Source organism: Cricetulus griseus, chromosome 9 (genome assembly GCF_003668045.3).
Source record: "Cricetulus griseus strain 17A/GY chromosome 9, alternate assembly CriGri-PICRH-1.0, whole genome shotgun sequence".
NCBI lineage: Eukaryota > Metazoa > Chordata > Mammalia > Rodentia > Cricetidae > Cricetulus > Cricetulus griseus.
Window position 1 is genome coordinate 20,360,460 of NC_048602.1, and position 283,297 is coordinate 20,643,756.

Below are 283,297 nucleotides of genomic sequence, written 5' to 3' on the forward strand. Positions count from 1 at the left end.
TTCAGACTTCTCCATTTTGTCTTCATTATGAAGTAGTTGAGGTTGAACAAAGAAAATGTTTTAATGAAATTTTTTCTGCATTATCACATGTTCAGAATTTTCCCCAGGATAAAGTCTTGATGTCTTCAAAGATTTGAACACTAGTTAAAGAGTTGCACAAGTTTCTCATGTTCATAATGATTCTGTATTATGGAGCCTTGAGGGTTGCTAAGGAGAGAACTTGAATAAAGTACATGCCATATTATATTAAATGGTAACTTTTCTACCTAGTATGTATTTTTCTGAGGTTTTCTTAACCTCAGAGGCAGGTAAACATTGTTCTTCATACATCACTTTTCTAAGGTTTCTCTCCTGTATGAATTCTTTGATGTGATCTAAGGGTGAATAAAGGATGTGTCAAATTGACTACATTTCTGAAGGTTCTCTCCTGTGTGCGTTCTCTGATGAGTTTTAAGAGTGTCTTTCTTGGTAAACGACTTGTCACATTCACTACATTGGTAAGGTTTCTCTCCTGTGTGAATTCTCTGATGAGTTGTAAGATGGCTTTTCTGGGTAAAGGAGTTCTCACATTCACTGCATTTGTAAGGTTTCTCTCCCGTGTGAATTCTCTGATGAATTCTAAGATATGAGAGAGTCATAAAGTATTTGTCACACTCATTACATTTGTAAGGTTTCTCTCCTGTATGAATTCTCTGATGAGTTCTAAGATGGCCTTTCTGGGTAAAGTATTTGTCACAGGTAGTACATTTATAAGGTTTCTCTCCTGTATGATATTTTTGATGTTTTCTAAGATCTGAGCCACGAGTAAAATATTTGTCACATTCACTACACTGGACAAGTTTCTCTCCTGTATGAATTCTTTGATGCATTCTAAGAGACGAGGCACTCTTAAAAGTTTTGTCACATTCACCACATTTGTAAGGTTTTCCTCCTTTATGAAGTCCCTGATGAGTTATAAGATGGCTTTTCTGGGTAAGGGACTTGTCATATTCATTACATTTGTAAGGTTTCTCTCTTGTATGAATTCTCTGATGAATTATAAGACAGCCTTTCTGGGTAAAGGATTTGTCGCATTCAGTACATTTGTAAGATTTCTTTCCTGCATGAATTCTCTGATGAGTTTTAAGATTGCCTTTCAGTGTAAAGGATTTGTTACATTCACTACATTTGTAAGGTTTCTCACCTGTATGAAATTTCTGATGAGTTATAAAATCACTTTTCCGAGTAAATGATTTGCCACATTCACTACATTTGAAAGGTTTCTCCCCTGTGTGGATTTGCTGATGTAGTCTAAGAGATGAGGGCCTCCTAAAGGCTTTGTCACACTCCCTACATTTGTAAGGTTTCTTTCCTCTATGAATTCCCTGATGAATTATAAGGCTACCTTTCCGGGTAAAGGATTTGTCACACTCCCTACATTTGTAAGGCTTCTCTCCTGTATGAATGCTTTGATGCTTTGTAAGATAGTCTTTCCTGGAAAAGCATTTCTCACACTCACTGCATTTGTAAGGTTTCTCTCCTGTATGAATTCTCTGATGAGATGTAAGATTGCATTTCTTGATAAAGGATTTATCACATTCACTGCATTTGTAAGGTTTCTCACCTGTATGAATTCTCCAATGAATTATAAGAGTGCTTTTCAGGGTAAAGGATTTGTCACATATACGACATTTGTAAGGTTTCTCACCTGTACGAAATTGATGATGTTTTCTGTGATCAGAGCCACCAGTAAAGGATTTGTCACATTCCTTATATTTGAAAGGTTTTTTTCCGTTATGAATTCTTTGATGAGTTCTAAGATTGTCTTTCTGGGTCATGATTTTATGCTTAGAGTTAAAAGATTGATCATACTCTGTATGTTTGTATTCTTTTCTTCCTGTGTGGAGTCTTTGATCTTGGCTAATGATGGGATACAAATTTAAAGAGTTTACACAGTCCTTATATTTGAAAGGTTCTTCTCCAATATTCCTTCTTTTATGTCTGTTTATGTTTACTGTTTCAAGACAGGTTTGTCTGTCATTACTGTACTTGTTGTAGTTTTCTGCAGTAGCATAAGGTGGTCTACATTGGGAGGATTCAAGAATCATTTTGTCTAGCTCACTAAATTCATAAGACTTCTCTTGGATATTCCCATGCTCATGCTTTGTGCCTTGATCCAGGATCTTTTCATACTGACCACATAGGCGATGGGTCTCTGGAAAATTAGTGCAATTAGGGATAATAGGGATTAATGCTTGAGTAATAAATTCAATAACTGATGTTTTCTTAAGTTTTCTAAGACAGGTAAACTAGCAATTCTCTGGGACAAAGCTGTCAACAGAGTCCTTTTATGTTTCACAATCATTAAATGCATGCTCTTAAGTGCCTCAATCTAATAACACCAAAGTATAGGGATCAATAATAACCTTCCCATTCTTATCTAAACACTGTACCTTGTAGAAGGAAGGAAAAAACGGGTGATAGAGCTGTACAGTCTACCTCTGTGTCAAAAATATAAAGAAGAGAATATATATATATATATATATATATATATATATATATATATAGAGAGAGAGAGAGAGAGAGAGAGAGAAAGAGAGCCAGGCTGACCTGAACTTCACCCTATATTTTTGCTTGAGCCACCAAAATGCAAAAACTTAAATCATTCTCTGCCAATACTAGATATAATGACCACAACCAACAGTTTGTCTTTAATTTCAAAAATCAGAAATATCTTAATAGTTTAACACAATATTAAAACCAAAATATTCTAATTATTAAGTGCATTACAATATATTTCCTTGCTCTGAATATTTAATTTTTTGAACTTTGAAATTTTCATTAAACACTAGATAGGAGTGCTGTAGAGATTCCAGAGATTATAGCAATGTTTACTCTTCCAGAGAACACAGAAAAATATAAAAGAATGCATTGTGAAAAAAGGTTGGTTGGGAAGCAGAATTTCATTTTTCCCAGGATTCCCTATCCAGTTCAGAGTTTATATATACACAAAGTAGGTAAACATGAAGGACAAATCAAAAAATCAACAAGAGCATTCTTACCAACAAACACCAGATTGCTATAATTTTCTAACATCACATCAATGTACAATGTACGCTGAGCATGGTCTAGACACTCCCATTCCTCCCTTGACAGGTCCACGGCTACATGTCTGAATGTTAACCGACCCTGTAATAGAAAATCATGAATTTACCATTTAAGGCGAACGAAATGCTTACCTTACTTAATAGAGAAATAAAGAATATGATACTATTGTAATATTGATTAGACATGACTAAAAGTTTTTCAGGATTTCTATAGAAATAGGTTAGAAGTCAAATAGTATTGCTCTTCCATAGATAATGGATAGGATAACATACTGCATTGCTTATATTCATATGGTCTCTCTTTTTCATTAATTTTCATGTATTTTCTAAGACCTGAACAGCAGATAGAGGAATTGCCACAATAATTACATTTGAAATTGTGGTCTCCAGTTTAGATTCAGTAATGTCTAAGTCCTTTAAAATACAGTTTGATTTCCAGCAGCCTCATGGCACTACACAACAAATTTTGACACTAGTTCTATGATAGCCAATGTGCTCTTCTGAACCTCACAGGCAGGAGGCATATAACACACACACACACACACACACACACACACACACACACACACACACATCTGACATATAAAAAACTAACTAAATTTTAATTTTAACAAAAAATACTTTCTAAAATAGTCATAGACTTTATTGTATTTTTCTTTTTGTCTATGAAAAGAAGATGAAATAGTAGTCTCATAATCAGAAAAGTTTTGGAGAATATAACATACACATTTGAGGTCCAGATTCAGTAGTGTAGCTTGATGAAGTATACATTAATATTACACAGGATCCCAGTGTCATGTCTCAGGTAGTAAAGTTATGATGAGCAAAACCATGCTTGAAAATTCTACAGACTACAACAGTCGAACTTGTTCAAATATGAATACTAGATCACTTCTGTCTGCAGCTGTGTCTCACCTACTCTATTCTAAATTGCTCAGTTCTGATCAAGAGACATAGGTACAATGCTAGACCCTTTCTAGAACAAAGAGGTGGAATATGGAATGCAGAATTTGTACATAAATTAAAAGATATTTTTTCTTTAAAGTGTAAGAAGTATAACCTCACTGCATATATCCAATATGCCTAATAATAGAATCAAATACATGGTGGAGTAATTTTATGAGAATATTTTGACAATCATGAAATAAATTTAAAAAATAAAATTAGAGAGCATCAACAATATTTAAATTTTTGTGAAAGTCAACACAAGCAATACTGATTGATAATAACAATTTCATGAAATCTATTTGATGTTTCACTACAAAATAATTAGAAATATGTGTGTAAATAAATGGTATATGTGACAATGCATTCAGATAAATTACAAACATTGCTGTCAAAGCAAATTTCATTATTGTTCTTGCAATGACTCAATTGAAAATTTGAAACTTCTAATATCAACTTTATTTCTTCAATATTTGAGCTTAGTTATGTAACAGGATTTTAGGCTGCATAGGTATCATTTATGATTATTCCTTCATTTTTCAAAAGTGAGAATATAATGGTACTGTCTTACACAAGTGTGTGCCAGAAATGTAAACCTGGTTGCTGAAGAAATGGCTCTGAGGTAAAAGGAACTTGCTATTCCTGTAGAGAAACCTAATTTAATTCTCTCTATACATACAGCAGCTCACTACAGTGCCTGACTTCAGTGACAAGGGTTTGCTGCCATCCTCCAGTATCAAGGGGGCATGTATCATGCACTGAACATAAAAATATGCAAATGAACACTCATGTACCTTAATAAAATATTATTGTGAAGAAAGAAATAGAAACATCACCACCACGCGGTGGTGCGCCCCTTTAGTCCCAGCACTCTGAAGGCAGAGGCAGGCAGATCTCTCAGAGTTTGAGACCAGCCTGGTCTCCAGGAGCTAGTTCCAGGTCAGGCTCCAAAGCCACAGAGAAACCATGTCTCGAAAAACCAAAGGGGGGAGGGTAAGAAAGAAAGAAACATCACCATACTTTTCGGAAATTTTCCCTATGCAATACAAAGCTTCAGGGAGAAGAGAAATACAGGAGAGGGAGCCTCATTCTCCACCAGAAAAGAGAGAAAATTCATTAAGGATATTTGTTTATGCTTGAAAATTGATGGCCTACACACAGCATCAAGTCAATACTCTCTAGGAAATTCTTACGTTCTACATAATGTAGTACAAATGTGAAGAGAGCACTGCCTATGCAATACTGAAAAAGAAAACAATAGAAAAAGGGAAAATAACCATCTACCGAGAACTTACCACTGAGCATTGTATAGAACTTTTCCTGAGACAAACAGATTGCAGGTGTCAACACACCCATCGTTAATGTTTGACATAAAATGGCAAAAGAGAAAGGAGAACAATGCAAAATGCTCATCTGCTCACAGACACATCAATGTTATGGCAAAAGCAAGCCAAACATGCTGAAATATTTATTCTTAAGTTTCAACAGTGAGTCTCTTCTAATACTGCTTTCCTATGAATTGCTCAGTGATATCAGTGAAAAGGTCCATCCATTTGCTGTGTCCACATTCATTAGCCTGTTTCTGAAAACCTGACCATTCCAGAAATGCAATTGATGTGGCATATGACATCTTCCTTCCTCAGTAAAATAAGAAAATACAAGTAAATCCTATGAAAAAAATAGCCACCGATATATTTCTTGCAGCACCCTTTGTAATAGATTCTCTTTCACAACTCCAAGTCTTAAGTCAATGAAAATTCATCAATGAAAAACATTTGATATGTTACTACATATCAAAAACTTTAGAAGTCCTTGCTTCTAAAATTTTTGTTGAGGGTTGAAAAAAAAGGAACTACAAAAAAGCAAAGGAACTAAAATCTGAGGGAAAGAAGAATGGACACTAACACACAATTGCCCCTCTGCATGTTTCTTTATTCTTCTCTTTCTTTCTCTCTTTTCCTCTCTGTTTTCTGTTTCTGTCCAGTTCTTGGGGGTACAGGTATATACACCCTTGCAACAGTAATTCATTTTGCAATACAATGTGAGACTTGGGTTTCTCAGAGTCAGCAAGGCAGATAACATTTACACAGAGCAGTAAACTATAACTGCTAAGAGAAACTTTCAGCATCAATTGCTTAGGGCTGTAGGTCAAAGAGAGGGTCTAAGTTTCATTTGCAAAAGAAATAAAACCTGGCACCTTCCCATGCTCTGGCCTCAGTGGCAGCACATGTCTTCAGGAAAATTTAATTTTCCCTGAGGATGAACAAGTTGGCTGATTACCTTTGTCATTATCTTCTAAGAGGAAACAGATGGGAACAGTAAATCTCTGAGCTAAAGCCAGCCCAGATTCTACCCATTAGGAGCACTGAAAACAGACACTTGGAACAGAAGTTGGCTTCCTTTCTAGGTGTTTATTCTTGTGAAAGGAATCAGCTATCATCAAATTCCTCTTTCATTTTCCACCTAAGAACACTGACTCAGAATCACCTGGAAGTGCCCAGTGGAAGAGTTCTGGATTTGATTTTACTCCTGGATAAACGACAGCTGTAAAGTTTTAAGAAAAAGTTCCACAGTTCAGCTAGGAAAAATGAGGTGGATTCTTTATCTATGAAGCAGTTAATGACTTTGATCCTCAAATCACTGTTGATGTTTTCTGGGAAGACAAGGAATGGCTTTGTGAATGACTACATAATGTAAGGTGCTAGTCATTCTTTATAGTAACTATTGCCTAAAATAACACTCCTTAGATCCTTAGACACCATGGATGATTTCTTTTTTTTTTCTTTTTTCTTTTCTTTTCTTTTTTTTAGTTTTTTGAGAGAGTTTTTCTGTGTAGTTTTGGAGCCTATCCTGGCACTCACTCTGTAGACCAGGCTGGCCTCGAACTCACAGAGATCCACCTGCCTCTGCCTCCCAAGTGCTGGGATTAAAGGCGTGCGCCACCAATGCCTGGCTGATTTCTTTTTCTTAAGAGGGGGGAAAGGAAAAGAAAGCCTGAAACATCAACAATAATCAGAAGTTCACAGCAAATGAAACACCTCTGTGTTCTTTAAATACATAATTCTGAGAGGCAGCTATATTCCCACAATATCACCAATGCAGATTTTTGCTTCAATTAAATTAAATGAAATTTACTTGAGAGATGTTGAAGAACCAGATGATGATGATCAATTGATAACTGACCTAATTTTTAAAAAGTTACATTTCATTTATTTTTGCATTTGTATATGCGTATGGGCAAATGTGCCACAACACCTTACTTAATAAGCCAGCTCTGACCTTAATTAAAAAAAAATTAAAAAGATGTAAAAAAAAATCTTGAATTAATAAAATAAGAAGTTTGAGACTGTTTTAGTGTAGGGTTAGTTTATGTTATCACTTCTCCTAGGTAAACCTAGGGTATGACTATTGTTTTTAATCCATCTAGGCAGTTATGAACCAACAATCTTGGGCATGTAGTAATCCTACGTCCTTGGATATGTCCCATATCTTAGATGGGATGCTTTTGCCTGGGCCTGAAACACTGACCAAATGCCAGTCAATAAGGATAATTACAGGAAGGCAGATCTCTGCAATTACAACAGAGAGGGGAAAAAGAACCTGATAGTGGGAAACAGGTCTCACATAGCTAAGGGATGTAATCAGTAAACTAGGACCTGTTAATGGAGAACAGGTTTTACACATAGCTAGGGAGTGTAATCAGTAAACTCCAAATGCATGAGGGAATTTATCCCCAGTGAATGATCAGATAGTGCTAAAATATGGGAAGTTAATCCCAAGTTTGTTGTAGAAAGGAATAAGTTACAGGAGAATCTACGGCAAGAAACAGTTAATTCAGTCACAAGATTATAATGCCAAATACAACTTTTGTATTGGCTTATCCATCAGAAGAATTAAGAATTCTTCTGAATTGCCTCATGATATTATAGCCGTATAATCAGTGTGATTTTGCAGCTTTTTGCAACCACAGTAGAAAACTGAATGAACACATAACGGGTAAAGTGTCTCCTATGTAGGTGAAAGATTTAAAAACTTAAACTGGAGTATCAGAGAAGGAAAAAAGGACAAATAATGGAAAATAAACATTTTCCATAACATTGCCAGAAGTAGAGAATTGATGCCTTGAATGACTTCAATAATAAAAACAGTATTAAAAGAAATCTACAAATGATTCTTACCTGGGGAGCATCTACCATAGAAGAATTCATTCTTCTTATTGCTCTTTCTTATCTGCGTCTCTTTGTCAGGAAAAAAGACTGGAATCCTTGTTGAAATTTCTCATCAAGGTGTCGAAAATACAAAGCTAGAATTAATAGAACTCTGTTATGGATAATGCCAAGCCATACAAAAAGGCAAGAAAAAAGTGAAATAATACCAGATACCTTGTCAACATCCCTACAGTCAGGAAAGCATGGAAGAATATATTTCAAATGGAAAAAGAAAATGACTATGAACCTTATCATTTCACTCAGAAACGTTAGCTCTTAAAGTGCCTCAAGAAGGAGGGGTACATGAAGAAGCTTATAAGATGACAGAAATCATCCACTCAAGCTGCACTGTGGATCATAATTAGAGGCAAAGCTTACACAGAAAAATCAGAGAGGAATTAGCCATTCACACACAGGATTTTACACAAGGAATAAATAGAAAGCTGGAAATTAGCAGACTATGTGCAACCCACTAAACCAGCAAACCTTTTCTAACCACAAGGATATAAATTATTGCCCCCAATTTTACCCAACAGTATATTATTTTAAAATCCCCAAATGAATAAAAGCCCCGTGTTATGAAAATCCCTGCAGAAATGGAAGTATCATGAGACAAATGCCAACAGATTTTGTGGTAAACTTCTAAAGGAAACAGGAAAAAATGGAAGAGAGCTCAACACAGTAAAGGGTCCATGTGTCACATGGAGGACAACAGTACATACAGTCCAAAGAAAAAATAAACAGCATCACCAGGAAAACTATAAGCAGAGGAAGACACATGAGCTCTCCAGTCTTTCTGAATCCAGAGGCATTACAGTGAGCCTAACAAATTTGAATAAGAAAGAATTAAGGAGAAACAGGTAGGAAAGGCACAAAATTCCTTTTTAATGATGATATGATCACACACATACAGACACACACACACACACACACACACACACACACACACGCTTGCCAAACACACCACAGGAAAATCTTAAATTTGCTGAGTGCTTTGTGTGAAAAGTACAAAAATAACGCACAAAGTCACTTGTTTATTAATGATTACAATCTGAAAAGTAATTTAGAATGCCTTAAATGGCATTTGTGTTGCTTGCAAAATATCTAGAGATAATGCTAAACAATGATGAATTCACTTCTACCAATAAATTTTCCTGAGATCGCGGGGCCATTCCGGCCCCCACAGAGTGCAGAGAGTGCACAGGTGAGCTGCGTCAGCCCCTGCTTGGGCCCAACTTCCGCCTGCTCACCCTGGCAAATCCCGCCCTGGGATCTGCAGGTAGACTGAATCGTTCCCTGAGGACCCTGGGATTCTGACTCTGCTGAGTTCGCTGGGCTATTCTGGCCCCCACAGAGTGCAAAGAGTGCAGAGGGGAGCTGCTTCAGGACCTGCCTTGGACCCAACTTCCATCTGCCCACCCTGGCAAACCCTGCCCAGGGATCTTCGATAGGACGACTCGACCCCTGGGGACCAAGCAACCCAGAGTCTGCTGATATCTCTGCGCCAGTGCTGCTCTCACCCACCTGGAGAGTGAGTGCCTCAGACCTGCCTGCACCCAACTTGAAACCCATCAGAGTATCAAAGTCAATTGCACACACCTGAAGAGAACACCGGACCCACACACACCAGGAAAGGAAGTGACCCCAATGTACCCACTGGAACAAGAGATGGGAAGACAATATAAGAACACATCCAACAACAGGAAAACCAATATGACACCACCAGAGTCTAGGGACTCTACACCAGCAAGACATGAACATCCCAACACAGAAGAAGCAGAAGAGAGCAACCTTAAAAACAACTTCTTGCAGATGATAGAGAACATAAGAGAGGAAATCAGAAAATCCTTCAGAGAAATGGAAGAAAAGACAAAAGATGCAAGAAATCAAGGAAAGCCAAAAAAAAAAAAAAAAAAAAAAAAGCCAAGAAAATACAATTAAACAGCTGAAGAAAACAGTTCAGGACCTGAAAACTGAATTAGCGCCAATAAAGAAAACACAAACTGAGGGAATGCTGGAAGTGGAAAAGCTGAGTAAACAATCAGGAACCACAGATGCAAGCAAAACCAACAGAATACAAGAGATGGAAGACAGAATCTCAGATGCTGAAGATAAACTAGAGGAAATAAATTCATCAAGCAAAGAAAATCTGAAGTCCAACAAATCTTTAACACAAACTATCCAATAAATTTGAGACACCGTGAAAAGACCAAACCTAAGGATAATAGGTATAGAAGAAGGTGAAGAAACCCAACTCAAAGGTGCAGAAAACATATTCAACAAAATCATAGAAGAAAACTTTCCCAACCTAAAGAAAGACATGCCAATGAAAGTACAAGAAGCCTATAGAATGCCAAATAGAGTGGCCCACAAAAGAAAGTCTCCTTGCCACATAATAATGAAAACACCAAACGTACAGAATAAAGAAAGAATATTAAGAGCAGCAAGGGAAAAAGGCCAAGTAACATATAAAGGCAAACCTATCAGAATTACACCAGACTTCTCCATGGAAACTCTGAAAGCTAGAAGGACCTGGATAGATATTCTACCAACTCTGAGAGAACATGGATGCCAGCCCAGACTACTATACCCAGCAAAGTTTTCAATTACTATAAATGGAGAAAACGAGATATTACACCACAAAGCCAGATTTAAACCATATGTAACCACTAATCCACCCCTACAGAAAGTACTGGAAGGAAAACTCCAACCTAAGGAAATTAACTACACTCACATAAACATAGGCAATAGATAATCCCACTGTACAAAAACACAAAATAAAAGGCAGGGTAAATCCACATACAATACCAGTACCAACAACAAACCAAAAACAAACAAGAAAAAACATTCAATGGATCTTAATTTCCCTTAATATCAATGGTGTTAACTCACCTATAAAAGACACCGGTTGACAGAATGGATACAAAGACAGAATCCATCCTTTTGCTCCATACAAGAAACACACCTCACCTTCAAAGACAGACATTAACTTAAGAGTTAAGGGTTGGGAAAATATTTTACAATCAAAAGACCCTAATAAGCAAGTTGGTGGAGCTATACTAATATCTAACCAATTAGACTTCAAACTAAAATTAATCAAAAGAGATGAAGAAGGTCACTTCATATTCATGACAGGAAAAATCCATCAAGATGAAGTCTCAATTCTGAACATCTATGAACCAAATACAAAGGCACCCACATTCTAAAAGAAACATTACTAAAACTCAAATCACACATTAAACCCCACAGACTTAGAATGGGAGACTTCAACACTGCAATCTTACCACTGGACAGGACTACCAGACAGAAACTTAACAAAGAAACAAAGGAACTAATAGAAGTTATGACCTAATTGGGTTTAATAGACATCTATAGAACATTCCATCCAAACACAAAAGAATGTAACTTCTTCTCAGTGCCACATGGAACCTTTTCTAAAATCAACCACATATTCAGAAATAAAGCAAACCTCACCAGACAAAAAAGATGGAATAACCCCGTTTTTTATCACACTAACATGGCTTAAAATTAGAATTTAACAGCAACACAAATTACAGAAACCCCACAAATTCATGGGAATTGAACAATGGGTCAACTATATTACTCCTGGATAAAGGATGAAATACAGAAAGAAATCAAAGACTTCCTAGAATTCAATGAAACTGAAGGCACAACATACCCAAACCTATGGGACACTTTGAAAGCAGTGCTAAGAGTAAAGTTCATAGCACTAAGTGCCCACATGAAGAAACTGGAGAATAGTCTCAGTAGAGACTTAAAAGAACACCTTAAAGCTCTAGAACAGAAAGAAGCAAACTCACCCCAGGAGAGTAGATGCCATGAAATAATCAAATTGAGAGTTGAAATCAATAAAGTAGAAACAAAGAAAACAATACAAAGAATCAATGAAACAAAGAGTTGGTTCTTTGAGAAAAAGCAACAAGATAGACAAACCTTTATCCAAAGTAACCTAAAGGCAGACAGAGCATGTAAATGAACAAAAATATGTACTTTCTATAAAAGTATTTACTTCAAACATGAAGATACAATGTGCTAAGAGTGAAGCAAAGTTTTTCTTTAAAGATTTTCTGTGAAGAGGGTTGGTCATAACAATGGTAGGGCACAGGAAATGCTGAATGTATAAATACACAAAACAAAGAACATTAACAACTGACCGGATGGTCCATTTTGAGAAAGCCATGTGATCAGCAAGAATGCATTACACAAAACAGTTTCCAAATATAAAAAGCAATAATGACAGAATTGTAGGAACCAAAAAGATAGTGCTGCAGGGAAACTTCAATTACCGCAACTGAGAAAGATGAGCATGGGCAGCAAAGAAAACCGATAATGACCAGCAGGCCGGTAGTCAATCACCCACAAAGCACAGAAGATGCACAGTATTCTCAAACTTCCATCAGCATGTTCCAGTGTGGCCATGTCTTAAACATGGAACACCTCTTCAAAACTAGTAAAGATCAATGTTTATAAAGTTCTTCCCTAAGAACTCTGAATGTTGACATCAACAACAGCTGGAAGAGAAGAACGCAAAAAAGATATATGAATACTGACCATTGATAGCATGTTCTCAGTCAAACATGTGAAGGAATATAAAAGGGTGCTTATGTTCTGTCAAGAATCTATGTAGTTTGTACCGAGAACTTACAGGCATTCTTTTACATGTATAAGTGGAGAAAATCTTCCTAAGATTTTCCTAAAATTGAGAAACCACAGAATTCAAATACTATGAGAGAAGGATCAAACCCAGAGGGTAATTTCAAAATACACAAAAAATTAGAGCAATGTGAATCATGAAGTGTTGAAAGCACACAACAGAACATCAAAAGAAAATGTAGATGTAGTTTAATACTTGACAGAGATAATAAACAAATCTTATCTAAAAGCCTGCTGATATTTTAGAAAATAGAGAACTTACCCCTAAAAGACACTGCACCTGAGCAAACAGAATGACAAGGTGCTCAAAAATTTCTGTGTGCAGGACAAACCAAGAAGCTTCCACGGCAATAAAAAACAAAAAAACAAAAAACAAAAAAGCACCATATTAAAATAGTAGCAGTGAAACCACTTAATATCAGTATAAAAACACAACCATCAATGTGAATACAAGAAGAAGAGCAGCACGCCTATGCAAAGTCAAAGAAACATATATTTGCCTCTGAGTATTAGTACTTACATATGCAGCTGTCATACACCCACAATAGGACAATCAAGCATATTCTCAGTGGAATTCTCTAGAATCATTTCTAATGAAACAGAACGTGGCAAAACCAATTTCATGTCCCATTTCTGCTGTAACTTGAACCCTTTCAGCCCTTCCTTAATCCTCGTAACATAACTGGACCCTTTGCTACTGTCTCCTCCTCTTTTCCATCCAGGATTCCGTTCTGATTCACAGGTGAGCAGGACTGACTGACAGTGTGTGACGTGTATATGAGAAGGTCCTCAGAAAGCCCCTGGGACTCTTCATGGAACAAAAATAAAAGATTCTAACACCTATCAAAAGGATAAACGTGAAGGAAAGAGAAAATATGAAGGAAAATGTTTTCTTTCTCTAAGGATTTCACTTTACTCTGTGAGATGTGACACTCGTTCACACACAGCTCGCACACATGCAGAGTAACAGGCACTCTGAGGAGGAGCTAGGGAAACAGCAAAACGATTCTCACCCTCAGAATCCAGACTGCTGCAGTTCTTCAACAGGGGAACTGTACAAAAAGCCCTGGGAGCAGGGTTGAGGCCTTCCCACTCCTCCTACAAGAAATTCACAGTCAACATTGAATGTCAACAAACCATGAAATAAAATACAACAGTTTTTATTATGCATGAGCGGAGTGCTTTTCTTCAACAAATGGGACATTTTTCTGATACACGTGAGTGATCATATGCATTCAAAAGATGCTCTCTAATTTTGTTTTCATGTAAAGTGAGTTTGTTAACTTTCAATTAGTGAGGCAAGATATACTCTAATAGCATCCATGTTGAGCTTGCCTGGACCTAAGATGTAACGTAAGAACACAGCATATGAAGACACATTCCCGAATGCTGTGTTTACATCCTAGGCTGCATACATATCAGTTTGAAAACTAATGGGGAGTAAAGGTTTGTTTAATGTTTAAAACCATATATGTGGTAGTCCATAAAACATATTTTGTTTCACCATACCTGCGCTTGTTCCTTACATAATTGTATCTACAAAGCTGTCTGAGAATGCCTAGCATTGAGGCCAAAGGCCACTCTGTTGAGGAGGCAAGTGGTAAAACGGCGGAGTTAGAAAGCATGGATGAATTTAAATTCCAGGAGCTTTGGAACTGCCACCAGACCAAAGGGAACCCTGTTGGCAATCAACTGACAATGCGAGTACTCTACAAGGTTATTCTAAGAATTATTTTATGACTGATAGTGCGGTAACCGTAAAATAAGTGGAAAAACAATACGGTAAAACACAGTTCTTGAGATCTCAAAGTTAACGACATCGGAAAGACATCGACAGAACACTGAGAGCTGTGTCTGAGGATAAAGCGGTGGAAACTGGGCAGCTCTGGCTGCGCCCCTGGCCGCTAAGAGAACTCGCCATGGGCAACAGGTCTAGGGGGAGAGGTCCCTGGGGAGGAGGGCGAGCAAAAGAGCAAAGGCCGTCTCGGATGGGGACGGGAGAGACGGAGACCCCAGACAGAGAGCGGTCAGAGAGCAAACCAGGAGCCAGAGAGACCGGGACAGACGGACACTTTTAAGGGGTGCGCCCGGCGCCCGGGGCAGCACCCAGCTCGTGGGGTGGAAACGAGCGCACCTGGCCGCAGGGGACGAGCTGAGCCGCCGCCTCCTCCACCCCACGGGCAGCCGGCGGGAGCTGACGGGGTCCTTGTGAGCAGCTCGGGAGCACAGCCCGCTCCTCCCTCCCTCCCGGGTCCCAGCCCCGCAGCTCCTCTGACCTGGGAGCTTCCAGGGCCGCCGGGCTGCGGTTCCCGCCACTGCGCTGCTGACTGCTGACTTTCCCAGGCCGCCCCGCGAGCGCGGACACCGCGGATCCCGAGGGCTCAGGTCCCCGCGGACCCGCCGCGTCCTCCGCACCCGGCTCTGCAGCGCGCGGGTCCCACCGTGCAGGACCCCGGGTCCCCGGCCACAAATCTCTTACCCGGCTCCGGACAGCGCGGCCTCCCGGGTCCAACCGCGAATGGAGGGATTTCCGGTCACTTCAGCCCGGTTCCTGGAGCCGCTCCTCCCGGCCCCTCCCACGACACTTAGCTTCAGGTTAAGTGATTCCACTAAACCCGCCTATCTCGGGCTCCGTTTCCTAAGCAGTTTCCCAATTCTCTCTCTTGACACAGATTCCTGTCACCTAAAGCCCGCTCATCAAGCTGTGTCCCTGCCCCACTGACCCGTCCCCTCCCCTGCGTCTCCGGTTGCCTTGCTCACCTTGCTCACAGCTCAGCCCTCAGGCCGCCCTGGACCCGCTCTGCACAGACCAGAGCTGCAGCCAGGAGGACGCTGCACCAGGTGTCTGACCCCGCAGTGAGCGCTGAGACCTCCAGAGATAAGCTCTCCTGCCTCAATTATCTTGGAGTAGCAGACTCCTGGGTTAAAAACTCACCGCAAAAGACAACAAGCACCCTAGCTTCTTATGTGCAAGCCCCCTTCCCAACACTATTTAAACACAAAGATAAAAAGCATTTGGCTCAGATCATAAGCAATACCTGTAAACCCCCCCCCCCACACACACACACAAGGAGAGCAATGTAAAGGCTAACCGATACACAGAACTCAGCAACATGAGTCATGTTCCAGGCTCGAAGCATGTAAAGCATGTGAATCAAGCAGGAGAGGAACAAAATGATTCACGGGCCAGAAGTGACCAGCTAATGCCTGTGGATAGCTCAGGGTAGAGGAGCTGGATAGCTCAGTCAAACAAAATAATTAATGCTCCACATAGGTAAAAGGTTAACGTGAAATTTCAACAACACGTTCTATATGAAATATTCTAAATTCTAGACACAGCACTCACTCTGGAGAGCTATCCTGCGAGCTGGATAATCATTTCCACCACTGTGCAAATGAAGTGACACTAAAAGGCCATCTTTATCCTTCCCTCACATACCTGCACCATTGCCAGTCAAATATCCGGAATTAACACTAGTAGCAGTATTGACCTGGGAAAAGACATCACAGGAACTCAGGACTTTGAAAGGAAATAGGTGTCTCAGTATGTGAGTGCGGAATTCCTCATGCACTGTGCCATTTTAACACAGTGGTGACATTGTGGTTTTAATAATAGAAACAATTTTGTCTCCTAGAAAGCATGCTAGAAGTACTCTTATATAAAACACAGAAAATTCACTTTGAAAGACGAGCCCTGTCCACAATCAGTCTAGGAAGGGGTGAGGCTCACAGGGCCCCACCCTTTACCTCTCAACTGTGATCATAGATAGATTTTTAGAAGAAGGGGAATCACTGTCGTTAGTTGTGTCTCCTCTGTGGGACCCTCCAACACATAACTCCAAACCCACAGTCTCACAGATGGCATTGGTTAATGTTTTTGGGTCAAAAACAAAATGAATAGAGAAAGAGAAAGAGAGATTACTTGGAACTATGGAACATAATTGTAGGGAGTTGGGGATAAGAATATGTCTTACAAGAAGTGTTCCAGAGGTGTGGGACTGTTTCTGGCCCACCTTCCAGTGCACTTCTCGGAAACTCCTGAGATCTGGGGACTGAGTGCTGGGGAACCCATCCAGGCAGTCCAACCAGAGACTGCCAGTGTCCTGGTCCAAACTCCATCCACTGGAGGAGTAGGTGTGGCCTGTTTCTGGCCTGACTTCTGGTGCCCTGCTCTGATCTTCCTGAGCCCTGCAAACAGGGGAATCAGTCGCAGCAGAACAGCCCATCCAGGGTCTGCCAACATGCTGGTACTTGGCCTATCCATGGGAAGAAGAGAGCCATTGGAGTATCCCCTTGCACCCACTGGAAGGGAACCTTGGACCTGTACCATACCTCTTCACTATTGCACTTGATGTTCTAGCTAGAGCAATAAGCAAACTAAAGGAGATCAAGGGGATACAAATTTGAAAAGAAGAAGTCATACTTTCACTATTTGCAAATGATGTGAAATTTTCCATAAGTGACTGGAAAAATCTACCAGGGAACTCCTACAGCTGATAAACACCTTCAGCAAAGTGGCAGGATACAAGATTAACTGAAAAAATCAGTAGACCTACTAAACGCAGACGAGAAATGGGATGAGAAAGAAATCAGAGAAACATCACCCTTTACAATAGCCACAAACAACATAAAATACCTTGGGGTAACACTAAACAAACAAGTGAAGAACCTGTATAACAAGAACTTTGAGTCTTTAAAGAAAGAAATCAAATACAATACAAGAAAATGGAAAGACCTCCCATGCTCTTGGATAGGTAGGATCAACATACTAAAAATGGCAATCTTGCCAAAAGCAATCTACAGATTCAGTGCAATCCCTGATTGCATCAAAATTCCAGCACAATTCTTCACAGACCTTGAAAGAACAATTCTCAACTTTATATGGAGAAACAAAAGAATCAGGATAGCCAAACAACCCTGTGCAATAAAGGAACTTCTGGAAGCATCACCATCCCTGACTTCCATCCCAAGCTCTATTAAAGACCTATAATCCTGAAAACAGCTTGGTATTGGCACAAAAATAGACAGGTAGACCAATGGAATCAACTTGAAACCCCTAATATGAATTCACACCTACAAACACCTGATTTTTGACAAAGAAGCTAAAACTATAATGGAAAAAAGAAAGCATCTTCAACAAATGGTGCTGGCATAACTGGATGCTGGCATGTAGAAGATTGCAGAAAGATCCATATCTATTGCCATGCACAAAACTTAAGTCCAAATGGATTAAAGACCTCAACACAACCCAACCACACTGAAATTCTTAGAAGAGAAAGTAGGTGGTACCCTTGAATTAATTGGTACGGGAGATTACTTCCAGAACATAACAGCAGTAGCACTGACACTGAGATATATAGTTAATAAATGGAACCTCCTGAAACTGAGAAGCTTCTGTAAGGCAAAGGACACACTCAACAAGACAAAATGGCAGCCCACAGACTGGGAAAAGATATTTACCAACCCCACATCTGACACAGCACTGATTTACAAAATGTACAAAGAACTCAAGAAGCTAGACACCAAAACACCAAAGAATCCAATTAAAATTAGAGTACAGAGTTAAATAGAGAATTCTCAATAGAGAAGTCTAAAATGGCTGAAAGACATATAAGGAAGTGATCAACATCCTTAGCCATCAGGGAAATGCAAATCAAAACAACTCTGAGATACCACCTTGCTCCTGTTAGAATGGCTAAAATCAAAAATGCCAATGACAGTTTATGCTTGAGAGGATGTGGAGAACGAGGAACACTCCTCCACTACTGGTAGGAGTGCCAACTTGTACAGCCACTTTGGAAATCAGTATGGTTGTTCCTCAGGAAAACGGGAATCAGCCTACCACAAGATCCAGCAATTCCACTCCTAGGCATATACCCAAAAGGTGCACATTCATGCAACAAGGACATCTCTTTGACTATGTTCATAGCAGCATTCTTTGCAATAGCCAGAACCTGGAAGCAATCTAGATGCCCCTCACCTGAAGAATGGATAAAGAAAATGTGGTACTTTTTCACAACAGAGTATTACTCATCAGGAAAAAAAACAATGGAATCTTGAAATTCCCAGGCAAATGGATGGATCTAGAAAAAATCATCCTGAGTAGGTAACCCAGTTACAAAAGACAAACATGGTATATACACTCTCATATATGCATTTTAGACATAGAGCAAAGGATTCCCAGGCTACAATCCACACAGGCAGAGAAGCAAGGATACAAGGAGGACCCTAAGAGAGAGATACATGGTCCCCTGGACAAGGAAAAAGTGACAGGATTTCCTTGTGGAATTGGGAGTGTGGGGGGAGGGGAGAGGGATTTATGAGAAAGAGAATGGAGAAGAGGGGGGGAGTGGAGGACATGAAGGAGCAGGAAGATCGAGTCAGGGGAGAATAGACGAGAGCAAAAAAAGAGATACCATAATAGAGGGAACCATTATATGTTTAAAGAGAAATCAGGAACCAGGGAAATGTACAGAGATCCACAAGGATGACCCCAACTAAAAATCTAAGCAATAGTGGAGAGGCTACCTTAAGTGCCTTCCCCTACAATGAGATTGATGACTACTTTATATGCCATCCTAGAGCCTTCATCCAGTAGCTGATGGAAGCAGAAGCAGACACCCACAGCTAAGCACTGAGTCAAATTCCTGGAATTCAGTTTTAGAGAGTGGGTAGTGATGAGCACAGGGGTCAAGACCATGCTGGGGAGACCCACAGAAACAGCTGATGTGTACATGGGGGAGTTCATAGACCCCAGACTGATAGCTGGGAAACCTGCATAGCACTCTTCCAGACCCCCTGAATGTGGATGTCAGTTTGGAGGTCTGGGCAATCTATTGAGCCTCTGGTAATGGATCAGTATTTATCCCTAGTACATGACGGCCTTTGGGAACCCAATCCACATAAAGGGATACTCTCAGCCTAGACACATGGGGGGGGGGGAGTGGCTAGGCCCTGCTCCAAATGATATGACAGATTTGAAGATTTCCCCGTGGAAGGCCTCACCCTCCCTCGGCAGTTGAAAGGGGAGGATGGGACAGTGGGTCTTTGGGGGGCAGGGGAGGAAGGGAGGGAGAGTGATCTGGGATTTATATAAAACAAGCTTGTTTCCAATTTAAATAAAAAGATCAGAAAAATAAGTGTTCCAGGTGAAATAGCAAATAATAAAAATCTTTATAATGCTGAAAATGACAACAAAAATATGTAATTTTTAAAATATGTAATTTTAGTTCCCCCTTCTTTATTAAAAAACAGAGTGGGTGAAGATAGAAGCCCGATCCCCGGTGTGCAAACATGGGAAAATGTATTGGTGACACCCACAAACTCTACGCCTGCGGTGACCCAAACCCATCCCGTACCTATTTCCCCAGGGGAAGGATCTTGGGTACAATCTTCATGCAATCGGGCTTGTCTTCTGAGGGCAGCCTAGCCGCATACAGGCAAACCCTCGTGCAGTGCTTAGCCTCGCACCCCGCTTAAGAGAGCATTTTAGTTCTTAATAGTGGCCAACCAGGCCTGGGGGGGACTGCCCTGCCTCTATGGCAGTAAAGGCTTGAATAATCATAGCTGCATCGCGCTTTTGCATAGCCCTAATCCTGCATATACACCACAGGCAGACCAGGGAGACCATAATCAAGAGGCCTGCTAACACTCCCATGCCCGCCCACTCTTTCAAATGATCCATGGCGGAGTTCAACCAGGAAGTCAGGCCGCTCGCAAGGGATAGGTCTATTCGGGTGGAATTCACATGCACGATAGCCATCCTGAGTTCTCTCATGGTGTCTTCAAACTCGGATGACCAATTCTGTAATAGAAACTGAGATATCTAGGGTGCTTTGTTTTAGTTTTAAGCCCTTCGATCGAAGCAACTCATTTAGGGCCACAAAAATTGGGTGCAAGATCGATGCACCCATATTTAGCACAGCACAAAAAATTTTCCCCCCTTTTCTCTTTATCTACGGAGAAAGGAAAACTTCATCACCGCTCTAGTGGCGGTTCGTAGATTTTCCTGCCTCTTCAAGGGCCCTTAATTTTTAACCCTCTTACCTGGGACTTACCAGTGCACTGCCCTGGCTGCAGAAGGTTCTGAGTCTCTTCAGAGGAGGAATTCCCCGTACGGGCCACCACTTGTCGCGACCGCCTCGACCAGCAAGGAAGACTCAACGCTGAGACTCTTCCTTAAGCAGGTTACTCAGGAAACTTAAACAATCTTCTGACCCCGGGGAAAGCCAGCCCACAGCTTAAAAGCACTCTTGCCAGCCAACCCCAGAACGCCACGTGGCTAAGGCGGATAGGCTCGCATTTGCTGATGCAAATTTGAATCTTAGACCAAGCCAAATAAGGAGTTGTTTATTCCAGAGAGCGCTCACCCTAGGGATGGTGGAAGGCGGAAACCGGCGCCATCTTTAAGACGCAACGCATCGCAGCTCTCCACAGTCTATGATGCCCAAAAGGAAAAAGGAACTGAAGGGAGCTTGTTTTCAACTAAGTGGGGAAGAAAACTTTGTCTTCTAAAGACTGTTTATCTTAATAAGATCAATCCGTGTGTCCAAAATCATTCCCAAGCAAGACTCAATTGCATGAAACCATTTCTGAACATCCCAGAGCTGATTGTGGATAATCTATACCATTCCTGGAATTTCTGTGTGTAAATTTGTGAGCCAAACTGCAGAATTTGCATAATGAGAGGCTTAGAGTTTGAGATATGAGAATTCTGGGCCATGATTGGATTAGAACAGCATCCCATCCTGATTATCAGGCAGGGACTCAGCTTGAATTGCAGCTACAAAATGGGATGTGGGACTTTGGAAAAGGCATTCCATACAGTGTTGGGAAACGCAGTCTTTTGTAATCATCTGTGAAGTTTTTTTTTTCCTAATAAACCATTACATTTTTATGTAGAGAAATGAATGTTACCCAGACAATTAATCATAATGATCCAACCATGGTTTCAGTGTCATTCACTGATACAGCAGAGTTTGGAGAATGTGTGTCATTTATAGAATTTTGTAGCACACTTCCATTTTGTCTTCTGCAGCCTACAAACCACTTCATTCTCTCTTCCTGTATGTGAAAGTATCGGATCTGAGGCTAAAACCTTCGAGCCCAACAATTATTGACTCTTTAACTAATTTTTAGCGCAAGAACAATGTGTTTTTTTCCCCAATGCCGTGCTGTTTTTATTGTTATATCTTTGTAGCACAACATCCCAGAGTTCTTTTATTATTCGGGTTTGTTTTTTTGTTATCCTGGGTTTTTTGTCTTCCCTTATGAAGCTGAATATTATCTGTTTATGTCCTGTGAAGGTGCCTGGCAGTAGTGGTACACACCTTTAATCCCAGGACTCTGGAAGCAGAGGCAGGCAGATCACTGAATTCAAGGCCAGCTTTGTCTACAAAGTGAGTTACAGGATAGCCAGGCTGCAAAAAGAAACAGAAGCAAAAAAAGCGCTTCTGTTGGGATTTTGACGGGGATTTAATCTGTTGTTTGATTTCAATAGGATGGTCATATTTGCTGTATTATTCCAACCAATCTATGAGCATGAGACATATTTCCATCATCTGAAATCTTCAATTTCCTTCTTATTTTCTACCAGTACATTTTATTGAAGTAGTTTTCATACAATATATTTTGATCAATTTTATAACCTCCCAAACACTCCAAAAGTCCATGAATCCCTATGCACTAAACGTGTTTTTCTCTCTCTTTAAAAAAAAAAGAAACAAGTTGGACAGTGGTGGCACATATCTCTAATCCCAACACTTGGGAGGCAGAGACAGGAAGACCCATGTGAGTTTGAGACCAGCCTTGTCTACAAGAGCTAGTTCCAGGAAAGGCTCCAAAGCTACACATGGAACCCCTGTCTCAAAAAACAAAAATAAGTAAATAAATATGAGAAAGAAAGAAAATGTTACAAAAACTCAGATGAAAATCAAAACCTGTAAACAAAAAACCAGTAAGCCAGGATTAAAGGTATGTGTCACCATTTATATTCCATTTGAAAAAATATCTTTATTGAATTTCTGTCACATCCTAAATACATCCCTTATGTGCAAGTGGTTGGGATTTTCACTAAATTGCCCCAGAAAGAGATTGGTGCCCCCTTTTATGGTACATTCTCATCACAATTCTTTGAAATCTTTGTTTGATATGTCATTGAGTTTGCTCTCACTGAGCACATGGCTGTGGCATTTTGAGTCATGCTGTGTTGATATTCCCATGTGTCTTTTATTTTACATTGGGAGAGGCATATCTGGGAGTAGGGCATATATTGGGCTGCTTTCATCCCTGTTCTTTCTTTAAGTTGGTGCTTTGTTAATGATGAAAGGGGGCCTGTTTGGGCAGGCTTGAGATCTGCTTATCTCCTCTGAGTGCATCTGTGGCCCAGTAGCTAAGTTTCAGTGCATGAGTCCTGTTTTTTGAGAATGATTCTCTGTATGGCTCTAGAATTTGAAAGTCATGAGTGATTTCAGTCTATCTGAGCAACCTGAGCTATCACTTCAGATTAAACTACAGGTTTTTTTTTTTCTGAAACCTAAAGACTATCAACTTAAACTCATAACTTTGAAGTCGGGCAGAATAGAGTGAATACTATAAAACCAGTCACCTTAGAAACATACCTTAAAATTCCCTGGGAAACACAAACCCAGTATTTCATTGGTAGAACTCCTGAAAGGCAAACTTAACTTATATGACTACTAGTACTTTTTTACCCCCATGAAGAAACTTAACAAGTCCTTGTCTGTTTAAAGGAGCTGTACATGAAGAAAGGGGACAAACTCCCTTCTTTATAGCACTCTCAAATTTGGCTCAGAGATTATTCATCCTGCTAGCCAGTAACCAATTAATCTTTTAATCATAACTGTATTGAGTCTATGTTTTTTTCTAGGAATCACAAACTCAATAACACTTAGTGTTTCTTACTACCTAGTATGGCTGGTAGCAATGAGCACTTTTGGAAATTTCAAGAGGCCTTGAAATCTTTTTTGAGGAAGTGTGTGATCTGCGGTTGTTGTTTTGTGTACATATTGGACAAAGATTTTTATATTTATTCAGATAAAATAACATCTTCTTATAAGTATGAGAACCATCCTCTTCCCGAGATGTAAACTGCTGATACTGTCATTTGAAACTTCATATCCTTGCCTTATGATGTCATATGAAGAACACAGTGCTAATTTTTTCATTCATAAGGCACTTGTGACTCAAGGCTGCATCACAGTTTTGGGGCCTCTTCCTCCTATAAGGGTAACTATTGTCAACTGAGTGTGGCAACACAGCCACTGCCAATCTTCCAATATCCATTATTTTCTCTATTCCCAACTGCATTGAAAGCTCTTGTTCCCACCCAAGGTCCTTTGTGTATACTTTGAATGTCATATGTTTACATTAAGAAGCATTTTTGGTGAGTGTATATATTTAGTCCTTGTGTGAAGAAATGGAAAGTATTTATGTCAGTTTCTTAGCTATCATTCAGTCTAAGTGTACTTTTCTAATGTGCACATAATAAATTAAGTATTTGATTATGTTTTTCTCTAGCACGAATAGCATTTCAAAATTTCCAGGAAGGTCTTGATATAGTTTGTCTGGACTCCTGTGTAGGGTGAGAGATATGCATATAATATTAATTGTCCAAACATGAATAATCATTTTCCCAGCAGCTTGTTGAAAGGGCTCTCTCTTTTCTTGGGTTCCTCTGCATTGGGTTCCTCTTCATTGTATTTGGGTTACTTTACCATCCTGCTTTCTGGTTTTCCTGGGATCTCTGTTCTGTTCAATATCCTATGAATTTCTTTATGTGTTGATGGGAATGTACTTCTGTGTATGTTCGTCTTATTGATTGTTGAATAAAGTACTGTTTGGCCAATGAGGCAGCAAGTTACACAGGACTAGGAGTCAAGGAGGATTCTGGGAAATGTAGTAAAGAAGTGATTATCCAGGCAGGAAGTGACATAGCAGGGAGACTCATATTTAAGCAAGGACAAGCAGGAAGTGGTCCCTTTCCCCTTTGATCTTCCTCCTGCTCTCTGCTCAGAGCCACCATGTGATCCCGGGGATGAGGATGCCAACAGAAGATATCTGATAAGTCTTATTAAAGATATATAGATTTATGATAATTAAGACTGAGCTAGCAGATGAGAAATCCTAGTCATTGGCCAAGCAGCATTTGTACCTAATATAAGTCTCTGTATTATTTTGTCCATCCATGTGGTGGGCAGAACTCAAGCGGGTGGTGGAAAGATTTATCATAACAGTGTGTAATACCCTACTATTTTCGTCCATGTGCCTCTTTATCATGATGTGTGGTCCGACACTGTGATACCACCAAGTTGATATTTGTAGCTCTCCCTTGTCCAAGTGACTCCGCATCTACGCTTCTAGAAAATATCACTGTTTGCCTTATGGAACTGCATCAATTCTGCTAGTTGCTGTTAGCAATATAATCATGTACAAGATTGTTTTGTGTCAACTTGATGCAATCTAGTGTTATCTTAGAGGAGGGAATATGAATTGAGAAAATGCCTCCACAAGATTTGGCTGTAGGGTATTTTTTTAATGAATTATTTTTGAGGGAGGACCCAGCCCATTATGAATCATGCCATCCCAGGATTGGTAGTTCTGGATTCTACAATAAACTACAATAAACTAGGCTGAGTAAGCTACATGGAGAAAGCCACTAAGCATTACCTCTCCATGACTTCTACTCCTGCTTCTGCCTCCAAGTTCCTGCCCTATTTGAGTTCCTGTTCTGGGCTGGAGGGATAGCTCAACCATTAAAGGCTAGGTTCACAACCAGAAACATGAGTTCCTGTTCTGACTTCCCTCAGAGATGAACAGTAATATGGAAGTGTGAGCCAAATGATCCATTTTCTCCCTGACTTGCTGTTTTTGTCATGGTGTTTCATAGCAGCAGTAGAAATCCTGACTAATACAAATTATATTTCATTTTATTCATCTGTCAGGGTGCATGAATCCATTTCTTCGTGTACTATTATTTTTAAGTTTTTTCCTTGAGTGCCTAGAAAATTTCATTATAGAAATGAATCCACCATTATTTAGTGTTAATCCTAGATGTGTCATGTACACATTTCTTGAAAGTTATTTTTTATTAATGAAACCATTTAAGACTTTAATTCTTTATCTGTGGCAAATATATATATATATATATATATATATATATATATATATATTGCTTATTTTCTATGATTTTTCTTTTCCCCCATCTGATAAACAATATTAAGTGTCAGGTGTTTTGCTAACATAGCAGAGACTTTACCCATTTCATTTTCTCTCAATTTTTTAACATGAGTACATAAATTTTCTTGAGTTTAACATCTGCAATTCTGTAAGAGAATCTATTTGTAAATGAAGCTCAAAGAAATATATGGATGTCTATTTTCTACATAGAATGGACTTGTGTTCTTTTATATTAGTGAGGAAGGAAGATCTTATGTGTCAAATAGAACGCAGTTCAGGTATGAAGTGTTTTCAGAAGCATGCTTATGAATGCATACAGGCAATACATGGACCTTTTCACTGACATCAGTGAGCAATTAATACAAAAGTAAAATTAGAATGGACTCACTGTCTTTAATTTTAATAGTATTACAGCACCAGCGATTCACAGATGTTGGGAGGAATACATTGCTGGCTCTTGATTAAGACAGATGTGTCTGTAAGGAGATGCAGATTTCAGTAGTCTAGTTTTTTGCCATTTTATTTCACACAGTGATGATGTGTCTGTTGACACATGAACTGTATTTGTCTCAGAAGGGGTTCTGTTCGATGCTCTGTATTATGTCTTCAATAAATAGATTATTATTTCCTCCTTTTGTCTTATTTTTCAGAAAGGGCATAAGCACTGCTCTCACCACCTTTGTATTGCATTATGTGGAATATATTAGGAAGAAACTTCTAGAGAGATTTGACGTGGTGCTGCACATAAACCATCACTTTTCAAATGTAAAGGAATTTCCCTGTTAGTTACATTATTCTGTTTATTCCCTTTGGAGGAAGAAGGCTGCTTCCACTCAGTGTTTTTCTCTCTCCCTGAAATTATGTATTACATATGGAGAAATTTAAAGCTGCCATGGAGATGTTTCTATTTCTTTCTTTATAACAATATTTTATTCATGGATACGAGTGCTCATTTGCATATCTTATGTACACTACATGATATATTATGCACCTGGATTCCCATGGTAGACCCCAAACCCTTCACATTTTAGCCAGGTACTATAGTGAGCTGCCATGTGATGCTACTTCATAGAGTTGACAGCCCGAACATTCAACCTTTCAATAACAGATGGGGAATTCTTTCACTGTTTTACTATGTAGGTGTTACTACTTTTGTTCTTTAAATATGCCTGATATCCTTTCCAAAAGAACCAGATTGAAAGGAGAGATGCTTCCCCACTAAACCTACTACTCACATCTCTTGTTCCAGCTCTTCAGTGAGTAGCACTCATCACAGTTGGCACATATCTTGTGTTTCCCACTGATTCATCTTAAAACCAGTCTTTTGTCAAGAATCTCCATGATACACAATATTAACCATCAGCAAAATTCTCAATTAATGTGCACCAAGGTTCCCACTCTGCCTAGTCACTGTCCACACTAACTGCACTAAAAAAAAAAAATATCCTGCAGAAAATGTAACAGAAAGAAATGAGACCCACAGTATCAGTTGAGATCCAACCTATTACAGTCACCATCCAAACCAATTTGCAGCTTTTTCAAAATATAAAAATTCATAAAAATGCAGCTATAATAATGTGGTTTTATATGAAATGTCTAATCGTAGTACATTCTCAAAATAATAACTACTCACAGATTAACATGGGTAGAAACAGCAACAGAAAACAGGAATATGTATATGTATATGTATATGTATATGTGTGACATTTTAACACTGAGAAATGGCTATCAAGTTCTCATTCAAACATTGTGACATAATCAGTCAGGGTTTTCTTTGCCCTAGAGATTATAAACAATTTGATTCAAAAGAAATGAACAATTTCAGTGAAATCAACAAAGCAGTGCTAAAAGAATATGAAAATTTGAGAACTATGCAAGTGTTGATGAAAAATGTATTACAATTATTACAGAGAAAACCACGGAGTAATGGTATGAAAATGGACAACAGGAAATATTAATGGGATCACATTATAGACAAAGTTTAGAACTTTAAATAAAAGTCTTGCTGTTATTAAATGAAGGATTGGAAAGATTGACATTGAAATAAAATCTATAGGGAATACAGAAAGAATAGAAGTGAGGAGATTAGGAAACAAATACAGGAATATTTCTAGATTTACTCTATCCTAAAACCAAAGTAATGAAATTCATATAAATGATACGAACACACAAGATACATACACAGTCAAATAAAGTGTATTTGTCCCTAGTACTCACATGAAAAAATCAGTACATGTACAATAGGATAATCTTGAAATTATGTACAGTAGAATAATCCAGATTCATTTATAAAGAAACAAACTGAGGCAAACACAAGCTCATTTCCCAATTGCTCATCTATGTTTTTAAAAGGTGTTTTAGCTTATGTTCATCAGTGTTTTTCGGCATATATGTATCTGTAGGCATGTGGACTGTTGTGGCTGCTGAGGTCAGATGAAGACATCTAAGCTACTCTAATTAAAGTTACGAATGGTTGTCACCACTTTGTCAGTGGTGGGAACTGCAACCATGTCCTCTTCAAGAACAGCAAGTGTTGTTAGCTGCTGAGCCAAAACCCATCCCCATTCCACTTCCAATGCCACTGGAACATCTAAGGGCACCTACCTAAATCTCCCCCTTTCTTTATTTCTTTACTTTCTTTCTTATTACCTTCCAGGCCTCTTTCTTTTGCTTCACATGTGAATAAGTCTGGCTTCTAAGTGAGTCCAGCCTATGCAAAAGAAATTCTACAAAAAGCCTTGGATTTCTAACACAACACTGTGCTCCATAAATAAAGAGAACACTCAATACAGGGCTGCCTACAAAAAATGCCTTAACTCTCATGCAATGTTACAGTATTAGCATTCTCGTTTTTAGGGAACATTTTCAGTTGGCAGAACTGGATTTCAACCACTGTTAATCACAGCTCAATCCCAAACCGAGTGTTGGCTTGTAACTGTATGAATGGGATGACAATATTTTTACAATACTGAGTTTCTTAAATTACCATGGAATAAAAGTAAAAAAAAAAAAATCTTATACCTACCAAACGGACCAACAAGAAGAACAAAGTACCCTGTGATATTCCTATCTTTACTCGGTGAGACACGAGACTCATTTACACTGAGCTCACAGATGCGCAAAATAGTTTTCATTAAAAACCCAAGGAGCAATAGAGACTGAAAGTACGTTAAGTACACTAAAAAGAAGGGCACTACTGAAAATTCAACAACCAGTCTCTGTAGAAAACACACTGATCTGGTCTAGACATCCCCCTTCCTCCTGAAAGAAGGGCACAGTCTGAAAATGGAATGCCATCAAGTTCTATAAATCAGAGAGTGTTGTAGCCAGATGTGTTGGTATTGTGTTTTAATCCAAACAGTAACTCGGGAGAGGCAAGTAGACCCAAGCTCAGTCTACAAGGTGAGTTCTGAGACAGATGGAGCAACAGACTGAACGACTTAACAAAACAAAGCCCTAAACAAACACCAACCAAGCAATTTAGCCACTTATCTACATGAATAGTGCTTTTGTTGGGCCATGGAGATAAAAGGCAGTTAGAACTGGTTTCTCAGATACCACATCAGAGTTATATAAAAGATGCTTTTCAATTCTTTGGTAATATCTACTGCATTAAATACAGTGTAACCTGATACACTCTAGGAGCACACGTATTGTACTTCACAGCTCTGTAAGGTATAACAGTAAGAACTTGCCATAGGAACACATTTCTGGATGCAGAACTTAAAATCCTAGTGGGCATACACATCACCTGGAAAATTAATGTAGAGTACAGATTTTCTTAGTAAATGGCAATACTATCAACCACTATTGCGTGGCTCGGGGAACTTATATTTTGAATTCAATCAAATCTGCACTGGTTCCTCATAGAACCACATGCTTGAATAGGTAAGTGGTGCAACAGAGGAAGTTTGAAATCATTTATATGTTTGAATTCCAATGTCTTTGCAACTGCTATTATAACAAGAAAAAAACCTATTTGTATATAAGAGATAATGTAAATTCTCTCCCACGTTATCTTCTGTAAATGTACAGGCAACCAGATGATAAATTATCAGAATTTAAAAACTTCCCATTTCATATGACCTAAAATGGACTGACAGAGGGAGGGGTACGCACAACACTACCTAAGAGCCTGTGTCCTCCTGCTCAGGAGCCGAGACACTGATCACACCTCTTGTCCAGTTCCGAATGCCCATTTCCTAGCCATGGAGCTCCGCTGGGGTTCTGTCCATCCCAGGGCGCGGATGACTCACGAGTTCTCCTGGCTGTCCCACAGCAGGTCCTGCATCTGAAAGAAGTTTCCCTGTACCTGGACGATCCTGTCTGACTCCTAGAAAAGTAATCCCTGAGTTCGCTCTAGGACTTCCCATCAGGCTCCGGTAATCTGGCTCTTGACCTTGTCCTTCTATAATTGTTGCTGAATGTTCCAATCTTACAGAGCCTCTGCTTCATTTGCCATCGATCTTGGTGACTGTCCCTGCCCCACTGATTTGCATCTACCCCACTCTATCCATGTACTCTTCCTCACACCCCCAGCTGCCAGGGTACATGGACCAATTTTATACAGGCTTGTCTCATGCTTGTGGCCAATACTGACAAGGACTGTATGCACAAATAGTTGCAAATTGAGGGAAAATATGGAGGAAGGGATACAAGGTAAAATGTCTTTTCATTGTGCACTAGTTTGCAAACTTAAAGTGACCCTGGAAATGTTTGGTGAATTAGGATAATGATCCAAAGGAAATGATGCAGAGGGGCTTCAATTCATCAAACACTTGAAATTGGAATCTCCAGAGTTGTTGCAATCTCCGAGTGTTAATGGGCAGTCCAGAGTCCTAATTTTCAACTGTCTGCTATCTAAGGTTCAACATCCCAGATACAGCACAACTGACAGAAATGATCTGTAATCATTTGAAACCAGGAGCCTGACATTCCTCAAGATTGCACTAACCATGAGTTTGGCTCAATAAACTCCACTGCAGAGAACGCCAAAATATTCTCAAAAATATTTCCTCATAAATATGACTTTTCTTCTTGTATTGAAAACTGAAGAAATTATGTAATAATATGGATTTGTTCACTATACCATAATGGCTTGTATAAGGTGCAAAGTTTTTCAGTCTTCCTGTTTTTAGTATCAATAATATTCTAATAAAATTCATAGGCATTCAACAAAATATTCTTTCATGTTTTCAGTACTTTAAATTCATTTTCCAGCACACTTTTTGGGATTTCTATGCTGTCTTCGGACATGTACATTTGTCCTTTCTATAGATTATTGATTTAAAGCTTCATAGTTTCATATTTGTATAGATGGAATCACACAAGAAATTATGCTGAAGTTATGTCCTTAGCAAAGATATTTATGGAGTTTTGTCTCATGAGAAATATTGAGATATTTTAGTATTAGGATTATCTAAAGTATATAACAAAATGAATTGAATTCACAGCCATTCCTAGAAGCAGCCAAGTTTAGATGACTCCTGTTAGTAACAGTTTTGGAGCTGAATTTTTACATGTTGCTTTGCACCCCCATCACTCATCCTAGAATACAAAGAAGAGAGGTTTCTGAGGTTCCCAAACCCTCTCTACATTCTGTACTTATACAGTCCTTTAAGTTTATACAAGTACCACTAAGGCAGTAATCCTGGACCAGAGTACAATCTTCCCTACTTTACCGGACTCAAATTACTTCATTCTGAGACAGTGGTACCAACTTCCTCATGTTGAAAGCCCCCGACTACAGTTCCAGGTGCCCATATGTGGGCATATCTGAATGTCGGCCAACCTGCACGAAGATGGCTAAAGGAAGTGTCTCATTGTCAAAGGTACCAGAAATGTGTTTTCTTATGTTTCTAGCAACCATTGTGAAAGGGTAGTTTTACACCCAAAGGGGTCACAACCCTCATGTTGAGTACAGCTGCTCTAATACCAATGTTTACAAATATGAACAAAAAAATGGATGGATTCAGTCATGTTTCATGAAACACTTTTGTTGGAGAGATGAAACACACACACACACACACACACACACACACACACACACACACACATATATATATATATATATATATATATATATATATATATATATATGCATCTGCTCACCCCAACTGGCAACTGAAAACAGAACCAAGTATAACTTGTTGAGTCAGCTTTATTTGCCTTCCTTACAGAAATATGGGGAAGGAATACTTTACCAGAGGAAAATTCAACCATCATGGGGCATGCCTAATGAATATTGGATACCCAGAGCAAACTGGCATATCTACAGGTTAAAGGGTATCCGGGTTTGGCGACTCAATTTGCCAAACCTTCTAGGGGGTATGATTTGAGTTTCATCATTTGAGGGAAGCACATTGAATCTTGTCAGTTTCAGGGATTTCTTGAAGTTATTTTGAGGGATGTATTTCTGGCCTTAATCAGCTTCCTTTCAGAGTGGATCAATTCAGTCTCTAGGAAACTGTTACCCAAAAGCATATTTTTCATTCTTTTCCATGTTGTATTCATTATGAAGTATTTGAGGTTGAAGAAATAAGTTTTAATGAAAAATTTCTTACATTGTCACATATTCATAATTTTCCTCAACATAACCTCTTGGTTTCCAAAATTAAACATTTTAAATGTTTTCACAAGTTTCTCATGTGCGTAATGTATCACCAGTGTGAAGCTTCAAGTGTAGCTAAGGACAGAGCTTGGACAAAGCACAGGACACATTATTTCCTATGGAAACTTTTTTTCCCCAGGTATTAATTTTCAGGTGCTTTCTTAGATGTAAGAGGCAGGTAAAGATATTACATTCATAAGGTTTCTTTCATATGAATTCTTTGATGTGTTCTAAGGTTGGCTTTCTGAATAAAAGATTTCTCACATTGACTACATTTGTAAGGCTTTTCTCCTGAATGAATTCTCTGATGAGCTCTAAGATTAAATTTCTGGGAAAAAGATTTGTTACATTCACTACACTGGTATGGTTTCTCTCCTGTATGAATTCTCTGATGAGTTCTAAGATAGAATTTCCGGATAAAGGATTTGTCACATATACTGCAATTGTAAGGTTTCTCTCCTGTATGTATCCTCTGATGAGTTCTAAGAGTGCCCTTCTGGGTAAAGGATTTGTTACATTCACTACATTTGTAAGGTTTAACTCCTGTATGAACTTTCTGATGTCTTCTAAGATCTGCACCATGGATAAAGGATTTCTCACATTCACCACATTTGTAAAGTTTCTCTCCTGTATGTATTCTCTGATGTCTTCTAAGATGAGAGCCACAGGTAAAGAGATTCTCACATTCACAACATTTGTAAGGTTTCTCTCCTGTATGAGTTCTCTGATGACTTCTAAGATTGCTTTTCTGAGTAAATGATTTATCACACTCACTACATTTGTAAGGTTTCTCTCCTGTATGTATTCTCTGATGAGTTCTAAGATAGAATTTCCTGGTAAAGGATCTGTCACACTCATTACACTTATAAGGTTTCTCTCCTGTATGTATTCTCTGATGAGTTCTAAGACTTACTTTCTGGGTAAAGGATTTCTCACATTCATTACATTTGTACGGTTTGTCCCCTGTGTGGATTCTCTGATGTCTTTTAAGACCTGAAAACGTGTAAAGGGATTTGCCACATTCATTACATATATAAAGTTTTTCTCCTGTGTAGGTTCTACCATGGTATTCAAGGTGTGACCATGTACAGAACGTCCTAGTACCTTGTGTACATTCAGCAAGTCTCTCCCATCTATCAGTTTTCTGATGTTTTGCAAGACCTGTAGAGCAGATAAAGGATTTGCCACAATCACTATATTTGTAAGTATTCTCTCCAGTGTGGAAGCTGTAATGTCGTTCCAAGTGTGATGCATGAAAAAAGCACTTACCACATTCTGCACATTTGTAAGGTTTTTCTCCAGAATGGATCTTGCAATGAACTTTGAGTTGGGACATATACTGAAAGGATTTACCACATTTTGTACATTTATAGAATTTCTTTATAGTATGAACTCTCTGATGTCTACTGAGGCTTGAGTACATCTTGAACCATTTTCCACATTTCTTGCATTGCAGTGGCTTCTTTGCACAATTGGCTCGTTTCAGTGTCAGTATATGTTTAAAGCCAAAAGGTTTATAATACTCTGTATCCTTGGGTTCTTTTCTTCCTGAGTGGATTCTTTGATTTTGACTAATGATGGAACACAAATCTAAAGCGGTTACACATTCTTTGTATTTGTAATGTTCTTCCCTGGTGTTCCCACCTTTATGTCTGTTTCTATTTAATGATTCAATAGAGGTGACTCTGTGGTTAAAAAACCAGTCCTCCTTACAGTTTTCTGCAATGTCATTTCTGTCATACGGTGTACTTTCAGAAGATTCATGAATAAGTTTTCCAAGTTCATTATATTGAGAAGGCTTCTCTTGGATATTCACATGATCATGGACAATAAGCTTTGTACCTTGATCCAAGACCGTCTCATATTTACCACATATGCAATGGTTCTCTGGAAAATTAATACAGTTAGGGATAACAGGGATTAATGATAAATGAAATATTCAATAACTGATGTTTTCTTAGACATGTAAACAAGAAATTCCCAGGTATTAAATTTTCATCAAAGGCCTTTTCTGATTCACAATCATTAAATGCAAGTTTATATGAACCTCCACTCTGATATATATCAAACAACAGGAAACAATAATAGGCCTCCCATTCTTATCTAAACACTGTACTCTGCAGAAGGGAGAACAAGTGGAAGAATAAGCCATTAGAGAGCTCTGACAAAGGAGGTCTCTGAAGGATCATATGAAGAATGCTCTTCTTAATTTTCTTGTTCATGATTCTGCGACACTGTGAAGAGTGACACTGTGAAGAGTGACACTGTGAAGCATTGCTGAGGTAGGAGCTCAGTATATAACACAGAGTGATATGAAATTCAACATACCCTCTTCCTTGGGTATCCAAAGGTCACGGATTAGAATCATGCCATGGCAGTTATTCCTTTTGAATTCTCCATGGTGTTTTTAGGCATGAGAAGGTGGTAAGGAATTTTTTTTCCACATTGAGACCATATTTCAAAAATTAAATAAAAAAAACCACATTCTCAAAAATCAACATGTGGTGATATATTGTTTATGATTAAATAAAGCATGCCTGGACATCAGCATGCAAAGCTAGCCCTAGCCATAGAGGCTACGCAGTGGTGGCATCCACCTTTAATCCCAGGCCTCAGGAGACAGAGGCAGATAGGTCTCTGTGAGTTCAAGGCCACCTAGGGCAACATGAGGGTGAATCGTCTAAAAGAGAAACGAGAGCTCACCCCTTTAATCCCAGCACTAGAGAGGTGTATAAGACAGGAGCAGGGACTTCAGAATTCAGACAGCTGGCAAGTAGTCTCCAGCCTCATCGAGGAGCTCCCTTTCAGGCTTCAGAAAGGTAAGAAATACTGGCTTGAGTGCTTTGCTTTTCTGATCTTCAGCATGAACCCCAATATCTGTCTCTAGATTTTTTTTTTTTTTCCAGACAGGGTTTCTCTGTGTAGCTTTGGAGCCTATCCTAGCACTCACTCTTTAGACCAGGCTTGTCTCGAACTGACAGAGATCTGCTTGCCTCTGAATCCCAAGTTCTGGGATTAAAGGTATGCACCACCAATGCCCGGCTACATTTTTTATTATTTACACCAAAAGCAGTTTCTCTACTTATAAACTTCTGAATTTTCAAAATCAGAAATAAGTACTTTGGTAAGAAAATCAAAATATTCCAATTATCATATGTACTGTAATACATCTTTTTTGAATTTGGAGGTTTTCCCTAAAAATTATATAAGGGGGCTAGAGAGATTACACAGAATACAGCATTGGTAAAATGTAAAGGAAACATCCTGAAAAAGTTGTGTTAATAGCCAGAATTTCCATTAGGGATGGGAGTCTCTAGACAGTTCAAAGAGTTTATATAGACACAAAGGGGGAAATACAAAGGATGAATCAGGGATCCTATGAGCAGAGACCTCTTACCCACAAAGAGTAGATTGCTGTAATTCTCCATCATCACATCCATGTACAAAGCCCTCTGAGCACAGTCTAGACATTCCCATTCCTCCTGGGAGAGGTCCACAGACACATCCCTGAATGATAACACACTCTGTAATGGAAAATTACCTAATTACCATGTTTTAATTATGAGGTGCTGCTGCACAATAAAACATTTCTAATGAATCAGATTGTTTAGTAATTCAGATGAGGCATTGCAATTAATTAAGGACAAAGAAGGCTGAGAAGCTCTCTAGAGATTTTTCAGAAGTATTGTTGATTTAATATAGGCAATGTATAAAATTACTTATTTTACTAATCACTACTTACATTCATAAGGTGTTTCTGGTGTTTTCTAAGACATGAGCAGCAGATGAAAGATTTGCCGCCATCTCTACATTTGAAAATTTCATCTACAGTTTGGATTCTTTAAAGTCGTTTATAGTCCTTTAAAATGTAGTGTGGTTCCCACCACACTCAAGGCAGTATACAACAGACTTTAAACCCACTTCTATAAGAATCAATGCACTTCTCTGAACTCCAGAGGCACATGGCATATATAGAACACATACATACATTCAGCCAAATATACTGACATTCATAAAATTAATTTTTGGGGCGGGGGTTTGAGACAGGGATTCTCTGTAGCTTTGAAGGATGTTCCGGAACTAGCCCTTGTAAACCAGACTGCTCTAGAACTCACAGAGATCTACCTGCCTCTGGCTCCCGAGTACTGGGATTAAAGGCGTGCACCACCAGCATGCGGCAATAAAATTAATTTTAATTAAAGATACTTTCTAAAATACTCAACATATTTACGGTATTTTTTTATCTCTGTAAACTAGGATGACATAACAGACTCAAAATCAGTAAACTTTTAGACTACAAGATACACATTTGAGCAGTAGAAGTTGGAATGTAGTTTTGTGTGTCATCTCAAACAGGACCCCAGTATCACATCTCTGCTGGTCAAGTTATGATAAGTAAAACTATTTTTTCCTAGGTCTATAACTGTAGACCTTGCTCAAATATTGGACACTAGCTCAAACCTGTCTACAGTTGGGTCTCACCTTACTCTATTCTAGACTGCTCAATTAAGATTCTGATGTCCAGGGTACAGTGCTGCAGCCTTTCTAGAACTAATAGGTAGAATATAGAATGCAGAATTCATGAATGAATTAAAATCAGGGTATTTTTATAGAATAAGTACTGTACAATCAGTGCGTACATCCAACAGTCCAAACAACACATAGAATTAAATACTTTGTGAAATTATTTTAGGAGAATATCTTCATAAGTATGACATACATTGAGAAGTCAGAATTAGAAAGCATTAATATTTCTTTTGGTAAAATATGACACAAGCAATACAGATTATTACAATTTCATAAATTCCACATGGTATTTCTCTTCAGAATGAAACTATATCTGCAAATAAATGGCATATGTGCCAATGCATTCAAATGAAGTAAGAACATTTTCTGTGAATGAAATAATGTTTTAAACTGAGTAACGGCTATACTAACTTTTCATTAATTTTGAACACATTATTGCTCATGATTTTGGGTCAGTTGAAAATTTGAATCTTCCAATTTCAACTTTATTCATTTCCTGAGTATTAGAGCTCATTTACATGGCAGTAACTCAAGCCGCATAGATAAACATCACTTATAATTCTTCCTTTACTGTTGAAAACAAGAAGAGGCAAGGTTATATACTGTCTCTGTCACAAATGTGCACTAGAAATGTAAACCTGTGGTCTGGAGAAATGACTCAAGAGTTTAAAGGCATTTGCTGTTCCTAAAGATAAGCTTATTTAATTCTCTTTACAAACCTTGCAGCTCCCTACAATGCCTGACTTCAGTGCCAAGGGTTTGGTGCCAACCTCAGGCATCCAGGGACATAATGTGTCATGCAGAATAGGCTAAAATATGCATATGAACACTCACAAGGATACTTAGAATATTAGTGTAAAGAAAGAAATACAACTATCACCACTACTCTGAAGAATTTTCCCACATAAAACATAGTTTCAGGGAGAGGGAAGACATAGGCTGGAACGACCCTTCTTCCAAAATATAAAACCACAGTAAATCAATTAAGAGGGACAACAGTTGATGTTTGAAAATTGATTCCTGATGCACAGCACCAAGTCAATACTCTCTAGAAAATTCTTAGTTACATATTCCACATGATGAAATTACAAAGTGGAGACAGTAGTGCTTATTCCCCTTATGAAAAATAAAATGAGAGAAAAATTATCACCTGTCTATTGAGAACTTACCACTGAGAATTGTACACAATATTTCCTGAGACAATGCCCAAAAGAGAAACCAGGATCTTCAAAGACAAATCAATTTTATGGCAAGAGAATGATACATTATTCTTTCCATTATGCACTCCCCAGGGTGCTGTAATATTTACTATATGGACTGAAGACAGTGAGTATCTTCTAAATTTGCATAAATGGCTCAGTGGTGTCAGTGAAAAGTTCAATGCATTTTCATGTAACCATTCATAAGCCTGTATCTGGAAATCTGGCCATCCCAGAATCATGTGTAATCATGAGGCACATAAAAGCTTCCTTCCTCACAGATATAAGAGGACACAAGTCTATTCTATGTAGAAAAGGGTCATCAATATATTTCTATGAGTACCATTTATAATAGATTCCCTTTCAGAATGGCAGGTATCAATTCCATGAAAATTAATGTGCTCACATTTTAAAATTAAGTGAAAATGTAATGGTGCAAGGCTGTGTTGTGTAGATGAATGATGTAAGGACTTTCTCTTGATTATCAGAGAAGAAAAAAAAAGATAAATCATAGAAAATTAAGACATTAGATAATATTACCAGAGATAGAGAATTAAAGTCTGAATGCCTTCAATTAAACAAACAAACAAACACAAAACAGTTTTCAAAGAAATGTGGACATCACACTGACCTGGGGAATATTTATCACAGAAGCATCCATTGTTCTTGTTGCTCTTCTCTCAGTTTCTCTCTCAGAAACAAAGGCTGGCACTCTTGTTGAAACTTTGCATCAAGATGTTAAAACTACAAAGCTAAAATCAATACAACTCTGTTATGGATAATGCCAAACCACATAAGACGACTTAAAACTAAAATGATACCAGAAAACTTATCAATATCCCTATACATAGGAGATGATCAAATAACATATTTAGAATGGGGAAAGAAAATGTTTATAAAACTTATCATTGCATCCAGAAACACAGGCTCTTAAAAATTCATGAAGAAGGAAGGGCACATAAAGAAGGTTATAAAATAGCATTCACCACCCAATAAAGCAGCACTGTGAAGCATCGTTAGAGGCAAAGTGCAGGTAGACAAACCAGAGAGAAATTATCCATGTGAACACAGCAAATAATTCATTTTATTTAGGGATTCAATGAGTAGTGGAGAGCTGGGCAGTAACAGACTGCCCAACAAACAAAACATCCAACTACCATTTCTAACAAGAATGAATGAATTAGTATCAGTAGTATTAACAACCAGAATATAACAAAAAAAAATCACATGAAGATTCTAGTAGAACTGAAATGCCAAAACACAAACTAACAGATTTTATGAAAAACTCCTAAAGTTAACAGGTAGAAATGAAACATGGAAGAACACAGTAAAGAACAAATGTGCTAGACCAGTGCCAAGAGTACAGCACAGAGGAAAAATAAACAGCATTCAGCAAGAAAAGTGTCAGGAGGGGAAGACGCAGTCAGTATCCACTATTACTGAATCCAGAGCCATAAGAGAGAACCAGAGAAATCTGATTACGGAAAATTAATTAAGGATAAACGGGTAGGAAAGTCATCCAATTCCCTCTTAATAATGATGTGTTCAAACATGAAACTTGCCACACTCACCATGGGAAAGTCTGAGATTTGATAAGTGCTTTACATATAATTAAAAGAACAAAACTAACACACAGCATCATTACGCTTCCTATTGGTTAACAATGATAACTTGCAAAGTAATTTAGAAATTAAAGACATCAAAGCTGCTTCCAAAAGAGCTAAGAATAATGTTAAATAATGTTTAAATTACTTCTCTAAGGAAATATTTAAGGGATCCCAGTCCACCCAGAGACTGCCAAGGCCCCAGTATCATTCCCGCCTCCATCCACGGGATGAGGAGACACATCAGAGTATTGGCCCTGTTTGCACCCACAGGAAGGGATCTTGGTTCCGTACCCACCAGAAGAGGAAGAGCCACCTTCTACACCCACCGGGAGAAGGGATGGAACGAAGACAATATAAAAACACATTCAACAACAGAAAAACCAATATGCCACCAAAAGGATCGAAGGACTCTACACCACCAGGACCTAAACATCCCAACATAGATGAAGCAGAACAACTCCATGAAAATGATAGAGGCCCTCAAAGAGGATATGAGAAAATCACTTAAATAAATGAAAAAACAAACCAAAGAAATACAAGAAATCAACAAATCTCTTAATGAAACAGTTCAAGACCTGAAAACTGAAATAGAGACAATAAAGAAAACACAAACTAAGGGAATGCTGGAAATAGAAAAGCTAGGTAAACCATCAGGAACTACAGATGTAAGCAAAACCAACAGAATACAATAGATGGAAGAGAGAATCTCAGGCGCTGAAGATACACTAGGAGAAATAGATTCATCCACCAAAGAAAATCTTAAGTCTAACAAATCCCTAACACAAAATATCCAGGAAATATGGGACACTGTGACACGGCCAAAACTAAGAATAATAGGTATAGAATGTGAAGAAACCCAACTCAAAGGGACAGAAATCAAAGGTATATTCAACAAAATCATAGAAGAGAATTTTCCCAACCTAAAGAAAGACATGCCAATGAAAGTACAAGAATCCTAAAGAACACCAAATAGAGTGGACCACAAAAAAGTCCTCTCAACAAATAGTAATCAAAACCCCAAACATACAGAATAAAGTAGAATATTAAGAGCAGCTAATGAAAAGTTCAAGAAACATACAAAGGCAAACTTATTACACCTGACTTTTCCATGGACTCTGAAAGCCAGAAGGTCCTGGATAGATGTTCTGCCAACACTAAGAGACCACCAGTGTCTGCCCAGACTACTATACACAGCAAAACTTTCAATCAACATAGATGGAGAAAACAAGATATTCCACGACAAACCAAGATTTAAACACTACATTTCCACTAATCCAGACCTACAGAGAGTTCTGGAAGGAAAACACCAACCCACGGAAATTAACTACAACCAGAAAAACACAGGCAATAGAGAATCCCACTTCGCCATCAGTCAAAAGAAAAAAGGGGTGGAAATCCACACACAATTCCACCACCACCACCACCAAATCAAAACCAAACAAGAATGAATAATCAATGATCAAATTAATATCCCTTAATATTAATGGTCTTAACTCGAATATAAAAAGACACAGGCTAGCAGAATGGATACAAAGACAGAATCCATCCTTCTGTGCATATAAGAAACATATCTCAACGTCAAAGACAGACAGTACCTTAGAATTAAGGGTTGGGAAAAGATTTTCCAATCAAATGGACCCAAGAAACAAGCTGGTGTAGCAATCCTAATATCTAACAATTTAGACTTTAAACTAAATCAATCAAAAGAGATGAAGGAGGACATTTCCTGCTCCTCACAGGAGAAATCCAACAAGATGAAGTCTCAATTCTGAACATCTATGCGCCCAATACAAAGGCATCCACGTTCATAAAAGAAACATTATTAAAACTCAAATCACACATAAAACCTCACACACTTGGGAGACTTCAACACCCCACTCTCACCACTAGACAAGACCACCAGAAAGAAACTTAAGAAAGAAACAAAGAACTAGCAGAAGTTTTGACCCTATTGGGTTTAACAAACATCTATAGAACATTCCATCCAAATACAAAAGAATATACCTTCTCAGTTCCACATGGAACCTTCTCTAAAATCAAACACATACTTGGAGACAAAGCAAACATCAACAGGAACAAAAATATTAAAATAACCCGCTGTATCTTATCAGACCATCATGCTTTCAAGTTAGAATTCAACAACACAAATTGCAGAAAACCTACAAACTCATGGAAATTGAACAATGCACAATTGCACCATTCCTAGGTCAAGGAAGTAATAAAGAAAGAAATTAAACAATTTCTAGAATTTAATGAAAATGAAGACACAGCATACCCAAACTTATGGAACACTATGAAAGCAGTGCTAAGAGGAAACTTCATAACGATAAGTGCCCACACATCAAGAAATAGGAGAATACTCACACTAGAGAATTAACAGCACAACTGACAGCTCTGGAACACAAAGAAGCAAACTCACACCAGAGGAGTAAACGTCAGGAAATAATCAAATTGAGGGCAGAAATCAATAAAGTATAAACTAGGAACACAATATAAAGAATCAGTGTAATAAAGAGTTGGTTTTTAGAGAAAATCAACCATATACACAAACCTTTATCCAAACTTACAAAATGTCAGAGTGAATATGCAAATTAATAAAATCAGAAATGAAAAAGTGGACATAACAACAGACACTGAGGAAATCCAGATAATCAGCAGGTCACACTTTGAAAACATGTATTACCCAAAATTTGAAAATCTAAAGGAAATGGACAGATATCACTTACCCAAATTAAATCAAGAACAAGCAAGCAATTTAAATAGACCTATAACCCCCAATGAAATAGAAGCAGTCATGCAAAGTCTCCCAACCCAAAAAAAGCCCAAGGCTTCAATACAGAATTCTACCTGGAGGGGAGGGAGAAGGAACTGGGATTGACATGTAAATGAAGCTTGTTTCTAATTTAATTAAAAAATGAAATATTTAAGGAATTCACAAAAAAAGAAAAACAGCAGTACACAAAGAAATAGACTTCCCTGCACATTGACTGATTAACAAAATGGTGTATAAGATTTGTCTTAGGGTTTCTACATCTGTCATGCAACACTGTGACCAAAAAGCAAGGTGGAAAGGTAAGAGTATATTTGGTTCACACTTCCATATCACTGTTTATCACTGAAGCTAGTTAGGACTGGAGCTCAAATGGAACAAGAACTAGGAGGCAGGAGCTGCTGCAGAAGCCATGAAAAGGTGTTGCTTACCGGCTTGTTCCCCGTGGCTAATTCAGTCTCCTTTATTTTTCCGACTTTTTATTTTTTTAATTTAATTTTCCTCTCCAACAACAGTTCTCTCTTCCACCCCCACTCACATCCTCCCACCCTCCGTGCCTCCACCCTAGTCCACCTCCAGTCCACTCCTCCTCACGGGTAATGGCTCCCATGAGGAGTCAACATAGTCTGTCAGCCTGCTTTCCTTTGGAATCCAGGACCAGAAGCCCAGAAATAAACCATCCATGGTAGACTGTGCTCTTCCCACCAATCGTTCCTTAAGAAAAGTATGCTATAGCTAGTTCTTAAAGAAGCATCTCCTCAAACGAGGCTCCCTCTTCTCCAATAACTCTAGCTTCTCTCAAGTTGACTGAAAAACTATGCTGCACATGGTTATTTATTAACATCAACAAGAAGAACTTGTATGCTCCTATCTGGGAAATACTGGTATTTTCAAGAAAAATAGATGTGGAAACAGTTACATGAACACAAGAAAATCACAAATATCAAAATGATTTCCAAAAAAGGGTATTTTGGAGGTATCAGAGGATCTGATCATATATCATAATACAGAGGCACAAGGATAAAGGCAGCATGGGCCTAAATGCAGAAAATTGAACAGAACAGAGATTCCAGAAAGAAACATAAATCAGAGCGGTTAAGTAACCCATATAGATCACAGACCAACCCAGGAAAAAGTCCGTTGAACATTCTCTGCTGGGAAAATGGTTGTCATGTGTGTATGAGGGATATTAGATCCATGCTTCTCACTCTATATAAAATCCAACACAAACTAGATCAAGGACCTTCCTGGAAAACTTGAAATGCTACAAGTGCTAGAGGAAAAGCATAAGTAAATCCTTAATAATTTGGAAAGAAGCAAACACACCAAAAGAGATTCCAGGACCACAGAAATTAACCAGGAAATATGAAATATGGAATTAGATTAACCCATGCTTTCTAACACCCCTGGTTTACTACATGCTTATCAAGAAAGTGACCTTTGGCCCCAGAGACAAAGCATCCGCAGAGAGCTTTATAGACGGTAATTGCATGAAGAACCAGTGCAGATTTTATTGACTCAGAAAATATACTTTATTAAATACTCCAGTTATGCACGACAACAATAACATTTACTAAGCAAAGTTTTTACTGCCCATCAATTTTCCATTGAGATGAATGCAGTCTCGAATTGCAGCATAGCACTGAGAAATGTGTCTGCATATTCTGTCTTCTGATGCTATAGCTTAGGTTCAGGCACGCCCAGTGTGCTTGTTTTGAGAAGGTATCAGGCCACATTAGGTTTATAATTAGAAAACCCACTACAGATCAAAATAGAATTAGAAAGCATCTTTGAATAATTGTGATCACTCACCTACATCAGAAAAATGTCCCCTTGGTTCAAGAAAAGCACTTTGCCCATGCACACATGGACAAACTTATTTTTATTTCAAGGTTTGTTGTACTTCAGTACTGTAACCGGATTTCTTGCACAAGTGGGAATGCCAAGACCCTGCTTTCAGGCCTATTAGCTGACGTTTCCTGTTGCGGGACTGCGGTAGTCTGGCTTCTGTGTATGATCAGCAGGCTCCCTTGCTGCTCCTTAGGATCTCTGGGCAAACGTCTCTTCCTGTTTGTTAGCTGTGTGTGAATGAATGCGTGTCACATCTCGCAGAGTAAAGTAAAATCCCCAGAGGGAAAGAGGCATTTTTGGGATAGTTTCTCCTTCCTGTTGATAATCTTGGTGGCTGCTGTGCGTCTTTTATTTTTTGTCCATGAAAAGTTCCAGGTTCTTAGAGAAGAATCTCTTTCCCATGTGCCGGTCTCACATTGCTCAGCCTCTCCTGCTCACCTGGGAAGCACAAGAAAGAGCTGTGGATGCTGAAGAGAGAAGAGACAGCAAATAACCCAGATATGTCAGCGGGTTAGCGGGATGGAGGAAGCGGGGGTGGGGGGGGGTGGGGGGGGGGGGTGGCCAGGCATAGTAGAAACGGCACATGAAATTGGTTTTGTAGGATTATATTTCACTGAAAATGTTTCTAGAGAATTTGACTGAGAAACATCAGAATATTCCTACCGTAGGTATTATAACACTGTAAGAATTAGTACTCAGGGGCAAATACATTTTTAATTGCCTTTGCATGTAGAGATGCGGTCCCTCTCCAAATTACATCGCTGATTGCACCTTCACATGAATATTAAATGTTTTCATCATCATTTTAATATGATGACTAGTTATAACAACTGATGCCTTTTGGCTTTTCCTGCTCTTAAAGAGTTTTGGAGCATATTGCAGTTCCTTCGTGTTCTCTAAATTTAAAGTTAATTTCACCATTTCCTAAGGCATATTTCTGGTAAGATTTGCTTAATATCTTTGCAGAGTATAAAAATCCACCCATATTGTCTTCCCATTGAAAAATCAAGTATTTTCTCTTAATGTGAACTCCACCAGTTATCCCTTGCTATAATTTTAGTTTATTTTAAAATTAACTCTGAGTTTGAACATTATCTCAAAACTTTTGACCTTTTCACAGTTTTGCAAATTTTATAAATTTTAGGAAGATTTTTCTCCATTTATATGAAAAATGCTTATAGAATCCTACAAACATTCCTTTATATTTCTTCATATGTTTGAATGAGCACATGTAAGCAGTGAGTCACTGTCCACTTGTCTCTTATGTATTCTTCTGTTTTCTGTCTACTGTTGCTGTAAGCAATGTAGGTTTAGGGAGAAGGCATTTGGCTGTTCAGGTTTTCTTTCTTTTTTTTCTTTCTTTTTCTTTTTCTTTTTGTTTTTTTTTTGGAGGCAGGGTTTCTCTGTGGCTTTGAAGACTGTCCTGGAACTAGCTCTTGTACACCAGGCTGGTCTCAACTCACAGAGATCCACCTGTCTCTGCCTCCTGAGTCCTGCAATTAAAGGCGTGCACCACCACCGTCCGGCCAGGTTTTCAATGCAGGGTTCTCAGTGTAGTCTTGGAGTCAATAATTCCCCATTATTCTTCAGTACCTGAAAATGAATTCACATATGCCCTTGGGGATTTCTTTGTTGTTGTTGCTCATTTTTTTTTTTTTTGAGGCAGGGCTTCTCTCTATAGACCATGCTGGCCTTGACCTCACAGAGATCATCGTGCCTCTGCCCCATGAGTGCTGTGATTAAAGGCATAAACCACCACCACCTGGAGAAAAGACACTTTTTAAACACTGCTATTTACTAGGAGTAAAGAACTTTAGGCCTGGGCCACTGCCTATGGCCATATGTAAGTCTGTGACAGCCAGGGTCTATATTGACTTCCATGTCCCATGTTGCCACTAATTCCCAGAACGTGGACCATCACCTGTGGCCATTTTGTTTCTCAAGGGCCGTGATGCCATAGGGGCCATATTGATCATAGTGATCTGTGCTGCCACTGGGGGACACGATGACATCCTGGCCTGGGCTGCTCCCATGGACCATGTCTAGATTCACGGTCCTGCAGTAGCCAGGGTCTGTGTTAATGTTCATGGCTTCAGTAACCACTGAATCCGGTGTGGATAACTAAAGTCAGGTCAAACACCTGAGTCCATTAGTCTCTGAGGGCTACCCTTCTACCAGTGCCATGTTAATCTGGATGGCCTGTGCTGCAACCCAGAGCCTTGGTGACATTCGAGCCTGAGCTGTAGCAAGGGGCCCTTTCTGGATTTGGGCCCCTACCATAGCCAGGGTCTTGGCGGATATCAGTGACTCCTGATACTACTGACAGCCATGAAAAACCTGGGGTCAGGGCTGTTACCTAAGGCCATGTTGGTGTCTGAGTGCCCCAACATCACTGGAGCCTTACCAATCATGGATGGCCTGTGAGGCTACCAGGTGCCATGGTGATATCTGAGCCTGGAGTGCTGCCTGAGAGCATATCTGGATCCATGATTCAAACACAGTCAGGGTCTATAATGTCTGTGGCCTTTGGTGCCACCAATGGCCAAAAGGCAATTCTGATGCCAGGGGTCTGGGATACTACCTGGTACCATGTTCGTATCCAAGACCTTGCTGCCACAGAGATTGGCATGCCAATCTGAGAGGCTTGCACAGTCACAAGAGGCCTGGCCCAACAATAGCCATGGTCTGGGTTGATGTATTATCACATGTCATAGGAAACATGCCCGATGAAACCCAAGGGCCATGATGAGCCAGCCTTTCCCTCACTGGCCCTGGGAAAACTGTCCCTGGCGCTTGCTGGACACTACAGCAGGAGAGGTGGTGCCAACCCACCATGGGAGAGATCATCCAAGAATTCAGGAGAGATGGGCTTTGTGTATGCAAAGTTTTTGATCTTCCAGTGTCATCTCAATTCCTTTTGTGAATTTAATTTTCCATTTTAGATTTCTCTTTTCTGCTTGGTTAGTTTTTCTTTTTGGAAAAACCTATTTTTGTTTGTTTTCTGCTCATTTTTAATCAAACAGAAGCAGTAGAAGTTTACATAAAGGCTTTCTAATTGGTTGGTTATATGAGGAAAACATTATGGCTCCAAGCATGCATTGACAGAAACTTAGGAGTTTTATTTGTATAAGTTTTATTGTTTTATAATTAATAAATCTTGACATTTAATCACTGTATCAGTTTATTCACTCATAACTCTACCCAAATCAACTAGTGTCCCATCACTGGTTAGTCCCATTTTCTTCTTATCCATCCCCCTCAGATTTTATGTATGATTTTGGACAGGTTTGGGCCAGATGGATTATCAAGTGTTCTTCATTACAACTGCCATGTTATAGGGCAAGATTTTTTCAGAAGTCACTTCCCCATCCTTCAGCTCTTACAAAATTTTCTTCTTCTGTGATGTTCAATTTCGATGTTAAAATATAGTTTCCCTATTGTAGTCTATTCAGTAAGCAGTCAATTGTTCTTAGTGTTTGACCAGTTAAGATTCTCTGACATAACTGTTGCACATTAAAATCAAAGGCTGAATTAAAGGCTGAACACCAGGCTATTAGTGTGAACAGAACCGTTTAAAGGCATTTTCAGTATTTTTACATGTAGCAAATATCACTAGTGGATTCCCAATTAGGGCCTGTGACCTTCACCCTAATTGGCTTTGGCCACATTTGCACTGATATCCATGTACTTCCTTCTGTGGGCCAGTCTCAGATTCAACAAGAAAGCATTTTGTTACCCATTAAATTGTCTTGTCCCTATGGCAGCAGTGGGCATGCCTTACCTTGGAGGTCAGGATTGTAGCACACAGAATAGCCATTCCCACCGTTCCCATCCTGCATAGTTTTTGATGCTATGAACGCATCATTAGGCCGAAACATTAGGCACTGTCACCTGTCTGCTGACTTTTCTGCATATACTTGTTGGTTTGTAAAAAACAAATCCAAAACTGAGTGGTGTTCTATATAGATCAGATAGCTTATTGAGGGAGCTATCAGACCTACCTTTCTTATGGGTGTTTATAGTCTTTAAATTGCATAATTCTATTTCAATTCTAGGAGACTGACTTTATCTCTCACTCTCCTGTGTCATCTCCTTTAAATTTCTCAATGGCCTTCTTGAAATGTCTACACTTTGATGCTTTGGGTTGACTCAGTATGGAGGAACCTGACACTCTTATCTGTCTTGCTTTTAGTTTTATGATTAGGTTTGTGTGTTGATATGTTTATTATGCTAAGGTATGTTGCTTCTGCTTATAGAGCTTCTGTAATCAGCTAATATTAAATTTTGACCCGGATCTTTCATGGATCTAGTGACAATCATGTTTCTTATCTCACTGAGGTTATACACTTGGTATCTTACATTGATGAAATTTGTCTGCGTTGAAACAGTCTTGAATTCTTGACATTATGTCAACTTGCATTCTCTTCCCATATAATTAAGAGAAAATCTCTATGTCTAGGTCCATTCTGCCAACTGGTTCTTGATTTCCTTTGTGCTCACCTGCTTTGGCTGTTGAGATAAAGCCAGCTTTATAAGACAGCTTTCTATAATTCCATTTGTATATTATGAAAAGTTCTCCTTGTGGTATGTTTTGTCTAAGAGAAAGGAGAACTAGGTGCTGAATCTGTCTAGTTTTCAGACACTGTCTGAGTAAATTATTGTTTCAGTCTCAGCTCTGCATAATGCCTGTTCTAATTTTATAACTCAGAATGTTGAATTGTTTACTTGTTCCTAGTAGCTTGTACTTCTTTAATTCCAATTTCTTTTCACAGGACTTTCCACACCTCTTCCTAAGTTAACACTGCTGAACCCTGAACCCTGCATAGATTGTCATGTCCCCTTTTCAATAATAGACCTATTACTGGATGGTCTCTGTTTCTTTAATTTCTATATAACCTTTCTAATCTTTCTACGTACTATTTCAGAATGAGTTGTCCTTATGCTTATAAGCCCTCAGCCACAAAATTATGGATACATATCTTTTAAAATCAGTGCTGGGGCTGGAGAGATGGCTCAGAGGTTAAGAGCACTGACTGCTCTTCCAGAGGTCCTGAGTTCAATTCCCAGCAACAACATGGTGGCTCACAACCATCCGTTATGAGATCTGGTGTCCTCTTCTGGTGTGCAGATATACATGGAAGCAGAATGTTGTATACATAATAAATAATATCTTAAAAAAAAAACAATGCTGATTGCTATAACATCATCTCAGTGTATCTGTATCACTCCATTTCTGTATCATGAGAACCTTCTTTTAAATATTTTAAATGCATATGCAGCAGAATTCTAAGGAGTTTGAGGGCCAATAATTACTTGGTAACCTTAATTTTAAATAAACATTTTTCTTTACTGCTTTAGATTTAACCTTGAAGGGTGTTTTCCTGCGCCCCTCCTGCTCCTGTCAGAGGCCCTTGACTATGGCACATAGGTATGTTTTACCCACCTAATCCCTAGAGGTGTGCTGGTAGTCCAAACCATCTAGAACCTTCAGCCTTCACAGCCCTGGCCCCGCACAGACTGTGAGAAGCCCCACCTGCACCCACTGGAAGAAGAGATAAAGATGACAGTATATGAACACATTCAACAAGGTAAAGAGAAATATGACACCACCACAGTCTAGGGATTCTACACCAGCAAGACCTGAATATCCCAATGCAGATAAAGCAGAAGAAAATTACAAACAACTATAGGAAGATGATAGAGGGCCTCAAAGAGGAAATGAGAAATGGAAGAACAGACCAAAAAAAGAAAAAAAAAAGACAAACCAAAAAAATGCAAGAAATCAATAAATCTCTTAAAGAAAACAAGGAAAGCCAAGAAAAAAAAAGAAAAGGAGGTGAAGGAAACAATTCAAACAGGTCAAGACTTGAAAACTGAAATAGAGGCAATAAAAAAAAAAAAGAAAATGAGGGAATTTAGGAAAGAGATCTGGGTAAATGATCAGGAACTACAGATGCAAGCATAACCAACAGAATACAAGAGATCCAAGAGACATTGTCAGCTGTTGAACATGCACTAGAGGAAATAGATTCGTTGACCAAAGAAACTCTTAATTCCAACAAATTCTTGACACAAAATATCCAGGAAATATGGGACACCATGAAAAGAACAAACCTAAGAATAATAGGTATAGAAGAAGGTGAAGATGCTCAGCTCAATGGCACAGGAAACATATTTTAAAAAATCATAGAAAAAAAGCTTCCCCAACCTACAGAAGGACATGCCTATGAAAGTACAAGAAGCTTACAGACCACCAAATAGAGTGGACCAAAAGAAAAGCAAGTCTGCTCACCACATAATAATCAAAACACCAAACATACAGAATAAATAAAGAATATTAAGAACAGCAAATGAAAAGGCCAAGTAACATATAAAAGAAGACCTATCAGAATTGCACCTGACTTCTCAATGGAAACTCTGAAAGCCAGAAATTCCTGAATACTTGTTCTACAAATACTAAGAGACCAAGGATGCCAGCCCAATATACTATACCCCACAAAGCTTTTAATCACTATAGATGGAGAAAATGGGATATTCCATTACAAAACAATATTTAAACAATACACATCCGCAAATGAAATTCTACAGAAAGTATTGGAAGGAAAATTCCAACCTAAGGAATTTAGCTACACTAACAAAAACATAGGCAACAGATAATCCCACATTACCAAAAGTTAAAAAAAAGGAAACATACACACAATAGCACCACCACCACCAAATCTAAAACTAAGAAGAGTCAACAATCTATGATCTTTAATATCCCTTAATATCAATGGTCTTAATTTACCTATAAACACACACACACACACACACACACACACACAGGCTAACAGAATGGATAGAAAGATAGAATCTATCCTTCTGCATATAAGAAACACACTTCAACTTCAAAGACAGATGTTACTTCAGAGTTAAGGGTTGGGAAAATATTTTCCAATCAAACGGACCTCAAAAACAAGCTGGTGTAGCTATCTTAATATCAAATGAATTAAGACTTCAAAGTAGAATCTGATCATTTCTGAAGTTACTGAATATTACCTTGCATGTTCTAATTATTCTTAATAGTCTATAAGGAGTTAACAGCTCTAATAAGATGAGGATTTTACAGTTTTATCCCTTTTAAGTTTTAGCTTTAAAAATATTTTTTGGGGGGGGTCTGGAGAGATGGCTCTGAGGTTAAGAGCACTGGCTGCTCTTCCAGAGGTCCTGAGTGGCGGTAGGGCTCGGGTGGCTTTTGGCAGAAAGATTTATCGTAACAGTATAGTATTTTCCTATGGAAGCATTGTCCTGAGAAGCGTTGGCACTTGATGGAATCATGGGCTCTTAGCACCAGTTCAGAGCCAAGGAGAGACTCAGGTCATTTTTGATGATGCCTGTCACTGAGTTTTGTAGCTGTAATGTTATTCATTTCCCCACAGAAATCTCACTATCTCTTTGAGTGCACATAAGAGAGCAGCCTGAGGTATGGCTATTAGGAGGCTGGTTTGTGGTTTCAATTAGAATGCTCCTGCATTGACTCATGTATCTGAAATCCAAGTCCCACACTGGCCACGATGTTTTAGGCAGATGTTGGAGCAATCACTGAAAAAAAGTGTCACTTGGGATATAGGATATTCAGATAAAAAAATAAAAGAGGAATCAAGCCAGGTTAGTTCTGAGTATCTACTTAATGATTCTTGTTGAAGCTATGACCTCTCAGCCTTGTGGTCCATGAACATGGCTGCTTGTTGTCATCACTCCCTACAGTGATGAGATCTGAGCACATTTGGACCATTAGCAAAAGTAAGATTTTTCTAAGTTACCTTGGTCATTGTTCTCTATAAATGCAACAGAGGAGTAACTATGACAGTAAACAATTTTGATTGAGTTTAAAGTTCCTTATGGGGAGAGATTTCATGACAGGTTCAGAAAATATGAAGAGAACATGTAGTTTGGTAACTCATGGTCTCAGTGGGGGACATACTACTGTGGTTTCTCTAAAAGTCCCAATGTCAACCTACTTTGAAAACATTCAAAGAAAAGCAACGTGCTCAGTCTTCATCAGAGAATTTTCTTATTGTAGTGCACAGATACTAAAAAACCATAATGGACTAAACTAGGTTAAATGATGTCAGACTTCATTATGCTAAATGGAACATCTGTATCTTCCCCCTACAACCCTTCAGGAATGGTGAGGATTAAATCAATCTGGGGTGTTTTCTGAGCCAATGAGTAGAAACAGAAAAACAGTTCCTCCACAAAAATGAGGAATATTCTTGGCAGAGCAATAATGTTGTGGGGAAGAGATGTGGGACTGACCCAGAAAGCCCAACTGTTAGCATCATAACAAGCTGGAAATATCTCTAGCAAGTCTGCTATGTGCTTTTCCGCGATGCTAAGAGATGGTGTGTTCTCCTTGAATAAGGGATTGATTACATACCTGTTTACTGTGTTAGTTAGGGTTTTTATTGCTGCAAGGAAACACAATGACTAAAAAGCAAGATTGGGAAGATAAAGTTTACTTGGATTACTTTATTTCTGCTCATTATTGAAGGAAATGAAGATAGGAAAACAGGGTAGCCTGGAGGCAAGAAGCTGATGCAGAAGCCATGGAGGGGTGCTGACTACTGGCTAATGCTCCTTGGCTTGTTCAGCCTGCCTCTTTATAGAACTCTAGACCACCACTCCAGGAATGGCATCACCCACAATCAACTGAATCCTCCCACATTGACCACTAATTGAGAAAATGCCTTATATCTGGCCTTAATGTAGGCATGTCCTCACCTGAGGCTCCTCTCTGATAACTTTAGCTTGGGTCAAGTAAACACAAAAGGAGTCAGTACAATTGACCCCTTGTCAACTAAAAACACAAATACATCACTATTAACCCACAATGTTTCCTTATTTATCCAACAGTCTAACATTAAAAATATTAAGTAACTTTAAAATTGTCACAGTCTTTACAAATTCAAACACATTAAAATTCCAGTACCTTTAAAATGGCCAATTCCTTTTAAAACCCAAAGACTTTTAATATTCAAAGTCTCAATTGTGGGCTCCAGTAAAATGAAAAGTAAACCAAATAATTAAAGTGGGAACAATCAGGGTACAGTCACAATCAAATCAAATAAAAGCATCAACAACTGTCCAATGTCTGCGATCCACACATGACCTTGTGTTACTCTTCCAAAATGAGGGGTCATTTCTCCTGCTCTGCTCTCTTGTCGTACAAGATCTGGTTGGCTCCACTGCACTGCTGACACTGTTCTTGGTGGTCATCTGACGGTACTGGCATCTCCAAAATGCTATGGTCTTCTGCTGCAGCTGGGCTAGACTTTCACGAATAGCCTTTCAAAGGATCTCTTTCTGGTGGCAAGCCTCAACTTCTTTGAATGACCCCCCCCCCCCTGCATTGGGCCTTCAACAGACCGATGCTACATCTTCATCAATGGCCTCTTCTGCGATTTAATACTTGCAAGCCTCAGCTGCTCTCTATGAACTCTTCCTTAATTGCCAAACCAGTAACACCTGGACGACTCTCACTCATTAATCTTACAGCCTACATGAGGTATAACCATGGTCACCTCTGTAACACAGGTTCTCTGTGCTCTCAGGAAACACTTTCCAGAAGATGTCATCTGACTAACCTTGCTTCATCTTAATCACCAGTAATTTCTAACTAACCAGCTAGTTAGGTCCAACTACCAGCATCAATTAGTTGTCCCAATAACACAAAGATTTCACCTCAGTGGTGCTGGTGTTTTGTTCATTGTGGTTGGTCATTTAGTCCCAGCTGAACAGAATGACACAATGTTAATTCAAAAGAACAAATGACCCTGATTGAGTCTTTGCGTATTCCTCTGAATTCATAAGCCATTTCTCCATCTTTTGCACTGCTCTCAACATTCTTGACTTCCAAACTCCTAACAAATGTCCCACTGTGGTCCCAACACTAATAGCTTTTATAGCCCAATATTCTAAAACCCTTCCACGATCATCTTCAAAACAGGTATAAGTCAGTCACAGCAATACCCCACAAACCTGATACCAAACTTGTCTTAGGGTAGTATTGTCAAACAAAAGACCATGACCAAAAAGCAAATGGGGGAGGAAGGGGTTTATTTGTCTTATATTTCTATGTGGTTGTTCATTATTGAAGGCAGCCAAGACAAGAATTTAAACAGGGCAGGATCCTGGAGGCAGGAGTGAAGGCAGAGGCCAAGGAGAGGAGCTGCTTACCGGCTTGTTCAGGCTACTTGCTTATAGAACCCAGGGGATGGCACCAGCCAAAATTTCCTGGTCCCTGTCACATTGATCACTAATTGAGAAAATTCCTTACATCTGGATTTCATGGAGACATTTCCTCAACTGAGGTTCTTTCCTCTCTAAATCTAGCTTGTGTTTAGTTGACAGAAAACCAGTCAGTACAAAGCCTTACACCTGCCAAAAGAACAAACATGAACAATAGACAAAGTATCATGCAATAAACTCATAAACTTGTAGGGTCGTTTCATCGGAAACCCGAGGGACATTAGAGAATACAGGAAAAACGATTTGCACCCACAGAAAGCAGACTACTTCAATTCTGCCATATTCGATCTCTGTTCAATGCCTACTGAGCAGGTTATATAAAATGCTCTGAGATTTGAAAGAGGTGTACAGCCATGTAATTAACAGTTATCAAATCTTGAGTTAAAAATAGTGTTTGAGAAACTATGCTAGGGCACTACTTTGATCTTAACATTAAGGATGCAGAGGCACACAGATCCTAGGTAATTCCAGTGATGGAAAACATGGTAAGATCTGAACCAGCCAGGACAACAAACTGAAATATTTATTCAACAAAACAAAGCTGAAAGTAAACAACACCCAGACAATTGGGCCATTCATCTAAGGGAAGTCTGTTTTGTTGGACAATGGATACAATTGGCAAAGAGTTAATTTTTCTAATACATTTCAGTCGTCAAAATTATTTTAGAAATACTAAGCAATACTGTCCCAATTTTGTAGCTGTAAATACAATGTTGTCTGATATACATTTACTGGAAATATATGGTGCTTACCCATAATCTAAGGTATAAAATTAAGAATTCCTCATATGAATACATTTTTCAGTGCTGTAATTATATCCCAGAAAGCATACATCTCAGAGGGAAAATTAGATTGAATACTTTCAGCATTATTTTGAGACTTTAAAGACAAGCTAATGCCAATACTTCTCAAAATGTCCCACACAATAGAAACAGAAGGCTAAACTCTTTTTATAAGGCTACAGTTACCCTGATACCCAAATCACATGAAGAGACAACTAAGATAGTGAATTACAAACCTATCTCCCTCATGAACATTGTTGCCAAAATACTCAATAATGTACTGCCAAACCGAATCCAAGAACACATTAGAAAAATCACCCACCATGACCAAGTAGGCTTAATCCCAGAGATACAGGGATGGTTCAACATAGGCAAATCTGTCAATGTAATCCACCATATAAACAAACTGAAAGAAGAAAACCACATGATGGTCTCACTAGATGCTGAAAAAGCCTTCCACAAAATCCAACACTTCTTTGTGATAAAGGTATTGGAAAGAGCAAGGATAACAGGAATATAACTAAACATATAACTAAACATATCAAAGGCCATATACAACAAGCCAACAGCCAACATCATGTTAAACGAAGAGAAGCTCAAAGTGATCCTACTGAAATCGGGAACAAGACAAGGCGCTGTCTGCTCTCTCCATATCTATTCAATGGAGTACTTGAAGTTCTAGCTAGAACAAGAAGACAAAAAACAGAAATCAAGGGGCTAAAATTGGAAAGGAAAAAGTCAAACTTTTGCTATGTCCTGTTGGTATGATAGTATATGTGATCCCCAAAATTCTACCAGGGGACTCGTACAACTTATATACACCACCAGTAATGCAACAGGATACAAGATTTACAAAAAAAAAAAAAAAAAAAAAAAAAAAAATCAGTAGCCCTCCTATATACAAATGATAAACAAGGTGTTTATCACCTTTTACAATGGTCACAAATAGTATAAAATATCTTGGGGTGACTCTAACCCAATAAATGAAAGACATGTATGACAAAAACTTCTATGTCTTTGAAGAAAGAAATTAAAGAAACATCAGAAAATGAAAAGATCTTTCATGTTCTTGGATAGGTAGGATTAACATAGTAAAAATGGCAATCTTACTAAATGCAATCTACAAATTTAATGCAATACCCATGAAAATCCCAGCAATAAAGAGAGCAGCCTTTTTTCTGCCTAAGGCTGCTGAACCGTCTATATACTGTATGTGTGGAGCCCTTTTAAATTAATCAGGTACTACAATGTCAGTAAGCCCTGAGCATTGAACACAATCTTCCCTACTTTAGTTAACCCATGCCTTTGCTCTAACACAGTGGTTCTAACTTTCATAATGTTGTGATTCTTTAATACAGTTCCAAAAACTTAGAACACCCTGTAAATGGATAGACAAGCAGTATCTTAGTTGCTAAATATGTGGTTTCCTACGGTCTTAAGGACCCCCTTAAGGGTAGTCCCAAAGGGGACAAAAACCATAGGTTTAGAACTGCTGCTTTAACATCGGTACTCTGTTAAAACTTCACAGGAAGCATTAATGGGTTCAACAAATGTTTATAAAACACTTAGCACAGGGAGATGCAATCTATGTATCTATCTACTCACCCCAACTGGGAACTGAAAACAGAACCAAGTGCAATTTGATGGACAAATGACCTTTATTGGAGTTAGTGGAAGAAATAATGGGACAAGGGGCTCAAACACAGTTGCTATTGTGAAGCTTGAAACCTGCAGTGATACAGGGTAGAGGCTATCTGAAGGATATTGCCAGCTACAATAATGCACATCATCTTGGTGGCTCGGTGTCATAAGTCCTCTTATAAGTGGTATGATTTGTCTGAGTTTCTTCATTCAAGGATACTGAATCCTGTCAGTTTCTGAGATTTCTTTATGCTATTATTCTGGTGTATTTCCTTGCTAAAGCAGCTTCCCTTCAAAATGAATCATTCCAGTCTCCAGGAACCTTTTGGGCAGCAGCACCTTTTCCAGGCATCTCCTTTTTGTCTTCAATATGAAGGACTTGTAGATGAACAAGCAAAAATTTTAATAAAAAATTTCCTACATTGTCATATTTTTCAGAATTTTCATCAGCAAAAAGTTGTTGTTTTCTAAGATTTGAACAGTACATAAGAATTTCACAAGTTTCTCATGTTCATAATGATTCTTTAGTATGGAGCTTTAAATATTGTTATGAATCGAGCTTGGATAACATTATTTCCTATGGAAACTTTTCTCCCCAATATGATTTTTATTTTTTTTTTTATTTTAAGATTTGAGAGGAAGGAAAGATTTTTATGCATACTTTACATTTGTGAAACTTTGCCTATATAAGAATCTTCACCAGGCTGGTGAAACCCAGAGAAACAGCTGACCTGAATAAAAGGGAGCTCTTGGAGCCCAGACTGATAGCTGGGAAACCAGCATGAGACTGATCCAGACCCCATGAACGTGGGTGTCAGTGCGGAGTCCTTGGAAATCTATGGGGCCTCTTGTAGTAGATCAGTACTTATCCCTAGCATAGGAATGGACTTTGGGAACCTAATCCACATAGAGGTATACTCCCTGAGCCAAGACACAAGGGGGAGGGCTTACGCCCTATCCCAAAGGATATGATAGACTCTGAAGACTCCTCCCCCCCACCTTCCCTGGAGAACAATAAAGGGTATATGATAGGTAGGGTGTTAGTGGAAGACGGGGAGGAAGGAGACAGAATTGAGACTGACATATAAAACAATTTGTAAAGTTTCACTTCAGATGAATTCACTTATATAGTCCAGGAAATGAGCCAATAGGAAATAACTTCTCACATTTCTTAGTTTGTAAGGTTTCACTGCAGGGTATATTCTGAGGTCTTTTCAGAGATGAAACAGTAAAAAAGAATTTGTACATTAACAACATTTGAATGGTTTCACTCTTGTATGAATACTCTGATATGCTAAGATGGGATTTCTTAGTAAATCATTTGTCATTTCAATATACATCCAATTTACAGGGCTTCTCTTGTATGAATTCTCTGATGTTTTCTCAGGCCAGCATACTGCTTAAATGATTTCTTACACTGACTACATTTGTAAGGCTTTTCTCCTGAATGAATTCTCTGATGGGTTTTAAGATTAAATTTCTGGGAAAAAGATTTGTCACATTCACTACACTGGTAAGGTTTCTCTCCTGTATGAATTGCTTGATGTCTTCTAAGATGGGAGAAACTGATAAAGGATTTGTCACATTCACTACATTTGTAAGGTTTAACTCCTGTATGTATTTTCTCATGTCTTCTAAGATGGCCACAATTGGTAAAAGATTTCTGACATTCACTACATTTGTAACATTTCTCTCCGGTGTGGATTCTCTGATGTAGTCTCAAACTGCTTTTATGAGTAAATGATTGATCACATTCAGTACATTTGTAATGTTCAACTCCTGTATGAACTTTCTGATGTCTTCTAAGTTGTGAACCATGGACAAAGGATTTCTCACATTCTCTACATTTGTATGTTTTCTCTCCAGTATGAGTTCGCTGATGATATCTGAGATAGAATTTCTGGGTAAAGGATCTGTCACATTCACTACATGTATAAGGTTTCTCTCCAGTATGTATTCGCAGATGTCTTCTTAGATGAGAGCCACAGGTAAAGAGATTCTCACATTCACAACACTTGTAAGGTTTCTCTCCTGTATGTATTCTCTGATGAGTTGTAAGACTGGCTTTCTGAGTAAACGATTTGTCACACTCACTACATTTGTAAGGTTTTTCTCCTGTGTGGATTCTCTCATGTCTTCTAAGATGAGAGGCACGGGTAAAGAGAGTCTCACATTCACTACACTTGTAAGGTTTCTGTCCTGTATGTATTCTCTGATGAGTTCTAAGTCTGTGTTTGTGAGTAAAGGATTTCTCACATTCATTACATTGGTAAGGTTTGTTCACTGTGTGAATTCTCTGATGTGTTTTAAGATTAGAAGAGGTGGAAAGGGTTTTGCCACGTTCATTACATCTGTAAATTTTCTCTCCAGTGTGGATCCTGCAATGTCTTTCAAAGTCTGGTATATGATAAAAACATTTACCACATTCTATACATTTGTAGAAATTTTCTTCACAATGGATCTTGTAATGTTCTTTGTATTGTGATAAATACCGAAAGGATTTACTACACGTTGGACATTTGTATAGATTTGTATGAGATCTTTGATATCCACTCAGGCTTGAGAACATCTTGGAGTATTTTCCATATTTCCTGCATTGCTGTGGTTCCTTTCCAGTATAAATCTGTCTTAGCATGGGCTTAGATGGAAATACATTATCAGACTTTGTAGTGTTGTATTCTTTCTTTTCTGTATGGATTCTCTGATTTTGAATGACAGTGGAACAGTAATTTAAACAGTCTACACAATCTTTATATTTGCATGGCTCTTCTTCAGTCTTCCCAGTTTTATGTCTGTTTATTTCTGAAGACTCAGCAGAGGCGTGACTGTGATTACTAAATCTGTACTTGTTGCAATTTTTCGTAGTATCACTTGTGTCATATGGTATACAAAGGCAGAATTCCTGAATCCTCTTGCCAGGATCGTTGCATTTATATGTCTTCTCTTGGATCTTTGCATGTTCATGGACATTATGTTCTGTGCCTTGATCCAAGACCTTCCCACATTTATCACATATACGATGGTACTCTGGAAAATTAGTGCAATATGAGTCATAAGAATTAATGCATAAACAATGCAACTGATGTTTTCTAACACATGTAAACTAGCAATTCTCAAGGATAGAGATCTCAACAATGGTGTTTTCTGTTTCAAAATCATTCAATGCACGCTCAAAAGAGCATTCTGTCTGATCTATATCAAAGTTCAGTGACCCAAAACAGTCTTCTCATGGTTATATAAAAACACTGTCCTCTGAAGGCAAAAATGAGAATGAGGATTAAAGGAACTTTGAGAAAGGAGCTCTTTGAAGATCATTTGAAGAAGAATCCTTCTCTATTTTTTTATGTTTTTGACATAGAGTCTCACTGTGCAGCTCTGCTCAGCTAGGAACCCATTATGTAACTAAGGTTGGCATGGAACTCACCATATACTCTTGCGCCAGCATCCAAAGTGCTAGGATTCAAATCATGCTGTGCCAGTACTAAACATAGAGAACATAAGTGAAAAGGTAAATAAGTAAACAAAACAACAGCTTTGTCTCCTTTAAACACCTGCATTTTGGGCTAGAGAGATGGCTCAGCAGTTGGGAGCACTGACTGCTCTTCCAGAGGACCCAGATTGATTCCCAGCAACCACAGGCAGCTCACAATTGTCTGCAACTTCAAGATCTGACACCCTCACACAGACATACATGCATGCACATACAATAAAAAAAATAAAGCAAAAGCAAAAGAAAAATGACTGATGCATACTTATAATAAAACTCTGCATTTTAATAATCAGAAATTTAAAAATGAGAAATTTTAATTGGCAAAATTAAATATTTCAATTATGTGTACTGCAATATATTTCCTTGTGCTGAATATTCCATTTTCTTTGCACTTTCAAATTTTTGTTAAAAACTAGGTGAGAGAGCTGGATAGATTACACAGAATATAGCATTCTAGAGAACACAGAAAAAAATAAAGGAAGCACCATGAAAAACCCATTTTGGTAACTCCCACATCTCTGGGAGTGACCAGATAATTCAGAAGAGTTTTCATATACACAAAGAAGGTAATACAAAGCATGAGTCAGGAACTCTACAAGAGCACTCTTACCCACAAAGACTAGATTGCTGTAACTCTCTAACATCACATCCATGTACAGTGTCCTCTGAGCACTGTCTAGACATTCCCATTCCTCCTGTGAGAAGTCGACATCCACATCCCTGAATGATAACAGACCCTGTAATACAAAATTACCTATGTACCATTGTAGTGCTTTACAAAAGGCATTCCTAGATAAAAGAAATCTAAAGACTAAGAGATATATTTGTGATATAGATGAAGTTTGGCAATTATTCAAAGACAAAAGTTTTTAGAAGTGTTGTTAGGAATGTGTCACAAGTCAAGCACTGCTGCTCTTCCATAAACAATGTAAAGAATGACAAGTGCACAATGCACCGTACTTTGTACATTAAAAAAATGCAGGTGAACACTCATGTACTTAAATAAAATATTGCTGTAAAGTAAGAAATACAAACTTGTTTAGCATTTCTCCCTATGTAATTAATACATTGTTGTAGAAAATTATTTTAAGGTATGTTACATTTGCTTATGCTGCATTTGTTTAACTCTGTGTAGCTGTGATCCTTTGCCTTTCTGAAACACCTGATGGTCTAATAAAAAGAGCGGAATGGCCAATAGTGAGTTAGGAGAAAGCATAGGTGTAGCTGGCAGGCAGAGAATATAAACAGGAGAAATTAGGGAAAAACAGGGAGCAAGATAGAACTAGGAGAGGAGGAAGTCAGGGGCCAGCCACCCTGCCAGACACAGAGTAAGAGTAAGACATATAGGAGTAAGAAAAGGAAAAGGCCCAGAGGCAATAGGTAGTATGGATAATTTAGGTTAAGAAAAGCTGGGTAGCACAAGACAAGCTAACGCTAGGCACTCATAAGAAAATACAACGCTCAGTGTGATTTATTTGGGAGCTGGGTGGCAGCCCCCTCCCCGCTCAAAAGAGCAAAACAAACAACAACAATACATTGCTTCAGGGAGAGGAAAACATAGGATGGAGGAATAATTCTTTCAAAGAATTATTATACTCAAAAATTAACAGCTTGCCGGGCGTTGGTGGCGCACGCTTTTAATCCCAGCACTCAGGAGGCAGAGGCAGGTGGATCTCTGTGAGTTCGAGGCCAGCCTGGTCTTGATCGAGTACCAGGATAGGCTCCAAAGCTACACAGAGAAACCTGTCTCGAAAAAAAAAAAAAAAAAAAAAAAAAAAGGCTTATGTGCAGTACCAAATCACCACTCTGTTGAAAGTTCTTACTAATATGTTCTACTTTATGTAGCAAAAATGAGGAGACAGCAGTGCTTATACCCCTTCTGAAAAATAACACCAAAGAGAAAGAGAAAATGAAGGAGAACTTTCCACTGAGTATTGAACAGAACCTCTCCTGAGATAATGATTTCAGGTGTCAACACACTTTTCATCTCTGTGTATCAGAAGTCAAAGACAGAAACCAATGTGATCTGCTCACAGACACATCAATTTTATAGCAAGAGCAGGGAGCATCTTCCATCATCTATGGCTCTATGATGCACAGGAAATATTCACTATTAAGATTTGAGACAGCGAGGCTCTTCTAATTTTATTTTGTCATACATTCATCAGGGATGTCTTCAAAAATTACCCAAATATTTTCATGTCCACATTCACAAGTCTAGTTCTGGAAACTTGGCCATTCCAGAAATGCAACTGATGTGGCACCTAAAACCTTCTTTCCTCATGAATATAAAAGGACACAAGTCCATCCTACCCAGAAACTTGCTCCAAGCCTGAAGTTCACACAGTAATTATTCAGCCTCCTTTTACAAGATCAACCCATAAGGATACAGAATTGTTCTGAAGGATTAAACCAGGATACAAGGCATACTGGAATATAGTCTTGTGAATGAATTGGCTGTTTCTCGCTGTAGATTCTTCCTGTAGCTTATTCCTTTCTACAATAAACTTGGGATTTAATTCCCACAGTTCAGCACTATCTGATCAATTATTGGGCACAATTCCTGCCATGCATTTGGAGTTTGCTGATTATTCTCCTTAGCTATGTGTGAAGCCTATTCTCCATTAGCAGGTCTTAGTTTACTGATTACATTCCTTAGCTATGTGTGAGACCCGTTCCCTTTGTTCTCCTCTCCTATGTAACTACAGAGATTTGCCTTCCTGCAATTATTCTTATTGACAGGCATTTAGTCAGTTTTTAGGGCCCAGCCAAAAGCATTCCAACTAAGACATTCCCAGATATCCAAGGACACAGAATTACTACACACCCAAAACTGTTGATTCATAGCTGCCCAGATAGAAAAAACAAACATGCACTAGTTTTGTCTCTCTAGCGTAGACACAGAATAAGTTAAACTAACCCCGCACCAAAAGACTCTGAAACTTCCTGAATTTATCTTCATCTGAGTTTATTAACCCAAGATCTTAGCTGCTTGTGTTTCACATGAGAAGATAATGACAAAGGTAATCAGCCCATTTGCTCACCCTCAGGAAAAAGTAAACTTTCCTATAGACAAGTACCAACACAGAAGGTGCCAGGTTCTGTTTCTTGAATTACAGTCCTAAGCAATTGATGCTAAAAGCTTCTCTTAGCAGAAAACAATAGCAAAATCTTGACAGCAAACCAAAGGCTGCTTGCTTACATTCCTCTGTTGTTTACTAGGTTGCCTGCTTACCCAGTACTTCCTATGGATGCTGGCAGAAAATTGGCCACTAAGTAAAAAGACAACCTTTGCCTTACTCGTGATTTCTACTGTTAGAAACTTTCAGCTTTTTATCTAACCACTTAAAAATGTAGCCTAGCATACTAGTTTCCCTTCCATGAATTCTCTGATGCTTTAATCTCTTAACTAACCTTCTTCTCCCTTAAGGGGTTCATGGGAACCCTGAGCTGATGTGGAATAATGTTCTCATACACTGTAAAAATTTGTCACTCTTATGGGTTTAACAAAACACTGATTGGCCAGTAGCCAGGCATGAAGTACAGGTGGGGCAATCAGACTAGGAGAATGCTGGGAAGAGGAAGGCAGACAGTGAGTCTCAGCCAGAAACAGAGGAAGAAGATGAGAATGCCTCACTGGGAAAAGGTACCAAGCCATATGGCTAAACATACATAATTCTCATGGGTTAATTTAAGTTGTAAGAACTTGTCAGTGATAAACCTGAGCAAGAGGCCAAACAGTTTATAATTTATATAGGCCTCTGTTTATTAGGGACTAAAGGGCTGCAGGACCAGGTGGGGCAGAAATTCCCATCTACACTGATGGCCCTCTAAAGTTTTCAATAGAAACTGGCCATCAATATGTTGTTAGGAGTATCAGTCACAAGAGATTCTCTTTCAGAATTGCAGAATGTAAGTCACTGAAATTTATGTCCTCACAGTATACCATATATAGAGAATTGAAGTCTTAAATGGTTACAAAAATAAAATAAATTTTCAAAGAAAAGTGACATGACACTGACCTGGGGACCATTTACCAGAGAAGAATTCATTCTTCTTATTGCTTTGCGCTGGGTTTTCTGTCACAGGAACAAAGACTGGAATCCTTGTTGAAATTTTAGGTCATGTCAAAAATGCAAAGCTAAAATTAATACAACTCTGTAATGGGCAATGCCAAACAACATAAAAAGACCCCAAACCCAAAATGATTGCAGAAAGCCTGTAAACATTCCTACAGACAATAGAGAGCATGGGAGGATATATTTAGAATGGGGAAAGAAAATGACTATAAACCATACCATTGCACCTAGAAACTCTTAAAACTTCATGGGAAGGAACGGGTACATGGAGAAGTTTATAGAATAATATAGGACATCCACTCAAATAGCACTGCAGATCAAAATTAGAGGCAAAGAAGAAGAAACAGAAATTATGCATGAGAGCACAGGGAGTATAATACATTTTATATAAGGAATAGATGAATAGGAGAGTTGGGGATTAACAGACTATGTCTAACACACAAAACTTGCAAACTCCATTTCTAACTAGAAGGGGAAAATTAATAACAGTAATTATACCACAAGAATATTTCTAAAAGTAATGAATAAAAGCCCTGTAGTATGGAAATGTCACTAGAAATGAAAGTGTCATTAGAAATACAGCAACAGATTTTGTGATAAACTCATAGAGGAAACAGGAACAGAACACAGCTGAACACAGTAAAGGGCAGGTGTGTAATGAGGCCAACTTTACAGTATAAAGAACAAACAAAAATCATTAGCAAGAAAACTGTAAGAAGAGTAAGAAGGCATGTGTTATATTATTGAATGCAAAGGCATAACAATAATCCAGAGAAATCTGGATACGACAGGATTCAGGAGAAACAGGAAGGAAAGGCACCAAATTCCACTTTAAGATGATCACTCACAAACCTTGACAGTAACCATGGGAAAGTCTCAGATTTGATAAGTTATTTACATATTAGTGAAAAGTACAACATTAACAAACAAAATCAGAACTTTTTGTATTTATTAATAATGACAATATGAAAAGTTTAGAAATCTAAGCCAGCCAGGTTGTTTCCAAAAGATCTAGTAGTAATTCTAAGTAATAATGAATTCACTTCTTTGAATAAATGTTTCAGGCATTCAGGGGAAAAAATAGCACAAAGAAATTAACTTCCATGCATCGTATTGATGAGCAAATATATATATATATATAATATATATATATGTCTTAATTAGGGTTTCCACTAATATGAGGAAACCCCATGACCAAAAAGCAAGTTGGAGAGGACAGAATTTATTTGGCTTACACTTCCATCATTCAAGGAATTCAGAACAGGAACTCAATCAGGGCAGGAACTCAATCAGGGCAGGAACTGGGCGACAGGAGCTGATACAGGAGCCATGGCGAAGTGCTGGTTACTGGTTTGATCCCCACAGCTGGCAAAGCCTGCTTTCTTACAGAATCCGTGACAACCAGCCCAGAGACTGCTCCTCTCACAAAGGGCTGAGCCTTCCTTCATCAATCACTAATAAAGAACATAACAATACCAGGCAGTGGTGGCACATGCCTTTAATGCCAGCACACAAGTTACCTGTGAGGTGGAGGCCAGTCTGTCTACAAAGTGAGTTCCAGGATAACCAGGACTTTTACACAGAGTAAACCTGTCTCAAAATACCAAAACCAAACCAACCAAACAAACAAGAAACCCCAAGGGCTGATCTCACGGAGGCATTTTGTCAACTGAAGTTCCCTATTCTCTGATAATTCTAGCTTGTACCAAGTTGACAAAAAAACAAAAGCAAAAACAAAAAACCTGCAGGTGGTTATATTACTAACAACAAGTGGGACTGATGCAACGCCATGAGGCAAATACTGACACTTTCCACAAAGAAGTAGTTACAGTAATAGTAGACACATGGCCATGGGAAAATAACAAATATCAAAATGATCCATAGGAGTGAGAATAATGGGGAGTATCACAGCACTTGGAAAAGTATCATGACACAGAGAGCAAAGGCAGTATGGTCCTACACATAAACAAGTACGCAGATAAACAGAACGGAGATCTCAAAAAGAAACACAAAGCAGACAGAAAAAGGAAGCCAAATACACGGAAGATGAACCAACCCAGTAAAAGAGTGGTTTGGGCATTCTCTGCTGGGAAAGATTGCGGATGTGTAGATGAGTGCTTTAGATCCATACCTCTTCCCCTATACAAAAATCAACATAAACTACATCAAGGGCATTCCTGAAAAAACTTGAAATGCTTAAAGTTCTAGAGGAAAACAAGACTAAATCCTTATTTAGAAATAAACAAGCACACAAAAAATAATTCCAAGAACATGGGAATTAACCAGGAAAAAATGAGAAAGGGATTTCATGGAATACAGGGCTCTGCATGTCAGAAAAGTACACAAAGCACAAATGGTAGCTAAGAAAGTAAAGTACATACTTTGCTTTTCTCTGAGAAAGTGGTTAATATATATACATGAAGAGCTGCTTAAGGTAAAAAGAAAAAGGAACTTGGGATAGAAAGAAGAGCTTTCAGTGGAGTTAGGAACAGAGGAAACAATGGGTTTTGGAGGATTGGCAGTAGTTATGTTACGAAAATGAGGTGACAATAGTTGCCTCCATGTAATGAGGGTTAGGGAAGGCTTGAGATGGACCCTTATCATAAACGAACAACTCAGCACCACTGTGTTCTTCATATGACATCATAGGGTTAAGAGACATGTGTAATATGACAGCCTCACAAGCTCAGGGGAAAAAAAAGACTGCTTCAGTATGATAGGAATGTGAAGGCAGTGAAAGATGTTTCTCCAAAAACCCCTGAAAATTGTCGGCAGTGTGAAAATGAAGTCACAATGCCAGATCAGTCAGTTACTTTCTTAGAAAAGGTTTGATATGCTCTAGAATTTTCTATCATTGGACATAGCTATCAGTAGTCCTTGTTGTTAGTTCTAGTGTTATGTAGTTATTAGTTCTAGTGTTATGGAGTTTGTGATTCTTGGGGTGGGGGAGAAAGCACAAATACAATATAATTATAAAAGAAAAGATGTAATGATTGGCTGCTAGCAGGAAAATCTCTGAGACAAAATTGAGATTGCTCCGGGCTGAGATATGATTGAATGCTTAATTAAAATATCAGCAATTATCCCTACATAAATGGGAATCAAAAGGCTGGAGAGATGGCTCAGAGGTTAAGAGCACTGGCTGCTCTTCCAGAGGTCCTGAGTTCAAGTCCCAGCAACCACGTGGTAGCTCACAACCATCTATGAGATCTGGTGCCCTCTTCTGACATGCAGACATACATGCCAGCAGAAAACTCTATACATAATAAAATAAAAAAATTAAAAAAAAAACCATAAATGGGAATCAATGATTTTTTTTCATGTGATATCTAGCCAGTGAAGAACATGAGTAGTTAAGAGTGCTATGTGATTTCACTGTCTTAAGAGATCATATGCCATAAAGTAGAAAAAAAAAAGTCACAGTCCTAATGAGCTCTCATTGTTTAACCTTTAGACTAAAAATGCAAATGCAACAAATCTCAAATATTTTAGATTGGATGGACCTTCATATAATGATAAAGATTTAAGGTTATATTTGTTACAACATACTGTATATGTGATTCAACTCTGGTTTAGAATATACTGTATATGATTACAAAATTTTAAGATTAAAAAGGTAAATTCAAGTTAACAAAAGCTGACTTAAAAATTTACACCTAAGTCCTTATGTTATTGCTAATTGTTCAACACAAAGCTTCTAGAAAATTTAGATGAGTTACAACATATGTTTAATTAATAAAGTATATTTGATAATCAGAATTTATAACCACCTAAGGTCTACTTAGGCTGCCCTGGGACTTCCACTACCAACAACCAGACAGGGTGACTGTCCAAACAACTAGCACGTCTCTGTCAGTTTTAATAGAATCAGAGTGGCTTGGTCTGCATTTAGGCTTGCTCAGGTGAATTCACCTTTCTCACGTCTCTAATAGTGTTAATAAGTGGGTTAGTGATACCTTTGCCAGCTTAGCAGCAGCAACCAAGGCTTCAGCTGCCTTCTGTTCTCATGTGTAAAATTCGGGATACAGTCCTCATATTCCACGAATGTCATGGCAGCAGTTCCATGGAAACTGTGCCAGCATGCAAAAGTCCTGTATAAGATTAACACAGCTCAAATACCAGCATGGGTATAAGGGATCACTGCACCACTACCTGAGTTATTATACACCATAGACGAGGCCTCAAACTCACAGAGATCTGCCTGCCTCCGCCTCCCAAGTACTGGGATTAAAGGCGTGTGCCACCAACACACAGCTAGATGCTAATTTTAAGTAATGGAAATCATTTATATTGATATAATGACACAAAAGATATATGCACAGCACTGGGATGTGATTACAGACAGGCAGCCAAATAAATTACAGTTTTTCATAGTATTGATTCTTATACAGAAAGCCAGTAACATGAAGAACTACTCTAGAGAATATTTACAGCAAAATACTCCAGAAAAGAGGATCTTGCCTTGTGGGTTGCAAATCCTTGCAAAGGGAGGGGATGAGGTGATAGAAAGACCCTTTCATAGGAGTCACCTAAGACAGTAAGAAAACACGTATTTCTGATGGTCTTAGAAACTGAAATGTCACTCCTCTATCCATGTCCACGTGACTCTCCTCCCATGCAGATGCGCTAACACACAAGCGGCTGGAACTGAGTTTAAGTGCTGCAGCATTAGGATTCATTTCTAGGGAAAGAGAATGTGGCAAAAAATCATTCTTATGTCTCATTAGTACTTTCATCGATTTATTTTTCTTTAGATGCTGTATTTTTCATGGTGGGGATCAATGTTTTGCAGCATGAATGGAAGTGCTCTAAGTTACACATGGCTGTCAGCCTCAACGCTGACGCAGGGAAATGAACCTAAGTCCTTCTAGAGAATCACCTCAACACCCCCCACTCCCATTCCATTTCCACTGGCTCTTGAGCCCCTCAACACCCATAACCTCCAGAATACCTGGTGTATTTCATACTGTCTCATTTCTGTCCACCTTGCAGGTATCTAGGTTCTGTAACAAAAGCGAGCAGTTCTGGATTATCAATGAAACTGCACAAGAGAAAGACTCTTCTGAAACCTCTTGCATTTCAATCACAGTACTGTGCTAAGTAAATAAAGAGTAAACAATGTAAAAGATTCTACCAATAATTCCCAAAATCTTTTGCACTATCCGAATACATAAAACACTTAGGGACCATCTTCTATTAGCACAACTAACTTGAGTCCAACCACTTCTAACTACAGCTCAATAAAAAAAAAAAAAAAGGGCCAAAATGGAATTGAATGATTATGACAGTGATATACACCGCTGTGTTTCTGAATTTGTCATGCAACAATGATGAAATCTGATGATTCCCCTGCAGGCTTTATAGCAGCCAGGGAAAGAAAGATCCATGAAGAAACAAGAATGAAATTTAGCTCAGCTCCATTTTATTGTAACTGGGCTAGATAGAGCCTTTCTCATTAGACAGCAAAGAATCACCAAGTTGTAAAATGACATCATTCCTGGTCTTCCAGGAAGAGCAACTGTGCACCTGATTCCATTGAAGAAGTAAGCTACGTGTTAAACTTCCCTGGCATCTCCAGTGCTTATCTGTGAGTACAGCCTCATTTTTTCCTCTACAACGAAAGACCAACACCTCCTAAAAGGACAAATACAAAGAATATAGTATCACACAAAGCACTTTTTGTAAACTGCTTGATGCTTATAAATGGTCAGATCCCACCCCTGAGGATCTGCAACCAGGAATGTCTACCCACAGAACATCCTAACTGCCCTAAAGTCCAGAAACTGGCCCTCCAGATACAGGCAATCAAAACCTTCCCACAAAGTAAAAAGCCAAAAAAAGGTCAGGACTTGGAAAACCCACCAATCCTAACCCTGGAAATGTCCACATGACAAGCTCCATCCCCAAGAAACACTACATAGACACTGTCTTCTGCTCAGCTCTCTACTACACCTCCAAACTCCAGCAGAAGCAGACACCCTCTTGGGTTTCTCCGCACAAATAAAACTCTTGTGTGAGGTTTGTTGTGTGGTGTGACTCTCTTACTCCTTGGTACCCAACAGCAAAAAAACCTTACCCGTCAGAGGCGTTACACTCGCATTGGGGAAACCTTCCACATAGGACCAGAGCTGTAACACTTGCAATTCAGGAAGCCTTTCAACTCAGAGCTATAACACATTGATGCACTGATTGGAACAGGCTCTTGTGGCACCTGTAGTCCCCGTCCCACTCAGGATCTAAGCTGCATTGGGACCCTATGCTCCATCTCAGGTTCAGCTGTGACAGACTCACCCTCACCTTCTGGCTCACAGATTGCTTGGCAACCCATCCATCAGAGACAATTAAGTATGTTTCCCCTTTGGCTGGTATAAACGCTTCTTTGAGTCCAATGAAGTGTCCATTGTTCATCAAGCACCCTTTTGGTACTCTTAGAAAATGTTCCTTCAGTCTTTAAGGCTATGGCTGGCAAGCATGTATACAGAATGAGTTTCAGGATGGCTAGGGATTATACAGAGAAAAGCTGTCTTGAAATGAAACTTAAAAGTAAACAAAAAGTATCCACATGTCATAAGCCAACCGGGGAAAGACAGCTCTTCCTAGCTATGAAGGAAGATGATTCCTTCACTACTTTTGATTATGCTAACAAACATTCTTCTTATTGGCCTCAATTCACAGTCCCTTCTTTCCCTGTCTGGCCTCTTTGGCCTCTCTCCATCCTCAGTGATAGGCTGCCCAAATCAACCCTCTCAGCAACCTACTTTCAGCCCACTGGCAGCCATTAGTTCTTCAGGCTCTGTCATGGGTCACCTTTATATGCCCCTATCTTGCCTATACTGGCCATTGTTCTCCCTTTATGGCAGGTTGCCTGGGTGAAGACTTGTTCAGGATACATATCCCTTTCTCATTATGCAAATGCTCCCAGATAGGAAGAGATTGGGCACCTACACTTCTAAGTCTTCCACCTTGATTAAAAAATTACATTATATTACCCAATCTTACAATCTCATGTTTGTATGATTCTCAAACAACCTTTTTTCCAAGGAGCACAGGTAAGTCTGGGATCAGGACAGGGCACATGCAGGCAAAATCTACCAAAGAAATGCCACCCACCCAGCCAGCACTAAGAAAAAACAAACAAACAAACAAAAAACCTGATGGTGGCTAAGGGCTTTTGGCCAACTATAGCTGCCTGGGTACCAAAAGCTGGGGAACCTCGAGGTCCATGTGCTCAGGAGGGACATTGGACATGAGTCTCTTCAAACCCTCACAAAGCATTCTGACCATTCCCATAATGTATGTTATCAAGAGGGTCACTAGACCAATGACTGTTCTCATGTCCTCATGTGTGAGAACAACACGCCCAGATCACATTCCAGCTAACCACGCATGTCTAGGGGTGGTGGGGGTCCCTTGGCCCAACCAGTACTATCACCAACAGGGAGCCTTGGGTAGTCATCACACTATCAGGGCAAAGCATCTCCTTCCTTCAGTGCCACAATTTCAGGACTGATTTCAGGAATTTTGGAATAGGGGAACAGTCTTGCCAGCTGTATTTTTAGGGTTATTCCCCTCACCCACTTCTTCCTCATGGAACCAACCATCCCCTTGCTGGTAAGCAAACTCCAAGACAAAGTAGAAACTGCTGTTTCTTTTGTTCCCTCCAGACATCCTCCTCCTTCTCCAAAGCACACAACCTGACACACCCTTTTCCTTAGTGGTTTTGCAGGTGGATTGCTGTCGTGACCCAGCATGTCTCAGCTTTAAACCATGAGGGTCTGCCTTAGTGGGGGTGCGTGGACCTGGAAACTCCTAGTAACCCATCAGTGATAAAGACCAAACACAGGCATCTTGTCATCTTTAGGGCTCTCAGTTCCATGTTGTAGAACTAGAGTCATTTCTTTATTAGCCATCTTTTCTGCTGTTTCTTAACCATCCCGCCAATACCACGAGGGAACCATTTCTCTCTTTGTTCTCCTCTCTCCTCTGGCCGCTCACCCCTAACCTTCCTAACCTTCAGTCCTCACAAGTTACTCACACACCTCTGATCCCCCTGCCCAGGTGCAGGCCTATTCAGATGCTTAGGCGCAGAGAGATGCAAATTAGGAGGCATATTACCCTGAGGACATGGTAAACAATAGTAGCCCTACTGGCATTAACAATACAATAGTGGGCTGGAGCTTTCTAGTGCTCCATGTTTAGCTGGATCTCAAAATATTCCATAATGGAATTATTTGGTCCCCCACAGATTCCTCAGTATGGGGCCAAACATTATTCCTCTCTCATCCAATTACAAAACCCTTTTACACCCATCTAAGGGAAAAGGTAAGATTATAGCCCACCTACCTGATTCTGGCTGTTTGGAAAGACTTGTCTGTTTTCTGCATGTATATGGGTCTGTGTTTTCTGGTGTATCTGTATGTTTTCTTATAAACATGGGAGCCAAGAGGGAAACTGGCCACTCCATCTTTTATTACTGATTAATCTTTAAGTATAAGTATGTGAGTGTTCTTTGTTCTGGATCTAATAGTTTTATCTTTTGTGTTCTCGGCCACTGTTAGCAGCAGGACACCACCACTAATGCTGCTTGCTATGGATGCTTTGATGGCCAGAGTGCAGAATTTATCTCTGGGTTTTCGAGTCATTGGATTAAGTTTACCAAAGATAGGATTTAGAACAGTGCTTATTTAATATGGTCTTAAAGCTATATCTCCATGCATTCATGTACAAGACGGTAGCTCTGGCCACAGCTGCACTTTTTTTCTTAACACAAAATCAAAGAAGATAATATTTGGGTTATCTACTACTGTCATCTCTTCTCAATCCCTGTCCCACCTTCTAACAGACAAAAGTCTCTCCAAACACTACTCCCTTCCAGAGTTCTCAGTCTTCAAGTAGCATTGGGAGAAGTTGCCATACTTATCTTTTATCCAGGCTGTCTCAACAAACTGACTCAAGTTGCTGATCTGATAATCTTGAGGCATGTACAGATCATTTGTTTCTGCTACCGTCAGATTTGGCTCCAAATTCTAGTCTGCCTCATCAGATGCATCCTGATCTAATCATCCATCTCTCCACGCCTACTTAAGTGACTCCTCTCTGCCTCCTGGAGCCTGCTACACTCTCTGGAGCCCAACCATGTGGACAACTCTCTAGTTATTAAGATAATTGCTCCTCTCCTTCTATTAGAAAAAACCTCCTTGTTTCCATGCCTGCTCCACCAAAGAGAAGCCTGCTAAACCACACAGCTTCCTTAAAAGTGATATAGTTATTCAACAAAACAAAGCCAAAACCAAGCAACACCAGGCCAATTTGATCATCTGTTATGGAAAGAGTGCTTTCCACAGAAAAAGGAGACTAAAGACAATTGGGAGTCCTTGTTTTCTCATACATTTGAGTGATAACATAAATGTATTACTATTGAACAGATGCTTTCTTTTTCCTAACCCATAGTGCCACTTATAACTATAAAAAACAGTGTGGTCTGATATCCTTTCACAGTTTGCATGTATACTGCCCTTTTGCCCAACTCTAGGGTGTAATATTAAGCACCACGTATATGAAAACACATTTCTGAATGCTGTATTTACATCCTATTACATCCTAATGAATAGAAGATAGTTTGCTTAGTAAATGTTAATGTTTACACCCCTAGCTGTAAAGCATCCTAAAATATACTTCCTGATGCAGTAAAATCTGAAGTGGCCCCTTATGTGACTAACATCTAAAAGACGCCATGAGAGGAAAGGCCACTCTCTTGAACAGGCACATGGTAAAACGGAGTTAGAAAGCATGGATGAATTAATTTCCAGGAGCTAATTGCCACAATAGCAAACAGTATGTTTGCAGACAACATATAATGCAAATTCTCTACCAGATCATGCTTCTGTAAATATCCTTAGCATTTACAAGTTGAATGAAAATATCAGGACGAGTTCACATGATCTAAACTTTACCAACAGAACTGAGATATCCATAGCAGAATATCAGAGTCCATATTCTGATGAGCAGCAGTAGGCACTGATCACACACAGCCTTGTTTCTGTCCCTGCTTGTTTCGTATCAGTGCAGCTCCTCTGACCTGGCACATTCCACGGTTGCCTGGATGCCTACTGGTTCTCACAACTTCCCAGATGAATTTCCCAGGCTGCCAATGGATTCCTGCTGCCATTGCATGAATTGGGTGTTCACGTTACCATGGCATTCGGGGCTGCGATGAAATTAAAGCACAGGCACAGTTTCCCTATCTGTCACCTGAATGTCATCACCTGGAAACTGCAAGAGCAACAAGTACTTTTAACTGTTGAGCCACCTGCCCAGCACTTGGTTTATTGTTACTTAATTAACTACTGTGGAAACTTAAATTAATGAAGAGTGAGACAGAATTCATGGAGTACTGAGAACACTTTCTTAGAGTGTCAGCTCATGAAAAATGGTGACAAAGATCTGGGGTGACAAAGACACACTGAAAAGTTTGAGTAGCAATAGGTGCTGGTTGTAAAACCTATTTGTCCATAATAACGTGGCTGAGGTCTTACAAGCAGAAGAAAAAGTCAATCTCAAGTAGGATATGGAAAATTATTTAAAACATTTTGTTGAAATTAATGAAATAGAGACTAGAGAACAATACAATGAGTCAAAGCGACAGACCTGTTTCTGTGAATTGACAAAAGTAAAGACGAAGCATTTTTCACCTAATCCAAGCTAAAGAAATGAATCCCCAAATAACATAACTAGAGTTTTTAAAAAAGACATTGCAGAGTATCCCAACGGCATTAGAGTTACTTTATGGAGTATTGCAGGAAGTCGTACACAAGAACAAATGAACAAACAAACAAAATAAGATAACCAAAACAAATTGGAATTGAAAAAAAAAAGGACAGGCTCCTAGAAACAAGTAAAAATCTCAACCTGTTAAGGTATAAAACTAGAAAAGGTATTAAGCAGTATTAAGATTGAAGCAAGAAGTTTCCTCAACAGTGTGTGAGGACTGGATGGATTCAGAACATAACTCCTTTCCTTTAGATAAGCCTTAGATATACTAACACCAGGAGGAGATGAGTGGATAACACAAAGAAAAGAAATGGTAGAAACTCATTACACAAAGCTAGCTTTAACTCAATCCCTAAAGCAGGTGAGGCCAAATACCAAAAGCAGATGAGCCCAAACAAACAAATTCAAAGAAAAACCACAGACCAGTTCCAGGATCAAGATAGACACAGATTGTCTCTAAATTACATGGAAATGAAATGGGAGCTGATTTAATGCCAAGAATGCAACACTGTTGCAACACCTATAAATTAATCTAGACTCAGTGAGAGAAGAAATGTGATCATCTCAATGGATCCATGAAAGGCCTGTGGCAAAGTATTACATATGTGCATAATAAAAGCTCTGAAGAATTGACAAAAACAAAACAAAACAAACAAACAAAAAAAAGGAATATGCCTTAGCATAATAAAGACAACCAGACATAATCCTAAACCTGACAATACAAAAGACGTCTGGAATGATTTTGCCCTAATCAGGACAGAGAAGGTTGTCCTGCACGCTCAAAACATTGCATCACTAGGTACACTGTTCAAGGACAGAGAAAATGCTAAAGGTAGTAAGAAAGGGGACCTCTTACATAAGAAATAAAATTGTGCAATTTCAAAGTAGAAATACTCAGGAGAAAGCTAAGATCTGATATGCTACTCATATGCTGTATAATGACAATACAACTTTTTTTTTTTGTTTAAACATACAAATAAAAAGATCTGAGAGATCAGCAGATCACTCACAGTGTCTAAAAAGTATCTCAGGCTGTCAAAACTGCTGTGTAGGCTGGGTCCGGGGATAGAAATCTAATGGCCATACCTAGATTTGGATCCCGTGTGCTATAATCCCAATCTGCCAGGCAAGGAATGCCCACTGGTGTCGTAGAGGCAAGACTATTCTGTGAGTAATAAAAGGTTTTCTGGTTTCATCTGAAGCTGGCTCCACAGAAGGAAATACATGGATGGTACCAGGGACCTGGCCAAAAGCCAGTGATGGTGAAGGTCACAGGTCGTAGGTGGGAATCCACTACTGACATTCTGCTACATGTACAAATAGGCAAACAGCCTTATACAGCTCTCATCACACTCACATCCTGGTCCTGCTTTCAGCCTAGGTCTAAGAAACATTGTTTTCAATGGGCAAGAGTTATTTCAGAGATTCATAACTGGTCAAACACTGAGAACAACTGACTGCTTACTGCACAGGCTATGACTGGAATGCCATAGTCACACATCTAAATTGCAGAGAACATTCTATAAGACAAGGGGAAAGATTTTAAGAGCTGAAGCATGGGGAGGTGACATCTGAAAAACTCTCTAGTCATATGACATATCAGTTGGAATTATGGACACATTATGACCTGTATACCTGATCCAAACCTGCCCGTATCTTACGTGAAATATGAGGAAGACAACTGTCTACCCAGGGATAGGACAGAGTGTAACAAGGGGTAATGGTGTGTGAATAAACCTATGAAATCGTTAAACACCAATACTTATTAATTATAAATTAATCAAATGAAGTGACTGTGTGCAATGGAAAAACGCAGAGAAATGGGAATAACTGAAAATATGAAGAAATAGCCTTCAGAATGGAGAAATTTATTAGCAAACATTTCATTGTGCAATGCATAAATACCCAGATTTTAACAAGAGGCAAAGCAAATATAATCAAGAAATAACCACCCCCCCCAAGTGACAGTGCACAAAAGCTCTGCCATAGGCTAACTGTAAACAGCTCATGCTGCACATGTTTACTGATAGAGGAAATGTTCATCTAATGTACACTAAGACCTTTCCTTCCAGGCACTATCTACATTCAAGGTCCTAAACAATTACAAACACTGAAGATAAGGAAGGAGAAAGAACGCACAAAGACAGTCTCAGTGTGAATCCACCTCGCAAGACAGTGTGCAGTCTAGTAAAGAACCAAATAGGAAAAAGAGAAAAACCTCGAGAAGATAGCTCTCAAGACATACACTGAAAACTATCAACAAGCTAGACAGAAACTCAGAAACGGGGAAAGAAACACAACAGAGAAAAAATTAACAAATTAGTATATGTTTATATTTTCCTTCAGGGATTTCTGGAAATCTGTATCTTTGATATGCCCCAAACCAAATATGAAAATAGGATGCTACTCCAAAAGAAAAGGAGTACTCCTAAAATCAAAACATACACTTTCCAAAGAAGTATTAACTTCAAATATAAGGATACAAAGAATGAAGAAACTTTTTAAAAACATTTTTCTATGAAGAGGGTTGGTCATAATTATGGTAGGCAACAGGAAAAGCCTAATCTATAAATACACAAAATAAAGAATATTAACAAATGATCAAATGGTACATTTCTAGAAAGCTATCTGATCAACATGAATGCAGTCCGTAAAACAGTTTCCAAATACATGAAGCAATCAATGACAAAACTGTAGGAAGCCAGACAGTGATACGGGTAAGCTTCAGTGCCCACCACTGAGAAAGACACCCATACTCAGGAAGCACAGAAAAGCAACAATGACTAGCAGGCCTGCAGAAAATCATCCACACAACAACAGAAGATGCCCCGCCTTCTCAAACTTCAATCAGCATGCTACACTGTGGCCCTGTTTTATAAACAGAACAACTCTTTAAACCTAGTAAAAATCAGTGTTTAGAAGTGTCTTTATACTGACATATCAGTATAAAGAAGGGTGAATCCAAAAAAGAAATGTGAATTACTGACTCACTGCATGTTCTCATTCAAAGACGTGAAGAAATGTAAAAGGACGTTTATGTTCTAGAAAGATTCTATGTAATTTGTACCAAGATCTGAAAGGCATTTTTCTTAAAGAGAGAAAATCTTCCTACAATTTATAAAGTTGCCTGAAACCACAATAACTTCAAAAGTTATGAGAAAAAAAAAATCAAACCCAGAGGCAACTTCAAAATACATAAAAATTGTAGCAACGCAAGCTGTGGAGTGTTGAAGACACAGGACAAGGGATGTCAAAGGGAAGACAATGCAGACGGGGTTTAACACCTGGCAGAGACACTAAGCAAATATCATCAAAATCCTGTTGGCATTATTTTAGGAAGTAGCGAAATGAACCCTAAAAGAAACAGAACCTGAAGGAACTACAAGATGCTCCAAAACCTGTGAACAGGACAAACCAAGAGGCTTCAATGGTTCTAACTAAACACCATGTTGAAATTGTGAAACCACTTAACATTGGTATAAGACCACAACCAGCCAGGTAGATAGAAGAGGGGGAGCATCACTCCCAGGCAAAGTCAAAGAAAATTATATTTGCCTCTGAGTATTAATACTTAACATACAGAGACTTCACCCACCAAAAAGAGGATGATGGTGAGATTAATCTCAAGAATCATCGGGAATGAAATAGGATGTGGCAAAAACAATGTCATGTCCTGTCTCTGCTGTCACTTGAGCCGTCCCCTTCCCCTGCACCACTTCCTCAATCCCGCTAGCATACCTGGGTCCTCTGCTATCGCTGCCTCTCTCTTCTCCATCCAGGGCTCTTTGCGCTGCCTCACAGGTGAGCAGGACTTACTGAGCAGCGTCAGGCTTGGACATGGAAAAGAGATTCTTCAGAAAGCACCTGGAACTTCTCAAGGAACAAGAATGAAAGATGCAATCACCTGTGAAAAGGAAAAAACGTGAAGGGAAGAGAACAGATCAAGAAAAGTGTCTCTGTGATACGTGAGACTCATTCACACACAGCTCACAGATGTGCAGAGAAATCTTTCCAGGAATTCTGAGGCGGAGCAAGGGAGACGTCAAGAAAACTGTCCTCACCCTCACAATCCAGCCTGCTGCAGGACTACAACAGATCTCTGCAATAAGCCCTGAGAGCAGGGTATATGCATTCCTACTCCTCCTATAAGAAGTCCACAGTCACAGCACTGAATGAATTTCAACAAACCCTGAAATAAAAAACAACAGTTTGCAGCCAATTACGCATGGGTAGGGTGCTTTTCTTCTACGAAAGAGACATTTTTCTGATACAGTGGAGTGACTATAAATACTCAAAAGACGCTTTACGACTCATTTTCATCTATTGTGACTTTCCTAACTTTAAAATAGTCTGGTGTGATATAGTCTCACAGCATTCATGTTGGGCTTGCCTGGACCTACCGTGTAACCGAAGAACACAGCATGTGAAGACGTGTTTCTGAATGCTGTATTTACACCCTAGACTGCATGCGTCTCAGATGTAAAATTAATGGAGAGTAAAGGATTTTCTTAATGTTTACAGCCATATGTGTGGCACTCCATAAAGTATATTTTCTGTTTACTCATACCTATACTGGTTCCTCAAGTAATTATTATCTACAAAGCTCTCTGGGAATGCCTAGTCTCAAGGATTAAGGACACTGTCTTCAATAGGCAAGCAGTAAAACAGGGATTTCAGAAAGCGTGGATGAATTTAAATTGCAGGAGCTCTGGAATTGCCACAGTAGCAGAGATAATCCTCTCTGGAAACAGCAGACAATGCAAATGCTCTACTAGATTATTTTTTTAAAGATTTATTTATTTATTATGCATACAACATTCTGCTTCCATGTATATCTGCACACCAGAAGAGGGCACCAGATCTCATAAGGGATGGCTGTGAGCCACCATGTGGTTGCTGGGAATTGAACTCAGGACCTCTGGGAGAGCAGTTGGTGCTCTTAACCTCTGAGCCATCTCTCCAGTCCTCTACTAGATTATTTTATGAAGAAATAGCCTGACAGTCATAGGATAAATGGGAAAAAAAGAAAAGCAACACAACAGTAATGCCCACTTCGTGGCATCTGAAACCCACCATCAATGGAAAGACGCCAACAACACAACACTGAGAGCTGTGTCTGAGGATAAAGCGGTGGAAACTGGGCAGCTCTGGCTGCGCCCCTGGCCGCTAAGAGAACTCGCCATGGGCAACAGGTCTAGGGGGAGAGGTCCCTGGGGAGGAGGGCGAGCAAAAGAGCAAAGGGCGTCTCGGATGGGGACGGGAGAGACGGAGACCCCAGACAGAGAGCGGTCAGAGAGCAAACCAGGAGCCACAGAGACCGGGACAGACGGACACTTTTAAGGGGTGCGCCCGGCGCCCGGGGCAGCACCCAGCTCGTGGGGTGGAAACGAGCGCACCTGGCCGCAGGGGACGAGCTGAGCCGCCGCCTCCTCCACCCCACGGGCAGCCGGCGGGAGCTGACGGGGTCCTTGTGAGCAGCTCGGGAGCACAGCCCGCTCCTCCCTCCCTCCCGGGTCCCAGCCCCGCAGCTCCTCTGACCTGGGAGCTTCCAGGGCCGCCGGGCTGCGGTTCCCGCCACTGCGCTGCTGACTGCTGACTTTCCCAGGCCGCCCCGCGAGCGCGGACACCGCGGATCCCGAGGGCTCAGGTCCCCGCGGACCCGCCGCGTCCTCCGCACCCGGCTCTGCACCCCGGGTCCCCGGCCACAAATCTCTTACCCGGCTCCGACCGCGCCGCCTCCCGGGTCCAACCGCGAATGGAGCGACTTCCGGTCACTTCAGCCCGGTTTCTTGGAGACGGCTCCTTCTGGCCCCGCCCACTAGACCCCCGCTTCCGGTTACGTCTTTGGTCTAAACCTGCCTACCGCGGGCTGTTTTCTCTTGGTTTCCCGGGTCCACCCGAGTGTTTTTGTTACTGTTGTTGTTTTCCCTTCAACTCTGATGCACAGATGCTTCCGATCTGCATATCCGGTTTAGCATCTCCTCCCCCACTCACCGCCCCTCCCCTGCATCTCCCGCCGCCTTGCACACAGCTCAGGCCGCCCTGGACCCGCTCTGCGCAGGCTCCGCACACGCTTGCTGCAGCCCAGACCAGAGCTGCAGCCGGGAGGACGCTGCACCCCGGTGTCTGACCCCGCAGTGAGCGCTGAGACCTCCAGAGATAAATTCTCCTAAGTTCTCATCTGGGGATAGCGGCCTCCTGGGTTGAAAACACACAGCCTGGTCTCCAGAGCGAGTGCCAGGGCAGGCTCCAAAACTACACAGAGAAACCCTCTCTCGACAAACCAAATAAACAAACAAACAAACAAACAAAAAACACAGATGGACTTGCATTGGTCCATGCTACCAACAGGATGATCAGGTAAAGTGATGAGCGTATTAAATGTCACGCGCCCTCCCATTGTCACTTTAAAGCACTTGACTGGTGGTAAACAATGAAACCCTCCAATGCCCATTAATGTAATGGGGAATATTTGATATGAGAAAAATATGAGAGTGTAATACGTGTAAAAATTTATGTATACACCGATGCCATGGTCATGAAGCTGTTGTGCAGTATTAGTACCCTAGCATTCAAAGTTAGTCCTCGTAGTATTTTGACTGCAATTGGCTCCCATAAGCTCTTAGGGAAGGGCCCGATTATATATGTTGGGTAAAGACTACATATATTGTCTAACACCACTCAGGAAAAAAAAAATTCTTACAACAATCGTACATTTAATTGTTACTATTATGTCCTAGGTTATTTCAGTTTGTTTAAACAAAAAGGATTTATATAAAAACTCTACCAGGGAACTCCTACAGCTGATAAACACCTTCAGCAAAGTGGCAGGATACAAGATTAACTAAAAAAAAAAAATCAGTAGCCCTACTATATACAGATGATAACTGTGCTGAGAAAGAAATCAGGGAAACATCACCCTTTACAATAGCCACAAGGAACATAAAATATCTTGTGGTAACACTAACCAAAAAAAGTTAAAGATGTGTATAACAAGAACTTTGAGCTTTAAAGAAAGAAATTAGTGAAGATAGCAGAAAATGGAAAGATCTCCCATGCTCTTGGATAGGTAGGATCAACATAGTAAAAATGGCAATCTTGCCAAAAGCAATCTACAGATTCAATGAAATCCCCATCAAAATCCCAGCACAAATTCTTCATAGACCTTGAAAGAACAGTACTCAACTTCATATGGAAAAACAAATAACCCAGGATAGCCAAAACAACTCGGTAAAATAAACAAACTTCTGGAGGCATCACCATCCCTGACCTCAAGCTCTATTATAGAGCCATAGTCCTCAAAACAGCTTAGTATTGGCACAAAAATAGACAGGTAGACCAACGGAATCAAATTGAAAGCCCTGATATTAACCCACACACCTAGAAACAACTGATTTTTGACAAAGAAGCCAAAGTTATACAATGGGGGAAAAAAAAGCATCTTCAACAAATTGTGCTGGAAATAACTGGATACTGGCATGTAGAAGATTGCAGATAGATCCATGTCTATCGCCATGTACAAAACTTAAATCAAAAGGGTCAAAGACCTCAACATAAACTCAGCCACACTGAACCTCCTAGAAGAAAAGGTAGGTGGTACCCTTGAACAAATTTGTACAGGAGCCCAAACAATGCAATTAAAAAGTGGAGTGCAGAACTAGATAGAGAATTCTCAACAGAGGAATCTAAAATGGCTGAAAGACACTCAACATCCTTAGCCATCATGGAAATGCAACCCAAAACAACTCTGACATACCATATTACTCCTGTCAGAATGGCTAAAATCAAAAACACCAATGACAGTCTATGCTGGAGAGGATGTGGAGAAAGGGGAACACTCCTCCATTGTTGTTGGGAGTGCAAACTTGTACAGCCACTTTGGAAATCAGTATGGCGGTTTCTCAGGAAAATGGGAATCAGTCTACCTCAATATCCAGCAATTCCTCTCCTGGGCATATACCCAAAGAATGCACATTCATACAACAAGGACATCTCGTCGACTATGTTCATAGCAGCACTATTTGTAATAGCCAGAACCTGGAAGCAACCTAGATGCCCCTCAACTGAAGAATGGATAGAGAAAATGTGGTACATTTACACAATGGAGTACTACTCAGCGGAAAAAAGCAATGGATTCTTGAAATTTGCAGGCAAATGGATGGAACTAAAATAAACCATCCAGGAGCAAGGTAACCCAGTTACGAAAAGACAAACAGGAGCCTTCATCCAGAAGCTGATCAAAGCATAAACAGGCACCCACAGCTAAGCACTGAACCACACTCCTGGAATCTAGTTTCAGAGAGGGAGGGGGGATGAGCAAAGGAGCCAAGAAGGTGCTGGAGAAATCCCCGCAGAAACAGAGAGCACAGAGACCCTAGTCATAAAGCTGCGGAAACAGCATTGGACCGAACCAAGTGCTCTGAATGTGGGTGCCAGCTAGGAGGTCAAGGCAGTCTATGGGATCTCTAACAGTGGAGCCAGTCTTTATCCCAAGAGCACAAATGGACTTTGGGAGCTCATTCCCTATGGAGGGACACTATTGCAGCCCAGATACAGCAAGGCGAGCCTAGGCCCTCCCCAAAATATGACAAACTTTGATGGAACCCCGTGGAGGACCTCACTATCCCTGGGGAGGAGTTGGGGGGTCTTGTTGGGGAACATGGGAGGATGATAGAGCAAGGGAATGGACATGTAAATATGAGACCCTCTAAAAATAAAAAAGTAAAAAATATTAAGATGGCTAAATGTAACTAAATATGTCTAGCATTTTTCTTCCCCCTTTTCTTTGTTCTTTTTTTTTGTTGTTGTTAAAGTCCCCTTATTTGAGGTCTTGAATATTCAGATGTGTTGCTAAAATGTAATGTTCATCTCTCAGGACTCTTTTTTTTTTTTAAACTATGAACCAAATGTTTATTTAAATTTTTTAAATTAGTTGTACAACTAATTCATGACAAATTACCGGATGAATTTTATAATCTTCAGGACTGGAGTTTATCGAAGCCTTCAAATTTGGAATCTTCAAATGAAGGTAGGGAATGTGTTCATGTCTCCTTTACCAAACATCTGTTTAAGTTTAAAAAGCTTTCTGTCCAGCTCTTGCTGATACTCGGGGCCAGTATCCACAGGTCCTCCCGATGTCTGTTGCTGTGATTTGTACTCTTACCTTGTCCAGGAAGAGTTTCTGAATGGGATCAATTTCCTTATTAAATGCCACCGCTGTAACCCAGAGCTCCTCCTTAAAGCACAGACACTGCCAACCGAGGGACAGAGGAGAGCCTGAAGATCCATTCTACTTCCAGCCCCGGCTCTGCCTACACAGCCTATCTGCCAAGGCTCACCCATCGGGGCCTGGTTCCAGGGCTTTTCCCCTGGCATCACCCCCACCCCTACCTCCACGCCGCCCTTGTGTTTTGGCTGGTACCGTGTTGGTGGGGGTGCTCATGAAATTCCAAGTGAACGAACTTAGAATTTGTAAAAGGCCGGGCGGTGGTGGCATACACCTTTAACCCCAGCACTAGGGAGGCAGAGGCAGGTAGATCTCTGTGAGTTTGAGTCCAGCCTGGTCTACAAGAGCTAGTTACAGGACAGGCTCAAAAGCGACACAGAAACCCTGTCTTGATAAACCAAAAAAAAAAAAAAAAAAAAAAAAAAAAAAAAAAAAAAGGAAAAAAAAAAGAAAGAAAAAGAAAAAAGGAAAAAAAAAAACTTGTAAAAAAAGATTAAGACTTATGAATGTATACATAGGTAGGTAAAAATTTGCAATTGCATACCTATATGTAACTTGAAAATCAACTTCTGTTATTTCCCTTTTAAAATAAGAAAACAGCAACAGGACTCCAAAACAGTATGGATTATGATTCTTTATTATGAAAATATGTAGACATGATCTAATAAATAAAATATTTAATAATAAATAAGTTCATTAGTTTTTAAAGACTATTCATATTAGGAGCAATCGACATAAATATATATGACTAACCTCGTTGCCTTTGCTAATTTTCTCAACCTTTAACTATCTGGATAAACTGAGACATACAAGGAATTATAATATTCTGTAATGTTATACTATACAGATAAAAATATAAGGTTTCCAATATTTTTATTGACTATATTTGTCTATTAAGTCTTAGGTATTTTGACAACATAACAGAGAGTATTCACATTTCATTTTCTCTCGAAAATTTCCACGAGGACAATAATTTCCATGGATTTGACATCTGCAATTCTGTAAGAGAATCTATTATAAATGAAGCTCGGAGAACTATCTTGATGGCCTTTTTCTACATAGGATGGACTTGTATCCTTTTATAATACCGAGGAAGGGTGGTCTCACGGGCAAAATAGGTTGCCTTCAGGAATGAACTGTTTCCAGAAACATGCTTAAGAATGCGGACATGCAAATACATGGACTTTTTCACTGACATCAGTGAGCAATTTACAGAAAAGTAGAATTAAAGGGGACTTGCTGTCTTTAATTTTAATAGTAAGTATCACAGCACCCTAGAATCACAGATGATGGAAGCAATATGTGACTTGCTTTTGATGTAAGATAGATATGTCTAGGAGGACATGCAGATTGCAGTATTCTGGTTTTTCTTTTTGCCATTTTTTTTTCCACAGTGATGATGGGTGTGTTGACAAGCGAACTCTGTCTCAGCAAAGGTTCTGTTCAATGCTCTGTCTCATGTTCTCAATAAGTAAACTAGTATTTTCTCCTCCTTGTTTCGTTTTATTTTTCAGAAGGGATCTAACAAATAAAGCTTGCCTGAATATCAGAGGTACGAACCTAGCCAGTCAGCCAGTCAGCTATACAGGCATTGGTGGCACACAACTTTAATCCCAGCAGCCACACTAATTAGCCATAGAGGCTGGGCAGTGGTGGTGCACGCCTTTAATCGCAGCACTCGGGAGGCAGAGGCAGGCGGATCTCGTGAGTTCGAGACCAGCCTGGTCTATAACAGCTAGTTCCAGGACAGCCTCCAAAGCCACAGAGAAACCCTGTCTCGAAAAAACAAAAACAAAAAAAAAATTAAAAAATTAAAAAAAAAGGTGGGAGGAGACAGGAGTCAATCAGTCTGCAGTCACACTGAGGACAGGATCGCCCACTTTGGTTTGAGCTTTGGTAGAGGTAAGAACTCTTTAGTGATTGGCTGTTTTGCCTCTCAGAGGCAGAGGTATGAGTAACAGTATTTGAGAGCATGTCTACCTGCTCGGCAGCAGAGGAAACTCATCACACCTTGTGGCCAGTTCAATATGCCCGTATTTGAGCTGTGCAACTCCACTCCGTTTCCGTTCATCTCATGGCACAGCTGACTCCTGAGTTCCCCAGCATGTACCACAGGGTGTCCTGGAGCTGAAAGGAGTTTCCCGGTGCCTGCAAGGTCCTGTCTGATTCCTAGAAAGGTAATCTCTGAGTTCTCTCTAGGAATTCCCATCAGGCTCCTGTAATCTGGCTCTTGACAAATGCTGCTGAATGTTCCAATCCTAACAGAGCCTCTGCTTCATTTGCCATCGATCCTGATGGCTGTCCCTGCCCCACTGATTTGCACGTACCCCACTCTATCCATGTACTCTTCCTCACACCCCCAGCTGCCAGGGTACCTGAACCGATTTTACACAGGCTTGTTACATGCCTGTGGTCACTACAGACAAGAGCTGTGTATATAATAGTTACAAAATGAAAAATAAAATACAGTGTAAGGGGGTACAGGGAGATGTGTTTTCAATGTACACACGTTTATAAGTTTAAAATGACACTGGAAATCTGTGATGAATTAGGGTAATGACCTAAAGGTAAATAAGCAGAGGAGCCTCAACCCATCAAACACCTGAAATTGGAATCCCAGAGTCTGTCCAACTGGTTGTAACCTCCAGAGTGTTGACAGTCGGTCCAGAGACCTAACTTTCCGTTATCTGCTACCTGACGTTCAACATTCCTGACTCAGCACAACTGACAGAAATGATCTGTGATCCTCTGAAAACAAATGACTGAATTTACTAAGACTGCACTAAATACGAGCTCAGGTTTCAATGAACTGCATTTCTGAGAACACCAAAGTATTCTCGAGCAATATTTTCCTATGAATATAACTTTCTTCTTGCATTGAGATCTGAGGAAATTCTGTAATTATATGCATTTGTTCACTATAACATACTACATTGTCTAAGGTCCAAAATATCCGAGTCTTCCTGTTTTTCATGATGAATAGTCTGGAATGACTTCAATATAAGCATTATGTAAAGGATATAACAAAAGGAATTGAAATTCAGTTCTCAGGGTTTATAATGCAGTGTGATAGTGGTCTTTAGTATTTGCCCATGAGTAGGATTTTTCCGAGGTGATTGGAGTTTGGTTGAAATGTGGGCTATTTGGTTGGTTTCATATCCATGCATGGAAAACAGCCCAGTTTGGATGACACTGGTAGGTGAATTTGCTTTTTTTTTTTTATGTTTTTTTTTCTTTTTTTTTTTTTTTTTTTTTTTTTGGTTTTTCGAGACAGGGTTTCTCTGCATAGCTTTGGAGCCTATCCTGGCACTCACTCTGGAGACCGGGCTGGCCTCGAACTCACAGAGATCTGCCTGCCTCTGCCTCACAAGTGCTGGAATTAAAGGTCTGCGCCACCAACGTCCATTGGTAGGTGAATTTTCATTTATTGTTTTGCATACATCTCTATCACTACTTCTAGAATGCAAGGAAGAGAACAGCCTTCTGAGGTTCCCAAACCTTCTAAATTCTGTAGGTGTAGAGTCCTTTTGTCTTCTGTAAGTACTACTATGGCAGTAACCCTGGAGCATTGAGCACAAGCTTGCCTGCTTCCCTTGACTCAAATGTTTTCACTCTAATACAGTCGTACCAAGTTCTAAATGCTGCAAGGCCTTTACTATAGTTCCAGGTGCCCAATGTGGGCATATCTGCACGTGGGCCATCGGGTCTTGTGATGGATGAAGGAACACTGTCTCACTCAGTTTCTAAGGCCATCAGAAATATGTGTTTGCCTATGGTCTCAGCCACCCCACTGAGAGGGTAGTTTGACACTCAAAGGGGGTTGTAACCCTCATGCTGAGGGCTTGAGAACAGCTGCTATATTTAGATACAAGTTTGGAGGAAAAATTGATGGATTCAGCATGTTTCATGAAACACTTGTTTCTTGGAGTGATGAAACACATATATGCAACTGTTCACCCCAACTGGCAACTGAGAACAGAAACAAGTGTAACTTGTTGAGCCAATCAGCTTTATTTGCCTTCCTTAAGGAAACATGGGGAAGGAGTTACTTTACTAGAGTTATGGGGGAAAAAAAACAAAAAACAAAAAACAAAAAACCAGTTGCCATCATTAAAATCCAACCTGCATGGGATTGAATAGTGGATATGCCCAGAGCAAACATAGGCATATTTACAGGAAAAAGAACAGCCAGTTCCCTGCACTCGGGAGGCAGAGGCAGTCAGATCACTGGTCTACAAGAGCTAGTTCCAGGACAGCCACCAAAGCCACAGAGAAACCCTGTCATGAAAAAAACCAAAACAAACAAACAAACCAAAAAAAAAAAAAAAAAGAAAGAAAGAAAAAAGAAAAAAGAAACCAGCAACCAGCCCGTCTTGGTGACTCAATTTCTTCTTTTAAGAGGCATGATTTGTCTGAGTTTCTTCATTTAAGCATATGGAATCTGGTCAGTTTCAGGGATTTCTTGAAGCTCTTTGGAGCTTCAAGTTCTATGTTCTGCCTTATTCAGGTTCCTTTCAGAGTGGATCAGTTCAGTCTCTAGGAAACTCTTGCACGCCAGCACGTTCTTCAGGTGTCTTCAATATGAAGTATTCCAGGTTGAACAAGTAAAAGTTTAATGAAAAATTCCCTACATTGTCACATTGTCAGAATTTCCCTCAACATAAATTCTTGTTTCCGAGATTAAACATTATTTAAAGGTTTTCACAAGTTTCTCCTGCTCATGATTCCTCTAGCACAAAGCTTCAACCGCAGTTAAGGCAGAGTTTGGTGGAAGCAAATGCCATGTTATTTTCTATGGAAATTTTTCTTCGCAGTTATGAATTTTCAGGTGATTTCTTACACGAGAAGCAGGTAAGACTTTTCTGCATTCTTTACATTCCTAAGGCACCTCTCATATGAACTTTTTGATGTGCTGTAAGGCTGGCTTTCTGGATAAAAGATTTCTCACACTGACTACATTTGTAAGGCTTTTCTCCTGAATGGATTTTCTGATGAGTTCTAAGATTGCTTTTCTGGGTAAATGATTTGCTACATTCACTGCACTGGTAAGGTTTCTCTCCTGTGTGGATTCTCTGGTGAGTTATAAGACAGCCTTTCCTGATAAAGGATTTGTCGCATTCAGTACACTTGTGAAGATTCTCTCCTGTGTGGATTTTCTGATGAACTCTAAGACTGCTGTTCTCGGCAAAGGATTTGTCACATTCACTACATTTGTAAGTTTTCTCTCCTGTGTGGATTTTCTGATGTCTTCTAAGATGAGAGCCACAGGTAAAGTTACATTCACTACACTTGTAAGGTTTTTCTCCAGTGTGGATTCGCTGATGAGCTTTAAGATGGCTACTATTGGTAAAGGATTTGTCACATTCACCACACTTGTAAGGTTTCTCTCCTGTGTGCATTCTCTGGTGAGTTCTCAGATGGGTATTCTGGGTAAAAGATCTGTCACATTCACTACATTTGTAAGGTTTCTCTCCTGTGTGGATTCTCAGATGAGCTCGAAGACTGACTTTCTGGGTAAAGGATTTCTCACATTGATTACATTTGTAACATTTGTCCCCTGTGTGGGTTATCTGATGTCTTTTCAGATGAGAAAATCTACAAAAGGATTTACCACACTCGTTACATATATAAAGTTTCTCTCCTGTACAGGTTGGACCATGGTACTCAAGGTGGGACCATGCACAGAAGGTCCCACTCCCTTGCTTACATTCAGAAGGTCTCTCTCCTGCATGAGTTTTCTGATGACTAGTGAGGCTTGAGTACATCTTGAACCATTTTCCACATTCCTGGCATTGCAGTGGTTTCTTTGCACCATCGGCTCCTTCCATTGTGAGCACAAGCTCAGAGTCAAAAGGTTCATCATACTCTGTATCCTCGAGTTCTTCTTTTCCTGAGTGGATTCTTTGATTTTGACTAAGAATGGAACACAAATCTAAAGAGTTTACATATTCTTTGTATGTATAAGGTTCTTCTCCAGTGTTCCCACCTTTATATCTGTTTATGTCCTCTTTGCAGTTTTCTGCAATGTCATACAGTGTACTTTCAGAAGATTCAAGCATAATTTTTCCAAGTTCATTATATTCAGAAGGCTTCTCTTGGATATTCACATGATCATGCTTTGTGCCTTGATCCAAGACTGTCTCATATTTATCGAATCTGCAATGGTTCCCTGGAAAATTAATTCAGTTTGCGACAACAGGGATTAATGCATGACTAAAAGATTCAATAACCAATGTCTTCTACGACATGTAAACAAGAAATTCTCAGGGATTCAGCTCCCCACAAATGCCTTTTCTGACTCACAATCATTAAATACATGCTCATAAGAGCCTCCAATCTGATCTGTATCAAACCATAACGACCAATAATAGGCCTCTCATTCTTATCTCCCTTGCAGAAGGGAGGACAAATGGGTGACCAAGCAACAAATAACTTTGACAAGGGAGCCGTCTAAAGAATCATCTGAAGAATAATCCTCTATTTTCTTGTTTATGATTTTGAGGCAGAGTCACAACTCTGAGGGGCAATGCTGAGCTAGGAGCTCTATTTCCCAGGTGATACGGAACTCATCACACCCTCTTGCTTCAGTATCCAAAGTGCCACGATTAAAAGCACGCTATGCCAGTTTGTGTTTTAGGGCATAAGGAGGTGAAAAGAAATTTTTCCACAAAGAGTACATCTCAAAAAATTAAATACAAGAACAACATTCCCTGGGTGTTGGCGGCACCTGCCTTTAATCCCAGCACTCAGGAGCACAGTGAGGTGAGTCTCTGAGTTTGAGGCCAGCCTGTTCTACAGAGCGAGTTCCAGGACAGGCTCCAAAGCTACACAGAGAAACCCTGTCTCAAGAAACCCAAAAGAAGAACATCCTTACAATCATCAGCTTTTTCTCTACTAATAACATTCTGAATTTTTTAAAATCAAGAGTAGTTTAATAGCAAAATCAAAATATTTCAGTTATTATGAGTACTGTAACATAGTCCCCTTGCCCTGAATATACATTTTTTTTTAAAAAAAAATTGAAGTTCTCATTGAAAACATAAGCGGGTTGGAGCAATTACACAGAATACAGCATTGGTTATTCTTCCAGAGAACACAGAAAAATGTAAAGAAATCATGAAAAAGTTATGTTAATAACCACAATTTGCCTTAGGGCTGGAGTCTCTAGATAGTTCACAGAGTTTACATATACATAAAGCAAGTAAATACAAAGGATGTATCAGGTATTGTACAAGAACATTCTTACCCACAAAGAGTAGATTGCTGTAATTCTCCAGCATCACATCCATGTACAAAGCCCTCTGATCACAGTCTAGAAATTCCCACTCCTCCTGTGAGAGGTCCACAGACACATCCCTGAATGATAACAGACCCTGTAGTGGAAAATTACCCAATTACCATGTTTTAATTACAAGGAGCTGCTGCACAATATGCTTTCCTAGATAAAAGATTTCTAATGAATCAGACATAGTTTTGTAATGCAGATGAGGCATAACAATTAATCAAGGACAAAAGTTTGAGAAACTCTCTAGAGATGTGTGAGAAGGTAGGCACTGTGGCTCTAACAGAGACAATGTGTAGAATGACTATTACATTACATTCATAAGGTGTTTCTGGCGCTTTCTAAGACAGGAGTGGCAGATAAAGGATTTGCCATCATCACTTCATTTGAAATTTATTTTCTGCAGTTATGACTCTTTAAAGTCTTTCAAAATGTAGTGTGGTTCCTACCACACTCAGGGCATTATACAACTGACTTTTAAAACCAGTTTTGTAAGAACCAAAGTACTCATCTGAACTCTACAGGCAGGAGGCATACATAGCACGCACACATAGATCCAGGCAAATATAGCACTATACATAAACCTAAATTAAAATTTAATTTTAATTAAAGATACTTTCTAAAATAGTCTTTACTGTATTTTTTAATAAATGTGGAAAACAGGATGAGATAATGGTCTTTAAACCAGCAAATTTTTAAGTTATATAGTTACACATTGGGCACTAGAGGCAGGAATGTGCCTTTATGTTTTGATATCAAATAGGACCCCAGTATCATGTCTCAGATGGTCAAGTTATGATGAGCAAAACTATTTTTTCCAAATTCTGTAACTCTTGACCTTGTTCAAATACTGGACACTAGATCAATCCTGTCTGTAGCTGGGCCTCACCGTACTCTATACTAAAATGCTTAGTTCAGATCCTGAGGCCCAGGTAGGCTGCTGAAGCCTTTCTAGAACAAACAGGTAGAATATAGAGTGCAGAATTCATGGGCGAATTAAAAATCAAGATTTTCTTTCTTTAAAGAGTAAGCACTGTAATATCAATACACACATCAATGTTCCAAGCAACACATAGAATCAAATGCTTTGTGAAGATATCTTAGGAGACTATCTTCACAACCTTCAAGTAATTTTAGAAGCCAGCATTAGACAGCATGTAAAAGGACACAAACCTATCCTACGTAAAAATGGCAATCAACAGACTTCTATGAGCACCATTTACAATGGATTCTTTTTCAGAATGGCAGGTAAATTAATTCCATAAAAATTATGTCCTTGGAGCATAAAATCAAGTGACAATATAATGGGCCATGGCTGTGCTATGTGGATGGATGATCTAAAGATTTATACTTGATTATAAGAGAAGAAAACAAGGATGAGTCATAGAATGTCAAGATTTTAGATATCATTACCAAGGTGGAGAATTAAAGTCTAGAATGGCTTCAATAATAAAAACATTTTTCAAAGGAATGTGGACATGACACTGACCTGTGGAGCATTTGTCACCAAAGAATTCATTCTTCTCATTGTTCTTCTCTCAGTTTCTCTCTCAGAAACAAAGACTGGAATTCTTGTTGAAACTTCACAAGAAAAAAATGTCAAAAAACACAAAGCTAAAATTAATACAATTCTGTTACAGACAATGCCAAACCACATTAAAAGACTTATAACCAAAATGATACCAGAAAACTTATCAACATCCCTGTATATAGGAGAGAATCAAAAGACGTATTTAGAATGGGGAAAGAAAATGACTGAGAACCTTATTGCACGCAGGAATATGGGCTCTTAAAATCCATAGAGAAGGAAGGGCACAGAAAGAAGCCTATAAAACAGCACAGGTCCCCCAGTCATGTAGCACTGTGAGCCATCATTAGAGAAAAAGTGTGGAAAGAAAAAAATCAGAAAGAAATAATTTATGAGAACACAGCAAATAATGCATTTTATATAAGGAATTAACGAATAGAGCCAGGAAGTAACAAACTGTGTTCAACAAACAAAATCATTGAACTACCATTTCTAACTAGAATGAAAAAAATTAGTACCAGTAATATCACTAATCAGAATTATAAATAAACAAATAAATAAATAAGTAAATCACATGACAAATATAAGCCCGTGACCTGAAAATCCTGGTATAATAGAAATGCCTTAAGACAAACCAACAGACTCTATGATAAACTCCTACAGGTAACGGGAAGAAATAGATAAGAGCTGAGCACAGTAAAGGGCAAGTGTGCTACACCAATGCTGAGAGCACAGTGCAGAGGAAAAATGAGTAACATTAGTAGGAAAACTCTAGGGAGAAGATGCATACAATCTCCAGTCTTACTGAATCCAGAGCCACAAGAGAGCATTGGAGAAATCTGAATACCAAAAAGAATTAAGGAGAAACAGGTAAGAAAGGCACCAAATTCCTTTTTAAAGATGATGTGATCACAAAAGTCACCACACTCACCATGGGAAAATCTTAGATTTGATAAGTGCTTTATATTTATTAATAATGACAATTGCAAAGCAATAAAGTAATTTAGAAATTAAAGACCTTTAAGCTACTTCCAAAAGAACTAAGATTAATGATGAATTTACTTCTATGAAGAACCTTTTTTTTTTTCCGAGACAGGGTTTCTCTGTGTAGATTTGGATCCTCTCCTGGACTCATCCCGTAGACCAGACTGGCCTTGAACTTACAGATATCCACCTGGCTCTGCCTCCTCAGTGCTGGGATTAAAGGTGTGCACCACCACTACCACCACCACTACCACCATCTGGGCAAATCGTTTAAGGCATTCAGGAACAAAAAAATGATGAGAGTTTGTTTCATACTTCCATATCACTGTTCATTGAAGGTGGTTAGGACAGAAGCTCAAACAGAGCTGGAAGCAGGAGGCAGGAGACAGGAGACAGGAACTCATACAGAAGCCATGAAGAGCTGTTGTTTACTAGCTTGTTCCCTATGACTTGTTGAGCCTGCTTTTGTAGATGGAGTTTCTTCCCCACCTTGTCCAACCACAGCTTTACCCCAAATAAACACACAGACACTTATACTAATTATAGTGTTTGGCCAATGGCTTAGGCTTCTTACTGGCTAGCTCTCTCTTAATTAGTAACCCATTTCTATTAAACTATGTATTGCCACGAGGCTGTGGCTTACCCATAATCCAGCATGTTACTCCTTCAGCAGTTACGTGGCTTCTCTCTGCCTTCCTCTCCACAGAATTTTTCTAGTCTGGTAGCCGCACTTATACTTCCTGCCTGGCAACTGGCCAATCAGTGTTTTATTCCTGCCTGACTACTAACAATCAATGTTTTATTAATCAACCAATAATAAAAACATTTATACAGAAAGCCATCCCATCCCTTATCATGCTTTCTGACAGAATAAAGGACCAGAGCCCAGAATGTAACCACTCAAAATAGATGGGGCCCTCTACCACCAATCACTCCTTAAGAAAATACCTACAAGCCAGTTCTTTTGGAAGCATGTTCTCAATTGAAGTTTCCTCCTGTCCATTAACTATAGCTTCTGTCAAACTGACATGAAACTATCGTGCACGTCATTATATTATTATAGCAATCAGAATAACTAATGCAATCCTATAAAGAAAATACTGATCTTTTCTGCAAAAGTAGATATGGAAACAGTTACATGGACACAGGAAAGTCAGAAATACCAAACTTATCCCCAAGAAAGAGTATTCTTGGGTGTACCAAAGGACTTGATCATATACCATAATATATAGAGATAGAAGGATAAAGATATTATGGACCTACAAATAAAGAAACATGTACAAATTGAACAGAACAGATTCCAGAAAGAAACACAAAGCAGAGAGGTTAAGTAAACTGAATATGTCAAAAGACAAACCAGGAAAAGAGAGAGTCCTTTGAATATTCTCTGCTGGGAAAATGATTATCCATGAATAGATAAGTGATATTAGAGCCATATTTCTCAATCCAATTATAAATTAAAAGAGTTCTTGATTAGCTGCTGGTAGGATGAACAATCTCTAAGCTAAATTTGAGATTATCACTCATAAAGGGAAAGAGGAAGGCTTTTCAACCAGGAAAACCACAAGAAGATCTTCAAAGTCTACACAAGGAAGCAGAAAACTGTTCTGTCCTGCCCGGTTAAGAGGCAAAGGCAATCCCCAACAAACTTTAGGTATTTGTGTAAGCAACTTATGGAAACAAACAAACAAACAAAAAAAGGAGTTAGTCATATAACAAAGAGACAGACATGGTGGTACACTTTTGAGTGGGTGGGTATTACTGAATCAGGGTTACTCACATTTCTGGATGGTTAATGGTTGGTATTTTAATTAAGACATTCAATCAGAACCTAGCCACCATCTTACGGAAACCCTTTTCTAACTCTCTGTACAGTCATTTGCAATACTGAAGGACCTGTAAGCTAGCATGAGCTTTGGTATGCTAACTGGCACCATAGATAGTCTAACGATAATGTCCTCAACCTTTCTAGATCCTTGATTCTTTATCAATATTAAACAAAATAGGTGGTGGAAAATAAGTTCCTTGAGGCATGCATGGTATTGGCCAGGACTGACCACTGAGGACCATGTGACAGTCCACACACAGAACACTCTAATTGCCACAAACAGTGCCTAAGGATACAGGCAGCTGAGAACTCTGCCCTATAGAGCACAAATCCCAGGTTCTGGACTTGAAAACCTACCAATCCTCGATGTGGAAAGCTCTGTGCCCAAGAAGTGCTTTATAAACCCTGTCTTCTGCTTAGTTCTGTGATGCTTCTTGCCAGTGCAGAGACAGACACACACTGTCTCTGCTCAACAGATGTCATGTGTGAGGTTGGCTGTGCCATGTGACTTTGTGGTATTCCTTGCTTCCCAACTGTAAGAACACCTTTCCCTTCAGACTTTTAACACTTGAGTTGTGGAAATCTTCCTCATGGGATCAGAGCTGAAACACTTGCAGAGGGAAAATCTCCCTCAGAAATGTGACACTTGCAGTGGTGAAACCTTCCCCCTCAGAACTATAACACTTCCACTGGGAAAACCTTTCTCCTCAGAGACGTACGCTTTCTCCTCTATGGACTTTCACTTTCCATTATGAGAGGGGAGACTCATTTATAAAAAGCTCACAAACTTCCAGAATAATTTTAGCTGGAATCCTGAGGAGGGGAAATGCAGAATGGAAGAATACTATTCTTACGCACAAAAACAGACCTCTGCACTTCCAGCACATCCAATTTCTGTGCAAAGCCAGCTGAGTGGGTTCAAGCATTGCCCTCCTCCTCCTGAGAGTAGTCCACAGTCACAGCACTGACAGCCAAAGCATTATGAAATTAAAAATAAAAGGAGTTCTAAAAAAAAAAAACCAAAAAACAAAATCGAGTGTTTGAGCCATCTATGTTCAGCACTGCTTTAATCCCAGCATGCAGAAGGCAGAGGCAGGCAGGTCCCTTGAGGAACCAGGTTGGTATATATGGTAAGAAGTGAGTGCCGCCGGGCATTGGTGGTGCACGTCTTTAATCCCAGCACGCGGGAGGCAGAGGCAGGCGGATCTCTGTGAGTTCGAGACCGACCTGGTCTACAAGAGCTAGTTCCAGGACAGCCTCCAAAGCCACTGAGAAGGCCTGTCTCAAAAAGCCAAAACAAACAAAAATACAACAACAACAACAAAACCAACAAAAAACCCACCCAAACTGAAATGAAACAAAATGTGAAAAATGCAATAAGCATAATAATAACTCAAAGAGATCGTATAGGAGACACAATATCAGCCTTGAAGACAATATAGAGAAGCTGAATGACTCAGTCGAAGAAAACGATGAATTAAACTGCTCCATGCAAGTAGCACTAATTACCGTAAACGTGAAGTTCCAGGTGCATGGTTTACTCCCATATGAAATATTCTCAATTTTAGACACTGTAACTCACTCTGGAGAGCTATCCTGGGAAACTGGATAATCATTTCCACCTCTATGCAAATGACATGACATTAAAGAACCATCTTTATTTTATCCTTCCCTCACAGGCCTCCGCCATTGCCAGTCAATATCCAAATCTACACTATTAGCGATACTGACCTGGGGAGGACATTCCAGGAATTCGGGATTTGGAAAGGAAATGAGTGTCGGGAGTCAGTGGTCAGTCAGTCCAGCAACCACCTAGCGCTGAATTCGTCCTGTGCTGTTCTGCCTTCATTACTGGAGGGTGAAACTGTGATTTCACTAACACAGAAACAAGTTTGTCTTCTACAAGCCACGCTAAAAGGGCACACCACATTTAATTTTGGTCAATGCGTAAACATTTGGCTGTCTGAGATTCAGAACATAAGCTATGTACATGGCCACAGCCTTGAACAAGTCAGTTACACCATGCCATCAATGGCTCTGGGAATATTGAGGAATATTGAGGTCACGGACCACCCCAGCTGGGTATGGGTGTCCCTGAGATGAGGGTTCTTGAAGACTAGGTGGGTAAGGATTCGGCGGTGACAAACAGAAACACAGAGGCAGTTTGAATCTGAGGGTATTTTGCAGCTTTCAAGCAAGGCCTTTTATAATAAGACAAATATCTTCTCAGAGTTTGTGTTCAGTGAAACAATAACCAGATGATACCATCGTTACTAGGCGCAGAGACACACAACTTATCCATTGGTAACCAAAACAATAAATCAGAAAATCATTCAAGGCTAACCACAGCTAACCACCCATTTCTAAGATCAGGTTAATAAATTTTTATCGTCAGTTATTGTTTCACGTCTGGTACCTTGTTCACAATTGTTTGATATCTGTTAACCTAGTTCTTGCGAGTCTTTGAAATATTGAGCTATTTTGACTTTTCCCTTTAAAAAGCTTTCTTTACCAAACATTTAAACCCACTCTTGGTTACACATGTACAGCTAGATGAAATTTTATTGTTGGGAAAGTTTTTATCTATACTGTTTGTACTTATGTGAATGATGTGAGTGATTGGAAAAGCACTGGTTTTCCCGGAGACGAGGTCATGGTCAGTGTCCATGTCTCAGGGGACAGTTTCTCATTCATTTCTTTTGTTTGAAATGTCAGCGTAGGCTTTCAGGAACATTTTGTCAATATGAGAAAAGAATAGAGGCGTGGGTTGTTCACAGGCTTAACTCCAAGACTGTGTTCGGGAATCCTTGGAACTGTGGTCCTTAGGGAATTTTACAGATTTACCAGGAGTGTGAGAAACCTGAGGAGTTAGTATCCAGAAATGTACAAAAGGAAGGCTCATCCTTCTTTGACCGACCAAGTTATCAAAGAGACAACTCGAGAGACGATTGCTCATTCTGCTGCCACCCTCATTAAACATCCCTTTCCTCTGGGTCACTCTGAGATCTATGGTACAGTTCACTGGCAGAGAGTCCAAGTACTGCGGGCTGTGTGACTCCATGTTGACCATTTACTGGGAAGAAGGCACCGTAGGATTTTTTGCGGGTCTAATTCCTCGCCTCCTAGGTGACAACATTTCCTTGTTGCTCTGTAACTCACTGGCTTATCTTGTCAATACCTATGCACCGGACAGTGGGGTCTCTAAAACGAATGAAATGAAAAGTTATTCTCAAGCTGTCACAGGATTCTTTGCTAGTATGTTGACATATCCCTTTGTGCCTGTATCTAATCTTATGGCTGTCAACAACTGCGGGCTTGCCGGTGGATCACCTTACTTCTTGGCTAGATTGCTGGTGCGTGCTACAAAAAGCGGGAAATATGAGCCTAGGAAACAGCTTGTTTTTCCGGAAGGCCCCCTTTGGGAAGACTTATTGTTGTGACCTGAGGGTGTTAATTTGAAGATGTGGAGCATGGACACTGACATTTCGATAGTCCCAATGCACAGAATTATGGGAGAAAATGTTGGTTTCTATACAGTGTGGTGCGGTTTTTTAATAATCATTTAATCTTGGGAAAATGGGAAAAAAAAGACTCTATCTCCAGAGCAGCCTCCAAAAGCCACAGAGAAACCCTATCTCGGCCCCCCTCCCCCAAAGACTCTATCTCACCCTAGTCAGAATGGCCAGGACCAGGATAAATAACAAATTCTGATATGAATGTAAGGAAAGGAACACTATTATACACTGATTTTGGAAGTGTAAACTACAGTGGCCACTTTGAAAAACAGGCTAGATTTTTCTGAAAAAACTAGAAATAGAAGGACCCTATGTGCTACATTGTTTAGCCATTTATCCAAGATGGTCTCCAGACAGGTCTCTATAGTTCTATGTGTGTACCCATGCCCGTCTGCATAGGCTGAAGAAAAGACACTCCAGAATCCCCCAGGTCTCTTTATAGATTCTAGCTAAGAAATATATTTTTCATTATTTATTATTATTATTATTATTATTATTATTATTATTATTACTATTATTATAATTGGTTTTTCAAGACAGGGTTTCTCTGTATTGCTTTAGAGCCTGTCCTGGAACTCACTTTGTAGACCAGGCTGGCTTCAAACTCACAGAGATCTGCCTGCCTCTGCCTCCTGAGGCCTGGGACTAAAGGTGTGTGCCACCAAAACCCGGCCTAGATGTTTTCATTATTAAAATGAGGACCATGTTTCTCTGGTGTGTTCTAAGGTTCAAATTGTGCTGGCATTATTGTGACGAACAAAAAGGCACTCCAGGTCTGCAGGACGGTAAGCACACAGAAATGCAAACCCCGATCTAGAACTCTGTCATAACAGCACAGAATTCTGAGCCCAAGGACATCTTTAGATGACAGGTATACTCTTTCACACTGTGGTATGTTTTATTGTTTCCCTGCATATGCAAAAAAGTTGTTGTTGTCACCAGCCAATAGATTTTGCATATATGCTTAGATTAAACACATTAGCGATGAACTCCTTGTCACCAATGATGCATCCATGTTGACTCAAAGAGAGAAATGAAAGCATTTTCTCTTGGAACCATTTAACTAAGAATGAATCCAAATCTGAATTCTCTACTTGATGCCCTCTGTCCCTTCCATTCTGTCTGTCTGTTGCATGAGTTAAAATCAATTCCTGCCTGAAGATTGTTCTATGAATATATCTGTGTGTCCGTCTGCTGTCTCTCTGTGTGTGTGTCTGTCTGTTCCTCTCTGTGCTCTGTCTTTATTGAAGAGCATAGAAAGAATCACACGGGGTAAGGAATGGGATACTTTACAGAAATCAATTACAGAGTTTTACAAGGGATTAAGTCACTGGTTACAAATGACACCATGTGATCAAGATAACAAACAGTATTCCAAGCATCGCTGTTTATCAACCAATAGCCACAAAGGCATATTCATTAAAGGAGGTTATTTTAAAAAAAATTTAAAAAGGAGGTTATTTTCAGTCTTTGTGTTTGCTACTTTGAGCAAATGATACACATGCATTATCTGGGTCAGGGACATGGAAAAGTACATCACCTAAGATTATAGCTATGCATTAGCTTAGATTATTAAAGTTGATGGCATGAGAATTCCAAGGAAAATAGGGTTTATTTTTACATTGTTTTCTTTGGAGTGGGGGTTCGAAGCAGGGTTTCTCTATGTAGCTTTGGAGCCTGCCCTCGAACTCACAGAGATCCACCTGCCTCTGCCTCTGCCTCTGCCTCCGGAATGCTGGGATTAAAGGTGTGTGCCACCAACGCCCGGCTTTACATTGTTTTCTTAAAAGCATGTTAAATGAACAAGCTGAGTACCCAGTAGCATAGCAGGGTTAAGTCTTAAATTTTCTCAAGATGTATTATTAACTTTCACTGTGAAGTCCAGCAAAAGTTCCAATCTCTTAGCATGTAAAAGATATACTCATAATATTGCAATGCTATCTTTATGATTCTGCCAATGGGTAATAAAAAAACACAGCTCAGCTCCATGAAATACAGTTGCAATTCTCTAATATTTGTAAGAAAAATAAGAATCGCAAAGTACTATTTTGTAAATAAATGAAGACAATCCTAATGAATTCCCCACATAATGAAGGAGATCGAGTCCCAAGTGGCCCTCTCTTGTCACCAAATGAAGCTTCCAGTACCATGACTAGGTTATATCCAATTGAGTCCTTGGCTAAAGGGGTGCCAGGGAAATCCTCATCCAGGCTGTTGCCAAAAGCAGAGCTTACTTTCCACAAAGTGGCAGCAAGACCCAGTGCTGAATCAAGACACACACAACTCAATAAACGTTGAGAGGTCTAACTGGTGACTACAGAGAACATTCACCCCTATGTTCTAGTGTCCTTGGTACAGGAATGTACTTTGTAGGTTACCAAAAGAGAAACATATGCATTGACTCAGTCACAATTAACCACACCTTTGAACTACAATCTGTCCTACCTGCAAAATGTTCTAGGGCAAAGGTGGTACAAAGTTTTTGGAGTTTTTGAGTAACTAACAAATGTTCAATTTGACTTGAGGCACACTCTACTAGATAGAACCTGTATCTTACACTGCTTATGTGACCAAGAACCTGAGACTGGATACCACAGACTTATGATTAAACCAAACACTACTATTCTAACGAAAGAAAAAGAAACACTAATACAAGAACTCTAATAATATTCTTCTAACTCATTGATCTGTGCCTTATTTAGCCATCAGAGAGTCTTCCTCCTGCAGCACATGGGAACAGATACAGAGACCCATAGCAAGACAATACACACAGACAGACTATGGAGCACACAACTCTAAACTAGATACCTCCTCTATCGAATGCTACCCCCTCAGAGCTCAGGGAATCCTACAAAACAGGATGGAGAAAGAGTGTAAAAGCCATAGGGGATGGTGTATACCAGGAGAACAACTGTGCATAGATCACACGAAGTCACAGAAATTGAAACATCAAGCATGATCTTTTTCATGGTTCTTCCTTTATGCTTTCTGAGTTTTTCTGGAAAAGTAAGCAATGCTATATACTGCCCGATCTCTTCAGCCCACTTATCTAGCTTTTAATGAAAGTTTCAAAGAAAATTGAATATTCAGAACAAGGATATGTGCTTTGTAGTAAACATGGTAACTGGAATGTTCTCTTTTTTGGATTAGACTACTCAGATTCTAATTTTTAAAATGGAGAGCTTTTAAATTAGAGAAAGTGCTTTTGGTTGTGATCACATTGCTTTTGTTTATTTATTTATTTATTTATTTGAGATGTGGTGTCTATATTTTGTCCTGGTACAGCTCGATTTTAATCATAGCATTAGGGAGGCTGAAGCAATAGTATATGGTGATTTCCATGACGCCTGGGTTAGTTACATAGTACTTAGCTGACCAAAGCTACATATTTAAGACTGTATCTCAAAAGCATACACAACAAGACCGTTTCATAGGATCCTTCAAAGAGCTCCTTTCTCAGAGTTCATTATTGTCCAATCAACTACTTAATTGTCCTTCTGCTTACACTCAATGATAGTAAAACACAAAAGACCTCTGCTAAGAACTCTATTCCTAAGAATTGCTAGCTTACTTTTCTTAAGGAAACATCAGCTATTGAATCTGTTTTGCATGCATCAATCCCTACCATCCTTAACTGTGCTAATATTCCAGATAACTGATGGGGGATGTCCTTCTGTATGCTGTGAAATGTTTCTCTTATTGGTTAATGAATTAAACTGTTTTGACCAATGAACAGGCAGGATGTAGCCATGCAGGAAGTATAGGCGGGGTTACCAGACTATGAGAACTCGAGGAAGAACGCAGAGAGCGAGTTGCCAGTGAGATGCCATTTGGCTTCAGGGGAAGAAAGAGGCCCGATATTCTCGGATAAGCTAAGACCACATGGAGATACACAGTTTAATAGGAATGGCCTAATAATTAAGAGAGAACTAGGCAATAAGAAGCCTGAGACATTGCGAAAGAGTTTATAAATAATATAAGCCTCTGTGTCTTTATTTGGGAATAAAGGGCTGAGGGACCGGTTAGGACAGAAACTTCTGTCTTCAGGCAACAATCAAATGTGTGTTAAATATAAGAAAGTCCTGAATCGCAGCTCAAAATATATTATCCGAGAACATGTGAATATACAAGAGAAGTCTCATGAATGTAATGAGCTTGACAAAATGATTCATGAATCCTCCCAGTGTTCATTTTACAACACAAGTGACGCTGCAGGAAACTGTAACCAGTACAGATTTGGAAACCACAGCGATGTTTTCAATGAATATCAAACTCAAACATCCATAAACGCGGGAACATTAGAGGAACTTTTCAAATTCAATGACTGTGTAAAATGTTTAAATTTGTGTTCTAGCCTTTGCATTTGTTGCCTGATATATCCTAAAGTCTTTACACATTCATTACATTTGTAGTTGTTCTGTCCTGTCGGAATATTCTGATGATTTCTAATTCCTGAGCAACACTTTTTGACGCTGGCTGACTTGCAGGCCTTCATGCATACCAGAATATCTCCAACACACAGAACTCCACCCGGCCCTGCCTCTCAAATGCATGGATTAAGGAGAGCACCATCACACCCAGTCTCACTTCTCATTTGTTGGTTTTATTTTTCAAGAAGCTCCATGTTGAGTTGCATTGTGGATGTGGTGAGTGGGATTCCTACGTGTATACACTACGTGTATATGTTTTAGCTCTTGTTTTGACTCCAGGATTTGTTGTTACTGTCAATGGAGTTTATAGCATTTTGATTTGAAAAGGCAAGAAGAGGCCCAGTCACCATCCCACAACAGAGCTGGGGCAGAAATGGCTGCTTCTCCATTCCCAATGTAATGCGCTTTTTTTTTTTTTTCTGGGAATGTCATATATTAAGACTATGCAAACTTTCTTTTTATTTTTTATTTTGGTTTTTCGAGATAGGGTTTCTCTGTATTGCTTTGGAGCCTGTCCGGGAACTCACTATGTAGACCAGGCTGGCCTTGAACTCACAGAGATCCACCCTAGTCTGCCTCTCCAGAGCTGGGATTAAAGGCGTGGGCCACCACTGCCCAGTGAGACCATGCAAACCTTTAAAACTCATTTTTCTTTTGAAAATGTTACCTGGGGGCTGGAGGGATGGGATGGCTCAATAACAAAGAACACTTTATGCTCTTGCAGAGCACCAGAAGTCAGATCATAGCACCCACGTGTTGACTTGTAACCATCTATAACTCCAATTCCAGGGGGTTTAATGTCTGTTAAGGATTTCTCATACTTACCCCACAGGATGCTTTCTATGTTACTCAATAAATCAGAGAAAAACACTTTGTTATGGACAGACAGATAGACAAACAGACAGAGAGATAAAGAGAGACATCAGACAGACACACAGGGATAGATTCACAAGACAGCATTGAGGAAGACAGAGATTCAAAACAGAGAAAAGGGGGATGGAAGGGACAGGAAATTTCAAGTAGAGAATTTAAACCCTTGGAGTTAAAGGACTCCAAGGGAAAATGCTTTCATTTTCTTGCCTTAGCTAGGATTATTTGTGACATGGAGTTAATCATTAAACATGTTTAATCCATGCACATATATAGAATCTATTGCCTGGTAACATATTTTTTTCCATATGGGAAGAAACAGTAGAGCTTACACAATTTAAAGACACAGTCCAATCGTCTAAAAGGTGCCCGTGGGCTCAGAACCCTGTGCTTTAAGGACAGACCCCTACCTCTGCATTTGTATTTTGTTGTGCTCACCTCCCTGCAGAGCTGGGAAGCCTATTACCTGTCATGATCATCACAGCACAGCTTAAACCTCAGAAGATTCTAGAGAAACATGATCCTGATTATATACATGACAAATTCTTAGGTGGAATCTCTGAAGGGGCTTGAGTAATTCCGGAGTCTCTTCCAGAGCCTATGTAGGTGGGCGTGGGTGTACACACAGAATTGTAGGCAACAATCAGAAGAGCAGCTATTTATGAATGGCTAAACAGTACAGTATGTAGGAGAGTTTCTATTTCTAGTGTTTTTGAGAAAAGTATAGAATCCTTTCCCATGTGGATTCTCTAGTTTATACTCCCAAGCAGTGTATAACAGTGCCCCCTTCCTCGCATTGTGTCAGAATTTGTTATTTATCCTGGTGATGGCCCTTCTGACTGGTGAGATGGAATTTCAAAGGCGGCTTAGTTTGCATCATCCTAAGAGCTGTGTGTGCAGGACATTTTTGTCAACATGACTTGAGAAGTGCCCAAGCTGACTGCACAGCCTAATCAGCAGACATGAGTGTGCACAAGCATAGCTGATGCCTACTGACCCTAAAGATTGCACGGAACTAAATTAGGAACTCTAAAAGAAATGATCAAATCTCCTCATGCATATGGCACACCATGATTACACAAACGCAAACTAACTCAAGAGATTTAGAAGCAGCAGCAAAACGAAGCAGAAATACCTGCACCCTGATTAAAAAGATAATAAGCCTAGAAGCTAATTGTGTGCTTTGGCACAGAATTATGTCATAGTTTCAGAAGGAGCTACTCAATGATTTCCCCTATGCTAAGTCTATTCATGGTCACAGTTGAGAGGCAGAGCGTGGGACCCTGTGAACCTCTCTAGTTCCTAAACTGATTGTGGCTAGGGCTGGTCTTGAGTGAGCCCAGTGCAGGCGAGTACAGTTGCTGTGATTTACTGAATATGAGTTACGTGGAGCCTGCATATTGGTCTTTCCATGTTTGATCATCTTACATGAGTCTGATTTTTTGAGTTCCGTATATTGGATAGCATTCAACTTTCTCTCCTTAGGGGATACAGATAAGGTTTGTGCTTTGAGCCAAAGGCATTTTAAATATCTTAGCTTTAATTTGTTGGGGAATGGGACCTGGCCGCAGAATTTAGGGTGTATGTTGCTTTTTGCTGTGCATTTGTACCCAGTTGGCTGGTATTCTAACACGAGAAGTTAGACTGGATGTAATGAGCATATTTTAAAATAAGTGCCTTTTAGACACGTAAAAACAGTTTACTTATGATCCCCATTGCACCCAAGGCTGCACCTGACAACCTTCAGAACTTCCGTGTCATCACTCAGCCAAGGTAACCGGACAACCCTAGACCCCACGGCACCCACCGGACAGTGTTCAAGCGGAGATCAAGAGCAGCGCTTTGCTCTGCCCATCCGGCGAGAGGCCACCTTCATCCGCGCAGCGTCTGGAGAGTCACCCTGGGATCCTCACCCTCCAATCAGAGACTCGCGTTAGAGACCCGGCCTGACCTTCAGCTGAGTGAGACCTGTCCACGGGTGAGCAGCCCCGAGTGTGAGCCTGGTGCCAAGACCCTCACTCCGCCAAACACAACAGAACCCTAGGTATGCAGACCACGTGCACCTGCCTTCTCGCTGACGTCACAGGAGAGCCCGTCTCCGGAGGTCTCAGCGCTCACTGCGGGGTCAGACACCGGGGCGCAGCGTCCTCCCGGCTGCAGCTCTGGTCTGGGCTGCAGCAAGCGTGTGCGGAGCCTGCGCAGAGCGGGTCCAGGGCGGCCTGAGCTGTGTGCAGGGCGGCGGGAGATGCAGGGGAGGTGGGCGGGTCCCCGATGGGGTGGAGACGCCTGTCAATAAGGAGAGTTTGGGGAGTGGGAGAGACAGCCGGGTGCGGTTTAGAAAAAGCAGCCTGCGATCGGCAGGTTTAGGAGGAAATACGAAAACGGAAGTGGTGAGTCGTGAGCGGGGCCGGGAGGAGCCGCGTCCTGGGAACCGGGAGGAAGATACCGGAAGTCCCTCCATTCCCGGTTGGACCCGGGGAGCCGCGCGCTGCAGAGCCGGGTGCGGAGGACGCGGCGGGTCCGCGGGGACCTGAGACCTCGGGATCCGCGGTGTCCGCGCTCGCGGGGCGGCCTGGGAAAGTCAGCAGTCAGCAGCGCAGTGGCGGGAACCGCAGCCCGGCGGCCCTGGAAGCTCCCAGGTCAGAGGAGCTGCGGGGCTGGGACCCGGGAGGGAGGGAGGAGCGGGGGTGCGAGCGGTTTCTCCGCTGCTCATCAGGAAGCCGGCTCCGGGATTCTGCTGTGCATGCATTACTGCTGTCGGCAAGTTCGGAATCCTATGAAGTGGGTCTCATCGTGGTTTTTTTTTTTTTTGCACTTACGGTTGCCGGACTGTTGTGTCATAGAGTAATTCCCAAAACAACCTGGCAGAGCATTCGCAGTGTCCCTTGTTCTGCAAACCCGGTTGGTTCTCTTTGCTGCCGTGGCAGTTCCAGAGCCCCAGGAATGTAAATTCATCCACGCTCCCTCACTCTCCCGTTTTTACCCCATCCCTAATCAAGACAGTTTTGCCCCTGACACTGGAGCTTTGCAGATAGGAACCACATGAGCAACCAGTGCAGAGGGGACTGAACAGAAATTACGCCCTGTGGAGTGCCGCGGATATGGCTGCAAACGTTAACATGTGCTAAGCAAAGTTTTTATACTGCCCGTCAGGTTTCCCGAGATGTTGGATGTACATGCAGCGTTCAGAAACGTGTCTTCACATGCTGTAATCTCATGTGGCCTCCTAGGTCCGGGCAAGTGAGGGTCCATCAGGCCTCAATATTTTATAGTTAGCAAACTGATGAAAGGAAAGTTTAGAAATCTGATCCCGAATAAATTATGATCACTCACCTGCATCAGGAAAATGTCTCCTTGGCTGAAGAAAAGCTCTCTGCCCGTGCACACGCGTCCAGACTGTGGGATTGCACGTCAGGGTGTGTTGACATTCAGAACTGTGACTGTGGACTTACTGTAGGACGAGTGGGAATGCCTAGGTCTAGCTCTAAGAGTTTTCTTTGCAGAAACCTCCTGTTGGAGACTGCAGCAGTCTGGATCCTGGGGGTGAGGATAGTTTCCTTGCTGTCTCCCTTGCTCCTGCTCAGGGTTCCTGGGCAAACTCCTCTGCTTGTGTGTGAGCCGTGTGTGAGTTAAGTCTCCCATCTCACAGAGTGAAGCGAATTCCTCAGAAAGAGAGACTTTTTTTCCCTGATATTTTCTCTCTCCTGTATGCTTATCCTTGTCACAGGTGTTAGCATCTTTCATCTCTGTTCCGTGAATGTTCCAGGTGATTGCTGAAGAATCCTTTTCTCCTACGCAGGCTCGCATTGCTCACCCAGTCCTGCTCACCTGTGAAGCAGAACCAAAAGCCCTGGATGGTGAAGACAGGAGACAGTAGCAAAGGCCCCAGGTGTTGTACAGGGACTGAGGGACAAGGAGGGAAGCCCTTAAGTGACAGTAGAAACACGGCATGAAATTGGTTTTGCCAGATTCTAGTTCATTCAGAATGATTCTAGAGAATTCCACCGCAGATAATCTCAGAATATTCCTACTGTAGGTATTAGAAGACTCTCTATGTAAGAACTGATACTCAGAGGCAATTATAATTTAATTTGGTTTTTCACGTGAGGGATGCTGTCCATCTGCCGTTCCCGTCACTGACCGTGCCTTCTTATCAATATTTGATGTTTTCATCATCTTTAACGTTTAGTTAGAACAGTTGATGCCATGTGGGATTTTTCTGCTCTTAAAATTTGGCGCATTGTGGCCAGGTGTTGGTGGTGCATGCCTTTAATCCCAGCACTCAGGAGGCAGACTAATGAGGTTCTCAGTGAGTTGTAGGCCAGCCTGGTCTACAAATTCAGTTCCAGGACAGACAGGGCGATTATACAGAGAAACCCTGTCTAAAAAAAAAAAAAACTAAAAAAAAAAAGAATAAATGAAAAAAATAATTTGGAACATTTTGTACTTCCGTCAGATTCTCTATCTTTATGGTTAATTTCTCCATTTCCTAAATTCTACCAGCAGGATTTTGATGAGATTTGCTTATTATCTATGTGGCTTATTAAACTTACCTACATTGTCTTCCCTCTGGTTTCCCATCTTCTGTCTTCATGTAAACTCTCAATGTTTTGGATTGCAGTAATTTTAATATATTTTGAAGTCACCTGTGGGTTTGATCTTTATCTCGTAATTTTTAAATTCTTTGTTGTTTCTCATTTTCAAGTTTTAGGAAGATTTCTCTAAATTTAGAAAATTCTTGTAGGATTTGCTACTTAGAATCTTAAAAACATCCTTTTATATTTCTTCACTTGTTTGAATGAGTACATGCTAACAGTGAGTCAGTATTCTCATATACTGGATGGATTATATCATTGTATATTTAAAATATAGCAAAATATTTAATATGTATTATATATTTATATATTAAACATAATTACATTTAAACACATATTAATATATGTTAAATGCATATATATTTTACTTAGTATTCATTATGCATTCTTCTGTCTTCTGTTGATGCTAGCATTCTGAGTTTGTGGAGAAGACACTTTTTAAACATTGGTCTTGACTTGTCCGGTTTTTTTTTTCTCTGTTGGTTTTCAGTTTTTGAGACACTTTCTGTGTATTCCTGGCTATTCTGTAACTCTGAGTAGCCCAGGCTTGCCTTGAACTTAGAGATCCACCTGCCTTAGCCTCTGAATGCTGGGATTAAAGTCTTGCAACACCAGGCCATGTTGACTTCTTGGTAACTATGTGGCATTGTGTGTGTATGATATCATCATCAAAGTGGAGTTTGAAATCTTGCTTTTCTACCTAATTCTCCTTTTTATCCTTTGTCTTAATCAGATTACACTAGCCCACTCTTGTGCCTCTTGATTCATTAAGTCTGGAGAACACAAGCATCTTCCTCTCCTCACAGTTTTCCTGCTAATTCTTCTTCATTTTTTGTTGCATTGGAATGTGGGCCTATGTGTGACACATGAGCCCTTTACTGTGACCATGTGCTCTTCCAAGTTCTTTTAGGGGTTCATCATAAAATAGTGTAGAACTTTGTCTTCATGACATTTCCATTTCTTCTGGGATTTTCATTCCACAGGGACTTTTTTGACAGTGTGTTTTGTTTGTCTTACTATCCTGGCTGGTTGATGACTAGCAGTATTTTTCCTTCCAGATTGAAATAGTGGTTTACTGTGTTTGTGTTTTAGACACGATCGCTATTCCTCATCTCTCCTTTATTTATCTATTCTTTATGTAAAAGTCTTATTTCCCGTGTTCTTGATAGCTTCTCTCTGAGTTATCTATGTATGCTTTGATTATGAACTGCAGTGTGGCTTGAGTTCATGACTTCTGTTCTTTCAAACTTTCTTCAAGTGAACTTCCTTCTCCATCAACTTTAAGAGGCCATGTTTCTGGGTGCAATGATAATGTTAATATTTATATTCTTTCACCACTCCAAATATACCCTTCCACGCTGCCCTGTCTGTAGGAATGTTGAAAAGACCTTTAGTGTCATTTTGGGTTTTGGTGTTCTTGTGTGTTTTGGCATTGTCTGTGACACTGTATTAATTTTACCTTTGCATTTTTGTGAAATGTCAAGAAGAGTTCTGGTGTGTGTTCCTGAGACAGAAACTCAGAGAAGAGCCACAGGAAGAATGGATGATTCTCCTGTCAATGCACCCCAGGTCAGTGTCATGTCCACATTTCTTTGCAAATTGTTTTTATAATTGAAAACATGTGATCCTTTGTTTCTCTTCCTCTGGTTATGTCATCTGACTTAGGGTTTCTCTTGCTGTGAGGAGATATCTCTTATAATGGAAAATGTTTACATGTGACTTATGTATACGTTCTAAGATTTAGTCCTTTATTGTCATGGTGGGAAGAATGGTGTTATGGAGGCTGACATAGTAGTGAACAAGGAGCCAAGGGTTCTACATCTGAATCAGCAGGCAAGAGCAAGAGAGAGACAGGAACTGACTTGAGCTTCGAAAACCTCACAGCCTATCCCCGGGGATATATTTCCTCGAACAAGGCCAATGCTACTGTAACAAAGCTGCACTTCCTAATAGTTCTGCTCCCTGGTGACCAAGCATTCAAATCTATGAGCCTACGGGGCCATTCCTATCAAAATCACTACAGTGTTCGTTTTTGGTGTTCTTTTGTTTGTTTCTGTTTTTTGATTTTCTTTTCTGATTCTCAAGTTTAAGTCCTTAAACCTTTCAGCTCTGTAGCACAGCTTTTTCCCCTTTTGTAGCCTCCCTTGGTTATTTGTATGTGGATATGTATTTTTCAGGGGGTTAAGACCTGTAATTTTGTAAGAGATTCCATTGTAATGGCGAGAACTATATTGTTGACCGCTTTCTAAAGAGGATGGACTTGTGTCCTTATATATTAGGAAGGAAGGAAAGTTTAATGTGGAACATAGATTGCATGTCAGGAATGGTCAGTTTTCCAAAGCCAGGTTAATGGTAGTGACCATGGAAGTACGTGAGACTTTGCTTTACGTCGCTGTAGGATTAGCAGAGACACGCTGTCTTGAATCCTATTACTAAATATTTCAGCACCCTAGAAAGCACAGTTAGTGGAAGGAGTGTGTGGCTGGCTCTTGCTTACAAAACTCATGCTTTTTGTGAGGAGATGTAAATTTCAATGTAATGGGTTCTCTTTTGCATTTTGATGTCACACAGTGATGATAGGTGTGTTGTTGATACCTTAAATCTTTTTGTCTCAGGAGAGATCCTGCACATATCATACTCTTGATAAAAAATGCTCCATGCTAAGTTCGCAATAGACAGAGCAGTGTTTTTCTCTGTCTTTTATTTTATTGTTTTAAGACAGTGTGTAAGCCCTGCTGTCTACCTCTATATTGCACCATGAGGGATATATGAGTAAGAATTTTCTAAAGACTATTGACTTGATGCTGTGTATAAGTCATCAATTTTCAAACCTAAATGAATGTCTCCTTTAATGCTTTTTTTCTTTTGGAGGAAGAAGGCTCCTCCAACCTTTTTTTTTCTTTCTCTGAAGCCATAGTTTACATATGTAAATACTTGGAAGAATTATTGAGGTTGACAGGTTTCCTTTTCATTCTTTAAAAAATACTTTTAAGTATGTAAGTGTTCATCTGCATGTTTTGATGTTTTGCTGTACACTGCATGCCTATATGATGGCTGAGGAGCCCTAACCCTTGGCATTCGAATCAGGTACGGTAGTGAGCTGCCCTGTTTGCAGAGAGAATGAAACTCAATTTCTCTGCAGGAACGTGAAATGTCCTTTACGTCTATGCCATCTTTCCAGTTCCCAGGTTTACATTTGTAGTGCACATTCAATATTGAGCCACTATGCAACCCTGTATCTTCTGTTTTTGGAAAAATTAAGGAGAAATCAGGAGTGATTCTTACCTTTGCAAACCAAAACCCTGTTACACAATTCAGCTCAAATACTGAATAAAAGAAGTGTTGAAATTTTCTATGGGGCCAATGTGCTGAGCAATAATAAATTCAAACCTAATAGGGAGTTAGAATAATTCTCATACACTTAATACCTTCATTTCAAACACAAAATCTTTATACTTTGTCTGAATGCATTGTCACTTACATTGTTTATTTGTAAATACTTTTCTCATCCTATAGAGAGATGAATTTCTGAAATTGTTATTGGGTCTGTCTACTTTTATACAAATTTATAGAATATTAACACTGTCTAAGCCCGATTTTTCTATTTATTTTATGGCTGTAAATACTTGCATTAAAAAAAAACTTGACAAAATAGTTGAGTCTTTGGGTTGTTTTGTATGCTGGATTTGTGCACTGATGTTATACTCTTTACTATTTAAAGAAAAATCTCTGACTTTTAATTCATCCATTAATTTTCCATTCCATATTCTACCTCTTTGTTCTGGAAAGCATGCAGTACTGCACCTAGGGCTCAGGACTAAAGTGAGAATGTTAGAAGAGAGTCATGTGAGGCCCAGCTGTAAATAAGTATGGTACAGCATACATATTTGAGCAAGGCTGATCATTGTAGAGTTTGGAATCACAATTTTGCTCATCCTAACTTTGCTTGTGAGATACGATTCTGTGAATACCTTTGATTTCAAGACAGCCTTTGTAAAGGTACATTCCTGAATCTAGACCTTAAGTGTGTATCTTAGGTTCCTTATAAATTTGCTGATTGTGATACCATTTTGTCATTCTGTTTACACAAAGACAGGAAATACAATATAGAGCATTGGTATTCTGAAAAGAACCTTTTGTTAACATTAACTTTCACTTTTATCTCATTGTGTGGGTGTATTTGTCTGAATATATGTGTGCGTGCTATCTGGGTCTCCTGTCTATGGGATTTAGAAGAGAGGATAAGACACCATGGAACTGAAAGAGTGCCATCTGGGTGCTGTGAGCCAAATTATGATCCTCTAGAAGAGCAGCTAGTGCTCCTAACTGCTGATCCTCTCTGTAGCATATTTAGAAAACCTGTGTTTGACTAATATTCATACCTCACCGGTATCACAAAATATCTCTATTTTTTTAGTTGTCCTTTACCTAGGAAAGCATTTCGTCCAGCAGCTCGTGGTAAATGTGTAATTTTCCATTACAGGGTCTGTTGACATTCTGGGATGTGGCTGTGGACCTGTCCCAGGAGGAGTGGGAATGTCTGGACTCTGCTCAGAGGACCTTGTACGTGGATGTGATGCTGGAGAATTACAGCAATCTAGTCTTTGTAGGTGAGAATGCTCTTCTTGTAGAATTGTTGACTTATCATTTGTATTTAACTATTTGTATAGATGTAAACTCCCTGAACTGTCTAGAGACTCCCAGAAATAAGGGAAATGCCGGTTACCCACATGCTCTTTTCTTGGTTCTTCCTTTACACTTGTGTTCTCTGGAATAGCAACCAGTACTGTGTACTGCTTCATCTCTCCAGCCCTGTTACTTGTTTTTAATGAAAACCTCAAAGTACAAACACAATTGAATATTTAGGACAAGGACAGACATTGCAATATACTGAGTAATTAAAGTGTTTTGATTTTACTATTGGATTAAGCTATTCTCCAATTTTTGAGTTTTTAAAAATGGAGAGTTTTGTTTTCAATACATCCCTTCTTCAGTTCCCTCTACCTCTTCTCCTCGCATGTCCCCCAACCCCGTGTCTCTCCCAGATCTACTTCTCTTCCGTTTCTTTTTAGAAAGGAACAAGCCTTCCAGAGATCTCAACACAGAGTAACGAGATATAATAAGATTATACACAGCAAAGCAATGATGGCACACCACTTTAATCCCAACATTTGGGAGTCACAAATCAATCAGCAGATCTCTGAACTTAAGGCCAGCCTGGTCTACAGAGTGAGTTCCAGGACAGTCAAGATTACACAGAGAAACCAAAAAACCAGAACACAAAAGGGCTAGACACAATCTTCATATTAAGGCTGGATGAGGCAACCATTTGTTGGAAAGGGTCCCAAAGCAGTCAGAAGGGTCAGAGAGGTCCCCCTCACACTATTACAAGTCCCCAAAAAGCATAACGCTAACAACCATAGCATATATGCAGAGGACCTAAAGCAGACTCATTCAGTCTCTGTGACTGCTGCTTCGGTCTCTGTGAGTCCTTATGATCTGTACCTAGTTGATGTCTGTGGGTCATGTTCTCTTGGTGTCCTCAACCTCTCCGGCTCCCACACTTGTTCCTCTTATTCCTTGCGGTTTGCTGAGCTCCAAGGTGACAGACCTGATGGAGATCTCCAGTTTGAACTCTTTGCCTAATATTTGTCTGTGGGTTGTGCATCTACTCGTGTTAGTTGCTGCTGGTAGCCTCTGATGAGAATTGAACTAGGCAGTGATATAAGAGTATATAAGGGGGCTGGAGAGATGGCTCAGCGGTTAAGAGCACCGACTGCTCTTCCAGAGGTCCTGAGTTCAATTCCCAGCAACCACATGGTGGCTCACAACCATCCGTTATTAGATCTGGTGCCCTCTTCTGGTGTGCAGAAATACATGGAAGCAGAATGTTGTATACATAATAAATAAATAAAATCTTTAAAAAAAAAGAGTATATAAGAATATCATTAGCAATCATTTTATTTACTTTTTAATCATATGTATTGTGAGTCTCCAGCCACAGATTCCTGGTCATCCAGGCAATAATTGGGCATGGGCTTCCTTTCATGGTGTGGGCCTCAAATTAGACCAGTCATTGGTTGGCCACTGTCACCAATTCTGTTCCTCCATTGCTACAGCACATCTTGCAGGTGGGTAGATTGTAGGTGGAAGATTTGTGCCTGGGTTGGTGTCCAAGTCCTAGCATTTTCAGGCTTACCTTGTTACAGAGGATGGCTACTTCAGACTTCTTGTAGAAGTCCTCGCTATGATCAACGTCATAGAATCCTGGGAGTTTCTACTGGACTGTTTACACACACACACACACACACACACACACTCTCTCTGTCTGTCTGTCTGTCTGTCTGTCTGTCTGTCTGTCTGTCTCTCTAACATAAACACACACACACACACACACACACACACTCACACACTCTGTCTCTCTGTCTGTCTGTCTGTCTCTCTAACATAAACACACACACACACACTCACTCACTCACACACTCTGTCTCTCTCTCTAACATAAAGACACACACACACACACACACACACACACACACTCACACACTCTGTCTCTCTGTCTGTCTGTCTGTCTGTCTGTCTGTCTCTCTAACATAAACACACACACACACACTCACTCACTCACACACTCTGTCTCTCTCTCTAACATAAACACACACACACACACACACACACACAAATGTACACATACACCATACATGCCAGTATCTTATTTCAGTTGTCTCTCTTCATATTCTCTCCCTCCATTCTCCCCTCCTCAACCTGATCTCTCCTGTTCCCATCCCCACCCACCTCCATTCCACTAACAATATCCACTCTGTTTTCTACTGCCCAAGAGAATCCAAGCATCCGCCTTAGAGCCCTCAGAAGGAGAGGTTTTAAATTAGAGAATCAGATTTTGGTGGTGAGCGTGTTGCTGTTTTTCTTTATTGTTGGAGATGTTGTCTCTATATTTAGTCTCGGCACAATTTTAATCATCGTGAGTTTCATTCCTGCGTAGGTTACAAAGAGAGTTCCCTAAGCAAAGAAGGCAACACAATGTGACTGTGTCTAAGAAACATACACAAGAGCAGAGGAGATCTTCTTCATGTGATCCTTCAGAGTGCTCCTTTACCACAGTCCATTATTGCTTGATCACTTAGGTGTCTGACCTTTTACAAGGTTTCGATAAGAATGAGAATGTTACTAGTGATCCTTGCAGTTTGAATGGAGGTTCTTCTGAACTTCCCTATAATGAGAGTTAAATGCAAAAAGCATGTGCTCAAAGCTCTATTCCTACAAATTGCTTTACCCTTCTTAAGAAAATTTCAGGTATTGAATCTGTTATTCATGAATCAATCCCTATAATCCTTAATTTGCTAATTTTCCAGACAATCATCACATGTGTGTTGAATATAAGAAGGACCTTCACCATGGTTCAAAGGATATTGTCCATGATTATATGAATCTCCAAGAGAAGCCTTTTAAATGTATCGAGCTTAGCAAAGTTATTCATGAATCTTTTGAATGTATACCTTATGACATAAGTGATATTGCAGAAAACTGCAAGATTAGATTTGGAAACCAAAGAGATGCCTCTGTTGAATTATTAAACTCAACCCGACAAAGGAGTGGCAATATGGGAGAAGAATCCTGCAAATATAAGGACTGTGTAAGCTCTTTAAGTTTCTGTTCCATCATTAGCCAAAATCTAGGAATCTGCACTGAAAAGGAAGAACACAAAAATACAGAGGCTGATGAGTCTTTTGACTATAACCAGGAACTCACACTGAAAGGAATTCACAGTGAAAAGAAATCAGAGCAATGCCAGAAGTGTGAAAAATGCCTCAAGACATACTCAATCCTCAGTAGACATAAAGGATCTCATAAATGTACAGAGTGTAGTGATTTCTTTCTGAATTTATTGCAATCCAAAGTGCTTAACAACATTCCTTATGGAGAAAAATCCTACAGTTGTACTGAATGTAATAAGTGCTTTTATGATTCATCAGAGTTTAAAAGACATTACAGATTCCACACTGAAGAGAAAACTTACAAATTTACTGACTGTTGCAAGTCCTCCATTTATTGCTCAGATCTTGAAAAACATCAGCAAATTCATAGAGGTGAGAAGTCTCATGAAGTTAAGCAGTGTAGTAACTTCTGCACATTGTCACACGTTGAAGAGCATGATAGTAGCCATAGTGAAGAGAAAATTGACAGATTTAATGAGTGTGATAAATCCCCTGCCACTGCCTCGGGTGGTAAAGCAAATGAGAGGATTCACACAGGAGACAAACCTTACAAATGCATTGAATGTGGTAAATCCTTTATTCAGAAAGCTAAACTTAAAACACATCAAAGAATTCACACAGGGGAGAAACCTTACAAATGTAGGGAGTGTGGCAAGTGCTTTACCCAGCAGACACACCTAAGAACCCATCAGAAACTTCACACAGGTGAGAAGAATTACAAATGTGGTGAATGTGACAAATCCTTTTCCCAGAAAGACCATCTTAGGAGGCATCAGACAATTCATACTGGAGAGAGGCCTTATAAATGCACTGAATGCGGGAAAGCCTTTGCCCGTACCACATATCTTAGGTTGCATCAGAATGTTCACACAGGCTTGAAGCCATACAAATGCGGAGAATGTGGCAAAGGCTTTACTAGCAGCTCGTCTCTTCGGCTGCATCAGAACATCCACACAGGTGAGAAGCCGTACAAATGCAGTGAATGTGACAAGTGCTTTACCAGTAGTTCGTACCTTAAGTTGCATCAGAACATTCATAAAGGCGAGAGACCTTACAAGTGTAACGAATGCGGCAAAGGCTTTATTCAGAAACAGCAGCTGAGGAGACATCTGACAATTCACACAGGCGAGAAGCCTTATAAGTGTGGCGAGTGTGACAAGTCCTTTTCCGTTGGCTCAGATCTTAGAAGCCATCAGAGAATTCATGCCGAGGAGAATCCTTACAAGTGCAGCGAGTGTAAGAAGTCCTTCAGCAGTTCTTCGTCTCTTCGATTGCATCAGAAATTTCACACTGGCGAGAGACCGTACAGGTGTAACGAATGCGGCAAAGGCTTTCTCCAGAACCAACAGCTGAAGAGACATCAGACGATTCACACAGGCGAGAAGCCTTACAAGTGTGGCGAGTGTGACAAGTCCTTTTCCGTTGGCTCAGATCTTAGAAGCCATCAGAAAATTCATGCCGAGGAGAATCCTTACAAGTGCAGCGAGTGTAAGAAGTCCTTCAGCAGTAGTTCAGCTCTCCGACTGCATCAGAGAATTCACACCGGGGAGAAACCTTTCCAATGCAGTGAATGCGACAAATGCTTTATTCAGAAACACCAACTTAGGAGACATCAGACAAATCACACAGGTGTGAAGCCTTATAAGTGCAGCGAATGTGACAAGTGCTTTACCAGCAGTTCGTCTCTCCAGTTGCATCAGAACATCCACACAGCCGAGAAACCGTACAGGTGTAACGAATGCGGCAAAGGCTTTAACCAGAAACAGCAGCTGGTGAGACATCTGACGATTCACACAGGCGAGAAGCCTTACAAGTGTGGCGAGTGTGACAAATCCTTTTCCGTTGGCTCAGATCTTAGAAGCCATCAGAAAATTCATGCCGAAGAGAATCCTTACAAGTGCAGCGAGTGTCAGAAGTCCTTCACCAGCTCTTCATCTCTTCGGTTGCATCAGAGAATTCACACAGGCGAGAAGCCCTTCAAATGCAGCGAATGTAAGAAGTCCTTTGCCAGTGGGTCATACCTTAGAATACATCAGAAATTCCATACGGGAGAGAAGCCATACCAATGCAGTGAGTGTCAGAAGTCTTTCACCACTGGTTCGTATCTTAGATTGCATCAGAAAATCCATAGAGGTGAGAAACCTTTCAAATGCAGTGAGTGTGGCATATCCTTTGTTAAGAAACAACATCTAAAGATACATCATAAGATTCACATCCGGGAGAAAACTTATGAGTGCAGTGAATGTGGCAAATACTTTGGTCTGAAATTCAAACTTAGAGAACACCAGAGGATTCACACAGGAGAGAAACCTACAAGTGTAATGAATGTGGCAAATCCTCTGTATGGAAATGCAGACTTCCAACCCCTCAGTGAGTTCATACAGGAGAGAAACCCTACGGATGCAATGAATGTGACAAATCTTTTACCAGTGGGTCATATCTTAGAGTACATCTGACAATTCGTGCAGAGAGAAACCTTACAAACGTGGTGCCTGTGAGAAATGCTTGCCAGGGGCTCATACCTTAGATTGCATCAGAAATTTCATGCAGGAGAGAAACCTTACAAATGTTGTGAATGTGCTAAATCCTTTACCACTTACTCATATCTTAAGACTGCATCAGAAAATTTATAGAGGTGAGATGCTTTACAAATGTATTGCATGTGGCAAAGACTTTACCTCACTCGTATCTAATAAAATATCAAAAAATACATACCGTGGAGAATCGTAAATAATGTGGCATGTTCTTTATGCAAGCTATGTCCTTAGGGACCACTGGAGGCTCCATACTAGAGAATCATTGTGAACATAAAAAGCATGGGAACCCTTAAGCAATGTTCAAATCTTAGAAAATATCAAACTTTCATACCGAGGAAAAATTCTTGTGAAAATGTAGAAAAAAATTTCTTTAAGACATAACTTATTCAACTTCAAATATTTAACATTGAATACAAAATGGAGAAACCTGATGAAGATGCTGTTGTGTAGGCATTTCCTGGAGACCAAGACATTCCATCCTAGGGAATCTGATTAGGACAGGAAATAAACCACTCAATAGCATCAAGAAGTACTTGAATTTGACAGGATTCACTGTGTTTAACTCCCGTGAAGAAATACACCAGTCATGCTATTTAGGTGAAGCTCTGACAAATGAAGTGAGCTACGAAGATAGGGCATCCTTTACCCTGTGGGTATGCCTGCAGGTGTGCAGTGTCTTCCAGATGTCCAGTGTTTGCAATCTACATCCCATGCTGGCAAGTATCTTTGAATCCCTTTTGACCCTATAAATGGCTCCTCGGTAAACATATTTTCCTAAGAAGCTCTTGTATCTTAAATTATCTCTTTTAATCTACATGCTACTATATGGCTTTTATCTTTCTTTTGTTCTGTACCTCCAAATTGTTCTGCATCTTGCTGGCATCTCTCCGTTCGTAGATTCATCTTTTCCCAGAAGTCCCACCTATTCTCCTTGATTAGCTATTGGCCATTTAGCTTTTTTTTTTTCCTTCAGTTTTTCGAGACAGGGTTTCTCTATGTAGCTTTGAGCCTATTTTGGCACTAGCTCTGGAGACCTGGCTGGCCTCAAACTCACAGAGATCCGCCTGCCTCTGCCTCCCGAGTGCTGGGATTAAAGGCGTGTGCCACCAACACCCGGCCTGGCCATTTAGCTTCTTATTAAACTAGTCACAGTGCCACATCTTTGCACAGTGTAATTAATTATTCCACAACACTCTTCCATATTCCTGTAATTAATCCCAATAAAGCTCATGGGTTCAGCAACATGGATTTCAGTGGCTTTCATATTTGGTTCTGTTGTTAGTTTCCATTTGGGTGCCTACATACATATGTATTTTGCATTTTCAGGGGCGGGGGAACTAATGGAATGTGCTGACCCTATTTGTTGTTCCTCCAAATTGCATGTACAGCAGAAAAATGATATTGGAGAAAGAATTTGAGTCTACTAATTTGTGGAAGATTGTTGGTTGAGACTGCTTCAGGCTTACTTCAGGCTTACTACTGGCATAGTAGTAGCTGTTCTGCTTAAAGGAGCTCAACACAGAACATGTAGGCTTAGGGAGCCTCAGAGAGGAGGCTGCTTTCTTTGTTGCATTGAGGGAGGAGAGAGACAGCAGTCTGTAGGGGGGCAAATGAAAACATGCCTACGAAACTGTCTGAGGCATTCCAAAGTGTGCTCTGTCTATCCATGCCTCTAAATTCTTAGACCCTATGCTTCGGTAATGCTTCATTGAACCTCAGAACACTGGTGGCCATGGGCAAATACTGAATACCATTGTATCCCTGTTTCCTGTTTTACATTAGAAATTCCAGTCTACAAGCCCCTCCCTTCTTTTTGTTAAAGCCTTTCAACAACTGTAGTATTTTTGGAAATACCAGAATAATTCATCATGAAATACATCTCAAGAAAATGCTTCAATAAAGACTTATTTTCATTTCATGTGTGAGTTGGTCCATACAAATATTAATAAATTATGAAACTCACATGAGATAACCTATGAACAGGACAATGTGTACATACTCCTGTACACCTTAGAAATCCCCAGGAATGTGCTTCAAGATCATTTTTCGGTACTGAGAAAAGATAGAAACATACTTATTCCAACCCGTAAGCACTACATTAGAATTCTAATTCTTGAGACTCAGGCATTTTAGACCTAGGCCAAGAAATTCATTGCAGTTTATTTAAACATGCCATTGTATACATGTTTCAGTGCAAGAGGATAGTCATAGCCAACTGAGAAATCCTTAACAGACATTAAACTCCCTGGAACTGGAATTATGGATGGTTACAAGCCAACACATGAGTGCTATGAACTGACTTCCAGTTCTCTGCAAGAACAGAATGTGTTCTTTGTTGATGAGTCATACCTCCAGTCCCCTGGTGACATTTTCAAAACAGGAGTTTTAAGGGTTTGCATAGTCTCAATATATAACATTTCCAGAAAAAATGGATATTGCATTGATCTTAAATGTATTGATTGGTAAAGCAGCCATTTCTCCCTGTTGCTCTGTTCTGATATTCTGTCTCAGAAACAATGAGTGGACCTCTTCTTGCCTTTTCAAATCAAAGTGTCAAATATGCTTAGAAAGACCACATTGACATTAACAACAAACCCTGCGGACAAAAGAAGAACAATAACAAATACCTACAGTATTAGTAGGAATCCAACTTACCGACCCACAATGCAACTCAGCTTGGAGATTTTTGAAAAATAAACAATGAGGCCGGGTGTGATGATGTTCACCTTAATCCATGCATTTGAGAGGCAGGACCAGGCAGAGCTCTGTGTGGTGGAGGCCACCATGGTGTGCATGAAGAATAGCAAGCCAGCCAGTGAAAATGAATTTAAAGCATGTATTTTCCATAAAACAGCCACTTGAAGTCTGACACAAAACACTGAGAGTGTAGGACCTTATTTTGTTTATTTATTTGGATTTTGGAGACAAAGTTTCACTGTTCAGTTCTGGCTGTACTGGAACTCGCTCTGTTGACCAGGCTGGCCTTGAACTCGGAGAATCCACCTGTTTGTGCCAGCAGTGGTGTGCTGGGATTTACGCTGAGCTTAAAGGCAGGCACCACCACCACCCAGCAAGATTGAAGGCTTTTAAATGACAAAAAGATTTCCCTTGTAAATTTATTTTGGGGGGTATTTAGAGGAACACTATATTTAATAGTAAAGCTTTGCACCCTTCAGCACTGGGACTGCCATTGAGTCAAAGCGCCAGGGATAGCTAGAGGACCACAAAGTGCCTCAGTGAGTAAGGAGACCATCACACAGATGACACCCATGGCCTCAGACAGGAAAAGCCCAGGACAGAAGAAGCGAAGGGCTGCTCTTGTGAGATGGTTTCTGGGCATAGCCAATAGCCAAGCTGCCAAACGCCAGCTCAATGCCAGCCCCTGATCCCTGGTCCAGACCTCCTAACTGTGACAGCACAAGTACTAATAAAATTGACTGCAAGCAACCATGAGGGTGGAACTCCATTGGTTAATATTAAAGTCTGAAATTTCGGAATCATAATGTAACAATAGCATAGAAGGGGAAAGAAATCTGAAACTATAAAACTATCTTTTATACATCTTAAGCCTTTTTTTTTTTTTTTTTTTTTTTTTTTTTTGGTTTGTCGAGACAGGGTTTCTTTGTGTAGCTTTGGAGGCTGTCCTGGAACTCGCTCTTATAGACCAGGCTGGCCTCAAATTCACAGAGATCCTCTTGCCTCTGCCTCCCGAGTACTGGGATAAAAGGCACACCCTCCTATCACCACCACCGCCGCCACCGCAGTCTGGCTTAAGCCATTTTTAGACCTTCATAAATCGTACCCAAGTATCTCACAAACACCCGTTTTAGATCCTCCCAATCCAGGCTGTGATATCCTCAGAGCACTGTAACTCACTTTTACATTGCTTAATAACTTGCAATTAATAGTTTGCATAATTTAAATACCTAAGTCACTTTCTTATCGAAATTTAAGCTTCTACATCCTCAAACCTATATAATTTGCATCTATACACCTTAATATAATTTCTTAAACTCTAATAAGACTTTTTTGTTGTAGTTGTTCCTCTCAACTTAAGGTTTAAACTTCACATCCTTTTCCTTTCTAATCATTTAGGAGGAGACATAGATTGTTTACTGAGGGCAGTTTTTGTAGAGTGATTTTTTTTTTTGAAAAAATAAGTAGTTTGAAAAGAATCTGTTTTGTGGGTTTATCTGTTTTCTGTGTTTGGTAACAAGGCAAACTGTATCCAGACATAGTAGCAGCTCTAGTAGCGTAAGGCCCGTGGCCTGGATTTTACACACAAAGGGAACCAAGAAGGACGCTGAAGGTTTGGGAAATGAAATGGGTGCTTGTTGTTGTTAAAGCTACTTATTATGAAAATTGTATATAATAATATAGTCATAAAAGACTAAATATATACGCAAGTTGTTTTCTAATAGATATTTAGTATTTTTGTCATTTAAAGGTAAACTTTTGATTTTTTTTTAAAAAAGTTTAAAATCTCTCAAAAAATGAGGTACCCTTTTTTATTCAACAAGAAAAAACACAGGGCAAATCTATAATCCACACATGGTAAAAGCAAGCTGTAATACTGTAGATTATTTAGTATTTATTCTCTGGGGTTTATTTCTGAATGTTGTTGTTAGGAGAAGACAGGAATTATTACACAAAAATCCGCCCTAATATAAATATCTTGGAGACCTATTGCTGTGTCCTTGGTAGGCCCATTCCACAGAGTCAGCGTTAGTTATATGGTGATGAACTGCCATGCCTTCTGTCTTCTCCAACTCTAGCAAAAAATGGTGAGCAGCCTCATGTAGCTTATAGGACAGAATGGGAGTATGTCACACCGTCTCTTTAAGGTTATCTGTGTAGATTATCTGTGTAGCCAGGCGTTGGTGGCTCAAGATCTCAGCACTCAGGAGGCAGAGGCAGGCTGATCTCTGTGAGTTTGAGGCCAGCCTGGTCTACAAGAGCTAGTTCCAGGGCACTCTCCAAAACAATACAGAGAAACCCTGTTTAAAAAGCAAAAAAAAAAAAAAAAAAAACCAAAAAACAAAAAAACAAAACAAGAACAAAAAAACAAAAACAAAAAGATTATCTATGTATAGATTTCTTTTTTACTAGTTTTAAGCTAACTTTTTTCCTTTTACAGATTTTTAACCGAATCCGACAAAATGTACTTATGCATCTTGAGGTATAGAGAATGCTTACATAAACCACCTGTAATTTTTTGGCCATTCTGTTTTGCTCTGGATGTTAGGTTCTCAGCCTCACACAAGGCATAGAGCGTATTTTAAACACGCTTGGATCCAGAGAAGGGGAACACCACACCTCCACTCTAGAAACAGCCTTTTAATAGAACACCCAAAACATCTTTAATGTTGTCTACATCAAAGGGACTCATAGTTATATATTTATGTCCGGCCATAAGGTGCAGCCAACACAGTAAGGGTGAAAAAGACAAAGACAACCAACAGATTATTTTGTCTCCAAAATATTATACTTTTTTTTTTTTAAGATATAGAGAAAAGATCTCTGGTGGGTTTTTAAGTTTTGTAGCCAGGACTGTCGTTTCCGGTAGAGGATGGGAGGCACCACTTGTGCCCCGTGGCAGCTGGTGACATCTGGGGGAGCGGCGCGGTCCCCGATCAACCCCATTCCTGGACCGCCCTGATGACTCTGCAACGCTCAAGGCTGGAGCTCCTGTCATCCCTGGATCGTGGGAACAAGGCTGGCAGAGAGCAGCCAGGGGAGGAGGAGCTGGGGAGGGAGAGGGAAGATTCCCCTGGAAGCCAAAGGCGCGGCGGGCGCATCCCACAGGGTGAATGTGGCCCTTTGTGGGAGCGTGCTGGGTACTCAGGCTCGCCCTGAGTTGTGCCTGTGTGAGCACACTCGTGTGTGGTTGGGGGGGGGAGGTGAAAGGGGAAGGGAGAGAGGAGAGATCAGGAGAGGAGACTTTCATGGGGGTGTCGCAGGCTGCAGGAGCCACAGGCGCACAGGAGAGTAAAAGCAAGGCTCTCCCTCCTCTCCCTCTCTCTCTCTGTCTCTCTCCCTCCTCTCTCTCTCTGTCTCTGTCTCTCTCTCTCTCTGTCTCTCTGTCTCTCTCCTCCCTCCCTCTCTCCCTCCCTCTCTCTCCCTCTCCCTCCCTCTCCCTCCCTCTCTCTCCGTGTCCCCCCTCTCTGTCTCCCTTTCCTCCTCTCCTCCTCTCCCTCCTCTCTCTCCCTCTCTCTTTCTGCCCCACTCCCCCCTCTGCCTCGTCTCTCCCCCCTCTGTCTCATACACACACACCCGCTCACACACACACCTGCACACAGGCTCACAACACGCTCACACACACGCGCACACACACACACGCTCACACACGAGCACACGCACACGAACACACACAGGCTCTCACACTCACACACCCGCTCACACACACACCTGCACACAGGCTCACACACACACACACACACACACACACGCTCACACACACACACGCTCACACACACACACACTCACACACACACGCACACGCTCGCACACACGCACACACACGCACACACTCACACACACACGCACACACACACACACATGCTCACACACACACACACACACACACACACGCTCACACACACATGCTCACACACACACACACACACACACAGGCTCACACATGCTCACACGCACACACATGCTCACACACGCTCACACACACACACACATGCTCACACACACACAGGCTCACACACGCTCAGACGCTCACACACGCTCGCACACACTCACACGCGTCGTTACATAGGTGGGGACGGGGGATTTACGAGCTTTAGGGAGCCGGACAGCAGACAGGAAGGAGCGGGCAGGGTTCGGGGTGAACCGGAAAGACCGCAGGGTTCTCTCTCACTTCCCGGTCGCAGGCTGGGCCGGTGCTGATGTCACCTCGGTGGCGGCGACTCGAGCCCCGCCCGGGCTGCAGCAGCCACGACGACGACGGGGACCCAGGCTCGGCTCCGGGATGCTCACCGCGGGTTCGGAGAACCAGGTAGCCGGAAGCGGGGTGCAGTGGGCGGGGCGGGAGGCGCCGTCTCCAAGCAACCGGGCTGAAGACACCGGAAGTTTCTCCATCCCCTGCTGGACCCGGGACCCGCGCGCTGCAGACCCGGGTGCGGAGGACACGGCGGGTCCGCGGGGACCTGAGCCCTCGGGATCCGCGGTGTCCGCGCTCGCGGGGCGGCCTGGGAAAGTCAGCAGTCAGCAGCGCAGTGGCGGGAACCGCAGCCCGGCGGCCCTGGAAGCTCCCAGGTCAGAGGAGCTGCGGGGCTGGGACCCGGGAGGGAGGGAGGAGCGGGGGTGCGAGCGGTTTCTCTGCTGCTCATCAGGAAGCCGGATCCGAGATTCTGCTGTGCGTGTTTTTCCGTCGTTGTAAGGTTGAGATCTTATTTTGTTTGTCGTGATTTTCTCTGTTACCTTCCGGTTGGTAGAGCGTCTAGAGTTTGCAAACGGGTTCTCTTTAATACTGTAAAATTTACAAATTCAACCATACTTCCTTTAATATATATATTTAAGGATTTATTTACTTATTATATATACAATGTTCTCTCTGCAGGCCGGAAGAGGGCACCAGATCTCACTACAGATGGTTGTGAGCCACCATGTGGTTGCTGGGAAATGAACCCAGGACCTCTGGAAGAGCAGTCGGTGCTCTTAACCTCTGAGCCACCTCTTCAGTCCCCTCGACCGTACTTTCTTAACTCTCCTAGTCCACTGTTTTTCTATTCACGAGAGTAGTCTTTGGCTGGAGGAATAGGCACCCCCGAGAGCTTTTTAGAGATTAGTGACACGGGTAACCTCTGTAGATTTGGTTGAATCAGAATCGCAGTTGTGGTTGTAAATATTAACATTCACTGAGCAAAGCTTTACTCCCTATTAATTTTCTATCCGAGATGTGTGCACTTTGATGTAAACACAGAATTAAAACAAAACAAAACAAAACAAAACGTGTCTTTGTATGCTTAGTTGTTGCTTTTACACCTTAGGTCTGAATGAAAACCGACATGAGTGCTCCAAAGTTATGGTTGAGAAGGTTTATTGCAGGTTTGAGGGAGAAAATAGCCAGAGGCATCTGGAAGGGTCCAGAATGACCTGGTCTGTGAAAGAGGAGAGAGAGGGAGAGGGAGAAAGGAGAAGTCAGGAGAGGGTTGGAGGGCACGGAATAAACCTGAAGCCTAGAGGCCAAGACAGCGCCTAGCAAAAAAAAAAAAAAAAAAAAGTCAGCTTTGATATATAAATGGCACCTCAGTCATTTGTCAAGAATGTTTTGGACCTAACAAGGCCCAGACAAGTGGGGTGGGTGGTGGTGGAGCACGCCTTTAATCCTAGCACTTCGGAGGCAGAGGTAGAGGTGTCCCTGTGAGTTCGAGGCCAGCCTGATCTACAGAGAGAATTCCAAGACAGGCTCCAAAGCTACACAGAGAAACCCTGTCTTGAGAAACTAAAGAAGAAAAGAAAAACGGGGGGGGGGGGGGGATGGGAGAAGGGAGAAAGAAAAAAAAAACAACAACACAGGTCCTGGTAAGCCCAGAATAATTGCTCTGAGAAGATGTTATTACTTCTAATTTTATAGACAGAAAACTAGTTATAGATTAAAACAAAATTAGAGAGTCCCTTTTGAGTAATTATCATTATATAACTATATCAGAAAAATGTCTCCGTGGTTCCAGAAATTGCCAACTTGTATGTGGCCAAACAATTGTTTTTTATGTCAGGGTTTGGTGACATTCAGTGCTGTGACTTTGGACTTCTTGTAGGAGCAGTGGGAATTGGCTATACTCTGCTGTCAGGGTTTTTGTTTTGTTTTGTTTTTTGTTTTTTGTTTTTTCCTTCAAAGATCTCTTACAGAAGTGCAATAGTCCACATTCTGAGAGTCAGAATAATTTCGTTGCAGTCTTTCTTTCCCTGTCTATAATCCCTCAGGGTTCCTAGACAGAGGGCTCTGCATGTGTGTGGGCTGTGTGAACGGAGATTCATATGCCATGGTGAAATCTCCAGAGAGAAAGAGACATTTTTGTGATAGTTTCTCTTTTTATGTTTATCCTTTTGGCAGGTGTTACCATCTTTTGCTTTTTTGCTTCGGGTGTGTTCCGAAGAATCTCCAACTCAATACTCCAACCTCAAAGCCTGCTTTAATGTTTAACTGGGCTGGGACTACAAAAAGACCATTTTCACTATCTGTATGTAGAGAACAGCAAAAACAAAGATATGGGAGGATTTATGAAATTTTTCCTGTTGGAAATGTGATATACTAGTAGACCAATTTATTGTTTTTCTTGGGACCTTTTTTTCTGGATGATTTCTCCTTTTTCTTCAGATGTCTCATTCGTCCAGTGCTGATGTCAGTCTTTGTAAGCAATTAGTGAAGGCTTCCTTTGGGCCCTGTATAACTTCAGTAAATGATTCAGTTTTCTTTCCTACTTCTCCAATTCTTTCCCGAGCATTCAAAGCTGCTGTGCAGCACAAAGCCAGGGCATGACCATTATATAGTTTGCTGTTCTATGGTTCCTTAATTTCCTTCTCCAAGAAGTTGATGTTGGGAGTTTTCCATACCTTTAGCTTTATGCTGTATAGTCTTAGCCTCTCCTCTGAACCAGGTACTCTATTGGTATTGTGAGGCAGGCTCTAAAATAGCATTAACCAAGTCTCTCTAGTCTTTAGGGATAATCCTATTACAAACTGACCACGAGTTTAACATCTGCTTCACAAATGGTGAATGCATGCTGTACGAGACTATCGCTTCCTTGAATCTCCTTAAATCTAACGTTGGCACCGGAGTGAGTGCATCGGAGTCATGTAGAAAGCAAAGCCTTCACAGTCTAGGGTGGATAAGTCCTGTAGCGTTTGGAGCCCAGGTGCTTCTAGAGTTTGGGTTGCAGCTGAAGACTTTTAGAGAGACTACAGCAGGAAAATCCCAAACTCAGAGGCTTGGGGGAAAAAAGAAAAGAAAGCCTAACCTGCGGGCAGTGACTCTTGGGGTAGCCCTGCTTGCAGCTCCAGACTGGGCCGGTGGCTGCAAAGCCACAGGCAAGGAGCTTTCTCATTAATTCATACCCCAAAAGTTGGGTGTCAGATGTAACATAAATAATAAACACCCCCCGAGACAGATACTGGGGTTTAGGCTGAAGATCAGAAAAGCAAAGCAGCCAGCCACTAGAGAGTTTTTTACCTCTAGTAAGGCTGGGGCGATCCTGTGCTCAGCATGACTGGAGACTGAAAACACTGCACTCCTGTCTCCAACCAGCTTATATTCTCTGTGGCGCTGGGATTATAGGCACACAACACCCAAACCCAGCTTCTATGGCTAACTAGTGTGGCTGCCTGGCCTGTATGACCGGCTGTATGACCGGCTGGTGTGGCTAGCTGTGCACTCTGATCTTCAGGCAAGCTTTATTTGTTAGATCATAAACAAAATATCACCACAAACGGCTCCTTGAGATGCAGCTATATGCATTTTTCTGATTTCTTACCAGTTAGGGGATGGCCCAGCCGGTGGTGGGTGGTGCCATCCATGGGCTGCTGGTCCTGGGTTCTTTTAGAAGGTGGGTTGAGTAAGTAAGCCGTGGGCAGCGCCCCCTCCCCCAGAACCTTTGTATCAGCTCTCTCTTCTTTGAGTTTCTGTCCCGACTTCCTTCAGGGATGAAGAGCAAAGCTGAAGTGTAAGCCTAATAAAAATTTGGTCATGCTGTTTCACCACAGCAGTACAAATGCTAACCAAGACACTGTCTTCCCCATGTCACCCCTGCCAATCCTCCATTACTAACTATTTTCTCTATTTCTAACTTTATTGAGAACTTTTGTTCCCATCCCAAGGTCCTCTGGTTACGTTCGTGGATGATAACCACATGTGCACTGAAAAACGAAATATGTTCTCTGTACACTGACAAAAACATCCAGGAAATTGATTTCTCGTTAGACACCCAATCATTGTGATTTTTCACTGCTGTTGCTTTTATTAACTGAGATCACGGTTGCCATTTTCATGATGGGAAATGAAATTCTCGAGGAATTCTCTCCATTTTCTTTACCCATGTGTCTGTCTCCTCATGGGCACATAGGATGTTCTTACTCTTCAACTCTGGCGAATAGTTCACCATCAGTCCTCCGTGTGGTTGTTGTTTGTGGGGGAAAGAATTTAGCACCTCTGACTAAGGATCCAGTTTTCTGGTATTGGGTAGTAATACAGGTTAACGGTTTGGTTTTTGAAAGTTCCAGGATGAATTTCATCTTTTGCCCCAGTTGACATTCCCACTGGGGATTAATGTGGGTACCATTTTTCTCACCTGCATTCATTAAAATCCATTTAAACTTTGCTCTTTGGGGGGCCTGCCACCCAGTTCCCAAATAACCTGGACTTAGTTTGGCTCCTTTCTTGCCAGCTTTTCTTAAATTATCCCATCTATGTTTTGCCTCTGGCCTTTTAGCTTCTCTATTCTGTATTTCTTTCTTTCCTTCTTACACCATGGCTGTCCCATGGAGTCCTCCTCTCCTGCCCTCTCTCTCTCTCTCTCTCTCTCTCTCTCTCTCTCTCTCTCTCTCATTTATTCTCTCTGCCTACCAGCCCCGACTGTTTCTCTCTTCTGCCTAGCTATCAGCCATTCAGCTCTTTATTATACCAATCAGGTGTTTTATCAAGTCAAAGTAGCACAGCTTCACAGAGTTAAAGAACTGTAGCTAAAAGAATGTAACACATCTTTACATCATCAAACAAACATTCCACAGCATAAACAAATGTAGCACACCTTAAAATAATATTCCACAACAGCAGGCCCTCACTATGTAGTGCGAGCTGGCACACAGCTTACTATATATTTGAGTCTGGAGACTCAAATGGAGTTACAGATGTACCTGCCTCTGGCGAGGTGGGATTTATTCCCAACCATACCACGGTCCTCTATTTTTTTTCTCTCTTTTTATTATTATTAATTCAAGTTAGGGAACAGGCTTGTTTCACATATACTTCCCCTCTCCCTCTCCCTCCCCTCACCCCCATTCCTTCTCCCCCACCTCCAACCTACCCCCCACCCCATCCACCCACCACTCCCCAGGCAGGGTAGGGCCCCCAACCGGGGCTCCACCAAGTCCACCAAATCTTCCTGTGCTGGGCCTAGGCCCCTCCCCATGTGTTCAGAGACAGAGTGCATCCCTTCACGTGGGATGGGCTCTCGAAGTCCCCCACATACACCAGGGCAAAACGCCAGTCCACCTCCGGAGGCCCCCAGGAGTGCAGGGGCCTCCCCATTGGCATCCATGATCAGGGGGCTGGATTAGTCCATTACTGGCCTCCCAAAGAGACCACGGTCCTCTATTAGTTGTCTTACTATTAGCCATTTAACCAGAGTGAGGCGTGCTAAGTGTAGTTTTGCATTTGTACTTTCATAACCAAGAATGATGAGCACTGGCTGGGCATTGGTGGCGCATGCCTTTAATCCCAACACTTGGGACGCAGAGGTAGGTGGATGTCTGTGAGTTCGAGGCCAGCCTGGTCTCCAGAGCGAGTGCCAGGATAGGCTCCAAAGCTACATAGAGAAACCCTGTCTCGAAAAACCAAAAATAAAAAAAAAGAATGATGCGCACTTTCCAAACATGTTTTCGCTGGTTAGAGGTTGTTCAGTAGTTAAGACCACTTGTTGCTCTTGCCGAGGACAGGATCTGCTCACTTGCACATGATGGCTGGAGGTTGTCTGTTACTCTGTGTCCGGAGGATCAGACTCTCTTTTCTCTCCCCTTTTGGCCTGGTCACTCACATGGTACACATCCATCACATGCAGGTCTAACATGCATACAAATGAAATAAAGAGTCTTTAAAAAGTGAAAGTGTTTATATGTATATAAAGTGAAAGTGTTTATATGTATATAAAGTGAAAGTGTTTATATGTATATAAAGTGAAAGTGTTTATATGTATATAAAGTGAAAGTGTTTATATGTATATAAAGTGAAAGTGTTTATATATGTATATAAAGCGAAAGTGTTTATATGTGTATATGGTTTGACTTTGTGTGTGTGTCTTTGTGATGTGATATGTATCCTGTGATACTCCCAGGAATACTCTTTTAGGGTTAATTTTGATAATTTTTTTGTATCTATGTGACTGTTTCCATACCTACTTTTGTGGAAAATGTCAGTACTTTGCAGGTAGGGATTGTGTAGGATTTTTGGTTGCTGTTATTAATATAACCATTTCAACCATGCTATTTATCAGAGTGCTTGTAAGTTCCTTTCCTTACGTGCTATTGTTTTTTTTTCTTTTGTGCACATCTTTAATCCCAGCCCTTGGGAGGCAGAGGCAGGCGGATCTCTGTGAGTTCCAGGCCAGCCTGGTCTACAAGAGCTAGTTCCAGGACAGTCTCCAAAGCCACAGAGAAATCCTGTCTCAAAACACCGGGAAAAAAAAAGTGCTTGGTAAAATTACTAGTAGTATTTTTCTGCTCTCCAGTTAGAAATAGTGGTTTGCTATTTTTGTGTGTTAGACATGGTCTGCTACTTCCCTAGTTCTCATCTGTTCATCTGTTCCCCACATAAAGTGCCTTGTTCAACGTTTTATCTTGGGTAACTTGTCTCTGGTTTTTCTCTGTGTGGTTTCCCTCCAGTTATAATTTGCAGTGCTGCTTGACTGGATGACCTGTGTTATTTTATAACTTTCTTCCAATGCACTTCTTTCTTGGAGAATTTTAAGAGCCAGTATTTCTAGGTGCAATGATAAGGTTCACAGTTACTTTCTTTTCCACTCCAAATACATCCTTCCAGGCTCTCCTGTCTATAGAAAGGCTGACAATACGGCCGGTATCATTTGGAGTTTGGGGTTTTCCTATGTACTTTTCCATTTTGTGTAACACAGTTGCATTTATTTAAACATTTCAGTTTTGTCACCTTGATGTGAAATGTCAAGAAGAGTTCCAATCTTCGTTCATGAGACAAAAACTCAGAGAAGAGCAACAGGAAAAATGCCTGCTTCTCGGATAAATGCTCTCCAGGCAAGTTCATATCCCCTTTTCCTTGAAATTATTTTTTGTTACTAAAACCATTCAAACCTTAAAATTTTGCCTCTGGTAATGTTGGCTAAAGTGTGTACTGCCTGTGTTTTTGTTTTTTCTTTTCCTTTTTCTTCTGTGAAAATGACGATTAAACCTTTAAAGCTTGTCACATACATACACAGCCAGATTCCAATTTATCTTCCACTAGTTATGACTATGGACTGTGTATTTTTCATGGAGTAAAGACTTGTAACACTGAAATAGACTTTGTTGTCAGTGATGATGAAAATTAAACAACTTCATATATATATATATATATATATATATATATATATATATTTAATTTTACATCCTACCCACAGTTCCCCACAACCTCCCTCCCAGCCCATAGCCATCCACTCCTCTGTAGGGTAAGGCCTCCTACAGGGAGTCAATAAAGCCTGGCACATTAAGTTAAGGTAGGACCAAGCCGCTCCCCCTGCTTTAAGGCTGAGCTTGGAATCCCGCCATAGGAAATGGGCTCCAAAAAGCTAGCTCATATACGAGCAAGGATCCTGGTTCCACTGCCAGGGGCCCCTCAGAACAACCAAGCTGTACAATTGTCTCCCAAATGCAGAGGGCCCAGTTTGGTCCCATGGAGGCTCCACAGCTGTCGGTCTAGAGTTCCTGAGTTTTCATGAGCGTGGTTCAGCTGTCTCTGTAGATTTCCCTGTCCTGATGTTGACCTCGCTTGCTCATATATTCCCTCCTCCCTTTCTTCAACTGGATTTTTGGAGCTTGGCCTGGTTGTGGTTGTGGATCTCTGCATCTTGCTCCATCAGTTACTGGATGAAGGTTCTATGATGACATTTGGGGTATCTACCAATCTGATTACAGGAAATGGCCAGTTCAGGCATTCTCTCTACCATTGCTAGGAGTCTTAGCTGGGGTCCTCCTTGTGGATTCCTGGGAATTTCCCTACCACCAGGCTTCTCCCTCACCCCTCATGGCTCCTTCTATTAAGATGTCTCTTTCATTGCTCTCCTGCTCCCTCCCTCAACGTGACCACCCCGTTCCCTCATGTTCTCTTCCTCCAGTCCCTCTCCTCCACCATACCCTCTCACCCCCAGTTTACCCAGGGTCTTCTTTATTACCTAGCTTCTCTGGAGCTGTGGACTGTAGTCTAGTTATCCTTTGCTAGAGTGAGTACACACCATGTTTGTCTTTCTGAGTCTGGGTTACCTAGCTCAGGATTTTCTTTTTTCCCCTAGATCTGTCCATTTGCCTGCAAATTTCATGATGTCATTGTTTCTTACAGCTGAGTGATACTCCACTGTGTAAATATACCACATTTTCCTTATCCATTCTTTGGTTGGGGGGCATCTGGGTTGTTTCCAGGTACTGGCTATTACAAATAATGCTACTATGAACACTGTTGAGCAAGTGTCCTTGTGGTTTGATTGAACATCCTTTGGGCATATGCCAAAGAGTGTTATCACTGGGTCTTGAGGTAGATTGATTACCAGTTTTCTGAGAAACCGTCCTACTGCTTTCCAAAGTGGCTGTTTAAAGTTTGCATTCCGACCAGCATTCCATGACTTGACATCCTCTTGGACATAAGCTGTTCTCAATATTCTTGATTGTAACCTTTCTGATAGATGTAAGGTGGTATCTCAGAGTCATTTTGGTTTGCATTTCCCTGATGATTAAGGATGTTGAGTGATTCCTTAAATGTCTATGGGTCATTTGTGATTCTTCTGATGGGAATTCTCTGTTTAGCTATCTACCCTATGTTTAAATTGGGTAAGTTTATATCTTGATGTATAGTTTCTTGAGTTCTTTATATATCTTGGCGATCAGCCTTCTGTCAGATGTGGGGTTGGTGAATATTGTTTCCCATTCTGTAGGTTGTTGTTCTGTCTTATTGGCCATGTCGTTTGCCTTGCAGAAGCTTTTCAGTTTCAGGAGGTTCCATTTATTGATTGCTGCTCTCAGTGTCTGTGCTATTAGTGTTATAATTAGGAAGTAGCCTCCTATGCCAGTATGTTCAAGGCTACTTCTTACTTTCTCCTCAGTCAGGTTAGGTGTAACTATATTTATGTTAAGGCTTTTGATCCACTTGGACTTCAGTTTTGTGCATAGCGATAGATATGGTTCTATTTAAAATCTCCTACATGCTGACATCCAGTTATGCCAGCACTATATGTTGAAAATGCTTCTATTTCCTTAGGGATTATAGGTCTCTTTAAATTATTTATGTGGTTTTGGTTTAATTTTGGTATGTGGTATATACCCAGAAAATTGTCCATTTCTTTTAAATTTTCCAATTTTGTTGAAGTACAAGTTTTTAAGTATGACCTGAAGATTCTCTGGATTTCCTCAGTGTCTGTTGTTATATGCTCCTTTTCATTTCTGCCTTTGGTTAATTAGGATAAGGGTTTGTCTATCTTGTTGAATTTCCTGAAGAAACAACTCTTTGTTTCTATTTTATTGTTTTCAGACCTCACTTTGATTATTTCCTGGCATCCACTCCTCCTGGGTGAGTGAGTTTGTTTTTGTTCTAGAGCTATTAGGTGTTTTGTAAATTTGTTAGTGTGAAATTTCTCCAACTTCTCTATGTTGGCATTTAGTGAAATGAACGTTCCTCTTAGTACTGCTTTTATAGTGTCTCATAAGTTTGGGTATGTTGTACATTCATTTTCTTTGAATTCTAGTTAGTCTTTAATTTCTTTATTTCTTCCTTCACCCAGTAGTGATTCAGTTAAGCATTATTCAATTTCCATGGGTTTGTAGGCTTTCTGGAACTTGTGGTGTTGTTGAATTCTAACTTTAAGCCACGGTGATAAAATAAGATGTAAGGAGTTATTCCAAAATTTTTGTATCTGTTGAGGTTTGCTGTGTTGAATGTGGGGTTTAAATGAGTCCACCAGACCCAATACGAATGATAATTAGGTATTTGTTAGGGAAGCACTCACACAGATAAGAGTAAATAACGACTTCTGTCTTCCTGCTCCAGAAGATACAGTCTCTGCCCTTCTGCTGCTGAAACCCAAAAGAGAGAAAGCCAGTCCCTCCTCTACCTTATAAGGGGTCACATCTGAACCTGAAACCATGCCCAAAGGCTGTGGCCACCACCACAAGTTCATTGGCAAAGCAAGATGCCACTACACTTTGTGCCATAGTAAATGGTCAGTTTTAGAGGTCCCATGAGATGCTGAGAAGAAGCTGTATTTTGTGTTTGGGTGTAATGTGCTATAGATGTCCAGTAAACCCATTTGCGTCATAACATCTGTTACCTTCTCTATTTCTCTGTTAAGTTTCTGTCTGGCAGAACTGTCCATTGGTAGGATGGGTTATTGAAGTCTCCCACTATTAGTGTGTGTGGTTTGATGTGCTATTTAAACTTTAGTAATGTTTGTTTTACAAATGTTAGTGCTCTTGTATTTGGGGCATGGATTTTTGGAACTCAAATTTTATGTTGATGGATTTTTCCTGTCATGAGTATTAAATATCCTTCATCACTTTTGATTACCTTAAATTTGAAGTCTCCACCAGCTTTCTTCTTAGGTACATTGGATTGGAAAGTTTTCCCAACCCTAAATTTACTCTGAGGCAATGTCTGTCTTTGAAGTTGAGGTTTGTTTCTTGAATGCAACAGAAGCATGGTTCCTATTTTCACATGTATTCTGTTAGCCTGGGTCTTTTTATAGGCAAATTGATATTAAGGGTTTAATTACCAGTGATTGTTAATTCTTGTTTTTGTTGATAGTGTAGGTGTATGTTTCCCTTCTTTGTGATTTGCTTGTGTGGGATTACCTATTGCCTGTGTTTTCGTGGGTGTAGCTAATTACCTCAAGTTGGAATATTCCTTCTAGTTCTTTGATTAGGGCTGGATTTGTTGCTAGGTATTGTTTAAATCTGGTTTTGTTATAGAATTTCCTCTATAGTGATTGATAGTTTTGCTGGGTATAGTAGTCTGGGTTGGCATCCATGGTCTCCTAGTGCCTGCATAACAACTGTCCAGGACCTTCTGCCTCTCAGAGTCTTCATTGAGAAGTTGGATGTTATTCTGTTTATTTTGTGTTTTGATTATTATGTGGTGAGAAGACTTTTCTTTTTTTTCCCCCTGGTCTACCAGTCTATTCTGTGTTCTGTAAACTTCTTGTATCTTCATAGGCATTTTGTCTTTAAGTTGGGAAAGTTTTCTTCTATGATGGTGTTGAATACATTTTGTGTGCCTTTGAGGTGGTACTCTTTTCATTCTATCCCTATTATTCTTATATTTGGTCTTTTCATGGTGTTCCACATTTCCGGGAAGTTTTGTGTTATGACTTTGTTGGTTTTCTGAAATTGTTATTATCTTCCTGGGTTGTGTCAACTTTTAGAAAGATTTAGATAGTATTAGTGCTGTCTAACGGTGATTTTTCATGGTTATCAAATTATTCTCATGAAATAACAGAATTTGATTGTATGTGTCAATTGGAACATTGGATAAATGCACTGTTATACACCTGACTGTTTAAAGAAGAAAAACACTGTCTTTTGATTTATCCATGAATTCTTCAGTCCGTATTCTGCCTCCTTGTTCCAGAAAGGGTGCAGCATTGTACCTAGACATCAGGATCTCAACTGAACATCTTAGAGTAGAGTCAGGTGAGGATCGGCTGCAGACAGGATTGATCCAGTGTCCATACTGGAGTAAGGCTGGCAGTTGTAGCATTTGATAGCAGAGTTTTACTCACCATAATTTTACCATCTGAGCTATGACACTGGGATCCTGTTTTATAATGGAGTTCTTAAACATACATTCCTGAATCTCGTCCTCAAATGTGTACCTGACGTTTCCTAAAACTTTGCTGATTGTAAGACTATTATGTCATACTGTTTAGAAATCTTTTATTAAAGTTAAATTTTACTGTCATATTAGGTGTGTGAGTATATTTGCCTGAATGGATGTTTGTGTGCTCCGAATCCTGTGTATAGAGTTCAAAAGAGACCATTGGATCCCATGGAACGAGGGTGACAATCTGTTGTGTAGTGCCATGAGGGTGCTAGGAACTGAACTGCATTTTAAAAGACATTACAGAGCCTGGACTGGGAAGAAAACTTAAAAATGTAGTAATTGTGACAAATTCTTTATCTGCTGCTCAGGTCTTAGAACACATCAGAAAATTAATGGAGGAGAGTGATCTTATGAATGTAAGCAATGTAGTAATTACTTCTATGCTTTGTCTCTGGAAAAGCAGACAGTGCTTATCTTTTGACTTATCTCTGCAGCCCCTCTAGAAAACTTCTTTCCTTGAATAATTTCCATGCCATGTCTGTACCATAAAAGTGTCTGTAATTCCTTAGGTCTTTTTTATGTAGAAATGCATTTTGTTCAGTAGCACATGATAAATAGTTAATTTTCCATTACAGGATCTGTTAATATTCAAGGACGTGGCTGTGGACCTCTCACAAGAAGAGTGGGAATGTCTGGACTGTGCTCAGAAAGAATTGTACATGGATGTGATGCTGGAGAATTACACCAATCTAGTCTTTGTTGGTAAGAATCATCTTCTTTTAGAATTCCTGATTCACCCTTAGTAGGCATCTGCTCTATAGGCCTGTAACAGTGGCCACACCCCTTTGGGTGTGGTTTCATTGGGTGTGGACGGCAGCGGAAAGAGACCAGCTTCTGGTGTGGCTTTCCTTGTTGCGCTTTTTCTGGTAGGTCAGAGGATCCGGTAGAAAGAGCAGGGAAATGATCCAGCAGTTCTTTGTATTTTTCTGTGTAATTGTTCCACAATAAACAACCATTTATCATTTATCTTGGGTCTAGTGATATCATTTCATCCTCACCTTCAATGCTTTGTATTTACCTGCTTTGTGCATGTAAACTCTGTACTGGCTAGACACTCCCAGAAATAAGAAAAGTTCTGGTTTTGAATGTAACATTTTTATTGTCCTTCCTTTATATTTTTTTATTTTCTCTGGAAGAATAACCAAGGCTATATTCTTGATATCTCCAGCGCTCCTACCTAGTTTTGAAAGAAAACTTCAAATTGAAAAATTGAATATTCCCAACATTTTGCTGTACAAATAATTGGAATGTTTTGATTTTCTGTTGGATTAAACTTTACCTATTTTTTTATTTTCAAATTCGAGAAGATATCAAATAGAGATAGAGCTTTTAGTAGTATGTTGTTATTTTGTTTATTCACTCAGTGTTTTAGACGTGGTCTCTGTGTTTAGTCCTGGAACAGCTTGATTTTAATCCTATCAGTAGGGAGGCTGAAGCAAGATGATATTATAAATTCCATGCCAGCCTGGGTTATGTGATGAGTTCCAAGCTGACTGTGACTACACAGTATGATTCTCAAGAACATAAATAAGAAAATAGAAACATTCTTTATATACCCTTCAGAGTGAACCTTTCATTATTGTTCTTGCTCTATCATGTATTGCCCTAACTTCTGCAAAGTACACAGTTTAGTTAAGAAGGAGAAAGGTATCATTAGTCCCTGTGGTTTGATATAGATCAAATTGAGGGTTCTGCTCCTGTAACTCTTACCCATACTCCTGTTAGTAAACCCAATAAAAATTGTTGACACACCAACTTGCACTCTGATGTAATCATTGCTTTGGTCTGCCATGGGTTCTCTGAGATGAGTAGACAGGTGTGTCTTGTTCCCTCAGGAAACTTACACAACACATCCAATTCATGAATGTGAAACAGAGAAGACCTCTGCTGTCTCCACTCTACCTGAAAATTTCTGGTTTACATGTCTTAATTAAACTTAAGAAAACATCAGTTATTGAATGTTTTACTCATGCATTATTCCTTATTATCTCCGATTGTTCTAATTTTCCAGAGAACCATTTCATGTGTGATAAATATGAAAAGGTCTCCGATCAAGACATGAAGAATGTCCTCTATGAACTTGTGAATATCCAAGAGAAGTCTTATAAGTGTAATGTGTTTGGCCAAGTTATTCACGAATCCTCCCAGTGTGTTCTTTACAACACAAGTGATACTGCAGAAAATTGTAACCAGGACAGATTTGCTAACCACAGAAATGCCTATACTGAATCATTAAATGTAAATAGACATAAAAGTGGGAAGAAGAGAGAAGAACCTTGCAAATATAAAGATGGTATAAACAGTTTAAATTTGAGTTCCATCATTAGTCAACATGGAAAAATCCACACAGCAAAGAAAAAGCACAAAAATACAGAGTGTGATAAATCTTTTAAATCTAAACATCAAAATAAGCTAAAAGAAACCAATAGTGGGAGGGAATGTCATCAATGCAGGAAATGTGGGAAATGCTTCAGTTTGGTCTCAAGCCTAAGTAGACATAAGAGATCTCATACAGAGACACCCTACAAATGTACTGAATGTGACAAATCCTTTACCCTTGGCTCATCTTTTAAAATACATCAGAGAATACACACAGGAGAGAAACCTTACAAATGCAGTGAATGTGACAAATCATTTATGAATACCAAATATCTTAAAATACATCAGAGAATCCACACAGGCAAAAAACCCTACAAATGTAGCGACTGTGACAAATCCTTTACCCAGAAATGCCATCTTAGAAGTCATCAGAAAATTCATACAGGTGAGAAACCTTACAAATGTTGTGAATGTGACAGATCCTTTGCCGACAAAGGCCATCTTAGACGACATCAGAGAATACACACAGGTACAAAATCTTACAAGTAGAGTAAATGTGACAGATCCTTTATCATTTCCTCACCTCTTAGAAAACATCAGAGAATTCATACAGGAATGAAGCTGTACAAATGTACTGAATGTGACAGATCCTTTAGCAGTGGCTCAGCTCTTAGAAAACGTCAGGGAATACAGACATGAGAGAAACCTTGAAATGCAGTAAATGTGAGAAATCCTGTTCTGTTAACTAATCTCTTAGAAAACATCAGAGAATCCTTTCAGGATTAGGGAATGTGAGATAATCATTTGTTCAGAATGCCAGCCTTAGAATACATCAAGGAAATACACAAAGGAAACCTTACACATGTAATGGATGAGAAGTCTTCACCTGCCGCTCAGGAATGAGAAAGCAGCTGAAAAATTCATACTGGGGAGAAAAGTTTCCAGAGAATATAATACGGCCTATGTTTTAACCAAGCTCTGTTCTTGATAGTTGAGGCTCCACACTAGAGAATCATTATGAACATGAAGAACTTGTAGAAAGTCTTTAGTTTTCAGATCTTAGAAAATAAATCAAGAGTTTATGCTGATGGAAATTCTGAAAATGTGGCTATGTACAAAAATATTTATTGCAACTTTTTATTTGTTCAACTTCAAATTCTTCATAATGAAGACAAAATGGAGAGACCTGAGGAATATGCTGTTGTGTAACATTTCCTGGAGACTGAAATGATGCACAGAATAGAGGCTGATTAAAGCAGGAAATACATGACTCAAAACAGCTTCAAGAAAGCCCTGAAACAAACAAGATTACATGTGCTTAACTCAAATGAAGAAACTCAGACAAATTATGATGCTTACAAGGGGATTTGAGCCACCAAGACTGAATGCACTTTAATCTGTATATATGCATACAGGTACAGTGTGCTCCAGGTGTGCATTTTTGCCTAAGTTGTGCCATGTGCTTGTTTCAAGTTTTGTGAAATCAACTATGTTTGAGTCTCTTGTTCTCCAGTGAGCAAATGCCTCTCCATATTTCTGTAAGCAATTTCATTAAAGCTCATTGATTCAGAAAGTTGGACTTGATTCTGTTTTCAGTTTCCAATTGGGGTGAGTAGATGTATGTGTATGTTACATTTCTCCAGGAAGAATATTTTATAAAACATGTTGAAACCATTCATTTTCCTTCCAAATTTTACACAGAAAATTGATTATAGAGGAGCAGTTTTCAACCTGGGGTTTGTGACCCCTTTGTGATTAAACATCCTTTTCACTGGGGTTGCCTGTGATATAGGAAAACACATATTTCAATGGTCTTGGTCACTGAGACACGAATCCTTCTATCTAGCTCCAGGTAGGTCTGCCCACATGCAGATCCACCCACATAGGAGTACTTGGAACTGTTTCAAAGGGTTACAGCTTTAGGAAAGTTGGAACTATTGTATTAGAGAGAAGGCATTCGAGTCAACAAAACTAGAGAAGCTTGTGTTCAATCCTCTAGGCTTAATTTCACAGTAGTACTTGGCTAAAGTATAAAGACTCCACACATAGAATATAGGGGCTATCGAAGCCTCAGAAAGCTGGCTGCTCCCTTCCTTGCATCCCAGGAGGATCGAGCTCTGAAAAAGGAGAAATGAAAATACAACTACAAAACTGTCAAGGACAGACATCCAAACTGGGTTGTGTCCCTGAATAGTACTGAACTCATGCTAATAATTCAATCAAACTCCATTGACCTTCAGAACAATGCTACCAGCGGCAAACACTATAGACCATTGTGAAGTCCTTTTCTCCTGTTGTGCCCACCTTATCACCCTGCTCTACAAGCCCTCAGAAATAAATTGAATTTCAATTCCTTTTTAAAAATCCTTTACACACTACTAATATTGTAGAAATACCATGAAGTTCATATGAAAGAGAACTCAGTAAGGGGATTTGCTAAGGACTCACTTCAGTTTAACTTCCTGTGTAAGTCCATCCATAGAAATATAATGAAATGGGACCGGAGAGATGGCTCGATGGTTAAGAGCACTGACTGCTCTTCCAGACGACCCAGCTTTGATCTAGCAACCACATGGCAGCCCACGGCTGTCCATAATTCCTGCTCCAGGGGAATCCAATACCCTCATAAAGGCATTCACTCATGCAGGAAAAACACCAGTGTACATAAAATAAAACAATTGATAAAAGATGAAGCTAAAGCTTTAATGAGAACATCTGAGAGCAAGACACAATGTACATGTGGTAGAAATTCTGTACCTGGGCTTTTTTTTTTTTTTGGTTGGGAGACTTTTAATGACTGCTTCTATTTCATTAGGGCTTTTTGGTTTATTTAAGTTGCTTATCTGTTCTTGATTTAATTTTGGTAAGTGAAATCTATCTAGAAAATTAAATTAAAAATATTTCCTCATAGAAGTGATTCATTATTACTTAGCATCATTCCTCAATCTTCTGGAAGCATCTTGACTAGGTTATTGACACACAGAGGAAGTAGTAACCTATGTGTTTCTTCTGTATTTTTCAATAATATGTAAAGGACTAACCAAGTCTAAGATTTTCCCATGGTATCTGTGTTTTATTGTGTGTTTGACCTCATAATCATATAGCCATTAAAACTGAGTTTGAGATCTGGCTTTCCTCCTTGGTTCCTTTTATCCTTTACTGTGTTAATCTGTGTTCTATTTCTTCCTAGTTCCTTTAGGAGTTTATCTCTAGATCTTGTTGAACTTTCCATTATGACATTTATATTTCTTCTAAGATTTTCATATCATGGAGCCTCTTTTTATTATGTGCTTTCTTTCTTTTAGTATTCTGGGTGATTAATTACTGGTAGTATTTTTCCCTCCAGATTGAAATAGCAGTTTGCTGTATTTTTGTGTTGGACATGGTTGTGACTACTCAGCTCTCCTCTATTTATCTATTCTTTATATAGAATGTCTTTCTCCTGTGTTCTTGTTGATAATTTCTCTGAGTTTTCTATGTATATTTTGTCTCTAATTATGATCTGACCTGTATTGTTTCATAACTTTATTCATATGAACCTCCTTCTCCATGAACTTTAAGAGCCTATGTTTCTGGGTGCAATGTTAATGTTCATAGTTATGTTTGTTCATCACTTAAAACATAATTTTTTTATGGGCAGAACTTATTCATTTATTATACATAGCCATAAAATACCTAAAAATAGCTTGATGTGTATGAACATTTGCTCATTTTCTTTTTATGTCAAGTAGACGGAATTAAACAAATAATATCATATCAAACTCCATGCATTACACAAAATATATTGATGTCTTTTTACTACAGAAGATGGATTTGTGTCCTTATATATTGTGGGAACATGTCTTTATGGGACTTTAGTCAGATCCAGCCAAGTTGCTTGGTTCATACTTGAGAGGGAGAGTGTGGATTGAGAAGGGGCAGGTAAAGACACTAAGAAAGAGACAGAAACAAAGGATAGAGTCAAGAGAGCAAGCCAGCAAATACTGAATGCTCCAAGTTTATTCTTCAACATTCTTAAGTGCCCAAGCTAAAAGTGGGACATGACAGAAGACCTCTATTATCATGTATAAGGAGCAAACAAACTTTCTTCCCTTAATCCTCCAAGCATTGGAAACCACACCTGTTATCCAGCCTTGAGGGTCAAGAGTAAATACACCTCAGCTCAAGTCTGTTGTTATTTAGATAAAATGTCTGCTACGAAGACCACAACATCCAAACTAGACTGTGTCTATGCATGCCTCTGACTAATTTTTAGTTCCCATGATTTAGTCATTCAGCAATGAACATTAGAACACTGTTGCCCACTGTATCCTGTGTCTTACCTTAGAAATTCCACTTTACAAGACTCTCCAAATGATTGAATTTCAACCCCTTTTGTTAATCCTTTAAACAATGTTAATTTTGTAGACATACCAGAAGATTCATAATAAAATAAAACTCAGGAAAATATTTTATGTGTGAGTCCATCCATATAAATTCCAGGAAACCATTAAACTTTAAAGAGATAACCTAGGAACAAGAGAATGTGTGCAGTACCCATTTACAGCTTAGAAATCTTCAAGAGGAATTGAAGATCACTTTGAAGTACTGAGAAAAATTGGGGATGTACTTAGTCCATCTCCAGAGCACTATATTAGAATACTGGTACTAAAAATAGTGAATATTTTAGACTTTGGCTAAGTGGTGTGCTGTAATGAAGGAAACCACATCATTATATAAATCCAGGGATTTCAATGCAAGAGGATAGTCATATTCAACTGATAGAAAAATATTGTTTACAGGTATTTTGGTGTTTTAGTATTGGAGTTTGTGGAAAAATGAACTCAAATGGTTGGTACAATCAAGCAAATGTTCCATAGCTATAATTCAGGAATTCGGCAATTCTTGAGTTCCCACTTGCTCAGGTCACCTCTTTCTGTGGTCTTGACCCCATTGCTCATCACTCCTCCCTCTATACAACTGGATTCCAGGAGTTTGACTCTGCTTAGTGGTGAATCTTTGCTTCTGCTTCCATCAGCTACTGGATTAAGGCTCTATGATGCATAAACTGTCATTGATGTTTTTTATTTTAGCCATTCTGAAAGGAGTAAGATGGTATCTCAGAGTTGTTTTGATTTGCATTTCCATGATGGCTAAGGATGTTGAACACTTTAGATGTCTTTCAGCCATTTTAGATTCCTCTATTGAGAATTGTCTATTTAGTTCTGTACCCCAGCTTTTAATTGGATTGTTTAGTGTTTTGGAGAATAGCTTCTTGAGTTCTTTGTATATTTTGGAGATCAGCCCTCTGTCAGATGTGGAGTTGGTGAATATCTTTTCCCAGTCTGTGGGCTGTTGTTTTGTCTTACTGACTATGTCCTTTGCCTTACAGAAGATTCTCAGTTTCAGGAGTCCCATTTATTAATTGTTGATCTCAGTGTCTGTGCTACTGGTGTTATGTTCAGGAAGCGGTCTCCTGTACCGATTAATTCAAGAGTATTTCCCACTTTATCTTTTAGTAGGTTCAGTGTGGCTGGGTTTATGTTGAGGTCTTTGATCCATTTTGACTTAAGTTTTGTACAGGGCAAAAGGCTTGGGTCTATCTGTAGTCTTCTATATGTTTGCATCCAGTTATGCCAGCACCATTTGTTGAAGATGTTCTCTTTGTTCCAGCGTATATATTTGGATGGTTTGTCAAAACTCAGGTGTTCGTAGGTGTGTGGGTTAATATCAGGGTTTTCAACTCTATTCCATTGGTCTCTCTGTCCATTTTTGTGCCAATACCAAGCTGTTTTCAGGACTATAGCTCTGTAATAGAGCTTGAAGTCAGGGATGGTGATGCCTCCAGAAGTTCCTCTATTATACAGGGTTGTTTTGGCTATCCTGGGTCTTTTGTTTCTCCATATAAAGTTGAGAATTGTTCTTTCAAGATCTGTGAAGAATTGTTTTGGGATTTTGATGGAGATTGTATTGAATCTGTAGATTGCCTTTGGCAAGATTGCCGTTTTTACTATGTTGATCTTACCTATCCAAGAGCATGGGAGATCTTTCCATTTTCTGGTATCTTCTTTAATTTCTTTCTTTCTTTTTTTTAGTTTTCAAATGTCCACTTTATTCCACATGACACCTAACCAGATTATCATTCACATTTGAGGAACAGATGCCCATGAGATAAACTAGAGAAATATAGTTCAATTTTACACCGTGTCAGGCACCCACAAGTGTACGACAATGCAGAAATATGGGTGTGATCACCACTACATTTTACAGAAAAAGAAATAGCAATAACTTTCAAAAAGTAGTAGATTCACCTGTTCCATAAAATACAGGTATGCAACTGTTACAAAGCAGTAACAAATGTTTTATAAAATGTTTTATTTCATGCTACTCTGCTGTTACATAGGGCATAACATTTTCACAAGGCTTTTTTGGGACTACAGTCAATGATTTGCAAACAGAATATAGTGGGGTCCCTCTCTCTAAAGAACAATCAATGGACAAACTGGACACCCTCTCACATGTGCACGAATCTGCATGGAAAAGTACTGATTTAGACCTGGACTTGTGTACTTTATTTCCCCTTTCTAGTGTAACAAGAAAGGACATGCATTTTAATTTGCCCAAAGCAATGCTTGTTTTCTTTCTTTTTTCTTTCTTTCTTTCTTTCTTTCTTTCTTTCTTTCTTTCTTTCTTTTTTTTGCAATGCTTGTTTTCTGGCAGCAACATGCTACTTCTGTTACAAGGTAAAGTGAATACCAGAGCTACAAAGGCAGGAGGTGTAAGTGAATTTTTATTGGGAAGGAAGTTGTCAACTCAAACAGCAGCAGATGAAGAATGCATAAAGTAAATTCTCTGTTGTCACAGACAGACGTAACCTCCAGAATATGTGACATAGGACACATTTTGATCTGTGACCCCAAGACTAGATGCATTAAGAGCTCTCCCATTTAATCTAACACTTCTGGATTACTACTAAAAAGGAATATGCAGTACGGGTATGGAAAAGTTGCTTCTGAAAGGAGGGTCAGAGAGGGAATGTAGAAATCAGGAAGTTACTATTACAATTATTTTAAAGTGTAATGTACTACATTTCCATATCGTCACAGTAATACAAAACACAGCCACTTGAAGAACTGCTTCAGATTACTTAAATACCAAATGCACTATCAGTCCTCTACACAAATGTCTGGAAGTTACTCGTGTTTATATGAAATGAAGCCATTGATGCTTTTCTACAGCAGTAACTGCACACCAGGAAGGCTGAGACAACACAAATCAACGGATGGAGTTTCCCAAAGCCGCAGTGTGAAAAGACTATAAACAGTTGATCCCATACACATGGATGGACTTCCTTGCTAGAGGAAATCCAAGCGGAATAAGGAATGGAGATGTAAAAAGGTTTTCTTGAGGGGACGGAGGACGGCACCCTGGCCACCTTTAGTTTTCGCCCCTCCCCCCATCACGTTCTTCTCCTGCACTGTCTGATGTCCATAATGTTGTCTCTAAGCAACTGCATGATGAGGATGCTGTCTTTATAGGAATCTTCATTCAGTGTATCAAGCTCTGCGATGGCCTCATCAAAAGTCGTTTTGGCCAGTGTGCAGGCAAGCTCGGGATTATTAAGGATCTCATAGTAAAATACAGAAAAGTTAAGAGCCAGCCTCAGGCGGATTGGATGTGTAGGCTGCATCTCTTTCTTGCTTATATTAAATGCCTCTTGGTAGGCTCCTTGGGAATTATCTATTGTTTGTTTTCGATCGTCGCCACATGTTACTTCAGCAAGATAGCCCAAATAATCTCCCTTCATCTTCAGATAGAAGACCTTACTCTTTGGATTAGTTGCATTGGCTATTAAATACTTATCCAATAATTCCAGGACCGTGGTGCAGATGGACCTCAGCTTGGACTCCACTTTCTCCCGATAGTCTTTGATCAGCTGCAACTCCTGTCGGAGGTGTTGGTCTTCTGCTGGATGCTCGAGATGACCCTCCAGGCAGACCTGCAGCCCCCAACCATGTTCTTGTAGGCCACTTGGAGGAGCAGGTTGGGCTCCTCGTTGTTCTTGCAGGTGGCCATGTCGTCATAGCGCTCGGCCTGCTCACCAGCTTGGCCTTCTGGATCAGCTCGGTCTTCTCCATGGCGAAGGGAGGGCGAGCTCCAAGCCGGGAGTCCTCCGCAGCAGGGATCTGAGTCCCCTTTAATTTCTTTCTTTAGAAAGTCAAAATTCTTACAGTACAGGTCTTTCACTTTTTTGGTTATTGTTACCCCAAGGTATTTTATGTTGTTTGTGGCAACTGTAAAGGGTGATGTTTCTCTGATTTCTTTCTCCACCAATGTGTCATTTGTATATAGGAGGGCTACAGATTTTTTTGAGTTAATCTTGTCTCCTGCCACTTTGCTGAAGGTGTTTATCAGCTGTAGGAGTTCCCTGGTACAATTTTCCAGGTCACTTTTGTAGACTGTCATATCATCTGCAAATAGTGAGAGTTTGACTTCTTCCTTTCCAATTTGCATTCCCTTGATCTCCTTTGTCTTACTGCTCTAGTTAGAACTTCAAGGACATATTGAAGAGGTATGGAGAGAGTGGACAGCCTTGTCTTGTCCCTGATTTTAGAGGAATTGCATTGAATTTCTCTCCATTTAATTTGATGTTCTCTATGGAGGGATACTCTCTCAGCCTAGCTACATGGTGGAGGGCCTAGGCCCTGCACAAAATGATGTGACAGAGTTCGAAGATCCCACATGGAAGGCCTCATCCTCTTTGGGGAGATTATGGGAGTGGGATGGGTGTTGGTGGGGAGCATGTGAGGAATGGAGGGAGAGGGAAACGGGATTGGTGTGTAAAATAAGATTTTTTTTTTTAAATTTAAACACAAAAATTTATTTTAAAAAAGGAAAAAAACACATTCAATCATGTGATGGAAACTGTTCAAGATTTGAAAATTAAAATAGAGGCAATGAAGTAAACATAATCTGAGGGAATTCTGGAAATGAAAGTCTGTGTAAATGAATGGGAACTACAGATGCAAGCATAACCAAGAGTGAGCAAGATCTGGAAGAGAGAATATCTGGCATTAAATATACCATAGAGGAAATAGATTCATCAGTCAAAGAAAACATTCAAACCAACTAAGTCTTAACACGAAACTTCCAGGAAATCACGGACTCCATGAGAAGACCAAACCTAAGAATAATAGGGATAGAAAGAGAAGAATCCCAGCTCAAAGTCACACAAAATATATTCACAAAAATTGTAGTAGAAACTTTGGCAACCTAGAAATGGATATTCCTATGAGGATACCAGAAGTTTACAGAACATCAAATGGACTGGACCAAAACAAAAGTGCACTGGCCACGCAATAACAAAAACATGAAACATACAGGAAAATAAAGAATATTGAGAACTGGAAAGGAAAATATCCAAATACCATATAAGGACAGACCCATCAGACTAACACCTGATTTTTCAGTGGAGACTCTGAATGCCAGAAGGTCCTGGACAGATGTAATGCAGACATACCAAGAGACCATAGATGCCAGTACAGACCACTATACCTGCAAAGCTTTCAATTACCATAGACAGAGAAAAGAAGACATTCCATTCCAAAACCAATTTAAACAATACCTAAAGTACTAGAAGGAAATCTCTAACCCAACATAATTAGTTGCACCCAGGAAAACATAGGCAATAGAAAAATCTCACATCAGCAAATCCCATAGAAGGGAAATACACTTTTACCAGCAACAAAATTCAGGCTATTTACTTTCACTTGTCACTAATATTCCCTATTATCAATGGACTCAATTTGCTTATAAAAGACGCAGGCTAACAAAGTGGATACAAAAGTAGTAGCTGACCTTGTGCTGCATACAAGAAATACACTTCAACCTCCTGTTACGATAAATCTTTCCACCAAAAGCCGCTGAGCCCCACCGCCACGTGTGAGCTTTACGCCAGCCGCCCACCCGAGTTAGGCCCAAATGAATACACAGAAACTTGTATTAGGTGCAAAGTTGCTTGGCCAATGACTAGGATTCCTCATCTGTTAACTCAGTCTCAATTAACATACATCTATATATTTTATAAGACTTATATTATCGGATGCCTTATTGGAGTCCGTCCTTGCCGGTGGCTCACATCCTGCCGCTGGAGGAGGTGAACGGGAAAAGGGACACTTCCTGTTTCTCCTTCGCTTAAATATGAGTCTCCTTGCTATGTTACTTCCTGCCTGGATCAGCACTTCTCTACTACATTTCCCAGAATTCTCTTTGACTCCTAGTTCTGTCTAAATTGCTGTCTCATTGGCCAAACAGTATTTTATTTAACAATCAATAAGATAAACATACATAGTAGTACATTCCCCATCAACCTCCTAACTGTGAATGTTTATAAGTTTATCTGGGAGTACACATAGACAGCACTAAGACAAAGGTTGTGAAGGAGCACTGAGTGTGAAGTGAGTAAAAGAACACACCCCCATGAGTAGTGGCTGCAGCATTTTCAATTCTCTATGTATACAATTTGAGGGGGGCTCACATGGATGAATAAAAGTTCTATGGACTGATATCCCCTTACCTTTTCCAAGGCCATCATCCTCCTAGCCATTAATGGATGAGACTGCTCTGACAAACTATACATTTTAAGGGGAAGATCTGGTTAAAAAAATCTGGTGACCAGAAGGTGCAGTGGAGAACTTCCACCTCTGGACTTTCAGCAGAGTCCTCTCTGTCTATGTTGGTAGCTATAGCATCTATAAAGAAACTTAACTGGAATCCGTGTCTCCTCAAGAATACATTTAAGGATATCTCTATAGGTACTATGTTGAGAGACGAGTTAGCTTGAAGATGAAAAGTGGAATTCTAGAAGAATGTTGAAAATGTATCATGGAGAGACCTGGGTCTTGGGAGATGTGTCCCACTCATGGAGAAACTAACTGTGTTTGCAAGAGCGTGTGCTATTTCTTGCCTTTATGGCTTCTTATTTAACCTTCTTGAACTAGTCTTCCTGACTGCTTTGACTTTCTTAGACATGGTATGTGAAATACTAGTTCACATATAGCCAATACACAGAAAGGCACCAAGGCACAGAATCTTGTTCTGACTCCATCTGTAGTCCTAGGTACAGAGGTGCATTCGCCTTTGTGTGTGCAAATTCCCTCCTGGATTGGAAGCATTGCCCAGTCTATGCTGTCATTTGAAGGAATATGCATCAATTTAATAAAAGGTGACAGTCTGTGAAGAAGTAATTAGAGAAAGCCTGCTTAGATGTTTAGAGTTAAAAAGAGAAATGAATACACAGTCTGTGGGCATTGTTATATCTTCACATTTTATTTTATCATAATTCACCATAACTCAAGGAGTACCTTGATACAGTGACTGCAAATTGCTTTTTCTGGATGACATTTGGAACCAGGTTATAGAATGATACTCTAAGATAGAAATAACTTAGCATGTAGCAAACCTGTATAGTATAATCATGAAAATTTACATAGAGAGTAGAGACTTTGGATTTCTCGAGAATAAAATCATACACATTAAGAAAGCATGATGAATTGCTGAATTGTCTTAAGGGCTTCAGAAACGAAACTATATATTGACACAGTTTTGCTGTATCAAATGTCAAATTTACAAAATGTTTAAGAATGTTTACATAGATTATTCAAATCTGTTTGTCAGTACCCATCGTTGATAGAGTAAATGAATATTTTTGAAATCCAGTTGTCAAATTGATAAAATCTGTGAATTATCCATGTGGAGGAAATCCCAAATTTGACTTCATTTCCTCAACAAATGAAATCAAAACACAAAAGTATTAGTGAATGCAAGAGGAAGAGTCAAAATGTGGCATATATTTCAACATGAAAAATAATGGATACAGATTTAAGGTAGCCTAATAACTTGACTGAAAGAAATAACAGTTTATAGGAAAAAATGCCATGTTATAACTTCATGTGTGAGCGTTCAGATGGGGAAGAACAATCATGCTTCAAAGCTCTTTAATTTAAGAAACAAGGGAGCTAGGCTTTACGGGTTTTCCTCCTATCCTGTTTTGTCCCTGATGTGATGTATTGAGTTCCTTTCTGGCCTTAAAAGTATGACGTAGCACTTTGGGGCAAAGATGATGACCAAGAGTGATGCACTGGAAGCCAAGATAGAGAGGACTTCCATAGCCACCATGACCTTCCCCTTGGTGCTGTGATAGACAGGGAGGAAGCTGACCCAGACACTGCAGAACACCAGCATGCTGAAAGCCAGGAACTTGGCTTCATTGAATGTGTCAGGCAGATTCCTGGACAAGAAAGCCATAAGGTAGCTCCCTAGAGCCAGTGATCCCAGGTATCCCAACATGCAGTAGAAGGCAACAGCTGAGCCTTTGTTGCAAATGATAATGATATGTCCATGTTCTGAGTGAGCATCTTTGTCAATAAATGGAGGAGAGGTTGCCAGCCAAACTCCAGAGAGAACAACTTGCAGCAGGGTGCAGATGGGAACGATGAAATTAGGGGCCCTTGATGTCAGCAGCCACCTCCTCATTCTCCCTGGAGTGGTGACCCTGAAGGCTATAAGTACAGTGAGAGTTTTGGCCAGCACAGTGGAAAGCGCCACAGTGAACAGCAGTCCAAATGTGTTCTGCTGCAGGATACAGGTGACTGTGCTAGGCCGGCCAATGAAGAGCAAAGGACAGAGAAAACACAGGGTCAGAGTGGTGAGCAGGGTGTAACTGAGAGTCCTGTTATTGGCCTTGACGATGGGAGTGTCTCTGTGTTTCAGAAACACCCAGAGAACAGCAACTGTGAGCGAGGTGAAGCCCAGGGAGATGAAGCCGAGTGTCTTCCCCAAGGGGTCATCATAGGCCAGGAATGTCACTCTCTTCTGTAAGCAGTCGTTCTTCTTTGTGTTTGGATAGTGAGTTTCTGGGCATGTCACACACTGATCTACATCTGGCAGAAATGCATGTGATCCTGAGTGGTTATATATATGGTTGGTTTTTTTTTTTTCTTTTTACCTTAAGCTATTTTTCCAGCTCTAGAACATTACAATGTTATCCGAACCATTTGCTTTGTTTAATATACAAATATTAAAGGATTTTCTAGAGAAAATAGTTAAACTCCATTGCCTTCTACTTCATGACGACATAAAGAAACGGCCTCAATGATTCCCCTGTTGTTACACATATGATCTCCCCAGTTTTCGTGAAACTGTTGTATCTGATTTACGAGTCATTATAGCACTGACATACACTGCGTGAACCTAATTTAACACTTACATTGCCTCTTCACCAATACAACTCCATGCTTAAGAGTGCATGGGAAGCCAGGCATTGGTGGCGCACGCCTTTAATCCCGGCACTCGGGAGGCAGAGGCAGGCGGATCTCTGTGAGTTCGAGACCAACCTGGTCTCCAGAGTGAGTTCCAGGACAGGCTCCAAAGCTACACAGAGAAACCCTATCTCGAAAAATCCTTATCTTATGTTCTCTTATATGTATCCCAAATGTAACTATTCTGGTAAAGTCCATGGTGTTCTTTATTTCCTCATTCTCTGAAGGAGCCTGAGTGACTGTGACACTGTCTCATAACTCTGTACAATAATAACTATGTAATGAATAGATACAGAACTGCTCATGTATTCTAAAGTCTTCATGGAACACTGCTTGAACACTCTGTTGCTGATATTTTATTAATTTACTGCTGGATTATGATGATGTATTCTAATGGATTTTTCTGTCAAATTTTCAATATATTAAGAATGTCCATATTTCTAAATGCATTCTAATTTTCAAAGTATAATGAATTCTCTTTATACAATCACATTACCATTAATATTCCCTATAAAATATATTCTGATCATTATTTTGCCCTCCCCAATTACTGTCAGATTTTCCCCACGCTCTTACCGGCCATATGGGTGCTTGGATCTGAACCTCGATGCCCTAGAAAACAGCCTGTGCTCTGAATTTTGGAGGTATCTCTCAAGCCCTATCATTATTTTCATGTTGCTCTCCTTCACTTTAACTCCCTTTCTTCTTCTTTTTTTTTAGAACATTTATTTGCTTTAAATGCCCTAGCTCATAATAAATGCTTTGTATCCCTTTTTACTGAAAGGCATATAATATACACAGCATTGAAATTAATTTATAAATTATTAAACATTCTCATTTAAGGTAGATTAGATTATCCTACAGTATTTGAATGAGTAACTTATGTAAGTGTCTAATATTATTTTTGGTGACATTTCCCCCTAAAGTCTAGTTATTTATATGAACCCATATGGAAGTTGGCTGTGGTGTGTGATATGCTTCTCCTTAATGCAAACAAAACAAGAACATGAATCAAGTGTACACTGAGTGTGTGCAAATCATATGTATCCTAGATAATGAGTAGGTGGTCCATCTTGTCAGCCTCAATATATTTCTTCAAGGAGTTAGAACCTAGTACATGTACAGTGTAAAAAGATTCCAAGTATAAAAACAAAATAAAATTTATAAAGTCCCTATTATAAAAGTAAAGAATGTAAATTCATGAGTTTTTTCCAGACGGTAACTATTTAACTAAAACATTTCAGAAATAAAAATATAACTATTCACAAAAACCTTACTCCATATAATGACTCAATTACTCTCATGTGGAGTGTAGTTATATTTTATTTTCAATCCATGTATCATCTATCTATGTATCAAACATGTATCTATGTATGTATCTAAGAAATAAAACACAACCCTTCTGACCTATTCTATTTTCAGACCATGATGGTCTCCATGATTTTGGAGATGTAAAAGGTGAGATACACAAAATGTTCCTTAATATGATAACTATGAAAAGTTGGTACTTAATTGGCATGTGTTCAACTCGGTCATGGTTAGGGTGACAATTGTCCCCACAGTCTCATTTATTTGAATAATTGGTTCCCATTTGGCGGAACATTTTAGGAAGGATAGAGATGTATGGCCTTGTAGGGACATGTGGGGTGACTTTGGGGTTTAAAAGAACTAAAGCCTTTCCCATGGGCTCTCTGTTCCTTGTGCTTATAAAGGAAGATGTTGTTGGGTATCTCCACTCTGGTCTCACACTCCAAACACCACAAAGACGTCTGGCTCAGAAAACTGCCTCATTTCACCCACACCATACCCTGCCCCTCAGAAAGCCCACCATGGGCACTTTTTCCCCTGAAACTGCTCAACTGCCTACAGACCTTCTTAAGACTAGGTCTCCAGGCAGGGTCTCTAGCCTTCCATGTAATTTTCTATGCTGTTTTTCTGAGAGTCACCCATGAGTTTCTTTGATCTGTTTATTAAATGTGTCTTTATTATTTTGGCTGTATTTGGCTTATTGCATTGGTGGAGGAACCCGATATCCAGTGATCCGATACTTATCAGATGTGCTGTCTCATCTTTTCATACTGGAATACTATTGCTCCATCATCATGAATTTGAACTCTCTGAAACCATGAGCTCCATGTTAAATGCTTCATTTTATAAGTGTTGTTGGTCATGGTTTCTTGTAATAGATAAGTATCTGAAATAAAGTTGGTATCAGGGAGTAGGTATAACATGAAAGACATGACTATATAATTAGTCTGGACAGATGAGAAAGACTTTGGGACATTGATTCATTCAAACCACTATACATGGCTTTGTTCTGCCTTCAGAGACTATAACCATCTGAAACTCTATGTCCACTTAAATACCTTGTTTTACAAATTGCTTTGACATGGTGCCTTTTCAATAGAAAAGACATTAAGACAAACACCATGGTGAAATGAACCATACCTCTTTGGTACAGGAAGAACAGTTTCCTGTAGGCAGCCCTGACACCAATTACTCAAGAACACAACCAGGTATGAATTTCAATGTCAATAGTGGCTTATTTCAGTGTGGGAAATGAACTGTAACTTAAAGTTTTCTAACAATTGCCTATTTCTTAATTTTCTTAGATTTTGCAGATGTGGACAAGTGTGGTTGTTTCTGCATCACTGATATTTACCTGTCTCATTGGAAATCTCATTCTCTGGGCAAGGGGTACAGTCAAAGCAACAGGCAACATTGCCCTCTTGGTGGGTTTTCCTGAATCCAGGATCACAACTAACACTGCATACAGACTGAGGAATCTGAGAAGAATAAAATGAATGGTAACAAATATTCAGGGTTTCATGGAATCTGTAATAAGTAGGGGTTTTAAAAATATTGAATAGTTGAATTGTTACTATTAATAAAGTGAGTCATTCAGAGGCCCTAGGTCATTACATGTCTCTAATGACATGACTTTGTTAAAAAACTGTTGAAAGATAATGAGGTAAAACTTTAGGTCCTTCACGGCATGTCTTGCTGAGACTACAAACCTACTGTCTCTTGACTCCTGGATACAAAGGCAAATAAAATATTATTCCATAGTGATGGCTCATCTTGTCAACTACACAGGTCTTAGAAACATTGTTCAAACCAACCTATGAGAATTACTGTGAAAGCTTTTCTAGATGAGGTTACTTGAGGTCAACAATCCTCTCTCAAGTAGGTGGCACCAATTAATTGGCCCTGGTTCCAGAAAAATGAAAAGGAAGAAAGTGTGTTAACTGTCTCTGGATGTTGACAGTTAATTCAATGTGAACAGCTACTTCTACTGCCTAAAATCATTGCTTCCTGCAGTGATTGAATATACCCTCTAACTTTGAGCCAAGAAAGTTTTCCTATACTCTATGTTAGGTTTCATTTTGGTAACAGCTAATGAACAACTAAAACATCTACACATTCCAGTCATAGTCTTCTTCATTGACAGGTGTCTGAAAGCTAATGCCAACTGACTATTGACTTAAACCTTCTAAGCTGGAATCAAAATAAATCTGTCAAGTGACTCATGACAATGATAGAGATAATCATGAAACAGATGCTATGATTATGACATTAAATAAAGGAGCACCTTGGAGAATATATATTTCATCCAACAAAATTGGATATGAAGACAATTATTTATATGTTGGTCATTTATGTCTATAAATGGCCTTTGTGGACAGCTAAGGGGTATGGTAAGCAGAAATACAATTTTTAAATTTTCATACAGGTCAAAATAATGAAATAAGGTGAAACCCACCTCAGTTAGTCCTGTGGCCCACTGTATCATGTGATCAGATAAGAACAACTTCTGGCCTTCTGGAGCATTTGGAGAAAATGTCCCTACCTTCACATTTAACTTGAGACCTTTTGGAAAATTCCAAAAATTGAGAATGTCGTATTCTTCATGTGACTTCCTTTTCCAATTCATAACCACCTTGTCTCCAGTATGATTGAAGAGTTGTATGTTCTTTAGAAAAGGGTTAAGCTAAAGGAGATGCATGATGTTATGTCACATAAACTCCAGAGAAGTGCAATAGAGGCAGAATCAGAAAATATCTCTTATTGATGTTAATCCCTGATGTGAAAAGCACTTTTAGTATAGATATATATCACAACAATCAAATGATACCCAAGGATAATGGAAACATCATTATGCTTCTAAAATATCCCAATAACTTTGATAGAAAATTGTAGAACCAAGCACTCCCAAATCATGAATGTGCATAGTGAAATCTCTCCCTCCCTTTTGAAAATAAAGTCATTACTGAAGAAGTCTTGAAATTAATGACAGTTTTACTATGCAAAATGAATGATTTAATGACATATGAGTTTGGAAGTCTTCATGCTCAATAGAAAATTCTTTGTCTCTGACTCTTGTGTTGACTGAAATCTCTGGGATAAATCAAGTTTTTACATTGAAAATTTTACCCAGAAATATCATAGGACCCTTGGTAATACAACTATATTTTGATTTAAAACAAATTCCTTCTTGCATAGTCTGTCCTGCAGATTTTTGATAAAATAATCTAAAATGTATATTATCTAGTTTGAGTGAATTTATAGAGCCTTAGAGTGTCATGTTGCTGCCGGCATGATACTAGAGAAATAGCATTACCTGCCACGGGATGAATTCTTTCTCTTTTCCTCCTCCAAGTGCTTCAAACTGTACTTGATTGAGCATCATCTCATGTAGACTGTGGGCCACAATATACACCGCATTGTACACATTGTAACTCTCTTCACTCATAGCCATGTCAAATATATTCCCTGGCAAGAACTCCAAGGAGGCATTAGGCAGACAGTTATCCACAATTTTACAATCTTCCCTCAAAAATGAGCAATTGAAGAATGAATGCCACAGTACATGAAGATAAATGTCTTCTGGGTATTTGGAAGGATTGACTGTCTTAATAAAATCTGTGAAATTAATAATCTCCTCATTATGGTGTGAAAAAATAAGGGAACCATGCAATACATCTAACAGGAAATAGTTATCAAATTTAGCAGCATCCCATTGTGAGTTCATGACCCAGACTTTCCATGTAAATAACTTCTGTTTAATATTTACAATCAAGCTTAGTAGAGAATCAGAGTCACCATAAATAATAATCACATTGGCCGTTGATTCCAGGATCTGCACCTGATTTTTCCAGGATGTGGTGAGAAACGAACCCCTGGTGACCAGGATCATTTCCACAAATGCTATGCAGACTCCATTTTTCTCCAGGTCACTTCTCAAATCTGACAGAGTCTGGGCACCTTTGTCATCATCTATCATAAAAAGTCCAACCCAAATCCAGTGAAAATGAAGCATCAAAGATACAATTCCAAGCACCAGATATGTGTCCTTGGGGGCCACTTGGTATATGGAATAGAACTGTCTTTGTTCACTCAGGGTAGCATCAAAAGGCCCAAAAGTAAGCTGTAGAGAAAAACAATCAGACCCAAGAACATTGTTATAAAACTCAACTCAATTCTACAGCAATGTTTTGAAGCCTGTTGGACAATAGTTCTTTGAAGGACAAACCTGCCTTCCTATGGGTTTCCAGAAAAGTACAGAATATATTCAAAAGTTCAATGCTGTGCTTTCTGTAGTCCAGCCTTTTTCTTCTCCCTGTTCTATATTACATGAATACAGATGCAATACAAACTGTCTTCATCGTTTGCCTACCCATAAGAGTGATTTGAGTTTACCTGTTTTTCCTAAGACACCAAAAAGATCGTCAAGCAGAGTGGACATCAGGTCCTAGCCCATCACCATCTCTCACCTGTGGAAATTTATAAAGATCCAGCAGTGTTCCTATGTATTCAGATATTGCCCAGGATGGTCCTGTAAGTACAGCAGTTGACATGCTCTCCCTTGCACACCTATAGTTGGGGAGGGCATAGCCAGGGCCTGAAAGTATTCCAAAAAGATTGGCCAGAGTATATCTTTGACCCTCTGGGACATTCTGAACCACAAATCCCAGGGTTGTGTTTGGTAATAGAAGGGGATTGCTGTTGATCTCCTCAATGGCAAACATCATGGCCAAAATACATTGGTAATTCCTCAACTTAAACCTGCATAGAAGGCAAAAGACTATTTAAGAGAAAGACTCACACCACATAACACATGACAAATGTGCAAGATTGGTGCAATGACTTTCACAGTTTTAATACTTCCTTTAAAAAATCCTTATTTAAGTATCTTCCCATCATTTGTTTGCATTATAATGGGAATATTAGTTCTTTGGGATCTCCTGGCCTGTGGATTGTGGACATGTTGACTCTCCCCAGTGGACCAAGCAACCCAGAGTCTGCTGACATCCCTGTGGTAGTCCAGTCCCCACTGAGGGGAGAGGTGACTGTGGGCCCCTGTCTCAGTCCTGACTTTGACTTGCCTACTTTGGGATCACCCGGCCTGAGGACTGCAGACATGTTGACTCACCCCACAGGATCAAGCCATCCAGAGTCTGCCAACACTTCAGTGCTATTCCCGGAACTCCCATTGGGAGAGAGTTTCTCAGACCTGCCTGCACCCATCATGAGACCCATCAGAGTACTGGACCTACTTTCACCCACTGGAAGAGAACCTTGGACCCATACCAACCAGTAGAGAAAGAGAGCCCATCTGCACCCATTGAAAAAAGGGATGGGAAGACAACAATATAGGAAGACACTCAACAACAGAAAAAATAATATGACACCACTAGAGTCTACAGATTCTACACCAGCAAGACCTGAGCATCCCAACAGAGATGAAGCAGAAGAAAATGACCTCAAAAAACAAAAAATTCAAGAAATGTAGGAAAAGATAATCCAAAAATTGCAATAAACAATTCAATCAGTGCAAGGTGTAAAAGCAAATTAGAGACAATAAAAGAACCACAGTCTGAGGGAATGTTGGAATTAGAAAGCCTGGGCAAATGATCAGGAGCTGCAGATGCAAACATAACCAACAGTATACAAGATATTTAAGAGAGGATATAAGACATTGGAGATACACTAGGAGAAATAGATTCATCGACCAAAGAAAATGTTAACTTCAACAAATCCCTAGCACAAAATTTCCAGGAAATATGGGACACCTTCAAAAGGCCAAACCTAAGAATAATAGATACAGAAGAAGGTGAAGTAGCCCAACTCAATGATGCATAAAAATATTCAAAAATTATAGAAGAAAACTTCCCAACCTAAAGAAAGCATGCCAATGAAAGTACAAGAAGCTTACAGAACACCAAATAGAGTGGATCACCAAAAGTGTGCCCTCACTACATAATAATCAAAACCCCAAACATACAGAATAAAGAGAGAATATTAAGTATAGCAAAGAAAAAAGCCCAAGTAACATATGAAGGCAAAACTATCAGAATTACACCTGACTTCTCCATGGAAACTCTGAAAACCAGAAGGTCCTGCATAGATATTCTAAAAACACTAAGAGACCATGGATACCATCCCAGACTACTATGCCCAGCAAAGCTTTTGATCACTATAAATAGTGAAAATAAGCTATTCCATGGCAAAACCAGATTTAACCAATACATGCCCACTAATTCAGCCATACAGAGTACTGGAAGAAAAACTCCAACCCAAGAATGTTAACTACACTAAAAAACATAGGCAATAGATAATCCCACTTTACCAAAATTCAAAAGAAAAAGTGGGATAAATCTACATACAATAAAACCACCACCATCAAATAAAAAAACCCAAGAATTAACACCCAATGGTCCTTAATTTCTTTCAATATTAATGATCTTAACTGGCCTATAAGAAGACATAGGTATCAGAATGGATCCAAAGACAGAATACATCTTCCTGCTGCATACAAGAAACACACCACAAATTCAAAGACAAATGTTACTTCAGAGTAAAGGGTTGAGATAAGATTTTCCAATCAAATGGACACAAGAAATAAGCTGGTGTAGCTATACTTAATATCTAACAAATTAGACTTCAAACTAAAATCAATCAAAGGAGATGAAGAAGGTCACTTCATATTCAAAACATGAAAAATTCATCAGGATGAAGTCTCAATTCTGAACATCTAACCCCCAACTACAAAGGAGCCCACATTTGTAAAAACATTAGTAAAACACAAATCACACATAAAACCTGACACACTTATAGTGGGAGACTTCAACACCCCACTCTTACCACTAGACAGGACCACCAGAGCAAAACTTAACAAAGAAACAAAGAACTAACAGAAGTTATGACCCAATTGGTCTAAACAGACACCTAGGCAAACATTCTTTCCAAACACAAAAGAATATACCTTCTTCTCAACACCACCTGGATCCTTCTTTAATATTGGTCAGATATTAGCCAACAAAGTAAACCTCAGCAAATACAAAAAAGTTGGAATAACCACCTGTATCCTATCAGACCACCATGCTTTGAAGTTAAAATTCAACAGCAATAAAATTGCAGAAACCTAGCAAATGCATGCAATTGAACAATATGCAATTGCACCATTCCTAGGTCAAGGAAAAAATGAAGAAAGAAATTAAAGACTTCCTAGAATTAAATGAAAATGAAGACACAACATCCCCAAACTTATGGGACACTTTGAAAGCAGTACTGAGAGGAAAGTTCATAGCACTAAGTGCCCACATGAAGAACCTGGAGAAAAGTCACACTAGAAAATTAACAGCACAACTGAAAGTTCTAGAACAAAAAGAAGCAAACTCACCCCAGAGGAGGACATGCCAGGAAGTAATCAAAATGAGGGCTGAAATCAATAATGTAGAAACCAGGAAAAATACAAGGAATCAATGTAACAAAGAGTTGGTTCTTTGAGAAAATCAACAACATAGGCAATCCTTTATCCAAAATAACCAAAAGACAGATAGATAACATGCAAATTCACAAAATCAGAAAAGAAAAAGGGGACATAACAATGGACACTGAGGATATGCAAAGAATCTTCAGGTCATACTTTGAAAATTTGTACTCCACAAGATTTGAAAATTTAAAGAAAATGGACAGTTTTCTGGATATATGTCAATTACCAAAATTAAATCCAGATCACATAAACAGATTAAACAACCTATAAGCCCTAATGAAACAGAAGCAGTCATCAAAAGCCTCCCAAACAAAAAAAGCCCAGGAACAGATGGCTTCTGCAGAATTCTATCAGAAATTCAAACAAGAGCTAATACCAATAATCTTCAAATTGTGTCACACAATAGAAGCAGAAAGATCATTTCTAACTTCTCTTTTTTCTTCAGATTCTTTTATTTGAATTAGAAACAGGATTGTTTTACATGACAATCCCAGTTCCCTTCTCCCTTCTGTCACCCCCTACCACCCTGCCCCAACTAAAACCCTACCTATCACATATCCTTTCTGCTCGCCTGGATGGTGAGGCCTTCCATAGGGTGTCATCAGAGCCTATCATATACATTGGGATAGGGCCTAGGCCCACCCCCGTGTGTCTTGGCTCAGGGAGTATTCTTCTATGTGGAATGGGCTCCCAAAATCCACACCTATGCTAGGGATAAGTACTGAACTACTACAGGAGGTCCTGTAGATTTCCGAGGTTTCCTCACAGAAACCCATGTTCCTAGGGTCTAGATCAGTCCCATGCTGGTGTTCGAGCTATCAGTCTGGGAGCAAGAGTTCAGGTCAGCTGTTTCTGTGGGTTTCACCAGCCTGGTCTGGACCCCTGTGCTCATCATTCCTCCTTCTCTGAATCTGAATTCCAGTTCAGTTCAGTGATTAGTTGTTGGTGTCTGCTTCTACTTTCACCAGCTACTGCATGAGGGCTATCGGGTGGCATATAAGTCAGTCATCAATCTCATTATCAGGGGAGGGCATTTAAGGTAGCTTCTCCTCTGTTGCTTAGATTGTTATCTGGTGTCATCTTTGTAGCTCTCCAGACATTTCCCTAGTGCCTGATTTCTCGGTAAACCTAAAATATCTCCCTCTATTATGATATCTCCATTCTTGTTATCTTCTATTCTTCCCCTGACTCAACCTTTCTGCTCCCTCATGTCCTCTGCATCCCTCCTCTCCTCCCCTTCTCATTCTCCTGTCTCCCTCCCCCATCTTCTCTTGCTCTCAATTTGCTCAGGGGATCTTGTCCCTTTCCCCTTCTCCAGGGGACCATGTATGTCTCTCTTAAGGTCCTCCTTGTTTACTAGCTTCTCTGGCAGTGTGGATTGTAGGCTGGCAATCCTTACTCTATGTCTAAAATCCACATAAGAGTGAGTACATGTCATGTTTGTGCAACTTAAAAGACAGGTGTTACCTCAGAGTAAAGGGTTGGTAAAAGATTTTCCAATCAAATGGGCCCAAGAAACAAGCTGGTATAGCAATACTAATATCTAACAAATTAGACTTCAAACTAAAATCAATAAAAAGAGACGAAGAAGGGCATTTCATACTCATCACAGGAAAAGTCCATCAAGATGAAGTCTCAATCCTGAACATCTATGCCCCAAATACGAAGGCATCACATTTGTAAAAGAAACATTACTAAAGCTCAAACTACGCATAAAACCACACACACTTATAGTAGGAGACTTCAACACCCCCCTTACACCACTAGACAGGAGCACCAGACAGAAACTTAACAAAGAAACAAAGGATCTGACAGAAGTTATGACCCAACTGGTTTTAACATATATCTATTGAACATTCCATCCAAACACAAAAGAATATATCTTCTTCTCAGCACCACATGGCACCTTCTGCTGTTCTGCCTCTGACTAACTGTTCTTGATAACTGAAGTATGTCAACTGAAATCATGGTTTTTGTCCTCGAAGCTTCACTGTGAGACAGGATTGAGGCTACTATGGGGTCTGGAACACCTGGTGTAGTTGTTGGTCAGATATCAATGCTGTTATTTGGTTTCAACCAAATGTCTAAGCATTCTTCTCTGGTGAACACTCTACAACAGAAGTTTATTTAAATCTTCCATGTTGTTAAAGTTTTTATTGCATCTCTCTTTCTTTGACTTGGGTTAACATATTCACAGGTATTTTATTTGGGGAGTTATGTCGAGAGGAATTGGTTCTTTGATTTCTTTCTCAGAATGCTTAGCATTTGTATATCATGTTTTGAATGCTGTTTTTTAAATGTCTGTTGAATGTCTGTATCAGCTGTGTGATATTTCTGATACAGGCCTTAGGATCAATTTCTTTTTGCATTTCACTATAACATCTGCAAATAAAGATGCTTTGACTTCTTTTCTTGTTCCTGAAAGCTTTATTTCTTTAAGTTCCTTTATTTCTCTTGGTAGAAATACAAGTACTGTGTTGAATAGAAGTGGTTAGAATGGACATCTTTGTCCTTTTCAGAAATGCATTGAAAGACTGATTTTTTTCTTCAATTCTGATGATGCTTGAGGTAGGTTTATTATATGTAGCCTTTATAATGCTGAGCTACATTCTCTAAATCCCTATTTTCTCCTGGACTTTTACCATGACATCATATTGGATATTACCAGAGGTCTTTAATCCACTTTATCAGCAGATCAATTTTTTTCCTGTATTTTGGGCTGTTTATATGGTGGATTACATTAATTGATTTAATGATGTTAAAGCAGTCTGACATTGCTTGGATGAGGCAATATGATTATGGCATATAACCATTTTGATGTGTTCTTTAATTGAGTTTACAACTGGTTAGTTTGTGTCAATGTTCATCAAACATTAACCTATGTTTTTTCCCCACTTTGGTAGAGTCTTCCTATTTTTTCAATTCAAGGTATTACTGGCTTTATAACATAAATGATCTTTTTCTTCCTAAATGTATGATAGTTTTAGTGCTATTTTTCTTTGAAAGACTGCTGCAAATTTGCAGTGACCCCATCATGAGCTTTTTTGGGTATGGGGATGTTTTTAATTATTGTTTTATCTCACCTTATGTTATGGATATATTTAGCTTAATAACTTCATGTTTAATCTTGAGTGGTAATATGTTCATCTGGGAATTTATCCATGCCTTGAAATGTATCCAATTTAGAGGGTTACATATGCTTTCAAACATCTCTTATGATTTTCCTATTTTCCTTAGTGTCTGTTGTAATGGCTCTCCTCATACATTTAACTTCTTTTGATTATTTACCTTTTATTTTTGTTATTTTAGGTACAGTTTGTCAATCTACTTATCTTTAGATTCATTCATTCTTTTTTATCAATTTTTCCATTTCTGAGTCATTAATTTCTGCCCTGATTTTGATGATCTCTTTCCACTTACCTTTTTGAGTTTTTAATTATTCTTACATTTTCAAGGTTTTTAAGGGGTCTCATCCAGTTATTAATTTTTGACTTCTCAAACATTTTGATTTGGGTTCTCAGTGCCATAAACTTTTCTCCTATGACTGCTTTCATTTTCCCCATAGATTTTGTTATGTTGTGATTTGATATTCATGCAACACAAAGAATTTTATAACTTCCTTCTTGCTTTCTTCAATCAACTTTGGTTCAGTTTTGTATAACTCAGCTTACATATATTTGTTTTCTTTCCACCCTTTCTTTTGTTGTTTATGTCTAATTTAGTCTATTGCAGCTTGTTGGAAAGCATTTAAGTGATCTCAATTTTTCTGTATTTTAGAAACTTGCTTTTTTCTTAATTGTGGTTTATTTTGGAGAACTTCATATATATAGGACCACAAATACTTCCCAATGTTATAAAATGTGATAGCTCATATGCAGAACCAAAAAAGGACAGATAAATCTGTACATGGAGAGATCAAATCACAGTCAAAGGGATGCCCATCAGAATAGCACCAGATTCTTTCAATAGATAGGAAAAAGAAGGGATATTCTACAAGTTACAAAACATCACTGGTACTCCCCAGAGTACTATATCCAGCAAAATTGTCAGTTATAAGAAATGAGAAAGGTAAACTTTTCATGATTAAAAGAGGTTGGAGGAAATTATGACCACTAAACGAGTTCTACATAAAATACAGAAAAGAAGAGTTGGGTCTGAAGAAAAGACTAACTATGTGCAAGATGGCAGGGAAGAATAAACAATTACAGAATGTAATAGAAAATGTAAAAACAACAACAAATGAAAGGATGTAATACCTACCATTTAATAATAACTACTACTATTTATGATCTCCTAATGTTTATGAAGAGACACGACAAATGAATTGAATCAGAAAACAATACCCAGGATTTATCTGATTCCAAGAAACATATTACAACAAATGATAGATAGTAAAATTAGTGTTAAAGGATGGAAAAAGGATTCCAAACAGATGTATCTAAAAAGTAAGCAGGCATAGCTATCTTAAAGTGTGACAAATTAGATATCAAACAAATCCCATTCATAAAAACAGTGAAGCATACTTTGTACTAATTAAAGGAAAAAAATCTAACGACAGGGTATAACAATTCTAATCATGTACACATTAAGCTCAGGCCTACCCAACTTATTTAATGCAATAGTATTAGATCGGAAAATCACTGATCAACCCCAGAACAGAGATGGTGAGTGATTCAATACTCCAATTTCCGCAATAGGGAAGTACTATGAAAAAGTGTAGAGAAATTCTGAAGTCAATGGGCATCATAAGTCACTTCTATCTTCATACTTAACACACTGTGAATTTCTGAATCTGTAGAAAAATCATGTATTTACAGAAATTACTGTAAGTCTACTATGCATGTAGCAGCCTTCAATAACACACTCACATAAAACAATACTTTTAAAATGTCTTCAGAATGAGCATTCTGGATCAGAAACTTCCTGTTATATACCAACCAATGTGCATTAATGATCAAAATTTTGAGGAGACTGTTTCCCCATAAAACATACTAGTTTAAAAACTTTAAGAATTATCTTTAGATCTTCCATTTTCTAAGTTTGCATTCCTTTAATTTTATGTGCATTGTATGCAAAAATGCAAAACTTAATGGGACAGTAGTTGTCTTTTTTATAGGTATTCACAAGCTGTGTTGTTTTATTAGGTCTACTTACAATGTATTTCTGGAACTTAAGAGCATTAGAAAGATATTTCTAAAATAACACTATTGTTAAACATGTAAATATTTATTTGGATTTTCTTAAACTTTTTATATAGATCATGTCTGCCTTGAAAACCTGTCTGTGATACACAAATGTTCAGATTATAGGTGTGCAACCATCTAATAACCAGCAACATTCTTACTTTGGATAAAACATGATTTGCCATAAAATGTATAGTGAATAGCATAACAAGTTTAAAGGTGAAAGGAGGGCACATTAAACTCCGTAATTTAATCATTGTACATTTTTACATATGATGAAATATCCTCTATACCCCAAATAGATATTGATGTCACGATGATAAATATATTCAATAGTTGCTTGACTTTTTAGATGAATATATATCTATATATCTCTATCTCTATCTATCTATCTATCTATCTATCTATCTATCTATCTATCTATTTGAGTACTATGGCAAACAGAGAAATGCCACACAGACAAAAATCCATCAGTCCTGTGCTTACTTTGGGTATTTTTTCCACCTGTTGTGGCCAATTTAATTCCTGAATAAATATTTCCATGTTGATCGTGTTCAGTTCAGACTTGAGTGTAAGCTGCACTTCTCATTATTAGATATGTGTTGTGTGGTTACCTACAGCTATGGGCATGTCAGCCTGGGATAAAATAAACCTGACTTCTTTTAAACCATAACACATGTTGTTTACCTTTAGCAGGACCTAAGGTACTCAATTAGAATTGTTTGTCACTATGCATTAATCTTGCATCTTTGATAATGACTGGAAGAATTTCTCAGAGTCCCTCCACAATTAATGGGGACACAGAAAGATTTTCATGACAATTAAGAAATTACATTGTATCTTTATGGACCAAATAGGTAAACATGTAAGTTATCACATTATACAAATATTAGAAGTCAGATGAAAGAATATGAAACAGATGAAGGCATTTCTAAAGTAAAGAGTTGGTCACAGTGTCTAATTCTGACATTCCTGCTCACAAATCTTCAGCAGCAAAAACACATATTATTTATCACTCACACACAAGGGAATTACTGGTCACTCACTTCGGTGGCATCAGCTCTTCTCACAGGAGCACAGCTCGACTTCTAGAGTCCCCACAATCTCTATCAATCTTCTATTAAAAATTCCATCTCCAGCAGAGCTAATATTGAAAGCACCCTCATCCTGAGGATTTACATGCATTGGGGGGGATATGGTGGAAATTCCCAGTGTTGATTGTGGAAAAGAAAATGAATACAACCCAAATTCCCATTCCCCCTTGAAATCACAAGATGAGTCACTAAGAAGAGAGCACCACAGAAGAAATCTAGGAATGCAAGAGAGAAAATGCCTTAATGGGATAAAAAGAGGAGAATGATGTTTGAATCCATACTTTCCTAGGGCACATGAATGCCAAATTTACATGATGAACAAATGGAAAAAAGACATACTCAACCATAAAATCTCTGTTGAATTTAGTCATCCTCCAATCAATTGTTCTGTTGAGTGGATAGATAGCATAAGCAGGAAAAAAGCCAGAAATCACCACATTTCCTTTCCCATTTAAACGGTAATTCATTCTGACTAAGCACTCAGTGCTGGTGTAGGAACACACAAAAGTAGGAATCTGCAGAAAACAAGAAATAAAAATCCAAGAGAACAGCATATTAGCAAAGTATCTGGCCATCTTTGAGCATGATAACATGAACTCCAAATGTTCAGTGTAGATATGCACAGCTCATATGTGAGTGCATGCTAGTTTATACTTTTATTGATGACTGTAGTTAACACTTGTAACAACCCAAGAATTTTCTGACAATATTCTTCACTCCCCTGTGGAATTCTCTTACACTTTTTCCCTGCAGGCTGTGAATCTGAGGCCCTGCATTAACAATAACAAACAAGACAGATGAAAAATATTTTTAGGATATTCTTCAGCCACAGGCAGTATGATTTCATCCAATACAGTAGAGAATCTGTCCCATAGCACAAAATTGTCTTATTGCAAATGGCAAAAAGTGTGAACTAATAAACTACTCTACTCATGAGAAAGCCATTTAAGATGAGACAAACATGTTACACCAGATGGTGCTATAATATATGAAAGGGGAAGAGTCAGAAAAGGCCCAGGCCAGGTCAGAGAAAATCACAATAGCAGACATGATTCTCTGTAGAACTAGACACTACCAGTAGTTTTGATTTCCAGGGATTCCAGGGGTCACAGAATATCCCGTCTTCCACAAATATATTTCTGAATGAATATATTGTGTTGATGGCCCGGTCTAAATAGGTTGTGCTTCTTTCTGATGTAAATAATTGTTCTGCTGAATTTATTTCTAATGATAAACTTTTTGTCAATGAAGAAATCAAGTTTCCTCTTCGAATCTTAAAGTTGACGTTCTTTAATGTTCTTTTATCCAGTAGGAATCGCTGAATCAATATATTGGGATGACACTCTCTATTCCTAGGTCATTGGGCCCATCTGTGACTTCTTCATTTCTGAGACCATAGTGGCATTATGAAACATAGTAACTTAGAAATACACTTACGTTTTTGTTATCTGCCCCCAAGAAAAAAACACTGAACATATCTTTCAGGAGAAATGCTTTTTTCCCCAAAAGCCCAGGGATGAATGAAGTCAGTTACTCTACTGTGTATTGCACTGTAACCATGATGCATGTTAATGCAAATGTAATCACAATGAAAACCAGGCACGTCCTTGAATGTAAACCATTGTGTGAACAATTACTTCTTTTTGTTAGTGATGAAACTATATTAATGGACTTGGACAGAGCCAGGTGAGGTTCACTATCCTTCCTGAAATATTCTACTTTAACAGTCTGTCTTAAGAAGCCACTCCCCCCACTACCTCCATTTTTTGAGACTCCACATACTACCCTTAACATTTGCTGTTCATTGTTTTGTTGCTGTTTGTTATTCTGACTGGGGAGGACGAACTCTTAAGAAATTAGTATTTGCATTTCCCTAATAGATATTTATGATGATTATATTTTGTTTGCTATGATAGCTTAGCCATTATTTTATTCTTTTGAGGATGCTCAGCAAAGATCCCAGGCCCACTTTGTTTGTATTTTATATACTTTAAGCAAATCTAAGTTAATTTTTAATAATCAACAGATTAATTTTCCCAGCCATATCTTAGCTTCTTCCTCCCCCTCTCCTCTGATTATTTCTCTCTAAACCGCCCATCACTTCCTCTCTTTTACATTTGCAAAAGCGCAGGTCTCCCATGTATGTCTGCCAGTCCCAGGACCATTATTAAAATTGGTCATCTGTTTGACTCATTTTTTCTTGAGGATTTTTTCTTCTTTTTTATCTTGAATAGTGATCTTCTGAGAAATATAGAGCCAGCAAAGATTCTTTGCATTCCTCTGGGCTTCCTTTGCACATGGATGATTGTTTCTTTAGCCATGAAGAAGATTTTTAGTTTGATAATATTCTACTTGTCAATTATTGGGTATAATTTCCAGGAAAGGGAGGTCTATTCAGTCTCTTTTTCCTACATTGATATCATGTGGGGTACTGCCCATGCTTCCTTCCAGCTGTATCAGTGTTTCAGTGATTCTGGTTTAGGTCTTTGATGGAATTGAAATTCATTGTCACACAAGGTGATAGATACTGTCTCAATTCATTCTTCTACATATGGATTTCTAGTTTTCTCAGCACCATGATTTGAATATGTTTTCTTTTCTCTAGCATATATTTTTAGCAACTTTCTTGAAAGTGTTTTTTCATGCCAGTGACATAATGTTTTTATTATTATGGATATATAGTATATCCTAAGATTGAGAATCTGAATACCTCCAAAATTTTTCTTTTTATTCTGGATTATTTAGACTATCTGTCATCTTTTGTGAATATGTATGAATTTTAGGAAAATTGGTTTCTGTGGAGATTGATATTTAGATTGGAATTACATGGAGCAGCTCTCTGACCAAAGAATTAATGTTAATGTTTTTAACACAAAATCATTTTTATTCAGTCCAAAAGCTTTTCCTATGACTTAAATGTATGCGTCTACTCCAGCAATTTATTTATCTGTTTTTATAACTTCTAAGTATTTATGTATGTTTCAGGGAGTTGCAACTTGAACCCCCCTCACAGGTCTCCTGGTAAATTGTCCTGTGATGTCAATTAACAGACTCAGCTTCACTGTCTGTTGCATATTCATGAGGAGTAAGTTCTAACAAGATTTTCCTTAAGTTCCTTAACTTCAACTCCTGTCACTAGTCTGTATCTTATCCAACAGATTTACACTTAGTTGTTAGATAGCATCCAGAAATCATATGTGGACTACATACTACTCCAAACTAATATACACCATGCCATCCCCAAGTAATACTACAAACAGGAGAGATTAGTACTTGTTGAGAGCTGATGTCAAACAGCGCAGTCTATGTGATTGATCCCATTCTCTTCAGCTGGGTCAGCAAACCAGCTGCCTCTGATGACTGTTCTATTTCCCTAATTCCCTGCAAGCCTCTTAGTAACATTTTTGCCTTCCTGAGCCCTGATAACAGCATTCTAATTTCATCAGAGAAAGTTACAGAAAAGAGTACAACATTTTTGATCTTCAACAGAATGTGTGAATATTTGGTCCATTCAAAAGAAGTGGGCAAATGGCTACATATATTGCCCATTGAAATACCAGGACCCATACTGGATTTCAAGGTGGCTAATGATCACAAAAGGTACTAGCTAAAATCAAATAATCCTACATCAACCACTAGGGGATTTACTAGCTGAAATATCTCTATAATCTGATGGCATCGTTGTATAATGTTAATTTAACTGTGGAATGGTGTGTTACATTGCTTCACACTGCATTTGTCTAATGATGTCAGGCTGTATTACATTTATTTATGTTGCATTTGTTTAATTATGTAGGGATGTGTTTTTGTTTCACTGTTTGTGCCTAGGGCACCTTATGATTCTAATAAAAAGATGACTGGCCAGTAACTAGACAGGAGAGGGATAGGTAGGGCTGGCAGGCAGAGGAAAAAATAGAGAGTAGAATAACGGAGAAAATAAGACAAAGAGGAGAGAGGGACAGTCTCACAGCTAGATCCCAGGTACCGAACAACCAGTAAGACAGGTATAGCAGGAAAATAAGACATACAAAAAGAAAGAAGGCTACGAAGTCTTAGGCAAAATGTAGGTATAGAGAATAAATAGGAGAGAAGAAAAAGAAGAAAAAACAGAAGAGAATGAGGAGAGAGAGAAACTCCTTGGGCTAGAAGCCAGGCAGCCACCAGTCAGCCAGGCAGTGACAGCAGGAAAATAAGATATTCAGAAAGAAAAAGGTAAAAAGCCTGAAGCAAATTGTAGATAAAGAGAAACAGATTAAAATAAGAGCTAAGATAAGGTGGAGTATTCCTAATGAAGAATAAGTGTCCGTATCTTCATTTGGAAGCTGGGGGTGGGCCAAATAAAAAATCCCGCTATAGGACACTTTGCTAACCAATCAGGTACAATTAGAGAGTCATGGTAGAAACAATCTTAGAAATAAATAAATACTAAAACAAATCAGAAGGAAACAAATGATACAAGTCCCCACTTAACTGGTCTCTGTGGTTAACTATCCTTACTTCTACTGCTGCAGATTCCCTATTTCCATTCTTAATATTCCTCCAAATTGGGCCATGGCACATTACAAATTTTGTTTCTTGGCAGACAGCAAATGGAAAATTACTTGTATTTCAACAATATTATTTGCCCAGAGAGCCACTGAAAATGGAAGTCCCCTTTCAAGATTTGAGAGGATGATGTAAGATTGGGTGTGGGGGGGTGAGGTACCAAACTAACTTCATCTTATTCCTTGCAGCCATTTTTAGTCTCTAACCAAGCTAAGTTTGCTTGGTATAAACCATATATTTTTGTTCCTCAGACCTTAGCTGTTCCCATCCCATAACATTTTGTAATGAAGGTTCCAGAAAAATGTTCTTGACCCCATTGTGAAATCCTAAAGCATGGTCTTCCTTCTGTAACCATGCTTGCAGGCATAGAATCCCCATACTTTCAGTTTTGCCTAGAAAAGTGTTATGGGAAATTGGCTCAAGGCTGGGAATAGATTTACTAGAAATTACCCACCCCCAGGGACTCGCATTTTGGGTTCTAAAGAGACCTGATGCCAGAGTTTCACCAGGAATTTGAGAGATTTTTCCCATCCCTATTTTCAACTCTTGACAAAATTCACATCTTAGTTAATCATTGCCAGCTCAAAATTGACCAGGTTTGTTGATTTTGCTTGGATGTCAGTGCCTCCTACTAATGACTTGCCCACCCAGTTTCTAATAAAACACATGGTAGCTGGGGAAAGCTGAAATAAATGTTAGAGGAGAAAGAACATGTGGTATATCCCAAACCTCTAATCTAAGTACTTCCTCTTATTCTGATGTCTGCTATTCTGCCTTTAGGACACCAGCAATATTACTGGGTCCTGAGACTACTTGGCAAATATGTACTAATGGTTTGACTACATGTGCCTGTTCTAGTGCTTTATCTAATGGGTCAAAATTCATTTTTATATGGACGGTGGACTCTGAAAAACAGCTATTCCTCCCATTCCTTGTTGCAGCTGGTACAGCCTTCTAAATAGCCATAGGTTCAACAGCCTTTATCATGGGATATAAACTTTAAAAAACTAATTTGAGACAGACTGCACAGAGAGGATAAAGAGGTTAATCACCAGACCCCCAGCTGGACACCCCAGTCTCTTGTCCTTAATCCCTGAAGAAAAACACCTGGCCCCTCCTCCACCTCAGCTGCACTAGCCAATCCACTGGAGAGCCTCCTTCAGATAGCTTCTTCCAACACCAACCTATCAGTCCCTGTAATCTACAAGTCAAACCAGGCTCTCAAACACACCCATCACCCTTGACCACAGTCACTCACTGAGACATACACTGGGACTGCACAGAGAGGACCAAGTGGTGAGTGACCACCCTCAGCTTCTCAGCCCCGTCTGCAGGCCAAAGTCTCACGGATAAAATGCCAGGCTCTTCCCCAGCCACCTCAGCCATACTAGCAGATCAGCAGGCAAGCCATCTGCAGGCATTTTGCTCCACCATCACCCCATTGGAACCTGTAATCTACCATCTCTGGAGACCTCAGTGGCTTCCCAATGCACAGACAGTGACTGCACAGAGGGAATCAAGATTAGCTCCCCAAGACATGGACAGCAATAGAATGATCAGTCCAACTGGATCAAAGACCTCAACATAAATCCAGCCACACTGAACCTATTAGAACCTAATAAAATTAAATGTAATAACATAAAACAAACCTACTACATCAAAGATAGATAAGGCAAAACAACAGGAGGAAGAGTTCTCCAAAAGAAGGCACAAGAATCATATGACCAATCATTCATGGACATGGGAATTCTATAGAAATACTATACTGAATGCTGTACTGTAAATGCCAAGGATCTCATTCAGAACATTATAGACTCTGTGTTTGGAAATCCATCCCCTGTGTGTTCACACAAGTTTTGTTTACCTGCTCTAGAGGACCTCATTCTCCCAGTGTGATCCATTCAATTTGATTTCTACATTACTACCGTCTCCTTTTCTGAGGAGTTCCATGAGCTCTTAGGGGAGGAATATGCTGGATAGAGCCTATTTAAAGGCATGTGTTAGAAGTTCTCTCTTTCCTTCTCTTTCTGCATAAAGTCTGGCTGTGGGTATTAATGTTTTTTCCCATTTGGAGCATGAGGAAGCCTCTATGGTGATGGCTCAATTACTTTCTTATCTAGGAATATAGCAGAATATCCTTAGGAGTCATTTCATGAAAACATGTTGTTTTCTTAAACAAATAGTACTTGGCTATGCTCTAAGTATCAGGGTATCTAATCTTCAGTTCAAGGTCATCCAAGGAGTGCCAGATAAGGATTCTATCTTGTATAGTAAGCGTTAAGTCAAATCACACATGGATTAATTACTCTCATAAGCCGTGTGCTATGATTGTCATAGCATATTTTACAGTTAGGAAATATGATACACTGAAGATTTTACAGCATGTGTTGGTGTTAATGTTTCTGATTTGGCATTCTAAAGAATGCGTTCCCATGCTAAAGACACTGAAACACAGGTATAAAATTCTATGTAGGCAACAACCCAACCTTTCCATGTCAATGGATTCTGTGGGTGTTGCCTTAAGAAACAGGGCCTTGCTGTCAGTTTGATGGTGGGAGTGCAAACTTGTACAACCACTTTGGAAATCAGTATGGCACTTTCTCAGAAAAATGGGAATCAGTCTACCGCAAGATCCAGCAATTCCTCTCTTGGGCATATACCCAAAGAATGCACATTCATACAATAAGGACATATATTCAACTATGTTCATAGCAGCATTATTTGTAATAGCCATATCATGAAAACAACCTAGATGCCCCTCAACTAAAGAATGGATAGAGAAAATGTGGTGCATTTACACAATGGAGTAATGCTAAGTGGAAATAAAAACAATGGAAACTTGAAATTCGCAGGAAAATGGATGGAACTAGAAGAAACCATCCTGATTGAGGTAACCCAATCACAAAAGATAAACATGATATGTACTCACTCATTTTTGATTTTTAGACATAAAGCAAACAATTGCCAGTCTACGGTCCCCACTGCCAGACTAGGAAACAAGGAGGTCCCAAAGTGAAGATTGCATACTACCTTGAAGAAAGGGAAGGGAATGAGAACCCCGGAACAAAGTGGAATCACAGTGTGTGGGTGGAGAGGAAGGAGGTGGGAAGGGAAGAGAGGGAGGGGGAAAAACAAGAGGCCTGAGAGAGGGGAGGAATAGAGGAGGGCAAGAAAGGAGATTTCTTGATAGAGAGAGACAATGCAGGTATGGAGAGAGGTCTGGAACAGGGGAAATGTTGAGGGATCCACAGGGAAAACCCCAACTAAGAATCCAAACAGTGGTGGAGAAAATGCCATTGATGCCCTTCCCCTATAATGAGGTTGATGTCTACCTTGTAATAGAAGGCGTAAAGCTTCATAAGAGTTTTGTTTTAATAATTAATACATTTATTCAAGTACAATGACATTAAAAAAGTATTTTAGGGCAATGCTATTGATAATATCGTACTATATGTAAAGAATCCCAAAGAATTTCTTAAAAACCATAAGTGATACCAGGTACATGTGGTGGTGCATACCTTTAATACAAACTCTTGAGAGGCAGAGTCAAGTAAATGTCTGTCAGTTTATAGCCAGTCTGCCATACCTAGCAAGTTCAAGAAAGCTAGAGTTGCATAGCAAGACCCTGGCTCCAAATAATTTAGCAGAAATTGAGCAAGTATGTACTTTTTGTCCACTCTTCTTCAAAATATTTCTTAATATTTTAGGAAGCTTTAAAAAAGGGATGATAAAGATAAGATATAGAAAAGAGGGGAAGAAATGTGTCCACAATTAGCACAACCTCCAAACTCAACATCCAGACTGTAGGAGATGCAGCTCTCAGTGATAAAGTTGTCAACTAGGCTACATAGGGAGTTGAGGTCTACAAACACTACACTGTGAGAACTTCTTTCAAGAAAACTGCAAAAAGGAAGATATTTATATAACCATATTGTGGAGACTGTGGAAGAACCAAGGCATAGGAGACATCATGGTTTTGGCACAGATATCACTACCAAACACAGGATGGGAAGGGAGCATGCAATAACCAGCAGTTTTCTAAAGCAACATGTAGATCTCTATCAATATGTTTTTGATGATTCAAATGTTTTATTATTTTAAAATTGTAGAAATCTATTAATTAACATTAAGAAATCTAAATTTGTTCAGATTCTTCCAGTATTTGCAGCCTTTCTAAAGCATTTTCATCTCATGTCACTCTCCACATTCCAGCTCAGTACAGATCAACTCAGCATTTTATCACCACAAATGCACAAATTCTGCCTATTTAGTTGTTGATTTCTTTCACTCTGTCATGATATGCAGTGCTATTTTGTTGGAGTTCATTTTTGCTTTCTGAGATTTGATGAATGATTTACTCTGTCTTAGATGTCCATTAGTCCCAGCTCAATAAGCAATTGCTGTAATTAAACACTAACCATTAACACAATGAAGAGGAATGGTCGACTTGATTCATTGACTGTAGTCAATGGAAGATAAGATAGGTATCTGGATACTGCACCAAAAGCATAGACACTGAAGGAACACTGCTTATTGGTTTGCTCTGCTCGATTTTTCAAATACAGCCTCGGCCACAATGGGTAGGACACTCCTATTGCAAATACCAACTAATAAAAGTTTTACAGATATAATGACAGGCTAGTATAATGAAGAGATATTTTTACTTAAGGAGCATTCAAACTTTTCAATGTGCTTTGTATCAAGTTGATGAGCATGATTAGAAAACTCAGGTTACAAACTCCATAGTGTCTCCCCACGGCAAACACCCCAATATTCTTTTTAATTACTAGTATTTTGAAGCTCATAACTTCATATTAATCTGTTTACACACATTCATATATGGCATTATATAATATACTAAGAGAAATATGCTCACTCATTGGTATATAAAAGAAGCTTATTGATGTCTCAATGACCTAGTACAATACAGTTATGGAAGGAGTAGTTACAACTCACAATATCAGCATGTGTTTAATTTCCCTCAGATGCCGCTCTCCGTGTGCAGTGCTGATTGTGGTCCTGGATTCAGAAAACCACAGCAGGAGGGAATGGCACCCTGCTGTTTTGATTGCATCCAATGCCCAGAAATTGAAGTTTCTAATGAGACAAGTGAGTGTTTCCTGATGAGAAAAATCATTCACTTTGATCATCTTCTCCAACCCACATGGGGAAGATCAAAGAGCCTAAAAGTTCATAGTACTTATAAATATATCACTATCCTAAGTTAGTTATTACTGGAATGTGTTCAATAACCATGTCCCTTTACCATATACCATGGCATACATATTTGACTCTTTGAAAATTTATTGAATGTGCCATTTTCTTAAAGAAACAGTTTTGATACTCAAGGTGCAATCTGAGGAAATTCTGCAATGGTCTTTCCTAGTGATTGATCTCCTCTAAAGCTAAATGCATACTGGATTCCAGTTACTAATCTTTCATACTATTTATTTATTATATTTGCATGTTTTCATGTGTTCATACACAAGTTTATAGGGCATCTGACTCATTGACTCTGAAAAGTGGGAGCCAGGAACCTACGCAGTCTTTTAGAAGGCTGATGAATATTGGAATAACTGCTTGCAAAATTATCTGAAACTGCTCAGTATGAACAAGAAAACACCATGCAATGTGAAGAGACACTTTTTTCAAAGGATCATTATAATTTGAAATCTAGAAAAGTGTGTAAAAGTTTTGACACATGATGTAGAAAATGTAAGGAATACTGTGTTCAAAATTATTATACACAGCACTCATTTAATAATGCCCCACATATAAGATTAAAATGGTGATGTAGGAAAGCAAAGAGTCACATATTAGTCATGTGATTGTTTAGTGTTGGCTACATAGAATCCGCAAACTGATTGCTTCATTTCTTCTATTGTCTCTCATCCTACGTAATGAAATCAAAGTCCTTAAAGGACCTTTAATGCTAGTAAGATAACACATCAATTAAATCCATTGCTACTAAAGCTGATAGTGACATCATCCCAAGAGCCCTTGTGGTAGGAAGAGGTAGATAACTCCTAGAATGTTCTTCTGACCTCCATGTCCTCTCACATGCAACATACACCATAGTAAATAAACAAAGTCTATTGAAATTGTTTTAAATGTAAGAACACAGAGTATAGGATAGTTATAATGGTATATACAAAAACCAAAATATTTCATTATTACTTTACTTGTGTGTACAAATATGTGATGGGTGCTTATGTGTGCACAATAGTTGGTACATGTGAGAAACACCGGTACATGTGAGAAACACCCACTGCATCTGAAGCTAGAGTTAAACCTGGTTGTGAGTCACCTGACATGAGTACTGGAGCCTGAACTCTGGTCTTCTGCAAGAGCAATACATTATCTTCACAACTGAGCCAGATTTCTAGTTCCTTGAACAAATTATTTAATTACTTGTCCAAAATGCATTGCTGTAGATGAGTGTCCATTTTATTTTGGTTCTGTCCATTATCATTATGTTGAGTCATGGTGGTATGCAAGCAGACCTTTTGCTGTAGAATGTGCTTAGAATGGGCTGTCCTAATTAAACTGACAATTAAATTAAACATGTCATCCTAAAATGTGGTTCCCCTTTGCAAAAATATTTCACCTTTATAAATTTCCAATTTCCTACAGTGAGCATCAGTCTCCTCTATCCAGAGACAGTTCTAGGTCCTCCATGAACAAATACTCCTTTGGCTTCTCCCTTGTTTCTTTCCCTTCTCCTTTATGCTTTACCTCAAGCTTTTGTCACTTGTCCCTGATGATTGGCCTTTGTGGCAAATAAATCTGCTTTGTTTTTATTGCTTTGCCCTGGGATGTCGTTTGGTGATTCAAGACCCTGAGTCTCATCTAGTTATGCTTTTCCTTAAATTGCTCAGTGATGTAAGTCCACCCTCTGTAGGAACTGGGCATCAATGTATTTCTTTGCTCATCATTTACAATGGGATTTTGTTCATAATTAAAAGTCCTAAGTGCATGGCAAATGTATGTCCTCACAGTAATAATCAAGGTAGGATACATACAGTGAAACAAGGCTGAGAAAATAGGTGACAAAATTCAAAGGCTCAGTCTTAATTATCAGAAAGAAAAGGAAGGAAACCCATCATAGGAAATCAACACTCTAGCAGAGACAGGATATTTAAGGCATGCAATGGTTCCAATGACAACCATCACAGGAAATCAACATTCTAGCAGAGTCAGGATATTTAAGGCAAGCATGGTTCCAATGACAACCATCACAGGAAATCAACACTTTAGCAGAGACAGGATATTTAAGGCATGCCTGGTTCCAATGAAAAGACAATTTTCACTCTTGTCTCGTTTCTCCTGCATCCTCTCCCTCCTCTCTCACCTCTTGTTCTGACTGCAACATGGCCTTTCACTTTGTTGCTTTGCCCCTCTCCTAATAAACTGTTGCCCCTGGCATGTGTGTCTAGTGGCACACATTGGTAGTGCTGCTGAAAGGTACCCACTTCGCCTTTCGTGTTTATCCTTTCATCGGTGCCAAGACTTAACAGGCTCATCCTACCTGCCCAGCTCTACCCACAACACATTGCTCTCTTCTCCCTGCAACAAATCTGCTCTTTGGTTCACCAGTGGCTTTGCCTTCCATTCAAACCTGGCAATTGGGACTCTGCTGGGGCTCCCTGCCTCTGGCCATTCCCTGGATGTGAGGCTTCATTTCTTGAATACAGTCCCCACCTTCTCACTTTTCTCCAAATCCTGGTAAAAGGCAACTGTGTCTCTCTCGGGCTCAGAGCACTTTGTCCCTGTTCTTGTGGGATGATGCACTGAACAACTGCTGCCTGCTCTGTTTGGTCCTACCTGAGACCCTGAGGCGCCTTAGGTGCTCAAATTTCAGACTTCTCTCTGCATCGTCCTTGGGAATTGTGTCATATACCTCACTCCCATTGGGGGGTCTTTTGGAGACCATCTGACCATTCCTTTCAAATCAAATCTGGCCACAGGATGCCTTGGACCAGGTAGTCGGGGAACCGAGAAAGAATTCTCCACATTCTTTCCTTTTCTTTGCTCTAAGCCCTGCTTGTTTCTGTCTGCTCTCCCTCTCTAAACTTTGCAATGTCCTCTTTGTATGTTTGTTGCAATGTGAGAGTCAGAGAGAGAGTTCAGCTTCATCTTGCTAAGCTCTCGCCACCTCTCCCCTGCAGTATCTGGAGATCTGATCGTCAGTAAGGTATGGACGGTTCACTTGCCTTTGAGTGAATCCAAATCCAAATTTTAAGGGTTTGATTCTCCCTGCATTACTTTCCATGTGGACAAATATGCCTGTCTGCCTCCGGCAGCCTGCTACACCCATGTGGCCCTTTCTTCTGCTTTCTCCCATCTCCCAGCAGCCTGGGAGACGCACAGCTTAAGCTCCAGCCCACTGTATTCTCTATGAGGCTCTGGGGCACGCTGGTCCATTGCTGCCTTTTCTTCTGCTCCTTCCAGGCTTTCTCTCACCCAGCAGCCAGACTGCAAACCCACTGTGCTATCTCTCAGCTTCTGCCCGCAATCCTGCCGCTCATTTTCCTCGACAACTTCCTCTTGGAACTTAGAGGAACACACTTGCAGAGTGTTTGTGACTCTCCCCTGTCCCCCACAGACTTAGATTTTATTACAACATCCTGGACTCAATACAATCAATGGTCAAAATTGGAAATTTGACTTCCGAATCTCACAAATTGCCAACAACTGCTATCGCTACAGACAAAGGGCCCCTAATTATCTTATACCTGAACAGGCTCTGCTACACTCCCAAAGTCCCTCACCTCTAAAGGCTCTACTTCCCACTCCTAAACACCCTTTACCTCTACGATTTCTTTGCACTCTGCTCTCAAAAAATAACAACATCTGAAGACTATGCTCTAACAGTGGCCTCAGGATTTGCAAATTACTCACTGGGTCTCGTTTAAAATCTATATAACATGCAACAAAATTTGGCTTTAAACTTATGACAAAAGGCTACTAGTTAAAATTCTACACAATGGTATACACATCAGATTCAACTCCTGTTTAAGCTGTGTATGTGTGTGTACATGTATGTGATTTGGATTTAACTCTATGAATGTGTGAAAGTAAGCTGGATTTAACTGTGTGTATATATACATAACTTGGCTCTGACTCTGTACATGTATGTCCATGTAACTTAGATTCAACTACTGTTTAGGAAAACACCATTTAAATAGCAACCACTTGGCTCTCTTCCACCTGGGACCTCATCATGATGTATGTGACCATCAGATCTCTCACAGTCTCTAGATATAATTCTCTCTCTCTCTTTCTCTCTCTCTCTCTCTCTCTCTCTCTCTGTGTGTGTGTGTGTGTGTGTGTGTGTGTGTGTGTGTGTGTGTGTGTGTGTGTGTGTGTGTTCCATATCTAGTGAAAGGGGCTCATCAGTCCACACTCAACAGAAGACTCTGTCACTGTCAGTTCAATTCCTAGAACTGAAATTAAATAATAAATGATGAAGAAAATTTCATTAGAAGGTCCTTTTCCAATTACTATTTGCCTCTCAGATACTCAACACAAGACTTTATTCAAAGCCACTATTGGGATAGATAGATGGGGAAAAAACTGTAGGAAATCACAAATAAACCAGAAGAACTGGGTCACCACATGTTATTGATCTGTGATTATATATGTGTACCTCTCACTGGAGTAGCATAGGCCACTTCTGTACATGCTTTGTAGAACTCAATGGGTCTAAATACGAAGTTTCTTTTGTATGGCATGAATTTTGTGATACGAATCCCAGTGTGTAACCATTAATTGTGAATCCATGTCCTCCTAAATCAATAATTGATGTGTCATTATGGATCATCTAACAAAATCCAGTGACAACATTTCTAAAGGTGTTAATGTAAACAGATTGATGATGTAGTCCTGGGACCAAATTTTCCCAAAATGGCATCATCCCAGGGACATTAATTCCACAAAGTTGAGTGATGTCATGAAACAAGCTGAAATATCCTCATATGTAATTATTGACCAATTTTCATCACATGTACTGTGGAAATCAGATGCAGAACCCCAGGGAAAAGATTGTCAATGTTTTCTCAATAGGTGATGAAACCACTGCCCAAAATAGAAAAGGAATAATGAATTCAAAAGTAACCTCTCCTTTAGCCACATTGATAAAAGCGGGCGGATGTATGTGGGTGTGTATTTGACGTACTGATCTGCATGGCACATCGTAATACTCACTGTTCTGTCTTAGAATAGACAAATATGTTCACTTTGATTTTCCTCTTCTTATTTCTGAATGGTTCTCTTCCAGTGGTCAGTTTTACTCATCCTCTGTGCTATTGGAAAATAAAGCAGAATGAAGACAACAATACAGACTGGCAGACAGGTTGTTCATTCTGCCTTTCAGTTTCACCAGTGCTGGAAGGGACAGAGGATATCAAATACCTTTCCTATACACAGAAAGTGACTTTGTATTTTCCTACTTAAATGTCATCATGAATATTTTATGAGGGGTTATGAGGATTAGAATCAGAGCATTGCCTTGCATCTTCTGCCCTGTTCACCCAATCTGTACACCAAGAAACAACTCCAAATCCTTTTAGGGACTCAATGCTCTCTTACTCCTTTTAATTTGTCTGGAGAGTGCTATGGTTTTACCCCAGTTATGCTCAAATTTATAAGGTTAGAAACTGAGTGAAGAAATATATATAAGATTTATATATGCTCTTCTCAGGTTACATTGCACAATGGCAGGTAAAGTCTTGTCCAAAGAAACACCATTCTACATCACTTAATGCCATTCTAACTGGGTACAAGAAATGGCCACAGAATAGAGTGAGCTGAGGAACTTCCTACACATTGAACGTGCAAGGGTAACTAATAATTGTGGCACTCCTAGCTGCAGAGAGTTTCATATAAATATTCAGTTACTGTCTCGGAAACTCTGTATGTGATCACACTTTGGTTTCTAAAGCTGTATCTAGAAAAAAAAGTAGGAGCCTTGTTCACTGTGAACCTCATAAGTAGACCTGTTTCTGCATACTTTAATTATATAGGCTTTTAAGTACAAAGTACAGTTTTTCATGTTTTCTTTAGATAAAAGAAGGTATGTACAGACTGTGAATCGTATGCTTACATTCTTTGAAAAATGAAGCTATCACAAATAGTGGTGAGGGCTTACAACCCTCATCACTTGCCTGAGTCACAGCTGTCATTTGATAGTTGAAAACAGTTGATAACAGGGGTAAAGGGGTTACTTACTAGCTCATCTTTACCATTATTTAAGAAACATGCATCGTCTCTGTCTAAGTAGTTCATTCTCTGAAGTAATGTTACATTTTTCACCTAAGTTTTTCTTTAATAATTTTTTGAATTATATCTGCTATACACATTTTAATTCTTTTAAATTGCTGATAATTGTTTTCAAACACAGCACTTGAGTCCTACATTTCATGTAATTGATGTTTCATTAATGTTCAGTGTACAGGAGTTGGTGTTTAAGGTTCAGAATTGAAAACCTGAAATGCCTCTTGTGTGATGATGAAATTTTCAATGACAGTTTTTCTGTGTGATAATAAAGAATATTCTAAAACTATTTGTATTAGAAATGGTAGAGGGAAATGCCTATATTTAAGCATAAAGACACCAAAATGGTACAATTTCTAAGTAGGAAACAGATTTATTTAATTCTGAGTGAGTTATTCAGAATGAACATATCTATTTGGTGTTTGTGGGTCAGATCATACAAAATGAGCAGGAAGAAATAAGAGAGTTATCATTCTTCATATAAACGGGAAGATAATTTGATATTATTCTCTTGCAACTGACTTGTTAACCATCTTACTTTCCTAAAATCTCCACAAACATTTTGCATGCATTTCCATTTTATAAACTGCTGTTTTACAAACATGAAACAATAGCACATAAAAATCACTGTGTGATGATAATACTGTGTTAGTGTAATGGGAAAGGTAGTAAAAAGAAGTTTTAGGAGAAAATTTTGTTGGTCAGATAACCAAGTGTGAATATATGTCTGCTGCATGTAAACATAAAATAGCTGAGCAATACTGAGCAGGCAGTAAATGTCATTAATCACAGAACTCCAGATTTGCAGTAGGTGATTCCTTGTGCACTTGAGGACTGTCTAGTCTACAACAAAATATAGTTAAAAACCATGGCATCCATTTTCCACTTATGGCATCAATGAGCATTAACTCTGGCTGTAAGCACAAATAAATGCAGGCATGCATCTTTAACAAAGATCTCCGATGTTTGAATTATAATTAAAACAAATCTTTACAAAATATTTGATGCCTGCAATAAACGAGAAAGTATACAGAACAAGATGAGGATGGACATGAGGGGATATGTTAGCTACATAGCTCACTGAGTATAAAATATTATAAGAAGTCAGTGTTGTTTAGACTATTGTGCACTCATCAGGCATTTATGGCAGACTTAGAAAGAAAATACCATAGACTCAATGCCTCACATATCAGGTGTATTTTTAATTCTTGCTCAATACTTTAAAATTGAAAACATAATCAGGTCTATGGTTTGATCAAAGCCTGTGCCCTTCTCTTTGCTTTCTAACAAATTATTCAAACACCAAAATTAAGAAGGCTGTGGAAGATGTCAATGGCTCACCATTTATATGAGAGATGTACTCTGACGAACTTTTAAAGCTTATGTAATCTTCCAGCATCTTAAGTCATTGCTATCTCATAACAGAGAACATTTGATTCCATCTTTGGGGATGGTTGGTTACACAATCCAGTAGAGGATAGTCCTTGTATTGACTGTACTTGATTACCTGTAGCTGTCTGTCCATGTTAAACACTGATCACTTTTACAGAAAACCATCTGAATACCATAAATTTGCATTGGCCTTAGCTTTTGCCATGGATGAAGTCAACAGGAACACTGAGTTTTTACCCAATAAGTCTTTAGTATTAGACTTCCGATTATATGGTTGTCTGCATGAGTCATACATATCCAGTCTCTTTGAATATATTGATGAAAATGATGAGAATAGAATCGCTAATTATGCGTGTGGTGAAGGGAATGTATGTGATGTGATGCTAACCGGAACAAACTGGAAAATATCTTCCATAATCGTGAAATTCCATGATGTTTATTATCATAAGCAGGTGAGATTTTGTGGGGTGAGTTTGCAAGAAATTCGATCTCCATTCATGCCATTTCCATATGCTAAGAAGAGTGTAGTGAGGAGAATGGCATTATACTTAGGTCAATCTGTGTAGATAACCAAATTGAAGTTACAGTTTCAGAGAGCTTTTGCATCTTCATTTCTTTTTTGAAACACATGTGAGGGAAGAAGTAACAGGTAAAGGGTGTATTAGAATTCTTTGCAGAAAAGTATGCTTAATGAGTACGTAAGGAGTGCATGCAGCCTCATCCTCCTTCATGTGTCGTAGATAATCCACATTACCTTTGGACCCTCCCATCCTATCCTGAATGACCGTGAACAATTTCCCAATCTGTACCAGATGTCTCCCAATGACATTTCTCTAGTCCCAGCCATGGTCTCCCTCATACTTCATTTCAGCTGGAACTGGATTGGGGTCGCAATCTCAGACAATGATCAGGGTACACAATTTCATGCATATTTGAGAAGAGAAATGGAAAAAAACACAATCTGCTTTGCCTTTGTGATTATCATCCCAGAAAAGATGCAGCTATTCATGTCAAGAGCTGAAATGTATTATAACCAAATCATGACATCATCCACAAATGTTGCTATCCTTTATGGTGATACAGACAGTACTCTCCTTGTGAGCATAAAAATGTGGGAATCACTCGGCATACATAAAATATGGATTACTACCTCACACTTGGATGTAACCACAAGTGAGAAAGACCTCAGACTTGATAATGCTTATGGGATTCTATCTTTTGACCATCACCATGCTGAGATTTATGGTTTTAAAAATTTTGTTCAGACATTGAACCCTCACCAATACTCAGAGGAAATCCTGCCAAGGCTGGAGTGGATGAACATTAACTGTGAAGTCTCAGCTTCTAAGTGTAAGACCCTGGAGAACTGCTCGTCCAATGCCTCTTTGGAATGGCTAATGGTAGAGACTGTTGACATGGCCTTTAGTGATAGCACTTATCACGTATACGATTCTGTATATACTGTGGCCCGTGCTTTCCAGGAGATGATTCTTCAGACAATGGACAATGGGAAAGGACCCCGTTCTAACTCCTTGAAGTTAGTGTTTCTTCTATTGGATGATATTTGTTGTCATCAATGTTGTAGTCATTAATGATCTCTCTGATGCCACAATCTAGTGGTTTATGAAATATTCATCCAAATGTAGGTATTTCAGAAAAATTTTCCTTCTGAGAAAGTAAATCTAGGTTTGTATAAATATTTAATTCAAAGGCAATTGAGTTGAAGACACAATTTGTCAATTAAAATTGGTGATTTTCTTGCAGAGCACCTCAATATCACCATGCATGTTCTCCTTCTAGAAATATATCAGTCCTTCCTCCTTAACACTCTCCATGAAAAGAAGATGAGCTTTTGTTCATTAATTGAGAATTTGTGATTATCATTCTTTAGGAATTTTTTTGCAAATGTGCTCAACTGGTTCTGGACCCCCTGTGTGTTCAGAAAACTCACTTGGCACTCTGAAAAATTCCACAGGAAATAATGTTTTTATTCAGTTCAGTACACACATCTTTTCTATATGTGTGAATGGATGATTTCCAATGAATATGGGTGTATGTTTGTATGTTTCTTAGTTTCTGTATGTATGTCTATTGATGTATATATGTGCTTCCTTTATCTGCATATATATCTGTAGAACTGAGCATGAATTTGTATTTTGTCAGTGATATTCTGTATGGGTGTCTGTTTCTGTGTGTACTTTCATGTGTTTTTTGTCTGTTCCTGTGTCTACATGTATCTACCTCTGTGTTTTGTTTGTTTGTTTTTATGGAGATGCTAGGAAATATGTATACCTATGTTTCAGTGTATGTGTGTACCTCTTTGTTTTTGGATTTCAGCATAAACTTTCTTCATCACTGTCTCCCCTACCATTGTTTGTGTCTGGTTATGTGTCCCTGTGTGTACATGCCTGTGAATTTGTGGGTGCTTGTGTAGGTCTGTGTATGCTTTTTCCAGTTTTTGTTTCTGTGTCTGTTTGGCTGCATAAGGCTGTGTGTGTGTGTGTGTGTGTGTGTGTGTGTGTGTGTGTGTGTGTGTGTATACTTGTATGTTCATATGTATGTCTTGCCTTACATGTATACATGTAATGAAATATGTTGCTACATAATTAATGTTATGTGTCTCTTTATGGAAATAATTCTCCCTGTGTGTTATTTGTGTATGTACTTGTGCATATTTAATATTTCTTTTGTGTCTGCATGTATGTCTGTGTTGTATTTGATAGTTACCTCTGAGGAAATTAAAATACTAGGGACATTATTGTAATTTTATTACTCTACTTGCTTTCATTGAGATTTCTCACATTTATACCACAATAAAGTTGTATTTAAGATGAAATTAGAATAAATACTCTGACTTCAAGAAAAGGCACATACCTGTACAATGCTAACTATCTTTCAAATGTACTTGTTTCTTAGTAAAACTCACCTCAATGATCATATTAGGAGCAGAGTTTCTATGAGCCAAAAAGAAAAACTGCAGCCAGAGTATGACATTTTCCAGATTTGGAATTTCCCCAATGGCCTTGGATTTAAGATAAAGATAGGAAAGTTTTGTCCATATTTTCCACGTGGTCAACAGCTCCATTTATATGAAGACATGATAGAGTGGGCTACAGGAAGAAGACAGGTAGATTGGACCAAAATATCAGTTTCATTACAGAGCAATAATGCTTTCAGTTGGGTCCATTTGTCCATCCTGGTAAATTAGAGAAGTAAAATGAATTGCAACATTGGGAAAAAAATTCTACCCTCCTATACTAGGTTTTTCTTTTCACTTTTAAGATGTGACACTTTATTAATTCTTTGAGGATTTCATTTATTAATGCAGATAACTCTTTGTGGTACCAGACCATACTTCTTTTTTAAAAATACAAATATAAACTGGTTGATGTTATATTACCATTGTTTGATATTATTTCCAGTATATTGAGCAACATTCTTCTGTTATCATTCTAATTACTACACTACTCAGTGATTTTCCTTTTGTCTGATGAACCTGTGACACTGACGAGGAAGGAATGAAGCTAATTGTAAGGGAGTAGCATATTTAAAATATGCAAATAATTAATTTTATTACATAATTTGGTTTAAATCTTTTGCAAACTGGTCCTAAATTGCCAACATATCTATTCATGAGTTAACATAACATTATCATGACCCATTGAGATTCCCTATGAATAATAACTTTGTTTTTTGTTTCTTTTTTCTTATGTGGCTCTGTATGTTTTGTCTGCATGTATTTCTATGAAACACTGGCATGTGTGGAGCATATGAATGCCAGAGCAATAATTTTTGTCTCTGAACACTTGAGACAGCTTAGTGCCACAAAGTGGGTTCCAGAAATCAAAATCGATCCTTGTTCATGAATAACAATTTTTACTGACAGATGAGGAATCTCTCCATATTTGAAGCTTATACTGTAAAAGAAATTGATCACTAGAGAAATATTGCTTGACACCATTAATTCTTTTATAGTACATTGAAACAAACAGGGATGCATCTGTTTTGCTTATATGTGTGGGTGAAGCAATGGTTGTAAAGAAACTGTCTTTTAAAATTTATAACTTATGTATTCCATTATGGGCCTTAGGTATAATATAGGTATGAACTCTGGTGTGAGTGATTTTTAAGGCATCTGATTCAAAATACTCAATTACAAATTGCCCTGAATTTTAAGAATTAACTTCATGAAAGTCTTCAAGTATGATCTTAAGGTATCTCAGGGAGCCAAGAAAATATGGAATATACTATTAATATTTATTCTTAGAGTTATGAGGAGAGTTATTCTTAGGGAAAAGGACATATGAGCTCAAGTAGCAACATCTTTGCTGTATATCTATTCAAAGTGAAGCAATGAAATTTCCTAGGTGCTGAAGCCTCAGTTCAGCATGCCAAAAATATCTACTGAAGAAATACATGAGGTAAAAAACAAACCAATTATTGCTCTAAACTTAGATATGAACATTTCAATGAATTAAAATATGAAGACATCAAAACAACACAACTCCAAATGATATAGTCATAGGCTTTATTGATATTATGTTCAATGACATACTAAAGAAAGAATTCAAAATGATACTGAAAATCAAACAGGACACGGATCACCTCCTTAAGAATAAAATCAGATCACAAAAGCATGCATGTAACAAAAAACTGATAGAGCATACTACATACACAAAACATACAAAATAATGGAAAAAAATCAAATTACATCCCAAAATACAGTGGGACATGTGGCCAACCTGAGACAGGAGGCAATTAAATACAAAACACGTAATATCAGAAAAGAAACTTGACCTGGAATATTTTGATTATAAAGCAAGAAAAATTGAAGGCTGTAGGAGAGAAGTACATTTCATAGAAACCCCTTCTGGATAACAGCATATTCCTTCCTAAACTCTCTTAAAAGGGGAGTGAATCAGCGATGCAATTCAAGCTGTTAGATTCATATTTGCCAACCCCAGTTACTATACCAACACACTTTTCCTTTATAATGGAAGGAGATTATGGTGCCTATACTTAGGTATCAAGTTAACTATATCTGGAATTTACTAAAGTACAAAACATTGGACACACTTGTGAAGTATTTTGCCTTCATTAGAAGTAGCAGTATACACCTGTGATCCAGATCTTTGATATCGCAAGACATGATTTATGCAGTACAATGGTGGCAATGCCTTCATTCCCAGAACAACAGAGGCAGAGGCAGAGGCAGAGGCAGAGGCAGAGGCAGAGGCAGAGGAAGAGGCAGGAAGATTTCTGAGTTTTAACCCAGTCTTTTCTACAGAGTAAGTCTACAGAGTAAGTTCCAGGACAGGTAGAGCTATGAAGAGAAACCTTGTCTCATGTATTAATTGACGCCTTTAGATCAGGGAAAAGTTGCATTTTTTTTTATCATGTTCCTAAGTTTGGAATTACAATTCAAATCAGTTAATACTGGAAAACCCACCTCTTTTCTGGGCTACACCAACTGCTGGAATCCTACATAAGGACATTGGCTCTTTGTCGATTTGCTCTCACATTTCAAACAAGTTCATTCCCTCACAGTCATTTGAACCTACTTCTTTGGATTTCCACTGTATACTAGAGATCAGTTGAAAAATTCAGCATCATGGACTGAGGTGTTTCTGGTTTCTTTGAATCGCCATTCATATCTATCGAATGTTTGATTATCTAGACCACAAAACATAATACATACTAATAAATGGTGTGTGTATATACAAGTATGTGTGCATGTATATATGTATGTATGTATGTATGTATGTATGTATATGTATATATGAGAGACAGAGCAACAGATTCAGAATCATTGAGTAAATTCTGTTTCTCTAGTGAACCCCAATTAATACCTAGACAGAACAATGCTCAAAATGAACACAAATTAGAGGAATTTATAACCACTCAGACAGTACTATGTAAGAAACTTGAAGAACTCCTACATAATGAAAAGAAGATAAATACTATTGGTCAGGAAATTCAAAGACAACAGTAGAACAGTACACAGAAAAACAACTTTTAGAGAGGTATCAAATATCGCAATAGCAAAAATCAAACATACTCAGCAAATAGCTCTCAATAACTATTCCATGTTAATCATCATATAATCTAATGAAAAATAAGCTAATATCAAGATTGGTTGTAAAACCAACAGTCATTTTTCCTTCCAAATACAAACCTCACTTACAAACTTGAAGTGATCCCTTCTATAAATATGGAGGAAAATAATTTTCAGGAGATGTAACATTATAAAGAAAAAAATTACAGACTAATCACTATGATGGACATTGATGGTAGAAATTATTGCATAAACACTGAGTAGTATAAGTCATCAACAAAACAGAAAGAATCATCCCTGTGGCAAAGGTGACTTTCTTCCGGGGTACAACTGTCATTCAACACATACAGATCACTAAAGTAAATATGTCACATAAATAGACTCTAGAATAGATCTACATGAAATACAAATATATTAGAACAGGCTCTTAACAAAGTTCAGCATCCATTCTGAGTTAAAATTTAAAACAAACAAAAGCCTGATAAAATATTAAGAATACATCTTAATAAGGGTTTTGTTTTAAAAATTAATACATTTATTCAAGTTCAATGGCATTAAAAAGTATTTTAGGACAATGCTTGACATTGTACTACATGTAAAGGAACCCAAAGAATTTCTTTAAAACCGTAGGTGATAACAGGTATATGTGGTGGTCCATATCTTTAATCCACACTCTTGGGAGTCAGAGTCAGGTAAATTTCTGTCAGTTCATCACCAGTCTGTCATACCTAGCAAGTCCAAGTAAGCTACAGTTGCATCGCAAGAACTGGCCTCAAAATAAATTACCAGAAAATGAGCAAGTATGTACTTTTTGTCCACTCTTTTTCAAAATATTCCTTAATATTTTAGAAAGCTTTCAGAAAGGAATGGTAAATATAAGATACAGAAAAGAAGGGAAGAAATGTGTCCAGAAATAGCACACACTTTCAAACTCAGCATGCAGAGTGTAGGAGATGCAGATCTCAGTGATAAAGAAGTCAGACTAGGATATATAGGGAATTGAGGTCTACCAGCACTACAGTGCGGAACTTCTTTCAGGAAACCTGCAAAAAGGAAAATATCTATATAGCCATATTGTGGAGAATGCAGAAGAACCCAGGCATAGGACATATCATGGTTTTGGCACAGATATCACTATTAAACAAAGAATGGAAAGGGAGCATGCAATAACCAGCATTTTTCTGAAGCAACATATAGATCTCTATCACTATGTTTTTGGTGATGCAAATATTTTCTTATTTTAACCTTGAAGAAATCTATTAATCAACATTATCAATCTAAATTTTTTTAGATCCCCCAGTATTTGCAGCCTTTCTAAAGCATTTTCATCTCAGCACACACTCCAACTTCCAGCTCAATACAAACCAACTTAGCACTTTATCACCACAAATGCACAAGTTCTGCTTATTTAGCTGTTGTTTACTTTGACTTTGTCATGATTTGCAGTGTTATTTTGTTGCATTTCATTTGTTCTTTCTGAGATTTGACGAGTCATTTACTCCACCTTGGATGTCCATTAGTCCTCACTAAGCTATTGCTATAATTAAACATTAATGCAATTGCTGTAATTAAACCATTAATGCAATGAAGAGAAATGGTCAACTTGACTCATGGGTTACAGTCAACAGGAGATAAGACAGGTATCTGGATACTGCACCAAAAGCACAGACACTGAAGGAACACTGCTTACTGGGTTGCTCTGCTTGATTTCTGAAATACAGCCTTGGCCACAATGGGTAGGACACTCCTATTGCAAGTACCAATTAATAAAAATTTTACAGATATGATGACAGGCTACTATAATGAAGAGATATTTTTACTTAAGGATCATTCTAACTTTTTAATGTGCTTTGTGTCAAGTTGATGAACATGATTAGAAAACTCAGTTTACAAACTCCATAGTGTCTCCCCACAGCAAACAGCCCATTATTCTTTTTAATTACTAGTATTTTGAAGCTCATAACTTCACATTAATCTGTTTACACACATTCATATATGGCATTAAATAATATACTAAGTGAAATATGCTCACTCATTGGTATATAAAAGAAGCTTATTGATGTTTCAATGACCTAGTACAATACAGTTATGGAAGGAGTAGTTACAGTTCACAAAATCAGCATGTGTTTAATTTCCCTCAGATGCCGCTCTCCGTGTGCAGTGCTGATTGTGGTCCTGGATTCAGAAAACCACAGCAGCAGGGAATGGCACCCTGCTGTTTTGATTGCAGCCAATGCCCAGAAAATGAAGTTTCTAATGAGACAAGTGAGTGTTTCCTGATGAGAAAAATCTTTCACTTTGATCATCTTCTCCAGCCCACATGGGGAAGATCAGAGAGCCTAAAAGTTCATAGTACTTATAAATATATCACTATCCTAAGTTAGTTATTACTGGGATGTGATCATTAACCATGTCCCTTTACATATATGCATAATGCTGTATGAGGTATGCTGGCAAACATCCTTTGAGGCAGGCAGATCTCTGTGAGTTCAAGACCAGCCTGGTCGACAAGAGCTATTCCAGGACAGCCTCCAAAGCCAAAGAGAAACCCTGTCTCAAAAAAAGAAAAGAAATTTCCCTATTAAGATCATGCTGAATTCTTACTAGTAGGTGTGGCCATGTTGGAGAAGGCATGGTTTTGTAAGAGGAAGTATATCACTTGCAGGAAGAATTTTAGGTCTGGGTATGCTCTAGCTACACCCAGTGGGTCATTTTACTTCCTGTTGCCTGTGGATCTAAGATGTATATATAATTCTAAGCATCTTCTACAGCAACAGGCCTACTTGAATACCACCATGTCCGAAGATGAATATAATGGACAGAGCCAAAATAAAATGGACAGTCTTCAATTAAGTGTTTTTCTTCAGAAAAGTTGCCATGGTGATGGCTTCTCTTTACAGCAATAGAAACCTTAATATAGTTACTTTTTTTATATTTCAATCCAGAAATTCTTTATGTAGACCTGGCTGTCTTGGGACTATCTCTGTAGACCAGGATGACTTGAATTTACCAAGATCTGTCTGCTTCTACCTCCCAAATGCTAGGATTTACTGCATGTGCCACCACTGCCCAAGTAACCATTAGATGGTTAAAGTTAAACACAAAGGTCTATTCCGTTATTTGGCTACCTCCTCCTCCTGAGCCTGACTATCAAGAACAGCTATTAGTGTATTCAAGTCCAGCTAGCAAAAAAACAAAAACAAAACAAAACAAAAACTGGGTCTGTCCCAATTAAAGTGACAACTAAATTAAACATTTTATCCTAATATGGGGTTCTCCCAGGCAGGGAGGAGCTCCCTGTGCCCCAAATCTGCTAGCACCCCCCTCTTCCATTCCACCGAACGACCGAGGAACTAGGAACTAGTGAGGAGACTACCAGCGTCGAGATCATCTAGAGTTGTGGACATTGAATTCCTAGCCCCCACACACCACTGGGCCACAAGAGGAGATAGAGAGAACCCACCTGTACCCACTAAAAGAAGATATGGGGAGAAGACAGAATAAGATTTCACTCAACAACAGAAAGACCAATATGACACCACCAGAATCTAGGGACTCCACTCCAGCAAGAGCTGAAAAGCCCAACACAGAGCATGAAGATGAGATGGACCTCAAAAATTATCTCAGCAAGTTGATAGAGACCTTTAAAGAGGAAACAAGAAAATCCCTTAAAGAAATAGAAGAGAAAGCAAACAAAAAATTAAATGAATTGGAGGAAAAGACAAACCAAAAAATTCAAGAAATAAATAAATCTCTTAAAGAATCTAAAGAAAGCCAAGAAAAAACATCCAAGCAAGTGAAGGAAGCTCTTGAAATAATTCAAAGCGTGAAAGCTGAAATACACACAATAAAGAAAACACAGAATGAGACCATGTTGGAAATGGAAAGGTTGGATAAATGATCAGGAACTAAAGATGTAACTATATCCAACAGGATTCAAGAGATGGAAGAGAGAATCTCAGCTACTGAAGACTCGCTAGAGGATATACATTCATCAACCAAAGAGAACCTCAAGTCCAACAAATCCCTAACACAAAATATCCAGGAAATATGGGGCACCGTAAAAAGGCCAAACCTAAGAATAATAGGTGTAGAAGAAGGTGAAGAAACACTGCTCAAAGGTACAGAAAACATATTCAACAAAATCATAGAAGAAAACTTCCCCAACCTACAGAAGGATATGCCTATGAAAGTACAAGAAGCTTACAGGACACCAAACAGACTGGACCACAAAAAGAAGTCGCCCTGACACATAATAATCAAAACACCAAATCTACAGAATAAAGAGAAAATATTAAGAGCAGCAAAGGAAAAAGGCCAAGTAACATATAAAGGCAAACCAATCAGAATCACACCCGACTTCTCAATGGAAACTCTGAAAGCCAGAAGGTCTTGGATAGATACCCTACAAGCACTAAGGGAGCATGGATGTCAACCCAGACTACTGTACCCAGCAAAACTTTCAATCACTATAGATGGAGAAAACAAGATATTCCACGACAAAAACAGATTTAAACAATACATATCAACAAATCCAGCACTACAGAAGGCTCTGGAAGGAAAATTTCAACTCAACGAACATAACTACACTCACAAAAACACTGGCAGTAGTTAATCTAATTTCACCAAACACAAACAGAAACAGGAGGGCAAAATCCACACGCAATGATACCACCAACAATAAATCCAAAACAAAGAAGAACCAATGAACAATGGACATTAATATCCCTAAATGTCAGTGGTCTTAACTTACCCATAAAAAGATACAGGCTAACAGAATGGATAGGAAGACAGAATCCATCCTTCTGCTGTTTACAAGAAACACACCTCAACTTCAAAGACAGGAGATACCTCAGAGTAAAAGGATGGGAAAAATTTTTCCAATCAAATGGGCTCAAGAAGCAAGCTGGGGTAGCAATCCTAATATCTAACAAATTAGACTTTAAACTGAAAGCAATCAAAAGAGATAAAGAAGGGCATTTCATACTCATCACAGGAAAAGTCCATCAAGATGAAGTCTCAATCCTGAACATCTATGCCCCTAATACGAAAGTACCCACTTTTGTAAAAGAAACATTACTAAAGCTCAAACCACACATAAAACCACACACACTTATAGTAGGAGACTTAACACCCCCCTTACACCATTGGACAGAACTACTAGATAGAAACTTAACAAAGAAACAAAGGATCTGAAAGAAGTTATGACACAACAGTGTTTAACAGATATCTATAGAACATTCCATCCAAACACAAAAGAATATACCTTCTTCTCAGCGCCACATGGAACCTTCTCAAAAACTGACCACATAGTTGGCAGCAATGCTAACCTCCACAGGTACAAAAGTATTGAAATAACCCCCTGTATCTTATCAGACCACCATGCATTAAAGCTAGAATTCAACAGCAATACGAATTGCAGAAAACCTACATTTGTGTGGAAAATGAATAACTCCCAATTGCACCATTCCTGGGTTGAGGAAGAAATTAAAAAAGAAATTAAAGACTTCCTAGAATTTAATGAGAATGTAGACACAACATACCCGAACTTATGGGACACCCTGAAAGCAGTGCTAAGAGGGAAGTTCATAGCACTAAGTGCTCACATGAAGAAACTGGAGGAAAGTCACATTAGAGAATTGACAGAACAACTGAAAGCTTTAGAGCAAGAGGAAGCAAACACACCAAGGAGGAGTAGATGCCAGGAAATAATCAACCTGAGAGCCAAATCAACAAAGTAGAAACTAGGAAAACAGTACAAAGAATCAATGAAACAAAGAGTTGGTTCTTTGAGAAGATCAACAAGATAGACAAACCTCTAGCCAAACTAACCAAAAGGCAGAGAGAGAGCATGCTAATTAACAAAATCAGAAATGAAAAGGGAGATATAACAACGGACACTGAGGAAATCCAGAGAATCTTTAGGTCATACTTTGAAAACCTGTATTCCACAAAATTGGAAAATCTAAAGGAAATGGACAACTTTCTGGATAAATATCACTTACCAAAATTAAATCAAGATCAGATAAACAGTTTAAATCGAGCTATAACCCCTAATGAGATAGAAGCAGTAATCAAAAGCCTCCCAACCAAAAAAAGCCCAGGGACAGATGGCTTCACTGCAGAATTCTACCAGAAATTCAAAAAGAGCTAATTCCAGTACTCCTCAAACTGTTCCACACAATAGAAGCAGATGGGATATTGCCAAACTCTTTTTACGAGGCTACAATCACTTTGATACCCAAGCCACACAAAGATATGACTAAGAAAGAGAACTACAGACCAATATCCCTCATGAACATCGATGCTAAAATATTCAATAAAATATTGGCCAACCGAATCCAAGAACATATCAGAAAAATCATCCACCCTGATCAAGTAGGCTTTATCCCAGGGATGCAAGGATGGTTCAACATACGAAAATCCATCAATGTAATCCTCCATATAAACAAACTCAAAAAGAAAAAACACATGATTATCTCACTAGATGCTGAAAAAGCCTTTGACAAAATCCAACATCCCTTCATGATAAAGATCTTGGAGAGAACAGGAATAACAGGAACATATCTAAACATGATAAACGCAATATACACCAAACCAATAGCCAACATCAAAGTAAATGGAGAGAAACTCAAAGCGTTTCCTCTAAAATCAGGAACAAGACAAGGCTGTCCACTCTCTCCATATCTCTTCAATATTGTACTTGAAGTTCTGGCTATAGCAATAAGACAAGAAAAGGGGATCAAAGGGATACAAATTGGAAAGGATGAAGTAAAACTTTCACTATTTGCAGACGACATGATAGTCTACATTAGTGACCCGAAAAACTCTACCAGGGAACTCCTATGGCTGATAAACACCTTCAGCAAGGTAGCAGGATACAAAATTAACTCAAAAAAATCAGTAGCCCTACTATATACAGATGATAAATCCAATGAGAAAGAAATTAGGGAAACATCACCTTTCACAATATCCACAAGCAACATAAAATATCTTGGGGTAACACTAACCAAAAAAAGTAAAAGATCTGTACAATAAGAACTTTGAGACTTTAAAGAAAGAAATTAAAGAAGATACCAGAAAATGGAAAGATCTCCCATGCTCTTGGATAGGTAGAATTAACATAGTAAAAATGGCAATCCTGCCAAAAGCAATCTACAGATTCAATGCAATCCCCATCAAAATCCCAACACAGTTTTTCACAGACATTGAAAGAACAATACTCAACTTTATATGGAAAAATAAAAAGCCCAGGATAGCCAAAACAACTCTTTACAATAAAGGATCTTCTGGAGGCATCACCATCCCCGACTTCAAGCTCTACTATAGAGCCATAGTTCTGAAAACAGCTTGGTATTGGCACAAAAATAGACTGATAGACCAATGGAATCGAATTGAAAACCCTGATATCGACCCACGCACCTATGGATACCTTATTTTTGACAAAGGTGCTAAATCTATACAATGGAAAAAAGATAGCATCTTCAACAAATGGTGCTGGTACAATTGGATTCGGACATGCAGAAAATTGCAGATAGATCCATACCTGTCACCATGCACAAAACTTAAGTGCAAATGGATCAAAGATCTCAGCATAAATCCAGACACACTGAATCTTTTAGAAGAGAAAGTGGGAATTACCCTTGAACAAATTGGCACAGGAGACCACTTCCTGAACATTACGCCAGTAGCACAGACACTGAGGTCTGCAATTAATAAATGGGACCTCCTGAAACTGAGAAGCTTCTGCAAGGCAAAGGAAACAGTCAGTAGGATAAAACGACCACCCACAGAATGGGAAAAGATCTTCACCGATCCCACATCTGACAGAGGACTGATTTCCAAAATATATAAGGAGCTCAAGAAGCTAGCCACCAAAACACCAAACAATGAAATTAAAAAGTGGGGTGCAGAACTAAATAGGGAATTCTCAACAGAGGAATCTGAAATGGCTGAAAGACACTTAACAAAGTGCTCAAAATCATTGGCCATCAGGAAATGCAACTCAAAACAACTCTGAGATACCATCTCACGCCTGTCAGAATGGCTAAAATAAAAAATACCAATGACAACCTATGCTGGAGAGGATGTGGAGAAAAAGGAACACTCCTCCATTGCTGGTGGGAGTGAGAACTTGTAAGACCACTCTGGAAATCTGTATGGCGGTTGCTCAGAAAAATGGGAATTAGTCTACCTCAAGATCCAGCCATTCCTCTCTTGGGTATATACCCAAATAGGGCATGCACTTACAACAAGGACATATGTTCAACCATGTTCATAGCACCATTGTTTGTAATAGCCAGAACCTGGAAGCAACCTAGATGCCCCTCTACTGAAGAATGGATTGAGAAAATGTGGCACATTTATACAATGGAGTACTACTCAGCAGAAAAAAGCAACGGAATCTTGAAATTCGCAGGCAAATGGATGGAACTAGAGGAAACCATCCTGAGTGAGGTAACCCAGTCACAAAAAGACAAACATGGTATGTACTCACTGATATATAAATTTTAGACATAGAGCAAAAGATTACCAGTCTATAATGCTCTTCACCAAAGAAACTAGGAAACATGAAGGACTCTAAGGGATAAATGGTCCCCAGGAATGGAAGTGGCATGAACTCCCAAACTAATTGGGGGCATGAGGGTGGGGGAGAGGGAGCTGCTACAATAAGAGCAAGAGAAGAGGAGAAGAGGAGAGGAAATGGAGGGGCAGAAACATTGAGTTGGGGGAAGAATAGAGGAAAGAGAGCAGGATGAGAGATATGATATCAGAGGGAGCCACTATAGGCCCGAGAAGAGATCTGGAACCAGGGAGATCTCCAGAGACCTACAAGGATGACACAATCTGACAATCCAGGCAACGGTGGAGAGGATAACCTAGAAACCCTCCCCCTAAAATGAGATTGATGACTTCTCTTTATGCCATCCTAGAGCCCTCATCCAGTGGCTGATGGAAGCAGAGACAGACATCCACAGATATACAATGAGCCGAAATCGGGAATTTAGTTGAAGAGAGGGAGGAATGAAGAACAAGGGGTCTGTACCAGGTTGGAGAAACCCACAGGAACAGTTGACCTGAACAAGGGAGAGCACATCGACACCAGATGCTGTCCAGGAGGCCCGTACAAGACTGATCCAGACCCCTGAACATGGATGTCAATAAGGAGGCCTTTGCACTCCAGGGAGCCTCTGGTGGTGGATTAGTATTTTTTCCTGGTGCAAGAAGGGACTTTGAGAGCCCATCCCACATGAAGGGTTACACTCTGGCCCTGGACACATGGGGAAGGGCCCAGGACCAGCATAGGAAGACTTGGTGGACTTTGCAGAGCCCCCGTTGAGGGCCCTACCCTGCCTGGGGAGTGGTGGGTGGATGGTGTGGGGGGGTGGGCTGCGGGGGGGGAGGAGGGATCGGGGTGAGGGGGGGAGAGGGAGAAGGGACTTGAAATAAGCTTGTTCCCTAACTAGAACTAAAAAATAATAAAAAAGAAACATTTAGTGAGAGACTAAAATGATTGTTGGGTTTCATTACACATAAAAATAATGAGCATTGTAAAAGGCAAGCATTGCTTTGCAGCAAATATTTCAACAGCATTCTCATAAAAAAACAATCATTGCAATGCCTTTGCAACACCATTGAAATATCCTTTTAGTAAAAATGATGAAAATGCACTACTCATTGCTTCCTTTCTTCCCCAGATGTATATCAGTGTGTGATGTGTCCAGAAGACATGTATGCCAATGCAGATCACAGCCAGTGTTTTCACAAAGTTGTGGTATTTCTGAACTATGATGAGCCCTTGGGGATGACTCTAGCCTTAATGGCCTTGTGCTTCTCCACTTTTACGTCTGTGATACTTGGGGTCTTTGTGAAACACCGTGATACTCTCATTGTGAAGGCCAATAACCGTAATCTCATCTACACCTGCTTATCTCACTCATCTTTTGTTTCCTGTGTCCCATGCTCTTTATAGGCCATCCCAATGTAGCTACATGCATCCTGCAGCAAATCACTTTTGGACTGGTATTCACGGTGGCCGTTTCCACTGTTTTGGCCAAAACAGTTACTGTGCTTATGGCTTTCAAAGTCACAGCCCCTGGAAAAAGAATGAGGTACTTCCTCATTTCAGGGGCAGCCAATTATATCGTTGTCATTTGTACCCTCTTCCAAATTTTCCTCTTTTTAATCTGGCTTGGATTTTCTCCTCCATCTATTGACACTGATGCACACACTGAACATGGCCAAATCATCATCGTGTGTGACAAGGGATCAGTCACAGCATTCTACTGTGTCTTGGGATACCATGGCATCCTTGCCTTTGGAACATTCCTTTTGGCTTTCTTGGCAAGGAATCTTCCTGACACATTCAATGAAGCCAAGTTTCTGACATTCAGCATGCTGTTGTTCTGCAGTGTCTGGATCACTTTCCTCCCTGTCTACCATAGCACCAAGGGCAAGGTCATGGTGGCTGTGGAGGTCTTGTCTATCTTGGCCTCCAGTGCAGGATTGCTGGGATGCATCTTTGTCCCCAAGTGCTACATAATTTTGTTAAGACCAGAGAGAAATTCTCTTCAAAAGTTAAAGGAGAAAACATCTTTGTGACCCAACAATTTCTAACCTGAAACTGACACCTGTAGGGTTGGTACAGACACACCTATTATGATGCAATGCAAGATATATGCATTACCTAGTGTCTCTCACTGTTCCTTCTAATGATGATCCCTAGAATTATCATATATACCACTTTTCTGGATTTTGTCTCCTATAATCTTCCACACAACCACTTATTTTTCAAGACCTCAATATTTGTCATTAATTCCTACTAGAAGTCATCCCCTCTTCTCATATTCAGTATGATTTGTAATAAATTATGTTCTTCTTTTGATGTCTGAGTGAATGTGTTACTCTGATAGACCTCAATTACCGAGACTAAGCAATGTGTGGTGTTTTCATAATTCCCTCCCCACTGCCTGCCTTCTTTCCCAGATCCACTATGCCTCCATCACGCCTTAAAAAACCATACTCTAGGTGACAATCTTACACATGGCAAAACAATATATAGTAAAACAAGGCAAAAGAATATTTTTTAAAACAATTTCTGGGCAATTTGATTTTCCTCATTAGTGAATTGTAGGTCTAGATCTGCATACCATTTTAAAATTAAATTACTATTTGCTCATACATAGACTCTTGATGTCTTCTTATGTTTTCAGTATTGGCCTTCTATCAGATCTGGAGTTGGAAAAATACCTTAGGTTGCTTCTTTGTCTCAAAGATAGTGTATTTTGCTTAGAGGTACTTCAAAGTTTCATGAGGGCCTATTTCTTACTTCTTGATCCTATTGTGTATAATAATGGTGATCTTTTCAGAAATTCTTCTCTCATTCAAACGACATTAAGGCTTCTCCCTATTGTCACTTCTGCCTAGTTTAGTTTACCTGGTTTAAAGTTCAGTCCTTTGATTGATTTGGTCTTGAAGTTTTGGAGGGTAATCAGCATGGATCTACTTACATTCTTCTCTATGCAAACATCCACTAAAGCCAGCACTATGAGTTGAAGATGCCATATATTTCCAACTTTGACTCTCTGCCTTCTCTATCAGAATAAGGTATCCATTAAAACAACGAATTTGGAGGCCAGTCCCATGTCTGAACCAGGGAATGTGATAAAATCCAGGAAGGTGTTAATAGCTTAGGTACAGTTCTTTTAACAAATATTTAAATAAAAAAATCTTGTTTTACATACCAATCTCAGTTCCCTCTCCTTAATATCCTTCTATGCTATCAGTCCTATGGTGGCTCCCCAGCTGTCAGCCTGGAGTCTATGAGCTCCCCCCAACTTAGTTCAGCAGTTTCCATGGGTTTCCAAAGCATATTCTTGACCCCTTTGCTCATCACTCCTCCCTCTCTACAACTACATTCCAGGATTTCAGCTCAGTGATCAGCTGTGAATTTCTGCTTTTGCTTCCATCAGCAACTGGGTGAACGCTCTATGATGGCATTTAAAGTAGTCATCAATCTCATTACATGGGAAGGGCATTTCAGCTAGCCTCTCCACTATTGCTTAGATTATTAATTTTGGCCGTCCTTGTGGATCACTGAAGAGTTCCCTAGTGCCAGATTTCTCCTCTATTAAGGTATTTCTTTTCTTTCTCTCCTTGTCTATTCTTCCCCAAACTCTGTCTTCCAGATGCCTCATGCTCTCCTTCCCTCTCCCCTTCTCCCCTTCTCTTATTCATAACTTCCTCCCCCACACTCCAAATTTGCTAATGAGATTTTGTCTTGTTCCCCTTCTTGACATGACCATGATGTCTCTCTTAGGGGCCCTACTTGTTTCCTACTTTCTCTGGGTTTGTGGAGTGTACACTGGTTTTCCTTTTTTCTATGTCTAACATCCATTTATGAGTGAGTACACATCATGTTTGTTTTACTGTATCTGGGAGATGGGTAAGGCAATTTGCCTCACTCATGGAGAAACTGTGTTTGCAAGAGTGTGTGCTATTTCTTGCCTTTATGGCTTCTTATTTAACCTTCCTGAACTAGTATTTCAGAATGCTTTGAGCTTCTTAGACATGGTGCATGAAACACTAGTTCAAACACACCCAATACACAGAGAGGCACCAGGGCACAGAATCTTGTTCTGACTCCATCTGTTGTCCTAGGTACAGAGGAGAGTTCCCCTTTGTGTGTGAAAATTCCCTCCTAGATTGGAAGCATTGCCCTGTCTATGCTGTGATTTGAAGGAATATGCATCAATTTAATAAAAGGTGACAGTCTGTGAAGAAGTAATTAGAGAAAGCCTGCTAAGATGTATAGAGTCAAAAAGAGAAATGAATACACAATCAGTGGGAGTTGTTATATATTCACGTTTTATACATATCACCATAATTCGAAGTGTACTTTGATACACTGACTGCAAATTGCTTGTTCTGCATGACACTTGGAGTAGGGTTATAGAATGGGACTCTGAGATAATAACTTATCATGTAACAAACTTGTATTGTACAATCATGAAAAGTTACATAGAGAGTAAAGAATTTGGATTTCTTCAGAGTAAAATCATATACCATAAAAGCATGATAAATTCATGAATTGTCTTAAGAGCTTCAGAAACAAAGCTCTATATTGATAGAGTTTTACTGTATTGAATGTCAAATCTAAAAAATGTTTAAGAACATTTTAAATGTTTAAGATGATTCAAATCTGTTTGTCAGTACCCATCGTTGATAGAGTAAGTGAATATTTTTGAAATCCAGTTGTCAAATTGATAAAATCTGTGAATTTTCCATGTGGAGGAAATCCCAAATTTGACTTCATTTCCTCAGCAAATGAAATCAAAACACAAAAGTATTAGTGAATGCAAGAGGAAGAGTCAAAATGTGGATTATATTTCAACATGAAAAATAATGGATACAGATTTAAGGCAGCCTAATAACTTGACTGAAAGAAATAGGAGTTTATAGGAACAAATGCTGTTTTATAACTTCATGTGTGAGCGTTCAGATGGGGAAGAACAATCATGCTTCAAAGTTCTTTAATTTAAGAAACAAGGGAGCTAGGCTTTACGGGTTTTCCTCCTATCCTATGTTTTGTCCCTGATGTGATGTAGTGAGTTCCTTTCTGGCCTTAAGAGTATGATATAGCACTTTGGGGCAAAGATGATGACTAAAAGTGATGTACTGGAAGCCAAGATAGAGAGGACTTCCATAGCCACCATGACCTTCCCCTTGGTGCTGTGATAGACAGGGAGGAAGCTGACCCAGACACTGCAGAACACCAGCATGCTGAAAGCCAGGAACTTGGCTTCATTGAATGTGTCAGGCAGATTTCTGGACAAGAATGCCATAAGGTAGCTCCCTAGGGCCTGTGTTCCCAGATATCCCAACATGCAGTAGAAGGCAACAGCTGAGCCTTTGTTGCAAATGATAATGATATGTCCATGCTCTGAGTGAACATCTTTGTCAATAAATGGAGGAGAGGTTGCCAGCCAAACTCCAGAGAGAACAACTTGCAGCAGGGTGCAGATGGGAATGATGAAATTAGGGAGCCTGGATGTCAGCAGCCACCTCCTCATTCTCCCTGGAGTGGTGACCCTGAAGGCTATAAGTACAGTGAGAGTTTTGGCCAGCACAGTGGAAAGAGCCACAGTGAACAGCAGTCCAAATGTGTTCTGCTGCAGGATACAGGTGACTTTGCCAGGATGACCGATGAAGAGTAAGGGACAGAGGAAACACAGGGTCAGAGTGATGAGCAGGGTGTAACTGAGAGCCCTGTTATTGGCCTTGACAATGGGAGTGTCTCTGTGTTTCAGAAACACCCAGAACACAACAATTGTGAGAGAGGTGAAGCTCAGGGAGATGAAGCTGAGTGTCTTCCCCAAGGGGTCATCATAGGCCAGGAATGTCACTCTTTTCTGTAAGCAGTAGTTCTTCTTTGTATTTGCATAGTGAGTTTCTGGACATGTCACACACCGATCTACATCTGGCAGAAATGCAGTTGATCCTGAGTGGTTATACAGATTTTTCTTTTTATCCTAAGTTAGATTCTAGCTCTAGAACATTGCAATGTTATCTGGACCATTTGCTTTGTTTCAGATACAAATATTAAACGATTTTCTAGAGAAAATAGTTAAACTCAATTTTCCTTCTACTTCATAAATATGGGAAAATGGTCTCAATTCTTCCTCTGTTGTTTCTCATATGGTCTCCTTGCCCTTAGTAATACTGCTGTATCAGTTTTGTAAGTCAGAGCATTTAAATACACTGTGTGGACCTAATTTGACATTTAAATTACCTTTTCATCAATGTATCTCCATTCTTAAGAGTGCATAGGATTTCAGTGTAATTGACAGAATACCCTTTGAGATGCTTATCTTAAATTTTGTTCTCTTATATGCATCCCAAATGTACCTACAGTGGTAAAGTCCCTGGTGTTCTTTATTTCCTGATTCTCTGATGGAGTCTGAGTGAATTAGTATTCTTAAATCCTTGTACCTTGAAACACTTCATCAGTGCCAGTGTTCTCTCATAATTCTGTAAAATAATAACTATGTAATGAATAGATACAGAACTTCTCATATATTCTAAAGTCCTCAATGAACAGTGTTTGAACACTCTGTTCCTGATAGCTTATAAATTAACTCTTAGATTATCATGCATACTTATGAATTTTCATGTCATATTTTCAATATATTAATAATTTCCATAACTCTATATATACATTCTAATTCTCAAAGTGTAATTAATCTTCTTCATACAGTCACATTTCCATTCATAATCCCTATAAAATATATTCTGATCATGATTTTTCCCTCCCCAATTCTTGTCAGATGTTCGCCACCCCCTTACCTACCATATGGGTGCTCAGATCTGAACTTTGATACCCTAGAAGAACAGACAGTGCTCTTAAATTTGGAGCTACCTCTCAAGCCCTATCATTATTTTCATGTCTCTTTCCTCCACTATTACCCCTTTCTTCTGTTTTTGTAAGATTTATGTTGACTTTAATGTCTTAGCTCAAAATAAATGCTTCATATCTCCTTTTAATGAAAGCATATAATATACAAGGTATTCAAATTAATTTAAATAGAATCAAATATTTTCCTTTAAGGTTTAGTGATGGGGGATGCCCTCTGTATATATGTTTCTGTTATTGGTTGATGAATAAAACACTGTGGTCAATAAAGGCAGGAAGTTAGGTGGGGTGAGGAGATGAAGAGAATTCTGGGAAAGGTAGGTACACAGTCTCCATGTGGTCAACAAAGTTGTAGAAGGTCCAGATTCTTCGGTAAAGCAAGACCATATGGAAATACATAGATGAATAGAAATGGGTGAATAAGTAAGACAAAGCTAGGCAATAAAAAGCCCTAGTCATCTGCTTACAGTTTTATAATTAATATAGGACTTTGTGTGCCTCTTTGCGACAAGGCAGCTGCGGGACCAGGCAGGACCCAAGAAATTCTAGCAATAGTTTAGGTTAGATGATTCTACAGTATTTGAATGAGTAACTTATTTAAGTGTATATTATTTGTGTGTTATTATCATTCTTGCCCTACATTTTCTCTTAAAGTCTAGTTATTAACCATGACCACATATGGGATTTGGCTGTGGTGGGTGAAGCGCTTCTCCTTTGTACAAATGAAAGAAGCACATGAACCCAGTATAATGTGAGTGTCTGTACGTCATTTGTATCCTAGGTAATGAAGAGGTGTTTCATTTTCCCAGCCTTAATATATATCCTAAAAGAATTAGATCTTTGTATAAAGCTTCTAAGTATATAAACACAAAATAAAATTTAGAAAGTCACTATTATAAAGGTAAGGCGTGTTAATCCATGAGGCTTTTTTCTAGATGGTAAATATTTAATTAAGATATTCCAGGAATAAATAAAAAATATTACTCATAAAAACTTAGCATGGTATGTATGTATAGGATTTCTATTCTTATTCCACTTAATGACTCAATTACACTCATATGCAATGGATTTAGGTTTTATTTTTAATCTATGTATCATTTTTCTATGTATCATCTATGTATTTATTCAAGGAATAAAACACAACCTCTCTGACCTACTCTATTTTCAGAACCATGTTGGTCTCAAAGGTTTTGGAGATGCAAAAGGTGAGAATCACAAAAGGGTCCTTAAGTGATCACTATGAAAAGTTGGTACTTAGTTGGCATGTGATCAACTCTCTCTTGGTCAGCACCCACAGTCTCATTTATTTGTATACTTGTTTCCCATTTGGTGGAATATTTTAGGAAGGATTGGGAAGTATGGCTTTGTAGAGATGTGGTGGGTTGGGGACTTTGAGGTTAAAAAGAACTAAAAGCTTTCCAATGGGCTCTCTATTCCTTTTTCTTGTGAAGGAACATGTTGTTGGTGATCCCACTCTGGTCTCACACTCACCTAGTAACTCACACCCCACAGCGATGTCTGACTCGGAACCCTGACTCATTTCTCCCATTCCAGACCCTGCCCCTCAGAAAGCCCAGCATGATCAGCTTGTTCCCTGACACTGTTCAACTGCATACAGACCTGCTTAAGCCTAGGTCTCCAAACTGGGTCTCCATACCTTCCATGTAATTTTCTCTCCTGCCTTTCTGACAGTCACCCATGAATTTCTTTGTTCTGTTTATTAAACCTATCTTTATTAATTTGGCTATATTTAACTTATTACATTGATGGAGGAACCCAATAGCCAGGGATCCAATATGTATCAGATGTGATGTCTCATCTATTCATACTTGCCAAGTATTGCTCCAAAACCATGGTATGAATGCTCTGAAATGAATGCTCCAATCTTAGTGCATCATTTTATATGTTCCATTGGTCATGGTTTCTTTTAATAGAAGAGAAACTTAAGTGAAAGTTGGTATCAAGGAATAGGCTATGGAATGAACAATATGACCAAGCAATTAGTTAGGACAAATGTGGAAGACTTTGAATCATTGAAACCACTATACCTGGCTTTGATTTGCCTTTGGAGACTCTAAACATCTGAAACTATACATCCATTTAAAAGCCTTCTTTTATAAATTGCTTGGTCATAGTGCCTTTTCATAACAACAGAAATGACACTAAGGCAAACGTCATGGTGAAATGAACCATACCTCTCTGGTACAAGAAGACCAGGTACCTATAGGGAGCCATATCCCCAATAACTCAGGAAAACAAAGCAGGTATGAATTTCAACGTCAAGAGTGTGTTATTTCAGTAGGAAAGGGAACTGTAACCTACAGTTTTCTATCAGGTAGAATGAAGAGGATTGTCTTCACTGATGTAAACTGAATATAGTACATTTAGTGATTTTTTTCATTTCCTTTGATTTTGCAGAAGTGGCAAGTGTGGATTTTTTTTGCATTACTGATATTTACCTGTCTCATTGGAAATATCATTCTCCGGGCAAGGGGTACAGTCAAAGCAACAGGCAATGTTGCCCTGTTGGTGGGTTTTCCTGAATCCAGGTTCACAACTCACACTGCATACAGACTGCGGAATCTGAGAAAAACAATGAATGGTAGAAAATATTCAGGTGTATATGAAATCTGTAATAGGTAGAGTGTTTTTAAATATTTACCAGTTTTAAAAATTGTTTGTATATGCAGATAGTTGAATTGTCTCTAATAATAGGGTGAGTCAATCAAAGGCCCATGTGGACAACACATGTCTCAAATAACATGACTTTGAGGGAAAACTCTTGAAAGATAATGAGGCAAGGTAAAGAGGTAAAACTTTAAGTGCTTCATAGCATGTCTTGGTGAGACTAAAAATGCACTGTATCTTGATTCCTGGATACAAAGCATAGTGATGGTTCATCCTGTCAACTTCACAGGTCTTAGAACCAATGTGGAAACGAACCTATGAGAATGATTGTGAAAGTTTTTGTAGATTAGGTTACTTGAGGTTAAAAATCCTCTCTAAAGTGGGTGGCACTGCTTCATTGGCCCTGGTCACAATGAATGAAATGGAGAAATAGTGTTAATAGTAGCATTTAGCTGTATCTGCACCCTGACTGTTGATGCAATGTGAGCAGATAACTCTACTGCCTAAAATGATGGCTCTCTGTAGTGACTGAATATACCCTCAAACTGTGAGTCAAGAAAAAAATCCTCTCATACTCTTTGTTAGGTAGCATTTTTTGCAACAGCCAATAAACAACTAAAACATTCCAAACCTACTCTTCTGCATTGACAGGGGTCTAAAAGCAAAAGGCCAACTGACTATTGACTTAACCCTTCCAGGCTGGTGTCAAAATAAATTTGTTGTGACTCATGACAATGATAGAGATAATTATGAAACAGATATTATGATTATGACATTAAAGGAGCAGAGTGGAAAATAAAGAGTTCATCTAACAAAATTGGATATGAAGACAGTTGTATATATTGGTGTTCATTTGGGTCTATAAACAGGCCCTGTTTGAGCAGTGAAAGTTTATGATAAACAGAAATATAAGTTTTAAATTTACATGCAGGTCAAAATACTGAAATAAGATGAAACCCACCTCTGTTAATCCCATGGCCCACTGGATCATATGATCAGATAAGGACAACTTCTGGCCCTCTGGAGCATTTGGAGAAAATGATCCTACCTTCACATTTAACCCAAGACCTTTTGGAAAATTCCAAAAATTGAGAATGTCATATTCTTCATGTGATTTCCTTTTCCAATTCACAACCACCTGGTCTCCAGTATGATTGAAGGGTTGTTTGTTCTTTAGAAAAGGGTGAAGCTAAAAAAAGATGCATGCTCCTATGTTATATAAACTCCAGAAAACTGCAACAATGGCAGAATCAGGGAACATCTCTTATTAATGTTAGTCCGTGATGTGATAAGCACCTTTAATATGGGTATCAGTCACATCAATCAAATGATACCCAAGGATAATGAAAGTGTCATTATGCTTCTAAAATATTCCAAAAATATTCATTGAAAATTGTAGAACCATGCACTCCCAAATCATGAATGTGTATAGAGAAAACTCACCCATTTTGAAAATAAAGTAATACCCAAGTGAGTCTTAAAATTTAGGGTTTTACTATGTAAACTGAATGATTTAATGAATGATAATTAACTAAACATAAGCCTTTTCAAAGTCTTCATGTTCATTGAGAGAGTTCTGTGTCTCTGAATTTTCTGTTGTGTGAAATCTCTGGGTTAAATCAACTTTTTATATGGAAAATATTACCCAGAAAATATTGTAGGCTCCTTGGTAATATAACTATGTATTGATTTGAAACAAAGTCCATCCTGCAAATTTTACCAAAATAATCTAAAATATGTATTTTCTAGTTTGAGTGAATTTATATAGCCTTAGAGTGTCATGTTGCTGCTGGTATAATATTATAGATATGGTATTACCTGCCAGGGAAAGAAAACCATCTCTTTTCCTTTTCCACCAGTTTGAAATTGTATGTGATTGAGCATCATCTCATGTAGACTGTGGGCAACAACATACACCGCATTGTACACATTGTAACTTTCTTCACTCATAGCCATGTCAAATATATTCCCTGGCAAGAACTCCAAGGAGGCATTAGGCAGACAGTTATCCACAATTTTACAATCTTTCCTCAAAAACGAGCAATTGAAGAATGAATGCCACAGTACATGAAGATAAATGTCTTCTGGGTATTTGAAAGGATTGGCTGTCTTAATAAAATCTGTGAAATTAATAATCTCCTCTTTATGGTGTGAAAAAATAAGGGAACCATGCAATGCATCTAGCAGGAAATAGTTATCAAATTTAGCAACATCCCAGTGCGAGTTCAGGACCCAGACTTTCCATGTAAATAACTTCTGCTTAATATTTACAATTAAGCTCAGTAGGGAATCAGAGTCACCATAAATAATAATCACATTGGCCGTTGATTCCAGGATCTGCACCTGATTTTTCCAGGATGTGGTGAGAAACGAACCCCTGGTGACCAGGATCATTTCCACAAATGCTATGCAGACTCCATTTTTCTCCAGGTCACCTTTCAAATCTGACAGAGTCTGGGCACCTTTGTCATCATCTATAATAAAAAGCCCAACCCAGGTCCAATGAAAATGGAGCATTAAAGATGCAATTCCAAGAAACAGAGATGTGTCCTTGTGGGCCACCTGGTACAGGGAAGAGATCTGTCTATGTTCACTCAGGATAGTATCAAAAGGCCCAAAAGTAAGCTGCAGAGAAAAAAAATCAGACCCAAGAAGACTGTTATAAAATTCAACTCAATTTTCCAGCAATGATTTGAATCATGTAGTACAATATTGCTTAGAAGGTCAAAGTTGCCTTTCTATGGGTTTCCAGAGAAGTACAGAATATATCAGAAGTTCAATACTGTGCTTTCTATATTCCACCCTTTCCCTTCTCCCTATGCTATGCTACATAAATACAGATGCATTACCAAACGTCTGCGTCCTTTACTACCCAATAAGAGTAATTGAATTTCTCGGTTTTCCCTAAGGCACCAAAAGCATCCTCAAGCACATCCGACATCATGTCTTATCTGTTCACTCTTTCTCACCTGTGGAAATTTATAAAGATCCAGCAGTGTCCCTATGTATTCAGATAGTGCCCAGGATGGTCCTGTAAGTACAGCAGCTAACATGCCCTCTCTTGCACACCTGTAGTTGGGGAGGGCAAAACCAGGGCCTGAAAATATTCCAAAAAGATTGGCCAGAGTATATCTTTTACCCTCTGGGACATTCTGAACCACAAATCCCAGGGTTGTGTTTGGTAATAGAAGGGGATTGCTGTTGATCTCCTCAATGGCAAACATCATGGCCAAAATACATTGGTAATTCCTCAACCTATACCTGCATAGAAGGTAGAATAATAATTAGGAAGAAGACTCACACCACACAATACACCACTAATGTGCAACTTTAGTGCAATGACCTTCACAGTTTTCATGCTTCATTTTCCAAAAAAAAAACCATGTTTAAGTATCTTCCTAACATTTGCTCAAATTAGAATGGGAATATTATTTCTCTTTTTATTATTGAAAATAGATTTATTTCATAATATATATTCTAACTACAGGTTCCCCTCCACCAATGCCTGCCAGGCCATCCCCACATTTCTTCCACTTAAATCTAAATGTTTTCTTTCTCTTTCTTTAAAAAATAAGCAAGAATCTTATGACAATAATAAATCAAAATCAAAATAAACAAGTAGAATCCAGGAAAAGGAACAAATAAACAGAAGAGAAAGAAAAAGAAAAAGGAATCCATAGAGAGGCAGAGACACACATGTTTTCATATACAGAAAACCATAAAAACACAATGTTAGAAAGTATTATATGATCACAAAAGATATGCAAAGTTAAAAGTATTAACCACCAAAAATACCAATGAGGTCTTATTTTTCCCCATCTACTACTGAGATACCCTTGGTGAAACCTAATTTTTGTCTTTGTCACTGGGTTAGGGATGGAGCTTCTGAGTCACAGATGGTGGCTTGTGTTCAATTTCTGTCTCAGCATGGGCACCCTATCTGTCTTATCCTGGTACAGGCTATGTGCATTCTCCCACAGTCTATCTGAGTTCATATGTGCATGTTTAACCTGCTATGTTAGGAAGACTTTGTTTCCTCAGTGTTCACCATACTCTGTGTCTCTTACAATCTCCATTTCTTCTTTGGTAGCAACCCCTTATACCAAATGGAATGTATTTTATGGATACATCCCATTTTGGACTGATTGTACTACTGCTGCAGTGAACTTCTCTGAGTGAAATATTGACCTACTATATAGCAGAATGCCCTAAGGACTCATTTTGTTTATACATTCATTTAGCAAAACAATAGCTTCTGGCTTCTCCTTAGGTCCAGGGCCTATCTAATCGCATGTTCTGAGCCACCTGAGCAGTGTTGGATTCTGTCACATTGAGTGGATTTTAAATCTAATCAAATAGTGGAAAAGGAGACAAATAATACCTTAAGCTTATGAGAAAACAAAGCAGGCCTGGCATCTTTGTGTACAGAATGATTCACCGGAAGCCTGGCTCTATTATTATTTCTGCACCTAGAAAAACTAAGTACTGAGATATTTATGATGTTAAGAAATGCATAATTATGGAAGGGCGGGCATATTTGGATGAAATACTAGAACCGGATAACTAAAAACACAAATGTGAGACAGTTAGGAATATAAATGGTAAGCAGGTGTCACCCATTTTGTATAAAACTTTGAACTCTGAGCTTGGGAGAGAGTTTTCCTTAAACACTTGCCATTCCAGCATCAGGACATGAGTTTTATCCCTTGTACTCATGCTTCATCTGGGGTACAGTAATGAATATTTTAAGTTACGACTTTGGGGTTATGGGTAAAGGAGGGTCTGTAAATCTTATTGATCTCTTTGTTTAGCCATCTTTGTAAACTCCATGACAATGAGACTCCATGACCCCAGAATGTTGCTAGGTCCACAAGAACTACAAAATTGGCTGACTGCTGTCCACCATGGGATGGCACACACCTGTGTATTACACTAGCACAAATATGCTCATCTACATACACCCAACATTCTAAAAAAAATATACATTTTCTCTCTATAAATGAAAGACTCCCTTACAGAAAATCATAGAAATGGTAATCTAAGCGGTAAGTGCAAGAGAACATCAGGAAAAGCTATTCTACTATACGATCTAAGGGGTTTTCCAACCAAATATACTCAGAACATACAAATGATATTACCCATAGATCAACAAGACTAATTAAAATATGAAGTGCCATCCACATACATTTAGAACCTTGTGATTCGTCATAGAAATGCAAGAAATGTATTGCACAGAGCACTTTCTTGCATGAGATGGTGGGTCAACAAGACAGTAAGAGACAGCAAGTTGAAGTTCATCCATATTTTCTCATTCTATGGCAAAAACAAACTCAAAGCATATCCAAAACCTGAACATGAAATTAGGACATGCATAGACATATTTTGCTCACTTTTGTGAAATCAAAGTTCATGGGACACAAAATGAGTCTTGACAGTAGTTTTGCAGCAATCTGTAGAGCTCTTTGGGGTTGAGTTATAAAGTACAGCTACAAAAGCACACCTGCAGAAAGGAAGTGTTTTTGCAAACTCTTTCTTTATCAAAGAATTTGGTCAGAGTACCTAAAACAGTTAACATGAATCCCCTAAGAGTTTAAATGAGGAGATAGTATGTGAAAGAACAGTAACCAAAGAAGAAACTCCATTGTTGCATCAGTTTTTGCCCCTGCCAGAGTGAATGCATTTCCTATCTTTTCCCAAATCCATGGTCTTGTATTGTCTTTAGTATTTTGCACCTTGGAATTTTGATGGGGTAAGAGGAAGTTTTAACTTCCTCTTTAACTTTATTTGTGCTATCCTGATTGAAGAGAGGATGTTGAATATTTAAATCATTATTTCTCAAATATTTGTTCTTTATGTTTTGAGGGAAATCTGTTTATCTAAGACATAATTTAATTATTTCTACATCCTAAAATTTGTAGTTATTTATATATTCTAATCACTAACCCCCTGTTAGATGTACATCAGATAATATTTATCCCTTTCTGCATGCTGCCTTCTCATGAGTGATGTCTGATTTGCTGTACAGAAAAATGTACTGAAATTCAGTTTCTTAATTTTTGTTTTCTTTTTCTTTCTCTGTCCCTCCTGCTCTCCTTTCCTTCCTTTCTTACTGCCTGCCTTTATTTCTTTATTCTCCTGTTTCATATATTATGCCTCTTATTTTACTTATTAATTAATTAGTTAATTTATTTTGAGAAGGTAACAGTGGCTCCCTCTCTAGTCCTAGATGCCCACAAACTTGCTATTTAGTAATATCTGTTTTCAATCAGACAAAAAACACTACCTCTACCTCCTAATTACTAAGATTAAATGTGAGCACTACCACACCAGATCCCCAAAAGTTTGCCTTAATGTCTGTGTCATCCTGGGGCAGTTCAGAAAAGTCATTTGCTGTGACAATGACTCAAGTGTATTTTGTACCTTATTATCTATGATTTTCAGGGTACCAGGGTCTTTAAAATGAATTTTGACAAATTCTTTTGATCACACAATCACACAATCCTCTAAACTACCTATTAGGAGACACAGTCCATTTTCTATACACCAAACTTCCTTCCTTCCTTCCTTCCTTCCTTCCTTCCTTCCTTCCTTTCTTCCTTCGTCCTTCCTTCCGTCCTTCCTTCCTTTCTTCCTTCCTTTCTTTCTCTTTTTTTAAAGAAAAACCCTTTACACTCCAGGTCATTTATTTCTTTTAGTACATTAGGTCATGAATTCATAATGGGATGGGCTCCAGCAGTTCAGGCTCCTTCCCGTTAGTCCTCACCAAGTGTGCCTCTCTGGGTGGCGCAGGCTGGCGCTTCAGCTGAACCCAGGTGCCCTTCTCCTTGGCTTCCTTTGTCTTCTGGTCGTTTTCCTTCACCCGCTTCAGGAAGCTGTCTCTGCTCTTAGAGTGCTTGATGTGTTCGATCCACACATTAATCCTCTTGGCAAGAATCTTGCCCTTAACTTGTTTGTTTACAATGATGCCCACGGCATGCTGGGTGCCATTGTAGACTCCTCCTGTTTTGCCATGGTAACATTTATGGGGCATTCCTTTTTGAACAGTGCCCATTCCCTTGATGTCTACCCTTCTTGTAGATTCGTATGTACGTGGCCAAAGGAACAACTCCTGCCACAATTGCTGTGAGTTCCTTTGTGCAGTTGCCTTGTTACGTTGAGATGTTTCCATATAGTCATCATCACCTCTTACTTTGGAATATATTCTCATTTTTTTTATACATCGATCCCTAGTTCACTGTGAATATGGCAATTATATTCCCTTCAGGGATGACCATTCTGTTATCTATTGCTGTCTACATTTGTATATGCTGTGGGTCTTTGTGTAAATCACCATGTATTACAGATACTAGCTTCTCAGACAGGGGTTGATAGGTCCATTCATCAATGGAGTATAATGATAAATTATTAGGGTCCAGTTTTACACTGTGTCCACTTATCAGGAAAATAGTAGCAGTTTCTCCCTTGGGGACTACATTCTGTGTTACTCACTGTTCTTGGATCAATTCTGATTGGAGGTATGTGCTTTATCATATCAAGCAGGACTTAAATCCAATAACACAATGGTTTATTGCTTCTATGTTGTTTCTTTTTTCTGTTGCAATGATAAAACCCTGAATAAGTGCAACTTGGGAAGGAAAACGGTAAGGGAAAACATGGCAGGAAATAAAATTGGCTGATTGGTGTTTTATACAAAAGCAAGGACTATGATGGATTTATGCATCCTGGCTTGATTATCATAAATTCCTCAACCTGATCTATAATACGATCCAGATTTTGTTTTCCAGAATTGGCATCACACATATTAACATCTTACAAATCAAGCATTACTCAAGAAAATGAGGTGTGTCTTGCATATAGGCAAATCTGATGGAGAAAATCCCTTAACCCTAGAATCATTCCTTCCAGAATGTCCAGGTGTATGCCCAACAAGCTCAATGTATATGCTACTACTACATCAAATGGGACATCTTACAATATCACTTACTATAGTTGAAGAGATTTATAGCTACCTATGTTTGGTGATTAGGTCTCATTTCTATTAGTGTGCATAGCAACATTTAGCATTCTAAAATCTAACCGGCAAGTTTGAAGCTTCTTGCTCCTCTCCAGTTTGATTTTTCTCTATTCATTGACTGAGGTGTGGTGTCTTATCAAGTTCTAGAGGGTAAACAAGAGCAATAGTAATACCTTGTAAAAGTTTGATCTTATGATTTATGGCTAAATAAAGTTTTAGTATGTATTGGGGAAAGATTGAAATAAAGTTTCCCTATTCAGTATCTCTAGCACTTTTGGTTAAATTTCCATATTTTGACCAATGTATTATTGGTCTCTTTAACAAATAAGGTGACTTATGTGTGTGGGTTTATATGCTTATATTCTCAATTTTATTTCATTAGTCAGTGAATCAATATTTTTGCCACACCCATTCTCTTAAAAATGTGGGACTGTGACAAGTTCTCCAGATTTGTTTCTGCTCATGATTATTTTTGTCTATATTAGGTCTTTTGGTTTTCTTCAGTAAAATTAAAATTCTTCAATTTTTGTGAAAACTAAACTTTAGTGATTAAGCAATACCCAATGACACTAGAAATAAGGGAATTTGCAGTCCATATTGCCTGGCTGGAAGAGTTGTGCCTCCATGTGCCCCACAAGTCACCCTGGAATATGACTCTCCTGCCAATGAAGAAATCTGGTACCACTGATTCTCCTAAGTCTGATTCTTCCAGAGAAACAGGTGTAAACTATCTTGGACCTGATGCACTCTTCAGCTTCCCATGGGCAGAGGTCAATCAATCTATTTTTGCATTTAAATAGACAGATCCAGTGGGAGATTGAGTCTGGTTTGAGAAACACCACCATCAATTTGGCTATGCTGTCACCACTTGACACAGGTGCTCATCCATGACTGTCAAGAATGAAAGATAAAATGATGTACATGGGAGCTTCAGTAGTTACTTTAACGGAAAGAAAATGATTTGGGCCTAAGCTATGTACATCTGACTAGAGAACAGAATGGATTGATCTGACCCAGGATGTCACATAGGGAAAAGAGGTGTCCATCAACGTCAGTATGATTTTACGACTGGCCATGTCCACAGAAAGAAAGAGGACTTCTCACTGCTGGGAAAAAGGACATTAAGATATCTTAACTCTCCTAGAGGCTATTTGGTTTCCTCTAAAAATTGTTGTCCCCCGCTGCTGGGCTGCTTATCTGGCTTTCAAAAAACCAGTCCTAAGAGTAGTGGGGCCTATTGATATTCTAATGACATGCCACCACATGGTGCTCTATGAGACTCCATGGTAAAGAAGAAATGTTTAGCTCAAGCCCAGAGGTTGATGGAGGACACTGGAGGGAAAGATCACTCTCCCAGAAAAATACTGCCAGGACAGTTGGTAACTAATTTTCACTGTGCTACTTATTTGGGGCAACAAACTTTCAGGTGTTGCTCAAAAGAAGGCATGTTATAGCTAGACTCAACAACTCAGCATGGGTTGCCTCAGGCAGATGCCAGTTTTGGGCTCAAGTGAATCTGAATCAGAGAGAAATTACCCAGTAAGGCCCCAAATAAGAGAAGAACAACCTAAAAATATGGGGAAAATAGACTTTATGACTGTCTGACATGCTGGGGGAATGACAAATTGTCTTGGTAGTCTTTAAAGATGCCTGCTCTGGGTGGGTATAAGAGTTCACCACCAGCACTAAAACTGGTCAATGATTACCTAAATCACTCCTTCAGAAACTGTTCCCCGGCTTTGATCTCCCCAAGCAATGGGGTCCAACAATGGCTTTCATAGCCCAAACCTGTCAATAAATAGTGAAAGAGCTAGACATAGATTAATATTTCATTGTACATATAGATTGCAGAGTTCTGGCCAGATACAAAGAATAAACGGAACATTAAAAACAAACAAACAAACAAAAAGCTTTAACAAAATTTCAATTAGAGTCTACCCAATGATGGATAGGCCTGCTTCCTTTGCTTTGATTCAGCCTGTTACACCACCTATAGGGAGGATTCAACCACTCCCCCACCAATGAAATTATATTTGGAGGACCTCATCCACTACTTCTCAAGCTCATAAAACAGCAATTGACAGAACTCTACCAATTTCTTCCTCAAGTCACTACAGGCACTCTAGTTCTACTTATGGACTATTCATTAAAATATCTGAGACACCCAGTCCACCTCAGTTTCTACCACTAGTTTCCTCATGATCCAGGCTGATGATACTACTGGATTAGGCATGTAGCCAAAGGGGCAATGAAACCAACTCAGAAAGAATTCTACATGGTGAATCACTCCACTCTGTGAAGTGATTAAGGCTGTGAAGAAAGCTGACATTAGACCATTGATCTACGACATACAGGTCAAGAAAGTGAAAGCCACAGACACTATTGTCTAATGTACTGTCTCCAGACTATGGACTCATTGTTTGGTATGAATACAGGGTTATGGTCTATCCCACATGGCCCTTAGGCCTAGACCTGGGAGTTAAAGAACACAAAATAGGGAAGATATTAGCTAATGTGACTACAGACCAGAAACCCTTATTCATCTTGACCTTGGCTCCCTGATGCCAGCTATTCTGCCTTGTGGGTTAACTCATATGAATAATAAGAAAATACTGGTCTTCTGAGACTACTTGGTGGACATGCACCAATAGTTTGACTAATATGCCTCTTCTGATGTTTACAAACTAAGTAGATATGTTGATCATTACCTAGAGATAGTAAAAGTTTCAGTTTCTAAATTAAAACAACAGTTATATTCCTCTGCAGAAATGACCCCGCAACATTGGAAAGGCTTAGGTTTCTCAGGAGTTAAAAAGAATAACTTCATGGCTTTGGAAAAGAATTGCTATCTGTATGCTAATCGATTGGGAGTAATTAGAGGAAATCTTACCATAGTTGAGAAACAATTGGGATCAGCCTCTGTTTTCTTGGGATCTCTGGCTAACTGCTCTACTATGAGCCTTGTCCAGACATTTAATTTTCATTGTATTAACATCAGGGCCCTACATCTTTATCTAAAACAAGATGACTCCATGGTTTGACTGGCTTATTTACTAAAAATGTCTGTGGAACAGAGTCTCAGACCTTAATAGGCCCCCAGGCCTTAGGACACATGACTCCATGATGGAAGTGCCATTTAGGCAACAAAGCTCAGCACATAAACTGCACCACCTCCCAAAACAAAAACAAAGGCCTAGTCTGTAAAATCCACACAGAAATGAGAATGTCTCAAAATGTACCAACCTTGCTTTTTAGCTTCTGCTGTTTTGCTTCTGCCTAACTGTTCTTGATAACTGAAGGATGTCAACTCAAAACATGGTTTTTGTGCTTAAAGCTTCACTGTAAGAAATGCTTGGGGCTACACTGGGCTCTTGAACACTCAGTGTAGTTGATGGTGAGATAACAAAGCATTTGGATTCAACTCGTGTCTGAGAAATCTTCTCTGGTGAACAAAGCAGAACAGAATCTTATTTAAACCTCCCATGGTCTTAACGATTTTATTGCATCTGTCCTTCATTGCCTTGTTTTGACATATTCATAGTTGTTTTATTTCAGGAGTTATGTTCAGTGTGATTGGTTTCTTGATTTCTTTCTCAATATGTTTATCATTTGCACATCAGATTACAAATGCTGCTTTTTTATTGTGCTTTGCTGGTGAATGTCCGTATCAGATGTGTGAGAATTCTGATAGAGTCTTTAGGAAATATTTTTTTGTGTGTATTTCAATATAGCATCTGCAAATGAAGGTTCTTTGAGTTCTTTTTTGTCCCTAACCTCTTTATTTGTTTCACTTACCTTAATTTCTCTTAAAAGTAATACAAGTGCTATATTGAACAGAAGTGGTTAGAGTGGACATCTTTGTCCTTTTCAGAAATGTATTGAAACACTGATTTTTTTCTTCATTTTTAATGATGTTTGCTGTGGGTTTATTATCTATTTCCTTTATAATGCTGTACCACATTCTTGGAATCCCTGATATCTTCTTGACTTTTATCATGAGATGATATTGGATATTAATATTGGATCCAATATTGGATATTAAAGGCCTTTGATCTATTTAATCAAGAGATTAATTTCCCCTGTTTTTTAGTCTGTTTATATGGTGGATTGTATTAATTGATTTAGAGTTGTTAAACCAGTCTGACATCTCTTGCATGAGCCAATATGATTATGACATATAACCATTTTGATGTGTTCTTTAATTCAGTTTAAACCATTTAATTTGTGTCAGTGTTCATCAGACATTAACTTTTGTTTTTTCCACTCTTTGGTAGAGTCTTCATATTTTTTCAATTCATTGTATTACTGGCTTCATAAAGTAAATATTCTTTCTTTTCCTAAACATATGCTAGTTTGATATATATTAGTGTTAGTTTCCTTTGAAAGACTGCTACAATTTTGCAGTGACTCCATCTTGATGTCAGCTTTTTGGGGGGAAGTTTTTAATTATTGTTTTCATCTCACTTTATGTTATGAGTCTATTTAGCTTAATAACTTCATCTTTCATGTTGGGAGGTAATATGTATATCTGGAAATTCATCAATTTCTTTAAATGTATCCATTTTAGAGGGATATATATGTTTTCAAACATCTCTTTATGATTTTCTAATTTTCCTTAGTGTCTGTTGTAGTGGCTTTCCTCATACCTCTAATTTTATTACTTCTGATTATTTACCCTTTTCTTTTGTTATCTTTGGTAAAATTGTATCAATCTACTTATCTTCAGTTTCATCCATTCTTTGAATTAATTTTTCCATTTCTGTACATTAATTTCTGCCTTGGTTTGACAATCTCTTCCCACTTACATTTTTGAGTTGAGAAAATTCCTATATTTTCAAGTGTCTTCTCAAGTTGTTAATTTGTGATTTCTCAAACATTTTGATGTGTTTGAGTTTGTGTTTGATGGGTTCTCAGTGTCATAAACTTTCCTCCTATGACTTTTTACATTTCCCATAGACTTTGCTATGCTGTAATTTAATATTCATTCAAAACAAAGAATTTTATAATTTCCTTCTTGCTTTCTTCCTTCAATCAAGTTTGGTTCAGTTTTGTGTAACTTAGCTTCCATAAATTTATTTTCTTTCAACCTTTTCTTTTGTTTTTTCTGATTGAATCCACAGAAGCCTATGGGAAAGCAGGATGGGATCTCAATTTTTCTGTATTTCAGAGACTTGCTTTTTTCCTAGTAGGTGGTCTCTTTTTCAGAAAGTCCCTTGAACTGCAGAGGAGGATGCTTATTCTTTAGCTTTTGGTTACAATGTTCTACAGGCATATGTCGTTTATTTGATTTTCCAGAGCTTCAAATGTATAGGACCAGAAATACTTCCCAATGTTATAAAACAATAGTGACAGTTCACATGTAGAACCAAGTAATGACAGAAAAAGCTGCAAATGAGAAAGATCAAATCACAATCAAAGGGATGCCCATCATAATAGCAGCCAATTCTTTCAGTAGATACTAGAAAGTCAAAAGGGATATTCTACAAGATATGAAACATCACTGATACTCCCCAGAGTTTGATACACATCAAAATTGTCACTTATAATAAAAGAGAATGGTAAACTATTCATGATAAAGAGGATGGAGGAAATTATGACCACTGAATGAGTTCTACATAAGACACAGAAAGGAAGAATTGGGTCTGAAGAAAGGACTAAATGTGTGCAAGATGGCGGGAAGGATAAACAGTTACAGGACACTGAATGACAAACACCTAATAGAACATGTAACAGTAACAACAAAACTGACAGGAAGTAATACATACCATTTAACTATCAATGAAGGGAAAAGACAAATAGATTGAATCAGAAAACAATTCACAGGATTTTTCTGATTTCAAGAAACATCTTACATGACAAATGATAGATAGCAAATTAGAGTTAAAGTATGAAAAAGGGATTCCAAGCAGATCTATCTAAAAAGTAAGCAGGCATAACTACCTTAAGGTCTGAAAAATTAGACATCAAACAAAACCCATCCATAAAAAAAGTGAATCAAACTTTCTACTCATTAAAGGAAAAAAAATTCTAACAGGTTATAACAATTGTAATCATATACACATTAAACACAGACTACCCAGATTCCTTAATGAAATAGTATTAGGTTCAAAAGCATAGATCATCCCCAGAACAAAGATGGTGAGTGACTTCAGTACCCCGATTTCAGCAATAGACAAGTAATATGCAAAACAATAGAGAAATTCTGAAGTCAAAGGACATCATAAGTCAATTCTATCTTTATATTTATATTTTGAGAAGACAGTTCCAACCTAAAGAAAATTAAAGACTTTAAAAAAATCTATAGTGCTTGGATATCCTAAATTTGCACTCCTTAAGTTTTATATGCATTGTACACAAAAATACGAATCTAAATGGGACAGTGGTTGCCTGCTTCATTGGGAACACACAGGCTTGGAGCTTGGCATTTTGTCCCCCCAGGAAGCAAGATACAAACACACTATGGGCAACTCAATAGGAGTTTATATCCTCCTGAATCCGCATTAAATATAAAAATTTAACTAAAATGTACATTTTAGCTAAAATGTATTCACAAACCGTGTTGTTTTATTAGGTCTACTTATTTCTGTTATTTAAAAGCATATAAAAAGTTTCTAAAATAATACTATTGTTAAATATGTAAATATTTATTTGTGTTTTCTTAACTTTTCTATGCCTGCCTTAAAAACCTGTCTGTGACAAACAAATGCTCAGATTATAGGTGTGCATCAACAGAATAACCAGCAACATACCTGGTTTGGATAGCACATAGTTTTCCATAACATGTATAATTAATATGATTAAAGTTGAAAGGAGAACACATTAAACTTGGTCACTTAATCATTGTACATTTTTACGTATGATGAAATATCATCCTCCTCACCATAAATAGTTATTGATGTCATGATGATAAATATATTTAACGGTGGCTTAACATTTTAGGAGCTTGTATAAATATTACTGAGAATAATGGCAATTCCAAACTTAAAGTAAATAGCACAGATATTTGAGGATTAAACAGAAAGGATGTGCCATTTCTAAAAACCATCTTTTTGAAACTTGATAAATGACAATATTTTAAGAAATGTGACAATTGTGCCAGAATTCATGGATGGGTTGGTAGGAAAATAGGTACAGAGCAGTATTTTTTTTTTTTTGTGGGCTGCTAAGTGTTTCCAGTCTCACATAATTTCCATTGTATAGAAAAGGAGATTTAATAAATATTTATTATTCTGAAAAATTGATGAAGGTAACTCAGTGTACAACTTGATAGTCATCAGAGAACACCCAATAATGGAGAGGCTGAATTATTACGGAAGTAAAATGCTGCAGTATAATTAACATGCTTTCCTCCCCAATATATTAGATTGGTGATTCAGCCAAAAGTGAATATGAACAAAGGATAAATAGACTTTGTACAATTAAAAAATTAGGTTATTTTACACCTTCAGGTTGAAATAATGTTAAATAAAACTTACATCCTAAAATATTGTCTAGTAACCTGTAACCAGATATTTATGCTTTTCAAATTGAAAAAAACTGTAAAATGGTGAATATTCATAGTAAACTAGAACAAAAAATCTTAAAATTTTCATTTCATATTCATCTAATAAATAGTTTCAAGTTTTTAAAATACAGATGCACACACAACTGATCCATTCCAACATGCACATCCTAAATCAGACATATTTCTAAGTTAGTGCGAAGGAAAAGCAATCCCATGCACAGTGAGAGAGACTGTCAATATTACTTTGAAGCAAAATTAACTACCATGAATAAAAAGTTTCCATATTGTGCACACATGTGCTTATGTAGATTAATATGCCCAATCAGATGGTAGACATATTTTGTATCTACAGACATTATTCTGTATGAGTAAAATGTTTATTCAAAATCTTTTGACAACAAGAAACTATAATCAAATTAGAACACTATATCACATACAAACTATTGTAATAGAAAATAATGCTAGGCCAACAATTGCTGATCTTTTGTATTTGTGGCAATTAAGATAAATTAGAACATGACTGAATTTAACTGGAGAAAGACAGAACAACCCCTTTTTACAAATCACATACATAGTTTCTCACACCTAAGTCAAAAAATTCATGAAAACAATGAAAGCCTTTGTGACCCTTGAAGAGTATATGACTGCATGTGCCCTGCTCTCTATGAAAAGTATAATATGCAAATTAGTTGTCTGAATCCAACATACCTTTCATAGTTTTATAATTGTAAATTTATTTTAGATTCATTTCGGACTTCGTAAGACATTAAATGATACTTACACAGCACTCTCTTCTTTTCCATATTAGACAAGCCCTTCACAGAGAGCTCACATTATTACAGAAAATTTCCAGGCAGGGGGTTGCTGCTATATAACCTGGAGAGGGACTTAGGCTGATACACAGTGGTGCCTGGGCTGCTGAGATGGGAGAGCAGAGAAGAGGAGGGACGGGGAGAAATAGGGACACCATCTCATGTAAAGCCCAAGACTCTGCTTCTAGCATGCAAGGTCAAATGTCTGGTAGACCAAAGAGCTTTGTAAGCTTATTTGAAGTGATCAGTAATTGCTTGAGCCAGTAGACTCTTCCATACACTATTTTAATCATGCATCTTTGATGCCCCATCAGAGGCCCCATCACAATTAATGGGCACCCAGAAAGACATTCACGACAATTAACAAATATGCATTTTGTTTTCATGAATAGGTAAATATGTGAGTTATATGATTATACAAATAATAGAATTCAGATAAAAGAATCTGAAACAGATTAAGGCATTTCTAAAGTAGAGAGTTGGTCACATGGTCTAGTTCTGAAATTCCTGCTCACAAATCTTCAGCAGCAAAAACACATGTTGTGTGTCACTCACACAAAAGGGAATCACTGGTCACTAACTTTGGCGGCATTAGATCTTCCCTCAGGAGCACAGCTAGACTGTGAAATCTCTATCAACCTTCTATTATTAAATCCATCTCCAGCAGAGCTATTATTGAAAACATCCAAATCCTGAGGACTTACAGGCATTGCAGGGAATATGGGGGAAATTCTCAGTGCTGACTGTGGTAAAGAAAATGAATACAACCCAAATTCCTACCCCCCCTTTGAAATCACAAGATGAGTCACTAAGAAGACAGCACCACAGGAGAGATCTAGGAATGCAAGGGAGAAAAGGACTTAATGGGATAAAGAGAGGAGAATGATGTTTGAATTTGTAGTTCCCCAGGGCATATGAACACCAAATTTACATAATGAATAAATGGAAAAAAAGACATACTCAACCATAAAATCTCTGTTGAATTTAGTCATCCTCCAATCAATTGTTCTGTTGAGTGGATAGATAGCATAAGCAGGAAAAAAGCCAGAAATCACCACATTTCCTTTCCCATTTAAACAGTAATTCATTCTGACTAAGCACTCAGCGCTGGTGTAGGAGCACACAAAAGTAGGAATCTGCAGAAAGCAAGAGATAAAAATCCAATAGAATAGCATATTAGTATAGTATTTGGCCATCCATGAGCATGATAACATGAACTCCAAGTGTCCAGTGTAGATATGCACAGCTCATATGTGAGTGCATGCTAGTTTATAACTTCACTAGTGACTGAAGTTTATCACCTGAATCAACCCAAGTACTTTCTGACATCATTCTTCACTCCCCTGTGGAATTCTCTTGCACTTTCTCCCTGCAGGCTTGAATCTGAGGCCCTGCATTAACAATAAAAAACAAGATGGATGAAAAATATTTTTTACGATCTTCTTCAGCCACAGGCAGTATGATTTCATCCAATACCAGTGAGAACCTGCACCAAGGCACAAAATCCTCCTGGTGGAAATGGTGACAAGTATGAACCAAGAAACTACTCATGAGAAAGCGATGAGACAAACATGTAAAACTGATGGTGCCATAATAGATGAAAGGAAAAAGGTCAGAAAAGGCCCATGGCAGAACTGAGGAAGTCACAATAGCAGACATAATGCTCTATAGAACCAGGCACTATCAATAGATTTGTTTTCCAGCGATTCCAGGGGTCACAAAATATTCCTTCTACCACAAATGTATGTTTGAATGAATATATTGATGGTCCAATCTAAATTGTGTTTCTTTCTGATGTAAATAATTGTTCTCTTGAATTGATTTCTAAACGATCTACTTTACATCAATGAAGGAATCCAGTTTCCTGTTTGAATGTGAAATTTGAGCTCCTGTAATATTCTTTTATCCACTACCAATCACTGAATCAATATATTGTCATGATACCTTCTATACATACATCTTTGGGTCCATCCACAGCTTCTCTATTTCCAAGACCATAATGTGATCATGAAATGTAATACTTTAGAAATACATCTAGGTTTTCATCCCCAGCCCCTGAAAAGAAATAACACTGAGCAAAGCTGTCAGGAGAAATGCTCTCCTTCCAAAAGCCTAGGGATGAGTTAAGTCAGTCTACTGTGTATGACACTCTAGCCATGGTGCATGTTAATTTAAAGGTGACCATAATGAAAACTACGCTTGTCATTGAATGGAAATCACTGTGTGAAGAATTGCTTTTTCTTGGTAGTGATGAATCTGTATTTTGGACTTGGACACATCTAGGTGAGGTTCACCACCCTTCCTGAAATTCTCTACTTTAACAGCCTGTCTGAAGGAGCCACTTAGTAGTGCCACAATAGGTATCCCCTTGCTGGGAACTCCATGGACTACCGTTAACATTTGCTGTTCATTATTTTGTTGACTTTTGCTCTTCTATTGGGGTAGGATAAATTGTTAAAAAGTGTATTTGCATTTCCTTAATATCTGTTGATGATGGAAGCTATCTTAGCCAGTATTTTATTCTTTTGAGAATGCTCAGGAAAGGTCCCAGACCCATTAATTAATTAATTTTCCCAACCCTATCATAGTTTCCCCTCCCTCATCTTCTCAAAGTACTTCTCTCTACATTCCCCTATCCACTCCCTCTTTTGTGCCTTCATAAAAGTGCAGGTCTTCCATGTACATCAGCCAGTCTCAGAACCATTTTTAAAATTGGTCATCTGTTTATTTGACTCATGCTTTCTTGAGTTTTTTTCTTGTTTTTTAAATCACAGACACTAAACTTCTGAGAAATGTATGGCCGGCAAAGATTCTCTACAATTCTGTGGGCTTCCTTTTCGCATGGCTGATTGCTTCTATAGCCATGAAGAAGCTTTTTAGTATTATAAAACTCTACTTGTCAATTGTTGGGTATAATTTCCCAGCAAAGTTAATCCCATTCCCATAGTAGTTTCCTACACTGATATCATGTGGGGTACTGCCCATTCTTCCATCTATCTGTTTCAGTGTTTCAGGTTTAGGTCTTTGATCAAATTAGAGCTCATTGAGATGTAAGATGATAGATACTGTCTGAATTTCATTCTTCTGCATATGAATTTCCCATTTTCTGAGTAGCATTATTTGAATATGTTTTCTTTTCTCCAGCATCTTTTTGGAAACTTTGGCAAAAAAAAGTTTTCATATCAGTGACAAAATGTTTTTTTATTACTATCGTTCTGTACTATATCCTAAGATATGGATCTGGAATGGGAATTCCTCCAGCATTATTCTTTTTGTTTTGGATTATATGAGATGTCTGGCATCTTTTGTGATTATATATGAATCTTAGGATAGTTTTTTTTCCGTGAGGAGATTGAGATTTTGATTAAGATTACATTGACCCTATAAATAGCCTTGAGAATATATATATATTATATATATAATGTAGTATATATAATACTATATATAATAATATATATAATATAGTATAGTATATATATAATATAGTATATATAATACTATATATAATAATATATATAATATAGTATAGTATATATATAATATAGTATATATATATATATATATATAGAGAGAGAGAGAGAGAGACAGAGACAGAGACAGAGACAGAGAGAGGGAGGGAGGGAGGGAGGAAGAGAGCAGCTCTTTAAACAAAGAATGTTATTGTTATTAACGAAAATCTTTTATTTTTAGTCAACAAGCTTTGGATATGAATCAAAGTTATGATGTACTCCAGAAGTTTATTGATTTTTGTAACTTAAAAGAATTTATGTACGCTTCAGAAAGTCACAACTTGAACCCCCATGTCACAAGTCAAACGGAGTCCCAATAAATCATCCTGTCATGTCAGTTTACAGACTCAGCTTCACTGCCTGTTGCATATTCATGATGAGTAAGCTCCAATAAGATTTTCCTTAAGTTCCTTAACTTTAAATCCTGTCACTAGTCTGTATCTTATCCAGATTTTCACTCAGCAGTTAGATACCATCCAGAAATCATCTGTGGACTACAAACTATTCCAAAACCAATTTACACCACAGCAGCCCCAGGTAATCCTACAAACAGCAGAGATTAGGACTTGTTGAGAGCTGATGTCAACCAGTCCAGTCTATGTGATTGATTCACTCTCTTCAGTTGAGTCAGCAAACGAAATGCTTCTGATAACACTTCTGTTTCCCGAATTCCCTGCCAGCCTTTGACTAACATTCTTACCTTCTTGAATCCTGACAATAGCATCCTGATTTCATCAGAGGAAAGTTACAGAAAAGAGCACATCATCTCTTATCTTCATCAGAAGGTCTGTATATTTGGTCCATTCAAAGAAAATTGGCAAAAGGCTACAGATAATGCCTATTGATATACCAGCACACTTATTAGATTTCAAGGTCCCTGATGATCACAAAGACACTAGTTAAACTCAAATAGTCATAGATCTATCACAATAGGATTCATTAGCTGAAATAGTTCTACAATATGAGGACAGCGTTGTGGGATGTTAATTTATGTGTATAAAGGTATGCTACATTTGTTCATGCTGCATTCGTTTAATCATGCCACCATGTGTTATATGTTTATTTTGCATTTGTTTAATTATGTAGGTATATGATTTTGTTTAACCTTGTGTGCCTAAGGCATATTATTGTTCTAAAAAAAAGTTAACTGGCCAATAACCAGGCAGGAGAGGGATAGGTATGGCTGGCGGGCAGAGAGCATAAATAGAGAGTAGAAAAAAGAAGAAAATAAGACAATGAGGAGAGAGGGACAGTCTCACAGCTAGAAGCCAGATAGGTAAAAGCCAGCAAGACAGGGACAGCAGGAAAGTAAGATGTACAAAAAGAAAGAAGGTTAAGAAATCTGAGGTGAAATGTAGGTAGAGAGAACAAATAGGGGAGTAGAAAAAAGAAGGAAAAAGAATAAGAGGAGAGGGAAATTCCTAGGGCTAGAAGCTAGGCAGTCACCAGTCAGCCAGACAGTGATGGCTTGAAAGTAAGATTTTCAGAAAGAAAAAGGTAAAAGCCTGAGGCAAAATGTAGATAAAGAGAAACAGATTAAAATAAGAGCTAAGATAAGGGACAGTATTCCTAAGGAAGAATAAGTACTCATGTCTTCATTTGTAAGCTGGGTGGTGGGCCAAAAAAAAAAAAGCCTGCTATAGGGCACTTCTTTCTATGCTAACCAATCAGTACAATTAGAGAAACCTGAGCCATGGTAGAAACAACCTTAAAAATAAATACTAAAATAAATTGGAAGGAAACAAATGATACCAGTCCCTACTTAACTGGTCTCTGTGGCTAACCTTACTTCCACTGCTGAAGGTTCCCTAATCCTGCTCCTAATATTCTTCCAAATTGGGCCATTTTTATTTTTATTACATTATTGTGATGTGATTTCATTATTCTTGCCCGTTGGAGAGGTCATTCCTCTGCTCAAAATTCTCTTCTTTCCAAGTGGCTTTTCTCCCTGGGAAGCATCTGGGACATTCTCTGCCCCTGGCTCTGCATTTTAGGTTGAAAAATTCAGATCTGAGGATGTCTTATCCTCAGATGTAATGATGTTACTCACATCCCCACACATTGAGGCTCCTGGGAGGAAGCTGTGTTAGACATATTTGATCCCAGGCCACTATCAACAAGCTATTTGTCTGAATACCAATAGAAGTGCTATTACTGCTGTGACTCAGAATATCCACAGTTAGATGTGAAGTAGACATCCTTGAAGGACCCATGGCAGTCAGGCCCTTTGTGTATACTCTGGGTGTTGCATTCCAAAGTCCAAGAAAGAGAGACGCAGCCTCATCATAGATCATTCATCGTGCACAGAGAATGTACAGTGGGACCAAAGCTGTACCAGTCACAGATATAGACTACTCAACCACGGGTCTGTGCTTTGCACTGAGTAGAGAGCCGATAATCAGGCAAATTCCATAAATTCCCTGGCTAATACTGAATCTGTTAGCATCCAGTTCATCATTTACCATGACAAACTATTATCTGAGTTATAAAACATGATCTCCTTCCAGGACCCTTATTTCCTACAGGTCAATACCCTCCAGTGATCCATTTATGAACATCAGTGATTTCCTCCTTTGCTTACACTCATCTTAGAAGCTAGTGTCTGGGAAGCAGGCCTGTGTTTAATACTTATAACACAATAGTAGCTGGAAACATCCCCTGGTTAGTGTGCGAATTCTTATTCTATTTCCCAGTAAGATTTTTTTCATCTAATTTCATTATGGTTGATTCATGCATAAATCTTGTGCAAGCATTCACAGCTGCTGTGAGTTCATGTGCACAATGGCTCAGTTTGCAGCTGACAGATGACGTTTCTCCACAGATGCTCACGAACTCTGTGACAGCCGCTCAAAGAAATGGTGTTGCTAAAGGTGAATAACTGAGCCAGCTCTGGCAGCTTGCACTTTTAGATACAATACTCAGGAGACAGATGCAGATGGAACTCTGTGAGTTTGAGACCATCCTGATCTCCATAGGGAGTTCCAGTCCTGCTGGGGCTGCATAGTGAGATTCCGTCTCAAAGAGGTGGTTGGAAGGGGAGAGATGTTAAGCAATTGAGATCATTTGCTGATAGTGAAGATGACCCAAGTTTGATTTTCAGTACCCACTCACAACCATCCATGACACCAATTCCAGGGAATCTGACCCCCACTTCTATCTTCTCCTGGAACTGGGCAATGGCATGGTACATATACATACATGCACCAAAACACTCATACACATAAAATAAATAAAACCAAAAGTAATGCCAGAGAGCTATATGTCTAAGGATTAAATTCGATGGTTACCAATTTCGAAGCCATCAAGGACCTTCAATGAAGATCTGACCATCTTAACCTGCCATAGGAAAACGCAGGGGGCCAGAGAGATGGCTCACTGGCTTAGGACACTACTGCTCTCACTGAAGAACTGGATTCAGTTCCCAGCACCACATGGTGGCTTACAGCAATCTATAAATTCAATCCTAGGAGAATTTATGCTCTCTTCTGAAGCATGAAATGAACATAAAATATGCAGGCAACACATTCCTTAAAGATTAAATAAGGACAAACAATGTAAGTCTATGTGGTAGTAGTGTAAGCCTTTAATCCCAGCACTTGGGAAACAGAGGCAGGCGTATCTCTATGAGTTAGAGGCCAGCCTGGTCTGCAGAGTGAGTTCCAGGTCACGTTCCAAAGCTACTCAGAGAAACCATGTGTTGAAGTGTGTGTGTGTGTGTGTGTGTGTGTGTGTGTGTGTGTGTGTGTGTGTAGGGAAAGACTTTCTCAGCAGGATTCCAGTTGTTTGGGAGATAAGGCCAACAGCTGCCAATTAAGACTTTATGGAATTGAAAGACTCCTGCATAGAAAAAAAGAAACAAAACCAAACAACTGAGTCTATAACCACACACAAAATGGCAGATATTCTTTGCACACTATACATCTGACAGAGAACTAATGTCTAGAATATATAAGTAAATCAGAAGTCTAAGCAACAACAAAAAAATCAGACAGTTTGGTTACTGAGTAAGCTAGTGAAGCAACAGTTCTCAAAAGACGAAATGTAAATGGCCAATATGCGTGGAAATTATGTTCAAATTCATTAACCTTGGGAAAACTGCAAAACATTTAATTTCCAGAATGTCCCAGTCAGAATGACAACTAAGAAATCCAGTAACAAATGCTACAGTCTGTGAGTGTGTATCTCCCCAGACCTGAGGATGCCTTGGGTGGGCAGGTAAGGTAATGATCCCGGGAGGGTGGGTTGATGGGATTGGAGAAAGGTATTGTGTTAGGGATCCTTGTGGAGGGATGGGCGAGCATTGGGATGTTTTAGGGTGTGGATTAGGGGAGGTGCTTTAGTTCAGATTTCACCCAGGAATGTGTGAGGGTGAGGTTCAGGTGGCCTTTGGTCTGTAAGTGAGTGAGTGCATATCTGAGGCTCCTGGGTGGGTTTCAGTGAGTGAGATGGGGAGAATGGAACGAGACAGGACAGAGGTGTCCTAAGGAAACTTTATTCCCACACCCCTCTGCACCCTATCCTGAATCAAGAGCACCTCTGGTGCACTATATCGGGACCGTGTTCCTCATACTGCTCACGCTGGATCCAGCGGGACTGGAAGGCACACAGAGAGGCCAGAATGGAACCCCCAATCCACACCGAGAGGTTCCTATTGGGGTGGGCCCCCACAACCACGTTGGCCCATGGACTAAGACGTTGCAGCAGCTCAGTCTTGAAGCGGCCTTGGAAGCCGCTGAAGAGAGAGGAGCCTCCGCACAGCAGCACATTCTGCTCCATGTCGGCCCGCAGCTCCTGGGGCACCGTGCAGAGGCTGCGTTCCACCATGCTGGGGAGGCCGGAAGATGATGGTCCCGAGGTCTCCGGAGGATGGAATAGTAGTTCAGGGCACTGGAAGAGCTCCTTTCCGACTGTGACCGTCTGTCCATCTGGCAGCTTCAGGCGCCGCCGGAATTTGTCATCGGGACGACTCTGCTCCTTCTGGAAGTCTGAGGCCACATAGCAGTATTGATGCTTGATGCTCTCCATGGTGTCCAGGTCGTCCCACTTGAGCGGCAAGCTCGAACTCAAGATTTTCTCTGCCAAGAAGGTGGTCAAGTAGTGGCCAGCCAGGCCCAGGCACTGGATGCCATTGGGTAGGTTGTAGCCTTGGAAGACGGGCACTGTGTAGCTGATCCCGTGGCCAGTGTCTACCACCAGCCCGTTAACGCGCCCATTGGCATAGACCGACAGCACAGACTGGGATGCCACATACAGGGCCGGGGAGTGCAGAGACTCGAAGGCTACTTCCGCCAGCTTCTCACGGTTGCTGGCAGGGCTGAAGGGCGGATCCGTGAACAGCAGAGGATGTTCCTGGGTGGCCACTTGGAGGCCATTCTCCAGGATGTGGTGCATGATGAGCTCAGCGGCTTCCCAGTCCACCACAATACCATTAAGAACTGGCTGCTTCAGGGTTGATTCCGGGCAAGTGTGGGCGGCCTCACCAAAATAGGTGTCCACCTTGCACAGCCCCAAGGTGGTTTGTTTCCTGGGTTTGCGGCCCACAGCGTTGGTCACGATGTAGCTGGGCCGAGTCTGTCCGGCAAAGCCCATCTTACACGTGCCAGAACCCATGTCGATGACCACGGCACGCATCTTTGTTAGCAGCTTGTTACCAACCCCACCACAGGGTTCTTGTAGCAGATTCTTGTTCACCAAGGTTGAGCGAGGGTTCAGATCAAGTGACCTGTGGGGCTCCCAGCGCTTGGTACCATTTACATCCATCTCTGCAAGTCAATTCGGTGAGGTTGATTGACAAAGTTGAGACCTTTTCTCTGGGGTGTAGGAAAAAGGGGCCCAGCTAGGACCAGGGTGAGCAACGTGAGAGACAGGAGCACCATGGTATCTGTGAGATCACTCTACCTGCCTTGGCTTCACAATGCAAGGACAGGGTGTGGTCAGAAGAGGTGCAACCTGCCTGCCCCTGGGTCCAGAGCAGATTACGTCCACAACCTTGATTCTGAATCCTTTCTGGGATGATTCGTATCTACCACCCATAATAGACAGCCCACGTGCTCAATGATCATAGGGATTAGAAGGGGACAGGCCAACTTGGGTTTCTGATTTTTTCTTTGCATGTGTGGGCATAGTGTGCATTCATATGTGTAGGCAGGTTCACCTGTATATGGGTATTTTGGGGGGTGGGGTGGGGGTGGTCCATGTGTACATATCTCCCTGTGTGAGTGGAGCCCAAGGTTGTTCATTCTTCTTGTTCATTCTTTGACATAGACTCTCTCTTCCTCTCCCTTCTTTTGTCATGACGAGCCACCCTAACAAAGTCAACTGTATGAGAAAGCATTTAATTTGGGGGTTCAGGGTTGCACAGGTTAGAGTCCACCGTCATCAGCGCAAGCAGTGCTAGCAGACAGGGAAGCAAGTTGCTGGGGAAGTAGCTGAGAGCTTACATCTGGTCCAAAGGCATAAGGTAGGGAGAGCTAACTGGGAACAGTGTTGTCTTTTGAAACGTCAAAGCCCACCTTCAGGGACACACCTTCTCCAACAAGGTTAGAATCCTTCCAAAATAGTTACCCTTACTGGTAACCAAATATATGAGCCTATGGTGGGAGTAATTCGCATTCTAAACAGCACAAGGTCTCTAAATGAAACCAGAGCTGCTAAAGCAGCTTTTCTTGCAATTCAGTGTGCTCTGCAATCTCTTTCTTTGAATTCCCAGACTTAATTATGGGAAGGCTGCTGTGACTGCAAGGATGTTTGGATCCTTATTCCAGATCTCCTTGAGTTACTCATGGAGCCATCTTCTGGTTCCTGGCTTCTGCTTTTTGAAAGCAATGATATACCAGACTAGCAGGAAGGGAGACGGAGGTGGGAGTAAGGAGGTTTAATTGTCTCAAATTCCTTGTCATTTCTGTTGCTACACTTGTGTCAACCATTCTCCCAATTCCCTTCTTCTTAACAAAGAAATTTATGTGCACAGCTGTTTTGTCTGTCTGTCTGTCTGTGCACCACATGCATGCCTGGTACAACCAGAGGCCAGAAGAGAGCATTAGATCTATGGAGCTGGAGTTACAGGAGGCTATGAGCCACTATGTGGGTGCTTGGCATTGAACTGTCGTCCTTTGGAAGAACGATAAATTCTCTTAACCACCAAGACATCTCTCACAGCCCCCAGCCATACCCAGTTCCCCTGCAGGACAGGATTTTGCCTATTCAAATATTAGTTCCCCTCTCCTGGAAGCTTTCTCCATTTCCACTCTGTAGTCTCATTATATGGGAATTTTACAAGGGCGTTTGCTGCCTTCTCTTTCTCCGTCTGGCTGCTCTGCTTTCTCCTGATTGCAGTGAGGTTCCTGAGATACATTGTAGACTGGTGCTTCCACTATAAATACTGAAAGGTAGGCAGAGCACAATTTGAAACAAAGACTGCAACAATGGCTAGAAAGACTAGAGAGGTATCTGGGTCTTTTAATCACGTGACTAGTATGTGTGGGGCCTAGGGATTGATCCCCAGCACTGCAGAACAAACCATTAGTAACTATAGAAACAGATGTTACCAGGCAGCAGTGTGTTACTCTAGTCACTTTAAAGCAAGTTGATCTCAGCTGTCAGCTGTTAAAAACAAATAAAGGCACCTCTGTTTCCTTTAGGAGGTGTGTTACAGGCAGTACTAACATCAATGGAGATGGTTCCACTCAATTTTTTTTTATTGTTTTTTAAAGATTCATTTGCTTTTATTTTAAGTGTTGGGGTGTTTTGTCTGCAAGTATGTCTGTGGTCCATCTGCCTGCAGTGCTCACAGAGGCCAGAAGAGGACAACACATCCCTGGGCTGGAGTTAAGGTGTTTTACTAGGTGGATGCTGCAAAGAGAACCTGCTGTCACTGAAAGAGAAGCCAGTCCTCTAACCCCTGAGCATCTCTCGTCCTTCAGACATGCTTTTTTTTGTTTGTTTGTTTTACCTAAGTCAGGGTCTAACTGAGTAGCCTTAAATGGCCTGGGATTCACTGTGTAGATTAGGCTGGTCTTATCTCAAAGAAATCCACCTTCTTCTTGTGTTCCCAGAGTGCTGGGATTAAAAGCATGTCCTGGCATTCACAGGGCATTTTTAAATTCACCAAAAAGTGTGGCAAATGTAAACAAATTGTGCTGTCTTTTCTGTCAAAGAGTTAAAGAAGACAGAATTACATTTTTAAGAAAAATGTAAAGAAAACCCTTGGTAGAAAATCAAATTTCTCCACGGTAGATCATTCTTGAGATCAGTAAAGGGTTTCGTTAAGGCATTTCATGCATGTCATACTTTGTTCTTACTAATCTTGCTATGACAGTGAATTTCCCACCACAAGGCCACTGCTGGCTCAATACCTGCCACTCTCTCAATTCCATTTTCATGTCTCATGTGTTCTGTTACCCCCTCTGTTCTCCCCTCCCTCAACAGGTCTCTCTCCTCTTCACAGACCCCCTCCCCCATACATACACACACGGACCAATTCTATATATGTGCAAGAAGCAGGCAATATTATTTTCAAACCGGTTTATTTCACATGACCCAGTGATCTCCAGTTCAGCCCATGATCCTGCAACAGTCGTGATTTTATTCTGATTCATAAATTCATTATGTATTTCATCAATTATTTTTTTCTTCTTTTTCAAGTTTTTACTGACACACAGCTACTCACTTGACAGGAATGTTGTCTTGAATGCATGAGGAACTTCTGAAAAATAAACATTAAGGAAATAAGCAGCCCTATGGAAATTGGGCCATGGAACTAAATAGAAAATTCGGCCAGGAGGTGGTGGCACACGCGTTTAATCCCAGCACTTGGGAGGCAGAGGCAGGCAGATCTCTGTGAGTTTGAGACCACCTTGGTCTACAAGAGCTAGTTCCAGGACAGGCTCCAAAGCCACAGAGAAACCCTGTCTCAAAAAAAAAAACAGAAAAAAAAATCAAAAAAAGAAAGAAAAAGGAAATTTCGCCAAAGAAGAAACATGTGTGCTCACCATCATTAGGTTTCGTTGTAGCTATTGTGCAATGCTGATTTTCACACAGACAAGTTGTTTCAAGTATCTTATGTACTATGACCACATCACCCCTTTATGCCTTTATGTATCTATGGAGAATCCGTTGATGCATAAATGAAAGAAACAAATCCTTTTGCATTTGTCTATCTGCCTAGGACCTATTTTAGTTAAGATAATGATAATGTCCCTCAATTTCTTTCCTGTTGCTCTTAGTCATTTCATGACTGGTATGTTTTTTTTTGGGGGGGTAGTTGCTGTCCTTTTTGGAGTAGTCATACTACAATGCTACAGCAATGTACACTATCTGTGTCAGCATACACAAATTGTTATGACAAAGTAGAAGCTCTTTCATTTGGCCATTTGCTCTGAGCCAGACAGTGGCGGCAGTTCCTAACAATATCTCAGGTTCTATGGAACCACTGGTGATGTAGGGGGTGGAGAGAAAAGGGTATTGAGGAGATTTCTTCTCTTGTTTGTGTCACCATGGATACATTACCTTAATCCCAGCCAGGAAAGATTTGGCTAGTTAGTCTCTAACAAGTTAAATATTATTTCTAAACAGTATTGGAACAAAACTAACCTCACAGTTGAAGCTTCTAAAGACCCTGAATAAGAACTAAGAGGCCAAGGCTGCCAAGATGGCTCAGTGAGGTAAGGCAGTGTCTCACCTATCTTGACCAGCAAGAAGGACACGACCATGACTCTTCTTCAAGCAGCTTATTTAGGAACCTTGTACATTAGTTTCTCCTTCTACCTCTACCTCAGCTTCTCTCTCTGCTTCTATATCTCTCCCAGGCCCCTGGCAAGCCCTTAAAAGCAAGCTCATTACCCAATTAGCTCACGCCACCTGGCGATCCCGGATAGGTCACAGCTGGAGGAGGCACACCAGATCCACTAAGCGCTTCCAAATAAGGCTTGTTTATAGCTAAGCTCTGTCTTCCTGGCATCCAGCCAGGTGCCATCTTGGGGCTGTGACTTCCCACAGTTCCCCCTTTTTTATTTAAAAATAACACAACAGGCAAGGGTAGAGGTCTGATCCCTGAAATCAAGGGACTTTGTAATGACTCCACGCCCAGTTATCAGCCGAGCTGGTGCCACACCTGTCCGGTATCTTTTCTCAGAGATGGGAGTACGATACCAACCCATATGCAATCAGACATGCCCTTTATGAAGCCTCGGAACGCTGACTTCAAGTGCAGTACTTCGTCTCGCAGCCTGAGTGGGATGACTGCTTAGCTCTTTAGTACTGTTAACCAAGTCTGAGGTGACTGCCCTGCCTCCAGGGCCGTGAAGGCTTGTGCAATCATGGCATTACTTCTCCTCTGTGAAACCCTCATCCTGCAGATACACCATAAAGCTATGAAACTAACTAGGATAAGCATTCCTCCCAGGGCACCCATTCCCGCCCACTCTTTCAGATGACTCATGGCTTGAGTGATCCACACAGACAGCCCCTCCGCAACCGAGATGTCGACCCTGGTGGAATTCACGTGCACTATGGAGAGTCTCAGCTCCTGCATCAGCTTGTCAAAATCCCCAGACCAGTTGCCTAGAAGATACTGTGAAGGTTGTTTAGACATGTTTGCTGCTAAGGAATAATTCTGATAGGACACAGCTGTTACACACAAACCAGGCATTCTCCATTCACATCCCAACTGTGCCAGTTGCCATAAAGTATCCAATTGTTCCTGTACTAGATCAACGCGTTGATTCAAAACCATAATGCCACCTTTCAATTGAGCATTAAGGGTAGATTGGATATCCAACGCAGTGGCCACATTACAAACACAAAGGGAGGCCAGACACACACAGGAGTAGGAGCAAAGAATATATTCCTACCAGGAGCTAACAAACTAACTGTACTTTCAAAGATCTGAGAGGTATTCCAATGAAAAGAGGCATTTCCTGGGGCTATGTAGAATCCCTTCCTCTCCCAGGTCTTTACCAAATCTCCATATGCTAAGTGCAGCAATTTCAACTCCTTACTAGTTAACAGAATGTCATCCATATAGTGGACACAGCTCACAGCAGGGTATTTTTCTCTAATAGGAGCAATAGCATGACACACAAAAAGCTGACCCATAGTGGGGCTATTGGCCATAGCCTGGAGTAAAACCACCCATTCATATAATGGTATGGAGAATAGAAGGTAAAGTAAAAGCAAACCCAACACTATGCTGCACACGCCACAAATTGGGTTCTTCATGATTGGGTAGGGCTGACAGCAATGGTAAACCACGCTGCACAGGCCCCATGACTTGCATCTGTTTATTTCCTTCAGCTGTTCTAACGTCTCCTGCCCCTTTTCTACAGCCTTGTGGCATCTTTGATCCTCTAGACAGCTGCGAACCATTTTCCAAATAGGCTGAGTCCCTGGCTTCAGCGTTCCCTGTGCCCAGGCAAAATCTAGATCTTTTCCAAGCTTGTCCCAGCAACTGGTGGTTAAATTACCGGAATCAGCAAACCAGGGGGCTACCACATCAACCTCTTGGATAAATCTCTCTAAAGTACTTTTCTTTAATTTCAATCCCTTAGACCGTAACAGCTCTTGAAGAGCAATGAAAATTGGTTGCGATGTTGTAGTTCCCATACTCTCACTTTTGGTTACCTCTGCTTTGTCCGTTCCCGGAACTTTATCGCTCCTCACCGGAGACCTTATTGCCTCTTTACCGAGGTCCTTAACTTGGTCCCAACTTACCTGGGACTTACCAGTCGACTGCCCTGACTGCAGGAAGTTCTGAGCCATTCACCCTCGGAGGTTCCCCGTACCAGCCACCACTCGTTGCGTCTATCTCGACCAGCAAGAAGGACACGACCACGACTCTTCTTCAAGCAGTTTATTCAGGAACCTTGTACATTAGCTTCTCTCTCTGCTTCTATATCTCTCCCAGCCCCCTGGCAAGCCCTTAAAAGCAAGCTCATTACCCAATTAGCTCTCACCACCTGGCGATCCCGGTTAGGTCACAGCTGGAGGAGGCACACCAGATCCACTAAGCGTTTCCAAATAAGGCTTGTTTACAGCTAAGCTCCATCTCCCTGGCATCCAGCCAGGTGCCATCTTGGGGCTGTGGCTCCCCACAAGGCAGCTGCTATTAAGCCTGACAACTTAAATTCAACCTCCAAAGACCATTGTTCCTCTGATCTTCATTCATGTGCCATGTGCCTACACACATACATAGCAATACATTGATAAAGTAAATATAAATTATACATGCTTCACGCTGGGAAAAACCCACAGAAACACCTGATCTTAGTAAGTGGGAACTCATGGATCCCAGCCTGACAAATGAGGAATCAGCATAGGACCAAACCAGGTCCCATGAACATGGGTGTCAGCTAGGAGCACTGGGCGGTCTATGAGGCCTCTGGCAGTGGAACCAGGATGTATCCCTAGGGCACGAACAGACTTCAGGAGCCCATTTCCCATGGAGTGTTACTCTATTAGCTTAGATACACAGGGAGGGCCTAGGCCCTGCCCCAAATGACTTGACAGATTTTGATGATCCCTCATGGAAGGCCTCACCCTCCCTGGGATTGGATGGGAGGGTCGTTGGGGGGTATGGGAGGGAGAGGGAACTGGAATTGATATGTAAAGTAAGATTGTTTCTTATTTAAGTAAAATTATATAAAATTATATATATGTTATATTTGTGATATATATGTATATATATATATATATATCTCCTCTCATCTTTATTTAAAAATATAACAAGTCTCTGCCTAATTGTTTTAAGAATTCATTGTATACTGAAGACTATTACTGGCGTGCCTTTAAAAGATATGTGTTCATGTATGCGTGGATGAACTTTCAGTGTTTCGGTGTGAATTGGACTGTACTAGGACCATTGTATTTACACCTGGCTTTTCCCCCTTGTAGCCAGTGTTAACTAACAGAAATGTTAATTCTGAACTCCTTGTCTATGGAATGCTGGAGCTAATTCCAGAATCTGAGAGGGAGAGACAAATCTATGGCAAAATTTACAAAACTAAAGATTTAAGGTTTTAAGTCCCAAAGCCTTATGTTGATTTTTAAAAAAAGTCTTTAAAACACATACATTAAACTTTTGTTGTATTACTGTGATGGTTTCATTGCAACTATAAAACTTCCTGTGAAGGATGTGACATATACAATGATATATTTATACATTTGCCAGATCTTAAGGTTAAAGTTCCCTTTTTAGATAAACATTACAGGGACTATTGTCCCTCCCAGTAGTAACCATAGTTTAATGTAATAAGGGGGTCTGAACCAGGTCTGGAGAGATGGCTCAGAACTTAAGAACAACCCCTACTCTTCTAGAGGACATAGATTTGGTGTCAGCATCCACAGTTATAGGGGATTCACTGTTCCACTCTCTGAAGCACTGTAAGCATGAGGAGCCTTCATACACATGCAACTAAAACACTCATACATATAAAGTAAAAATAGTTCAAAGCATCTTTACTGCCTTATGAAAAAATAACCTGGCATTGTACTTTTAATAGTTGGTTCAATTATTAAGATATACTTTTATTAAATAATTAAAAATCTCTAAACTGCCATTTGCTGTGCAAAAATAGAATTTTAGGATAAGTTTGTTTGCAGAGATCACTTTCATAATTACTACGCATTGACCTAATTAATATATATATATATATATATATATATATATATATATATCTTGTAAATGAAACAATGGACTAATTTTGTTGATTTTGATTTAAACTGTTCTCAGAAACCATTTTTGGCAACAATATCTTCTTCATTTCTTTTTAAAGAATGATTTCTTTTATCTTTTGAGATTATAATATGACTAAATCATTTCTTCCTTTCCCTTCCCCCGCCCAAGCCTTTCCATTTACCCCTTCTTGTTCTCTTTTACATTTATGGGCTCTTTTTATTAAATGGTTTTACATAAGTAAATCATATGCATGCAGATTATATGCATTTGTGATTAACTCCAAGTCATGAATAATGAATCAGTATCAAAGAAAGAAATAAAGACTTTCCTATTGGAGTCATTAAATTAAGAGAAAGCAGGTCCTACATTCTACTTCATGCTTTCTGTATCCAGTCTGTTTTTTGCATGAGTCTCAATCTGTGCCTGCTTGGAGGCTGTGTCCTATGTCTGTGTGTGTGTGTCTGCCTATCCCTAATAAGATACAGGGAGCACAAAGTAGGGCATTCAGATTTGCACTCACTCTTAGTTAAATGACTCTGAGGGAAAATGTTTTCATTTCTTTCCTTAACTCAACTTGGGTGTATTATTAGTGATATGGAGCGGGTCACTAATGCATTTAATCTATGCAATATGCAGAATCTATTAGCTGGTGTTGTATTTTTTCTTTCTTTTCTCATACACACAGAGAAACAATAAATTGACGACAGTGTGAAACAAGCAGCTGTGTCATCAGAAACGTGAACATGCTCAGAACCCTGTGGTTTAAGGACAGGGCCTTAATGCTGAGTTTGTTTTTCTGATCTCTTGACCCTTGGAGAGCTGGGATGCCTTTTTATCTGTCACAATCATGACAGCACAGTTTGAGCCTCAGAACACACCAGAGAAACCTGGTCCTTATTACACTTATGACAAATCTATTTCTTAGCTAGAATCTCCAAAGGGACTTGGAATGTTCTTGAATCTTTTTTCCCCCCTCAGCCTATGCAGATATGCATGGGTGAACACAGAGAATTGGAGGCAACAATCAGGAGACCATCTAGGAAGACATGGCTAAACAGTGTAGCATATATGGTAGAGCTCCTTCTAGGCTTTTGAGAAAAATCTACATTGTTTTCCAAGGTTGCTGCTCTAATTTACACTCCCAGAAACAGGATATATTCATCCTCATGATGGCCGTTCCCACTGGGAAGATGGAATCTTAAGGGAGATTTAGTCCTCATCTCCCTGATAGTTGTGTAGACAGGACTTTTTGTCAACACGACTTGGAAGTACACAAGCTGACTGCACAGCCCAATCAGTAGACACCACTGTATACACATAAGTGATGCCTGCTGACTTTGAAGACCTCCAGGAAACTACATTGGAAATCCCAAAGAAATGGACAAATACCCTGATTCATTTCACACACCAAAATTGCACCAATATGAAATAAACAAACTGATAATTAATCGGCAACATCAATGAGGCAGTAACAAACGCACCCCCATTCAGAAAATAATAAAAGGATGAAAAAAAATCACCGAAGACTAATTCATCACAGTGTTCTGTCAAAACTTCAGAGAATAACTGATACTTAAAGCAGTCCTTGATAGAAAAAAAAAAAGTGAGGCTTCCAGACTCTTCATGTAGTTAGTATTATTTGATTCCGTACTAGATAAAGATACAAAACTAAAAGTACAGACTGAGGTGGTCATTTTTATTATTATAATTTCCCCCTTTCATTTGCTATATCTCACTTTCTTAATGTACGCTCATCCCTGACTCCCTACAATCCTGGACCATTTTTTCCAATCTCTCTCTCTCTCTCTCTCTCTCTCTCTCTCTCTCCCTGTGCTGTGTGTCCCCTTCTCTTACCCCTCTCTGTCTCTCACTCTAGTTCAGTTGTATTCATTTTTTTTGACCCACCAAGATTAACTAGGGCCACGTAAGATGTAGGCTTGGAGTTATTTGTTGGAGCCTGATGAGCTCAGCAGAAGAAACACGTCTAAAGACAGTAATTCCCTTCTCCTAAAGGCTATCCATAGTCACAGCTGAGAGGCAAAGGGTGGGGCCCTGTGAGCCTCGCCCCTTCCTAGACTGATTGTGGCTAGGGCTGGTCTTGAGTCAGGCCAGTGCAGGTGTGTTCAGTTGCTCTGATTTACTGATTACTGTAGCTGTGTAAAGTCTGGAGAATGGCAGCTCATGGCCCTCCCACCTCTTGCTCTTCTTATTTCCTTCCTTCCTCCTCATCCTCAATATTCCCAGAGCCTTAGATGGCACGGTACAGCTGACTTGTTTAGGGCTGTGACCATATAAATTATTATTTTCTGCATCTGGAACAGCAATGAGATTCAGCATTCGCTACTGCATTTTTTAAATTAAATTTTGTATGTTTTATCTACAAACAACTTTTTTCCCTTTTTAAAAATTTCAATTAGAAACAAGATTGTTTTACATGTCAATCCCAGTTCCCTCTGCCTCCCCTCCTCCCTTACCACCCTCCCCAACTAAAACCCTACCTATCACATATCCTTTCTGCTCCCCAGGGTGACACCCTCTCTCTTCCATAGGGTGTCATCAGAGTCTGCAGTATCCTTTGGCATAGGGCCTAGGCCCACCCCCGTGTGTCTTGGCTCAGGGAGTATCCCTCTATGTGGAATGGGCTCCCAAAGTCCACACCTAGGCTAGGGATAAGTACTGAACTACTACAGGAGGTCCTGTAGATTTCTCAGGTCTCCTCACTGAAACCCAAGTTCCTGGGGTCTGAATCACTTCCATGCTGGTATCCCAGCTCTCAGTCTGGGGACCAAGAGCTCCCACTGTTCAGGTCAGCTCAAACACCTTTGAAATGATTTCTGGTAGACGAAGTTCCTTGGCCGTTAGCAAAAATGGCAATGCCACCCTCTAGCAGTGAAAGCAGTAGAGCACAGAATGAATTCAGCACCAGGCTGTTAATGGGCTGACTGACCACCGACTCCTCAGACACCTATTTCCTTTCTAAATCCTGAGTTCCTGAAATATCTTCCCCCCCCAAGTCAATATCGCTAACCTGTAATTCCAGATGTTTGACTGGCAATAGTGGACTACGAGAGAAGGGTAAAGATTTGTGTGTGTGTGTGTGTGTGTGTGTGTGTGTGTGTGTGTGTGTGTGTGAGAGATTGACAGTGGTGGAAATGATTGTCCATCTTCCCAGAACAGCTCTCCAGAGTGAGTTACTGTGTTTGAAATTTAGGATACTTCACATAAGAAGACTAGGGTGCGCAGCTGGATTTCACTTCTACCTTTAATAGAGCTACTTGCACGGCACATTTTATCTGGATTCTTTGATTGAGACATCCAGCTACTCCACTTTGTCTTCAGACCCTGATATTCTGACTCCTACCTGATTTGTTTTACTATTAGGCTATTGCATTTTCCGTTTCGTTTCATTTCAGTTTGGGTTTCTTCGATGCCTGTAACTATTTATTGAATTCAGCGTTCACATCTTGCACTGTCCTCATCTCCTTCAGGCATTTGCTTGCTTTGCTTTCTTGACCCCCCAATCATTTTCTACTCATCCTCTTTTGAGTCCATTCCCGGTGTCCTAGTAGCTTTGACTTTCAACGATTCTGTTTTTTGTTTGTTTGTTTGTTTGTATCTTGGATACCATTTAAAGTGCTTTTCTTAAGGAACACAGCTATGGACTGAGATCCGAGTCAATGGCACTTTGTCTTCATTTTAATTTGTTCAGGGAATGGTACCTAGGCATCGGGGTGTGGATCGTCTTTTGCTGTGCACTTTTAGCCCCAGGGGGTTGCAATCCCAAGATGAGAGTTTAGGCGGGAGAACTTGTATCTGATGGGGTCACAACACAGGGTCAGACACCGGGGTGCAGCGTCCTCCTGGCTGCAGCTCTGGTCTGGGCTGCAGCAAGCGTGTGTGGAGTCTGTGCAGAGCGGGTCCAGGGCGGCTGAGCTGTGTGCAAGGCGGCGGGAGATGCAGGGGGAGGGTCAAGCGTGCACGGACCTGCATGATCAGAGGAGACGTGGTAAAAGAAAAAAAAAAAAAAAAGTAGATGGATTTGGAAAACTAATTAAGAAAGAGAAAGTGTCCGGCGTGTGCGGATTTACAGGAATCACGTAACCGGAACCGGCGTTTCTTGGGCGGGGCCAGGGATGAGCTGTAAGGCAGAGTGACAGGAAAACCCACCATTCGCTGTGGGACCTGGGGCAGCTCCGGGGTCCGGATTCCCGGGTGCGGAGGACACTGGCTTCTCCAGGATGACCTGAGAACTCGGGAGCCACAGGTGCCACTCGGGGCGGCCTGGGAAAGTCAGCAGTCAGCAGCGCAGTGGCGGGAACCGCAGCCCGGAGGCCCTGGAAGCTCCCAGGTCAGAGGAGCTGCGGGGCTGGGACCCGGGAGGGAGCGAGCGAGCGGGGGTGCGAGCGGGGGTGCGAGCGGGGGTGCGAGCGGGGCTGTGCTCGCTGAGCCTGCGCTGAAAGAATTGTGTCGCGGAAATCTTCCCGTCGTCGGGAAGTTTGAGATCCTGTGAGCTGGGGCCTGTCGTTGAGGGTTTCATTCATCTCAGGGTTGTCAGAACGTTGTCATGAAGCAGCCGGGTAGAGCGTTTGTATCTATGCTGCCTGCAAACACGGTTCTCCTTGCTGTTATCCAGGCGGTGACAAAGCTGCTCAGGCGTGTCTTCCCCGGCCCTAGGCACGCAGAGGGCTCTGCAGGCAGCAGTCACAGAGGGACCGGTGCGGGTTTGATTGAATCAGAAACTGCACCGTGACAGGACGAGACAGCGCAGCGGCTCCTCCATCTTGTATTCTTGCTCACTCAGGCCGTTTCCAGGGTTAACAAGAATCCGATTTCCTTCATGGGGAATCCCAGGGAAAACTACCCAACTCTATAGGAGGAACCTGCCTTACGTTGTTAAAACTGCCTGTTTGTGGAGAACATCCTCCAGCTCACCTTTTATCCTAGCTGCCTGTGTGTGCGGGAACCTCCCTCAGGCAGGCTAACATCCTCCTGTCTTAGCTCCTGTTAAAAACTGGTTGCTGCAAACTGCTTATGCCGCAAAACTTACCCTGCAACTCCCATGCAAAACTGCTGCACCGAGGTCTCCGTGGTGTTCTTTGTCTGCCTGTCTGCTTGTCTGCCTGTCTGTTTTTGAGACAGGGTTTCTTCTCTGTATTGTTTTGGAGCATGCCCTGGAACTCACTCTGTAGACTAGCCTGGCCTCCAACTCACAAAGATCCACCTGCCTCTGCCTCCCGAGTGCTGGGATTAAAGGCTCTGTTGTTCTTTTGCTGCAGCTGTGGGCAATGAAACAGGAACCACGAGTCAACAAACCTAGTGGAGTTAATTGGAGGAGGGAAACAAGGTGGGGGGGGGGGTGTTGGCCAACCAGGAGCAGAGAGAAAAAAAGGGTGGAGGGGAAGGGGCGCTTGCTTAAATGGGTAAGCTTGCATACTGAGTCTTTATGCAGCCTGGTAACGACTGATGTGGCCATGCCACTATGGGTGTCCCTCCCTTTGTCAGGGGTCTGGGTCAGCTTAATGCCGCGGTTCCACCACTCTGACCTTAAAAATCCCAAGTTCTGGATACCTGGAGCCTGGTCTAGGTCCTTGAACACTTGGGTGTGGTCTCAGGTGTCTGGAATAAAGAGTTTGAGTGGGCTATAAACTGTTTGAATGCTAATCTCTAGTGGGCCACCCCATAACTATTTTATCAAGTGATACAGTTGTGGTTGTGAACATTAATGTTTACTATGCAACCTTTTACCCCACCCCCCCAATAATTTTCCATCTGAAATGTATGCACTCGAGATTTACGTGCAACATTCAGAAATGTATCTTCCTGTATAACATTAGATACTAATGTTATACCTTAGGTCCAAGCAAACACTACTATATGGGTGCTGTGAGTGGCTACCAGCCCCCACTTTTTATAGTTAGAACACTCACTATAGATGAAAACAAAATTGGAAAGCACCTTTTGAATAATTATGCTCACTGACCTAGATCGGAAAAAAGTCTCCATGGTTCAAGAAAAGCACTCTGCCCACGCACACGTGGCCAATCTGTTTTTTTTTTTTTTTTTAATTTCAGGATTTGTTGATATTCCGTGCTGGGACTGTGGACTTCTTTCTTGCAGGGTGGGTGGGAATGCCTAGGCCCTGCTCACAGGGCTCTTCACAGAGCACCGCACTAGTTTCTGTGGGTAAGAATAGTTTTCTTGCAGTCTTCCTTTCCCCTGCTCAAAGGGTACCTTGAAAAACGACTCTGCAAGTGTGTGAGCTGGGTGTGAACGAGTCTCATATCCCGAAGAGTAAAGTGAAATGCTCAGAGAAAGAGAGACATTTACCCCCCCCTTTTTTTTTCTCTCCTTCGTGTTTGTCCTTTTGCAGGTGTCGGCACCTTTCGTGTTTGTTCCATGGAAAGTTTCAGGTGCTTTCTGAAGAATCTCTTTCCCATATGCCGGTCTCCCACTGCTCAACCAGTCCTGCACAGCTGTCAATCAGACAGTAAGCTCCGGATGGCGTAGGGAGAGGAGACAGTATCAAAGGACCCCCAGGTGTGTAAGACTGGACTGAAGAAGGAATGAAGGAATGGGGAAGGGCTCAAGTGGCAGTGGAAATAGGACCTGGAATTGATTTTGCCGCATTCTATTTCATTTGAATTGATTCTAGAGAATTCCACTGAGGATCATCTCAGGATTATCTTATTGTTGGTATTAGAAGAGTCTCTACAGCAGCCTCAATGGCAACTAAAAATAACATTTTATTTGGCTTTGCATGCGAGTGGTGCTTGCTGTCCCTCTTTCATTCACATTGCTGGTAGTGCCTTCATACCAGTAATACAGGTTTTCATTATCTAGGGCTTGGTTGGCTATAGGCCTGGGTACTGGTTTCTGGATTTCTTATCACTGTGGTGAGTGCTTTTCCGCTTGATTTGTTTTCTCTCTGGATTTTTCAAAGAGTATGATGTCTGTGCATTGCCTAGTAGATTTTCATTGGACCTGTTAGATGTGGCCAGGGAGAGTACAGCTACAATGTGTTTCTGCCTATTGTGAGCTGACACTTAAGAATGGGGAATGCAGATAGGCCAGGAATGCGGATAGGCCAGGATTCTGAGAGGATCTTCAGGAGGGAGTAGTTCCAGGGTTCAACAAGGATGTGTTTCTTTCCTCTCCTTATAGTGGGGGTTACAGTGGAGAGGCATCACCACCGAGGGTCTGCTTTAGCACAGAGAGTGAGAGCCTGGGGTTGGATCTAGAGTCCTGTCTCTGAAAATGTGGGTATTGACCCCTTTCGGGATCGAATGGCCCTTTCACAGGGGTTACACCTCAGATATCCTGCATATCAGAAATTTAAATGATACTATGTAACAGCAATGAAATCATTTTGTAGTCTGGCGTCACCACAGTGTGAGGGGTCACAGCATTGGGAACTTGGAGAACCGCTGATCTAGATGAACAGAAAGAGAAAGGCAGACGTCTAGACAGCCCACCTGCTTTCTTAGCACGAGGGGTCAGTAAGCTAGCCGGGAGTGGCTGCTGGAGTTGGGAAGGCTGGGATAATGCAGCAAGTGCCGAAGAGAGCTTAGGAGTGGAGAGTCTGGGGGAGCCACAGGAGATGGGGGGATGGGAGGCTCCAGCGGGCGTTGCCGTTGTGGAGCTGGTCATGAGACTGGGGCATTGCATCTGGGGAACGGGGAGAAAGAGAGGGTGTGGAGGCAAGCTCGCTGGATTTCTGGTTAGCAGGGGATGTCTGCTGGTGGTCGGGTCTGGGATAAAGCAGTGAGTGGGGGGAGGGTGGGTAGAAGAAGGTAAAGGAATGTGGGACCCACAGGACCTGGAGCAGGGAGGCTGCCAGAGGCGCTCTGCTGCCAGCTTCTATGAGTCTGGCTGTTGCAGGGGGAGACGAGGATCGGCAGTCACTCCACCTGGATCTCTGGCAGGTGTGGCCTGAGGGTTGGCAGGGGTTGCCTGCTGGGACTGCAGGCTGGGCAAAAGCAGAGACTGAGAAGTGGGATGGGAAAGAGGATCTCTGGGATCCACAGGAGGAGGAGGAGGAGCGGGTCACGGAAGGCTGCCCCGGGTGTTCTTTACCCTTTATGTTTAAGGCAGAGAAACTCAGTTGAGGTAGTGCACTACACCTTTTTTGCATTTTTGAGTCTTCCACTCATTTCTCCAAGCTAGTCCCGTCCCGTCCCACCCATTCCAGCTCTCTCCCCATTGCTCCGTCTTTGAGGACCTCGCTGCAAATGTGTCCTTCGACTGTACGCTTTCTACATGGACTCTTCCTCTGCAGCATTCATTTTCTCCTAAGCTAGGGCGGTTTCCATCCTCAGCGCTTCTCTAAGTTATAAATGAGATCAGTTAATATTAGCCTCAGTCTTCCTTCAGGATACCCACTTTAGGTGAGGGCGTGCAAACCGGGTATCATGGGGTTTCCCAGCTACCCAACATAAATGGGTGACTCTGATTGTTCTTAGTCCACTCAATACACTGTCATGCAAATTTGAATAAACAGCAGAGCCAGTTAAAATGTTCAGTGGTTGGGAAACATCCAACAAAGGCTGATTTAAATTTGTATGTAAAACATATATTCCTTGTCGCTTTTGAGGAGTTATGGCTTTAAATGTAACCTCTGTATGATTTGTTTTATGTAATTTCAGGCAATATCCATGGGGTATTTTCAAACATTAAAGGTTTATTTATTGATCCCAAGTAATATGCTATTGTAACCTACTCATATTTTTTTTAATCAAAATAATAATCAACCTGCATTTTATTTAGTGGCACAATGACTTCTGTAGGCTCTTTGTCAGTGAGTTCTTTAAGATGGGTCCTTTATTAAGTCTATTGTGCTTTGTGAATAAGGAGTTACAGATTGTTGCATAGAATTTTTACATGAATGCATTTCTGTAATACCATTTCCTTCTTGACATATATTTCCAGCTGGAGATGAAGAACAAGGAAAAAAGGATAAGTAATTCATAAGGAAATAGGGGGTTGATTCTATGAGTTACTGCTGTACCAGCAGCCTTATTTAATCATCTAAAAACCTGCTCAGCTTCAGGTGTTATATGTCATAGAGAATTTACCCAGACATCTCCAGAAGCAATTTAAAGGAGGTGAGCTAAATAAATCCTTAGAAAGTCAGATACGAGCATACCCAATAACATAGCCTAAAATTTTAAATTTCGCTCTTTTATTTACCAGGAAATTTAAGCATTCCTTTAAGTATTGATTAGATGAGCAAGAGAAGGGAATGTCATCCATGTAATTAATCACCAATGTCTCAGGAAATGTAAGCAGCTATGGCTTAAATGTCCTACTTGCAATTGTTCCTATGCTGGAAGCTGGGCCTGTTTTTTTCTTGCCCCAGGAAGGGACTGTTGATGACACGATAGTGAATTAGTCTCCGTGTGACAGAACAAACAAAAATCATACAAACAGAAACCTAAGTTCTGGGACAGCCAAGCTAGCTCACACTGAAGCAGCAGAGCCCGGCTCACTGTTCTCTGGAATTCAGGTGTTGCCTCAGAAGCTGTTCTGTGCTCCAAGCTAGGGGAGACTTGGGCCCTGGAAAAGGCCATGGGGCTGGAGGACTTTAAATTTCAGTCAGCTTGCTTGGGAGGACAAACTCCAAACACATGTGGCTCACCTGGAGGCCGAGTAGTCCTGCCAAGATATGTCCCCACAGAAAAGTTTTTTCTCGCTCATTATTTATTTATTTATTTATTTATTTATTTATTTTTGATGATTGACAGGTATTTTATCTCCCCTTTCATGGGCTCTCTTTACATTAGTTCCTGTGCATACAAAGTTGCAGGGCGGTAACTCTGAATATTTTGTTTTTATGAATCTTAGCAAACGTTTCAATATCTGTACAAAATGTTTTGTTGCAAGGGAATGAGAAGAACCCATGTTAATTCCACTCTCTCACTTATGGTTGAGAACACTTGGGCAAGAGGTTGTTTCTCAACCCCCTGGTTTCTATTTGAGGAAACCTTTTCTTCCCTTCTCTTCGGATTGAGCTCCTCACATTGATTTTTGTGATTTTCCCTGTGATGAAATGACTGTGTCCATCTGTGCTTTTGTAAGAAATGTCAGTATTTTGCTAGTGCAAATTGCATCGATTCTTCTGGTTGCTCTCAATAATATAATCAATTACACAATGTCATTTGTCAGTCAGAGTGTGAGCCAGTCCGTTTCCTTGTATACTCTTATTTTTGTTTTTTTTTTTTCTTGAGTGCCTTAAATTTCCTCATAAAAATGAAGTCTTCATTATTTCAGCTTATTCCTAGACCTTTCTGAAGCAACCTGAATGGGTTTAATTTCTAATTTACTTCTCAAATTGTCGTAGGTTTGTAGGAAAACGACTCATTTTGTGTGTTAGTTTTGTATTCTCCAAAATAGTTAAAACCCTTGTCAAGTCTCAAGAGTTTCCCGTGGCATTTGTGGGGAGTGTTTTCATCATTAAAGAGGAGTTTGTTGCCTTTGTTTCCTACCCTCATTTCCTTTTTGTCTTTTGCTTTACTTGGATTTCTCTAGCTCACTCCTCTGCCTCTGCACTAAGTGGAACTGGAGAACACATGTACCTTTCTCTCCTTAAGGTTTTCTTGTAAATGCTGTTCCTTTTTTCTCTGTACTGTATGGTTTGCCTCTGTGTAGCACATGTTTCCTTTACTGTGTTGATATGTGTTTCATTTCATACTAGTTCCTTTGGGACTTCTTCATAAAATCTTGTTGAACTTTGTCTTAAAGATCTCCTTTCTATTGAGATTTTTACATTGCAGGGCTTTTATTTCTGTTATGATTTTTTAAAAATATTCCAGTTGGTAAAATTACTGGTAGGATTTTTCTTCCCTCCCATTAGAAATAATGGTCTGTTCCTTTTGTGAGTTGGGCATGGTATCTTAACCCCCAGCTCTCTGCTGTCCTTCTACTGTTTATGTGAAATGTCTTTATTTCCTGGGTTAGGATGGATAATGTCTCTGATTTTTATATGTATAGTTTACCTTCAGTTATGATCTTTAGTGCTGCTGGACTGCAGGACCTGTGTTATTTTGTAACTTTCTTCCAGTGAACTTACTTTCTTTGGATTTTAAGAACCAACATTTCAAGGTGCAATTATAAGACCTACAGTTATTTTCTTTCAACACTGTAAATATATCCTTCCATGCTTTCCTAGCTGGAAGAATGGTGATAATACCTCTGGTATCTTTTTCATTCGGGCGTTTTCTTAATGCTATTTAGAGCTGTCTGTAACAGGGTTGTATTAATTTTAACTTTTTACTTTTTACACCTTGTTGTCAAGAAGAGTTCCAGTCATTTTTCCTGAGACAGAAACTCAGAGAAGAACAACAGGAAGGATGGATGGTTCTTCTGCAAATGCACCCCAGGTCAGTGTCATGCCCACACTTCTTTGAAAGACATTTTTTTTTTTTTTGATGGTCTGGGTCCTCTGATGGAGAAGCCACAGCAGCCGTGGAAGCTCAGCATGTTTATTAGATACAGCTGAATAAGGAAGCAAGTCTACCTACACTGAGGAGGAGTTGTTTCTATAGGAGAACAGTCTTCAAGTAGTAAACATTCCAGGGAGAAAGCTTCACATTGTGGGGGGAAAGTTATGGTAGGCATTTTCTCCACAGCTGTCCACATTCACAGCCAGAAACATTGGTTCTAGACATGGCCAACTCACAGGTAAACAATACACACCTACTCGGGTGTATTTAACACCCTGACTGCTTCCCCCGTGCTCCACATCAGAGACAGTGGAATGATAGAGAAATCACCCCCGGGGAAGTAACTGGAATTAAGCAGAAATGTATCTGGCTGCTTCCTTCCCTATGTCTGTTTCTCCAAAGTCAAGTTTCACTCCATGAAGAGCTCATATCTCCAGGCTGCCACATTCAACCGTGTAGGAAGACAGAGCCTGTGCCCTGAAGATCAGGATCTCAACCTAGCTTGGGAATGAGGGAGAGAGGTTCCAATGTCAGAGAGGTTCCCTGAGCCAGGCCTGCAGCTGGCTGTGTAGAGAGAGACAGCAACAGAGGGACAGTCTGGGCTGACACAAACAGTGCCTTTTGGGAGATGAGCATTATGGAGCATTACAAGGCAGAAAAGTGACATCTGATAAATCCTGTGAGCACCATGCATAATCACAGACTTTACTGTTCCTTTGAAGCTTAAAAAAAATTCTATTATGCTGGGTGTTGGTGACACACGCCTTTAATCCCAGCACTCAGGAGGCAGAGACAGGCGGATCTCTGAGTTCGAGGCCAGCCTGGTCTCCAGAGCGAGTACCAGGATAGGCTCCAAAGCTACACAGAGAAACCCTGTCTCCAAAAAAACAAACAAACAAACAAACAAAAAACAAAAAAAATCTATTATTACAAAAACCAACCTGTTTTTATGCATAATTTAAAAACTACAGGCAAATCAAAACAAAATTTTATTAACCTTTAAAGATAATATAGACATAGATGAAAGAATAAATAAAAAAGGAAGCAGAGTGGACACCTTCTGGAGGGACCTGCCAAGGAGTGCCACTCAGCAAACACACCACATGCCACAGAGATAGTGCAGAAGGTTTACTGGGGGAGGGGGAGAGCAAAACCGTGAAAGACCATGTTGGGGTGGGGTCATGAAGAGGCGAGAGAGAAAAGAGGAGGCCACAGAAATGAGACAGGAGAGCCTACTGTGCTTTGGCGGGCACTCTGTGAGACCTTGTCCAGTGCTAGTTGCTGGGAAAGCCCAGGCCTGGTTGAAGCAGTCTGTGCGGTTGGAGCAGTTTGGGCTAGCCATTTTCTTTCTTTCTTTTTTCTTTTTCTTTTTTTTTTTTTCAGTTTCATTTATGTTTATCACAGAATGTCAGTAAAACTTATGAAATGTAAGATGACACTCATTTATATTCTCCAGACAAATCAGTTTACATCCTACATATAATAATAGCATTCCACTGTGTTGCATGATATCAATGAACACATTGAAACAGAAAACAAATGTCTGGCTTTCATCTAAGGATGCTTACAGTTTAATATAAAATATTTATCTTAAAAGCCAGTCATAATGGGCTTTATATAGTAAACATATATTAGAAGTGAAACAAAGAAGGGGAAATTAATATTTGATTATCAAAATGTTTCATCGACACTCTTAAGACAAAGTCAACTGACTTATTGCAATTATTTGTACACCATTTACACCAAATTCCTGCTAAGCAATGTTGACAAAGGAAGAAATGAACACCATATGTCTGTGGGCGAACCATTTTCAAGTTCTTCAGGGTGTAAATTTTGAGAGGTCATCTGGCAGGATGCTGGCAGAGCAGATAGAAAGTTAGGAAACTCGATGGGGGGTTTGTTAGGTCCTAGCAATTAAGAAAAGGGAGCCCCAAGATCAGGGAAATGTAGGGGAGATGCCACCCACAGGAACAGGCAGTAGGTGGGAAACTCAGGCTATTAGTTAAGAGTACTTATCTGGAGTTCATTTGATGATCTGTCCAGGGTGGATTCAAGTCAACTGTCTTCAAGATCCCTGGAGCTTACAAGAATTTTCAAGAATATTTTTGAGTTTATCAAAAGAGGTAAATTGTAGACACAGTGGCATTCCCACTGTTAATAATCTGTACCGACACCCACATTTTAGAAAAGGCAGTAGAATCAGGTTGTAGGGGATCCAAAATGATTCTAGTTAAAAGCATTAACACTCTATGCTCTTTCCAGGAGACTGGATATATACAGATTAGGCAGATGTTTTTAGCACAAAAGACAAGCCCTTTTTAATGTGTACTTAGACAACGACCAAAGGGAATTTAAAATCTTGAGGTTGTTACTCTGATAATTGTAGTTAGTGGTCCTCTGCAGAGCTAGATTAATAGCTTATCAGAACTCTATTGGTTAATGTTAAGACTATGAACTTTTGGGGTTTTAATATAACAGATTAGTGAGAAAAGAAACCTGAAACACTTTTCGTTCTTTTATACACCTTAAATCGCTTTCTTTTTTTTTTTTTAACCACCACTTACATCTTTTCGTCCCTAGGCCTTTATAACTTGCACTTACACACCTTAAAATACCTTCTTCCTAATTCACCAGGAGATGCAGGTGGTTGATTACTGAGGGCAGTCATTGCAAATTGAGTTCCTTTCAATAAAGGAATAGTAAAGAATTACATTGAAGTCTGTTCTGTGAGTTTATCTCTTTTTCTAAGTCTGCTCGAAAGGTAAACTGTGTCTAGACCTAGTACTGTCTCTGGAAAGGAGGGCCCTGTGGCCTGATATTCACACATGAAGAGAACAGAGAGCAGCTGAAGCCCCGCATGCAGCTATTAAACTGACAAAGCCAGACGAGCCTAGTCGTTAAACACCAGAGTTCTGAGAAGGGTAAATTTCACCTGGGCAGGCAAAAGTGCAGAGCAAGCAGCTCCCAAACCTATTAAAAATGACAGAGACTTACTGTCTACCTAGACAGTTACCCCGTGGTCCTCTGTGGTTGTTGGGGGTAGAGGTTTCAGGGTAGCATCAGTCTGCAGCTGCCAGGTCCAGAAGATCTGACAGACTTTCCTGTGCAGTAGGAACTCGGGAGGGGAGGAAGGGACACGACCTTGTCTAGGCAAAGCAGGGCAATTGATTCCCCAGTGCCCCTTTATTGTCCATGGTTCGAGCAGAGACTTGGTAGCAGCTGAGGTGAAAGGCAGTTTTTTTGCCCAATGACTGGCATTGCCACATTTAAAGCAAGATTCAGGTTGGAGGTGCCATACATCTTCTTTGGAGGAGATAGGGGAACAGCCAGGATCTGGAACGTCTCATGAAAAGCTTTTTTATTACACATTTTAAATGCCATATTCTACAAAGCTCTGAAGCATTTAAGGACCATCTACCTACTAGGTATATCTGAATAGACAGACTTTACTTGCTTCTAGTTGTTTGTTTTAAGCTTAACTTTGAAAATGTATACAGGGGACTAAGTAAGGCTCATCCCTGTAATTAATTATATTAGTACTTAAGATGACTACACTTAAAGAATTCGATCATTTATAAGATAACTATTAACTTGGGTTCCTTAACAGTCTACTATAAGTTAGCACCTTTTATAAGACTAGGACTTTCCATTCCATCTGTTTAAGCTGACTTATTTATCCTTAACAGCTTACAGTAACTTAGTAGCTTTTGCAAGACTAGGACTTTACATTCCATTCCTGTGAGGTTTAGCCTTAAAAATAATGATTTTGGATTAATTCTCATCTAGTTTCAAAATAAAACTTTTTAATCATTCATAATGGTTATCTAAAATAGCTATTCTATGGCTGAAAACAGAGAACAAGTTTGTTCCAGACTGCTAAGGCAGCCTCCCGAGAAGGCAAGGAAATGTGATGGGGGGATCCCCAGGGCCAAATGGGAAACTTAGGAAAGGGCCTGTGAGCTAGGGTGGGGCCTATGAGCAGGGACTGAGGGAGCCCAGAGGCCAGCACTGCCCTTGGACAAAGCCCTGGGATCCCTGCCCAAATGCTCAACCTTGGGAAAAGAACCCTCTAGGAGGACCAGAAACTCCAGTATAGAATATATATCTTTTTTATCAAATACCTTATTCATCAAACACACGTTGCCATTTATCTAAATTCTCTAGACACTTGATGCGGACACTAAGCAAAGACATAAGTACTTAGCTGTGTTATCTCTAAGTCAGCTTTTGTTAATCTGAGTAGATCTTTATACCGTTAAATTTTTATCACCATATAGAGTGGATTCTAAACCATAGTTGAATCACATTATAGTATGTTGTGCCAAATATAACCTTACATTTCCACCATCATATAAAAGTCCATACCAGCTCCTACTCAATTTTCTTACCTGCCTCTCCCTCTTTTCTCTCTCTCGATCTCTGTCTCTCTCTCATCTCTCCCCCTCCCTCCCCGTTATAAACTGGTTGATGTAAAAAACAAAAGTCTGTACCAATCCAAACTGAGACTTGTTGCTTCCTTAGTTTAAAAGGAGATACCATGATCAGAGATCTCATTAGGACTAAGAAGTTTCACATGATATGTACTCTGTAAACTTTGTAAAAGATGGTTGCCACCCACATACGTGGTCACATATATCATGATGAGGTCCCAGGTTGAAGAGAGCCAAGGGTTGCTTTTTAAAACATGTTTTCCTAAACAGTAGTTGAATCTAAGTTACGTGGACATACATGCACAGAGTTGAAGCCAAGTTATGTATATATACACACGGTTAAATCCAGGTTACTTTCACACATTCATAGAGTTAAATCCAAATCACATACATGTACACACACATACACAGCTTAAACAGGAGTTGAATCTGATGTGTATACCATTGTATAGAATTTTAACTAGTAGCCTTTTGTCATAGTTTAAAGCCAAATTTTGTTGCATGTTATATAGATTTTTAAACCAGACCCAGTGAGTAATTTGCAAATCCTGAGGCCACTGTTAGAGCACAGTCTTCAGATGTTGTTATTTTTGTGAGAGCAGAGTGCAAAGAAATCGTAGAGGTAAAGGGCGTTTAGGAGTGGGAAGTAGAGTCTTTAGAGGTGAGGGACTTTGGGAGTGTAGCAGAGCCTGTTCAGGTATAAGATAATTAGGGGCCCTTTGTCTGTAGCGATAGCAGTTGTTGGCAATTTGTGAGAATTTGGAAGTCAAATTTCCAATTTTGACCATTGATTGTATTGAGTCCAGGATGTTGTAATAAAATCTAAGTCCGTGGGGAACAGGGGAGAGTCACAAACACTCTGCAAGTGTGTTCCTCTAAGTTCCAAGAGGAAGTTGCCAAGGAAAATGAGCGGCAGGATTGCAGGCGGAAGCTGAGAGATAGCACAGTGGGTTTGCAGTCTGGCTGCTGGGTGAGAGAAAGCCTGGAAGGAGCAGAAGAAAAGGGAGCAATGGACCAGCGTGCCCCAGAGCCTCTTAGAGAATACAGTGGGCTGGAGCTTAAGCTGTGCGTCTCCCAGTCTGCTGGGAGATGGGAGAAAGCAGAAGAAAGGGCCACATGGGTGTAGCAGGCTGCCGGAGTCAGACAGGCATATTTGTCCACATGGAAAGTAATGCAGGGAGAATCAAACCCTTAAAATTTGGATTTGGATTCACTCAAAGGCAAGTGAACCGTCCATACCTTACTGACGATCAGATCTCCAGATACTGCAGGGGAGAGGTGGCGAGAGCTTAGCAAGATGAAGCTGAACTCTCTCTCTGACTCTCACATTGCAACAAACATACAAAGAGGACATCGCAAAGTTTAGAGAGGGAGAGCAGACAGAAACAAGCAGGGCTTAGAGCAAAGAAAAGGAAAGAATGTGGAGAATTCTTTCTTGGTTCCCCGACTACCTGGTCCAAGGCATCCTGTGGCCAGATTTGATTTGAAAAGAGTGGTCAGATGGTCTCCAAAAGATCCCCCAAAGGGAGTGAGGTATATGACACAGTTCCCAAGGATGATGCAGAGAGAAGTCTGAAATTTGAGCACCTAAGGCGCCTCAGGGTCTCAGGTAGGACCAAACAGAGCAGGCACAAGCTGTTCAGTGCATCATCCCACAAGAACAGGGACAAAGTGCTCTGAGCCCAAGAGAGACACAGTTGCCTTTTACCAGGATTTGGAGAAAAGTGAGAAGGTGGGGACTGTATTCAAGAAATGAAGCCTCACATCCAGGGAATGGCCAGAGGCAGGGAGCCCCAGCAGAGTCCCAATTGCCAGGTTTGAATGGAAGGCAAAGCCACTGGTGAACCAAAGAGCAGATTTGTTATAGGGAGAAGAGAGCAATGTGTTGTGGGTAGAGCTGGGCAGGTAGGATGAGCCTGTTAAGTCTTGGCACCGATGAAAGGATAAAAACGGAAAGGCAAAGTGGGTACCTTTCAGCAGCACTACCAATGTGTGCCACTAGACACACACGCCAGGGGCAACAGTTTATTGGGAGAGGGGCAAAGCAACAAAGTGAAAGGCCATATTGCAGTCAGAACAAGAGGTGAGAGAGGAGAGAGGAAGCAGGAGAAACGAGACAAGAGTGAAAATTGTCTTTTCATTGGAACCAGGCATGCCTTAAATATCCTGTCTCTGCTAAAGGGTTGATTTCCTGTGATGGTTGTCATTGGAACCATGCATGCCTTAAATTCCCTGTCTCTGCTAAAGTATTGATTTCCTATGATGGTTGTCATTGGAACCATTGCATGCCTTAAATATCCTGTCTCTGCTAGAGTGTTGATTTCCTATGATGGTTTTCCTTCCTTTTCTTTTCTGATAATTAAGACTGAGCCTTTAAATTTTGTCACCTATTTGCTCAGCCTTGTTTCACTGTATGTATCCTACCTTGATTATTACTGTGAGGACATACATTTGTCATGCACTTATGACTTTTAATTATGAACGAAATCCCATTGTAAATGATGCTCAAAGGAATACATCGATGCCCATTTCCTACAGAGGGTGGACTTGTGTCCTTATATATTAGTGAGGAAGGAAGGTCTCATGTACCATGTGCCACATAGGTTGTATTTCAGGGATGATAATGTTTCTAGAACCATCCTATGAAAGTATCCCTAGAAATCCACGGACCCTTTGACTTACATCACTGAGCAATTTAAGGAAAAGCATAACTAGATGAGACTCAGGGTCTTGAATCCTAGTAGTAACGATTTCAGGCCCCTTGAGAGCACAGATGAAGGAATGCATACATGACTTGCTTTTGCTATAACACTGCAGGTGGTTTGATCTGTTGGGGGTCTGGCAGTGGGACCAGGAGCTACCCTGGGTGCATAAACTGACTTTTGGAGCCCTTTCATTATGGTGGGTTACCTTGCTTAGCCTTGATACAGGGAGAGGGGCTTGGTCCTGCTTCAACTTTGTATGCCAGACTTTGTTGACTCCCCTCAGAAGGCCTTATGCCCTCTAAAGAGTGGATGGGAGCAGGGAGGACAGGAAATGGAAGGAGGACTGGAGTTAGTATGTAAAATGAAAAAAGAATTAAATTAAAAAAAAGCCACAAAACAAGAATATCCACATAGCCTCCAATAAAGTACACTCCTGTGTGTAGACCTCCAATGTGTATCTCATATGCCCTCAAAGTTTGCTGATTGTAAGTCTATTTTCATCCCTTTTTCACAGAAATAGAAAATACAAGAGTCTGAGGATTCTAGAATGTATCTTTTATTAAAATTAACTTTCACTTTTACTTCATTTGCCTGAATGTATGCATGAGTAATATGTATGCACTTTCCCGAAGAGTTCATAAAAGATCATTAGATCTGGTGGGACTGGACTTACAATCTATTGTACATGGTTGCTGGGAACCGAACGTGGGTTATCCAGAAGAGCCACCAGTGCTCTTATCTTCTGAACCATCTCTGCAGCATTGTTAGAAATTTTTTTGTGTTTGATGCCTCATCTATATCATTGAAAGTGTCTCTAATTCCTTAGGTCTCTTTTAGCTAGGAAATCATTTTGTCCCCCAGCACATGGTAAATGAGTAATTTTCCATTGCAGGGTCTGTTGACATTCAGGAATGTGACTGTGGACTTCTCCCAGGAGGAGTGGGAATGTCTAGACTCCTCTCAAAGGGCTCTGTACATGGATGTAATGTGGGAGAATTACAGCAATCTAGTTTTTATAGGTAAGAGTGCTTTACTTGTAGAATTCCTCATTCATCTATTGTATTTACCTTCCTTGTCAGTATGTAAACTTTCTGACCTGTCTAGAGACAACCTGAATGTTGGAAAATTCTGATACTACATTTTTCATTCTTCTCAGCAAAAACAACCAATGCTGTATACTGTACAATCTCTCCAATGCTCTCATACATTTTTTAACCCTAACTAAAGTGTTCAAAGAAAATTGAATATCTAAAGCAAGGAAATGCATTGCAGTGTAACACTTACTTGTTGCCATGTTTTGATTTTATTCTTGGATTAAGCTGTTCACCTGTTTCTTTTTTTAAAAAAACGGAGATTTTCAAATAGAGAAAGAGCAGTTGGTGATGTGCATGTGATTGGTTTTGCTCTTTTTTCATTTTTGAAATATGATCTCTAGTTCTGGCACACCATGATTTAAATCTTATTACTAGGGCGGCTGAAGCAAGTGGGTCTGGTGAGTTCCAGGCCAGCCTGTCTTACATACTGAATTCCTAGGCAATGAAGGCTACACAGTGTGATTCTCTCAAAAATACAAACAACGAGGGAGGTAGGGAGAGAGAGAAAGAGAGAGAGAGAGAGAGAGAGAGAGAGAGAGAGAGAGAGAGAGAGAGAGAGATCCTCCATATGATTGTTAAGAGAGCTTCTTCCTCAAAGTACATTATTTTTCCATCACCTGTTTGTTCAAACTTCTGCAAAGTGTGAGGACTGGATAAGAATGAGAAGACTATTATTGGTCCTTGTGGGTTGATGGAGATGAGAGTGCAGGTTCTTCTGAGCATCCATTTAATGATAGTGAAACACAAAGGGCCTCCAGTGAAAGTTCTATTCCTCTGATTTGCTAATTTGTTTGTCTTAGAGAACATCACTTATTGCATCACTTAGGCTGCATCACTTATTGAATCTGTTTCATCAAGCATCAATCCTTATTATCCCTAATTGTGCTCATTTTCCAGAGAACCATTGCATATGTGGAAAATACGAGAAGGTCTTGGATCAAGGCTCAAAGCACATTGTCCATGAGGATGTGAATACCCAGGAGAAGTCTCACAAATGGTATGAGCTTGGCAAAACGATTCATGAATCCTCCCAAGGTATACCTTATAACACAAGTGGAACTACAGAAAACTGCCAGGACTACAGAAGTGGTAACCACAGTGATGCCTCTATTGAGTCATCAAATCCAATGTTTGGGAACACTGCAGAAGAACAATACAAATATCAAGTTTACGGGGAGTGTTTAAATATGTGCCCTATCATTAGCCAATATCAACAAATCCACACTGGAAAGAAAGAACACAAAAATACAGAGTATGATGAATTTTTTGACTATAACCATGAACTAAAGGTGAAACAAATCCATAGTGGAGAAAAACCATACCAATGCAGGAAATGTGGAAAATATTTCAGGACCTATTTGAGCCTCAGTAGACATCAGAGAGCTCATCCTGGAGAGAAACACTATAAGTTTACAGAATGCAGTAAGTCATTTCTCTATTTCTCACACCACAAAGCACATTATAACATCCATTATGGAGAAAAACCCTACAAATGTACAGAATGTGGCAAGTGCTTTTATTATACATTGGGCATTAAAAGACGTTACAGAATTCACACTGGAGAAGAGACTTACAAATGTAATGATTGTAGAAAACGCTATATATGCTGCCTGGGTCTTAGAAAATATCAGAATATCAGTGGAGGAGGAAGGCCTTATGAATGCAAAAAGTGTAGTAAGTCCTTCTATACATTGTCACACCTTGAATACCATTACAGAACTCACAGTGGAAAGAAAATTTATAGATGTAATGAATGTGGTAAATCCCTTTCCACCTCCTCAGGTCTGCAAAGACATCAAAGAATTCACACAGGAGAAAAATCTTACATATGTAGTGAATGTAACAAGTGCTTTATCCAAAAGTCCCAGCTTAAAACCCATCAAAAAATTCACACAGGAGAGAAAACTTACAAATGTAGTGAATGCGAGAAATGTTTTTCTGTTGGTGCATCTCTTAGAATACATCAAAGAATTCACACGGGAGAGAAACCTTACAAATGCAGTGAATGTCACAAATGCTTTATCCAGCAAGCCCACCTTAGAAGACATCAGAAAACTCATACTGGGGAGAAACCTTACAAATGTAGTGAATGTGAGAAATCTTTTTCTGTTGGCTCAGATCTTAGAATGCACCAGAAAATTCATACTGGAGAGAAACCTTACAAATGTAGTGAGTGTGACAGATGCTTTATTCAGAAAGCCAAGCTTAAAAAACATCAGAGAATCCACACAGGAGAGAAACCTTACAAATGTGGTGAGTGTGAGAAATCCTTTACCGTTGGCTCAGATCTTAGAACACATCAGAAGATTCACACAGGAGAGAAGCCTTACAAATGCACTGAATGTGACAAATGTTTTATCCGGAAAGCCAACCTTAGAAGACACCAGAGAATTCATACAGGAGAGAAACCTTATAGATGCAATGAGTGTGAGAAGTGCTTCATCCAGAAAGCCAATCTTAGAACTCATCAGAGAATCCACACGGGAGAGAAACCTTACAGATGCAGTGAATGCGGGAAGTCCTTTACCGTTGGCTCAGATCTTAGGAAGCATCAGAAATGTCACACTGGAGAGAAACCTTACAAATGCAATGAATGTGACAAATGCTTTATTCGTAAAGCCCACCTTAGACGACATCAGAGAATCCACACGGGAGAGAAACCTTACAAATGCTCTGAATGTGACAAATGCTTTATCCAGAAAGCCAATCTTAGAACACATCAGAAAATCCATACAGGAGAGAAACCTTATAAATGCAATTACTGTGACAAATGCTTTATCCAGAAAGACCACCTTCGAACTCATCAGAGAACTCACACAGGCGAGAAACCTTTCAAATGCAGTGAATGTGACAAATCTTTTGCTGGTGGTTCAGTTCTTCGGAAACATCAGAAAATTCATACTGGAAGAAATCTTACCAGTACAGTGAATTTGACTAACCCCTTATCCAGAAAACCAACCCTAGAGCTCATCAAAGAATTGATACAGGAGAGAAACCTTATAAATGCAATGTATATGGCAAACTCTTTACCTGTCTCTCAGGTCTAAGAAAAAAATCGGAAAATACATACTAAAGAAAAAACTTTCCATCGGAAGTAATATGGGATATACTTTATACAAGCTCTACCCTTATGGACCATTACAGCATCCACACTAGGGAGTCATTATGTACATGAGAAATGTGTGAAAGCCTTTGAATAATGTTTGAATCTCAGAATACTGAGGAAAACTTCTGCAAGTGTGATATTGCAGGAATATTTTCATTAAAATGTTTTATTTTCTCACCTTCAAATAATTCATAATGATTACAAAAAGGAGAAGCCTGAAGAATGTGCTGCTGTTTGTCAGTTTTCTGGAGCCTGAAACATTCCCTCCTTTAGGGAAGCTCATTAAGACAGTAAATAAAAAAAATAGCTTCAAGAAGTCCCTGAAGCTTTCAGGAATCACTGTGCTTAATTCCATTGAAGAAACTTATCCCAGTCTTGCTGTTTAGAAGAAGCTTTGGTGAATTGAGCCAGTAAGATACAATGATTGCCCTTTGGCATACAGATATGCCTACAGGTGTGTAGTATTCTTTGTGTGTCCAGTGTTCATAAGCTGTTTTTCATGCTGGCTTGGCATTTCATCATGGCAACTGTCCCCTAATCACTTTTGTTCTTGTAAGCAACTCCATTCCCATTGCTTATGCAAGTAACCCCAATAAAAGCTGTTGGTTCAACAAGATGTATTTCAGGGGCAAGCATACTTGGTTCTCTTGTCAGTTCCCATTTTGGCTGAGTGCACATAAATGTTGTGTCTTGCCTGGGAAAGTCTCTCATATAAAATGTGCTGATCTCATTAATTGTCCTTCCAATCTTGTACACCAGAAAACCAACATTAGAGAGAAAGCATTTGGGTCAACTAAAGTAAGGAAGATTGTTTGTGCTCACTGCTCCAGGCTTACTACTATGGTAGTACATGGTTCCATTGAATGGGCTCAACACAGACAGAATGTCAAGGCTTAAGTAGCCTAAGAAAGAAGGCAACTCTCTCCCTTGCATTCATGGAAGAGAGTGAGAGGTCTTCGGTACCTAAATGAAAATATGGGTACAAGCCTGTGTTATTGCAGGACATCATCCAAACTGGGCTATGTCTATGCATGGTAAGGAACTCATGTTTAGACTCCATAATTCAGTCAACCTCCAGTGACACTCAGAACACTGATGTCCATGGGTAAAAACTGAACACTGTTTTGCTATCCTTGAATCCTCTTTTTCATTAGAAATTCCATTCAATAAGCCACAACAAATGAATCAAATTCTTTTTTTTAAGTCCTTAACACAGTGCTAATATGCAGACATAAGAAAATTCAACATGAAAGAAAACAATTTAATAAAGACACATATTCAGCTTAATTTCATGTGTGAGTCCATCCATACAAATATCAAGCAACTACGGGGCTTTAAAGAGATGAGCTATGAGGGAGAAGAGATGCACATGCTCGTATACAGCTTAGAAATCCCCAAGGGTGTGCTGGGAGATCATTTTGAAGGACTGTAAAGGAGGGGGAAATGTTTAGTCCAATTGCAATGTACTATATGAGAGTATTGACACTAAAAACAGCAAGACTCAAAAGTTTTAGACCTTAGATATGGTAGCATGTTACAATGCACAAAACCATATGACTACATAGGTGTTTCATGGCTTTTATTACAAGAGGATAGTCATGTTCAACTAATTGGGAAGTATTGCTTGAGAACATTTTGGTGTATTCGGTATTGGAGTTTCTTGAAACAAGAATGCAAATGGTTAGCACAACCTTGCATATATTCAGGCTCTTGGTATTGAAATACCATGTAGTAATTTGTGCCAATTGCTGCTGTATTAGGTCTATTAATCTGATGCAGGATACAGTGGAAATTTAGTCTTCTGGACTGGCCTTTAGCAATCTGGAGAATGCAACCAGCTGAACAGAAGCCCAGGATGCTAAAATTGGGTGTTCCGTGGATCAAAATGCCTCTGCTTGATGACATTATGTTATTATAATAGGAAAGTCATCACAGATTTCCAATGGTAAATGTGTAGACCTGTGTACATTGAAGATATCTGACCTTGCTGTACTCCTCATACAATATTGTTTTCTTCATTCTGTACTCATTTATAAACACAGTTCTGGTGTATGACAGCAACACCTGGGGATCTGGGTAGGGCAAGCCAGGGCAGCCTGACCGCTGGAACTATGTGGAAGGTAGCCTGGACAGAGCGGGACAGATGGGATGTCAGTGAGGCTGAGACAATCACATGATCTGAGGAGTGAGAGGGAAATGAAGCAGAGGTTGTGTGAGGGTCAGGCTTGGAAATTTCAGAAGCATTCCTGCAAGTGCATGGGGAGATCTAGATTATAGGATCTGTGTTACCTGGACCCGGGTATGATGGACTGGAACACCCAGTATTCTCAGAGAGACCTCTAGGATCTACGTTGTTCAAAACCAAATAGAGGACACATGGTATCTGAATATATCTTCAGGACACGAAAGCTCTGCTCAGCTGCAAAACCCCCTGTGTAGCATCTGGGATTTATCAGTCAGCAGTGCAGTGGGGGAACCTGACGCCCAGTGAAGATGCAGGACAGGGAAACAGGCATCAGGAACCTAACCTGGGGTTAGAGTAGTTTTTCTGCTGCTCTGCCTAAAGACATGCTCTCTATTTCTGTTGTGGGTATCTACCCATGTCTTTAAATCACATGCACTGGAGCTTATCAGGATTCTTTTCATTGGCCTTATGGTTGCCAGCATGGTCACAGAAGAGTACCCTGCAATCAGTGTTCTCATGCTATTGTGGCAATTACAAAGCTGCTCAAATTTAAATTCATCCATGGTTTATAACTCCCCCATTCTACCACTTGCCTAGTCAAGAAAGTAGAGTTTACTCCTGTCACTAGTGCTGTTTAGAAATCCGTCCCATGACACTGAGTGGTGGTTGTGCACACCTGTAATCCCAGCACTTGGGAAGCAGAGGCAGGCCTATCTTTGAATTTGAGGCCAGCTTGATCTACAGATTTAGTTCCAGGACATCTAAGGCTCTTACACAAACAAGACAAAACAAAACAATCTGAAAGACATTAGTCCCAGGAGAATCCAGTGCAGATCTGGTAAAATCTGAACATATGAGAAATATGCTTTACCAGCCCCACACTACTAGTTGAAAACACTGGCATTTATTATGCAATTTTTAAATACTTGTTAATTTTTCTTCTGACATGTATGAATTAGAGTATGGAAATACAGCATTCAGAAAATGTCTTTATTAAGAACTCATGATGCCTTCTTAATGTTACTTCTTAGAGTATGAAAGTGCAGTGTTATGTATGCTGGTAGGTAAATATCAAGTCACACTTTTTTTACACTTATTAAATGCATGATAGATTTGGACAAAATTGAAAAGCTTCTTTTAAATAATTCTAATCACTGAAATGTGTGAGAAAAATAGGCTCTAATTGTCCTTTGGTCCAACAAAAAGCAGTCTTCCATATATGCGTGGACAAATTGGCTTGACATTGTTTGCTTTTTGCTTTATTTTATTCAGTAAATGTGCCACTCTATAGTCCTATCTTGCTCAGAACTCACCCTGTAGACCAAGACTGGACTTACGTGGAATTTGCCTGCCTCTGCCTCCTTAATACATGGATTAAAGCAGTGTACCTACACAACTGCCTTAAATGCTCACTGTTTTAATTTGAGGATCTGATGACATTCAGTTTTATGGCTTTACAATTCTCTCAGGAGGAATGGCAATGCCAAGACCTTGCTCAGTGAACTTTGTATGGAGATTGGATGTTGCAGAATTACGACAATCTACTTTGTGTGGTTGAAAGTAGTTTTCCTGCAGTCTCACTTGCTCCTCCCCAGGAGAAACTATGCAAGTGTAAGAGCTTTGGTTGAATTAGTCTCACATTTCACAAAGGAAAGAAATTCTCAGAGGAGAAAAGTTAATTGCATGATATTTTATCTCTTCGTGTCTGTTCTGTTGGTAGGTGTAAGGCTTCTTTTCTTCTTGTTTCGTGATCAATTCAGAAGCTTGGTAGTGTAAAATATTGTCACCCCAAGCACTCAGTTCCATGTCAGCCCTTGAGTTTGGAATGATCTGTGATTACAAGTGGTGGAACTCAAGTTTTATTAACTGAAAATGTTCCCTAAGTATTTTCATTATTCTGACAAAATGGCAGTTGTATGTCATTTGTAGAATCTGTTTTGTTTACTCTTTATTTACAGAGTACAGTACTGTGTTCAAAATCTAGATGCTTTCAGAGGAATCTCTTTGTCATAGGCTAGGATTACTGATAAACCTGCAAACCTGTGAAGCAGAACCAAGAGGGCTGCATGGTAGAAACAAATGTATATATTAGAGGGAGCTGAAGAGATGGCTCAGTAGGTAATAGCATGTATTGCTTTCTAAAAGGAAATGGGTTCAGTTGTAGCATCCATTTTATGCCTTCTTTTGACAGACACAAAAATAAGATTATATATATATATATATATATATATATAATATGGGAGTATATATAATATATAATATATATATGGGAAATAGGAAATGAAATTGGATTTGCTACATTGTTTTCCTAGAAACAATTGTGAAATGTTCTACTGGAAATAATCTCAAGATTATTTTATTGTATATGCTATTGGCCTTCTATGCTTCTATGTAAGAATACTAGGGAAAGTATAATTTATTTTGTTATGTTTGTGGACAATGGCAGCTCTATTCCATTTATACCACTTGTTTGTTCATTTCACTATTACTTGAATTTTATTACACTGATTTTAGCATGTTGTAAAATTAGGAAAATAATTTCCATTTAGGCTTGTTTCCTGATCTCCTAACTTTGAAGGTTTTATTATTTTTTTGGATTTTGTTTCCTTTGTGATTACTTTTCCCATTTCCCAGCAGGAGTTTTGGAGGAATTATTTAGTATTTCTGCAGAAACCTGACACAATTGAGAGTTTCTATAGCAACAATGCAGAAGGATAGTGCAGGAAGGAAAACATTAGGCCTTCTTTTGTGTCTTTTCTTTGAGGAGAATGCTATGAACTTAACTAGACCTGTCTGAGCATGGGTGGAAGGTTACTTACTGGATTCTGGGAAACTCGTAACTGGTTCCACCACCCTTCCACCACATGTTATTAGTTTTCAATAGACATTCTGGGAAGGTCCCAAACTCAGGCACACCTTCTGAGCTGTGATGAATTGTTGGCCTCTGAGTCTCCTGAGGCATTGTGCCAATGACCAGGGTAGTATGGTCAGGACCAGAAGTTTCTTCCCTGCATTCTTCCTCAAACTGCCTCTGGCTCTTCTATTCTTTCAACTGTATCTCCAAAGATGTTCCTGTGACCTGGACAGGTTTGTGAGGAGAAAAGTACGGGGGATCAGAATAAAGCAGATAGAAAAGATTGGCTCAAGGGTCCTTACATGATCTGTGTCTTATGACAAGAAAGTTTATTAGTGCCTTCATCCAGTAGCTGATGGAAGCAGACACAGACACCCACAGCTGAACTCTGGAATCCAGTTGCAGAGAGGGAGGAGTGATGAGTAAAGGGGTCAAGACCAGGCTGGCGAAACCCACAGAAACAGATGACCTGAACAACGGTCATAGCCCCCAGACTGATAGCAGGGAAACCAGCATAGGACTGATCCAGAACCTGAATGAGGATGTCAGTTTGGAGGTCTGGTTAATCTATGGAACCTCTGGTATTGGCTCAGTATTTATTCCCAGTACGTGAATGGACTTTGGGATCCCAATCCACATAGGAGGGATACTCATTCAGCCTAGACACACTGGGGAGGGCCTAGGCCTTGCTCCAAATGAAATGACAGACTTTGAAGATCCCACATGGAAGGCCTCACCCTCCCTGGGGAGCAGAAAAGGGATGGGATAGGGAGTTGATGGGGGGGCAGTGGAGGAGGGGAGGAAGAGGGAACTGGGATTGACATGTAAAAGAAGCTTGTTTCCAATTTAAATAAAAAGAATACTATACTGTACACAGTTTTTCATGAAAGTAAAAATGGGAGTCCTCAAAGCCTATCATATAATGGGATGGAGTCAATGAGAATCTACTCAGTCCATTTTGTACAAGGGGAGCACAGGATATCTCCAATGCACTGGAGGCCAAGCATACAGCAGGCTTGGAACAGATAATCCCAACACCTTATGATGAGAAGACTTGGGTTCTAAGAGCAAAAAGATAAAACTCCCTCCTGAAGTCCCTTGCCTCCAATTCTTGGCTCTGCCAAGCATATTCCAGGTTTTAGAAGAGGGACTGTATTCTTTCTCTATACACTGGGGCCTCAAGGAAAGCTTTAGGTTGATATAATATCACGGATTTATGAGCCAAGGAGAAGGTGATACAGATGATCCCCTTAGCATGGAGTATTCTAGCATCATTTCATATCTCAGGTTGGCCCAATATTGTTTTCTGTACTAATAATGTCTGTGCATTATGATAAGAAGATTCACCGATGAGCATATTACCTTCAACTTAAGCAAGTATTTATCAATAAATTTTCCATTGGAGCTTTTTTTTTTTTTGGAAAACTACAGTTGTGTCCCCTATGGTGACCATGATTGATCACACTGTGTTCCTCACCAGGTTTCAGAAACCAATATTAATGCTGGCTTTGGAGGGAGCCTTATATCCAATCAGACAATGGTTGACTGTAGGAATTATTCATCTGTTATTTCATAAACCACCATAAGCATGATAACATACGTAAGAAAGAGCTTGCTGTGGTTAATTCTTCTAGAGGGATACGAATGCATGCGGGCAGAGAGGTTGGACCATAAACAGCCATGTTGATGCAATAGAAAACTGAGATGACATCTGCAACCACAGTCCCTAAGGAGGGAGACAGAAGAAAGGTAGCTAGGAGAGCCTTCTCCCAGTGATGTATTTAATAATATGCCAGCAATAAAATTTCCCCAAATTCTTTGAACAACTAGACTTTGAGTTCAAAACATGTTTATGGGAGACATTCTCATTCTAACTAGGACAGTCCAACTCCTAATATTAATGCCACCATTCTATCAAAGGGCATACTTTAGAGGAGTTCCATGTCAATGTAGAAAGTAGACCTTGAAATTCTTTTTTTTTTTATTTTATTAGTTCTAGTTAGGGAACAAGCTTATTTCAAGTCCCTTCTCCCTCTCCCCCCCTCACCCCCAAACTTCCTCCCCCACCCCCAGCCCACCCCCACCCCATCCACCCACCACTCCCCAGGCAGGGTAGGGCCCTCAACGGGGGCTCGGCAAAGTCCACCAAGTCTTTCTATGCTGATCCTGGGCCCTTCCCCATGTGTCCAGGGCCAGAGTGTAACCCTTCATGTGGGATGGGCTCTCAAAGTCCCTTCTTGCACCAGGGAAAAATACTAATCCACTACCAGAGGCTCCCTGGAGTGCAGAGGCTTCCTTATTGACATCCATGTTCAGGGGTCTGGATCAGTCTTGTACAGGCCTCCTGGACAGCATCTGGGGTCGATGTGCTCTCCCTTGTTCAGGCCAACAGTTCCTGTGGGTTTCTCCAACCTGGTACAGACCCCTTCGTTCTTCATTCCTCCCTCTCTTCAACTAAATTCCCGATTTTGGCTCATTGTATATCTGTGGATGTCTGTCTCTGTTTCCATCAGCCACTGGGTGAGGGCTCTAGGATGGCATAAAGAGAAGTCATCAATCTCATTTTAGACCTTGAAATTCTTGTTTGTTTCTGAGGCGGCCTCACTATGTAGCCCCACCTGGCCTGTAAAATAGTAAGGAGACCAAGCCAGCTTCCACTTCATATATATCTTCTGGCCTGTCCCTCCTGGGTGCTAAAAGTAGAGCCCTGCTTTGCCCCACCATTCCAGGCTTGAATTTTATTTTTGTCTTTTATTATTGTTGCCAGAAAGCAATTAGGCTTTTGTTCATGTCTTTCACCTGTCATTTCTTTGATTGATACAGTTCTGTTGCCTTGTCTTCAAGCCCTGATTTTGGTTCTCCCTCCTCCATCCTGGAGCACGGGCTTTTCCTTGAGTTACTATTTAATTTATTCTTTCCCTTCTCACTTCATGACAGGTTGAGATTTCCTGGGTTTTTCTATCTTGTCTTCATATAATGTGATGTTCACATCCCATTAATTCTGTAAGTGTCTGCTTGTGTTTTCTTGGCCTTCCCTGAGTTTGTTAGGTATTAATGTCATAAGGATTGACTGAAGATATGATTGGACCAATTAATGTCCTTTTGCAAGCTCCACCGGTATGATTGTAAGCATTTAACTTTTGCTGTGTAAAACTTTACCCTTAACCTTCCATTTGAGATGGATACGCTCTGTGATGTAAATAAAGTACTAGTTTTCTTTATTTTGGGTAATTTCTTATTTGTTCAGACATGTTCTCTTTACACAACCTTGTCTGTACTGTAACTCACATATAGACCATGTCCTCCAGGAACTTACAGAGATCTGCCTCCCTCTGCCTCCAGAGTGCTGGGATTCAAAGCCTGAATGACTATGCCCAGCATTTGTACTCATCCTCAGGATTCCTTGGTAAACTACTGCATATGTGTTTGAGCTATGTATGAGTGAGTCTCATGTCACATACTGTTCAGCAAAATTCTCAAAGGAGAAATACTTTCATGAAGTTTCCTGCCTTCTTCATGAGTGTCCTTTTGAGAAGAGTTAGGCCTGTCTCATTTTTGTTCCACTATGAATCCAGAAACACAATAGTGTGGAATATTGTTACCACAATCTTAGACTTCCATGCCCCCTTGAGTTTTAATGGAGCTTTGATTAGAAGTGGAACTCAAGTGATACACTGGGAAAATGCTCCCTCCATACCAGGCTTCTCAGTCTGTTTAACTATTAGGAAATGTAGTTGTCCGGAACCTTGGGACAGCCACCTAGGGAAAGAAGTCCAGGGAGGGGAATGGGGACAAGAGACTCAGAGAGAATGACCACAAGACAGGATTCTGATCAAGTGGCAAATTTTATTTTTTCCAGGTTAGCTTATATAGTCAGTAGGCTCGGGTAAATGGGAGGGGGAGAAAAGGGCATGGGCCAGGTGTTAGTTTAAGCAGGCTGTCAGAAAACGATAGAAAGAGGATGTTGGCAGGGTACAAAGTTCATGGGTGGTGGGGTAAGGGAGGATTAATTATGTAAATGGTGGGACACGAGAGGGTTGCTTAGGGAAGTGGGCCTTTGGTTGGAACAAGGGATTGATGTTGTGCCAACCCAGGAAGGGTGATGTTGTCCCTTCATGCTTCTAGAAGTCACTTATAATCAAAAGACAGTTCTATAACCACGAGGCTTGCCAAGTTTGGCCTAAAGGTTTATGCCAAGCTGTATGGCTCCCAACAAGGAAATAGTGTCTGGACCCCTCTAGTTTGTTTTCTCTTTATGTACTGAGCACAGGGCTAGAAATCCAGGTGCTTTTTGAAGAAAGTCTTTCGCATATGCAGGGCTCACACTGATCACCCAGACCTGCTCACCTGAGAATCAGAGAAGGAGCCCTGGAAGATGAAGACAGGAGACAGTAGCAAAGGATCTAGGTTTGTTGGGGTGGTGAGGAAATTTGGTGAGTGTTTCAAGATCTAATGACTAGTAGACCACAGAGGCCAGCCCAGACTACTATAGCCAGGAAATCTTCCAATCACAATGCATGGATAAAATAAGACATTCCATGTTAAAACAATTTTAAGTAATATCTACCCACAAAACCAACCATGCAGAGGGCAATAGAAGATAAATTCCAACCTAAAGAGATTAAGCACACCCAATGAAACACAAGAAATAAATACTCCAAGACAAGCAAATCAAAAGAAGAGATAAAGACGAATACCCTAAGAACAAAAGCAATCAATGAACACTCTCGTTAATATCTGTCAACATCAGTTTTCTTGATTCCTCCATTAAAAGCAAGCATAATAACAACAGATGCACCAACAGGATTTATCCTTATGCTGCATCTAAAATCAAACCTTAACATCAAGGAAAGACATTACCTTTACTGGCTGATTTTGTATGTCAACTTGACTCAAGCGAGAGGCATCAGAGAGGAAATGTCTCCATGAGATCCAGCTGTAAGCTATTTTCTCAATTAGTGATCAGTGAGGAAAGACATAGCCAATGGTGTATGATGCAATCCCTGGGCTGCTGGTCCTGGGTTCTATGAGAAAGCAGGCTGAGCAAGCCAGGGGAAGCAAGCCAGTAAGCTGTTCCCCTCCACAGACTGTGCTTTAGCTCCTGCCTCCAGTATCCTGCCCTGTTTGAGTTCCTGTCTTGACTTCTTTCAGTAATCAGCAGCCATGATGAAGTATAAGCCAAATAAACCCTTTCCTCCCCAACTTGCTTTTTGGTCATGGTGTTTCATTGCAACAATAGGAACCCTAACTAAGACATCACCTAAGTGGAAGTGGGGAGGTATTTCAAGCAAAGGGGGATCTAAGTGGGAATCTGGTATAGCCATTTTAAAATTTGACAAAGTATACTTCAAATCAAAACTAATCAGAATAGATAGGGAAAGAAACAGCATACATCAAAGGAAAAAAACCCACTGAGTGGCCATTGTAATACTTAATATTAATACAAAACACAAAGGGCACTCAATTTCATAAAAGAAACACTAACATAGTTAAAATCACATATTGGCCCTCACACAATGATAGTAGGTGACGTCCATACCTCATGCTTGTAGATAGAATTGCTTCAGCAGGTTACTATTTGTTTTCAGTGAGTTGTGAAGGAATTTGCAAGAGAATTAGTGAGGGTAGAAGTCATCCTAAATTTTCTTCTATTAGTACTATTTCTTTGAAGATCAGTAAAAATGAGGCCTCCCAGATCGTCATTCATTAGAGTGAATTATTATTAGCTCTTTGGACTGAGACAGAAAACAGCATGCCACTGTCCTGTCACACCTTCTACTGGACTAAATCCTATGTAGGAGTGAAACATTTCCCCAAGAGAAGAGATGACTTCTTTGACTTTCAGATGTGGTTTGAGAGGAGACATGGGACCTTTGGGTCAGAAATGCCAAGGCTTCTCATACTGTTCACAGTGGATCAAAGCCAGATCATTCAAAAAAGTAGAGGCAGTGAAATTCCACTGAGCCCACTCCTCTTCGGTGTCTAGAGTCTTCGGTGCTTTGACAGTGGACCTTTGATTTTGGGTTTTGGTGACACAGGAACTTCAAATCCAATATTGTCATAAATGTTATGAATAACACTGAGGTTACAATGTGGTCTTCGGGCTTGAAAAAGTCCAATTTCTTTGGTTTAGCAGTCAGTGTCAATCTGGAGTTGTCAGTTATCTCAACTGCTGCATTTCTTCGAGGTAAGGTATTTGGGATATGGAATTTGATCTCTTCAGGTGCCTTCGAGTTAGATTGTTTTCCATCTCATTGACCTCAGAGTTGAGTTTATACAGCTTTTTCTTCTGCATCTGGAACTCTCTCCCTGATGTTTGTCCATCCCGGCCTTCTGGTGCACTACCAGAAATTATGTTTAGGCAGCATCATCAGACCTCACACTCAATTTCCATGTTTCACTTATTCTATCCACATGTGCTAAAGCACGGTCTGTGTGGTGTTGAATATTCTGTTTCTACATAATGGTCAGGATGATTTAGGAGATTTGTAAGTTCAAAGGTAGGGGACACCACCCCTGGGGAAACTGCAGGGGTTTTATTGGCAGTCATGGTCATTTTGAAAGTATATTTTGTGTTGCATTGAGTGACAACCACACGAGGAAATATTGCAGAGTTACTGCCTAATACTCGGCTTTTGGGAGGGTGGTGATGGATGAAGGCAGGACAAATGCTCTCTTGCCAAGACATATTCCTGGAGGCTGCAGATGCCACAGAGTTTGTGGATATGAAGAGTGTAGATTGATTCCGCAGGCCCTGCTCCCTGCTGTGGTGGCATTGGCTGAAATATAGACCTTGGGTTGACTATGGAAGATCATCTCTTCAGGACTTGGAGGACTGGCAGCTATGTAAACAGTGGGATGATTTTTATTTTAGGTCTGGCTATTTATCAATGTGGAAGTGCTGGCAGTTTGAGGTCCAGAAGAACTGTTTTTTTTTTGTTGTTGTTTTTTGTTTTGTTTTTGTTTTTTTTGTGGGAGTTCAAGTTTGACTTTGATCTGGATTTTTCGAGGTCCTATTGAAATATTCTGAATATGCTATGTTGGCTATGGGCAGAAGACTGTGAGCTACCAGATGAATGAATTGTTTGTGAACTGATAGGCATGTAGACATAAGAGGTCTGATGGCCCTGCTGATCTGGCAGTTGGGTTGAGGTAGGTGGCAAAGGATTGGAGACAGGTTAATTTCAAGGACCAGGCTTCGAAGGTATTGATATGCTTGCTGAGTGTTTATGGGATTAAACTTAGATAACCAGCCAGAATGTTGTTGTGTCTGTCGAGCTGTACCACTAGGAGTTGTAAGGTAAGGCCTAATATAGATAGAATTTCCCTGTGGACTGTTAAGTACAGGTGGAGGTACAGCATGTATGTGCAAAAAACGTAGGGGTACTACGACCAATCTGTATGTTTGGGGCTAAAATTACCATAATAGGATTAAACCTTGAGTTTGTTGAGAGAGGTTTGATGTTCCTGTCTAGGTGAAATCCAAGATGTGATGTTGAATTTGAAGCACCACTAGTACTGGGCATTCCCAAAGCATTAAAGCCTTGAGGCCCTTGACCTAGTATTATCTGTGGCTCCTGCTGAAACAGGTCATTATTGGACTGGTCACCTTGAAGCTGTCCATCACTAACACTGTGTGTTGGAGTCCTGCTTCCAAAGGGCACTGGTGGCACACACACTTAATCCTAGCACTGGGGAGGCAGGGACAGGCAGATCTCTGCAGGTCTCTGTGAGTTCAAGGCCAACAGAATGAGATCCAGGACAACCTCCACAGCTACACAGAGAAACCCTGACTTGAAAAACCAAAACAAGAAAAGAAAAAAAGAAGTCCAACTTCCATTCACTCTACTTCCTCCTCTTCCATGGTGGTAAACATTCTATGACTGCAAGTCCAAGTTGAGAGAAGTCATGTGATTGGGCAGACCAGAAATTCCAGACTCATCTGAAAAACTAGGTCTCCTTCACCATAAAGATACCTTGTACTTTCCAGTCCTCCTCAATGATTACTAAATGAGTAAATGACTTACAGCTGGAGCTCACAAAGGATTAAGAGACCTTGGATGCCAGCCCAGAGTACTATACCCAACAAAGCTTTTAATCACTGTAGATGGAGAAAACAAGATATTCCATGACAAAAAAAGATTTAAACACTACATATCTAGTAATCCAGTCCTACAAAAAAAGTACCGGAAGGAAAACTCTAATCCAAGAAAATTAACTACAACCAGAAATACATAGGCAATATATAATCCCACTTTACCAACAGACAAAGGAATAAAGGGGAGGAAGTTGGCACCCCATTCTACCACCAACAATAAACCCAAAACAAGCAAAAAATTAACAATCAATGGACATTAATATCCCTCAATATTAATGGTCTTAAACCATCTATAAAGAGACAAAGGTAATAGAATGGATACAAAGACAGAATCCATTCTTCTGCTGCATATAAGAAAAACACTCCGACTTCAAAGACAGAGGGAACATCATAGTAAAGTGTTGGGATTAGATACTCCAATCAAATGGACCCAAGAAACAAGCTGGGGTAGCAATTCTTATATTTAACAAATTAGACTTTAAACTAAAATCAATCAAAAGATATAAAGGAGGTCATTTCATATTCATTAAATGAAAATTAGAAATCAAGATGAAGTCTTAATTCTGAACATCTATGCCTCAAATATAAAGGCATCCACATACATAAAAAATAATACTAAAACTCAAATCACATATAAAACCTCACACACTTACAGTGGGAGATTTCAACACCCGACTCTCAGCATTACACAGGACTATCACAGAAACTTAATAAAGAAACAAAGTAACTAACAGAACCTATGACCCAACTGGGTTTAGTAGACATCTATAGAATATTCCATCCCAATACAAAAGAATATACCTTCTTCTCAGTGCCACATGCAACTTTCTTTTAAATTGAACAATTCTTGGCAACATAGCAAACCTCAACATGTAAAAAGTATTGGAATAATCCCCTGTATCTTATTAGACCACCATGCTTTAGTGTTAGAATTCAACAACAACACAAACTGAAATTGAATAATGTGCAACTACACCATTCCTTGGTCAAGGAAGAAACAAGAAAAGAAATGAAAGACTTCCTAAAATTCAGTGAGAATCAAGACACAACATACCCAAACTTATGGGACACTTTGAAAGCAGTGCTAAGTTATAAGTTCATAGAGCTAAGTGACCACATGAAGAAAATGGGGAGTAGTCACACTAAAAAATTGACAGCCCACCTGAAAACTCTAGAACAAAAGAATCAAACTCACCGGGAAATAATCAAATTGAGGGCTAAAAGCAATAAAGTAGAATCTCGGTAAGCAATCCAAAGAATCAACATAAAGAAGTAACTATGCTATAGGCTGGAGGTACCACTGTGGTTTGTTTCTGCAGGAGCTGTTAGATGGTCTGGATATTTGTTGTCACTTGGGATTCCAGTCATTTTTTTCTTTTTACAACCGGGTCACCTCAATCAGGATGTTTTCTTCCAGTTCCATCCATTTGCCTGCAAATCTCAAGATTCCATTATTTTTGTCCACGTAGAGTACTCTATTATGTAAATTTCTCCATCCATTCTTCAGGTGAGGGGCACCTAGATTGATTCCAGGTTCTGGCTATTACAAATTATGCTGCTATAAACATGGTTGAAGAGATGTCCTTGTTGTATGAATGTGCGTCTTTTGGGTAGATGCCTGAAAAATTAATTGCTACATCTTGTGGTAGATTGATTACCATTTTTCTGAGGAAATGCAATACTGATTTCAAAAGTGGCTGTACCAGTTAGCACTCCCACCAGCAGTGGAGGAGTGTTCCCCTTTCTCCACATCCTCTCGAGCATAAACTGTCATTGGTCTTTTTTATTTTAGCCATTCTGACAGGTGTAAGATGCTATCTCTATTATACAGCTACAGTCCTGAAAACAGCTTGGTACTGGCACAAAAATAGACAGGTAGACTCATGGAATCAAATTGAAAACCCTTATATTAACCCCCACACCTAAGTACACCTGATTTTGACAAAGAAGCTAAAGTTATACAATAGAGAAACGAAAGCATCTTCAACAAATGGTATTGGAATAACTGGATGCTGGAGTGTAGAAGACTACAGATAGACCCATATCTATCACCATGCAGAAAACTTGAGTGCAAATGAATCAAAGACTTCAACTTAAATCCAGACACACTGAATCTCTTAGAAGAGAAGTTAGGTGGTACCTAGAATAAATTAGTGCAGGATAACACTTCCAAAAGCACCTGTAGCACATAAGAAAGTGCTCAACATCCTTATCCATCAGGGAAATGCAAATCCAAAGGACTCTTTATAACACATTCACTCAGACATCAAAAGAAGACCACAATTCATTATATATCTATTGAATGTGAGAAGTGGGAAGGACTTTAATATGGAGTAATGACCAATATTCAGGTCTTGTAAAACAAGTAGTTGTGTGGAAGATTATAAGAGACAATATACAGAAAAGTCATATATATAATTCTAGAAATCATCATTACAAGGAACATTTAGAGTCACTAGGAAATGCATATATCCTGCATTGCATCGTAATAGGTGTGTCTCTACCAACACTACAGCTGTCAGTTTCAGGTTAGGAACTGTTGGGTCACAAAGATGTTTTCTCCTTTAACTTTTGAAGAGAATTTCTCTCTGGTCTTAACAAAATTATGTAGCACTTGGGGACAAAGATGCATCCCAGCAATCCTGCACTGGAGGCCAAGATAGACAAGACCTCCACAGCCACCATGACCTTGCCCTTGGTGCTATGGTAGACAGGGAGGAAAGTGATCCAGACACTGCAGAACAACAGCATGCTGAATGTCAGAAACTTGGCTTCATTGAATGTGTCAGGAAGATTCCTTGCCAAGAAAGCCAAAATGAATGTTCCAAAGGCATA

General features: G+C 39.6%; 10 protein-coding genes and 5 pseudogenes across 16 annotated transcripts; 5 read left to right on the forward strand and 10 right to left on the reverse strand.

Annotated features, from left to right (window-relative positions):
• Window positions 1–246: 246 nt before the first annotated feature.
• On the reverse strand, window positions 247–79,629 carry LOC113838144 (zinc finger protein 260-like). 2 transcript variants are annotated; one of them, XM_035449524.1, is made up of 5 exons: window positions 79,521–79,629; window positions 79,465–79,486; window positions 39,078–39,198; window positions 36,118–36,244; window positions 32,253–34,607 (listed from the first exon to the last, which is right to left on the reverse strand). In XM_035449524.1, the coding sequence occupies exons 3-5, from the start codon at window positions 39,105–39,107 to the stop codon at window positions 32,914–32,916; spliced, it is 1,851 nt and encodes a 616-aa protein (XP_035305415.1). In that variant the 5' UTR covers window positions 39,108–39,198; window positions 79,465–79,486; window positions 79,521–79,629; the 3' UTR covers window positions 32,253–32,913. The 2 variants fall into 2 exon arrangements, with proteins under 2 accessions (XP_035305414.1, XP_035305415.1); XM_035449523.1 differs by lacking the exons at window positions 32,253–34,607; window positions 36,118–36,244; window positions 39,078–39,198; window positions 79,465–79,486; window positions 79,521–79,629 and adding exons at window positions 247–2,194; window positions 3,042–3,168; window positions 8,210–8,334; window positions 13,927–15,364.
• LOC100761886 (zinc finger protein 883) lies at window positions 58,263–79,486 on the reverse strand. The gene is made up of 5 exons (XM_027433932.2): window positions 79,465–79,486; window positions 64,900–64,982; window positions 61,488–61,614; window positions 60,812–60,868; window positions 58,263–60,414 (listed from the first exon to the last, which is right to left on the reverse strand). The coding sequence occupies exons 2-5, from the start codon at window positions 64,927–64,929 to the stop codon at window positions 58,733–58,735; spliced, it is 1,896 nt and encodes a 631-aa protein (XP_027289733.1). The 5' UTR covers window positions 64,930–64,982; window positions 79,465–79,486; the 3' UTR covers window positions 58,263–58,732.
• Window positions 79,630–84,704: 5,075 nt separating the features above from the next.
• LOC100761601 lies at window positions 84,705–87,161 on the reverse strand (annotated as a pseudogene).
• Window positions 87,162–88,237: 1,076 nt separating this feature from the next.
• On the reverse strand, window positions 88,238–107,767 carry LOC100761311 (zinc finger protein 501). 2 transcript variants are annotated; one of them, XM_035449525.1, is made up of 4 exons: window positions 107,457–107,767; window positions 93,724–93,815; window positions 92,199–92,325; window positions 88,238–91,121 (listed from the first exon to the last, which is right to left on the reverse strand). In XM_035449525.1, the coding sequence occupies exons 2-4, from the start codon at window positions 93,760–93,762 to the stop codon at window positions 89,824–89,826; spliced, it is 1,464 nt and encodes a 487-aa protein (XP_035305416.1). In that variant the 5' UTR covers window positions 93,763–93,815; window positions 107,457–107,767; the 3' UTR covers window positions 88,238–89,823. The 2 variants fall into 2 exon arrangements, with proteins under 2 accessions (XP_035305416.1, XP_027289734.1); XM_027433933.2 differs by lacking the exon at window positions 107,457–107,767 and adding an exon at window positions 107,197–107,371.
• On the forward strand, window positions 98,597–100,033 carry LOC118237811 (annotated as a pseudogene).
• Window positions 107,768–107,813: 46 nt separating the features above from the next.
• Window positions 107,814–121,168, forward strand: LOC100760730 (zinc finger protein 665). Of its 5 annotated transcripts, none has more exons than XM_027433919.2 (5): window positions 107,814–108,028; window positions 109,117–109,278; window positions 111,469–111,553; window positions 114,468–114,594; window positions 117,355–121,168. In XM_027433919.2, exons 2-5 carry the CDS (start codon window positions 109,244–109,246, stop codon window positions 120,171–120,173), a joined length of 3,066 nt encoding a protein of 1,021 aa, XP_027289720.1. In that variant the 5' UTR covers window positions 107,814–108,028; window positions 109,117–109,243; the 3' UTR covers window positions 120,174–121,168. The 5 variants fall into 5 exon arrangements, with proteins under 5 accessions (XP_027289720.1, XP_027289722.1, XP_027289721.1 ...); XM_027433921.2 differs by having other exon boundaries at window positions 111,472–111,553; XM_027433920.2 differs by having other exon boundaries at window positions 109,189–109,278.
• A 6,011-nt stretch (window positions 121,169–127,179) lies between these two features.
• Window positions 127,180–142,961, forward strand: LOC100760433 (zinc finger protein 54). The gene is made up of 4 exons (XM_027433934.2): window positions 127,180–127,260; window positions 134,131–134,243; window positions 139,641–139,767; window positions 141,077–142,961. The coding sequence occupies exons 2-4, from the start codon at window positions 134,151–134,153 to the stop codon at window positions 141,931–141,933; spliced, it is 1,077 nt and encodes a 358-aa protein (XP_027289735.2). The 5' UTR covers window positions 127,180–127,260; window positions 134,131–134,150; the 3' UTR covers window positions 141,934–142,961.
• A 5,839-nt stretch (window positions 142,962–148,800) lies between these two features.
• On the reverse strand, window positions 148,801–149,501 carry LOC103162087 (annotated as a pseudogene).
• A 161-nt stretch (window positions 149,502–149,662) lies between these two features.
• Window positions 149,663–170,289, reverse strand: LOC100760141 (vomeronasal type-2 receptor 116; the record flags this gene model as incomplete). The annotated part of the gene is made up of 7 exons (XM_027433925.1): window positions 170,075–170,289; window positions 160,457–160,748; window positions 159,304–160,110; window positions 158,446–158,673; window positions 157,345–157,468; window positions 153,411–154,304; window positions 149,663–149,688 (listed from the first exon to the last, which is right to left on the reverse strand). Coding segments are annotated over exons 1-7 (2,586 nt in total), but the record flags the coding sequence as incomplete, so codon positions are not given.
• Window positions 170,290–184,510: 14,221 nt separating this feature from the next.
• LOC100769073 (vomeronasal type-2 receptor 116) lies at window positions 184,511–203,603 on the forward strand. Its single transcript, XM_027433900.1, is given in 8 exon segments — window positions 184,511–184,634; window positions 185,345–185,354; window positions 187,104–187,398; window positions 187,687–188,485; window positions 189,847–190,073; window positions 195,143–195,266; window positions 202,700–202,921; window positions 202,924–203,603. Coding segments are annotated over 8 exon segments (2,481 nt in total).
• Window positions 203,604–206,370: 2,767 nt separating this feature from the next.
• LOC100768789 (vomeronasal type-2 receptor 116-like) lies at window positions 206,371–228,546 on the reverse strand. The gene is made up of 6 exons (XM_027433926.2): window positions 228,332–228,546; window positions 214,011–214,302; window positions 212,860–213,666; window positions 212,003–212,230; window positions 210,873–210,996; window positions 206,371–207,480 (listed from the first exon to the last, which is right to left on the reverse strand). The coding sequence occupies exons 1-6, from the start codon at window positions 228,544–228,546 to the stop codon at window positions 206,582–206,584; spliced, it is 2,565 nt and encodes an 854-aa protein (XP_027289727.1). The 3' UTR covers window positions 206,371–206,581.
• On the reverse strand, window positions 217,754–220,131 carry LOC100752203 (annotated as a pseudogene).
• Window positions 228,547–235,404: 6,858 nt separating the features above from the next.
• Window positions 235,405–236,640, reverse strand: LOC100752497 (actin-like protein 9). The gene has a single exon (XM_027433935.1). The coding sequence runs from the start codon at window positions 236,638–236,640 to the stop codon at window positions 235,405–235,407; it is 1,236 nt and encodes a 411-aa protein (XP_027289736.1).
• A 12,071-nt stretch (window positions 236,641–248,711) lies between these two features.
• Window positions 248,712–267,957, forward strand: LOC100752799 (zinc finger protein 420). Its single transcript, XM_027433930.2, is given in 6 exon segments — window positions 248,712–248,900; window positions 250,923–251,089; window positions 255,843–255,927; window positions 264,018–264,144; window positions 265,117–267,123; window positions 267,126–267,957. Coding segments are annotated over 4 exon segments (2,196 nt in total). The 5' UTR covers window positions 248,712–248,900; window positions 250,923–251,089; window positions 255,843–255,897; the 3' UTR covers window positions 267,158–267,957.
• Window positions 267,958–278,242: 10,285 nt separating this feature from the next.
• The window catches only part of LOC113838135, a 5,942-nt pseudogene continuing 887 nt past the window's right edge, over window positions 278,243–283,297 (reverse strand).

Excerpts from the sequence above, each read along its gene's own strand:
- LOC100768789 (XM_027433926.2), bottom strand. The coding sequence starts at position 228,546 with ATGCTATTCTATTGGATTTTTATCTCTTGCTTTCTGCAGATTCCTACT. Across the intron at positions 212,231-212,859 it reads TGGTTTTCTTTCCCTGGCAG|CTTCACCCTTTTCTAAAGAA; the intron begins GTAATACCATAT and ends ATCTTTTTTTAG. Across the intron at positions 210,997-212,002 it reads GGGCCATGGGATTAACAGAG|ATTCCGCAGTCTGTATGCAG; the intron begins GTGGGTTTCATC and ends TGTTTTTCTCAG.
- LOC100761311 (XM_035449525.1), bottom strand. The coding sequence starts at position 93,762 with ATGAGAAGAATGAATTCTTTGGTGACAAATGCTCCACAG. Across the intron at positions 92,326-93,723 it reads TGGTGACAAATGCTCCACAG|GGTCTGTTATCATTCAGGGA; the intron begins GTCAGTGTCATG and ends TTTCCACTACAG. Across the intron at positions 91,122-92,198 it reads CAGCAATCTACTCTTTGTGG|GGAACCATTGCAGATTCGAT; the intron begins GTAAGAATGTTC and ends TTAATTTTCCAG.
- LOC100752497 (XM_027433935.1), bottom strand. The coding sequence starts at position 236,640 with ATGGATGTAAATGGTACCAAGCGCTGGGAGCCCCACAGGTCACTTGAT.
- LOC100761886 (XM_027433932.2), bottom strand. The coding sequence starts at position 64,929 with ATGAATTCTTCTCTGGTAAATGGTCCCCAG. Across the intron at positions 60,869-61,487 it reads CAGCAATCTAGTCTTTGTGG|TACTGGCACAGCATGATTTG; the intron begins GTAAGAGTGCTC and ends CTCTATGTTTAG. Across the intron at positions 60,415-60,811 it reads TGCTGGCGCAAGAGTATATG|AGTACCATCGTATATGTGAT; the intron begins GTGAGTTCCATG and ends CTAATTTTCCAG.
- LOC100760730 (XM_027433919.2), top strand. The coding sequence starts at position 109,244 with ATGGTGAAGACAGGAGACAGTAGCAAAGGCCCCAG. Across the intron at positions 111,554-114,467 it reads CTCCTGTCAATGCACCCCAG|GGTCTGTTGACATTCTGGGA; the intron begins GTCAGTGTCATG and ends TTTCCATTACAG. Across the intron at positions 114,595-117,354 it reads CAGCAATCTAGTCTTTGTAG|ACAATCATCACATGTGTGTT; the intron begins GTGAGAATGCTC and ends CTAATTTTCCAG.
- LOC100760433 (XM_027433934.2), top strand. The coding sequence starts at position 134,151 with ATGTCAAGAAGAGTTCCAATCTTCGTTCATGAGACAAAAACTCAGAGA. Across the intron at positions 134,244-139,640 it reads CTCGGATAAATGCTCTCCAG|GATCTGTTAATATTCAAGGA; the intron begins GCAAGTTCATAT and ends TTTCCATTACAG. Across the intron at positions 139,768-141,076 it reads CACCAATCTAGTCTTTGTTG|AGAACCATTTCATGTGTGAT; the intron begins GTAAGAATCATC and ends CTAATTTTCCAG.
- LOC113838144 (XM_035449523.1), bottom strand. The coding sequence starts at position 8,239 with ATGAATTCTTCTATGGTAGATGCTCCCCAG. Across the intron at positions 3,169-8,209 it reads CTATGGTAGATGCTCCCCAG|GGTCGGTTAACATTCAGACA; the intron begins GTAAGAATCATT and ends TTTCTATTACAG. Across the intron at positions 2,195-3,041 it reads TAGCAATCTGGTGTTTGTTG|AGACCCATCGCCTATGTGGT; the intron begins GTAAGAATGCTC and ends CTAATTTTCCAG.